We start from the raw sequence: 288,358 nt of genomic DNA on the forward strand, positions 1-288,358 counted from the left end.
GAGTGAAACTATCAGCAACGATATATTCCTGCTTGTCACAAGTATTTGACCTTTTTTCCATGTATGTCACTATTACTGAGAGTGTGGTTAGGCAGAAATCTGAGAGTACAGTTTAAATTGTTGTGAGTAGAATGAGCAGCAATGATACACACATCCTTGTCTGTCACAAATATTCGGCTGTTTAATTTCGAATATATCTCGATTTCCGATTATGTGGTTAGACTGACACCTAAGAGTACAGATTAAAAAATTACTGTGAGTAAAACGAGGAGCAGTAGTATTTTACAGTCTCGTTTGTCGACTAGTACTTCACTGTGTATTCAGAACGTGTTACGATTTTTGGGGGTGTAACCTAAGAGCACAAATTAAAACAGCTGCAAATAAAACGAGCGCCAATCACATTTATATTCTTGTTTGTCTCCAGAAAGAAATTTTTCACTCTGCAGCAGAGTGCGCACTGTTATGAAACTTCCCAGCAGATTAAAAATGTGTGGCGGACCGAGACTCGAATTCAGGACCTTTGCCTTTCCCAGGCAAGTGCTCTGCCAACTGAGCTACCCAAACCCCACTCACGACCAAAGCTCACAGCTTTACTTCCGCCAATACCTCCTCTCCTACCTTACAAACTCCACAGGAACTCTCGTGCTCAGCCAGGAAGTTTCATGTCACCGCACACTCTGCTGCAGAGTGAAAATTTCATTTGGAAACGCCACACAGGTCGTGGCAAAGCCACGTCTCCGCAACATCCCTTCTTCCAGGAGTGCTAGTTCTGCAAGTTTCGCAGGAGAGCTTCTGTGAAGTTTGGAAAGTACGAGACGAGGCACTGGCGGAAGTAAAGCTGTGGGGAAGTGTCTTGAGCCGTGTTTGGGTAGTTCGTTGGTAGAGCACTTGCCTGCGAAAGGCAAAGATACCAAGTTCGAGTCTCAGTCCACCACACAGTTTTAATCAGCGAGGAAGTTTCAGTCTTGCTTGTCACAGACGTTTAGCTTCGACGAGTGCTTAACGCCACATTCGTAAATTTTGGAATTTTGGAATTTCAGCCGAGTGCCAGGCATACTTCCAATTTTTCTTCGGAAGCACAGAGTAGAAATCTCTCTGGAATGAGCATTCAAGTGTGCAGAACAGATTTTGGGTTGTCAAGATACACAGCCTGCCTGGTCATGTGATGGTACAGATTTGTCCGTAACATGTCCTGTAAATTCTGAATGTCATTTACGTTGTTATAGTTGGAGTCATGAATGATGGCGGTCGAGTTTAGACTTATTCCGTGCATCTCCGTGACGCGTTCTCCGACAGCCAATGAGCGTTCAATAGTGTTTCCAGCGCTCTGCTGTAAATGACGTAACCAATGCTAGCATAAAACGCGACCGTAGCGAACTATTTATGGAATTTTTATTCCATTTGTTGTGACTTGTTAACTGTTAATGGTGGTGGTAAGCGACAATTTCTGCACAAGCAAGTCAGGAGACATAATATGTGGTATAAATGCTTTCATCAAGCGCAGAGCAGGTGTATACGCTTACTGCAACCATTGCTTGGAACTGGCAACATTGCAATCCCTATCCATATCTCGTGAATGGACGTATCTAGGACTTTATCAAAGGAGGTGTCTGATTTGTTACAGAGGATCTTAAAAGGCTCATATTTTTCATATGTTATTCATTTATTTTAAAACCCATTCATTTATTTTTAAATCTATGTGCATAATCTGTTTCTGGGCACCCATGATACAAATAGCATTGTTTTAGAACATTAAGCAAGAAAAGCTTGTCGAAAAAAGAACTACATGTTTCTCAATTCTCTTTCTGTCTGTCTGTCTGTCTGTCTGTCTCTCTCTCTCTCTCTCTCTCTCTCTCTCTCTCACACACATACACACACACACACACTATTATTCCAAGAAAGTTTTGCCTTCTACTTAACCCTACCATATTTTCTCTGTGAAAATACCGGGACCCTGAAAAGCTGTGATAAACTAATCAGCAGTTTTTTACATACTGTAACATGTATGGGCCTCAGTATTAAAAACCGACTCTGTTTACATTTCTTGTAGAAATTACGGGAGAGTATCAAGTCAACCTGCTATTACTGTAACTAACATGAAAGCTCTGTGGTCTTCAATATCTGAACTTTGATTTAATAACACCCGTTTAACAAAACATGTTGACACAGGAATGTTTCACATTTTTAAACACTAGTTTACATGAAAAGAACATATCGTAAGCAGAATGTCTAATAATGTGTGAAATGCACTTCACAACAGTTTAAAAATTTTATTTATTTATTTACTTAGTTACTTTTTTGGCGAAAAAAGAAGAAGAAACCAACTTTCGTTTGTCTCATTTACAGTGCTGCAGCCTGCACAATATCGAAGTTCCCACTCTGCGCAATCAAATAGTGCATAGCATTGCAAATTTTTTATTAAACTTCTTAACTAAGCTTTTTTTCTTCGAGGAAAGGTTATTTTTATTTTATGTTGGAAAAAAAGGTGCATTTGAGTGTAGACGTAACAGCAGTGTTCACACAAATGACAACACACCACATAACTGCCAATAAGACTACTTAAACTTTGTAGTCTGTGTTCTGTGTCCACAGAAACTGCTAAAGTGTTATAATAATAAGTGGGATAAGAGTCGATCCCACACACCTCACTGCAAGAAACTGCAAAAATTATTTGCTTTTTAAATTACAAATACAGTGTCAACAATATTCAGAAGATATTTGTGTCCCAGTCCAAATTCCAGCGACATGGGAAACAGAAGCCAAAAAAGGGACTGTCTCACTTTCTTTACAAGACGAATTCTAGCCAGAAGGTGTGCTTTAATTGTTCACCGACAACAGGAAAAGAGGCGACACTGAAATTAAATTATTCTGCATTGTCGTTCTTTCATAGCACAGTTACGTTGAGTAATCTGATTTGGTCAGTTCATTGCTCCATGTTTAAAGGAGAAATCTATATGCTCATGCGCCGTGTTTAAAGTACGAAGCTTTGTGCTCTTGTACAGTGTAGTACAATTGGAATTGGATACTGTCTTTCTTTCTTTCCTTTTACAATTTTTTCCTTTGTGTTTTGACTGTTGGTTGACAATTTTGTAAGTGCCTTAACGTGAATAACAGTGGAAAAAGCAAATGTGCAAAAATAAGTTGGGCGGTAATTTGAAAATTATCTAAGGAAAGGCGAGAACGGAAAGCCAATGTTCTAAAAACGCTTGGCAGACTAGATCAATTTTTCGCAAAAAATGTTGCTGGTTGAACTTTGGGTTCAAGTAGTATGGATGATATTTCTGGCACTGAAACTGTTGTAAAAAAAAGTAAATACAGATGAAACAAGAGTTAAAAATGAAGAAAAGCAAATTTTTCCTGATTTCGAGTTCCTCGAACAACTGTCAAGTCAGACATTACAAAAAGAAATAACCTCGTTCGTGATGATCCTGCAGAATGGCGTGTCAATGAATCAACAATCGACATTCTCTTACAATGCAGCATTAATCAAAATCTTTAACAGTGACTCTTCTAATTCAAGAAGATCAATAGGGGATAAAACCAGATATTTGAACAAAAATTTATTTTACCGTAAACCTTTAAATGGTGAATCAACTTTGCGTGAATTTCTAGTATACTCCTGTAGCACCCATGCTTTTTTTTGTAACATGTAAATTGTTTGGAGATAAGGCCACTATTGCTTCCAATGGTATTGCAGATTGGAAAAATATTTCTAATATTTTATCTCATAAAGAGAATTCACTTGAGCACAAAAAATGCTGAGTTTTCACTCATAACGAGAAAAAAGTCGCTTGGAACAGCAGATAACCATTTCAAGCCATATGATGAGACAGAAAAAATGTACTGGCGCAATTTGTTGAAAAGGGTGTTTGCAGTAGTGAAGAAGCTAACAAGTCATGGACTTCCCCTTCATGGACACGTTGAAAGATCCCATTCATTACAGAATGGTCAATTTATGATGTCTCTTGAACTTATAGCCGAGTCTGATCCTTTTCTCGCAGAGCACATTGAACGATATGGAAATCCAGTACAGGGACATACAAGTTACCTTTCTTCAACAATCTATGATGAAATAATAGGGCTCCTTTCTGAACGAATAAAAAGAATTATCACAAGTGAAATAAAACAGGCCAAATATTTCTCTATAAGAGTTGATTCTACTGCAGACATTTCACATATTAATCAATTACCTTTTATATTAAGATATGTGAACGAGAATAGTGAACCTGTTAAACGTTTCCTTCTGTTTTTACCAAACCTGGGACACAAGTCCGAAAACTTTTCTGAGTCCATACTAAAAGTCCTGTCTACAAATTCCACTTATATTACTGACTGTAGAGGCCAGTCATATGACAACATAAGCAATATGTCAGGAACCTACACTGGTTTGCAGGCATGCATCAAAGAACAAAATCCGAAGGCACATTATGTGCCTTGTGCAGCACATTCTTTGAATTTAGTTGGCACTAGTGCTGAAGCTGTTTTCAGGAAGCATGTTCATTTTTCAGTGTAGTGCAAAATCTTTATAATTTTTTCTGTGCTTCTACATAGTGCTGGGATAAACTTCTTTCTCTCATGAAACCAGGAAGCAAACTGGTAAAAAGTTCATGAAAAATATGGTGGTCAGCAAGAGAGGAAGCGTGTGTAAGTCTATGTGAAAACTGGAAGGGCATTATCAATGCCCTCACACATATTGCTAATAATGGGTTTCAAAAACCACTTGTGCGAAATGAGGCTTCAGCTTTATTGAATCAACTCAGCAGACTAGAAACAGTATTCATGATTACAGTCTGGAAGGGCATACCCCACAGATTTAATAGTGTAAATCTGAAATTGCAAAGTGTAAATATTGATACTAAAATAGTGAATGAATTATATGAAGCACTTGTAGGATTTATTGCAGCTATTCGTCGCATGTTCGACCATTACGAAACTAAATCCATGAAGGTTGTGACTGACTTAGACTGTGAATGCACCTACAAAAGATCACGAAAATTCTAACTTCATGATGACAAAGAAGCGGACTCTGAAGAAATTTTTCTGACTGGAAGGGAAAAATTTAGAGTCGAAACATATCTCCCAGCACTCGACAGCTTGTGCGCCAAATTAGTGAGGAGGAAGGAAAGCTATGGAACACTTCTGGATTCCTTCACAGTTTTCAGTAACCTTAAGAACACTTCACCTGACGATACTGCTGAATGTGCAGCAAAACTCAAATCATACTGATACTGTAGTAAATTGCAATTAATGTCTATTCTTGGCATCTGCAGAAATGTATAGTTATCGCTGAAATATACGTTATCGGAGAGTATGCGCAGATGAAAAAGTGTTAATAAATAATGTAGTTCAGCTCTGTTGATAAATGTGTAAAAGCTTTGCTAATGCCCTTAGAAATAGCTATGTGGAGAGCAGTAGCTGCCGTGCAAAACTTTTCAGCCCTTACATGGATTAAAGGTATTGTGTGCAATTTTTATGCAGCATCTAACTACACAGACCACAATGCTTTACATGTTCACTATTAGATTATAAAACAAATTTGATTTTTCCACACTAGTCTGTAAAATTATGTAATAGCAAATCCAGTTCTGTGTTTGTTCGTCTGTATTTAGTTATTAGTTCATACAACAAAATCTCTATTTCATTTTTATTTCTTACACTGTCCTATAAACTCACGTATTAATACTGAATGTGTTTTTTAATCTACTGCACATTGACGTTATTATATCGTAAAACGACAGTTTAATTTTAATTTTGAACGCATCTCTGGAAAAGTATGTATTAAATTCTAATGTATGATACGTTCGCTCCAAGTTTTAGATCGAAGACAACTTTTTATTTTAATTTTCAACGGTTGTGTGTAAAAGAACATATTAAAAGTGAATGTACAACAAAAATCCGTTGTCTTCTACATGCTCTGCTGAATTTTTAGGCCATAAAAGAAAAGTTATTTTCCTTCTGTTCGTTTCTGTTGTCTTTCGACAGAAGATTGTGTTAATACAACACAGTTTTAAGTTGGTTTTATCCGCTGCCATACACCAAGTACAGTTCAGGAACCATATTAGATTTTAATTGAGCGTGACTGGACTGAAAAGAAATTCAAAAAAGCATAATTAAATATTTCTTTATTTGGCAGTATGATAACTTCACTTTACTGTCAAACGAATCAAAATGCTAATATAATGTATTGCCTCTTTGCTAACAAATCACAGCTGAGTCTTCTAATGAGAGGTTCACTATCGCAAAACAGAAGAATCTTAATGTTGGGTCGAGTAACTTATAACATTAAATGGGCTTAAACCTCTTTCGACAACAGCTGTCTTTCTCCTATTACTGATCTGAAACCAAGTCAGAATTCCCTCAGCACATCAAAACATCCCAAGTTCCTTGGATCAGTCTCAAATTTTACTAAAGTTTTAGATGTTTCATTAAAATTCGTCAGTTTCCTTGGGTGATCAAGAACTTCTTTTTAAGCGATTATTTTAACAATCAGCTTGAAACTATGGCAACCAAATTTATTTACAAAAGAAAAGGAATCCCACCAACAGGCCCTAAAAACCTTGTGATAGTTGACTGACTGTCTGGTCATCCTCAGTCATACATCAATGTGTGTCGTATAGAAGGAACATGGGGTCAGCATCCCTACTCCCTACTGTAGTCGGTATTCCGACCTTGGAGGCGCTATGCCTCACTCAGATAGCTCCTCAATTGGAGGCTGAGTGCACTGCAGTCCAATCCTCCCACCAAGGAAAAATCCCAGGCAGTACTGGGAATTGTACTTGGATCCTCCTCATGAGGATCTGTCACATTGACCAGTCAGCTAAGATTCAGTCTGTTTGTACGCAAAACAAAGCAGAATATACAAATACTGCAAGTTACAATTTTGAAATCTTGATACTGACTCACAGCACTGATTACAACTACATTTCTAATCTACGCGACCTCATAAATGAGTTAGTAGTTATCTGTGATAACATGGTTGTACAGTCTTCGATGCTAATAAACTACTCTACAATGTGTCACATATGTATGACGTTTATTTGCAAATACCTTAGAGTTGTGATGGTTGGGCTCACAGTTCCAAGAATATTGTGAATAAGACTTTTCAGAGTAGAGCATCATTCTTGTAGTAAAACTTGAAGACATGATATGTCACTGTTCCACAACACAAAGTAGAAATTTCTCTGGAATGAGCATTCGGATGCACAGAACAGATTTTGTGTTGTCAACAGACATTGCCAGCCTGGTCAGGTGATTTCAGAACACTGTAGAGTTCCCTGTTTAACGCCATTTATATTTAGAATCTTATTACATCACTAGTACAGATAGAATCTCTCTATAGATGCTGTGGGATTGGCATAGATTTTTCGTAAATGTCTTAACAATTTGTATTTGGTACCTGGAATAAACCAGTTTGAAGGGAAATAAAGAAAACCAAGAAGCTGAAACTATTATGAGCTTCTTTGTGGCAAGTGTCGCAGATCAGATTCAGTCATTTTCTAGTATCTGGGTCAGCCACAGCAATTTTTTGGTACTATATGTCATTTGATCATATTACCACAACTGACGTAATAAATTTTTGCTGTGATAGTACTGCAAAATTACATGATGGAAAGCCAGTGCCTTTGAAAGTGTCCAAAAGCCACCGAATTTGTCTCTTATTACGGATTGTACCGCCTACTAAAATCGATTTTTCCCGGTTTCCATGATTTCTCTTTCTTGCATGCTGGCGCACGCTTACTAGTACACTTTCATGTATATATTTAGTTCATCTGCTTCCCACTACATTACAGACTCATTAAGAAGTGAATAAAAATTCCGATCCCTGGTTTAAGACACTACAAGCCATGTGCATCCCATACATTACAAATACACATGACAACATCACACTCTTCTCTCACTGCCAGCCCCCACCCCCCAATCCCACCTTTCACACACAGTATATTGCATGGACTTATGATACTGTTGGTCATGTAACATTTACTTTAGCTCTTCAGTGATGGACCATTTAACAGCATCAAGAGAAATGGGAGATACACGTGAATGGCATCTTATGTAACAATTTTTATGTTGTTCATCAAATGCTAAAGATAATAAATTGAAAGTAAAATTCAACAAAGAAGCCGCTTTTGTAATTTGGTTACACTGTGTGTGGTGTGTGTGTGTGTGTGTGTGTGTGTGTGTGTGTGTGTGTGTGTGTGTGTGTGTGTGTATGTATGTATCTGATTTTTCTTCCCTTATTTTGATTTGCACTAAGTCTTATTTCTTATTGTCTTCCTTCCAAGGCAGAATGTACAATCTATGTTTGGGGATGCCTGTGTTGTTACAAAAATAAACAAAGGAATAGTTATGTAACATACTCCTGCACAAAATGTGTTTATGATGAAAGCTGAAATTTCACTCACTGCGCTGAAATTTCACTCACTGCAACATATCATAATTTCCAACTTTTGTGTACATCACATATCATCATTTCACAGTCCTATTAACATATAGTTAACTTCTTGTTTCAACTTTCCATATCCTAAAAAGTTGTCTCTCTCTCTCTCTCTTGCACACAAACACACGCACACACACACACACACACAGACACACACACACACACACACATACATTACGTTTTTCTTTTCTATTTTGCAAAATATCCTATTCGACCAAGAGTGGAATATTTCACTTAAATTTTGCTTCTGAATAAGATGCTAAACTGTTTCTTCATGTTAGTAGCACCAAATGGAAAATATATTTCAGTTTAAAACATATAAACTGGCCACAAACACACTGGTGTGATCTAGCAGAAATGTATAATGGGGATAGAACCCTAACTTCTGCATCTTTTCTGGGGTTCACCACTGTCAAATGAAAAGGCTATTTTTCGAGCTGCATATATAAATAGCCTTTTCATGTGTGTCAGTAACAATAAATGACACACACCTTACACATAATGACAGATTTAAAACATTATAAAAAATGTAAGAAGAACAGCACTGTGTGTCGAAGTATTCGTAACACAAACTTTTTTCTTTCCATACATTTCTCATTGTGTCTATAGCAACAATACTAATTCATATTGCTAATATGAATAAACAAATAGTGAAAACGTAACAAATATGTGTAATATCATAAGTTTCGAACTATGCAGAAAGAATAAACAAACGGCAGTATCCTGAAATAACGTGACAATTCCAGATTACTGTCGAGAACATGTGCAGTTTTTTCTGTTCTATGTTTCACAAGCCTGCCAATGTAAATTTCCCTGAACGCCACATACTGTCGAAATCCTACACAGACCAACATTAGAATTAAGTACTGTCTGTCCTAGAAATAAATAACTATTCCCCAAATCAAAATAAATACAGTGCTGTTACAAAAGTTTCTAGAACTTAAAAACATTACAGTTTGAATATAATCACAGAACACTTTAAAAAGTTTCAGTAATTTTATTATACATAGCGCAGTGGGCTCAGAGAAGTTCAAATAACTCCCTGAAAAATCTTTTACAAACGAATCAAATATACCCTTCTGCTCTGCACAAACTGCTCCCCATTGTTCCCTTTGGGAACCAGTTTCCGTAACTGAGTACCGCCCAGGTGACCAAACTGGGAAATATTTTGGCATTTGGACTACTAATGAGAGAATTTTGAACAAATCGTTTAAAGAAATCCAACCATAGCCATCTGGGTAATATTTTTGTTGATCAACGCGGTTTTTGGGTGACACAGGCAAATCCAAGTGTGTTGCAGTGTCAATACAACTGTCAGGTAACATCCTTCTGAAATAAAGTTTCATAACTGTAAAACATAAGAAATAACTGCTCCAGCTACAGTTTAGCAAATATAGCTCCACCAACATCAAAGGAGCAAACTTATACAATAGTGATAGCAACTAAGGCAACGATATCATATGGACATCAAGACCACCTGACTATGGCAATCATGCCGAAATAAGCCTATTGTAAAAAAAAATACAACCGAATACAGCAGCATATTGGTCTCATAGCATAACAAATAATGTCCTTAAATCGAAGTGTATTTTTATGTATTGATTTTACTTTTATGCTATTTTTAATAATGTTCACATCTCCACTGTGTATGAAATACTGAAATATTGCAACCCCAAAGTTCTACCACCCTTGAAATCACGACTCCAGTGCTGTCATTAAACCGCTATAGATAGGTGTTTAGGTTATTTAGTAGTGCATACATAGTTTTAACTTACCATTACGAAAAACGGTTGTCCTCTTCTTTCTTGTTACAAACTTATCCATCACAACAGCAAACAGACAAAAGTAATAAATGGAATATCTTACATTAAATTCTACTGCAAGTAAAAACGGAACTGATCAGTAAAACAACAACTGAACGCAACTAGGGTCAACAATGTACAGTAGTTGGTCTTCACTTAAGTTGACCTTGTTGACTTGGTAGTGTTTTCTCGTCGTATGATTTAAAATCGAAATATCTTTCCGTTTCATTATATGGCAACCACGTCATATGTAATTTCATTTAGGTAGTAGGCTGGATCCCCCCCCCCCGCCCCCCCCCCCCACTCACCCTCCCACCCCCTTGGCTATGTCCTTGTTTTGAGCTGCACAAAATGCCATTGTTTGTGGATTGTGGACCGAATTGCGGACATATGCCCTTCAAAGGTGCTGCAGATTTGGTATAGACGTTTTGTAGATACCATAAAAATTTTCATTTTATATCTGAAATAAGCTAGGCCCTTAGCTTTGAACAGCAGAGTGAATGGCCATTTCCGTTTTTTGCGACATGCATCACAGTTAAGATGTCCATTATATTTGATTTCTGGGTGAGCCACAGTAATTTCCGAGTTTTATACACCAGCTTACCATGTCACCTAGTCTGTTCAAATATATTTTTCTGTGATGTCATTGCAAAACGAATTCATAGTAAGCCGATGCCTTTGAAAGAATCTCGAAAAACATCGAAATTGCCACACATGGAGAGTGATACATGCTGCATCTTCTTTACTTTCCTCAATTTTGATGTGTATTTTTATCTTTTTTTCAGGCTAGCACATAGTTTCGCCAACTGTTAGCACTCTGATGTATAAGTTTAGCCCATTCTATGTATAGTATATGCTGGACAATTATAGAGCCTACTATGCGTATTACAAATATATATATGATATATTTCATTCTCCAGGAGCAGAACACACACACACACACACAAAGCGCGAGAGAAAGAGGGGGGGGGGAGGGGGAGCGAAAATAGTTGAATTTGTTATACAGCTGTCTGTTACATTGATTTAATTCAGCTCTTCAGTATCAGCTTTTAGATGTGTGAAGACCAACATGAAATTGGTTATCAGAAATTATTGCAGCAGATGGCCAAAGACTTTGTTTAACATTCCTGCACATTTTGCACACATAATAAGAGATTTAAAACTTTTACTCAAAATGCAACCAAATAACACAATACGTGAAAGTACTCGTGCAGCACACAGTTTTTTCCTTTCATGTATTTCTCTTTGTACCTGTAGGAACAACAATGATTCACAATTGTTATTATGGAGAAACAAACCGTAAAAACGTAACAAATATGTGTGTGGATTTCCGTGCTAAACTCAGTGATGGTAGATGCAAAACTCAACTAGTCTATGTAACACAGTTATTTTTCTCACAAAAGCGCTACAACGAGCATGAGCGTAGCAACACAATGAAGCTACAAACCAGAATAAAGCCGAATATCTTCGATTCTGTAGTCGAAGCTGTTCAGTTCACTGTCGATGGTCGCCCCCAAGAACCACCACTTCTCATTCCCCTCTCCACCCAGTACAGCAGTGCAAAGCACAGAGCACTAGAGCTGTGGATAGCCTTTAGATTAACGAGGCTATTGTGAAGCAGCATAGAGTAATGTGGTGTTCGGTTGGTGTTGGCAGGCAAGTTTGCGTGAGCAGCCGTGTCGTGGCTGGTCCCGAACGAATGAACAGAGCCAAACAGGTTGCAGTGGGCGAGAGTCCCACTGGGTAAAACCGTTGTCACAGTGAGCTATGTTGTTTGTTGTTATGCGTAGACACCCGCGGCTTAGTGTGTGGCCGTGGTGCTGGGGTGCTTAAGTTCGATATAGAGCAGGGAGCTCATCCTGTGGGGGGGGGGGGGGGGAGGGAGGGGGGAAGCTCGGAGTTTTCTATGAACTCGATGGGTAACACTAGACGCACACAATGCCCGCACGAGAGATTTTTCTACTCATTCGCTAAGGTTACATGGTTTACATATCTTCCGGAAGGTGAAACCGAATTTCGGAAACCGTTTCTCGCTGTCGCGTTTACATGTTAGGTTGGAAGCGGATTAGCTAGCCCAGTTAAATATGGCGCCTGGAAAACAGCTGTTACAGTTTGTGATTTAGTCAGCACAATCGCTATTTCTCTTCTATTAGACGAGATGTAAATAGCTTCAGTTTAATATCTATACTTCATTGTGCAATAGCCACTCCATCCATATTAACCGAAAATTTGTAGAAATAAGACGAAACCTGAAAGCCCAAGCATGCCTCAAAACCGGTTGCCTTTACATGGTAGTGAAAATTAATTGCGGAATTGGAAAATCAGCAACCAGGAGCGAATTTCCAGAATCGATTTTGAAGTGTTTACATGAATACGGGAAATCGGTTTACGAAATCTGGTTTTGGGGGCACCACGTGAATGGTGAGGAGCCTATAATCAAAAAAAGGTGTACGGGTGAGCAATAAATCGCGTATGTTATAAATCAGTGACTCTACAGAATCTAGCTGCTACTTCAGTCACAACTAGGTGTCGCAGGTGGTCTTCAACGTTTAACGCCATGTGACATCTGTTCGCCGAATTTCGTACTTCTTCCTGTGAACCTGTTGTGTTGCTGCGATTTTCGTGGCAAGTAGCAACTAAAGAGCACAGTTAACATTCAATGCCATGTGCCGTCTGACGACCTAAGCTCGTATTACTGTTATGCTTTGTGAAACGCTATCGAGTTTAACTGCGATTTCTGTGACAAGTCGCGGCTAGGATTCGCAAGTAGCAACAAAAAAGCGCAGATAACGTTACGTACGGTATGCCATTTGTTGTCCTACGTCCGTACTACGTTCTAAGAACCTTGTGTCTCACGATATGGATGTATTATATGCTTGTGGTCGAAAAAATGAACCAAGAAGCTAATTTGCTCTGAGAAAAATTTTATACTCAGTTGAGGATTGGTGCAGCCAAGGAATGTGAAGGCAGAATAAAAGTTGTGCTAAGAGCCATAAAAGATGAAACTGCAGGGTAATTTCAAAAACAGGTAATGGATAAGACTCCGATGAATATTTTGATACTTATTACACGCATGTATTGTTCATAAACTACTAAAATAGCAATCCTGGTGTCTACTATGTAACTTTTACCAAATTTTTAACTGTATTCACAATACTAAAATTATATGCAAGTGCAGGCTTTCTCGGCGAATTTCATATACGAAGTCTTCACGGGTTGTCAGTCGAGTAGCATCGTCGTCTCGTAGCAACGTTTCGATGGAGTACCAATACTCATTTTGCACACTTATGGTATCAATGATAGCTCTTTTACACTTCGAATTCTTCAAGGATCGTTTTGAATCTTCACGATTATCTCTTCTACATCAGAATGGGTACATAGAGCAGTCAGTGATCGAAGTGGGAACTGTGTCTGGAAAATCACCAGAGTTATTAAACATTTATACTGCTACTAACTGCTAGCAATATAATTCACGTTATACAACTACTAATACTTCTGGTGATGATAACACTGGAGTGATGGGAGGTTTCACACTTTAGATAAACGATGGCCCTGTCTTCATTCACAAACTTAGAAACTAACATTACTTCTGACAAAGACGGTGCTAAGACGCTGTGGCAATTTTTCCAGCTCTGCTGTCACTCATATTTTGAATTATTGCTATATCGAGTGACTGACAGTGTGGTTCAGATACTCGTGAACGTAATACCGCGGTTAGAATCCGTGTTATAAACATGAACTCCTATGGTAGTGTGTGGTATTTGTGTTACGATTTTCAATATCATACTATCAATATTTTCACACTTGTTCCATTAGTATGAAATTAAAGCCAAAGGAAGAACATAAGAAAAACATACTTAGTACTGACTGTTTTGTTGAGACGAGATTTTGTCTGTGGGCAAGCGAATCTTTCGTATATCATATAACAACTGAGGAAGAATCGTTGGAAATATTAATAATATCATTTGAGGTAGTTTTTTGTTAAGTTGGGTTACTGAATTGATACATTAGGCGCTCACCTACACAAGACCATATTTCTCGGTTGCATTGACACAGTTCATTTCTTACTTGCGCCTAATGACAGTGTACCATCTAGGGTGTTAAATCTCGTAAAGCGAATAAATAGCACAAGTCACAGAAATCGCGTAAGTCGCAAAAATCGCAGAAGTAGCAAAATCACAAGTCGCACGAATAGTGGAGGGATATTCCTGACTGCGACATATCGCAGTTAAGAATCGCAATTACCGAAAAATAGCATTCACAGAAAATCGCAGTTTAGCCCATCCCTAATTAGACGGCCGGTCTATTGTTTTATCGGTAGCAATACCAGCATACCAGTAAACTGTACCGTCGAAGTGTTATAATGTCGTATAGTACGTTTTTGGGCATTTTTACAGTCTAGTGAACCACGAAAATAATCATCAAAATGCTTCAGTGGGTGTAGCTGTATTGTTATGCCACTTAACCTGCATTATCCAGTTGCTTGCTATTTTTTGAATTGTCTCAGAAGTTGTAGCACTTGCGGAGCGCGTACCAAAGACAGGCGTCTAAAGCTAGCGAAATGAGGGATGCTCAACTACTGGACTTACCGATAGATGGCTCTACCAGCTGATTACTGTCGTCTGTATTGACCGCCATATTCGAATTTGGCAAGAAGTTTCTCTCGGTCTGTACGGTGTATAAGGAATTAAGTATTATCGAAATGGTGATTTCTTGTTCCGCTTTCAATTGTACGAAGCGATGGAGTAAGGAAAGTGACTTACCATTTCACAGGTAATAGGACTACCGATACAATACGATAAAAATACAGACTTAGTGCGTTTGCTAATGCGATGTTTTTGAACAGGTTTCTCCTAAAGCACCCAGAGCTGCTAAAGAAGTGTATTACTTCCGTGAAGCGGAAAGGTTTTAATCCTACGTCTTGCAGTTCTCTTTGCGGAAACCATTTGCGACAAGATGATTACGTAGTGAGCCCTAGAACGTGGAAGAAACGTCTCAAACCCGAAGCAGTGCCATCAGTTTTTGACTTTCCGGCTCATTTGATACCACCAAATAAACAGCGACGATGACATGTTGTTAGGATTTTGAGTGACAACGAATGCTTCTCCATTTGAGGTAGCTAATTAATTTCCTTGCTATGTGTGTGCTTTTTACTTTTGTGAATTTATTTCGTACGAACACAAATGAGCTACATAGGTCTAAGCAATGTTGTAATACAGGTCCATATTTTTGTTTTTAGCGTTCTGTCATAGAATCTGTGCTCGATTTGCCAGCTGCAGAACCTACTGATTGCGTGGAGAATGTTGTCAATGAGAATTCTTCCGTGGAAAGCATGTCCCAATTATCCAATGCAGAAGCTGCGAATTGTGTCAAAAACGTTAGTATAAGGATGTTTTCACACGCCCAAAGTTTTCTTATGATATTTTTTCATCAAGCCTTGAGATATTTCAATCATATATAACGAAATTATTTCTTTGTTTCAGAGTGCAGTTGGTTCTTCAGTAATTGATTGTGGTATACAGTCGAAAGTAGAAATGGAAGACAAGGCGACCGAAACTTGCAATTTTTTCTCAGACATTGTGCACGAATTAAAACGTAAACTGAAGTGCGTCTGTGAAAAACTTCGAAGAAGAGAGAAGAAAGTATCTTCCATGGATGACATCATAAGTTCATTGAAGGAGAATGGGCATCTTCCTAAGAAGTTACATAATTTCCTCAATCATCAGAAAGGAACACAAGTGGAATTAGTGTGCAATTTAGTGAACAACTCTCTCTCGTCAAAGGGTAATAGATACACAACAAATGTGAAAATGTTTGTGATGACTGTGTACTTTTATTCACCAGCAGCATGTGATTACCTGCAAAAATTAATGCCTCTGCCCCATAAATCATCGATTTCCAAATGGATGGCAAGTGTAGACTGTGAACCTGGCTTCTTAAAAGATTTTTTTAAGTACATTGATTTGAACCCAATTGTAAGGGACCAGTTCAGCGATTCATGTCTAATTGTAGACAGTATGGCAATTAGGAAGCAAGTAGTTTGGAACCGAGGAACTAAGCAATACACAGTTTTTTTTTAGACTCTGGTGGGGAAGTTTCTCAGTCAAAAGAAGTAATAGAGGCATCTAAGGCTCTGACTTTCATGCTTGGCTCTATTAAAGGCAAATTTAAATGCCCGATTGCATATTTCTTTATCAACGGTGTACAGGCAAATAATCAGGCCACACTGATAAAATCTGCTTTGAGAGGCTGCATAGTTCTGGCATTAGGGTTTGGTGTGTTACATGTGATGGCTGCAAGGTAAATATAAGCACTTGGCTGAACTTTAAATTTTTCCAAGGGTGATTTTAAAAGCCACTTTCCTCATCCTGTGGAAAAATACAATGTTTATTGTATCTTTGAGATGTGTCATATGATTAAGTTAGCCATAAATGCTGTAGCAGAAGTATCTATCGAGTCTCCAACTGGCATTATTAGATGGCATTTCATTGAGCAATTGAAGAAGGTACAACAAGAAGAAGGTATGACATTTGCCAACAAACTATCAGAGCAACATATAAGTTATGTAAATAGAAAAATGAATGTTTCATTAGCTACACAGACTTTGAATTCTAGTGTGGCAGATAGTATAGAGTTTTTGAGGAGGATTGGTGAACCAAATTTTAAAGGAAGTGAAGCAACAGTAGAATTTTTGTATTATATTGATAGGATTTTTGATATTCTGAACTCCAGAAATCCATTAGGTAAAGGGTATAAGAGCCCCCTGAGACTTGACAACAAATCTTATTGGCTTGGTATTTTCAGACACTAAAAATTATATCAAAAGCTTAAAAATTATTGGTGTTCCGTTGCTGCTCCATGCAAGAAGTACTTTTGCTTTTGGGATAATTTTCGATATGCAATCAGTCGGGCACATAGCTCTGTCAAGTATGCTTCGTGTCGAATCTCCTCTGAAGTATTTGCTGACATATAAACTGTCACAAAATCACATAGGGCTTTTTTTTCCTGCTTTCGGCCCAGAGGTGGTTGGAACAACAATCCAAATGCATACCAGTTCAAATGTGCCATGAGAAAGTTTCTCTTGGGTAACAGTGTCACTGTAATGAATGAGAATTGATCAAATTTTAATGTGTGTTGTGTGCCACCTGTTTATGATTTTCATGCAAGAAAGCATGTAGTAGAAAGTGATGAAAGTGTTGCAGAAAATGAAATAGAGAAGTGGTGTGCACTTCTTGATGATAAGATTAAGTTCTCATTTTACAAGCAAAACATAGTCTATTATATTGCAGGATATGTGTCATTGCGCTTGTCAAGGCAGATCACATGCAAAGACTGTCTTCACATACTGAAGCCACCAGTAGTTAAATCTGCATTAGAATGTGATGCTCTCTATGCTTTTCCCAATATGGCCAGTAAAAATGCATTTGTAAATTTTGTTAACCGGGGAGAACTGGTTAAAACAAATGGCTGTGTATACTCTGTTGTAGAATACTCAGATAAACTGTTTCAGATGTTTGTGATTGCTGGCGATATGCAACGGAAATATATACAGGCCAAGATTTTGCATTCTGTTAAAAATAATTTTGTAGATTACCCATTTCCTGCTCTTGGTCATGATTACCATTATGAAATTGGGATTGAGGACTTATATCAGACTCAACTTGTTTGTAAGATTGCATCCCTGTACTCCTGCATACGCTTAAAAACATATGGGAAAAAATGTCTGCTGAGAAAATTTTAAACAACAAATCAAGTATAAGGCAGAAGTTAAATAAACTCATATTGTTTAATCATGTATAGTGCGCAAATTGGAAAAGATTATGTAATGGAACATTCCATGCAGACGGGTGTGACATTTTGACAGGTTTTTAAAAATTTGTCCATAGATTTGTTGTTGTGTAATGATGAACTTCAAAGGACGAATCACATTGAAGTAAAATTAACTCTTTACGTCCTGTGTAGATATTGTAACAAAATTGTAATTGTTTATTATATAAGCTTATTTTAAGATGTTTGGTGTTACAAAATATGCACTTGCATTAAAAACAGGTGATTTGTGTGAAATTAATGGAAAAAAAAGTTCTGAGACTTATTTGACAGATGGCTTTCAGTGTGAGAAAATATTTCCCTCAATAACCATGTTAACTTGAATTTGATCTAATGGAGTATGCAGTGGCCCTATGTTTCAAACAGTAATGTTTGTGGATACTCCGCAACATAAGAGCAATAAAATTGTTACTCTGTCAATTCTTGTTTTAATACTTCCTAGAATGAACACAATGTTCCAATTGATCATAAGCATTCTTTTTACTTTAGAACCATTCTAGAATAAGGGAGCCTGAGTCAGGTGAAACCTAATTCTCTGAATTTTGTCTTTATTTTGCTAGGAGGTCTTTCTATTATATTTTCCTGTGTTGGGGGGGGGGGGGAGATAATGCAAATAGAATTATCTTTCTAGCACTACAAAGTACAGAATACAGTGATTGCAGTTGCACTTGGCAATCTAGGAAATTTCAGTACTTGTTACATGCCTAATTTTCATCATTTACCTTAATTATATGGTTGCACTTTTTGCTGATTTGAACTGTGTACTAAATGTTAAAAATATTTTGTTTGGTCATAGTAATAAAAGCATTTCATTTTGTTAGTTCATATGTCCCACATGGAACTGAAGTTATGACGACAAAGGAAGGAATTAACATTAAGGAATCTTACTTCACAGAAATTACGTAACAATGGTTACACTTTTTGCTAGTTAACGTTAACATAAACCATTTAGTTTTCCATTAAGAGTGAAAGCAGTTGCACGAGTCACGTGTAGAACAAAGTTACCCATAGGGAACTAAAGTATTTTACGTTTGAGTTGTTGCAGGCCCAAAGTATTGTGCTCTTCATATTTCTATTTAAAAAAGTTTGTAACTCAAATTACCAGACAATTTGGAATCTGTACATACATGTGTGTAGCAAAGTACTTTTCATGTGCCATGTGGAATCTTTAATTTTCTGGTTTAAATATAATTTATTTCATGAATACCTTTAATACCAACAATGTCTGAATGCATTATTTACCATTTAGAAGAAGCAATATTAGTGTACAGGATAACAAACCTCATGAAAAATGGGAGAGATTGTTCTGTAGAGAACTTGGAATGGCTCTCTATCAATAGCAGGTAAAAAGAAGGCTTCTATTAAATGTTCAAAGAAACCAGTCAACACCTCTTAATTATACAGTAATAAAACAATTTACTTTTTTCAGAATTTCTGGTAAGTATTAAAAGTGTGAAGATCTATTCAATTAGTATTTGCTTTACCAATAACCTGTAGTAAAAGCACACATAGAAGCATGTAATTATGGGAGTAAAGAGTTATGTTAAAATTAAAGATACTGACTGGTATTACTTGCTCACAGAACATTGTAGTTGCTGTACAGTTAATGCTGTAAGTGGTGTACCCAATGTGATTCCTGGAGGATATAATATTCTGTTATCCTATGGGAGTGCACTGGTACCACACCTATTGAAAATAAGTTTTGCTGTGGAATAGTTGTATCAGACGTCTGTACCAGAAAACAAATCTCCACTGTGACACCCTTATGTTCTTGGTATGCTATTAGCTATTTATTACAGGAATACTCTAAACATGGAGGAGGGAGGGGGGGGGGAGAGAGAGAGAGAGAGAGAGAGAGAGAGAGAGAGAGAGAGAGAGAGAGAGAGAGAGAGAATGTTACTCTCTTTCCAGATACTGTTCTATTTCTTCAAACCAATAATGAATTTCTCAGGTTATTACATATTATTTACTGTACATTGTCCAGCAATACTTCTGTTGTTACCGGATAGTTTGTAATTTGGCACTACCTTTGTGCCACTGGTATTGGCTAGTGTACTTTTGCAGATAAGAAACTCGGCTGGACTAGAATGTCCTGTCAGTATAGAACAAATTCAGACAATATGGAACTTTTTACACTAAATTTGCAATATAATGACACCCTTGTCTCACACAGATTGTAGCAGCCATTGGGGTGCCTGTCTGGCCAGCTTCTGCAGCTTTCGCTTTCAGGTTTGGTGTTTGCTTGGGCCCTATACTGACAACCAGTCATTCCAGTGACAGACACCATGTCAAAGACTGGAACCAAGATTCACAGAAATAAAATTCCATGGTTATAATTCATAGAGTAATTAATTTTGCTCACTCACATGTTTTGAATTCCATTTTAAAATAAAACCATGGTACCAGTCATTGTTTGGGTGTCAGACTGGAAAATTGGTTTTAAGACACCCCAACCATAAAATTAACAGCTGTGATCGATGTGATTTTCAGCAAGTTCCTTCACTTCCTACATCATCATGGATCAGTCCAATATAATATTAGTACTAGACTTAACTTCCAAATGATACAATTCATGCATTTAAGTGACGCCTTAACGTTGGCCTTTGTGTTTGTCTCATTTAAATGTATTTCTTGTCTCGTATCAAAGACTGAAGCACTGTCAAAAACTGGTGCTTCTACTTTATCACGTAGTTAAAATACACCAATCACGTACAGCAGTTAATAAAATCATGGCATTTAAATTTCTGATCAAAGAGAGAGCCAAATTCGTAAGTGCATGTTGCAATTACAGTGTCAGCATATATGTAGATCGGTAATGCATCACTTCAGATAAAGAAAATAATAAATTTTTACGTTTATACGTAAGTAATACTTTGACAGTTCAGTTGTAATTTCTGTTGTCAGTAAAGATACCCCTAAGCAAACGCAAACGATGTCAACTTTTTATTTGAAGAGACGTCTTCACTGTTTTGCACACTAGATTTTTCGAATTATACCTGTAGTTAATAGCTTTGGCAAGTAAGGTAATTTGTTGACCTCCATTGAATCTTAAATAGTGTTTTAAAACGGGCAAATAAGTAAAGCACTCATAAAATTAATAGTAAATGATTTATAGGGCAGCTTGTCAAACTTCCAAAACACACTCGAATTTAGGAATTTCATAGCAGAACTGTCACTGTTTTTTCTCGCTAGATTAGAGACACTTCATTATGTTGATGTGTAGATATCTAGAACATCCAATATAAAAGACTTATGAGGCTCAGAACGAAAAACATTTTCATCCGTGTTTTCACACTTCGTTTCTTGCCAAATTCAGATATGGCGGACACCAGTGATCTCTGGCGGACACTCAACGATATGAACTTTGGCCGGCACGCGCTAGAGCCATCTATCGGTAGTTGCGGTAGTTGAGCATCCCTCATTTCGCTAGCTTTAGACGCCTGTGTACCAAAGTCTCCAGACATTTCAGACGCGACTGACAACAGAAGAGAGTGCTTTGTAATGAATCATTACAAATGATGTTGTTTTGAGTTACGAGTATATAGTGTTATTAGAAGTTGAATGTTGAAAGAAAGTATCTAAACCTGATACTCGGAACATCAAGCATTGGAAGTGGTTAGTTGTGCAGTAATGACAGCTAACTATGCGTGTCTTGTATATAGTTTAGTTGTTAAACGTAAAACTACAATAGTAAGAAGTACAGTGCGAAATAATAAACTACTAGTATTATGGCACATTCATAATACTGTGCCTACAAATATATTCGTCAAATTATTACACTCGCCTAAAGAGCGACTGTTAGGCTAGACCTAGTTTACACATAGTTTGCTATGTTTGAGCTTGTGGAATCTTAGTAAGGCATGTAGTATTGTTTGCATAGAAGTTTATTCTGTGGTCGTCGTCGTCCTTTTTTTTCCAACACTGTGCAATCATTTGCTGTCAGTCGATTGCCTTGCTGCAGGAACAGTAAATGGAAGTTAATGAAAAATTACGTCTTTCACGGTAATGTTTATTTGCACATCGCAGTGTGATCAATTACGCAGATGTTATAAGTTTACTGCGATGTTGATAACCTCACCGTTGAGCGCAGTTTTTGTATCTCTGCTTATCAGTGTCTTCGCTGTGGGATATTATCAAAGTGTCTCGCAGCCGTGGGTCTTTTAAATTGGCGAAATGAAAAATGATTGTGATTTTGCATGGTATAGGCTACTAGTTGTTTCATGCTGCATCATTGTTGGCTTTGCTTACTTATGACCAAATTGCCATCTTTCAATGTAACAAACACTATGTGCTATGCAACTGATCAGTTTCTCGCTACAAATTTCATACCACAAAATAGTAAAAAATGGGTCGACCGAAGCGTCCGATCCCACCCGAATCATCTCATTTTTTGGATCTAAAGAACGAAAACTGAATCTAATCTAATCTCTAATCATACAGATAGTATTGATGGTTTATTAGAGAATAATTATTACACTCAGCATGACAAATTAGTACTGAATTGCTCAGTACTGGTTGTCAGCTTTGCCATTCACCACAATCAAATTAGCAGATATAATCAACTCACATAAATTAGAAGTGGCAAACATAAGATATTTACAAGTATGGTACCACAGATTTCTATACATGGAAATACTTGAAATAGCCAAAAAACTATCTTGACTATCCATCATAGTGGATACATATATGAACAGCAATTATAAACAAAACAGCCTCCTACTGTGATATGGTTTCATAACTGTTATTATGTGAGCAACTTTGAGGATTCCATTCCCATCTCCAGATGCACTTGTGCATGTAACAAAAGTTACATGAATGCACACACAAGTTAACAACATTTTTCATAAAGTATATGTTACAAGATGTCAGTCATAACATACATAGGATCAGATAGTAAGCTCTTATAGCCTACTCAGAATAGGCTATATGCAGGATCACAATTACTCATAGCCCACACCAGTTATTAACACAGTGATATTTTCTGTCTCTGGAAAGTTAGTACTGTTACATATTATTGATAACCACTGTACATTTGAATTAAAACCTGTCATAGTGGAAGTTTGTAACAACTCTCGACAAACAATGAACATTAGTTGATGGTGTTGACAACACACTTCTATACTGAACCTAAATGAATTTTGTCATAAGACACTCTTAGGCATAAATGTTAACCTGAATTCGTGCTTTGACTGTGTAGACTGTGAGGCATAAAATAGTCTTTCGTTACATCTCTGGGTCCAGTCACACTTGTTCATTCGCTCATGACCATAAATGTTTATTGATTGTGTAGTGTGGTTACACACTCCCACCATAACTGATTTTAATTCAGTTATAAAGTGGCTATGAAAAATATGTAATGGTATTAACATTCCAGATACAGAAAATGTCATTGGCTTAGTATTTGACGTGGGCTATGAGTAACAATAATTCTGTGTATATTCTGACCTAAGTATAAGAACCTTAACTTGATCTTATGTATGGTAGGCTCCATATCGTGTAATTTAAGCTTTACAAGAAATGCTGTTTTATTGTATATGCATTAATGTAATTTTTGGAAAATTTTTGTTGTGTGCAGGGTGTATCTGAAGATAATTCCAGAAATCAATCATGAAAAAAAAAAGTCATAAAATGATCCCATATCTGGAAGATATTTTATTTATAGTAGATTATCAAAAAAATATAATGCAGCTAATGGAGCCCTACAGAAATTAGAGATGTTGGGTATGAACGAGCCACTGAAATTCACTGATCATTATGGAAAACTGATAAACTTAAATAAACTGGACCTCTTAAAAAATGCCGAAATACAGAAATAATTGGTGTTTATCATGACCGTACCATACGATGTCCACAAACCTTCAAATTATGATGTTAGCAATGAACGCAGTGTATACATGTTTCAAAATAACACTGGTATTGATACTTACACTTGACCTGTGTAGCTAAACTGAACTTCAAAGACCCACAGAACATTTAATTATACATTAATAAATCACATTCAGAAACAATAAAAACCCTAGAATAAACATCATTACCAAAATAGGTCAAGACTTCTGGAAACAAAACAAAATGTAAACATCTTTCAGTAGCTAATAACACAAAAAATAAATATCAAATAAAATACCTACTCCACCCCCTTTCCCAACAAACCTCCCTTAATTGCCGTGTTCCCTTCCTCCCACACACTAAAAACCAATTTCATCTTTCCTCCCTCAATCCAGTAGCTATATTTTTTAAAAAAGTATAAAATAAATCAGTAGAAACATACAGAAACCCTCATTTTGAAATAATTCGCAGGCCTAACCATCAGAAAATACTGAAATAAAAATTTTTCTGCTGTTTCCCTGCCATCCTTAACAAACACTGCTGCCCCCAACCACTACAAAAAGAAAGTATACCACCACTCCAAATGCCCAAATTCCTAATGAAAAATGAAACAGTGTTCCAAATAAAAATTCACAGATGCGCGCGCCCACACACACACACACACACACACACACACACACACACAAAATTGACATACTTCGACCTATAGGTCTTTACCCCAAGCTTTATAAAATACTGGGAAAACTAAAAGTCTCAGGCAAATGCTTCCACTAACAGTACTCACCTCCCATCTAAACGATAGTGTAAGGAGAAGCTTGTCTCCGTCCTTCCCTAAAACAGATTTAACACCCTGCTATATTGTCAATGTAAGCCCCTGTCCCATTATTTTTAAACTGTACTTTGTGATTAACTACTAAACCTCTTTTCCCCATATTCCTGGTTGTTGGAATGAATCAGAAACTGTGATAGAAACCCCCCCCCCCCCCCCCCCCCGTCAAAATATTCTGTTAACTCGTCAAGTACCTACTTAGTTCTAATAATGAAGTAGAACCCTTTCATGAAACCACGACTCCAGACAACCAAGTAGACTTCTCTTCTGATCCCATACTTCACCTTCCCAAATGCAGATTCCTGTATTTAAAGCGTATGTTACTAAGAAAATAAACATGTCATACTTTTAGGAATACATATTGATGCCGAACTCAGTTGGGAAGAACATATCAGTCGAGTTTGTGGAAAGATGAGCGTTCTAGTTCATATGGAAACTGAGAGGCATGGTCAGTAATAATTATCTCCGCATGGCGTATTTTTGGCTCTTTCAGTCACACACCTCATATGGCCTTCTCATATGGGGACATTCGCCTTGTGTCAACAACATTTTAAAAGTCCAAAAAAAAAGTTGTCTGCATATTATGCAAGGCTGGTCATTAAGAGCACTGTCTTCCTCTTTTTACCAGGCTTAAGCTACTAACAGTGGTGAACCTGTACATCTGTGAGCTTGCATTATTTGTCAAGAACAGCATTAAGAAATGTGTTTTAAGGGAAACAATACACAAACATGATATCAGAAATAAGGCAAACATTGACATTCTAAGGCACAGGCTAGCTCTAACAGGAAACTCCCATGAGGCAAATGTCCTCAAAATTTTTAGCAAGCTGCCTCTCACTGTTCAATGCCTGCCATTCAAAAAATTCCATACAAAATTGTATGACTGGCTGACAAAAAACTGTTTCACAGTATGAAAGAGCTCTATGATATGCACAATATTGACATAATAGCTTTATATAAGATACTTAATTTGTACATAAATTCTAAAGGTTAATGGTAATAATTTAAGTGCAACTGTAACTTGATAATATTAAGGTATTACCTGATATTATTAAGAAAACTTTTTCTACTGTATGTGGTCAATGGCAGTGAAAGATTCTGATTTACAGTGGATTGTAACACAAATGGTATGTTCTTGGCAGCTCCTGTTTATTTTTGTGAGAGGGACTGAAACTTAAATTTTAATCCAGCGTGACTTCCTTTTAACTGTACGGTATATGTTACATTGCATTTAGGAACTTTCAGGTAATTGAACATGTATCAATAATTACAGATTTCTGTAGTTGTATATATACATTTGGATGTAACTGTATTGCGTTGATGTACTGGTGGATATTGTGTGGTATGGCTCCTGTAGTTGATAGTATAATTGGTATAAGTCAACTTTATCCTGATGCCACATGTCCTTGACTTCCTCAGTTTTTTCTCCGTTTTCTTCTGTATATTTGTTGTATTGGGTATGGATATTTCGATTAGTTGTGTTAATTTCTTCTTTTTATTGGTGAGTATGATGTCAGGTTTGTTATGTGGTGGTGTTTTATCTGTTATAATGGTTCTGTTCCAGTATAATTTGTATTCATCATTCTCCAGTACATTTTGTGGTGCATACTTGTACTGGGAACATGTTGTTTTATTAGTTTATGTTGTATGGCAAGTTGTTGTTGTATTATTTTTGCTACATTGTCATGTCTTCTGGTGTATTCTGTATTTGCTAGTATTGTACATCCGCTTGTGATGTGATCTACTGTTTCTATTTGTTGTTTGCAAAGTCTGCATTTATCTGTTGTGGTATTGGGATCTTTAATAATATACTTGCTGTAATATCTGGTATTTATTGTTTGATCCTGTATTGCAATCATGAATCCTTCCATCTCACTGTATATGTTGCTTTTTCTTAGCCATGTGTTGGATGCGTCTTGATCAATGTGTGGCTGTGTTAGATGATACGGGTGCTTGCCATGAAGTGTTTTCTTTTTCCAATTTACTCTCTTCGTGTCTGTTGATGGTATGTGATCTAAAGGGTTGTAGAAGTGGTTATAAAATTGCAATGGTGTAGCCGACGTATTTATATGAGTGATTGCTTTGTGTATATTGCTAGTTTCTGCTCGTTGTATAAAGAATTTTCTTAAATTGTCTACATGTCCATAATGTAGGTTTTTTATGTCAATAAATCCCCTTCCTCCTTCCTTTCTGCTTATTGTGAATCTTTCTGTTGCTGAATGTATGTGATGTATTCTATATTTGTGGTATTGTGATCGTGTAAGTGTATTGAGTGCTTCTAGGTCTGTGTTACTCCATTTCACTACTCCAAATGAGTAGGTCAATATTGGTATAGCATAAGTATTTATAGCTTTTGTCTTGTTTCTTGCTGTCAATTCTGTTTTCAATACTTTTGTTAGTCTTTGTCTATATTTTTCTTTTAGTTCTTCTTTAATATTTGTATTATCTATTCCTATTTTTTGTCTGTATCCTAGATATTTATAGGCATCTGTTTTTTCCATCGCTTCTATGCAGTCGCTGTGGTTATCCAATATGTAATCTTCTTGTTTAGTGTGTTTTCCCTTGACTATGCTATTTTTCTTACATTTGTCTGTTCCAAAAGCCATATTTACATCATTGCTTGAATACCTCTGTTATCTTTAGTAATTGGTTGAGTTGTTGATTGGTTGCTGCAAGTAGTTTTAGATCATCCATGTATAGCAAATGTGTGATTTTGTGTGGGTATGTTCCAGTAATATTATATACATAATTTGATATGAATATAGTAGAGGAAAACATTCCACGTGGGAAAAATATATCTAAAAACAAAGATGGTGTGACTTTGAATATGTCTGCTTGTGTCTGTATATGTGTGGATGGATATGTGTGTGTGTGCGAGTGTATACCCATCCCTTTTCCCCCCTAAGGTAAGTCTTTCCACTCCCGGGATTGGAATGACTCCTTACCCTCTCCCTTAAAACCCACATCCTTTCGTCTTTCCCTCTCCTTCCCTCTTTCCTGACGAAGCAACCGTTGGTTGCGAAAGCTAGAATTTTGTGTGTTTGTTTGTGTGTCTATCGACGTGCCAGCGCTTTCGTTTGGTAAGTCACATCATCTTTGTTTTTAGACATATACAGGGTGATTCAAAAAGAATACTACAACGTTAAAAATGTGTATTTAATGAAAGAAACATAATATAACCTTCTGTTATACATCATTACAAAGCGTATTTAAAAAGGTTTTTTTTCACTCAAAAGCAAGTTCAGAGATGTTCAATATGGCCCCCTCCAGACACTCGAGCAATATCAACCCGATACTCCAACTCGTTCCACACTCTCTGTAGCATATCAGGCATAACAGTTTGGATAGCTGCTGTTATTTCTCGTTTTAAATCATCAATGGTGGCTGGGAGAGGTGGCCGAAACACCATATCCTTAACATACCCCCATAAGAAAAAATCGCAGGGGGTAAGATCAGGGCTTCTTGGAGGCCAGTGATGAAGTGCTCTGTCACGGGCTGCCTGGCGGCCGACCCATCGCCTCGGGTAGTTGACGTTCAGGTAGTTACGGACAGATAAGTGCCAATGTGGTGGCGCACCATCCTGCTGAAATATGAATTGTTGTGCTTCTTGTTCGAGCTGAGGGAACAGCCAATTCTCTAACATCTCCAGATACTGTAGTTCAGTTACAGTAGCACCTTCGAAGAAAAAGGGACCAAAAACTTTATTGGCTGAAATGGCACAGAAAACGTTCACATTAGGCGAGTCACGTTCATACTGAATTGTTTCCCGCGGATTCTCAGTGCCCCATATACAGATATTGTGACGGTTGACTTTCCCGTTAGTGTGGAAAGTTGCTTCATCACTAAACACAATCTTTGAAACGAAAGATTCATCTGTTTCCATTTGAGCAAGGATAAAATCACAGAAATCGATTCTTTTAATCTTATCAGCTGCAGACAGTGCTTGAACCAATTTCAGACGATAAGGTTTCATAACGAACCTTTTTCGTAGGACTCTCCATACAGTTGATTGTGGAATTTGCAGCTCTCTGCTAGCTCTGCGAGTCGATTTTCCTGGGCTGCGAACAAATGCTTGCTGGATGCGTGCTACATTTTCATCACTCGTTCTCGGCCGTCCAGAACTTTTCCCTTTGCACAAACACCCATTCTCTGTAAACTGTTTATACCAACGTTTAATACACCACCTATCAGGAGGTTTAACACCATACTTCGTTCGAAATGCACGCTGAACAACTGTCGTCGATTCACTTCTGCCGTACTCAATAACACAAAAAGCTTTCTGTTGAGCGGTCGCCATCCTAGCATCAACTGATGCTGACGCCTGGTCAACAGCGCCTCAAGCGAACAAATATACAACTAAATGAAACTTTATAGCTCCCTTAATTCGCCGACAGATAGTGCTTAGCTCTGCCTTTTGTCGTTGCAGAGTTTTAAATTCCTAAAGTTGTGGTATTCTTTTTGAATCACCCTGTACATAATTTGTATTATTTAGCATGTTGGATAGTGGGTTCAAAGCAAGGCAGAACCAGAAAGGACTTAATGAGTCTCCTTGGTATATTCCATGCTTAATCTATATTGGCTGTGATGTGATATTATTTGAATTTGTTTGGATATTAAGTGTGGTTTTCCAATTTTTCATTACTATGTTTAGGAACTGTATCAATTTAGGATCTACTTTGTATATTTCCAATATTTGTAGTAACCATGAGTGGGGTACACTATCAAAAGCTTTTCGGTAATCAATGTACGCGTAGTGTAGCGACCTTTGTTTAGTTTTAGCTTGATGTGTCACCTCTGCATCTATTATCAGTTGCTCTTTACATCCTTGTGCTCTTTTGCAGCAGCCTTTTTGTTCGTCATTTATAATTTTGTTCTGTGTTGTATGTGTCATTAATTTCTGTGTAATGACTGAAGTTAATATTTTGTATATTGTTGGTAGGCATGTTATGGGGCGATATTTTGCTGGGTTTGCTATGTCTGCTTGATCTTTAGGTTTCAGATAAGTTATTCCTGAGTAAGTGCATCAGGGACTGTGTATGTGTAAGTGTATCAGGGAATATGTATGGGTCTGCAATGTAACTGTTAAATAATTTAGTTAGATGTGAATGTGTTGAGGTGAACTTCTTTAGCCAGAAATTTGCTATTTTATCTTTTCCAGGGGCTTTCCAATTGTGCATAGAATTAATTTCTCGGATGACTTCATGTTGCAAAATTATCACTTCAGGCATTTGTGGTATCATCTTGTATGTGTCTGTTTCTGCTTGTATCCACCGTGCATGTCTGTTATGTTGTACTGGGTTTGACCATATGTTGCTCCAGAAGTGTTCCATGTCTGTTATGCCTTGTGGATTGTCTATTTTAATGTGTGTGTTATCTATTGTCTGGTAAAATTTCTTTTGGTTTGTGTTGAATGTTTGGTTTTGTTTCCTTCTATTTTCACTTTTTCTGTATCTTCTAAGTCGTTTGGCCAATGTTTGTAATTTCTGCTTCTTTTCATCTAATTGCTGTGTCGCTTCTTGTTGTGAGATTTTACCTAACCTTTTACGTTTTTTGTCTGATATTTCATTTCTTATAAATTGTGTTAGCTGTCCGATATCTCTTCTCACTTTTTCTATTCTGATCTGTAGCCTGTGTTGCCATGCTAGTTTTGTTGGTTTCTTCTGTGTGTTGGTTGGTTCTGATCTCTGCCTAGTGTGTATATTTAGTGTAGTGAGTGCTCCTATATAAACCAGTAGTTGTAACTCTTCCATAGTTGTATTTTCATTTATTTTGTTGTGTATGATTGTGTTGATAGTTGTTATTGTTGTTTCGACTTGTGGGTAATTTAGTGGTCTATGCAAGAATGGCCTAATGTCTGTCTTTGTATTCTATATATGTCAGCTGAAATTTTTCTTCTATATCTAACATGTGTGTCACTTCTTGTTCTATTTGTGCTTGTTCTGGTGGCTGTTTTAAGATTTCGTTTTCCTCTGATTGTTTAATTGATGCGTGTTGTTCTTTGTATGTTTGCTCTGGGATGTTTGAGTCCATTACTGTATTTTCTTCTTCTTCTTCTTCTTCTTCTTCTGATTGCACATTATTTTGTTCCAGTATTTGTTGTACTTGTTGTTTGATGTTTTCTAATTCTGACTGGGGTATCCTGTTATTTTTGATTATTACACGGATCTGATCAGCTAGTCATTGTTCTGTTAAAAATTTTAATTCTGAGTATCTGATAATAAATGTTGTGTATACTTGTGATCCATATCCAGTTGTGTTGGTTCGTAAGTTTGTTGCTTGGTAATAACAGAACATGAGGTGTCGGTTAACTTCATCTGACCATCTCATCCTCTCTCTTTGTTTTCCTTCTAGAGTGGTTGCAGGAAGCATATCCTGCAAGACACCTCTATTTGGATTTAAATCATTTTCCGTGTGGGTCGCAGTGTCGTTACCATTATGGAAGGGCATAGGGTTCAAGTGTCGTCCCCGACCATTACAGCGCTTGTCCGAGGCTTCATTAGTTCTGTCCTGAACCAACTAATCACACTAAAAGGGGGGTTAGCCCCATTAGTGGTTTGTTCTTTTCGTCACCTTTTACGACTGGCAGAACATAGGTTCTAGGTTCCAAAACTAAAGCACTCGATATTTTGATTAGTTGTGAAGCCCATGGAATCTGACATGAGAGCTCTCTTTCTACATTTGTAATTTCTTCCACATCGAACTATCCATTCATGTATAGAACTGTTTTCATTGTATACTTTTTTTCTATTTTGTTACTGTATTTTTACAGCTGGCCTTTTGATGGAGAATGGTCTTCTCTTCTGTTCCATGAATAAGCCACAAATAGAATGATTATACACAATGTGTTTACATGTCCTGTTCCATGAATAGGCCACAAACGGAATGTGATACCCAATGTATTTACGCGCGCGCGTGTGTGTGTGTGTGTGTGTGTGTGTGTGCGCGCGCGCGCGCTCGCGCGCGCGCGCATGACTTTTTCACTATTTGCTTTTAAATATATTTTATTCTCCATCCAGGTAAGTTATGTCAGTTCTTATCCCTTACGTAAGAGGCATTCAAAAAGAAACAAGCCAGAAGCATAATTACAGAAACGAGTACCTGTATGTTAGATGTATTGACCTCGCTGTTGACACACTTGTCCCACTGTGACACAAGGCGGTGAATGGCTGTCTCATGAAATTCCTGGGGCTGTGATGTGAACCAGTTCCGCTCATACAGCTGGATGTCGTCATCCAAGGGGCATTGTTTGCCACTCAGAGCCTTTTTAACGGGACCAAAAACAGCGTAATCACAGGGAGAGAAGTCCGGACTATATGGAGGGTGGTCGAGAATGTCCCATTTGAATTTCTGCATGAGTCCTGCGACTGTGTTGGCCATTATGAGGCTTTGCATTGTCGTGGAGCAGAATGACTCCATGGGTGAGATTGCCTGGTTGTTTTGATTTGATCGCTTGGCGAAGAGTGATCAAGGTTTGCGAGTAATGCAGGGCATTCATTGTTGTCCCGTGCTGCAGAAAGTGAATCAGAAGGGGGCCATCTTGGTTAAAGAAGAACATCAGCATAACCTTTCCTGCACTCATGCGGTTGACGACGTCCGGCTGTACGTGCGCAATTGGTTCATATTGCAGCTCCGGGAATTTTATGAGACAGCCATTCACCGCCTTGTGTCACAGTGGGACAAGTGTCTCAACAGCCAAGGTCAATACTTCTAACATACAGGTACAGGTTTCTGTAATTATGTCTCTGGCTCATTTCTTTTTGAGTACCCCTTATAATTTGTGTATTCATAAATAACTGTTGGTTATTGATGCAGAACTAACTGTTTCTTCGTATAACTAGTTATCAACTATGTTTCTTGAAAAAGGGAGTACTATAACTCTGGATAAGTGTAATGTGCTGCGAATACATAGAAAGGTAGATCCCTTATCATTTAGCTACAAAATAGCAGGTCAGCAACTGGAAGCAGTTAATTCCATAAATTATCTGGGAGTATGCATTAGGAGTGATTTAAAATGGAATGATCATGTAAAGTTGATCGTCGGTAAAGCAGATGCCAGACTGAGATTCATTGGAAGAATCCTAAGGAAATGCAATCCGAAAACAAAGGAAGTAGGTTACAGTACGCTTGTTCGCTCACTGCTTGAATACTGCTCAGCAGTGTGGGATCCGTACCAGATAGGGTTGATAGAAGAGATAGAGAAGATCCAACGGAGAGCAGCGCGCTTCGTTACAGGATCATTTAGTAATCGCGAAAGCGTTACGGAGATGATAGATAAACTCCAGTGGAAGACTCTGCAGGAGAGACGCTCAGTAGCTCGGTACGGGCTTTTGTTAAAGTTTCGAGAACATGCCTTCACCGAAGAGTCAAGCAGTATATTGCTCCCTCCTACGTATATCTCGCGAAGAGACCATGAGGATAAAATCAGAGAGATTAGAGCCCACACAGAAGCATACCAACAATCCTTCTTTCCACGAACGATACGAGACTGGAATAGAAGGGAGAACCGATAGAGGTACTCAGGGTACCCTCCGCCACACACCGTCAGGTAGCTTGCGGAGTATGGATGTAGATGTAGATGTAGATAAGCTTACAGCTCAAGGAAGGTGAAAAATTTGTTTATTTATTTATTCTCAGTAGATAAATACAGGATTAATTTTGGATTGTGAACTTACTTTACACTTTCTGTCATAACTTCGTGAGAACAACTACAAACAGTAAACAAACGTCATATAACTTGGTTGTTGGTACTTACAGATACAGGAAACTCCAGGTTAGAATGTCAATTATATTAGGAAAAGTATAAATTGCTACTCATCATAAAGATATGTTGAGTTGCAGACAGACACAACGGCAAGACTGTTACAAGCCCACCTCATGCCCACATGATCGAAACCATCAGCTGCTCTGACCAATATCGGAACTGCTGGTGGTAGCGGTCATGTGTGCATGAGGTGTGCTTGCTAATATTGTTGATATTCTACACTTCTGAAAGGAATTCCATAATACTATGAAACATTTATTGTTAAAAAACTACTTCAAGGCCATTTCAAAGAAGCTTCCACTTGAGCTTTTTTCAACTCTTTACAATGCAGACCAACAGTGCATTAGCTGGAGGTAATGAAGGCCTTCAAAAAGAAAGCTTTGCAGACTAGAATGGAACTGGTATAACACCAGTAGAAAAGAAGGAAATCATCCACTCAAACACCAAGTTTCGAATATTCCATGATAGGAGAGTCAACAGAGATGTAAACAGATTAAAATTTGTGTGATGCTATCATGAACTGATTATGTTAATTTCATTAACAACAGTAATTAAATACAGGAAGCTTTTATTGCTTTTTTAAGGCAGTTGTACACTATTAATCTTCAATTCTGAATTATGGAAATATTGAAATATGCAGTATAACCAATCAGCTTTGACTATGTGTGCCATCCACCAGTATGGTGTTTGATGTAGTACCATCACAGGTATTATAACTATGAAACTATCAGGGCCCTGCAGGCTTGTAGGGATTGTGGCAGGGAATTTTCTTTTTATTAAAAGCTTGAAACTATCAGACAACAGCAGGGTAATAGATGTCTTCATTTTGATGTAAATAAAATTATAAACAATGGAAGGGGGCGGGACATTATCATGGCCCTTCATCACCTTTGCCAACTTGCAACTTAATGCAGACCTAGGGCTATGTTACAGAGCAGTCTCTCCACACTCTCAAAAAAATAAATAAAAATAAAAAAGTTGACGATTATGGCACTGGTCAAAGCAGAATTGCCATATCAGTGTCTTCAGTACACTTATTAAAGGTATCTAGGAATATTAGTAGAAATTCTGTACTTTCAAAGAAGCTGTGGCTTTTTTGAGTAGAGTAATAAATTGCTGTTGCACAGCTGCTAGATGCCTGGCATTTTATTGAGTTTACTCATTACTGCTGAAAAAATAAAATATTTAATGGATGCATCATGAAAAGTTATTTTCAGTTAAATCTGTTGCATTCCAAAAACAGTTTACAGATTCTTGCTCCAAATGTTCATAAAATTTGTAGGGTGGATGATTAATGACATAAGTGTTTAACATTGATTTTGTGTTGACCGTCCATCGTCACCACCATCACCTCCAATGTGAAGACTGGTTTGATGCAGCTATCCACACTAGCCTGCCCTGTGAGAGCGTTTTCAGTTCTGCATAACTACTGCAGCCTAAATCCATTTGAACACAAGGTTGGAGGCAGATACCTCTGGAAAACACTCCCCAGAGTTTAAATTTATAATCTGTGTTAATAAATTACTCTTTTCTTGTGTATTTTCTTTTCTGAAGAAGGCTTTAGCCAAAAGCCAAATGTGGAACAGTCTTTTTGTTGTGCCTATTTGCAACTCAATTTGCCATCTTTGTGGTGAGTAGCAATCCATCCTTTCCCTTATATTGTTGATATTTCAACCTGTAGTTTCCATTGTTTGTTTTCTTTTTCAGAAGTGCTTTTCTTGCCTTTAGCAGTCTGCCTTTTACATCTCCTCAACATTGCAAGGCCATAATGGCTAATGTTACAAGGTCTGATCGCTCAATCATCCAGCCCAATGCCCCTGCAAATAATGAAATGACTGCTGTCCCTCTTCAAGGGCTGCGTGTTTGTCTGGCCTTTCCTAAGATACCTCTCTGACATGATTGCACCTACAGTACGGCTGTCTATATCGTTGAGGCACAGAAGCCACCCCATGTCCGCAAGGTCCATGGTTTGTGGTAGCAAATTCTGGATAAATTGACAGCTTAAGATCTCCATATGCTGCACAATACAATACTTGTGTTAAGTGGAAAACCGTGGATTCATCAGCTGTGAGGAGAATGGCAGAAATTCTCAGAAATCCAATAGATATTTATAAAGTCTTTCTAGTATTCGATACAGACTAACTAAGAAAAGATTGTGTCAGTTGTTTCTCTAACTCTTTTAGTATTAGAAGTCAGTGGTCCTTCCAGAAGTACTTTTTAATAAGAATGTCATTGCAGCCGAATGCTTGGTGTTATTGCCTTTGGTGTAGAAGGGTCTGTGTTTGATTCCCAGTACGTCCTAAGACTTTTTTCTGAGGCAGGGACATCGGCAACTGACTCCACTCAGCCTTGTGAGGCCAGATGAGAAGCTGTGTGACTAAAGAAACAGTGGCATCACCAGGATTCTTCTACTGGCAATAATGGCTAGAGGGATTGCTGAATCACTGATCACATGTCCCACGATCATAAATCACTCCTCATATTGCCTTGTAGGCAGTAGTCATAACAGACCGAGGGCCTAATCTGTGAGTCGTGTTTACATTAATTTCTAACAACCATTGTTGTTTCCTGACACTTTAGTTAATTCCAAAGGACAGAGAATGTATGTGCACAATCATGCAGGAAACCTTACTTACCAGAGATGATGTACCAAGGTTCATGCAAACAGAGAGTAATGTGACTGAATTCAAGATTTCCCGCTGCTGACTAAATCTGGAACAACCAATGTTTCTAAGACAGGCTTAATTGTCAGCTTCACCATAACAGTCATGCATGATTTTATCGAAGCTTCAGTCAAATAAAATAAAAGCTCTATGAAATCCATACCCCAGTTGCCTATTCCACAAATATGACACATTCTCTTGCTCTATTTATGCCACACATTTTATTTCCAGTTTATTCTTTGTTGTATTTTTCTAGTGTGTGTTTCTAATTATGTTATTCTTACAGGAGACAACATCACAACTACAGAAAAGTTCCGTATGTGGTGTGACTACCATCAAGCAAGAGCCAGTAAGTAATATTCAATTGAATGTAGTATTGTGTTGATGCAAAACTCAGCTTGCCCTTTTCTCACATGAACTATAGCAAACTATGAATGAAGGGCTGTGGGCAGATTCCATATTTCTAGATTTATGGAAAACATTTTACACCCTCGCCCACAGAAAGGTGTTAGTGAAGGTATGAGCATATAAACCAGGTTCAGAGAGATGTGAGTAGCTTGAAGACTTTTTAAGTTATAGAACACAGTATGTTGCCCTCAATGGCAATTGTTTATCAGAGACAGGGTATAGTCTGGAGTGCCCCAGAAAGTGTGATAGGACTGCTATTATTTTCTATATACATAAATGAATGGGCGGACAGGGTGGGCAGCAGTCTGCAGTTGTTTGCTGATGATGGTGTGGTTTACAGTAAGATGTCGAAGTTGAGTGACTGTAGAAGAATACAAGATGACTTACACAAACTTTCTAGTTGGTGTGATGAATGGGAACTAGCTCTACATGTAGAAAAACTTTAACTTCACCTGGATGAGTAGGAAAAATAAACCGGCAATGTTCTGTCACAGCATTAGTAGTGCCCTGCTTGACACAATTACATTGTTTAAATATCTGGGCATAATACAATAAAGCAGTATGAAATGGAACATACATGTAAGGACTACGATAGCGAAGGCAAATAGTTGACTTTGGTTTGTTGGGAGAGTTTTAGGAAAGTGTGGTACATCTGTGAAGGAGACTGCAGAATGCATGTACGATGCTCATGCAACCTGTTCTTGAGTACTGCTTGAGTGTTTGGGATCAGATTAAAGGAAAACATCAAAGCAGTTCAGAGGTGGCCTACTAGATTTCTTACAGGTAGGTTCAAACAACATGAAAGTGTTATGGAGCTGCTTCAGGAACTCAGTGAGAATCCCTGAAGCAAGGGCATCATTCTGTTTGAGGAACACTATTGAGAAAATGTAGAGAACCGGCATTTGAAGCTGACTGCTGATTGATTCTACTGCCGCCAACTTACATTGCACATAAGGACCACCGAAATAAGATACAAGAAATTAGGGCGCATACGAAGATGTGTAGACAGTTATTTTTCTCTTGATCTGTTTGTGAGAGGAACGTGAAAGGAAATGACTAGTAGAGACACAGGGTATCCTCTACCATGCACCGTATGGTGACTTGTGGAGTATCTACAAGGTCTGTTCAGAAAATTCTGGAACATTCGTAATTTCGTGCCAATGGTGTGACTGAGCGAAATGCAGTTGGCATCTCAGCACTGGCCTGTGTGACACAATCAATACCTTCACTGCGTGGTAACAACGGTGAAGTCACTGATGACAGTGCCACTAAAGCAGAGTTATTAAACACGGTTTTCCGAAACTCCTTCACCAAAGTAGACGAAGTAAATATCCCTGAATTCCAATCAAGAACAACTGCCAAGATGAGAAACATAGAAGTAGATATCCTCGGTGTAACAAAGCAGCTTAAATCACTTAATAAAGGCAAGGCCTCCAGACCAGATTGTATACCAGTCAGGTCCCTCTCAGAGTATACTGATAAAATACCTCCATATTTAGCAATTATATACAACCACTCGCTCACAGAAACATCCGTACCTAAAGGCTGGAAAATTGCTCAAGTCACACCAATACCCAAAAAGGGAAGTAGGAGTAATCTGCTGAATTGCAGGCCTATATCACTAACGTTGATTTGCAGTAGGGTTTTAGAACATATACTGTATTCGAACATTATGAAGTACCTCAAAAAAAAACGATTTATTGACATATAGTCAGCACGGATTCAGTTGTGGGTGTTAGAGCTGTACCTTTTTTAGATTGAAGTCAGCTGATAGGTATTCCTGCTTAAGGGAAGTCTCTCTAACAAAGAAACCACTTTCGACAAAGCTTAGGTATCCGATAAATGAGGGAATTAGTATATTTCATCAAAATATACAAGGTATTAGAGATAAAGTTAGTGAACTGCTTATAGATGTTGACTCTGAAATTATTGGTATATCTGAACACTTCTTAAATAAGGAGATAATTCAGAGGCTTCCTTTACCAGGATACAGGTTGGCTGGCAGCTTTTCTAGGAGCTCTTTGCGGTGTGGGGGAGTAGCCATGTATGTGAAAAACGGTATCCCACTTGAGTCAATTGATGTTTCAAAGTAGTGCACTGAAAAGGTGTTTGAATGTTGTGCAGGTGTGGTTAAATTTAGTGGAGCTAAACTTCTTACTGTTGTTATTTATAGATCCCCAGACTCCGATTTCACAACATTTTTGCTAAAGCTAGAGGAGGTTCTTGGTTCACTTTATAGGAAATACAAAAAGTTCGTTATATGTGGTGACTTCAATATTAATTGTATAAGTGATTGTGCTAGGAAAAGGATGCTGGTAGACCTCCTTAATTCATATGATCTTATGCAAACCGTATTCTTTCCAATGAGAGTGCAAGGAAACAGTAGAACAACCATAGACAATATTTGTGTTCATTCCTCATTACTAGAAGGGCATTCTGTTAGCAAAAAGGTGAATGGCCTTCCAGATCATGATGCACAAATTTTAACTCTAAAAGATTTTTGTGCTGCAACACATGTTAAATATAGTTATCAACTTTTTAGGAAAGCTGATCCAGTTGCTGTAGAGACCTTTGTAAACCTTATCAAGGAACAAGAGTGGCAAGATGTTTACAGTGCTGATACATTAGACGATAAATATAATGCTTTCCTCAAAACTTTTCTCATGCTCTTTGAAAGTTGCTTTCCGTTAGAACGTTCAAAACAGGGTACTAGCACAAACAGGCAGCCTGGGTGGCTGACTAAAGGGATAAGAATATCTTGTAGAACAAAGTGGCAATTATATCAAAACGTTAGAAACAGTCACAATCTAAATGCAGCAGCCCACTACAAGCAGTATTGTAAGATGCTTAAAAAAGTTATTAGGAAGGCAAAAAGTATGTGGTATGCAGATAGAATAGCTAAGTCTCAGGATAAAATTAAAACCATATGGTCAGTCGTAAAGGAAGTGGCTGGTCTGCAGAGACAAGTCGAGGATATAGAATCAGTGCGTATTGGGAATGTCCGTGTTACTGATAAGTCGCATATATGTACAGTATTTAATAATCACTTTCTGAATATTGCAGGTGAACTAAATAGAAACCTAGTCCCAACAGGGAATCATATAGCGCTCTTAGAAAAAAGTGTCCCGAGACTGTTACCTGAAATGCTCCTCCATGATACTGACAAGAGGGAGATTGAGTTAATAATTAAATCACTAAAGACCAAGAACTCTCATGGATATGACGGGGTATCTAGCAGAATACTGAAGTATTGTTCTGTGTATGTTAGCCCAGCACTTAGCCACATCTGTAACTTTTCCTTTAGGAGTGGTCAGTTTCCTGACCGATTAAAGTACTCGGTAGTGAAGCCACTTTATAAAAAGGGAGACAGAGATAATGTTGACAATTATAGACCTATTTCTATGCCATCGGTGTTTGCTAAAGTTATCGAGAGGATTGTATATTCAAGGTTACTGGAGCATTTAAATTTACATAATTTGCTGTCAAATGTACAGTTTGGTTTTAGAAATGGCTTAACAACTGAAAATGCTGTATTCTCCTTTCTCTGTGAGGTTTTGGACTGATTAAATAAAAGGTTGCGAACGTTAGGTGTTTTCTTTGATTTAACGAAGGCTTTTGACTGTGTTGACCACAAAATATTACTGCAGAAGTTGGACCATTATGGAGTAAGGGGAGTAGCTTACAATTGGTTCGCCTCTTACTTTAAGAACAGAAAGCAGAAGGTAATTCTCCGCAATATTGAGAGTGGTAGTGATGTTCAGTCCCAATGGGGCACTCTTAAGTGGGACATTCCCCAAGGGTCAGTGCTTATTTATATAAATGATATGCCTTCTAGTATTACAGGTGATTCAAAAATATTTCTGTTTGCTGATGACACCAGCTTGGTAGTGAAGGATCTTTTGTGTAATATTGAAACATTATCAAATAATGTGGTTCATGGAATAAGTTCGTGGCTTGTGGAAAATAATTTGATGCTAAATCACAGTAAGACTCAGTTTTTACAGTTTCTAACTCACAATTCAACAAGAACTGATATTTTGATCAGACTGAATGGGCATATTATAAGCGAGACGGAACAGTTCAAGTTCCTAGGCGTTCGGATAGATAGTAAGCTGTTGTGGAAAGCCCATGTTCAGGATCTTGTTCAGAAACTAAATGCTGCTTTATTTACCATTAGAACAGTGGCTGAAATAAGTGACATTTCAACACGAAAAGTAGTCTACTTCGCATATTTTCATACACTTATGTCATATGGTATTATTTTTTGGGGTAATTCTTCTGATTCAAAAAGGGTATTTTTGGCTCAAAAACGGGCCGTTCGAGCTATGTGTGGTGTAAGTTCGAAAACCTCTTGTCGACACCTGTTCTATTGTCTGGGAATTTTGACATTGCCCTCACAGTATATATTTTCTTTAATGTCGTTTGTTGTTAGCAATATTAGCTTATTCCCAAGAGTTAGCAGCTTTCACTCAGTTCATACTATGCAGAAATCAAATCTGCATATGGAATGCACTTCCTTGATTCTTGTGCAGAAAGGAGTGCAGTATTCTGCTGCATCCATTTTCAATAAGCTACCACAAGAACTCAAAAATCTTAGCAGTAGCCCAAACACTTTTAAGTCTAAACTGAAGAGTTTCCTCATGGCTCACTCCTTCTATTCTGTCGAAGAGCTCCTGGAAGAGCTAAAAAATTAAGCAAATTTCAGTGTTACATTGTTGATTTTCTTTATTTAAACTTACGACTTGTCGCCCGAATATGTTTCTTATATTTCATTTTATCTGTTTCTACAATCGTGTTATAATTCCATGTATTGATTCATTCCATGACCATGGAGACTTCTCCTTAATGTGGTCCCACGGAACAATAAATGAATGAATAAATAAATAAATATCATTCTTGTGAAACCAACTAGCTCTTTATACTCATGAAGTAATAAGTGCTATCGAAAGGGGATGTCAAATTGCTTCCATATTTTTAGATTTTCAGAAGGCTTTTGACACCGTTCCTCACAAGCGTCTTCTAATCAAACTATGTGCCTACAGAGTATCGCCTCAGTTGTGCGACTGGATTTGTGATTTCTTGTCAGAAAGGTCACAGTTCGTAGTAATAGACGGAAAGTCATCGAGTAAAACAGAAGTAATATCCGGCGTTCCCCAAGGAAGTGTTACAGGCCCTCTATTGTTCCTGATCTATATTAATGACACAGGAGACAATCTGAGTAGCTGTCTTAGATTGTTTGCAGATGATGCTGTCATTTACCGTCTTGTAAAGTCATCAGATGATCAAAACGACTTGCAAAATGATTTAGATGAGATATCTGTATGGTGCAAAAAGTGACAATTGACCCTGAATAAAGAAAAGTGCGAAGTTATTCACATGAGTACTAAAAGAAATCAGCTAAATTTCGATTACTCGATAAGTCACACTAATCTGAGGGCTGTAAATTCAACTAAATACTTAGGGATTACAATTACAAATAACCTAAATTGGAACGATCACATAGATAATATTGTGGGTAGAGCAAACCAAAGACTGTGATTCATTGGCAGAACACTTAGGAGTACTGCTGTGCGGTGTGGAATCTGCATCAGGTGGGACTGACGGATGACATCAAAAAAGTACAAAGAAGGGCAGCTTGTTTCGTATTATCGCGAAATAGGGGAGATAGTGTCACAGACATGATACGTGAATTGGCGCGGCACAGAAATGATACGTGAATTGGAGTGGCAATCATTAAAACAAAGGCATTTTTCGTTGTGATGGGATCTTCTCATGAAATTTCAATCACCAGTTTTCTCCTCCGATTGCGAAAACATTCTGTTGGCACCCACCTACATAGGGAGAAATGATCATCACAATAAAATAAGAGAAATCAGGGCTCACATGGAAAAAATTAAGTGCTGGTTTTTCCCGTGTGCCGTTTGAGAGTGGAACGGTAGAGAGACAGCATGAAGGTGGTTCATTGAACCCTCTGCCAGGTACTTTATTGTGAATAGCAGAGTAATCACGCAGATGTAGAATATTGTGTTGCACAGTTTGTGAATTTTGAGATGGCAGAGTTAGACCAACAATGCGTCTGTATTAAATTTTCCATGAAACTCAAGAAAACCCGTACAGAGAACCAACAAATAATGCAGGAAGCCTACGGTGAGGAGTGCTTAAGCCATGCTTGTTATTATGGATGGTTCACATGGTTTAAAAATGGACAGATGGAAGTTAAAGGTAACCGTTGGATGCCCTTCAATGTCTACTGATGACGCTCATGTCAGGAATGTCAACAAAATTGTGCGTGCCATTTGAAGATTGATTGTTCAAGAAATTGCAGATGAATGTAACATTTCAGTTGGATCATGTCATGATCACACAAATGAGAACGAGATGTCCCTTAAGAGAATCATAACTGGTGATGAGACGTAGGTGTATGGTTCTGATATTGAGACCAAGGTTCAACCTTCACAATACCCAGGAAAGGTTCTCCAAGGAAAAAAAAGACTTGTCAGGTCAGGTCAAATGTCAAAGCCATGCTGATAGTTTTCTTTCACTTTGAAGGAGTAATTCATCATGACAAACTCAAGGAAAGGTACAAATACAAAACAGGCAGCCAACCAGCATTAACCAGCAGTGAGGAAAAAACTTGTTGAATGATTATTGTGTTCTGCGAAATGGGGGTTGCCTTTGAGAAATAATGATGTTAGGGACGGTGTACAGGCATATCTCAATTGAGCAGGGAGGACTGAAAAAAGATTTCATGGCAATCGACCTAGGCACAAGCGGGTAAAATCTTTTCTGAAAAGAGATAAAGAACTAACGGTTAGAGTAAGGGAAAATGTGAAGAGGGCAAAGGCAGCTGTTACCTGAGAAGCAGTGCTTGATTATTTTAAAAACCTTGAAGTGACCTTCAGTGGTGGCCTTCCCTCCAACATTATAAACTATGATGAGAGAAACTTTTTGTGACTATCCTGGACAAGTGAAAGTAATAGTGAAGCGAGGCACAAGACATCCTGAAAGGATAGTTCTAAGTCAACAGCTCAGTCCTCCCACCATACACAGTTTATAGGGCAAAACACATCTGTGATACTTGAACTGAAGGGGGCATAACTGGTGCAGGTTATAATAGGAATAAGAGTGGTTGGTTTGACCTAACAATGTTTGAAACATGGTTTGTTGAAGTTGTCTTGCCTTATGCCCAGCAATTAGAGGGATCTAAAGTGATAATAGGTGACAGTCTCTTGAGTCATCTGTCATATAATGTGATTAAACTGTGCCAGGAGCAGGACCTTAAATTTGTGCTTCTATCACCTAATTCTACTCATTTGTGTCAGCCACTTGATGTGACCTTTAAAACTTGCTTGGAGAAATGTGTTAGATGATTGGAAAAGGAAGACTAGAGGGAGGAGTGGTGCCAAAATCTGAATTTCCTAGGTCGTAAAAAAAAAAAAAAAAAAAAAAAAAAAAAAAAAAAAAAAAAAAAAAACTCCTCCATTGAAAATGTAGCTATCACGTCCAAATCAAATGTAATATCTGGGTTCATAAAAGCAGGAATTTTTGCTTTCTGTCCCGATAAAGTCATTTCACAAATTCCAGAAGGAACAGATAACAGTGCACATGGCACCAGTTCATCAGAAGTTTCTTGGGCAGCAGAATAATGCAGTTGAAATAGGTTTGCTCTAATGAAACAAAAGAAAAGCCATGCCATGTTTAGCATTAACTCCAGGAAAAGGAATTGTTATCAGCAACTTAAATGAAAATGTTAGTGACGGGGCTGAAAGCAGGGAGTCCCTATCTGGATCATCTAACGGTGATCTAAAACAGCACGAGTTAAATGAAAATGAAGAAATGGACAAGGAGAAGGATAAAGATAGGCATGAATTTAAAGAAAATGATTTCACCATAGTAAAATTTCCTACGGATAAAAGGTTCAGGTTTTTTTGTGGTAAAATTGAAAGCATCTCTAATGACACCTATGAAATGACATTTCTGGGAAAGAAAGTTCTTGATGCTACTGTTTGTCTTTCCAGAAATTGATGATGCAACTGAGGTAGGAAGAGCCCAAGTTATTAAAAATGTTGTTCTGAAACATAGAAAGCAAGGTAAATTTATTTTTGAAGGGATAGATGATTACGACAATGAGTAAATAGCTTCTGTATCGGGTTCTTCGGCTGACGTTCATCTAATGATTTTATAGACATTTGTCATCAAGTAGCCACAAAAGCCTTAACAATTTTGTAATGAGTAAATATTTTTCTGATTATGACATACAATAACTAAAAATTAATATTTCTTTGTCAAATTTTGTGAATGCAAGTGTTTTTACAGCAAAAATCTCAAGTTTAATGTGTTTGTAAAAATTTGTTTAGTCTAGAAAGTGTAAAATTTTGCTGCAGACTTAGCAGTACATTTTTTTAAAATCAAAATAATGATTTGATTCAATCCACTGGAAGTCTGATTTTGTCCCTACATACAAAATACAATGGTGATCGGATTCACCCCAACTGAGGAGGTGAAACCGATCAACAATTAACTTAAAATAATAACTGCAATTATAAGATAAAAATAGCCTAGTACATGAATATATCATTATCCAGGTTGTGAAATTAACATACAGAATTATTATTCCAATATCATAACAGTAAATGGCCAAAATTAAAAAAAAAATGCTGTTTTTGATTGGATTCACCTCATTTTGTGGTAATTTGTTGTAATTGGATGGGAGACGAACAGTTGAGCAGCTTACCTGTGTTAATGTTGCACTTTCTTTTTGTTGAGCCACATGCCATCTGTGAATCCCAACTTTCTCTGCAGAATTTGTTTGTCCTGCCTCCAGAAATTCAGCCTGCAGATGACATGCTGCTCTCCAAGATACAAAGTAAATCAGTTACTGAACATTTCTCGTATTGCAGAAATAATAAAGACTTTCTGTAAATTGGTTTCTTCTGGATTTCATATTGATTCTGTACCTATTCATTTTCTTTTATTCAGGTGGAAACTGATGCAGTCGACACTCCTGAATTTGAATTTGTATTCATTGAGGAAGAAATTCTGGTAAGTTCTAAATGTTATCTATCTTTACATCTATATGCAGTCTCTGTAAGCCACAGTACACAGCATGATGGAAGGCAGTTTATATGTCTAGTAACTACACTTCTCCCATTTCACTTATAAATAATGCACAAGAAAGTGATCGGTTCTGTATCAATCGTCATCTCTTGCCTCATTTGTAAGGTTCTTGTGTGCCATATACAATGGAACAACAAGAATTGTATTCCAGTGTGCCTTAATTACTAGTTTTCTGAATTGATGTTCTGGATAGAGTTGACGTCTCGTAGAATAAGATAGTGAAGTGGTTAAGGCACTGGACTATTATGTAGAAGGAGTGGGATTTAAATTTATAAGGCTGAATGCAGGATAGTTCCATTGAGGAGGACATGAATTACTTTCCCCATCCTTGTGCTGCGTGAGATTGTGCTAGATTTGAAATGAGCTTGTCGTCAGTGTGACATTAGACTCTAACCTTCAGTTCTTCCCTTGATCTCCTTTGTTAGATGTGATGAGATTCTGCACAGAACTTAAACTTTACGCTAACTTTGTACTGTGCATGGTGAAAGAACCTTTTACGGTGTTATGTATGAGCATTTCTTCCCACACCATTCACTGTTTGTTTATATGCCTCTTCATATGCTGCTACCAGTTTAATTTTATCCCAGGGGCTTCAGCAGAAACAAATGGAAGGCTGGACAGTATTTATACATTCCTTCACAATAACTCAATAGAGGACTTTCGTTAGCAGATTCCCTGAAATGTTTGATATCTTACCAGTTGATTACAGTCCCTCACAACACAGAGCAAATGTCTGTGCTCATTTGTGCTGTTTGGTGATCCTTGCTTGTTTACCCTGTTATGGGTCACACACAGTTAAACAGTATTATAATATATGCCAGCTAGCTGCAAATCTTTGCATGAGGTTTATTTTTCTAGTCACCCAGTTTGATGTTACTTCAGTTTTTAACTAACAACTTGTATGCATATTATGAAGAGGACCGACTGGTGCTCTCCATGTAGTGTACATGTTGAGTCACAGACAAGCACAACAGAAAGACTGTTTAACAAGAAAGTTTTCAGTCAAAAGGCTTTCTTCTGAAGTAGACAACACACACACACACACACACACACACACACACACACACACACACACACACATATTCATGTGAACACAACTCACACACACATGACCACTGTCTTCTGGCTGCCGATGCCAGGTGTCTACTTCAGAATAAGGCCTCTTGGCTGAAATCTTACTTGTTTAGCATTCTTTTTGCTGTGCCTGTCTACATCTCCACTATATGGTGAGTAGCAATCTATCCTTTTCATATTATTCTCATTATTGCATCCTGGATTTTCCATTATTTGAACATGTCCTCACAGATAGTCATGTCATTTGCAGCTAGTTAAAAACTGCACCTGTGACTATCAGACACAAAATAAATAAAATCATTTTTTAAACTTTTTTTGTTTTATTACGATATAACTCATACAATATTATGGAAAAATATGAAAAAAAAATTTGTGCAGTATTTCATTAGGTACAGGGTGGTTTCAAATAAAACCACTGCACACTAAACGCGGTGGCTTCAAATGAGACCACCACCATAAACTTCATGACTTTCCGTGATAGGGCACAAAACAGTTCCTTTCTGCTGATAAACACAAAGCAACTTGGCAAGAAGAACATGTCCATCTGCTTCTATGTGGATTACTTTTTGTGCTGCAGTGTACACGTCGCCTCGATGTGCCGTGTACTGGCAGATGTTTTGATACTGTTGTGTGTTTTCCCACTGGAACAATAGTTTACACTTTTTGGTACAAGGTTCAGATGATGCACTTGGACGACCAGGACTGTCTTTGAAAACACAGGATCCTACAAGGCCAGCTACAACACACCACCGAAATACCGGCATAACAATGCAAAGTGATGTAAAATGATACTAGCGTGTGTGGATTGTAGTAGAAAAGGTGACTGGTTGACTTGGGTTTACTGGGAGAATTCTAGGAAAGTGTGGTTCATCTGTAAAGGAGGCCGCATATAGGATGCTAGTGTGACCTATTCTTGAGTGCTGCTTGAGTGTTTGGGATCCTTACCAGGTCAGATTTAAGGAAGACATCAAAGCAGTTCAGAGGCAGGCTGCTAGATTTGTTACTGGTAGGTTCAAACAACACCCAAGAAGATGCTTCTGTAACTCAAGTGGGAGTCCTTGGAGGGGAGGCGACATTCTTTCTGAGGAACAGTATTGAAAAAATTTAGAGAGCCAGCATTTGAAGCTGGCTGCTGAAAATTCTCTTGCCTCCAATATACATTGTACACAATGACCACGAAGATAAGGTATGAGAAATTAAGGCTCATACGAAGGCATGGAGTTGGTCATTTTTTCTCCGTTCTATTTGTGAATGAAACAGACCAGGAAGTGAGTAGTAGTGGTATGGGGTACCCTCTGCTACGTGCCATAAGGTGCATTATGGAGTATTGATGTAGATGTAGACATAGATGTCATTTGGAGGTGCAATACTCTTGACAGCTGACATTTTTGGTTGTTCTTTATCCTTGTGAGTCTTATTCTCTGTTAGTTTTTCCAGTTCCTTTTAAACAGTCTGATGTAGAGAAATTTCTCTACACTGGGACAGGATGTGGGAAACCTCATTCGTGGAGTCTTAAGTCATCCTTTATAGACACATTCAAGCCTATAAGTTGTGAGTGAACTAAGCATTTGACAAATACACTGAAGAGCCAAAAACCTGGTACACCTGCCTAATATCATGTAGAGCCCCCACGAGCATGCGGAAGTGCCACAACATGACATGCCATGGACTTAACTAACCTCTGAAGTAGTGCTGGAGTTAATTGACACCATGAATCCTGCAGGGCTGCCCATAAATCCGTAAGAGTATGAGGGGGGCAGAGATCTCTTCTGAACAGCACGTTGAAAGGCATCCGAGATATGCTTAATAATGTTCATGTCTGGGGAGTTTGGTAGCCAGTGGAAGTGTTTAAACTCAGAAAAGTGTTCCTGGAGCCATTCTGTAGCAACTCCAGACGTGTGAGGTGTCGCATTGTCCTGCTGGAATTGTCCAAGCCCGTCAGAATGCACAAATGGAAATGAATGAATGCAGGTGATCAGACAGAACGCTTACATACATGTCACTTGTCAGAGTCGTGTCTAGACGTATCAGGGGTCACATATCACTCCTACTGCATGCACCCCACACCATTACAGAGCCTCCATCAGCGTGGGCAGTCCCCTGCTGACATGCAGGGTCCATAAATTCATGAGGTTGTCTCCATACCCGCACACTTCCATCAGCTCGATACAATTTGAAACGAGACTCTTCCGACCAGGCAACATGTTTCCAGTCATCATTAGTCCAATGTCGTAGTTGATGGGCCCAGGTGAGGTGTAAAGCTTTGTGTCATGTTGTCATCCAGGGTACACAAGTAGGCCTTCAGCTCCGAAAGCCCATATAGATGACATTTCGTTGAATTGTTTGCATGCTGACACTTCTTGATGGCCCAGCACTGAAATCTGCAGCAATTTGCAGAAGGGTTGCACTTCTGTCATGTTGAATGATTCTCTTCAGTCATCAGTCCCATTCTTCCTGGATCTGTTTCTGGGCCCAGTGATGTCAGAGATTTGATGTTGTACTGGATTCCTGATATTCATGGAACATTTGTGAAATGATCATACGAGAAAATCCCCACTTCATTGCTACTCCAGAGATGCCGTGTCCCATTGCTCATGCACTGTCTGTAACACCACATTCAGACTCAATTAAATCTTGATAACCTGCGATAGTAGCAGCAGTAACCGATCTAACAACTGCACCAGACACTTGTTGTTTTATGTGGGTGTTGCCAACCGCAGTGGTGTATTCTGCCTGTTTACATATCTCCGTATTTGAGTACGCATACCTATACCAGTTTCTTTGGCCCTTCAGTGTATTTGTGAAATATACTTTTGATTTTTGTGATATCATCCCTATGTAAATGATAAATTCTGTCACAACAGGTTTCTCTTTTTCCTCTACAGGCTGTCACCTGGGCTCCTTTGGCTTTAGGGTACACTATATCTGGCAGTTGTTATAACCAAACTGTTTGTCGGTGATGAAACTCCACTTCTAAACCGTCTTGTTCAGACATTCCGGAAGCCCTGTGCACTAATGAGCTTAGGACATCCTCTTGTTAAAAGGGGACGTGACAGCTGGAGACATGCAAGTATAAGTCTGTATGTGTTAGTTTCCAGTGAATACTGGGTCTTGGTGTTCCATTCTATCTTCTCTTGATGAGAATTTCCAGAAATGAAATTTGGTTTTCTTTCTTATACCTCTTTTGTAACTCTCATGTTTTGATGTAACAATTTCAGATGTAGGAATGTCATAGACTGTGTAGTCCATTTGGCTAAATTATTAATGTATCATCTGTATATTAGAAGAAACATGAGTTATTGTGGACTTAAGACTCCGTTGCTGCACCCATAAACATGTTGTTAGTGACAGTGGGCATTACACAAGCTCTAGTAGTTGATTTTAATACGTTTCAGCTGCATTGCTATCTGCTGGACTGACTGCCATATCCTAGAGTACAGTATATCTTTGAAATATGAACATACTGTACCACATTCATAGAAATGACTTCTTCTCCAAAGGCGTTTGTTAGATACATGTAAATCAAAGGAAATGGGATGATTACTTTTGCATGATTTTGCCTGACAGCTGTATCACTGTCACTCACTTTGATATTTTTTCTTTTAACTGTTTTAGGAATGTTCACCTTCAGAAGATCTTTAGGGAACTAATACATTGGATGTTGAGGGAAAGAAGGATGAAGAAGATGAGGAGGCAGCAGTGAGCAAATATGACGCAATGGTGAGTTGTGCTCTAAGTAGGTTGTGTACCACTGGCCGATTGACAAGAGCTGTGCATAATGAAGTGAAGTAAATATTTTTACGATTTTTTTTTTTTTTCGTGTTTGATATGGTTGTGAAGTCTCAGCAAAGAGTAGTTTAGAAGCAAGTGACTGTCACTAATGAAAAGATGGACTGCTCATTGCTGTTTGCTACCTCAGTAGACATATACAAAAGGCACTGCTGGCCATAAAATTGCAGCACCGGAAAGAATTACAAATCGCAAAAGCTTACTTATTGTGTGTGTAAAGGTACAGTGGGAGGAATACATGGTTTGTAGATGATTGGGGTGTACTGGGTACATAATTTAGCACACAGAGCTGCCACATGTGGCAGCAAGAATCACTCTAAATTGGCTGGTGATCAAGTCAAACTGAGCTTGATGACAGATATGGATTTGTCATTCATTGCTGCTTCATCTCTGTGCCAGAGTTTATCAGTTGTAGTGGGTGGTGATTGGTGGTGTCCCAGCCTTTCAGTAACGTGTGAACTGATGTTTTCAATGAATAAGAGATTAGAAGGATGTGCTGGCCAGGGCAGCAGTTGAACACTCTCCATATTGAGGTAGATCAGGACAGCACAGGCAATAAGCAATCCTGTGTTACCATGTTTTGAGTGTGTCACGTAGACCTCGAAGATAGGGCATGGCCACCACCTTAAATGTCAGAAATTTAATAGCTACTGTTCAGAAGACCAGCTACACAAGCCAGAGGTAATTACGTTGTGTAGCCAGTGGCACACCATACCATAACACCAGATGCTGAGCATGTACAAGGCTGATGAATAGGATTTGGCAGTGTTAGTTCTCCTCGGAGCCTCAGTATACTGATACATTCACTATGAAGCCATAAGCAGAACCAGATGGAAATGAAAAATCAATATGATGTTAATCGTGTGCACATAGTTGTCAGTGGGCACACCACTGTCATCAGTGCCTCGCTCCCTCCACTCTCTCTCTCTCTCTCTCTCTCTCTCTCTCTCTCTCTCTCCGCCCCCTCCCCCTCTCCCTCTCCCCTCTCCCCACGTCCCTCCCGCCCCACTGCTGTGTCAAGGGATGGCATAAAAATGGTCACCACGCAGAAGTACTTGGTGCACCAGACATCATCATATTATTTGTGTGGATGCCTTTCTCACTGCAAAAATGCCCATTTCCTGACTTAAGATATGTGACATGGCTGTATGAACCTGCATGAATGAGCAAACAATATATCTGTCACTCTCAGACACTAGTTGCATTGGGCCACTGAGATCCAGCATAGTATTTATTACCATCTTTCCAAACCCATCAGTTCCATGTTTTGCTTGACAGTCATGGGATCCTGACCAACACAAGCAACAATATTGTGGAATGTTAAACTGTAGTCTCTGTATGCCTCATTCATGTTTGTGTCTAATGCTGACACATGCTGATGCACACTCTCCTCTTTATATGAGGCATGACACACAACTTACCAGAAACAAATAAAGGTGAATTCTGTATGGAAACTAGCTGCATAACCGTTCCATGTGTACAGACTGAACGTACATTATATTTCTTCTACGTAATTTGTGAGGTTTTGCTGAAGTGCTAATCCAACCATGTAGTAAATTTCTTACCAATATGACATTTTTAATACCACTGTAATAGTGTTGCAATTCTAATGGCGAGCACTGTGTGTAATCGGACATTGATAAAAAATGCTTTAAATGAAAAAAGAATACAAGCAGTAGAGGTAGGATGACTCATCATCACAGCTGGGCAAAGCACCCCCCCCCTCCCCTCTCCCTGCCACCAGATACTGGAAAAGGGCTGTGGCATCCACAATAGCTAAGAGGATGACCCCACATATGCGACCAGGGATAATGTTTTTCAAGCCTTATTGTGTTTCTCTCTCAGGTGCTACACAACCTGGTGCCTCAATTCAGGGAAGCAGCCCTGCTTTCATCCCATGACACAACAAATGAATATTTTCCTCGTGCTACACCAAATTTTCGTCCTGCTGCACAGCCCACACAGAAGCATACCGACAATCCTTCTTTCCACGAACAATACAAGACTGGAATAGAAGGGAGAACCGATAGAGGTACTCAGGGTACCCTCCGCCACACACCGTCAGGTGGCTTGCGGAGTATGGATGTAGATGTAGATGTAGAGGTGTTTATGATCTTTGCTTCATTGAAAATTTTAAGCATTGTATTGCAACTTGTTGAGTCTGAATCTCTTTAAAGGAACATTTGTGAATAGCATCCATTATTGACCTCTGTAAAGTGCCAACCTTATGTTTTTGACAATGAAAGCAAGCTGGGAGCAGAAAGAGTCATGTAGGAACAGTGTGCGATTTGTGCTTTTACCAGTGCGGGGGATGTCTTAGGGGTTAGTATAATTATATATTGGACCTTGGCGTTACCCATGGTTATTTATAAATAGATGTTAATGCCGAAACTCACTATTCATGCGTATGCACTATCAGAAAAGCCATCCCTTGTTATATCTTTAAAAGTACATTATAGGTAATGCTTATTTACAAAATCATCTACATACAGGTATAAGAGGGCAATTCAAAAAGTAAAGGCACATTTGTGAAAATCTGTACTTATTCTGATGATAGAAAACTGAAACATGCGTTATTTTTCTACGTAACCTCCCTGGACTCCAATGCAGTTTTCCCGACGTTTTATGAGTGTCTTTTCTTTATTTCATCAGAAAATACGTTTTTCGGTTGCATCTGTAACCAATTTTGCACCGCAGCAATGACGTCTTCATCACTTTCAAATCTTCTTCCCTATAGTGCTTCCGTTAAGGGTCCAAACATGTGAAAAGTGCTTGGAGCCAGGTCTGGGCTGTATGGTGCATGTTCCAGCACCTCGAATCTCAACTCCTTTATTGCGACCGGCTGTCCATTTGGCAGAATGTGGGCGAGCGTTATCTTGCTGCACGATGACACCTATTCACAGTTTTCCACGACGTTTGGATCTGATTGCAGGTTTTAGTTTCGTACGCAATACATCACATCCACCATACAATACAGACCTGGCTCTAAAGCCTCATTTACGCTGGGGCGACGTCTTGCAACATTGTGGCATGCTACGGAAATGTGGCGTGCGTCGTCTTGTAGCATGCTACAACAGGCAACATCTTATGGCGTATGTTGCATGCAGCAGGTTAATTTATACCAAAGCAACAGAATTTGTGCCACATGTGTGTCGGTCTTGCAGTATAATGGATGATAAAGTGATAGCAGCAGCGGCCTACTTGGTACTTGCACATGCAGCTAACAATGGAAATGAAAACCAAAGGAAAAGAAAAGGCTGGTGGAAGAGAAGAGTATTACTTTATTACTGTATTACTATATCTTCGTCGTTTACCAGCCATGGCTGGACAGACTGCGTCACAAATACAATGTTTATCAACTAACATTTATACAACACCATAACTAAATTTATATTACAAATAAAAGAAAATATTTATTCAGTGCACAAAACCACATAGAACATAGAGAAAATGAAATATAACTAAACAGGAAAGTAAAACTTCATAGCAGTAAATGAAAATACCATAAAGCAAAATGTTTACAAAACCATGTAGATCACACACATAAAGTTAAAGTTTCATTTTGGCAAAACATGTACTTTAAGTAAAACACAAAATTAAATGCGCAGTCAACTGAGAACATAAAAAGAAGATTAGATTTAGGCAAAATTATATATAAAACACAACAATATTTATTATTTTGTCGATTCACTAGAACCACTGTTGAAAAACTCCTCCAAGGAATATAGTGGATGTTGTTTCAAGTCCTGAGCAATTTTTTTCCGAAATAATTCAGGTGGCAGGGATTTCACTTCTGGAGGCAGTTGATTGTACATTTTTAGGGCGACTGTTGGAAAGCTGTCTTGTGTACTTGATAGGCGACACCTTGGCACTTCAATGTTCCTCTTACAGCGAGTGTCATGATTATGTATTTCTTGTCTTATGCTAAAATTCCTTTGATTTTCTTTTATATAAATGAGGCAGAAAAACACATACTGGCTGAAAATAGTCATTATGCCTAGCCTGGTGAAAATAGGCTTACAGTGGTCCACTCTTTTGCTAGAGGATATGATCCCGATGACTTTTTTTTTGTAATAGCAACACATCTTTGCAGCCTGCAGAGTGTCCCCACAACAACAGTCCATAGCTAATGTGGCTGTGGAAGAGTGCATGGTAGACTATTGTGAGAAACTGGTCAGTTATAACCCTCTTCAGCTTCAGCTTCCTCAGGAGGTATATCAGACGAGAAAGTTTGGTGCATTTAAAGAAGGTGCACGAAATAGTATCCTAGGAACTAGAAGCAGGCGATGGCGTGTTATTTAGTAATTTTACGAGATTGTCGATTGAAGACTTTAATTACTTACTGCAGTTAACTACACTTCTTACTGTAAAGAAAGATAACAACTGCCAAGACAGTATTTCACTAAGAATTCGATGGGCCATCACATTACGATTTTTAGCCACTGGCGATTCATACAAGTCACTAATGTACTTCTTTAAAGTATCATATTCTGCTATTTCCCTCATAGTGCCACAAGTATATGAAGGTTTTTCATTGGTGTTGAAGAATTACATAAAGGTAAGCATGCAACATTCAATACTGATTTCATTTAAGCAATGTTTTATTGGCATTTTTAAGCAAATTAAAATGGATATTAAGGAACTGTTAAAAATACTTATTTCTAAAATTGAATTAATTCGAGCTCTTCTGTTTCTGTTTGAACAAATTCGTCGAATTATTATTGTCCACATATACAATTTCACAGCTAGGTTTTGCAACCAACGTTTCGATGCTTGGAGTTTGCTGTTCATATTCCCCCAAGGCCACTTTAAAAAGAACATTTGAAAATATGTGCTTGACGTATGTGGGAAGTACATGTTCAAGAGCTACAGCGCCGTCATCTTTTGATCCTGTGTTCTCTGTGTCATCAGTCTGAAAAAATAGGGAAAGTAATGAGTATGTTTTACCTTTCAGATTCCAAAGGATACTGAAGAATGGCAGAAGGTAGCAAGAAATTTCGAAGTGAAGTGGAATTTCCCTCACTGCATAGTAGCCATATATGGCAAACATGTGCAAATTATGTGTCCTCCGAATTATGGAAGTGAATACATCAACTACAAAAAAACATTCAGCATTGTCCTTATGGCAATTGTAGACGCAAATTACTGCTTTCAATATGTAAATGTTGGATGTCACAGGGACAGAAAGAGAGGGGAGGAGGAGATTGACTTAGAGGGGGAGAGAAATTTACCTTTGCGAAGGGGAGAGTGACGGAGGGGGTAGGAGGTGATAGAGAAGATAAGCAGATGGACAGACAGAAGGGCAGGAGAAGATGGGGAGTGGGAAAAGAAGGAGATGGACATAAGGGGAGGGTAGAGACATCCGAGCAATGCCGAGTTTATTTACCTCATTTACAAAATTAATAAATTCATATGTTGTTAATTAACAACTTTGTAAATGATTCATGTAATATATGATACTCAAACTATACTAAAATATGAGATGAATAACATGTAAAATTCAAATTTTTGTGTTGTTTTGTGCTTAATTTTAACACTCTGAAATTATAAGTGAATGTTAATTTGTTAAATCATCGTATTATGACAAAGCCACAGCAAAGTGTGGCCGGTTCAGCTAGTACTACGGTATATAATTGTCATTTGAACTTACAGAGTTTAGTTGAAGAGACGAGATGAATGAGACTGCTCCTGAAGATTCGAGGGTTTGCCTGTTGGTGTGTCAAGGGCGCTATAGTGCTGAGACTTGATCCACCTTGCTGCAATTTTTTCTGCATCGAAGCAATGCAGTGGAGGTCCATTTATTGGAATGAAAAGTAGATTTGAAAGTGTCGGAATTTGTAAGTGATTTCTCTGATCAGTCAGTGTTAAATTCGTGGCACTAAATCCGCGTTCACATTCAGCCGTAGATATAGGTATAACTTCAACTGCTTTCACATGTTCCTTCACAGAATTGGGAATGTGTTGAGGATTTTCTTTATAGATTCGAAAATCTTTAACTAGTGATGCACACGTGCTTTCACGTAATTTAAAATCCAACCTATTACACAAGCGAGAAATTGACATGTCTCCATAAAACATCTGAGGGCCATGTATCTGAATTTAATACGGCTACACCCGAAAATAAATCCAGGTCCTCAAAGCGTTTTTTTATATTATCTACCAAAGACTGAAAAAATTTCTTCCAAAATGTCTGAAATCTGTTATATTCATCACAAGATGGTTGTTTAATTAATACCGCTTTGAATGCGCGCTTTTCCTCCAACTCTTGTACTATCATCCTAATTCGTGGGGAGTCATTTGTTTTCAGTGTTTAAAGAGTTCTTATAGCCACATCAGTTTCCAGATTGCTTTAAGGACTGAAGAATTTCTGTTCTGCATAAAGAATGATAATACTTGCAGAACTTCTGGGGCCTCATAAAGCATAACTAATTCCATTACAAGCAACCACTTTGTGAGATGTTTATGAAACCTTCAAATTTAGATCTCTCCTGAGTTGATCGGGAACCGTCATGTCTCAGTTTTTCAAAAAGATGGACAAGAGAACTGTGACTTTCAAGAAGAGCTCGAACAGCATTAAATGAGGAAGCAACCCAATGTACGCGAAAAATACGGCCTAGTTTTAATAGCTGCGAGAATAATTCTTGTGAAACACTTTGTAGTAGTCTCTGATTTTTAGAAAACACAGAATATAAGGAATCTAAAAAAACCTGTATATGGTATACATCTGCTACATCATTCATAACATCGTGGACAGCTAATTCCATTTTGTGGTTCATACATTGAACGACAGTTTTAAATGACTACGCAGTAGAGCGGCTACGCCCTTTTTAAGGTGCAAGTATTGTTGAGGCACCATCTGTTGCGATACCTACAAGGTGGTTTTTTAGTACATCATTTGTAATGTCATACTTTTCAAGAGCTGCTAACAATGTGCTGAAAATGCATTCTCCTGTCCCACTTTCTAATTTAACAATGTCAAAAAAATAATTGCAAGCAACTCACTCAAAGGACAAACGTAAATATATTATTAAACAAGTTTTATTGGAAACCGTTGTACTTTCGTCCATCATGATACTGAAGTTTGTACCCTATTCTACAAGGAAGTGAGCAAGATTCTTTTTCATTTTTTCTCCTACAAACATAATGATATTTCGGCATGCATGGTCAGAATGAAGCATATTACCGACTGATAAACCATTCAGCTTTTGTAGTTCGTTTACTGCAGGATACGATTTGAATGGTAATTTCTGTTTAGCTATTACATATGCAGACCTGAACAACGAAGCAGTTGCGATTACTTTTTCTTGATGCTGCTTTCCCCACAACTTTTCACTTTCACTCACGCATTTTTTTAAAGTTTTCTTTTCTTTTATACTCATGATTTCTACGCACTTAATTTGTGATTTGAATTTTTATGATCCCTGATTTTATCATTTAGTTTTTTGGCATTATTAGCAGAAACAACAGCTACAAACGCGTTATCGATACGCACACGTTCACTGCTTTCCAACTTAAGTTCACAAACTGGTGAACACACTGTGCATATTACTAAGTTTTTGTCATTTACGAACAGCCATGGCTTAGCCTTTTGCCAGTTTTGGAAACGTGATAAGGCAACACAATTTGCTACTATAATCTCAAGGGTACTGTTACTCCCATTCCTACCTTGAGACGTGTCACAGTTGTCAGTCACCGGAGATTCAGTCTCTTCTCCTGTATTAGCACCATCATTACCATTTTCTTTTTTTCATTCACTGTCTATTTTAACTCTTTTAGTATACTAACTGTCAGAGTTTGTACATGTATCAGGCTCTTAAGGAAATCAGAAATTTTGATTTGTTTGAATGACATCCTGAAATTCCGTAGTTCTTACAGGCCCGGACACATTCAACTTCCTAATGAAGCTATTGGAGTGGGAACATCTGAAGTTCGCCGTGTGTTTGGCAGACGCGAGGCAACGAATGAACGGCACCAATTAATGAGGAGTACGTGATGCTGGGGAGCCTGTGTCAAGCTCCACCCACGTGGTTCGCGGCTAGCGAAGTCATACTGTCTGATCCCGTCTGGTAGGTACCGTTGCTCACTTCGCACTACTTTGTGCTTTCGTCCCAGGCGCGTTAGTCCGCGTCATACCATTGCCAAAAGGTGGCCTAACGGTAAATGTTCACACAGGTACCGGGCCGGTCACCACCCTGCGTCAGGGCTCGGGGTGGGAATTTCAGCCCCCAGCTCGCCCATCTCTGTGGTATTACTGTTGCGGTGTGACTGCCACACTACTTCCCTCGCAAGTAAACGGATGACGCACCTTAGACGAAAGCAACAATGACAGCATAAGAATGATGATTTAGTTCTAAATGTTTTGAAATGCTTAACTACTACATAACACTTTTTCAAAATTAATAAGCAAACATATTAATAGTAAGACTGTATTAAAAACTCTAAGTGTTCGGCTCCACAAATTTAAATTATATGTAAAGTTCTACACCAGTGCATGGGAAATAAACATCCCAGGTTGGGATGCATAAACTAAAACCAGAGGAGGGGATGGTCTGCTGCAGAGGGGGGGAAATCCCCCCATCCCCTCCTGCAAATCACACACTGTGTAGGAATTAATAAGCAATCAGTCACATGACAGATTGCAGACACTATGATAATGAACAACCCATTGGTGCATACATTATTTCCCTATTGGTTCTATTTTGAGTTACTTGAAAGTATGATCACAATTTAAAATGTTAACAAAATTTCTGAGAGAAAATAAACTTCCTGCTAGTGTTGCCTAACATACTGAGAAACCAAAATCTGGAAACATTTTTTGGCTGCCTCCATTATGAGAGGGGTTACTAATTTATTCAAAATGGTGGCAACCATTAAAGACTACTCAAGTTTTGTCACTTTCCTTCCTCGTGGAGCTGTAGGGATATGGTGTGAATCATGTCACTCGTGTCACTGACCATTGAAACTGAGCCATGACAGGAGGCATCTGTTAGAAAAAAAAAAGTGGTGGTTCGTATGTCTCAGCAAGCAGGCTTTGGACCTTGCTCTTCTACATACAAGGTGCCACCCCTCCTTCCACAATGATCTCCACCTGTTCAGATTCTGCCAATCCTTAACCCTCATCAACATAGTCCTACAAAACCATTTCAACCAAGCCCAATCCTCCTTGCAGTACCTTCTCTCCATCCACAAAATTTTCCTGCAATGTAATCCCAAATTCCTGGTACCCATAACACACATTGAAACTCTTGCCCTGCAGTAACTTGAGCTACATGCACAATGCCACCTCGAAAAGCTCTCCATCCTGCTCACTCCCACCTCGGAGTACCACTGTCCACCACTTCCACAACAATCTCCAAACTTCCCTCACACCCCCTCATAGCTGACAAACCCTGTCTCACAGACCTACTACAATTACCCCACCCTCCAAAGCTCCCTGCCACCACCACACAGAACCCAGAACGTAAACATACCTGCAACACAGTTATGAACCTTTCCTCCAGAAGCCTTAGTCCCACAGAAATATCAGCCCTTTCCAAAGGCATCACCTTTTGCTCCACTCCCAAATTCAACCATGCAGGACTAGTTAAAGACCTTCTCTCCTTCTCCCGGTCCCTACAGTGGAAACACTTTTTCGCCACCAACCCGACCAATCAGACTCAACCAAAGACCAATATTGAACCTTGCCTAACTCAGTTCACTCCTCCATCCAACTGTGATCCACCCCCACTGCCTCAAAACCACCCCCTGTTAACTTTCCAGAATTTCTTAACCTCGAACCTTGCCTCACCATCATTCCCCAAATCCCTCAACATGCAAACTAACCTTACAACATGCAAACTAACCTTACATCTGCAGAAAGAACTGCAGTCCACCATCTAAAAACTGATCCCGACCTTATAATCCTACCTGCAGACAAAGGCTCCACAACCGTTGCTTTGAACCGCAAGGATTACGTGGTAGAAGGACTCCGTCAGCTGTCAGATACTTCCACCTACAACACATGCCCCAGTGATCCCTTTCCAGTAATCCACCAGGATCTATAGTCACTACTCAAATCCTTAGGTCCATCCCTGAATGCCTCCCCAGAGTCCATCTCTCTACTTAACCCTACCACTCCCCGCACTCCCACCTTCTACATGCTTCCTAAAGTCCATAAACCCAACCAGCCAGGACACCTCATTGTGGCCGGTTACTGTGCCCCCACTGAGGGAATCTCAGCTCTCGTAGACCAACACCTTCAACCTATTACCTGGAACCTATTCTCCTATACAAAAGATACCAACCATTTCCTTGACCGGCTCTCCACAGTTCATGTCCCTTTACCACACGGTGCCCTGCTCATCACTATTGTTGCCACCTCCCTGTACACTAACATTCGTAATGCTCATGGCCTTACTGCTATCGAACACTACCTTTCCAGATGCCCTATGGATTCTAAACCAACAACCTCCTTCCAAGTCTCCATGACCAACTATATCCTCACCCCCAATTACTTCTCCTTTGAAGGCCTTACCTATAAACAAATCCATGGTACGGCTATGGGGACCCGCATGGCACCATCCTGTGCTAACCTATTCATGAGCCATGTAGAGGAATCCTTCCTAAAAACCCAGAATCCTAAACCCATCACCTGGTTCAGATTCATTGATGACATCTTTGCTATGTGGATTTAAAGTTAGGACACCTTATTCACATTCCTCAAGAACCTCAACAACTTCTCCCCCATTTGCTTCACCTGGTCCTACTCAACCCAACAAGCCACCCTCCTAGATGTTGACCTCCACCTCAGAGATGGCTACATCAGTACCTCTGTCCGTATCAAACCTACTAACCACCAGCAATAGCTCCACTTCAACAGCTGCCACCCATTCCATGCCAAGAAGTCCCTTCCGTACAGCGTGGCCACTGGTGCCCCCTCTAAATATACTGAGGGTCTCACTGAAGCCTTCACTGTAATTATCCTCACATCCTTGTACAAAAACAAATCTCTCATGCCTTACCTTTCCAGTCTCTCACCACCTCCAAAAGTCCCACAGTCCGGCCACAGAGGAGCATTCCCCTTGTAACTCAGTACCATTCGGGACTGGAGCAACTGAATTACATTCTATGCCAGGGTTTTGATTACCTCTCGTCGTGCCCTGAAATGAGAAATGTCCTACCCGCTATCCTTCCCACCCTTCCTACCATGGTATTCTGCCGTCCACCGAACCTACACAGTATACTCATCCATCCTTACACAACCCTGCTTCCAATCCCTTACCTCATGGCTCATACCCCTGTAATAGACCTAGATGCAAGACCTGTCCCATACATCCTCCTACCACCACCTACTCCAGTCCGGTCACTAACTTCACCTATCTCGTCAAAGGCAGGTCTACCTGTCAAAACCAGTCATGTCATTTACAAGCTAAGCTGCAACCACTGTGCTGCATTCTATGTAGGCATGACAACCAACAAGCTGTCTCTCCGCATGAACAGCCACCAACAAACTGTGGTCAAAAAACAAGTGGACCACCCTGTTGCTGAACACACTGCCGAACATGATATCCCTCATTTCAATGACTGCTTCACAGCCTGTGCTATATGGATCCTTCCCACCAACACTAGCTTTTCTGAACTGCACAGGTTGGAACTTTTCCTGCAATACATCCTATGTTCCTGTAACCCTCCTGGCCTCAACCTTCATTAGTCACAGTCCTCACCCACCCAGCCCCCTCCCTGTTCCCATTCCAGCACTACACAGCCATCATTTCACCCCCACACCCAGTCTTTTAATTTCTTCTTTTTATTCCTCTCCTTTCTGCTACTTACCCCCTCTGTACCTTCTCTCCTGCCCTCCGTCCAAACTGCAACACTTCACTGACCGCCACTCCCACCAAACTATCCCTCCCCCTCCCCGTCCCGGCCTCCTCCTTACCCCCACTCAGTCGCCACACCCTATCATGCACTGGTGGTGCTGTTTGCAGTGTGGTTTCAGCTCTCTGAGACTGCAGACTTTGACTTTCAAAGGCACTCCTGTTGTTCCACAGCCCCTTATTTATCTGACCTGTGTCCTTGTGAATTCTTTCTTTTCCTGAAATTGAAAAATGTCTGAAAAAATGCCATTTTGGGACCTGGGAGAGCATTCAAAAGAATGTGACTGCAATGTTAAAAGCCCTACCATTTCGGGCCTTTAGCACTGCCACCAAGACTAGGAATGATGACTCTATCACTGTGTAGCTGCCATAGGGAACTGCTTTGTAGGGGACAGTACTGTTGGTGGAAAAAAATAAAAACTTTGTTTTATAAAATACCAATCTCATTACTTTACTCACAAACCTCATAGTTCGCAACACCTCTATTTGAGTCTAAAGCTTACAGGAATGTGGTGCCAGTGTAGCCATAAAAGACCTAGCCATAGGCACATCCTGTCCACTTAGTTTCATGTTTGAGATGGAACAGCAGCTTCAGCACTGCTGCAGATTTGGTGCTGTTGCGGACATGTCTTTTTGCACGTTTACTGTCTTATAGTTACTAGCAGTGTAGCTGTTCATCACCTTTAGCAGAACACAGCAATGTTGCTCACTTACACACATTTTCAATTAGCTCAGTGAGCACAAGTATCTCGTGCAACAACCACAAACCAACAACACCTGCCATGAGGGAAGATTTACCAGAATCTCCTCCTTTATCACCTTGTTCTGCTTTCTTGGTTCATTACACTCTTTCCAGCTTGATCGAAGTCATGTGTACCTAGTATGTTTCAGTACATGTGCTGTGTGTCATTTATCATTGCACAAGTCACTAAGGGTGCCGTAATCCAAATATTGTATTTTGCTTCCACACTTTGACCCGTAGAATTCCTGCCTTACTCTCTCTCTCTCTCTCTCTCTCTTTTTCACCGTTTCGTTATTCTTCCAGAACTGATTTGAAGTTTACTTTCTTACTGATTACCTCACATACTCTAGTTGTAGAATTACTGTGATGATATCGGATGGTGGTGGTTATTATTATTGTTGTTGTTGTGGTCTACAGTCCTGAGACTGGTTTGATGCAGCTCTCCATGCTACTCTATCCTGTGCAAGCTTCTTCATCTCCCAGTACCTACTGCAACCTACATCCTTCTGAATCTGCTTAGTGTATTGATCTCTTGGTCTCCCTCTACGATTTTTACCCTCCACACTGCCCTCCAATGCTAAATTTGTGATCCCTTGATGCCTCAAAACATGTCCTACCAACCGATCCCTTCTTCTAGTCAAGTTGTGCCACAAACTTCTCTTCTCCCCAATCCTATTCAATACCTCCTCATTAGTTACGTGATCTACCCACCTTATCTTCAGCATTCTTCTGTAGCACCACATTTCGAAAGCTTCTATTCTCTTCTTGTCCAAACTGGTTATCGTCCATGTTTCACTTCCATAAATGGCTACACTCCATACAAATACTTTCAGAAACGACTTCCTGACACTTAAATCTATACTCGATGTTAACAAATTTCTCTTCTTCAGAAACGATTTCCTTGCCATTGCCAGTCTACATTTTATATCCTCTCTACTTCGACCATCATCAGTTATTTTCTCCCTAAATAGCAAAACTCCTTTACTACTTAAGTGTCTCATTTCCTAATCTAATCCCCTCAGCATCACCCGATTTAGTTTGACTACATTCCATTATCCTCGTTTTGCTTTTGTTGATGTTCATCTTATATCCTCCTTTCAAGACACGGTCCATTCCGTTCAACTGCTCTTCCAAGTCCTTTGCTGTCTCTGACAGAATTACAATGTCATCAGCGAACCTCAAATTTTTATTTCTTCTCCATGGATTTTAATACCTACTCCAAATTTTTCTTTTGTTTCCTTTACTGCTTGCTCAATATACAGATTGAATAACATCGGGGAGAGGCTACAACCCTGTCTCACTCCTTTCCCAACCACTGCTTCCCTTTCATGCCCCTCGACTCTTATAACTGCCATCTGGTTTCTGTACAAATTGTAAATAGCCTTTCGCTCCCTGTATTTTACCCCTGCCACCTTCAGAATTTGAAAGAGAGTATTCCAGTTAACGTTGTCAAAAGCTTTCTCTAAGTCTACAAGTGCTAGAAACGTAGGTTTGCCTTTTCTTAATCTTTCTTCTAAGATAAGTCGTAAGGTTAGTATTGCCTCGCGTGTTCCAACATTTCTACGGAATCCAAACTGATCTTCCCCGAGGTCCGCTTCTACCAATTCTTCCATTCGTCTGTAAAGAATTGGCGTTAGTATTTTGCAGCTGTGACTTATTAAACTGATAGTTCGGTAATTTTCACATCTGTCAACACCTGCTTTCTTTGGGATTGGAATTATTATATTCTTCTTGAAGTCTGTGGGTATTTCGCCTGTCTCATACATCTTGCTCACCAGATGGTAGAGTTTTGTCATGACTGGCTCTCCCAAGGCCATCAGTAGTTCTAATGGAATGTTGTCTACTCCTGGAGCCTTGTTTCGACTCAGGTCTTTCAGTGCTCTGTCAAACTCTTCACGCAGTATCTTATCTCCCATTTCATCTTCATCTACATCCTCTTCCATTTCCATAATATTGTCCTCAAGTACATCGCCCTTGTATAAACCCTCTATATACTCCTTCCACCTTTCTGCCTTCCCTTCTTTGCTTAGAACTGGGTTGCCATATGAGCTCTTGATATTCATACAAGTGGTTCTCTTCTCTCCAAAGGTCTCTTTAATTTTCCTGTAGGCAGTATCTATCTTACCCCTAGTGAGACAAGCCTCTACATCCTTACATTTGTCCTCTAGCCATCCCTGCTTAGCCATTTTGCACTTCCTGTCGATCTCATTTTTGAGACGTTGTATTCCTTTTTGCCTGCTTCATTTACTGCATTTTTATATTTTCTCCTTTCATCAATTAAATTCAATATTTCTTCTGTTACCCAAGGATTTCTATTAGCCCTCGTCTTTTTACCTACTTGATCGTCTGCTGCCTTCACTACTTCATCCCTCAGAGCTACCCATTCTTCTTCTACTGTATTTCTTTCCCCCATTCCTGTCAATTGTTCCCTTATGCTCTCCCTGAAACTCTGTACAACCTCTGGTTCTTTCAGTTTATCCAGGTCCCATCTCCTTAAATTCCCGCCTTTTTGCAGTTTCTTCAGTTTCAATCTGCAGTTCATAACCAATAGATTGTGGTCAGAATCCACATCTGCCCCTGGAAATGTCTTACAATTTAAAACCTGGTTCCTAAATCTCTGTCTTACCATTATGTAATCTATCTGATACCTTTTAGTATCTCCAGGATTCTTCCAGGTATACAACCTTCTTTCATGATTCTTGAACCAAGTGTTAGCTATGATTAAGTTATGCTCTGTGCAAAATTCTACAAGGCGGCTTCCTCTTTCATTTCTTCCCCCCAATCCATATTCACCTACTATGTTTCCTTCTCTCCCTTTTCCTACTGACGAATTCCAGTCACCCATGACTATTAAATTTTCGTCTCCCTTCACTACCTGAATAATTTCTTTTATCTCGTCATACATTTCATCAATTTCTTCATCATCTGCAGAGCTAGTTGGCATATAAACTTGTACTATTGTAGTAGGCATGGGCTTTGTGTCTATCTTGGCCACAATAATGTGTTCACTATGCTGTTTGTAGTAGCTAACCCGCACTCCTATTTTTTTATTCATTATTAAACCTACTCCTGCATTATTATTATTATTCTTTACTTTCTCAGACGTTAAGTCTGGTTAAAAATGAAAAGTGACGCGGACCTTGATCAGGCGTCACTTCCTTTTAACTGTATGGTATGTGTTATATTGCATTTAGGAACTTTCGGGTAATTGAACATGTATCAATAATTACTGATTTCTGTAGTTGTATATATACGTTTGGATGTAGCTCTATTGCATTGATGTACTGGTGGATATTGTGTGGTATGACTCCTGTAGTTGATAGTATAATTGGTATGATGTCAACTTTATCCTGATGCCACATGTCTTTGACTTCCTCAGCCAGTTGGATGTATTTTTCAATTTTTTCTCCTGTTTTCTTTTGTATATTTGTTGTATTGGGTATGGATATTTCGATTAGTTGTGTTAATTTCTTCTTTTTATTGGTGAGTATGATGTCAGGTTTGTTATGTGGCGTTGTTTTATCTGTTATAATGGTTCTGTTCCAGTATAATTTGTATTCATCATTCTCCAGTACATTTTGTGGTGCATACTTGTATGTAGGAACTTGTTGTTTTAAAAGTTTATGTTGTAAGGCAAGCTGTTGATGTATTATTTTTGCGACATTGTCATGTCTTCTGGGGTATTCTGTATTTGCTAGTATTGTACATCCGCTTGTGATGTGATCTACTGTTTCTATTTGTTGTTTACAAAGTCTGCATTTATCTGTTGTAGTATTGGGATCTTTAATAATATGCTTGCTGTAATACCTGGTGTTTATTGTTTGATCCTGTATTGCAATCATGAATCCTTCCGTCTCACTGTATATATTGCCTTTTCTTAGCCATGTGTTGGATGCGTCTTGATCGATGTGTGGCTGTGTTAGATGATACGGGTGCTTGCCATGAAGTGTTTTCTTTTTCCAATTTACTTTCTTCGTATCTGTTGATGTTATGTGGTCTAACGGGTTGTAGAGGTGGTTATGAAATTGTAGTGGTGTAGCCGATGTATTTATATGAGTGATTGCTTTGTGTATTTTGCTAGTTTCTGCTCGTTCTATAAAGAATTTTCTTAAATTGTCTACCTGTCCATAATGTAGGTTTTTTATATCGATAAATCCCCTTCCTCCTTCCTTTCTGCTTAATGTGAATCTTTCTGTTGCTGAATGTATGTGATGTATTCTATATTTATGGCATTGTGATCGTGTAAGTGTATTGAGTGCTTCTAGGTCTGTGTTACTCCATTTCACTACTCCAAATGAGTAGGTCAATATTGGTATGGCATAAGTATTTATAGCTTTGGTCTTGTTTCTTGCTGTCAATTCTGTTTTCAGTATTTTTGTTAGTCTTTGTCTATATTTTTCTTTTAGTTCTTCTTTAATATTTGTATTATCTATTCCTATTTTTTGTCTGTATCCTAGATATTTATAGGCATCCGTTTTTTCCATCGCTTCTATGCAGTCGCTGTGGTTATCCAATATGTAATCTTCTTGTTTAGTGTGTTTTCCCTTGACTATGCTATTTTTCTAACATTTGTCTGTTCCAAACGCCATACTTATATCATTGCTGAATACTTCTGTTATCTTTAGTAATTGGTTGAGTTGTTGATTTGTTGCTGCCAGTAGTTTTAGATCATCCATGTATAGCAAATGTGTGATTTTGTGTGGGTATGTTCCAGTAATATTGTATCCATAATTTGTATTATTTAGCATGTTGGATAGTGGGTTCAGAGCAAGGCAGAACCAGAAAGGACTTAATGAGTCTCCTTGGTATATTCCACGCTTAATCTGTATTGGCTGTGATGTGATATTATCTGAATTTGTTTGGATATTAAGTGTGGTTTTCCAGTTTTTCATTACTATGTTTAGGAACTGTATCAATTTAGGATCTACTTTGTATATTTCCAATATTTGTAGTAACCATGAGTGGGGTACACTATCAAAAGCTTTTTGGTAATCAATGTATGCGTAGTGTAGAGACCTTTGTTTAGTTTTAGCTTGATATGTCACCTCTGCATCTATTATCAGTTGCTCTTTACATCCTCGCGCTCCTTTGCAGCAGCCTTTTTGTTCTTCATTTATAATTTTGTTCTGTGTTGTATGTGTCATTAATTTCTGTGTAATGACTGAAGTTAATATTTTGTATATTGTTGGTAGGCATGTTATGGGGCGATATTTTGCTGGGTTTGCTGTGTCTGCTTGATCTTTAGGTTTCAGATAAGTTATTCCATGTGTAAGTGTATCAGGGAATATGTATGGGTCTGCAATGTAACTGTTAAATAATTTAGTTAGATGTGAATGTGTTGAGGTGAACTTCTTTAGCCAGAAATTTGCTATTTTATCATTTCCAGGGGCTTTCCAATTGTGCGTAGAATTAATTGCTCGGGTGACTTCATGTTGCAAAATTATCACTTCAGGCATTTGTGGTATCATCTTGTATGTATCTGTTTCTGCTTGTATCCACCGTGCATGCCTGTTATGTTGTACCGGGTTTGACCATATGCTGCTCCAGAAGTGTTCCATGTCTCTTATGTTTGGTGGATTGTCTATTTTTATGTGTGTGTTATCTATTGTTTGGTAAAATTTCTTTTGGTTTGTGTTGAATGTTTGGTTTTGTTTCCTTCTATTTTCACTTTTTTTGTATCTTCTAAGTCGTTTCGCCAAAGCTTGTAATTTTTGCTTCTTTTCATCTAATTGCTCTATTGCTTCTTGTTGTGAGATTTTACCTAACCTTTTTCGTTTTTTGTCTGATATTTCATTTCTTATAAATTGTGTTAACTGTCCGATGTCTTTTCTCAGTTTTTCTATTCTGATCTGTAGCCTGTGTTGCCATGCTGGTTTTGTGGGTTTCTTCTGTGTGTTGGTTGGTTCTGATCTCTGCCTAGTGTGTATATTTAGTGTAGTGAGTGCTCCTACATAAACCAGTAGTTGTAACTCTTCCATAGTTGTGTATTCATTTATTTTGTTGTGTATGATTGTGTTGATAGTTTTTATTGTTGTTTCGACTTGTGGGCTATTTGGTGGTCTATGCAAGAATGGTCTAATGTCTGTATTTGTGTCTTTGTATTCTATATATGTCAACTGAAATTTTTCTTCTATATCTAACATGTGTGTCACTTCGTGTTCTATTTGTGCTTGTGCTGGTGGCTGTCTTAAAATTTCATTTTCCTCTGATTGTTTAATTGATGCGTGTTGTTCTTTGTTTGTTTGCTCTGGGATGTTTGAGTCCATTACTGTATTTTCTTCTTCTTCTAATTGCACATTATTTTGTTCCAGTATTTGTTGTACTTGTTGTTTGATGTTTTCTAATTCTGACTGGGGTATCCTGTTATTTTTTATTATTACACGAATCTGATCAGCTAGACGTTGTTCTGTTAAAAATTTTAATTCTGGGTATCTGGTAATAAATGTTGTGTATACTTGTGATCTGTATCCAGTTGTGTTGGTTCCTAGGTTTGTTGCTTGGTAATAACAGAACATGAGGTGTCGATTAACTTCATCTGACCATCTCATCCTCTGTCTTTGTTTTCCTTCTAGGGTGGTTGCAGGAAGCATATCCTGCAAAACACCTCTATTTGGGTTTAAATCATTTTCCAGTTGGCTAGCAGTGTCATTACCATTGTGGGCGGGCATAGGGTTCAAGCGCCGTCCCCGACCATGACGGCGCTTGTCCGAGGCTTCTTTAGTTCTGTCCTGAACCAAGTAATCACACTAAAAGGGGGGTTAGCCCTATTAGTGGTTTGTTCTTTTCGTCGCCTTTTACGACTGGCAGAACATACCGGAGGCCTATTCTTTTCCCGGGCCTCCACGGGGTTTATTATTATTATTATTATTATTATTATTATTATTATTATTATTTTTATTATGTTTCAGGTCCTCAAATTTGAAATGGAGTCAGTAAGTTGTGGCAGTGAATCTGAAAGGTATTGTTCAGCTTCCTTCAGTTCTTCTTTTTAATTATTCTGATATGTAGTTCTTTGTTCAAGTATTTGTTTAGACTTAGTGTACAGAGAACTCCTTTTTTTAATAATAGGGTTGTCCAGAAAGTAAATTCTGACCGGTCGTGAAATGGAAACCACTGAGAAAATCCAGTAAAGCTTTGCACAGATGTGCTGGGTGGTGTCTCTAGTATGCCTGTTGATAGTGTCGTGTCGCTCTTGTCAGTTTTGAGTGAACAGTGAGCATCTCATCTCTGCTCACAAGAACTGCTGACTATGGAGACAACATTTTTCCACAGACAATGAGCTGCAGATAACTGGCGAAAAGCACAGGCAGCTGCTTTCTATGATTAGGATATTGGAAAGTTGATACAACACTGTGACAGAATTCGAAGTTGGAGTGGCGACTATGTAGAGAAGTGGGTGGAAGGTGTACCTAACTGTTTAAAATAAAATGTTTCTGGTTTTCACTGTGGTTTCCGTTTCGCTACTGATCGGAACTTTCTGGACAACCCTCATAGATATCCTTGTACTTAGATAAGGAAATCCTACAGAAATGACATCTGTTTACTGTGACTGACATAAAAGCAGCTTTTGCTAAATTAGCAGTTTTCCTGTTAATTAGGATTCTCTTCTGGATAAGCAGAAAGAATTTAAAGCAGTTTAACAATAGTTAACTGGTAATATAGTTTTTGACAGCTGCTTCCTGTATAAAGAAATGTATGTTGACTCATTCACTGTTATTGAAGATTCTCATTCACAGTACAGTCCACAGAACATGATGAGTGAGTGAGTGCAAATTTTGTACGAGTTATTAAACTTGTTGTACCTATAATTGTACGCATATGATCCACAATTGGAGAAGAAAGTAAATCTGCAATGTCAAAGTATTCTGTTGCTCATTTATAGCCTTGTTTAGTCTTTGATACATGTAGTTTCTTGTTGAGAATTATGTGAGACAGTTTATTATTATTTTTCATTTAGAATATTTTACCATTTAACAAAACTTACTGACATTTTTTTCCCTCTGCAATTTTGCAGTTTTCACCCTGATGACATGGAGGATGGCAGCAGTATTAATATCAGTGGCAGTTTAATTGCCAGAGTTGGACTAACTGCAGGAACAGACCACAACGTACCATGCACCTCCAACCGGGAAGCCTCCTGTGGTAATAAAGGAGATGACATGCTGCATTCTTGCAGTGTGTGCCACAAAATATTCTCAAGGAGTGACAGCTTGAAGAGGCATTCCCGTCTGCATGAGCACCCATACAGCTGTGACATTTGCAGAAAAACATTCAAGAATAGAAACAACTTGAAGATCCATTCCTGTCTACACAGTGCAGAACTCCCTTACAGTTGTTATGTTTGCAACATGACATTTCACAACAGCAGCAACCTGAGAAGGCAAGTGTTGCTGCATACAGGTGAATGTCCACATCGTTGTAGTGTGTGTCATACGGGCTTCACAAACAGTAGTGACCTGAAGAATCATTCACATCTGCACACGGGTGTGCGTCCATATAGTTGTTGTGTGTGTCAGAAGGGATTCATGAACAGCAGCGACCTGGAGAATCATTCTCGTCTCCACGCAGATGAACATCCATACAGCTGTGACTTTTGCAGCAGGACTTTCATATATGCTAACACGCTAAGGCATTTGCTGAAGCACGTTGATGAACGCCCGTATAGTTGTGATATTTGCAACAAGACATTTACAGAAAGTGGCACCCTGAAGAGGCATGTGCTGCTGCATACAGGTGAACGTGCACATAGTTGTAGTGTGTGTCATAAAGGCTTAACGAACAGTAGTGACCTGAAGAATCATTCACATCTGCACATGGGTGAACGTCCATATAGTTGTGATGTGTGTCAGAAGAGATTTAAGACCAGCAGCAACCTGAGGGTTCATTCATATATGCACGCAAATGAACGTCCGTACATCTGTGATGAGTGTGGCAAGTCATTTAGGAGTCAGATCCACTTGAAGAATCACTCACAAGTGCACATTGGTGAACGTCCATACATCTGTTGTGTCTGTCACAAGACATTTACACGGAGTACCAGCCTCAAGCTCCACTCACGGAGGCACACAGGTGACAGCCCATTCAGCTGCAGCGTCTGCCATTAGAAATTTACACGGAATTCTACCCTGGTGCGGCACATTTGTGTCCACACTGGAGAATGCCCATTTGGCTGTGATGTGTGTCAGAAGAGGTTTAAGAGCAAACATAGCCTTAATAACCACATGGAATCCCATGTATAGTACACATTTTATTACTGTCTACATTGTACAAGGTAATCTGTGCAAGAGCGCGGACAAAAAGTGTCCATAGATGCTACATGTAAGGGTAGTCAAATGAAAACGACACAAACTACAGGAAACTCGGTCGGGAAATATAGGAACAAATATGCAAGACTTCAGTAACTACAATCCTTGAAGCTCATCTGAGCAAAACTGAGAAAGTGACCCGAATGAAAGTACACTATTCCTGATTGTGCAAAATCCCCTAGAAGGAGATACGTGGCTAACAAGGGGACCATCAGAAATTTAAGTAACGGTTTTCGATGGGTGTTGGATATGTTGTAGTAGAGGGATATGCCCTGAGTATGAGGCTATCCGCTTTTTTAGTGACGAGCCTTGGTTTTCAAGAAAATTGATTCTGAAGTTCACTGCGCACTGTAATGCACGTAACGTTAGACATGTTCCAGCCAAGTGAGCATGGCGCAGCAGTTAAGGTCTACAGCTACCACGCTGGATATACCGTGTTCAGGTCCTTTCCGTATTTTTGCTTTTTTTTAAATCAGAATAGTCCAACATTTTTCAATTTCATTTTACAGAATATAAAAAACAGTGTAAATTGTCTGAAATGCTCTCTCTCTAGCCAGAAGTGTTGTATGCTTATTAGTTATAATTCCAGTCTTTATTGAGGACTCCTTTGTTAGAAGTACACATGGCCCTCTTTGTGTGTTTATGGCTTACGGCTTTTGACTTGTTATGCATAGCTGCCTATCAGCCAGGCTTCGGCCAGCCTGCTTCCAGGTCTGTGGCTCCTCTTGCCATGCCTCAAGACCTTACCATTGTCTCTTTTGTTATTACAGTTGCCCTTTTTGTCATTGACAATGTATTTCATACTTGGCTTTTCTCATAGATCTAACATAGTACTACAAGTCCAGGCTGGGATGTGAGCTGCACAGATGTCCCACCTGGGCGGCTGTCTGAACTGAAATGTCTTCTGGATGATGACGCTTCCACCTTTATATTGTGCAGTAGGCCACATTGCCCCTTCCACATTACTGCTTTCAGCCACTATCCTGCGGAGTCTCTTGTGTGACCATATACAGTCACTGCCAATGCACTGCTGCACCCTGTGCCCTCTCCATGTGAAGTCACGTGATACCTCATGAGTAGAGGCACCTGTTTGTGGCGAAAATTTTTGCCCGATTTCGTCATTTTTAAAAAGTTATGTCAGTATTTTTTTGCTAGTTTTTTTTTCCATTTCATCAATAATTTCGCTAAATTTTATTTCCACTTTTCAGCAGTAAAAGGTAAAGGAAATACATTTATGGGACATTTGCAGTGAAAAATCTTTTATTTTACATAAATTGAAAAAGCATAAAAATTATAAATCTTATTAAAACACAAATACCAAACCATGAAAGTTTGGAAAACATTTATCTTGTCCTAGTCTATGTACACAACACACAAGTCAATCTGAGAAAGACAAGGATACCACTACTTCCATATTACTGGGAGTCAGAGCTGTTCACCTGTCAGGCATTATATTGCAATATCTAGAAAATAATCTCTCACTGTCAACATTACTGACTGGGATCCACAAAGCCTTCACTGCAGCTTCCACAAAAAGTCCATACTCTGCTTTCAGGGATAGAAGAATACCAATCACATCAACATCTTTACCTTCTCTACAAGAACTAGCTACTAAATCCCTAAACAATGTGTATGGTACAAGAAATTCTGACGTTGGAAGTTCTTACAGAATGGGAATTTTCTTTATCAGCTGAGAGATTTCAGCACTGTCTAAATTGCCTTTTATTATGTTTCTCGTATCAAACAATTTACCTATAGAAGAAATGACAATTTTTCCTGAATCACACTCCAGCAAGTGGTTCAGTTTTGTAAGACTTGCTCTACCTACTGACTGGAAGAGTGATGTTAACTGTACTTGAATATGCTCTGGCAGTTTAAGAAGTTTTCTTGAGGTTGTCTCAGGTTGGGGGGGGGGGGGGGATGCATCATGTAGTAAATTAAAGCTCTGAGCAAGGGCACCAAGCTTAGACTGCAGAAGATGAATTAACGGTATCTTGGAGCCCTCTAATGTCAGCAGCAAATTGCAACATTTTGAGCAGTGCTCAACAAGAAAAATAGCTAGCCATTGAATTTTTTTTTTTTTTTTTGCTTCAGCAGAAGTCAAAACTTTAAAATAATTGACAGCTACACTCTCATCTTCAACAGTTTCAACAAATTCTACTATATCACAGAGATATTCTCCAAGTTACTCGACACTTTCAAACCACGAGTTCCACCTGGTGATGACAGTGAAACACTCCCGATTAAATTCTTTACTGGGTTTTATGTATAATTTACCAAAGCCGCCAAACAGTTAATTATTATGATTATATGACCGTGTGCTTAATGGATGAAAGGCTATCGGTTTTTCTGCTGTGGTTTCTGGGGTATTTCAACCGAGTGCAGCTGTTTTGCAACTGAATAGTGGAATGATGGAAAGTTTGTCTATTATTAAGGACCACAAATGTGATTCTTGAGTTTCTCCCGGCGTATTTGATAATCAAAATATCCACGGGTGTACTGCCGGTCTACAGTGTCCAACGGGCACAATATTTCGGCGATCATACATGTCGCCATCATCAGGTGAACTGACGGACTGAGCTCCTGTGAACGTGCCGGCACAGAGATCCGTACACTATGGCTGCTCAGGGGGAACTGGGTTCGGTCGCGGCGGCGGCCGATTTAAATACCCTCCGCCCGCGGCGCGCTCACTCCGCCGTCCGCGCCCCGCGCCACAGTCGCGCGGTGGAACAGATTGTGACGGCGTCTGAGATGACATCGGTGTGATGGCTCTGTCCGCCGTGGTCGTCACAATTATACATTTGCTCAATTTACTCTTGATTAACCCAAGCCTTGCTAAGATTATAGCCACAGTCACGGTTTATGAGGTCGTTATTGGTGCGAATTTCGATGGCCTCTCTAACAACACTGTCCCAGTATCTCGACGTCTGTACCAGAATCCTCGTGCATTCATACTCCATAGCGTGATTTTCTGACAAACAATGTTCAGCGACCGCCGACTTGCTCGGATACATCAGTCGAGTGTGCCTCTGGTGTTCACGGCATCGATCCTCGATGGTACGCATCGTCTGACCAATATACGACTTGCCACATTGACACGGAATCTGGTACACGCTGGCCTTCCTCAAACCGAGGTCATCTTTGGCACTCCCCACCAGTGCATGAGTTTTATTCGGAGGACAAATCACAGTTCCGACCCGGTGTTTCTTCAAAATGCGGGAGGTTTTCCCCGAGAGTGCGCCTGTATATGGGATAAATGCAGTACCTACCTCCTCCCTCGTGATTTCATCCATCTCCACAGGTTGTGCTGTAGTGGGTGGGCGGAGAGCACGTTGAATCTGCCACTCTGAGTACCCATTTTTTCGAAATACAGTTCTCAGATGTTCCAATTTCTGGGGTAGACTCTCTGCGTCAGAGATAGTGCGCGCCCTATGTACTAGAGTTTTAAGCATCCCATTCCTCTGTGAAGGGTGGTGGCAGCTGTCTGCGTGCAAATACAGATCAGTGTGCGTTGTCTTCCGAGGTGACACACGAGGATTCTGGTCCAGATGTCGAGATACTGGGACAGCGTTGTTAGAGAGGCCATCGAAATTCACACCAATGACGACCTCATAAACCGTGACTGTGGCTATAATCTTTGCAAGGCTTGGGAACCAGCAATTGGGTTAATCAAGAGTAAATCGAGCAAACGTATAGTTGTGACAATCAAGGCGGACAGTGCCATCACACCGACGTCATCTCAGACGCCGTCGCAATCTGTTCCACCACGTAACCGTGGCGCGGGGCGCGGACGGCGGAGCGAGCGCTCCGCGGGCGCGGAGGGTATTTAAATCGGCCGCCGCCGCGACCGAACCCAGTTCCCCCTGAGCAGCCATAGTGTACGGATCTCCGTGCCGGCACGTTCACAGGAGCTCAGTCCGTCAGTTCACCTGATGATGGCAACATGTATGATCGCCGAAATATTGTGCCCGTTGGACACTGTAGACCGGCAGTACACCCGTGGATATTTTGAAGGACCACAAAGGTTGCGATGTACAAACTGATATATATTTTCCAGTAACACACAAATTCTGATGCAGTTGCTACCTTCACCTTACACGTCTAATTACAGTTATATCTTTTTATTGGTTGCTGATTTTCAGTACTTCGTCACACGCAATGCTGTTGGTTAACATTCACAACAATCCTCACTGCAATCCATGGTTGTTGCTGGCCGACGCGGTTGACGCGAAACACATTAATTCGGCACTTGTCACGTTCTGTTTCATATCAATCGCGAATCGGTATTAGTGAGGGTCAGCCTCACGACGATCAGGGGGACGTACTCACTCGTCATACTCTGGTGAATTTTACTGTTTACAACTCACTTGACCACCATTCTTGACTGTCTCTCCAGCACCACTTCTCACTCGACACTCCTCTCACTGCCTCCTCACTCGACACTCGTCTCGCTGCCTCCTGCAGCACTTGACAATCGACTCCTGTCTACTATCGACCTGGGTGTCTGATACTAGCATCTATGTTCATGGGATCACGGATCCCTTACATCCCCGCCTTAAAAACCTTCTTTGTAGCCACAGGTGAAAAAGAGTAATAGGAAAAAATTATCACATAGTATATAAATGAAAATAAGGAACATAAGTTCTGGTTCAAATACTGAAAATTACATCGTATCACAAATAATACCATATTGACTCCGGTAGCAAACTGCCCCTACAGAAACATTATACAACATCACTCTATCTTAACCCTTAAATGCATGATTTTTTATTTCAAGCTGTAAAAATTGCCATGTTTAGTTTATAGTGCCTACATTTCGAAAAAAATATTGAAAAATTTTTTAAATTAAATTAACAAAGCACTATTGTTGAAAATCGCTTTGTAGCTGATCAGCTACATTTTGAGTTAACACCTTACGAGCCACAATAAATGTGCTTATTTTGCTCCCTCAATTTTGACCAAATCTCTCGTAATTTAATTGTTGATTATGATTAAATACTTTGTATAGGAAGGGAAAAATCCTAAAATAATAAATAGGACATTAATGTTGTAAATATTGAGCATTTATTGTATATTTTATACACTTTTATATATGAACAATAAGGTATCTAGTTCCAACAGGTTTGTACCCAAGCATGTGATAATCACTTAACATGAAAAGTTTGAAAACAGTTCTTTTGTTTGTGCAAACACAATGCAACTGCACATTTATTACACTGAAACCAGGAAAATCCCTTGCATCCTGGCATTTTGCACCTCTGTCTCACTTGCAAGTACGAAGGCAGGTGACCTACTTGATCCAGCCTTACATCTTGTGGAGGTACATGTGCTGTGGGCCCCTTTGTCTTCTTAGCTTGTATTTGGTTTTCGAGTTCATTACTTGGCCTTCCACGTTTTGCTGAAGTTTGACCTGAGCGACACAAACAGTGAGCAATTTCCATTCGAAATTCGGAGAGTTTCATAGTTCTCCTAATCCCTTTGGTTTCTGCTACTCTCCTATACAACAGCCAGGAATTGACGACTCCCATGTCCAGGAGATGGTAAAACAATCTTATATACCATTTTCGACTTTTCACAAGAATTTTATGTCGACCCATTATGCTGTCAAGAAGGTCAACACCTCCCATATGTTTATTGTAGAGCTTAATTATTTGTGGACAAGGTATTGTTATTCTTGACTTTGTTTTTTTGTCATACCTCCCTGCTTCATGAATTGGCTGCTGTCCAGCAAGTGTAGAAAGCAACATCACACTCTTGTTATCTTTCCACACTACATTTGATATGTCGATACCATCCACTGTTGCGACGCGCTCTACTGATGCACCTCGTGCCATTTTCTTCAGCTCAGCTTCTGAAGGGAGCTTGCAGTCTGGCACTCTGTTTCTTCTGACTGTCCCAAGTGAGTAAATTCCTTGTTTATGTAACCATACAAGCAGTGGCAGACTTGTGTAATAATTGTCACAGTACAGTTTGTGGTTCATATTTCTTGGTAGTATCCTACTGAGTCAAACTACAACATTTGCACTTGCTCCCAAGTCTTCCTCCCCAGTCACTCTTTTTTCTGGTTCATTTTCATCTCCAGTGAAAATCTCAAAATCGTAGGCATAACCAGATATGCCACTAATACCAAAAAATTTGTATCCATATTTATGAGGCTTGTTTGGCATGTATTGTTTCAAATAACTTCTAGCCTTTGTTGAACATATCTGTTCATCAACAGAAACACACTCCTCAACAGGTATTGTTTGAAACCAAGATCTCATCAATTCTATTATGGGTCTTATCTTGAAGAGTCTATCATGACCCTTTTCACCCCTGGGTATCATTGCACTGTTGTCATTGAAGTGAAGAAACTTACGTATTTGCTCATACTGATTCACTGTCATTGTTGTCTTGATCAGATGAGTACCAGTAACTTCTCCCCAGTAATCCCTCGTATTAGGTACATGAACTATTGACATTACGAGACAGATGCCTATAAATTTTTTATGTCATCACAGGATAAATCTATTGGTCTATCAGGATTACACTGCACACTGTATCTATGAGACTCTTCGACAATTAGATCAAACAATTTAGATGGAAATATATGTTTGAAGAATTGGTATGGAGTATTTAAGTTTATTACTTCTTCTGGTAACGAAGTATTGCCATGAAATTTTGACTGCAGTTCGGGAATAATCAACTGTTTATCTTTCCAAACCAAACTCCTGCTGTTTTTGGTAACATCGAGAAAACCGTGCGGACGGCATGGAACTTTCCAGAGCGTTGCCTGCTAAGCAACGCCTGGGGTGGCGTTACCTCGTAAGCACATGAGAGAGGCGAGTGGCCAAGGTGCCCTTTCTGGGTGCTTACTTCCTGTTAGTAGACAGTGAGACGAAAGAATTTACAGGCAGCTAACACTGCCGGCCGTGGCTTAGCCACAATTGAAAAATGAAATTACCATTTGAAAGCTCATATAATAAAGTAAAATCTCCTACTGTATGGCTCATCCTTTACACTCCTCTCCCTTCCGTGGGAGCGGAGAACATATGTGAATTCGCTCAATGTAATCATTATTTAAATGTAAACAATTTTAGTTTGCAAAACAAATTAAACATCACTTGATTAAGAATGGCCCTCACAGAAGACAGCAAGGGTCTTAACCTATGGGAGGGTGTAGATACTCTGAAGACCTCCTAAGGGTCGCAAAGGGATTTACCATGTCAACAATATTTGTGTATACAAGAATCATCATAAAACATCAAAACATCATAAAATATCAAAACAAAACATAGCAGTGTGTTAGGTAAACATGCCAAGTGTTCTTGTTGCTAAGATGAAGTATAAATGTCTTTTTTATTGCTTTTGTTTAAATAAATTGAAAATGTAAACATATCACCACTGATGAGTCACTGCGGGGGCGAGTGGCGCAGGGCGGCGTGCTGTGTTGTCCTCAGCGGGCAGCACGCAGGCTGCCAGCGGGAAAGGGGCGAGGCCGTGGCCAGGTCCGTGCACTGGGACTCAGCACAGGGAGGGTATGAGGGGAGATTCACACGCTCCAAACACATTTAGAAAGGGAGTTAACACTAAGGGAACACTTCACTACACTACACTAGTTTCTCCACATTAGTTGATACCACCATTGCACTCTTAAAACTAAGGGAGGGCACATGCCTGATTTTTTTTAAAGGTCCTTATTAGTACAATAATAATAAGAATAATAGTGACCAGTGGCACTGGGTATGATGGTTGTATGGCATTCAGTGGTGGCTTGCCATTCATTTAGGTGTGCTAACAGGTGAACATAAGAAATTTGTCCTTTTTCATGTTTTAAAAAGTCATCAATTGACGAAGGAGGTGATCATTTGATTTATTAGATAAAGCAGGGAATCACGAATAAACGTTATGTTAGGTCCATGTATAAAAAGCATAATTAAAGGGGCGCGAATACTGAGTAAGCTGTAGTGGCATGAAAGGTTATAAGTGGTGTTCCAACAGGAACCGTTTGCTAAAGACCTGCACGGAGGCTACGTCGGAATGGCAGCTGGCTGCAAGGCCGAATCTCGCACTATGTCAGAAAGGCGTGCGGCAGATAACTTCCGAGGGCAGCGCGTCGTGAGAGCTGCACGCGGGAGCTGAGGAGCGAAGCCAAAGCGTTTGCAATTGTCAAATCCCGCAGCAGCTTGCAGTGCAAACGTGCGCTGCGCAGGAAGCAAGCATCAGGTTTAAGAGCAAGAGAGAGATGAAGCTTACCGACGCTGTTTGCTGCGCTGTCTGTACTTTACACTCTCTCAACATGTTCTTTGTCTCCTGCGCCCGATAAGCGTATTTATGTGCTTTAAAGTGAGAAGTGATGAATATTAATGTCACAAGAAGGGGTATAGCATTACTGAATAAAGGGGAATAGATGTGCTTAACTGATTTTTTTTTTCCAATGCTGACCAACAAAACTGAAGTGGGATTACACGTGACATCATGCTAGATGCGTTGTTACAGCGGGTTCTGTTTAAAACTACATTACATACATAAATATAGAAATGAGCCACACAAATATCATATTAAATTGTTGTATATACCGTATCAATAATTAAAGTTAAATGCTTCTTTGGGCTAACCATCCAAGTGTAATAATGTTCACATTGTGAGAGGAAGTTTCTCATGCATCATTATATCCGCTAAACACTATAAAGTGAGAATGACAAAGAAAAGTGACACCAGTTTGGTGCAGGTGGGGTGGGGTGTAGATTGTGTCATTGGATGTCAACGCTGTTGTTAATGAGAGGAGAGAAACAAAACTCGATGAGATGCTAGAGATTTCCACAGTGGAGACAGAAAGTGTAAGGATTTGAATTAGAAAAGAATAAGTTGAGCGTAATTTCTGAAAGACTTTTCCTTTATGAAGGTATAGTGCACAGCGCATCGTTGACGCGACGTTATCACCTACTTAACTGGGTATACGACAATTCTGCGATTCCAAGATAGCTGCTACCTACTTCTTCTTCAAACTCTACTTCTTTTACATAAAAAAAAAAAAAAACTTTGTTGTGCGACCAAATTTGCCGTCTTTATCCTCTCAACATCTTGCGACTAAACTCGCCGTCTCTATGACTCCATGGTGTTGGCCTCATTGGGCCCAGCTGGTTACTTAAAACTCCGTCTATCGTTGGTTGTATCACAGTGTCCTGGCACATGTCATACAGTTAAATGCTACTACTTCAATAGTCAGCATTCCTTCGGAAAATACGATGGAAAAACAGTGTCAAAGAAGGCTCAAGGTTTTGAACAGAGATTTCCGCTTACTGGCGGTTTAGCTGCGGGCTAGACGCGGTTCGCGTCTGATGGTGCCTGATCAGCTGTCGTCAGAGAGCACGGAACACTGTTCTTCTTCGACATGAAAGATTAAAGTCTAACTGCATTGTACACATGGGCTGAATAGTTTTGTGTTAGGATACACCCGGATAACAAACTCCAAAAGACACTGTTCTGTTGAAAGTTGACAGATGAAAGTAGTTAGGATGGACTATGTCACGAAACAGAAAAGTGAAGAAACGACACAGATGGCTAAGGTACCACGCGATTGCCATTCGCGTCACGTAAGGTACGTGCCCTGCGGGTGTGGTTCTCTTGTTCATCCAACAGACTAGGTATATGGCCAAAGCTTGCTCTCTGTTTTTATGTTACCTAACACTGGGGTAGGCTTGTGGTATGTCCCTCCAGATAAACATTCAAATACAAATGAAAATAAAACATGGTTACATCCTAAATTACCCTCCCAAAAGAATTCCTTACCTAAGACATCATTATTACTAAACACTTAAATAATTGGCAATATTCGGGGACTTATCCTAGCATACTTGAAAACCCACAAAAATAATTATCCTCATCAATCTAGTAACACAGTGACATATGGAAACACTAGGTTGATACAAATACTAAATTACTAGTGCTGGCAGATTCTAGCTAAAACTCTCTAAACATTTGATAATAGCATAAATGATTCATGGACAAAATGAACAATAGTAAAAATAATACATCAACATAAGTAATCAGTTGGACATAAGTAATTGGACAACAGTAATTATACATAAGTAATTGGCAACTCGTCATAGTGATATGAGCATTGGCAAAACTGCAACAAAAGCAAAAGTTCAAAATATTATTGCCTTTATACAAAATTCCCTTACTCTCCAGTTACGTTTCATAGCAAAATGAATGCAAGCATCCCCTGGTATTTCTTTATGCTCTCGTTTATGTTTTCATACCAACTGATAGTCTTTGATACTTCTACCTATAAGAAAACTGTCGTTAAGTCATGGCAATGTTATGTGTAGTGCTGTGGCGTAGTGTAATGTCATGTTAATACTTCCTTTAAGAAGATTCTGATGAAAAATGGTTTTATGTCTCCTTCAATGAACAGACCAATAATTATTAAATATGTGATATGTTGTTTCCCGTATTGATTTGTATTTGCAAATATTGGTGATTATCAGTCACCCAGTCAATCGTTCCGGTGTGTATTTGTTGTTCCTTTTGTTCATTCTCTCACCTACCTCCTTCCATGTAATCATTATTGGCAGCTCGACGAAGCTAGTTGCATCTCGAAGACGTTGGTATGACTTACTTGTCGGTGATTTTGTTTTTAATAAAATTAGAGTTCATTTGCCATATATAAAGTGTGTAGGGTATTGAAAATGTGCATAAAGTTATTCAAAGGGTGCATTATATAATGGTTAAGAATTTCTGTGTTGAGATTCAGTGCAGCTTGAGGTGCTAAGGTGCGACACGTGCCGTGCTCATGAGATTGTAAGTTGCTGAGAGCACAGCTGACAGTACTACTGCATCTGGTTTCACTGGCTCAGCTGCAGAAACGGCGTTCACGCTGGGTCCGTCCTCTTGCTACGCGTGGAGTTTAGTCTCTTGGTACTGTCACAAAAATTCCTTCCAGAGTTATCTTATGTTTTTCACGACAGTCATGCATGGGGGGGGGGGGGGGGCTGTTCTTTTCTAAGAGACTCTAATAACTTCAAACGCTAGAGGTCACAGAACTATCAGGTTCCAATTATTTTACTTAACACTCTGTTCTTATAAAATTTTGGTAACTGGCAGGTGTTAGGCTTCTAAATAAACTGTATTTTGTGATGGCATTCCAAACCCAACTCCTTGGTTAATGCGTTTCCAACACAGCAGTCGTTTACAGGACAGATATAGCGGCAAGTGCCGGCTTCCTTGATGCCATATAGATCCGTTTATTAACCGTGGTGGTGATACAACATGGCCGGAGATCGATCTGAAATTCCAACGTTTACTAATCCTGATGGGTTAGAAAAGGCGTACCAGGAAAAAGTTCTCCCTCACAATTTTGTTCCTTACTGAAAATTCAAATAGACAACGCAAATAGATCCCCATCTTTAGATCAGACTAGTAAAATCTGTAGGGCAATATTAAGCTGGTGAATTTATTTCTATAACTATCCCTTTAGGATTGCTGTTTAAACTGCAACATAGGAATGTACGAAGAAGTAGCGAGGAGCCGAGGCACATGGCCTGCAGGGCAAAGGGAGGGCGGTGAGGAGGGGCGAGGGGAAAGGTGCAGATGCTGCACGCGCCAAAGACAGTGGCAGCGAGCTGGGGAGGGGGAACTGTAATGGCCGCTCACTCAGTGGGCATGCGGGAGGGAAGGGAAGGGAAGGGGGCTGCGTTGCCAGCTGACCGGGAGGGGCAGGACTCGCCGCATGTGAACAGCTGTAGACAACAGCAGCGGTATTTACGTGACTCCTTCCGTGGCATTTAATATACAGAAATACGTGGTACCAAAAAGAACTTACCTTGTGGTCTGTTCAACATCGCATCATGAAAGCAATAAAATAGCACTTAAGGATGACTCCCTTTTACTTTAGAGTAACAAATTTGTTGTTTAACTTGGACGTACCTATTCTTGTTATTTTCGTTGTGTGATCATTTAGCAAAACATACATGTAATAGGGCATATTTCAAATGACAGGTAGATGGCAGCATTTAGTCACTGATCTACTGGTAGTTATGAAGGCGTGTTACTATTATGTTTTTATGGTAGAGCTTGGACAGCTGTGTTTGTGCACTATTCCTGAAGCAACAGGTGAAGTGTGAATCCATTTAACACATACAAGAGTAACTGATTCATAATCCAGCATTGGCAAGGACAACTTTCCCCTTAATTCCATGATTAAAGAATATTTGTGTTTCTACTTCTCGACTGCTACGATAACATTATTGGAGACGTTAAATGACACAAGACAAAATGATTACAAAACTTCAATCACTTACATCAACATGTGCCATCATAAATTCTATTACCAATTACTAATGGTTGCTAATTCTTATGTCTACTTATAACTAACATGCACAACTTAATGAAATGTGTAGTAACGGTGGTGTTTTCCGTCAGTTAATTCTCTTGCTGTATGCAGGACTTTTCCAACTGTTTACGTACCATCTCAGATCTACTTTCTGGAACTTAAATCATAGGGGTTTGACCTTAGAGCATTAATTCTCTTGCTGTATGCAGGACTTTTCCAACTGTTTACGTACCATCTCAGATCTACTTTCTGGAACGTAAATCATAGGGGTTTCACCTTAGAGCATATCTACGTTGCTGTCTAGGCGGTTGTATTACCTTCTTTCTTGCTTTTTTGGGTGGAACTACTGGTGTAATAGGTCCGGTTTCACTGTTAGGTGGGGGTGGCTTGGATCCTTTATACAATTTCAATCTGTCAAAATGAACGATCACTGTGCGTTCTGCTGACTGACTCCTTAACGTCGACGTGACATAGTGCACTTCTCTAACTGAATATTTCTTTCTTCTCCTTCCTTTCTCACCTTTATTTCGCTGCTTCTCAACTCCTCTTATTTACTCAAAAATTTCCTGTCCACTGGCAGCAATAGTACCCTTCGGTATCACAACATCTTTTACACCAAAATTATCTACTGACTGGTATCGCAAAACCCTTCTGTCTCCTTTCCGGTCGGCAGATACTTCTCTTTATATGTGCTGACTGACGATCTAAAACATCATTCTGGGTGAACGGGTCAACCAGAATGTCTGTCTTAGGCTGCTCTTGATTTTTGACATCTATCCAGGGTATCCTTCCACTTCCGCCTTTTATCCTCACAGGGTCGGTGGCTTTCATCACCCACATTTGCGGTTTTATGGGAGACTATGAACGGCGCCTTTCACAGCTCCCTCGCGTCTGACGGGGGTACGCACTGCCAAATCAGTGAATTGCTTCGCCGAACTGCATAGTTCGCGTTCGATAATCCACTATCCCCTGATAACGGTGCAGGAAGTCATTCCCTAGTATGATATCAAATTCACCCTTCTTTGGCCTTACTACTTCCATCCTCTGACTGTATTTACCCTCGTCTATTTGCAGATTCACTACACACGAACCTGCAGGGACAATTTCTTCCTCTCTAAGTCCACTGATATGGAATTTGGGTGACTGTAACACCCTTCGATCATTTTTCTCCACAAACAATACACTAACTTGAGCACCAGTATCAACTAAAATTCTAACTATTTTGTTCCCGAGTTCGCCAACTAGACTAACGTGTTCCACCTCTTCACATTTTCCGGTCCTCACCAGGTGTATTATTTTTGTCAGGGGTGTGGGTGGGTAGCGGAACCTGCCCCCCACCCGTTTCCCTGATTCGACCCCACGTTGCGGCGGTGACCGCGCATCTGATTAGATAATGGTGACTTTGTGGGGCAAACATTATTAGCATGATCTGCTGTCTGGCAAATGGTGCAATACGGCGCGCGACAGCGCATTGCCATATGGTTGGGCCTCACACAACGCTGACAAAATACTTCTTTTGGTGGGACTGGTATTGGGTCCGGCGGGCGCGGTGTGACAGCGCAAAAATGCAATACCTCTTCGTGTACCATTGCCAAATGAACAACAGCTTCAAAAAGAGAAGTGTGGGAGGCTGCTTTGACTTCTCCTCTGGTGCGGGGGTCAATACCGTGAACAAATGCATCAATTGCACGGGCTTCTTCTTCTGAGTGCAAAATTCTGTTTTCACTGGCATTTTCACCTAGCTTATAGGTACGACAAGATACTGCTCGTATGCGATCTGCAAAGGCATCAAAATCCTCATTGGTCTTTTGTCTAAGGGTTGATAATTTATCTCTGTAATATCCGTTACCTCTGGTATCAGAATAACGCATAGTCAATCCGCGGGCCAATACTTCAAATTCATGTGTATCACGCAATTCGTCCACCGTTTCTATAAACATTCGGGCTTCCCCTGTCAACTTCAGTCTGGCTACATTGACCAATAGATCATCTGGCCAGGCACACGTGCGACCCACATAACGAATATTTTGTAGAAACATAGCCACATTTTCATGGGACTTCCCAGAAAACGTGGGAATGAAATCAGCTGCAGGAAAATTGCTTACAGTCGCCATGTTAACAGAAATTGTGGCGTTTGTATTAGAGACAGAATTAGTGTTAGTTGCCTCCGTTTGAGCATTTGTTAGAGGGGCGGAGCTAGCCACAGGTATGGAAGTTCACGCACTAGCTTCCAGCGTCTGTTTCGAGACGCGGTTTTGTTGAAGTAGCTCCTGATTTTGTGCAATTGTGCATTTATGGCCTCAAGTGGGTTTTGCGAGGCAGGTGCCTCTGCAGGAGTATCCCGTTCCGTCGCTCGTGTTCCCATCAGCATGTTTACAAATTTATGGGATGATAGTGACCAAAAAAAAGTAATAATTGTTGCAAAAAAAGAACGGCCACAAAGATTCCTAATCCAGCGGCGGAAGATTGATGAAGCTAATATTTAAAGCATTGAAGTGACTTACATGGCGGTGGAGGTGGTGCGACGCATTGGTAATGGCGATGGCGTGGTGCAGTGGCTGCGGCGGGCGGCGGCGGCGGTGACATCCGGACCCTCGGGCGGCGGCAAATGTGTTGGCTGCATACGGCGTTGGCTCGGCCGGTTCGCAATGGTGGCAGGCCCCTGGCGCGTCGGAGACAGTGGCAGGCAATGCTGGGCGGTGCGGGCAGTGACTGGCGCAGTGACGGATGACGGCGGCCCGGCTGGTCGCGCAGCGCAGGCCTCTCGAACTCAGCCAACGGGCAGCACGGCTGTTGCCGGCTCACGTGGCTGACTAGCGTGACCTGCCTCGCTGCAGTGCGTGCCCTGTGCGTGTTTAGTGGAGCAGCCACGGCCCACGTGGAGCAAACGTGGCGGCCGGTTGGCGCATTCCATGCGCGAAGTGCATGGCGTCTTGCCGGAAAGAATATGGTGTAACGACAAAGTCGCTACGGGAATGGATCCGCACCTGTGACACCAATTGTACAGGATGGGCGTATGGGCAGGTGGTGGGCATTATGGAATGATTAGGATTATTTTTAGAGAAAGGCCATTTCGTGGCGAAAGCATGTTGAAAGGGGCTACATAGGCCTAAGGAGGTGAGGGTGAGCCAGAGCTTAGAGTTCGGCGAAACATTGTTTGCGAAGCTTCCGAAAGTTGTTGTCTGCCAAAACTAAGCCCACAGTGCCGCAGCACCGAGAGAAGCGGGAGATGTTCAATGCTACAGGGCGCGCATCCGACTCGTGGGTGAGCAAGAATACAAGAGAGCGGGCCCGGCGACAGGCGGCTGGGTATATTCGCCGCACCACGCGGCTTCGTCCGCACTGATTGCTCAGGATTGAGAAAACCGTGCGGGCGGCATGGAACTTTCCAGAGCGTTGCCTGCTAAGCGACGCCTGGGGCGGCGTTACCTCGTCAGCACATGAGAGAGGCGAGTGGCCAAGGTGCCCTCCTTCGGTGCTGACTTCCTGTTACTAGACCATGGGACAAAAGAATTTACAGGCAGCTAACACTGCCGGCCATGGCTTGGCCGCAATTGAAAAATGAAGTTACCGTTTGAAAGCTCATATAATAAAGTAAAATCTCCTACTGTCTGGCTCATCCTTTACAGGACCATAAAGGTCTAATGCCTTATCCGGAATAATGTTCTGCATTTCTCCCTGACATGTTCTGTTACTCACTTTAAATCTTTTACATTTGTCGCATGTTGATACTTCATTCTTCACCTTCTTTACCACGTTATAAAAGTAGATGTTTTGTTGTAACTTTTGTACGGATTTCTGTATACCACAGTGACCATAACTTTCATGGGTGTACTGTATTAACTTGTCTGCCTCCCACTCTGGCCAAAATAGCTTCCAATTGTCAGAGTCCATATCTGTTCTTCTAAAGAGTGTTCCCTTAAAGACCTTATAGTATTTGTCAAGTTTATCATACCCTCTTTTGCCTAAACAGTCCTTAAACAATTTCCAATTAGGATCGTTATTTTGTCCCCTCCTGATGTTATTACAAAGTGTCCTTATGAGCTTTTCATCTTGCAATCCCTTCATGTATCTTATTTTAAATTCTTTTTCTTCCTCTTGATCAAAGATTTACTCATCTCCTCCTACTGTTAACCTGAATAAAGCATCAGCTACTACATTTTCTGACCCCATAATATACTCAGTTTCATAGTCAAAATGTTGCATGAACATCACCCACCTGGATAATCTATTATGATATAGTCTACGCTCCTGTAAATAACTTAAAGCTTTGTGGTCTGAACACACTTTTATCTTGTGTCCTAACAGGTATGTTTTAAATTTTGTATACGCCCAGTGTACCGCGAGTAATTCTTTTTCTGTGACTGTGTAAGTTCTCTCATGTTTAAGTAACATTCTAGTGGCAAATGTAATAGTACAATGAAGATTTTTTTCCATTCACAGCTTTTTCCTGAAATAGTTCTGCTCGTAGTCCATAATCACTACTGTCAGTGTGAAGACAAAATGGCAAACTAAAATCTGGCCTGTGTAAAAGATTGTTCTTACAGAGTTCATTCTTAATTTTCTCGAATGCTTTCTGACTCTCTTCGGACCAATTCCATGTAGCATTTTTTCTAAGTAAGTTGGTTAAACAAGTTACATTAAGGCATTGTCCATTTATATATTTTCGTTCGAATCCATAGATTCTGTAGAAAGATTTCAATTGTTTTCGGTTTGTAGGAGATGGAAAGTTTACGATAGATTTTATTTTCTCAGGGTCTGCACTTATCCCTTCCTTAGTAAAGACATGACCTAAAAATTTAAGTTCTGACACACTAAATTTACATTTTTCTATTTTTAATGTCACTCCCCCTCTTCTGAGTTTCTCACACACCTTTTTCAATAATGTCAAATGATCCTCCCAGTTTTGATTTGACACTAATATACCATCTACATAAATGGTTAATTCTGACACAACTTCTTGGCCAAGTACATAGTCTAGTGCTCTTATAAATTTTGTGACTGATGAGTTTAATCCGAAAGGCACTACACAATCTCCTACTGTCTGGCTCATCCTTTACAGGACCATAAAGGTCTAATGCCTTATCCGGAATAATGTTCTGCATTTCTCCCTGACATGTTCTGTTACTCACTTTAAATCTTTTACATTTGTCGCATGTTGATACTTCATTCTTCACCTTCTTTACCACGTTATAAAAGTAGATGTTTTGTTGTAACTTTTGTACGGATTTCTGTATACCACAGTGACCATAACTTTCATGGGTGTACTGTATTAACTTGTCTGCCTCCCACTCTGGCCAAAATAGCTTCCAATTGTCAGAGTCCATATCTGTTCTTCTAAAGAGTGTTCCCTTAAAGACCTTATAGTATTTGTCAAGTTTATCATACCCTCTTTTGCCTAAACAGTCCTTAAACAATTTCCAATTAGGATCGTTATTTTGTCCCCTCCTGATGTTATTACAAAGTGTCCTTATGAGCTTTTCATCTTGGAATCCCTTCATGTATCTTATTTTAAATTCTTTTTCTTCCTCTTGATCAAAGATTTACTCATCTCCTCCTACTGTTAACCTGAATAAAGCATCAGCTACTACATTTTCTGACCCCATAATATACTCAGTTTCATAGTCAAAATGTTGCATGAACATCACCCACCTGGATAATCTATTATGATATAGTCTACGCTCCTGTAAATAACTTAAAGCTTTGTGGTCTGAACACACTTTTATCTTGTGTCCTAACAGGTATGTTTTAAATTTTGTATACGCCCAGTGTACCGCGAGTAATTCTTTTTCTGTGACTGTGTAAGTTCTCTCATGTTTAAGTAACATTCTAGTGGCAAATGTAATAGTACAATGAAGATTTTTTTCCATTCACAGCTTTTTCCTGAAATAGTTCTGCTCGTAGTCCATAATCACTACTGTCAGTGTGAAGACAAAATGGCAAACTAAAATCTGGCCTGTGTAAAAGATTGTTCTTACAGAGTTCATTCTTAATTTTCTCGAATGCTTTCTGACTCTCTTCGGACCAATTCCATGTAGCATTTTTTCTAAGTAAGTTGGTTAAACAAGTTACATTAAGGCATTGTCCATTTATATATTTTCGTTCGAATCCATAGATTCTGTAGAAAGATTTCAATTGTTTTCGGTTTGTAGGAGATGGAAAGTTTACGATAGATTTTATTTTCTCAGGGTCTGCACTTATCCCTTCCTTAGTAAAGACATGACCTAAAAATTTAAGTTCTGACACACTAAATTTACATTTTTCTATTTTTAATGTCACTCCCCCTCTTCTGAGTTTCTCACACACCTTTTTCAATAATGTCAAATGATCCTCCCAGTTTTGATTTGACACTAATATACCATCTACATAAATGGTTAATTCTGACACAACTTCTTGGCCAAGTACATAGTCTAGTGCTCTTATAAATTTTGTGACTGATGAGTTTAATCCGAAAGGCACTACACAATATTGGTAACATCTCCCATTGTATAAGAAAGCAGACTTTCTAGAACTAATTGCAAGAGGTACTTGATGAAACCCTGAAGTTAGGTCAAGGCTTGACATAACTAGGATATTTTTAAATTTATATAACAACTCATCAGTGTTCTGTGGGTGGTCAGTTTCTCTATATAAACATTTGTTTAACTGTCTGGAATCTAGTAATAATCTGACTTGTCCATTAGTATTATTTACAGTGACCAAGGGATTATTGTAAGGGCTTATACTCCTCTCAATGATCTCACACACTTCCATCTTTTGTAATTCTTTCTCCACTGCTACCTGTTTTGAGATTGGAATACTGTACGGTTTTGTAAAGAAAGGTTCATGTGGCTTCAACTGCAAAGTACATTGGTATCCAATTACTTCACCTGGTATGTTGCTAAATACATCACTATATTCCCATGAAAATAATTTCGAATCTTGTTTTTGGTTCCCAGTTAGTTCTCTAGCTTCAGCTACTTTTTCATTTACCAAGTTTTCAAACTCTATCTCATCTGTATCAAAATCTGTGACATGGCTTTCAATGTACTTACCTTCTTTTGTAAATTCAATACTGTTCACAGTCTTATTCATACACGACACATTTGATGTACGAAGTTTCCTAGAAATGACTTCACTACTTGGTAGAGTCATCATTAATTTATGTGCTACGCAATCAAATGCTGCACTTACTTCTGTTATCCAAGACATGCCTAGGATAAAATCCTCTGTGAGATCAGGTATAACGAGACACCCATGTGACCACGATACTCCTTCAATTTCAAAAGTAATAAAAGCCTTACTGGTTTATTGTGCCTCCCAGTAGCACCTCTTATTTTAATTCCTACTACAGGTAACTCAACATAATCCTTATTAGTTTTTAGTTTTTTACTTAATGAGTCTGATATCCCAGATACTTGACTTTCTTTGTCCACTAAACACTTTCCTTTCCATGATCCTATCTCTACATCAATAAGCAGGCTGGTTACATCAAAGTCAAATTTGTTATTAATATTCTCATGTAATAAGTCATTTTCAATTTCACTAAATCCATTTCCCTTTCTAGTGTCCTTACCTGTATCATTTCTACCAGAGTTATATGCTGTAATTACCCTAATTGCATTTTTTTGGCCTGATTACTATTCCTAAGTATTTCATTAATCCAAATACATTCATTTGTGCTATTGTGTGTCTCTCCTTTATATTCATCTTTCAATATTTGTGCAATGTGGTACTTAGTTGTATGCCACCATTCTGGATACAAAGTTTACCTTTCTGAAATTTTCATCATTCTTAATGGCACTACTGTTAATCCATAAGTTAAACAAAAATTGCTCACTATCTGACATTTCATCATCTACTCCACTAATGCTGTTAAGATTACTTGCTGTCAACTCCCTCTCATTGTTTTTCTTACATGTATTGAAGTAAGGTCAAATAGCTCATTGACTAAAATTCTGGCATCCTTATCATTCAACTTGTCCATTTTGTTCATGTGTACCTCACTAACTGCATTACTATCCTATTTTATATTGGTAACCCCTAAAGCTTCCAACTCCTCACTTACACCAATAAAACATCTTTCTTCACTACTATCCTCAATCTCCTATTCTTCCCAATCAACATCACAAAAGTTATCCTCTTGATCCTCTGCACTCTTACCTTCAGTATGCAGATACACATTTAAATCATCTTTACTAGGTGCAATTTTCATTACTAGCCTACCAGACCCTTCCATAAGTTCTCTAATTCGTACCACACTTTGATCATTTGAACAACTATTTTCCAGGAAGGTGTCCCTCTCAGCCCACTCATAGAATAAATCTAAGTTTAATTCTTCTTCACAGTTCTCCAGGCAGTTAGTGTCTTTAAATAACTTACCTTTTCTTTCTGGTTTATTTGTATGACACATGTTATTTGTAACAGATACCAAATTAATGGGATAACACTTCTCTTTAAAATAATTACTCATTATGTCACTGGTATTTTTCTGTTTAGTTTGACAGTTTGGGTTGGCCCTTTCCATTTGTGTATAAGTAGCTCCTACCTTACGGACTGCCAATGGAGCCCTATTCAGTTTTGTAACTCCTATATAGTTGCTTGTTCAGTTCTCCCCATACCATTATGACTATGCCACTCCTTTGGTTTATTTCCAAAGTGTCTGTTACCAAATTGATTATGATTATTTCCATATTGACCCTTGTAATGGAAATTGTTTCCTTTGTAATATTCTTCCTTTTGACTTGTGTGTGTTATTTACTATCCTGATATGTAAAACCAGATGTAATACTTGCGTGTATTTTGTATTCTCTGAATTGGTTTACAAAACATACTGTCATGCAAAGCCAACTGTAATATTCTTATACTATACTGTTAATAATAAGCAATGTAACAAACAGAAATACAGTTGGCGAAGAGTTGTCGGGCTTCCAGCTGGGTGGCGGTGTCTTCAAACTGCGATGTTTCGACGAGTGACATACTCGTCATCTTCTGGCGAAGTGCCGAGACTTTGCGGATGCCGGTCCCTTTATACTTGCAGCGTGCCCCCCACCACCTGGCTGAGGGAGGCTGGATCCAGAGGAGCCGGTGGGCAGGGTGGAGGGGGAAGCGTGTGCGCCGTTCATGTCTCCATCAGAGCATTCCGGTCGCGTCTCGTGAGCTGGACGGTTCTTGGTACGTTCCTGGCGTATTGCAGCTAATGCTGGATTCCAGGCCGCGCTCAGTTAATAACCTTCGTCCCTGTTCACAAGATTCTCGTGGACCCGTATTTCTATTGATTCTTTAATGACGCTGTCCCAATAGCTCCCCTGCTCGGCACAGCACCCTGGTGTTCTCGAAATCAAAAGTGTGGTTTTCTTTGATGCTATGTTCAGCTATAGCAGATTTCTCTATCTGTCCAAGTCGGACATGTCTGATGTGTTCCTCGCACCTTTTCGAGATGCATTGCTGCGTTTGTCCAATGTACTATACACCACATTCGCAGGAAATGCTGTATATACCAGGTGTGTTGAGTTTGAGTGGGTCTTTAGCTGAGCTCAGCAGCTCTTTCGTCTCCGGCGGTGGTCGGAAGATGGTATTTATATTTGATTTTCTCAGTAGCCTCCCGATTTTGGCTGATATGGGCCCCAAATATCAAAGAAAGGCGAGTCTCGTGTTAACTTCCTCCTCCTCTTCTTCCTCTTCCTGAAATTTGTGAGCCTGTCTCTTCTTGAAGGCCCTACCAATCTGTGTTTCACTGTACCCGTTTTTCCGAAATACCTCTCTTAGGTGGTGTAATTCGTCTGAGAGGCTTTCTTTGTCACAAATGATGTGCGCCCTATGTACCAAGGTGGTCAGTACTGACTGGCGTTGTGCGGGATGGTGGCAGCTGGTTGCATGGAGGTACAGGTCTGTGTGCGTCTTCTTTCTATATGCTGAATGGCCCAGCGTGCCATCCGCTTCCTTCCTGATCAGTATGTCCAGGAATGGAATACATCCATTCTCTTCTACTTCCATCGTGAAGGTGATATTCTCATGTATGCCGTTTAGATGGTCCATAAACTCCTCCAGTGCCTGCCTTCCATGCTGCCAAATCATGAAAGTGTTCATCAAAATATCCACGGGTGTACTGCCGGTCTACAGTGTCCAACGGGCACAATATTTCGGCGATCATACATGTCGCCATCATCAGGTGAACTGACGGACTGAGCTCCTGTGAACGTGCCGGCACGGAGATCCGTACACTATGGCTGCTCAGGTGGAACTGGGTTTGGTCACGGCGGCGGTGGATTTAAATACCCTCCGCCCGCGGCGCGCTCACTCCGCCGTCCGCGCCCCGCGCCACGGTCGCGCGGTGGAACAGATTGCGACGGCGTCTGAGATGACGTCGGTGTGATGGCTCCGTCCGCCGTGGTCGTCACAACTATACATTTGCTCGATTTACTCTTGACTAACCCAATCGCTGGTTCCCAAGCCTTGCTAAGATTATAGCCACAGTCACGATTTATGAGGTCGTCATTGGTGCGAATTTCGATGGCCTCTCTAACAACGCTGTCCCAGTATCTCGACGTCTGTACCAGAATCCTCGTGCGTTCATACTCCATAGCGTGATTTTCCGACAAACAATGTTCAGCGACCGCCGACTTGCTCGGATACATCAGTCGAGTGTGCCTCTGGTGTTCACGGCATCGATCCTCGATGGTACGCATCGTCTGACCAATATACGACTTGCCACATTGACACGGAATCTGGTACACGCCGGCCTTCCTCAAACCGAGGTCATCTTTGGCGCTCCCCACCAGTGCACGAGTTTTATTCGGAGGACAAAACACCGTTCCGACCCGGTGTTTCTTCAAAATGCGGGCGATCTTTCCCGAGAGTTCGTATTTATGCCTAACGGTATAAGGTGTGCGCACCGTTATTTTGATTTTAGGCAACGTAGATACAGGCCTCTATGGTACACATTTTAGAGCCTCAGTAGTACACCACACAGTCCTTCTCAGACACACAGCCGTAGGCCATCCTAGAAAATGGCCTCACGGGTAGTGAGGTCTCCTTGCCAGGGTAAAGACAAATATAGGCTTGTACACAAGTTGTCTGTGGAAAAGAAGAAGTGGCAGTGCAAATGTAGTTATCATCTGTGTGAACATTATCTTGCAGATTGGATAAGTAGGTTATTTTATCTTTTGGATATTGCAGGATGGCGTACCACCTGCGTCCCGCTGTGGGATACCGTCGAACAATGTATGAAGATGCTTCCAGTGGTGTACAACAAACCCAAACCCAAGAACATTACACAAATACTGATGCAGAGGGAACTGGGAATGAAGAAGACACTACACAACACGGATCTGACGACGGATGGGATTTGCCGATGTCGCGCTTGCCAGCATACCTATTCGGAGATGGAGAGGCACCCGCGCCGTTGTCCCCAGTGGGGGCCCCTTTAGAAAGCGACTCCGGGCCACCTAGTATTACCAGTGGCCCGAGTACGCGTTTTCGCGATTGCGCAACGTTTTCAAGGCCGCGCGCAGGTTCCGACGTGCCGGACAGGCTTGGACAAGTTCCAGACGCTTGCAACACTGGCACTAGGGGCAGGTATAAAAGACGTGGCGAAGTCTTTCTAGTTACAGTTGACTCTGATTCCGTTGGTGGAAAGCAACACTGTCTTGTGTATTTGGAATATTTTGGAGTATTGTGTGGCAGAGGAACTCTTTGCGAAAGGTAATAAAACACATATACATGCATACCTAAAGCTAGCGGAAGCGAAGTTGTTGTCCGAAGTACGGTCTGGTATAGAGTTTATGTTTGGATCGGTAAATGGAGTATTTGACGTGCAAAAGTGTAAGAGTAGGAAGAATGCATTGGTTTATATTACTAAGAACGATGCTGTTCCCATAACAAATTGTAATGAATCCTCGTTTTCATTTAATGTTCGATTACGTCGTTGGGCAGAACGAACAAATGACATTGATTATACTGATCCGTTTCTTGTTAATAACTGGTCCCGTATAAGGTTTATTGAGAAGTACTTTGAATCTTTTCAGGCGAAGAAGTGTGTTGCGCGTTGCCTAACCGAGTGTCACCTTACGTACAATGGCTGGGCGGGCCGCGTGGTCCGCTGGTATAATGAGGCCTTTCGGTCCCAAATGGTACGTAAGAAGCAGTTGTACCTTTATGGAGATACTAATATTGGCAAGTCCACTCTGATTGAGAAAGTTCTGTCACGTAAGCAACATATTTTTATGCCCTTTTGTTCCGAATTCGGATTTGGCGGGTATAATGCTCGTATACATCATGTTATATTGTTCGAGGAATTTGATTGGTTGAGATGGCGGCCTTATGCTTCTATATTGAAGCGAATTGTGGAAGGGCGTCCGGTTACAGTTAATGTTAAAAATAAACCTGGCATGACTATAAAGCATAGGGGACTTGTCATATTTGTTTCAAACGAGTTTAATGTAGGTGATGAGGCTTTGATATCTAGACTTCATGTTGTACATGCCGATTGTCATATTGTTCATTGTCGTAATGTTAAGGACGAGATGGCGTCGGACGTTGAGGCCGAGGAAGAGGTGGTATTCTTATCGTCGGATGAGGATGAGGACCAGAGTTCGCCGTGCGCGTCCGAGGCGATGGATATGCCGACGGAACACTCTGACTAGACCATATTTTGGCCGTATGTGCAAGTGGCGAACAGAGTTTACACAAGCAGATGGAGTTCGGTTCGAATACGGCAAGATGGGTGCAACCGAAAAATACGATGAGAATGCACAGAACTTTACAACACTAAGACACTATGACATAACAGACGAATTTAAGTTTTTTTCTAATAAATATGATGCTGTAATTATTAACAAGATTGTTACATATGTATATAGAATTAATGTAAGGGTTGAGCGACTAACACTAGATGATAGAGCAAATAAAAAAATCTTTGAAGACCAAGGGGTACTCGAGAAGATACGTATAGCTTGTACTAATAAGTTGGGACCATTTAGTCTTAAGCCGGAACGTTCGTCTGGTGTTCCATGGAGAAAATATACCAAACGTAATCGATTTAAATTTGTTACATATTGCAAACCAGAAACAAGTGCAGACATAAATAAGGTAAAGGGATGGCCAGACTTAGAAAATATGTGTAAGTGTAAAAATAAACTATTTCAGGGATCTAGCACTAACATTCTATGGGAACAAAATTAATTATTCTGCTGCTGTGATTGTGCTTGAAGAATTTTGGTTTTACAAACCTAACCTGCAACAATTACTTAATCAATTTAGAGAAGCGTATAGGGAGTTCGTATTTATGCCTAACGGTATAAGGTGTGCGCACCGTTATTTTGATTTTAGGCAACGTAGATACAGGCCTCTATGGTACACATTTTAGAGCCTCAGTATTACACCACACAGCCCTTCTCAGACACACAGCCGTAGGCCATCCTAGAAAATGGCCTCACGGGTAGTGAGGTCTCCTTGCCAGGGTAAAGACAAATATAGGCTTGTACACAAGTTGTTTGTGGAAAAGAAGAAGTGGCAGTGCAAATGTAGTTATCATCTGTGTGATGTGCCTACCTCCTCCCTTGTGATTTCATCCATATCCACAGGTTGTGCTGTAGTGGTTGGGCGGAGAGCACGTTGAATCTGCCACTCTGAGTACCCATTTTTTCGAAATACAGTTCTCAGATGTTCCAATTCCTGGGGTAGACACTCTGCGTCAGAGATAGTGCGCGTCCTATGTACTAGAGTTTTAAGTACCCCACTCCTCTGTGAAGGGTGGTGGCAGCTGTCTGCGTGCAAATACAGATCAGTGTGCGATCTGATCTGTATTTGCACACAGACAGCTGCCACCACCCTTCACAGAGGAGTGGGGTACTTAAAACTCTAGTACATAGGACGCGCACTATCTCTGACGCAGAGAGTCTACCCCAGGAATTGGAACATCTGAGAACTGTATTTCGAAAAAATGGGCACTCAGAGTGGCAGATTCAACGTGCTCTCCGCCCAACCACTACAGCACAACCTGTGGATATGGATGAAATCACGAGGGACGAGGTAGGCACTGCGTTTATCCCATATACAGGCGCACTCTCGGGAAAGATCGCCCGCATTTTGAAGAAACACCGGGTCGGAACGGTGTATTGTCCTCCGAATAAAACTCGTGCACTGGTGGGGAGCGCCAAAGATGACCTCGGTTTGAGGAAGGCCGGCGTGTACCAGATTCCGTGTCAATGTGGCAAGTGGTATATTGGTCAGACGATGCGTACCATCGAGGATCGATGCCGTGAACACCAGAGGCACACTCGACTGATGTATCCGAGCAAGTCGGCGGTCGCTGAACATTGTTTGTCGGAAAATCACGCTATGGAGTATGAACGCACGAGGATTCTGGTACAGACGTCGAGATACTGGGACAGCGTTGTTAGAGAGGCCATCGAAATTCGCACCAATGACGACCTCATAAATCGTGACTGTGGCTATAATCTTAGCAAGGCTTGGGAACCAGCGATTGGGTTAATCAAGAGTAAATCGAGCAAATGTATAGTTGTGACGACCACGGCGGACGGAGCCATCACACCGACGTCATCTCAGACGCCGTCGCAATCTGTTCCACCGCGCGACCGTGGCGTGGGGCGCGGATGGCGGAGTGAGCGCGCCGCGGGCGGAGGGTATTTAAATCCGCCGCCGCCGCGACCGAACCCAGTTCCACCTGAGCAGCCATAGTGTACGGATCTCCGTGCCGGCACGTTCACAGGAGCTCAGTCCGTCAGTTCACCTGATGATGGCGACATGTATGATCGCCGAAATATTGTGCCCGTTGGACACTGTAGACCGGCAGTACACCCGTGGATATTTTGATTATCAAATACGCCGGGAGAAACTCAAGAATCACATCATGAAAGTGTTGTCCACATAGTGGAAGAAGTGCTTGGGTTTACGGTGAGCAGTTTGTAGTGCCATCTCCTCAAAGTGTTCCATATAAAGATTCGCGATCCCTGGAGCAAGGGGAGATCCCATAGCCACTCCATCCACTTGCTCATAATGCTCTCCATTGCACTTGAAGTAGGTGGTCGTAATGCATATTCAAAGAGCTTCAATGTTTCAGGCTCGAAGTGCTGATTAAGGAGTGCCAAGGCGTCTTGTAAAGGTACTTTTGTGAACAAGGAGGTGACGTCGAAGCTCACGAGTAGGTCATCTCTCTGTATTCGGATGTCCTTCAGTATTCAGTACTCTGCGAGTTTTTCACGTGATGACTGCAGTGTCCCACCAGTGGTTTTAATAGTGTCGCCAGGTATTTGGCCAGTCCATAACTGTGCGAGTTGATAGTGTCCAGAATCGGCCGTTGAGGCACCCCATCTTAGTGAAATACAGTAAAATACAGTTACATATCCGGACAACAAAACCACAAAAACAAGTGTAATAACCATGTGTGTTAACCTAAGGAATAAGCATCAGACTTTAACTCGTTTCTCCAAATAAGTCACTAGTTCAGAGGTATGGCAAATAACAGTAGTTAGACTACTAATCTGCATCGATAACAATATATTTGGTTGGTGGTACACTATTATTCGCCAGTCTAATTAGGCACACGTAATGAAGCTGAGTAGGACAGCAGAAAAGATTGTAACTCCCTACTTAACTAACAGACTTCACTTTAGATTTAGATAAAAAGATGGTTCAGCAATATAAGAAAAGTTTAACCGCTCGAAACAAAACTACAGCACCCAATTGCTTAATCAAACAGACTGATTTCATGAAAACAAAAGTAAATTTGGACAGGGGGGGGGGGGGGGGGCTTCTACATCAACATATTTGGTACTCAGCATTTCATTGATTCACTATAAACTGTTTAACGTTACTATTTATCACCATTAATCATCAACTTAGTATTTCCTTTCATTAATATGTAATGTGAAAGCAGCTAACAATATATCTAATGTTGTCTCTGAATCTGGCATAACCTTACATAATCATTTTAACACAGAAAAAATAGTAATGTTAATTATGAAATTCTCAGTTATTCTTTCCATCATTTATTTCACTGATTAATCACTGATTTGCCAACAATATATTCAAGATTTTACAGTCTTGGCTGAATACAGGTCACTCGGAATTTTCATTTACCAGGTTAGGATCCTGCTTGGTTTATGAGCAAGATAAATTACCAGGTGGACACAATTGTTAATTTGGATGATGGTTATTATTCTTAAAGCACATTTCAACTTCCTGGCACACACTATAATATATAGCTAAAATGTCGTACCCTGTAAGCTGTGATCAGTGACGGTGGTGTTGGTGGCAACAATTGCATTAATATCAGAACGACCAAGAGCAATTATCCATGTCGGACTTATTTCCTCTTCATAGCGATGATCCATCTTATAATCAATAGCCTGTTTTTCTCCCCATACCAGGCCGTGGTAAACTGCAGTTTCCAGCCGAGGCAAGATGCAACAATATGGCACTCTCCACACTATGCTGGTGCTGTACGTGCTGCCTCTAAGATCACTGGCTACCGACTGACTTTGTTCGTTCCCACCAAAGCACGCCAAACGTTTCGCCTCCCACCTTTTCCTACGCTTACACAGCTTTCCATTCCTGACGGAACTACTCCATCTTTTATACTACACATATCTCATACAGCCCTAAGTGAGTGCCAGTAACTATTACATACGTAATTACATTATAGCACCTTTTTACATTTAATAATTATAACAAATAGATATCCTTACAATATTTAAAAGTAAATATTACACCCTATTTCTTAAAATGTTTAAAATGTACATTCATTTTAATCTTATCAAAGAGTTTCAGTATTGATTTCGCTTCAAACAAGATGTCTCTACTTCTGCTTTAACAGTTTCAATAAAATATTTACAAAATTTTTTTAAAAAATATGAACAATAATGTCACACCTTGTGATCCTTTGAAGTTGTACTGGTGATTTCTCTTATGAGAATCATTACTTTCAAAATTGTGTGGTTCCTTTTTATTGTGTTGTGTGTTTCCCCAATTTGTATGTCCTGTCTTTTGAAAATAGTTTTGACGATGGTGTGGTGGTTTACACATTTTCTCAATAATTGTGTCTAGTTTGTCTACATACTTCAAAAACTGATCTATTGTGTCATCAGGTCCATAAGCTAACTCCCACTGTAATTCATATGGTAGCCTTCTTTTTAGTGCATCGATTTGAGTGAGTTCATCAAAAGGTTTGCTTAGGTGAGTGAGTTTCCTTAACTGATATTTGCAAAATTGCTTCATGCTACCAAACTCATGTTTATAAACAGGTACGTTCAAGAATTCGCTTTTTATCCTAGCTCGTTCTGTCCCTGACCAGAATTTACTTAAGATCCTTTCCTCAAACTCTGCAAAAGCCATACCCTCAATACAATAATGATTAGCCCAAGACAGTGCTTTACCTTCTTGAAATCTTTTCACAAATTTAATTTTTAAATTATCATTCATATTTGGAAAAAAGATATCTTTGCAATGTTGCAGGAAATCTACTGGATGCATACTGCTCTCATCTGAAATGTTTTTTACTGGAATGTTGCACCACATAGTGCCAATATTGTTCACCAAACTATTGGTGACCATATTGCTACTAACACTTTCAAGTTTCTTAGTGATGTCACTAATAATATTTTCTAAATTCTTGACCTCATCCTTGCTTATTTGCATGTATTTTTTTAGGTAATGATTCCTATCTTTTGTTCAAATTTGCCTTCTGCTTGAACACTTTTATCATCTACAATGGAAATACGATCGTATACTGTATCTTTTACATGTTTGATATCTGCATGCACAACTTAAAATGCATTACGGATTTTCTCTCTACCTGTGCTAATTTCAGTTTTCAGATTTTTTACTTTTGAATATACATTTTTAACCTTTCTCCTGACATAATTGACGTTACCCGTGATCTTAACCATATTACTACTCAAACTGGAAATTTTTGCTTGTACTTTTTGAAAGTGATCCTCATTTTTCTTTTCATATTCTTTGAACTGTTTTTCAAATCTATCACTGATGTCCTTAAGGATCTGGTCTAACTGAGCAGCTCTATTGCTCTATTTGATTAAAATGAATCTCATAATTTTTCTCCATTTGTTCTAAACGAATCTCATGACCACCGAGTCTGTCTTTAAAATTTCCTAACCACTCCCTGTTTTGTCTGTTGGTGTCATCAATTGCCTTAAAATTTTCCCTCCATATAATTCATTATTGTTGATAACATGTCTTCAACTTCATCCTGTTTTTCCATACAAGTTTCAACTTTCTCTACAGGATCCAGACTATTCCTGTTGCATTCACTTTCGAATGATAAATTTACATCGGTACTACCGCTGGCGATACTGTCGTCAATACTTTCCTCTTTTACAATCGTCATCTTTTTATACAGGAATAAACAACAACAATAAATTTATCTTTCCTAAAGGATACTAAATTATCTTACTCACAGTTTACTGATTTTCTTATCTTATAACATCTTCTTTGTTGACTGGTGCATGATGGAATTCACAACCCTGAAACACTACACTTATATGAGTATTGCTTTTTTGTTGCACAACACTTTACACTTTTTTCTTCTTTCTTGACTTATTGCGCCATAATTCTTGCTCCAGTAGCTGCATTCCGTTGTCTTGAAGGTATCAGCATCAGCATACGACTTTCTTGAACATTTTCATCCCAGATGTATGAATTCTGCCATTGTTTTTGCAGTCTCGGAGGTAATTTATTTCGATAACTTTCTCAATAATCTCGGACGATGCCACCATATTCTACTGGTTGTTACCTTACTCGTTTCTTAGATAACCGAAAAATTGTTTGTGGAATCCTACGTGGTGTGTCGTGGTAGGACAACACTCTCACCACGTGTTTTTGAATGAGAATAATATGACCAATTCCAGCAGAATTTCAGTAAGAATTATTTTTTTTAGTAACCGCTGAAAGTTTACACATTGCAGATCTCGTTTGTCTAGGGTTTTTTTGTAGTTTTGTCTGCAAAATAATCAGCCCAATAAGCATGGCCTGGGTTTTCTTCTGTTTAAAATAAACTCCACCGGATTTGAAATACTTTCAGCTGAAAATTATATTTATTCATACTTTTTGTTAGGAAGTACACCATTTTCACTATCAACATTGATAATCTAAATCTATTATACTACACTTGTCACAAAAACACGTCTGTAACTGGGTTCTAAAACATAAGCGTTGATATTAGAACTTTTAAATAATTTTCATTATCTCTGGAACTATACTAAATAAAAATCTGAAATTTTGAAAGCATCATTCTATTAATAAGAAAAGGCTGTGTACCATATTTGAACAAAATCGAATAATAACTAATATGAATTATTTAGATTTGTAGAGGGTATGAATTTTCATACCGACTGAATGTTCTTTGCAATTCTCACAGCAGGCAGCGTCAGCTGCACTGTGAGCAAAGCGAAAAAAAACGTAGCCATCCTGAACCCACCATACCAAATGGCTGCGTGCCTTACTGCAACGAATGTCATCTCGTAATAACTTGCTACATTACACACTTACCTAGAAATTATAACTTCCCTGTGCTTCAGAGCACAATATGTGTGTGTCTTCCTTCATGACAGATGATGGTAATGCCTTCATCGACCAGGACAACAAACAGCCATTCATTATTACTTAACAGTGTCCACAGACTTTTCGTTCAACACTATTGGCTTCTGCACATGGCCCTTCAGAACTCCATCCACTGGTTGCACATCTTCACATCTCTCATGGTCGTACATGAACAAGAGTATAAATACCTCATTGCTGATTCTGAGGCTCTGGTGTACTGATTTAAACTGTAATTGCTCATTACCTAATTTCACAGACTGACATTTTGCATGATCAGTAATCAGTATCTCTTTCTCAGGGGCAATAAAATAAATAAATACCTCACTCCATCCATTTGTAATAGTGATATTCTGTAGAGACTGTACACATTGTCTTCTACTAGCAGGATATGTAACACTAGAATGACTGGGGATTTCAATCTACCTAGAAGGACAACCCGTCAGTTTGACGGGTACAGTTTCATTTGCTGTTTTTAAAAAAGTAAACACATTTTAACATACATCAATTCATTTCAGACAAGTTACACAGTTTGCCATCTTATAATTTTACTTTTTTCTGTAGAATTACATGATACAATGAACATTTTACACCTAAAAATTAATCAAAACCTTGTGTGACAAAATGTGGAATGGATAACTTTCCAAATAATTCTAGAGAAAACATTTATAACCCTGCTTTGACTCATTGAAAACCACCTGCTGCATCGTGACACCTCACACAGGTGTTTTCAGTATTGCCTAAACATGGTCCGCAGAGCATTTATGTATAAAGTTTGCCACACTTTGTACTTAAATGCATGCTTCTATTCTTGCCTCTACACCCTCCAATTTGACAAATCTTCCGAATGATGCAATGTTCTGATACTGTATTAGGAAGAGTGTTTTGTACCCTTGAGGCCTTATATGCTGAACCCAACTCTTCTGCCAATTTGTATATAAACTGACCTTTCCCTAATTTTTCTCCTGTTACTATCTTATAGAGTACCCAAGCATTTACAGCTGCTAAGTCCACGACATCGAAAAAAACGTGCATGGGCTGTCAGCAGCATCCGTACTTCACAGTGTAAAGCCGAGCCATTTGATCGATTACATCATCACTATACTTGGTGTTATTATAGTAGGCCACTGACTGTTAGCTTTTTCGAATGTCATTCATCGATAGTTACTGTGTCATGCATTGAACATAAAATAAGCACATTTTTGTTCTTTTTCCCCTGATAGCATGTTGAGAGTCATGCCACGTGACTTACAAAGAATAGCTGTGTGCAAAAATGCTACAGCAGATTTTGCTGTTTCCCTTCTAGATTTCTTCACTGTACCTGCAATGCTTGCACCCTTACATTTAGTTGTGAAAAAATTGTCGCAGATTATGTTTCTTCCTGCAGAAACAAAGGGCTGCGTAAGACACGTTACAGCATGCTTTGCAAGGGGAACACCTGTGGGACGCTGCTCATCTTTGCCTAGGTAAGGAAACCCATTCACCAGACACTTAGAAATCGTATCAACTGCAAGCCAAAACTTTATTCCAAATTTGTCTGGTTTATTGCTCATGTATTGAATGAAAGAGCATCTAGCCTTGCATGGAAACAGTTGCTCATCCACAGTGATATTTTCACCTGGAATATAACACAGCTAGGAATTGGCATTGAAAGGATTCCACATGGGGTAGCAGGTGCAAAACGATCTGTCTAGTATATGTGAATGTGTGCGCTTTTTGTCAAATTGCTTAAACAGCAAATTTTGGTGAACTTATTTCAGCTCATTGTGTTCTGAAAAAATGCTGGTCCTAATGTATTTGACCATAACAGCTTCAAAGGAAAGGTTTTTTGCTCCATATACGCCCTGTACACACGTAAGTGATATTGTGGGTTCTATTGCTTTCATTTATTTATTTATTTATTGGTCCATTTGATTCTGGAAGTTATAATGCCTTCCGTTACCCAACATTTATTTTTTACTATCTTAATAAATGTTTGGTAACGAAAGGCATTACAACTTCCAGTATAAAGAAAAAAAATTCTTCACTGTCTTATTAAGCACAGAAATACTACTCCAGAATTCAGAAATTATGTGAAAAAATACAACCAAATATTCAGAAAGGTAATAAAAGAAGCCAAAAAACGAAAAAATGATGAGTACATCTCAAATGCAAACAATAAAATTGCATCGATGCTAATGGTCCAGTTGTCATCATGTAGCTCTTGGAATGCTCAATTTTCTGTACACTTCTTTATAATGTGAAGCATGTTGTCATCAATTAGCAATCTCCATGCACTACAATATGTACCTTTCCTGACAAACTTCTTTGTGTAGCCTGTAGGTCCGGGTGCTACCTTCAAGATGTTCTGCTGTGAACATTTTCCAGGAACAGCTTTTGGAGGTGTAAAAGTCCATGTTGTTCCATCATTAGCTGTCTCACTGCTCCAAATGGAAGGATTTCCTTCCATCTGAAATTTTCTTTTCACTCTGCCACTAATGCCTCTAGAGCTGTTAGCTGGAGGTAAGCACACACTGTTGTTTGATGTACCTGAAAATACAGTACAGTACAGAACAATTCAGTTACAACAAAAACAATGAATTTCAAATTATAATACAGCAAAATGGAAAACACTTATAATTCTAGCTGAAATACCAGTTTCAATAAAATATAAAATAATAATACAACGGCTGTACATGTACCTGCTATAGGTAAAGCAATTGGTTTGCAACTTCTCAGCTTGCTCTTGTCCGGTAGTTGCAACATCACTATCTGGAGAGTCACTGATTTCATTGATGGAAGGGACATATTCCTCATCATCAATAGTGCATGCAGTGTCATCTTCTCGTTATTCAACAGCTTCACAAACATCACAAGTATCTTCCCCTTTGGATTCACCACCTGACATTGACATCAAATATTTTCGAATTTCTTCATCTGGCAAACTGCGTCTTTGAACCACCATTACAATTGGTCTGCAGAAGACAATAATCAAATTAGGGTGGTAAACAGCAATAGCTTTGGACATGTCCAAAAACTATTGTTCACATTTCGGTACCCGTCAAAATGACGTATTTTGGTCCTTGTATTAGAAGCTGTTTGGGACACTTTTCAGAACGGTCCTACTTGGTAAATTCTTTGCAGATGTCTACTTAACAAATATTTATGGAAATTCATAAAAAATGGGACTAGTAGAAAAATCCATTTAGGAGAAATAAGTCTATAGAAGTAGAATACCCGTCAAAATGATGGGTGCAGTCCTTCTGGTGTCCACAAGTAACTTATGATGTTTCCAGCAATGAAAACATCCAGACCAATAATTCTGATCAATTGGTAACTGCTATTGGTGACAGGGAATCACCGCTTATCCTTAGTTATAGCTACTCTTATGATCTAAACTTGATTTATCAGACGCAGCTCCAGAATGCCTTTCTGAGTGTTAACAATCCCTGATATTAACATATCATATTCTACATCTACATCTGCATCGTACCCCGCAAGACACCTAATGGTGTGTGGCGGAGGGTACTTTTGGTACCACTATGTGATCCCTCCAACCCTGTTTCACACGCTAATAGTGCATGGGAAGAATGATTGTCGGTAAGCCTCTGTTTTGGCTCAGATTTCTCGAATTTTCTCCTCTTGGTCAATAAGCGAGATGTATGTGGCGGGAGGTAATATGTTGTTTGGCTCCTCCTGAAAAGTACTCTCCTGATATTTCAATAGTAAATCTCTCCATGATGCAAAACATCTCTCTTCTAACGTCTGCCATTGGAGTTTGCTTGGCATCTCTGTAACACTCTCTCGCCAGCTAAACGATCTCATGATGAAATGCGCCGCTCTTTGTTGGATCTTCTCTATCTCCTCTATCAGTGTACCAGATAGATGAACAATGCTCAAGAATTGACCGAACAAGCACCTTATAAGCCACTTACTTCGTGAAAGAGTTACATTTCCTTAAGATTCTTCCGATGAATCTGAGTTCTGAGTCTGCTTTTCCCACTATCTGTTTTATATGGTTATTCCACTTAAGATCACTCTGGGTAGTTACACCTAGATATTTTATGTCAGACGCTGTCTCCAGCAGTTTTTCATCAATAGTGTAGCTGTACAGTAGTTGATTTCTTTTGCTATGTATGCACAATGTGTTACATTTGTTTACATTCAGGGTCAACTGCCAGAGTCTGCACCATTGATCAATTCTCTGCAGGTCGTTCTGCAAATTATTACCACCTTCTGGCATTGCTACTTTGGTATCATCTGTGAATAGTCTTCAAGAGCATCCAACTCTTTCTACTAGATCATTTATATATATTGTGAACAGCAATGGTTCTATCACACTTCCGTGTGGTACTCTGGATTTTACCTTTACATCTGTTGATTTAGTTCCGTTAAGAGCGACGTGTTGAGTTCTATCTGCAAGAAAGTCTAGAATCCAATCACAGGTCTTCTTGATATTCCATAAGCTCACATTTTTTTTCATTAAACGGCAATACGGGATGGTGTCAAATGCCTTACTGAATTCCAGAAACACGGCGTTAGCCTGAGCGCCATTGTCCACTGCGCTGTGGATCTCTTGGAGGAACAGAGTGTGCTGAGTTTTGCAGAAACACTGTTTGCAGGATCCATGTTGATTTTTTTAGAGGAGCTGTTCGTTTTCCAAGAACGTCATAATTATTGAGCATAAAACATGTTCCATAATTCTACAACAGATTGACATCAATGATATAGGTCTGTAATTGTGTGGATCCGTCTTGTGGCATTTCTTAAAAATGGGAATGACCTGTGCTTTTTTCCAGTCGTTAGATACCTTTCGTTGCTCAAGCAATCCACAATATATCACTGCTAGAAGGGGAGCAAGTTCTTTCACATAATCTTTATAGAATCTTATAGGTACCTAATCTGGTCCTGAAGCCTTTCCACGACTAGGCTATTGTAGCTGCTCTTTAGTTCCGTGATTGGTTATCTCAATATCTGCCGTTTTGACGTTTGCACGACGATTGAAAGGAGGGACAGTGTTATGATCTTCCACGGTGAAACAACTACAGAAGACCGAATTCAGTACTTCGCCCTTCTTTGTTATCTTCCGTTCTGTGCCTGTGTGGTCACTGAGAGAATGAACAGATAATTTTGACCCACTTACTGATTTTACATACGACCAAAATCTCTTAGGGTTTTTACTCAGGTCAGTTGACAATGTCTTACTTTCGAAATCATTGAACGCTTCTCTCATTGCTTTCCTTATGCTCATTTTTGCTTGGTTCAGCTTTTGTTTGTCAGCTAGGTTTTTTCTTCTCTCGAATCTGAGGTGAATTGCTCTTTGTTTTCGTAGCACTTTCTAACACTGCTATTAAACCATGGTGGATCTTTCCCATCCCTTAGAACCTTACTCAGAACATACTTGTCTAGGGCATATTAAATGATGCGGTTGAAGTTTTTCCATTTGTTCTCCATATTTTCGTCCTCATCACAGAATATGTGATGCTGACTGCTGAGATATTCTGAAATTTGTATCCTGTCACCCTTGCTGAGCAAATATATCTTCCTACCTTTCTTAAAATTCCTTGTAGAACCCGTTGTCATAGATGCTGTAACAGCCTTATGATCACTGATACCTTCCTCTATGTTAACTGATTCGATAAGTTCAGGTCTGTTACCAGGAGGTCTAAGACGTTACCTTCACGAGTTGGTTCTGTAACTATCTGCTCAAGGTAATTTTCAGACAAAACATGTAGAACAATGCCACCCAATTCCTTGTCTCTGGCACCAGTTTTGATGGCGTAACATACTCAGTCTATACCTGGCAAGTTGAAGTCACCCCCTATTACATCAGCATGACCAGGAAAATTACTAACGATATTCTGCAAGCTCTGTCTGAAGTGCTCTACAACTACAGATCCTGACCCAGGTGGACTATAAAAGCATCCAATCACCATTTTTGACTGTTCTTTGATACTCAATTTCACCCAGATTAATTCACATTTGGAATCCATGGTAACCTCACTAGATTTTATCGAATTTTTTACTGAAATAAACATGCCACCACCATTGGCAACTAATCGATCCTTATGGTAAATATTCTAGTATGAACTTTGGATTTCGTTGTCGTTGACATCTGGCTTCCACCAGCTTTCTGTTCCCAATACTGTCTGTGCGTTACAACCTTCAACAAGTGATACTAATTCTGGGACCTTTCCTTTGATGCTTCTGCAGTTTACTAAAATCATATTAATCTTTTCTATTTCTGATCTATGAGGACCTAGATTCTCTGAGGTTGCTGTGGCTGATTTAACAGGCAAATCGTATTTGCTCCCAAGGGAGGGGTCCTCTAATCTAAAAAAGCCCCATGTACAAGCCACACGTACTCCACTACCTTAGTAACCGCTTCCTGTGTGTAGTGCATGGCTGCTCAAGCTCGTTGAAAATGCCTGAGAGTTGTATCAAATGTTCGTTAACAGTGATTAAGATGACTACTCTCTACAACCATGTCAGTACTGTTCTCAAATTCTACTGTGTCAGTGTAATTGGTCATTCCATGCATGATAAACTCTTCATTTTTTTGTTATGGAGCATGCCGTTTGATTAACACTAGTCAAGGTTACTTTAACTGTGGTCACTTTCTCCTTCAAAAGTCTGAGCAACTGTTCCTGTTCTGCTTCTGTGACATCTGTCTTTATCTTGAAGTATGAGGCGTCATCTTCATCTAGTGTTCTGAACAAAATCTTACTAACTTCGTTCACAGAGTTCAAGATCCCTTGCTTCTTTATGTGAGGTTCATGCCACGCTAATTGTCCAGTTAGACCATGGGCCTTTCCAGTTTTTCCTGTGAGCCATTTTAACACAAATTCCACACTTTTACACCCTGCTGCAATCATATTCAGTAACTCCAATCTATCTTTACAGTATCTGGTTTCCTGCCCTGTGAGAACCTTCAGAGTGAACAGATTTATCTATCAGTGTCATCAGATTGAAATAACACACAGTTGCCCAGGCTATGCTGTAAATTTTCACGTGCCCATATTCTTTTAATACGGTGAGGGTGACGTCTGGAACTTCGTTAATTGTCTTGTGTACTCAATCCCAATGAGCTGTAGAGTTGGGGGACTGATGACCTTTGCTGTTTAGTCCCCCTTAAACATCCCAACAACCACCACCACCAGCTGTAGAGTACAGATCTCACCGTTGTATTGTAAACTGGCACAGGACTCTGTAAGCGAATGGGGGAGGGTGGGATTATTGTTTTGTCTGTATTTGGTATTCCTACCCACTCACCTCGTAAATCCAATCATCATTCACTTCTTCGCTTGCAGCTATTGGCAGCATCATGTGTGACATCCGTTGCTGTAGGAATTATCTGCTAACCTCATCTTGTACATCATCATTAAGCTCCCTCAGGCAAAGTTAAAGTGTAAAAAAGGGAGATAACTGTGGCCACCCGTACATGAATGTGACATACAAACTTTTGACATAATTTTATGAGACCCAATCAGCAAAAATTTATCCTTAAATCAACATGGTGTGTCAATATGTGGTAAATAATGAGTAGGAGAACAAATGGAATATTAAACGATATCACACTACAACCTAAGGTAATTCATTAGCGCACATGTAACTCTAACAGCTTATACTACATTTTCTGATTCCATCACAGTCTTTAGTTACTGCAGTGACATGAAATTCTGTTTACATTAGTCACTCCTATAGTAGGGCTTGATATTTTCCACATTATGTTTTCCTTCATAGTTGCCAGAACTTAATACTTCCAGTTTCACTGTATTTGGTCCTTCAATGCCAATTATTTTATGTGGTCCCTTATATTCTAAGTTGAATTTTTTTATTTCATCTGTTATCTTATTGGATTTTGTGTGTGTCTTAATCAACACCAAATCACCCACTTTGTATGAGATTGGATGAACAATTCTATCATGACACTGTTTTCTGTGATTTGCCTTAGCTTCTAGAGTCTACATTGCTAATTGTATTTTATCATTTAGGGTGACAGTGGTCTTGGTGACATCCTTAATGAGTTCAGTAATTACCAACTCTGGTTCCTGGTTTAACAACAGCTCACAAGGTGCAAAACCTGTGGACATATGTGGCATGCTGTTAAGTCTTTCAAATAGTTCCTCCAGTGGCTATGTTTGTGATGACAGTAGGTTCTGCACATATGATTAATCTCCTTCATGACCCTTTCTGCTGGATTCAAGGGTGGTCTATATTTTGCAATTAAGACTTGTTCAGTGCTATTTTGACAGAGCAGCTCCTTCCACTCTTTGGATATAAATTGTTGACCATTGTCCGTAAGTATCCTCTTTGGTTTACAAACATTTATATAATAGTCATCAACCAACTTCTTCATCATCATCTTGCTAACAGCTCTTTTCAGTGGGTAAAATTTTACATATTTTGATCCTACATCCAATACCGCCATAATCTGAGTAAACTTTCCTTGTGAATTTGACAAAGGGCTGAGGAGATCAATTACAACTACATCCCCAATTCCATTTGGAATGATTGGATGCATAGGGCCTTGATGTCTAATTGTTGTTGTCTTTGCCCTTTGGAAGGCATCACAAGTTCATAATAATCTCCGTACATTTTTGCTCATGCCAAAGAATAGGCACTCTCTTCTTAATTTCTTGATGCATTTGTCGGCACCTAAATGTGCATTGCTGTAGAGGATGTACCAACTTAACTGCTCTACAGTGTGCTCTGGAATACAGACTCTCCATTCTTATTTTGTTTCATCAGTACATCTATATAAGACATTATTATGTATCGGGTAGTATTTCCAAAGTTTCTCTTGACCCGCACAACCTTACCTAGTCTTAACTAGCTTCAGCGATGGCTCCGTGTTCTGCTCACACCATATATTATTAATAAAATCCTTCACATAAGTCTCATGTGGAACACCTTTCATAAGATTAACATGCAATATATTTTCTTGTGGTCCATTTACATTAATGTCTTCCATACCAGGTGGCATTCTGGACAAGGCATCTGGTACAATGTTTTGGTCCCCTGCTCTGTAGATAATATCAAATTGATACTCCTGAAGTGCAGTAGCCCATCTAGTTAATCTCCTATGACACAATTTACTTTCAGTCAGGAAGGAAAGTGGCTTATGGTCCGTTACCACCTTTGTCACTCTACCTGCCAGGTAATACCGAAATATACTGAATCCCTAAAGAATTACTAATGCTTTACATTCCGTAATTGTATACTAGCACTCCCACTTTTTTAGTGCACGACTCTTGAAAGCTATTTCCTTAGTCCTCCTTCAATCTTGTCATCAATTTGATACAGATGCACCCGAAGTCCATAGTCTGATGCATCACAAGCCATGTAAAAGTCCTTTTCTAAGTCTGTGTGTGACAAAATTTGTGTATTACACAGATGCCTCTTGATATCATCAAAATCTCTTTGACAGTCTTCTGTCCATTGCCATAGTGTTTTAGCTTTCAGAAGATTCAGCAAGTGAGGACTATTTAATGACTGATCATTCACAAATTTTCTATGGAATCCAGCTAATCCAAGGAATCTCCTTAATTGTTTCTTGCAGAGAGGCACAGAAAAATCCTTTATAGCCTGCAATTTTGCCTCATCCGGTTCAATTGTGTGTCCCAAGAAATGAATCATGTATTTTCCAAATTCTGATTTATCTATGTTCACAGTTACATCAGCACTTTCAAATGCAGTCAAGACACCATCCAAAGTCTGCACATGTTCTTCCCATTTCATCGTAGCGATGAGAATGTCATCTACATAACACATAACTTTCTTCAGAAGCTGCTCTCCTAACACCCTGTCTAATGATCAAATGAAAGCTGATGTAGAAATGTTGAGCCCAAAAGATAGAACACAGTAGTGGTAGCTTTTTTCTTCATATAGGAATGCTGTATACTGTCTTGAGTCCTTACGCAGTGGAATCTGCCCATATACAGATTTCAGATCGATGGTGCTGAATAATTTTGCCCCACGGAACTTTTGAAACAACTCCTCGAGACTCTGAGGCCTTCTCTCTGTGGCAGCATGATTTTATTCACTGGTCTAGCATCTAGCACAATTCTGACATTCCCATTTTTCTTCTCCACAGCAAGTGAGGGATTATTATACTGGCTTGATGAATGTTCAATAATTCCCATTTTCAACATCTTGCTAATGTCCTCATTGACAGCTTCATGGTTGGCTTATAAAATAGCATATGGCCTTGCAAAGAAAGGTTCATGCTCCTTCGCCTCTAGCTTGCATTCTGCTGTCTTTATTACTCCAGGTTCATCTGCAAAAACCTGACTGTGCCTTCTCAAAACATCTGCAAGAGTTTTGATTTCATTATGCCCACCCTATTGTAGCAAGGCTAACTTCTTCTTAAGCGCTCTCTCATAGTCATCCATTCTAATTTGATGTTCCCATCTCCACTGCCTTTTATTCAAGCCTGCTTGTCACCTTTGTATACATGTTGTACAGCTTCTGACGCCATGCCAATTTGAATCTTAGCCAATCCTATTTCTTCATGGCACTCTTGAATGCAGTAACCTCCTCTCCTCCTTTATTAACTATCCTCACATTCTCATTTCTAAAATCTAAGTACGCTTACTGGTTTTCTAACCACACAACACCAAATATCAAAGACAATGCCAGTCCAGGCACAACCAGTGCTAAAACATTGTAAGTCTTCCCATTAAACTTTACTGTAATCAGGATTTGCTCCTTTACATTTTTACCTTATGTACCAACAGCACCCACAAGGGACACACCGTTTACAGGAAAATTTGGTATTTCTCTACCTTTTCCCAACCATGCTGTATACAACCTTTGTGACACTACATTAACTGGACTTCCTGAATCTAGAAGAATGTCATATTTTACATTGAAAATTTCTCCCTCTACAATTGGCTGCACAGCTGCCTCCAGAACTTCAGCACCTTCCTTTAGCAAGTCATTTAAGACTTCATCCCTTTGTTCCAATTTTCGTATGGTCAGCACTCTCGACTCTACTTCTATCAGCCACGAAATCCTCTTCAAGCTTTACTGCACATTGCTTGTTCAAAGCTCCATCAGGTGACTTCCCTTCCCTTGTACTCCTAACACTCCTTACATGCTTATCCCAAAGCTGCCCATTTGCACACCTTTCTGTAAATCTCTTTTTCACTCTGATAGTTCTCATCATTTTCTTGGCTTAACGGCAACATTGTCATTGGAGATCCTGTATCAGAATGCATTTTCACACCGTCACCCCTATTAGTATAGTCAGTGTGCTCAACATCACCTGTGACCTCATACACATTATAATCCTTATGCTCTTCTAAGAAATGTACACAGTCACCATCTTCACACCAACCATACCTCCCTTCCTCTGACACACATCTGTTAATGTGACTGGGTTGACAGTCTTTTGTGATACCAGAACAATTTTCATTGGCAGCACACAACCCTTTTGTAGTACTATCTTCCTCATCACTAAAAATTTCATCAAAATACTCATGCCTACTCTCTTGTGCACATATTCATCTATCTCTTCCCGTCTTTCTAGTGTCATACTCTTGCTCCCTACATACCTGACCATCATACATTTTAACAAACTCCGCCATCCGTGATTCTCTACCAGTTAACCCATCACTACTTAGAACATCATCTCCCTTTAACTGTCACAGACCTTTTCCTTGACATTTGGTCTCCTCTGCTTCTCCATTTTGAATATTAGTGACCTGGGCATAATTTACGCGAGCCACCCTGCTTATTCCTTCACTACCTGTAGCATTATCTGCCGTTCTTCATTGATTTTTAACTATCTGCTCCATACATCCTCTTCACATTTAACTCCAGCTCTCCTTACTCTATCACTCTCCAGTTTATTGTTCTGAACTGTTTTCCGAGGCTGTGGTCCTGTTTCTAGTATTCCTAACCGGACCTCATCAGGAATCACACCTAGTTTTCCTCTCCTTGTGGTTCATGATTTTGTTCAAGCTCAGTCTGTTCACTAAACCATGTTCTCTGATACCCATCATTGTAGAATGCAACACCACCACCTCTACCTCTGTGGTCACTATGTCTTCCTCTGAATCTGTGTATAACACTATCGTCAGCTACTGCTATACCATAACCTTAAAGTTGGAGGCAGGTCGTGAAATAAAAACTATCTTGATAAAGTAATTTTGGTATAAAGCAACAGAGCAGTGTTACCCTCTGAGAGGAATTTTGTTATGTTGACCATGTTGTACCTAATGGAGGTGGTTTATCGGAAGTGAAAGTCAGAATTATGTAAATATTTAAACAGTAACAAACCATATTTTACCTATCTACACTTTTCAAAGAATAAAGAAAACTGTCGCCAGCCTAATTAGGCAAGAGAATGATTGACATTTTTGTTGAAGAAAATAGGTATGAGTAACTTTAATGGGCAAACACAACCTATACTTTGCCACACACGAGTGCAGTGAACTCTGGCACCTGAATACAGTATGTTCATGCTAAGGTTGGAGCTACCAGATCAGAACAAACTATTTGCATAAATATAACAGATAACAAAACACACTATTACCTTGAGGACTTAGTCAAACTGAATGGTCTCAATAACATTACTATTTATATTCACTGTGGAATCATAAATTGGACATAGGTTCAGTGTTACTTTTCAAACATTTTCCTAGCTGACAAAAAATTGTAAATGTAGTTACTGCAAAATTATGAACTGGTCACAGGTTAAGTCTCTCTCAGCTAAATACTTTTCTATTTAGAATGAAAGTTAAATGGAATTCACTAACAGGTTACTTCTTACTGTCTTTTGAATACGGAAATTATTGTTTTCATAAATAGTGGTCTTTCTATTAATCGTTATCTAGCATGAGCACAATAGACAAACTGTTGGCCCTGTTACGCCATTAATATGCACTTTTAATACACAAGAGGAGTCCAATATTGTACAGAATTGGACTTGAATAGCAAGAGTAATTGAAACTTTCTATAATTAAGTAACTTTGTGCATTTGAACTACTTTCAATCGAGGGGGGCCCCTTAATCTTGACCACTGTAGCAGAGCAAACTAAACACACTTTCAATACACTAGAGAAACAAGTACTTAGCAAGCATGAACACATAACTCTCAACAGTTGCAGTTCAGAACTTTTGCTGCAGTGAAACACAAATTTGAGATATTTGTAAGATCCTTTCAACAAACAATATTAATTTTAGCACACTCTAATGCCATATTTATTTTAATATGCCTTCAATAAAGGACACTCGGTAAATACTTTAGCCTGGGAGGGACCCTAAGTGGATATGTGACTGAGGATAAATCACGGTAGGTACAAGAGTTCTGTCAAATTTTACCTTATATTTGGGTTCACTATAACATCCTATGAGCTGATCCTTCACTGTACATTACTATAGTGTTCCATTACAGTGACTGCACAATGTGGTGGCGATTGCATGTTGGTAGGTGGATTTGCAGGTACAATTGCTGGATTCTGTCATTTCTTGGTGGCAATGATAGATACCAATTCCAGAATAGTTCCAGCTCTTTATCCATCCATCTCAGGCATTGGAAACCATCAGGAAAAGCCTCTCTCGGAACCAGCACAATACACAACTTTTACATGAGCAGTTGATAGTTTGGTAGCTCGTCCTCGACTGACTCTCAGTTCCACCTTTTCTACCTAGGCCAACCACAATTTGTGTGTGCTGCATGCTTCCGTTCCTGAGGGGAACTACAACACCTTTTACATATAAAATAACTAAGAACTCTAAGTGAGGATCAGCAATTACATAACAACAGCCATTCATATTAATTAAAACAGAGCATTTGCATTTTTCTACAAAAAATTATTTAAACAAAATTATTCAATCTCAAAGATAACCAAAGACATTAAGTGAGAAAGACAAACATATCATTTGCTCATATCATACATACAGGGTGAGGCAGTGAAACGGCACGATTTTGTAAAACCACCAAAGATTTATTTACAAGTAAAATCATAATAGTTGAACATGGATCTCAAGTACAAGAGTGGAAATTAAAGATTTAACTTAAAAACAATCATTTTTTAAATATGGTGTCAGTGAAGTGTCGTCCTTGGTTTTGCACACATTGTCTAAGCCTGAGATGAAATTGTCCCATGACGTTTCGTAGCATCTGTACTGGAATGTTGTTAATTTCCTGTCGAATTCGCTCCTTCAGGTCTTCTTTTGTTCTTGGTGGATTTTCCTGGAAGACTTTGCACTTGAGGTAGCCCCAAAGAAAAAAGTCTGGTGCCGTCAGATCTGGTGAACGGGCAGGCCAGGGGAAATCGCCATTCCTGCTGATTAGACGTCCTGGAAATGCAAGTCTGAGCAATTCCATTGAGACATTAGCAGTATGGCTTGTTGCACCATCTTGCTGGAAGAGTGTTTCAGCATCTGGATCATGTCGATCAATTCCAGGCAGACCAAAAATGGTCAACATGTCAGCATAACGTCCAGAGTTTACCGTCACTGTGTTGCCATCTTCATCTTCAAAAAAATAGGGCCCCACGATTCCACGAGATGACATTGCCCACCAGACTGTTACTTTTTCAGAATGGAGAGGGTTTTCATGAAGTTCGTGCAGGTTATCTGAGGACCAATATCTGAAGTTTTGCTTATTTACGTACCCACTAAGATGAAAGTGGGCTTCATCACTTATCCATAAGTTATGCACTCTTTCTTCATTTCGTTCAATAACGTTAAGCATTGACTGGCAAAAGCGTATACGGTTATTGTAGTCATTAGGTTTAAGGGCTTGCACTACCTGAATTTTGTATGGATGATAGTGAAGGTCACTCTTCAAAATCCGTCTTACTGATCGATTGCTGAGACCAAGTACCAAGTTCTGCGCTGTGCCGTCTCGCGGATTTTCGCGGACTTCGGCCCAACGCTTCGCGCACACGATTAATGTTCTCGGGTGTCCGGATTGTTTTTGTGCTGCCGCCTCCTTTCTTTGTTGTGCTAGCAGTAGCTTCAAAGGTTTTAACCCAAAGGAGAATGGCTTTCCTTGATGGCACGGGAGCCCGTGGCGGCAGGTTGAATTCACGACGAAAGGCGCGTTGAGCACCAACCACACTATCCGCGTTTTTGTAATATGCCTTTACGGCATATGCACGTTGCGCACTCGACCAACGCTCCATGGCTACTGAAACTTCCACCACTCTAGACGCCCAAGGTCACTTACCCCACTCTCGCAACCCCCCTCCGCGCCCGACAACCACTATCGAAATCGTGCCGTTTCACTGCCTCACCCTGTATTACATACGTCACACTTCCCACATTCTAAAAGACATCAAAGTTTTTAACAGAGAAAAGAATAACCACTCTCATGGTATGGATTCAGTCCAACAACATTTACAGAACCTCAATGATATAACATGAAATAAAACAAAAGGCAAAATAAATCAGTAGAGCTATGGTGTTACATGTGCCCATGTGATAATTATTGTACAATCGTTGATCATCATGTCTTCTGTCATTTATTGGTCTGTCCCTGTTGGCTCCATCAAGAATTCTTGGCTGTCTTCATTCAGACTCCACTTCATGATTTCTTTCTTTCTTTAAGTAAAAGATCATTTAAGTATATTTAACGTAGCATTCGTGAGGTCAAACCATGTCAGCACCATACTGTATGGGCACTTCAATATAAGCCATTTTTTAACTCATTTTTAAAAATTCTACCAGAAAGCTGTTTCAGGTTGTTTGGCAGAGAATTATAAAATATTGCTCCCTTAATGAATGGGGTATTTGTTGTTAGATTCAATCTTCTGCTCACCATATGAAAGTCTGATTTGTGTCTTGTATCGTAACGATGGATTTCCATATTCCTGTTTGTCACTTTTTTGTCTTTTTTCAGTAATGATATTGATTGAAACATATATACTGCATAGATAGTCATAATATTAAAATTAATAAACAGGTTTTTGCATGAAGTTCTGAGTCTTACTTTCGCTGTAATTCTTATTACTCTTTTCCGCAATACAAATACCCTTCTTATATTGTATTGGCTACACCCACCCCACAATACAATTCCATAAGATAGATGGGGATACACCAACCCAAAATTAAGTTTTGTGATGTGTCTGGACTCTGGCCTAAACTTTTAGGCTGGAGGTTTTAGTGTATTGCAGAGTGGCTGACTCCTCCCATTTTTTCCTTGTGGTCAGCCAGCCACTTCCATCTGCTACATTGTTTTAGCTCCCTCTATCATTTTCTTCCTGCGTTGTCCATGTTTTACTGCTGACACCCTGCTTCATCCCACGCTTCGGTGTGGGTGAGCACATATTTTTCAACGATTGTTACCCGTGTTTTATGTTCCATTTTATATTCCTGTTCTGGGATTTTTCTTGACACCCGTCTCCTTATGTTACTGAAAAGGCGCTGAAGACCTTGCTGTCGTGCGCCAAAAAAACCCCTCTACTACTACTACTACTACTACTACCAACCCAAAAACACTATTTTTATTGCTTCAATATCTATATATTGAACTAATCTCCTTAGTAAATACAGACTAGATGTTATTTTACCACAGACATGATCTGTTTGCTGATTCCACGAAAGTCTGTCATCTATATACAGGGTGGTGCAGGGAAACTGGAAATTTCGAAATAACGTCATTTCCATGAATAAATTCATAAAACTAGTAATTTATTAACGAAAGTGAATGTATTCAGTATGCCATTATTCAGTATGTCTTTACAATCAAAATGTCCAAAAGTGTCTCTTTACTTTTTAAAAATGACACCGGAAAGATGTACTTCCATTCGGCATTCACACTCTAACAGCCTGTTATGAAAACTCTGGAATGTGCGGTGTAGCAAATCTTGGGGAATGGCAGTGATTTCGTTTTCAATGTTCTCCTTCAGTTCATGGATTGTTGCAGGACGTGTACGGTACACCTTTCCTTTAAGATATCCCCACAGGAAGAAGTCACACACACTAAGATCAGGGGATCTCGCAGGCCATGCAATGTCACCGTTACGTGAAATAATGCGTCTTCCAAACAATTGGCGAACTGCTGCCATCGATTGTCGAGCAGTGTGTGACGTGGCTCCGTCCTGCTGAAACCACATGTTTTCGACGTTAAGATTAAGCTCGTACAGTCTTGGTGTAAAGAATGTTTGAAGCATTTCAACATATTACTGAACTATCAGTTTAATAAGTCACAGCTGCAAAATACTAACGCAGATTCTTTACAGACGAATGGGAAAACTGGTAGAAGCCAGCCTCGGGGAAGATCAGTTTGGATTCCATAGAAATGTTGGAACACGTGAGGCAGTACTGACCTTACGACTTATCTTAGAAGAAAGATTAAGGAAAGGCAAACCTACGTTTCTAGCATTTGTAGACTGAGAGAAAGCTTTTGACAATGTTGGCTAAAATATTCTCTTTCAAATCCTAAAGGTGGCAGGGGTAAAATACAGGGAGCGAAAGGCTATTTACAATTTGTACAGAAACCAGTTGGCAGTTACAAGAGTCGAGGGGCACGAAAGGAAAGCAGTGGTTGGGAAGGGAGTGAGACAGGGTTGTAGCGTCTCCCCGATGTTATTCAATCTGTATATTGAGCAAGTAGTAAAGGAAACAAAACCGAGCGAGGTGGCGCAGTGGTTAGACACTGGACTCGCATTCGGGAGGACGACAGTTCAATCCCGCGTCCGGCCATCCCGATTTAGGTTTTCCGTGATTTCCCTAAATTGCTCCAGGCAAATGCCGGGATGGTTCCTTTCAAAGGGCATGGCCGACTTCCTTCCCCGTCCTTCCCTCATCCGATGAGACCGATGACCTCGCTGTCTGGTCTCCTTCCCCGAAACAACCAACCAACCAACCAAAGGAAACAAAAAAGTTCGGAGTAGGCATTAAAATCCATGGAGAAGAAATAAAAACTTTGAGGTTCGCCGATGACATTGTAATTCTGTCAGAGACAGCAAAAGATTTGGAAGAGCAGTTGAATGATTTGGACAATGTCTTGAAAGGAGAATATAAGGTGAACATCAACAAAAGCAAAACGAAGATAATGGAATGTAGTAGAATTAAGTCTGGTGATACTGAGGGAATTAGATTAGGAAATGAGACACTTAAAGTAGTAAATGAGTTTTGCTGTTTGGGGAGTAAAATAACTGATGATGGTCGAAGTAGAGAGGATATAAACTGTAGACTGGCAATGGCAAGGAAATCGTTTCTGAAGAAGAGAAATTTGTTAACATCGAGTATAGATTTAAGAGTCAGGAAGCCGTTTCTGGAAGTATTTGTATGGAGTGTAGCCATGTATGGAAGTGAAACATGGATGATAAATACTTTGGACAAGAAGAGAATAGAAGCTTTCGAAATGTGGTGTTACAGAAGAATGCTGAAGATTAGATTGGTAGATCACATAACTAATGAGGAGGTATTGAATAGAATTGGAGAGAAGAGGAGCTTGTGGCACAACTTGACTAGAAGAAGGGATCGGTTGGTAGGACATGTTCTGAGGCATCAGGGGATCACAAATTCAGCATTGGAGGGCAGTGTGGAGGGTAAAAAACGTAGAGGGAGACCAAGAGATGAATACACTAAGCAGATTCAGAAGAATCTGGCAAATTATGAGAGAGTGCATTGAAAGACCAGATATGTTGTAGTGTGTGAAAAAAATATGGTGAATAGTCATGAAATTTAATTATGTGAATTAAGAATGTATTGAGGTTTAGAGCATTATGGAGACAGTTGTTATGTTACATTTGAAACTCTTGTGATGGATTGAAGGTTATGTGGTACTAATATTTTGGTTTATAATCTGAGAGAATATTTTGTTAATAGTTTAGAAAATTTGATGTTCTAGTGAATGAAGAGATGTTAGGAATTTATCCCATGCTTTGTTACACAATTGGAAATAATTTCTATATCTCCAGAATGAGATTTTCACTCTGCAGTGGAGTGTGCGCTGATACGAAACTTCCTGGCAGATTAAAACTGTGTGCCCGACCGAGACTCGAACTCGGGACCTTTCCTCGCAGGAGAGCTTCTGTAAAGTTTGGAAGGTAGGAGATGAGGTACTGGCAGAAGTAAAGCTGTGAGTACCGGGTGTGAGTCGTGCTTCGGTAGCTCAGTTGGTAGAGCACTTGCCCGCGAAAGGCAAAGGACCCGAGTTCGAGTCTCAGTCGGGCACACAGTTTTAATCTGTCAGGAAGTTTTCTATATCTCCAGTTTGCTTTATCCATTAAATAATGTTACATCTGACATAGCTTACAAATGACAAGGTTTTGTTTTCTTACACATAATCACTATTCATGTCTTATTACTTTAAAAGTATGCACATCATTACATTTGGCTGCTGTTAAGAAACATTACTATGAAACTGTAGAATGGTTCGTAGTCCAAATAACGTCTTGGATTTTGGGTAGATTAGCCTCTAGGCATTAGGGTGTGGGTTTTCCTTGATTTCAAAGGGGCCTATACAGCTGTCCAAAAATTTCTTTATTTCTGAAGTCTTCAATTTAGATTTTTCTACGATTTTAGTAAAACCAGATCTCCTGTCCTGAACTGTACTCCTTTACTTCTTGCACCATGTCTCCATTTTCTTACCTCTCCTTCCTTTTTCATAGTGTTCCTATTAGATATTGACTCTAATTAGTCCTATGTGAGATTATAAAGTTGATCTTTTAATCAAATACACAATACTGCCAGGAACACACATTTTTAGAGACTATTTATTGAGCGATGTTACATAACGTAGATCAAAGAGAAAACGTAAACTACCATATAACGCATCAAAGAGTAAAATATGATTGTTCCCAACACCCCCACAAGTTCTTGAGATGTCAATTCGTGAACTCTGAAAGTCCCATAGCTTGACAGCACCACTGATGTATACCTTTAGGCAGTGCCTTTGTCAAAAAATCAGCTTGCTGCTTAACGGTACTTACAGGTTTCACACTGAATTTTCCTGTTTTAATTAAATCACGAATATAGTGGTGCCTCACGTCAATGTGTTTTGTTCGAGTGTGATGCACACCATTGTGACTCAGTGCAATGGCACCTTTATTATCACAGCATACACTTACTTGTTTTTCACTATGCGTAACACACAATTTACTAAGCAATCCTTGAAGGTATACCGCTTCTTGCGCTGCTGCTGATAGAGCCATATACTCAGCTTCTGTAGTTGATAGAGCGACGGTTTGTTGTCTTTTTGAAGTCCAGGAAACTGCTGCCCCAGCTAACTTGAAGATATAGCCGGTTGTTGATAGCCGCTGATGGAGGTCTGATGCATAACACTGGTCAACACTCATTTTCTTGCCAAGGATATTTGAGTGGCTTTAGGATGGGTTAGTGGTGCTGAGGACGAATATAGCAACCATTTATGCAGTTTGGCTCTAGTTTTTGAGATAATGCATGATTTATTCAAAAAATTAGAAAAAATTGCTAATACTAAACTCGAGCGCTACAAACTACAATGAAAAAAGAAAATAATCTTTATAAATAGCTTCTATGAAAACCTGATAGGCATTTGTCCACGTATAAAACAATTGAAAAGTTTCTCTATAAGTATATCATTTTCCGTCCGTGACGAACCGCTTCCTGCACGCTTTCCTTTTATAGGTCTCTTCAGAACAGTCACGTTGCAGATTCCAGCAATAATCTGCCATCATATGCCTGTCCCATCTTCCTTTATATCTTTCCTCTATTCCTTTCATATCTTGATGGAACCGCTCTCCTTGTTCCTCACTGAAATCACCTAGATTACGAGGAAATCGATCCAAGTGGCTGTGAAGGAAGTGCAATTTTATGCTCATGTTAGCTCCTAAGTTTTGAAAGTTAGTGAGCATGTTTTTGACCAGTTCCTCGTAATTGGGAGCTTTATGATTGCCCAAAAAACATTTTACAACAGCGACAAAACTGTTCCAGGCCGATGCTTCAGTGACAGTCATGACACTTGTAAAATTGGTATCGTTGATGAGCCTGCAACTTTGAGGACCATCAAATATTCCTGCCTTAAGTTTTTCACTACTGAGTCCAGGGAATGTATTGCAGATGTATGTGAAGCAATTACTATTTCTGTCTAAAGCTTTGGTGAATTGCTTCATTAGTCCTAACTTAATATGTAATGGTGGAAGAACAATCTTGTTCCTACTAACCAGAGGTTCATTAATGATGTTTGCTTCACCAACAGCCATATGTTCCCTTGGAGGCCATGTTTTCTGCTTCCAATGTTCGTGCTTTGCCCTACTATCCCACATGCAGATAAAACATGGGTGCTTTGTGTATCCACTTTGTTGTCCAAGCAAGTTGTTCATCATTTTCAAATCAACATAAATCAACCACTGGTGCTGCATATACTGAATTTTCTGCAGAACCATCTTGATGTTAGCATATGCTTCACAAAGTTTTGTTGAGTGGGCAATTGGAATAGATGCGTAACGATTGCCATTGTGTAGGAGAACACATTTTAAACTTCTAGTGGAACTGTCTATGAAGAGACGCCAGTCCTCTGGTCTATATTCCGGCAGCCCCAATTCAAGTAAAAGTCCAGGTATATTGCTGCAATACACTATAACCTCTTCTTGGTTGAAGTATGGAAGAAGGTTTTCTTCTCTCGTCCGGTAAGCTGTTATTTTAACACTTGAATGAAGACAGTTCTTTTCCTTAAGCCTGGATGCTAAGAGTTCTGATGCTTGCTTTGAAAGATTGAGTTCTTGTATCAAGTCACTGAGCTCCTTCTGGTCGAACTGCTGGGGTTGTGTCTCACGTCCTTCGTATTCCGAACCACTACTTGTACATTCCTCGCCATGCACATCGTCATCTGATGATGTTAGCGTGGATAATGTTGTGAAGGTTGGTACAGGAACATTGTTGCTGTGCACCACCGGTCTTCTTGCTGACTCCAAATCGGGATATTCCCACTTTCGTTTTTTGAACCTATTAAAACCTTTCACATTAACAATGCAAAAATAGCAATTATCTGTATGGTTCTTCTGCTCTCGCCATACCATAGGCACTCCGAAGTTTAAGCTTTTCCTTTTTCATTTTGTCCACTGCCGTAAGCACTCCACACAGCATTTACAAACTTTATGGGGTGCCCACGCCTTGTCTTGATCTCCAAGTTTAATTCCGAAATATGCCAGATACGCTTCCTTCACAAAAGGAGTGATATTCTTCCTGTTCTTTTGAAGAACGTATTCACCACAAATGTAGCAGAACTCATCTGGATGGTTCACGCAAAGATGGCGTGAAGACCTCATGTTTTCCTAAAACAAAATTGCACAAATACTACATATTATGCAGAACTTTCTTGTATTTGCATGTCAATCACATCCAACAAACATCATTAATTGTTTTGTGTGAAATGAATACTCACCTCTTATTTGCTACGTCACGATGAAAAGGTTCTATCTCCTTGAAGCTGCACTGCACATGTGTGTGACTTTCGACCATCGCCATTTTTCTTGTTTACACTGAACGCTACCTATCGGCTGTTGCGGGGATTACCTCGGCCAACAAATGAATGTCGAGTACCGCCGAATTCAAATCTGCACAACCCTCAATATCTTCAACACACGCACCGCACAACAGGACTGAACACATGCTGACAGTGTGATGTTTGCATGATGTAATCCTCAACCACACAGATGCACTCCCTGAGCACAATTGTTTAATAAAGATAGTACAATATCACTAATTAAAAAACAGGTAGCAAATACATTACACCATATATGGACCCTGCAGTCGATATTATCCACATGAAACTCTCATTTCCACAAATAACCTATATCTCAAAAACCAGAGCCAATTTGGAAAAAGTACAAATATACTCGGAATGAGTATCATAACAATATCCCATTTTCGTTCAAACTTCCCTGGCAACGAAAAAAAAAATTATTTTGTAGAGCTGTGTAATCAGTGTCACAAAAACCTTCAATTTCAGTTGTTCCACTTTTTTGGTAAATTAGTCCTACATTGACTGTGCCTTTAATGTATCACATAATTCGTTTCACCGCGTCCCAGTGGATTTTCCGATAATTAGAATTGAATCTGCTTAGAACCCCCATAGCACATGGAATGTCTGGTCTTGTACTTTGAGCTAAATACAATAGTGATCCTACGGCTTGCTGATAAGGAATGCGATGTAACAGAAGGTTTTCCTCATCTGTCAACTTATTTTCCCATTTTTGCAGCTTTGAACCAGGTTCAAATGGATATGCAACCGGATTACAATGTTCCATACCAAATTTCTTGAGTATGCAAGCTGAAGAAGGCAATTTATGGTCTAAAACAGGCGTCACGCATTTGGAATATGAAATTAGATGTGACATTACATAAAATGGACCTCAAGAAGTCAGAATATGATTCTTGCATTTACTTCAGAATTGAGAAACAAAATGTACCCATTATAGCTGTTTATGTAGACGACTTGATCATTTTCTCTAATAGAAATAATAAGTGGAAGAAAGGATTAATGAATCAGTTTAAGATGAGAGATCTTGGTGAACTTAGTTGGTGTCTTGGCATGAGAATAAAATGAAACAGGTAACAAGGGACGATTAGTATTGATCAAAGCAAATATGCAGCAAACATACTCAAGAAATTTGGTATGGAAAGTTCACTAATCTCTCCTGGGCCCATAACCTATTAGATATTGACTCTAATTAGTCCTCTGTGAGATTATAAAGTTGACCTTTTAATCAAATACACAATACACTATATTGCCAGGAACACACATTTTTAGAGACTATTTATTCAGTGATGTTACATAACAAAGATCAAAGAGAAAACATAAACTACCATACATATAACACATCATAGTAAAATATGATTGTTCCCAACAGTTCGTAACAGCTGTCTCCCTTTCCTGTGGTGTCATAGTTTGACAAGGTGGGAAATCAACATTCTCAGAAATCAAGTTTGCAGGTTGTCTATTAAACATTACCTCATAAGGTGAAAAACCGGTGGATGAATGCTGTAGGCTGTTCATTAGCTCCTCAGTCAGTGACATTTTCAATCCAATTAACATGATTTTTACTACAATATGTTCTTCAAAGCCTTCCAATTTCCCTCATGTACCTTTCCGCTGGGTTGCTTGACGGGTGACAGACCAAAATCAAAATATGCTTCTATTCTATTCTTCTGTATCTTCTGTATATTGTATCTTCAATAAAAATTTTCCGTAATCTAGATGTAAACTGTGACCCATTATCAGACATGATGGCCTGGGATATACCAACATTTGTGAAATAATGTTTCTTCAGCTTGGTGATAATTTGTTTACTAGTTGCTTTCTTTAATGGGTACAATTTTATAAATTTAGAGAAATCATCAACTGTAATGAAGATGTAACAGCTGTCAATTCAAGGTATTTATTTGGTAAAATATTTTGCATCAACCCTTTAGATGTTTGGTTACTCACTTTTACTCTCTGACAACGATCACAGGTTGCAAGTTTCTTCTTCACCCTCCTACTGATGTTATAGAAGTATACATTTTCCTGTATCTTCTGTATATGTTTTGTTGTTCCACAGTGTCCAAAGCTTTCATGTATGTAACTGAATAACGTGTCAATACATTGCTCAGGCCAGCATAGTTTCCAATTGTCTAAGTCAGATCTAGGTCTTCTAAACAAAATCCCTTTTTGTACTTTATAATACTGATCTACCTTTTCTCGTCCCATTTTCCCTACGTAACTTTTAACCAATTTCCAATTTTCATCATGATTTTGGTTTCTACAAATATCATTACAGATTTTTAGTATTTCAGCTTCATCTTTTACACTCTTTAAGTATTACATGAAACAACAAGTTCACTGTTACCAGTCACCGTCACGGTGACTGGTAACAGTGAACTTGTTGTTTCATGTAATGTCAGTAACAGTCACGGTAAAGCCTAACCTAAAAATGTTCGCATTTAAAGTTAACTCTTTAAGTACATAAGTTTGAACTCTTTCTTCTCTTTCCCATATGCGTTTTCAAAATCTGCACCTACTGATAGTCTGGAAAGGGCATCTGCAATGACATTATGTTTACCCTGAATAAATCTGATCTCATAGTTAAACTGTTGAAGAAATAAAACCTACCTTGTTATACGGCCATGATAGAGTCTGCACTCCTGAATGTAAGACAGTGCTTTATGGTCAGAGAAGACAGTTGCTTTGTGTCCTAGCAGATAATTTTTAAACTTATTGAATGCCCAGTGGATAGAAAGTAGTTCCTTCTCTGTGACTCTATATGATTTTCCATACTTTTGTAAAACACAGCTAGCAAAAGCAATAGAATGGTGTTCCAATTTTCCTTCTACAGGGTTATTACAAATGATTGAAGCGATTTCACAGCTCTACAATAACTTTATTATTTGAGATATTTTCACAATGTTTTGCACACACATACAAAAACTGAAAAAGTTTTTTTAGGCATGCACAAATGTTCGATATGTGTCCCTTTAGTGATTCGGCAGACATCAAGCCGATCATCAAGTTCCTCCCACACTCGGCGCAGCATGTCCCCATCAATGAGTTCGAAAGCATCGTTGATGCGAGCTCGCAGTTCTGGCACATTTCTTGGTAGAGGAGGTTTAAACACTGAATCTTTCACATAACCCCACAGAAAGAAATCGCATGGGGTTAAGTCGGGAGAGCATGGAGGCCATGGCAGGAATTGCTGATCGTGATCTCCACCACGACCGATCCATCGGTTTTCCAGTCTCCTGTTTAAGAAATGCCGAACATCACGATGGAAGTGCGGTGGAGCACCATCCTGTTGAAAGATGAAGTCGGCGCTGTCGGTCTCCAGTTGTGGCATGAGCCAATTTTCCAGCATGTCCAGATACACGTGTCCTGTAACGTTTTTTTCGCAGAAGGAAAAGGGGCCGTAAACTTTAAACCGTGAGATTGCACAAAACACGTTAACTTTTGGTGGATTGCGAATTTGCTGCACGAATGCGTGAGGATTCTCTACCACCCAGATTCGCACATTGTGTCCGTTCACTTCACCATTAAGAAAAAATGTTGCTTCATCATTGCAAACAAGTTTCGCACTGAACGCATCCTCTTCCATGAGCTGTTGCACCCGTGCCGAAAATTCAAAGCGTTTGACTTTGTCATCGGGTGTCAGGGCTTGTAGGAATTGTAAACGTTAAGGCTTCTGCTTTAGCCTTTTCCAAACCGTCGGCTGTGGTACGTTTAGCTCCCTGCTTGCTTTATTCGTCGACTTCCGCGGGCTACGCGTGAAACTTGCCCGCACACGTTCGACCGTTTCTTCACTCACTGCAGACCGACCCGTTGATTTCCCCTTACAGAGGCATCCAGAAGCCTTAAACTGCGCATACCATCGCCGAATGGAGTTAGCAGTTGGTGGATCTTTGTTGAACTTCGTCCTGAAGTGTCGTTGCACTGTTATGACCGACTGATGTGAGTGCATTTCGAGCACGACATACGCTTTCTCGGCTCCTGTCACCATTTTGTCTCACTGCGCTCTCGAGCGCTCTGGCAGCAGAAACCTGAAGTGTGGCTTCAGCCGAACAAAACTTTATGAGTGTTTCTACATATCTGTAGTGTGTCGTGACCATATGTCAATGAATGGGTCTACAGTGAACTTATGAAATCGCTTCAATCATTTGTAATAGCCCTGTACTTATATGTTTTGAAACAAGTGTGCCCCGAAACCTGTCTCACTACTATCTGTCATTATACAGAATGGTAACAACATAACAGGTCTATACAACATCTGACGTTGGAACAGTTGTTGCTTTATTTCCATGAATGCATCCTGACATTCTTGTGTCCAATCCCAAACAGTATTCTTTTTTAGTAAATTACATTTAAACAATTTGCATTTAAAGCCTGGGTACTAAGAAATTTTCTATAGAACCCAGTAAGACCAAAAAAGGACTTGAGTTGTTTTTTGTTCTTGGTAGTAGGAAAGTTTACAATGGCCTCAAGTTTATCCTTTATCCTCTATAATCCCCCAAGTTTCCATTTTTTGGCTTTCTCTTTCTCCATTTTTTTTTCCTGGAGAATGGAATGCGATAAGGTTTTAGGAAGAAAGGATGATGATCACTGAGTTGAAGTCTGCACTGATAGTCTTTTAGCTTCCCTGGCCTCTCACTAAATGCATCCTGAAATTCCCACTTCTCTTAACCGATATTTCTGACTTCACTTCGATTTGCAGCTTCCTTCAATTTGACTTTGATTAATTCTTCGAAATTTTGCTTATTTATATGATCAAAGGCTGTGTTACTGTTACAGTGAAACACTGAAATCTGGAGAATGTTGACTTTCACCGGTGAATGTCAACATTCACATAGTCGCTTAGTGTATGTCAGAAATATTTGCTAAATACCCTTATTTATGACTTACACTGGTAAATGTTGACATTCACCATGCACTAATGGTGAATGTTGAACATGTTGGAGATTTATATTTTCTTCTCTGTAATACAGTCGCTATAAAACGTCACAACGGTGACTTAACTTTTTCGCCTCTCTTTCTGAAAAGAATGACCAAGAATTTAAAATACACAGTACATTCTACATGAGAAAAGAAAATAAAAGTTATAAAAAATTACTTACTTACGTGATTCAAATCTTATTTATTGCAACAACTTAAACTATTATGACACTTTGAATTGCACAAGAGTCCCTTGCTTTTGCAACTGCATTTATTTGTGGAACACTTCCTTTTACAATGACAGTGTGTATAGCCTTGTCCCCCGCTTCTCAGATTAGCTGCAGCTGCTTCTCTCAGCGACATTTCTTGAAAAGAAACCTCATCTATGGAAACTAACTTTTCTTTACAAATTACGAACTGATTACGTGTGTAAAGCTGCTTGAGGGCACCATTTTTATTTGTCAGTTTTTAGAAGTCAGAGTCTTCTATTCCAACAACAACCGCTAACACATTTCGGCTATCTGTACGACCATGGTCGACATCAGGGACTTGTATTTGTACATTATCACCAATTTGAGCAGGAGGAAATTGTTTTTGTAAGATTCATAACATGTTTGTTGATAGAAGAGATAGAGAAGATCCAACGGAGAGCAGCGCACTTCGTTACAGGATCATTTACTAATCGTGAAAGCATTACGGAGATGATAGATAAACTACAGTGGAAGACTCTGCAGGAGAGACGCTCAGTAGCTCGGTACGGGCTTTTCTTAAAGTTTCAAGAACATACCTTCACCGAAGAGTCAAACAGTATATTGCTCCCTCCTACGTATATCTCGCGAAGAGACCGTGAGGATAAAATCAGAGAGATTAGAGCCCACACAGAGGCATACCGGCAATCTTTCTTTCCACGAACAATACGAGACTGGAATAGAAGGGAGAACCGATAGAGGTACTCAGGATACCCTCCACCACACACCGTCGGGTGGCTTGCGGAGTATGGATGTAGATGTAAATACATTCGAACATACTACTTTATTCATTTGACAAGTAAGAGAAGCTCTGAAACGATAATATGCTGCAAAGGTAGAGGTGGCTTCCAAACATTCCTCATTAGAGGGCTCATCAGCCCATTCTGCAATAGTTTCTACTGAGTGTGCTGGTGGCTCATCATCTCTATGCAACTTCTCACTAGAGGGCTCATCAGGCCATTGTGCAATAGTTTCTACTGAGTCTGCTGATGGCTCATCATCTCTATCCAACTTCTCAATAGAGGGCTCATCAGGCCATTCTGTTTTCTACTGAGTCTTGTCGCGTCCCAAGCGTGGGTATTGCGAGGGATTGAGCGACACGGTTCGTGGATGGGATTTCAGCCGGTTGACCGTAATGAGAGGGAGACTTTTGATCTGGCTAAGATGGAGAAATCCCTGGTTGTCACAAGGCTAGGCAGGTGATAGAAATTAAAGTCGTGATAACTTTAACACATTGAAGTTTATTCCAAGAGAATACAACTCGCCCTATCTGACGGTGGTTGCACTCCCAGGAAGGCCAAGTCTAATACAGAGACGGTGACTGACTCCACCATTCCGACTGCCTACTAGAAGGTCTGCAATGTTTCCTAACACCCTATGTTAGAGTCCCGCGGCTACGCCTTAACGCTCTCCAGCGAATATCTCCGGCTGACTGCCTACAGCCCGTTCCCCAGCCCAAGTCGGCTGCTGCTATCACACTCTAACTCTTCGCCCTCACCGGACAAGACCCGATACGACAAGACCCGCCACAACAAGACCTCAGAGCGGCGTGCTCTCGGGTTTTGTTAGCGTTTCCCCTTCGACCCCGCCAGCGCTTAGCATGACGTAGCGTCGAAGGCAACGTGTCCTTATTTGGTATCGTTAAAGCATTGTTGTTGCTATTGTTCTTCAGAGGCTGAGTGGAGGGGCAGAGACGCCTCTCCCTATATGGTCACACACTGCGTCCTGAGCCCTTCATTGGCTCCTCATGACGTAGTGCTGTCCCCACCAAGGGCCCTCTTTCTTTCTCTCTCCACTCCCAGACCTCTCTCTCTAGCCAGGAATGCTTTCGGTTGATACTCTTAATTGAATGCTTATCATGAGTCCCTGCACAGACCTTCGTTTGTATCTGCTGGCTGTTTACTTTCTTATCAAAGCACCCAGCTGCCCAACAGTTTGAGTGCCGCCTCGGCTGACCCTTCGGCCACGCCTGGCGTCCAGCGCTACAGTTTTAACTTCTTCCTACGTACTATTCTTAAGTTACTGCAATTAGACTTGGCTTGTTCCTGCGGTTACAACACCTCCCCCGCCGGGGAAATTGGCGTTACTCCTCAGAGTAGCGTCAATTGAGATTCTCTCATTTTATTTGTTTACATTTTTCTTTTGTTACATCAACACTTCATATTTTTCTTTTTCTTTCATATACACTTAATTCCATTAAGTTCTTTGTGAGACACAATCATTTTATACATACATTTATCAAGATACACTTTTCTTCTCTTTTTTTTTTTCAAATCATTGCTACAACAATTATTTATCAAACATACATTTATCAAGGTACACTTTCTTCCAAGTCATTGTTACAATTACAGTCAAGGTACATTTTTAAAGCATTGATACAAAATATCATTTTCATTCCACATTGGTAATTACAAATACGTACAGTTTCAAAAATGGACAAAACACTAAAATTGATTACACCTTTTCATAAGACACTTTTAATATATTTTATCTTTTGATTTGACTTAACGCCTGTTTCTGAACAGAACTGAGTCCTCTTGGTTTTTCCCACATCTTTCGTATATTACTACCTCTTCAGTGTCATTATTAGCTTGTCTTCTACTTAAGCTAGTCTCTGGATATTGATTTACTATAGTGTTTCTTATACATACTTTTCCACAACAGTTACTATCGTCAAAGTACTTCCATAAACTCTTGAAACATTCTTTACAGCATTTACAATTTTTACAAGAACATGTTATCACAATAACAATGACTATTGCTATAGCTATGTATGTGGTTACTGAGTAATGGGTAAAGTATCTGGAGTATTTTAGTTCTTCCTCCTGCCTTTCTGCCATCCTCTGGACATCGTCCAACCTTTTCCCAGCGACTTTCAAGTCGTCTAATTGTGTTACTACCTGCTCCAATGGTAAATCTAAAGTTAACATTGAGACATTCTTCTTTTCTTCGTTTACTACACAACAGTCAAATTCTAAATTGATTTGAGGTATTATATCCTTCTTTGTTACGTTACTATGAATTACTCTATATGTTTGTATGAACACTCTCGTTCCATACCCTTTACATTTACTATAAAAACTTATCTTTCCTACCCCTTTCATTAATAAATCCTTCGGGGGTTCCTTTCCACATAATACTGTCAGTCCTTCTTCCTTAGGAGCTACATATAGCCATTCGTTACTGTTTAGATGGGTCCAAAGGCTCTGATTCAGTGCGACTATTTTTCGCACACAATCTTCCGGAATTTCTCTTACCGGTTGCAATAATTTGGCTTCGCATTCCTCATGGTCGAATGTCGATAGCAATGCGAATGACTGTCTGCACAGTTTTCTGTTCTTACTCAATTCTTTACATTTTAAATCATCCGCAGAAAGTTTCGCGTACTGCCTTTTGGATTCATCTATCAGTAGAAATTCTTTCTCTGGCTGTATGTATATGTACCTTCCTTTCATATTTGGGATCTCCTTTGGTAATGGGAGAACTCTGTACAAATTGAAATTATTATTATCTATTAAAGGGATATTAATTACGCACCCTAGTATGCTACCGGAAATGAAAATATCTAGATCGATTATTCTTAACAAAAGGTAGCCTGATGACTCCGCGAGAAGAACAGGAAACTTCACGTCCTTTAATTCGTCTCGGATTAAACTTAGATACTTCACAATTTGCACTGGATTAATGATGTGAGGCTGAAGTATTCCCTTTTGAGCATTTACAATGGTATTTATCATTTGCTCCTACTCTTCTTCGATTTGGCCAAACACTGCCGCTAATTGCAATACCTGTTCCGTTACAGTGGCAAAAGTTGTTACCCGTTTGAAACCCATATCTGTTTCCTTCACGTATTCCTTCATGAACCTTTCTAGTCTCTGCATGCCTGTTCTTAGAATGTGTTCGTTTGATTCTAGTGTATATACTGTTCTGTTTACTCCTGCTAATGTGGCCCTTACCACTGCCACCTGTTCCTTGGTTAACCTCAACAACCCTTCAGAGTTCTTTTCCATAGCATCTATTCTTTCCTTATAGTACGCAGCGTCTGCTTCGTCCAATGTTCCGAACAGTATCTTACTTACCTGTCCGACGAAGTTGAATACTCCTCTCTTCCTTCTGGTTTCGTGTTTTGTGAGTTGTTGTACGAGTTGCTGTAGCCCTGTAATCTTTTCCACGTGATGTGTAACTTGTTGATCTAATACCGTCACTTGGGGTGATTTGGAACTACTGGGGTGAAATGGAACACGGCATCCATTACAACAAATCATCTTTGCTGTGGAGTGATACTTTGGTGTAACTAATGGAAACCACCCTCTAGAGTTACCACAGATACTAGTTGTTCCAGTGATATAAAAATTGTATGTGTCAAAGAGGTGTGTGATTTTTAAAAATATAATGTATTTAAGTGTAAACTTTACCTTTTTTCTAAAACTCTGTAAACAAACTGTGGCACAGCTACTCTGGTAATAATAATACAGTTCTCTGAGATTGGAATGTGGAGGACAACTATCAGTGATGATGTTTGAAAAGTTAGGTTAGGTTTGGTTATGTTATTCATTAGCTGCAGGCATAAATGTAGAAAATCATAGTTTTTCAGGGTGAATTGGAACATGCCACGGGTATACAAAAAGAAGACTGGGCCAGCTGGCTATCAAAAATACAGCGAGACAAACATGCAGCAAGCTGTCAGTGATGTCAAGGCATGTAAATTATCACTCAGGAATGCATCCAAGAAATATGGTATACCACCTAGTACACTTTCAAGGAAATTAAATAACAAAAATCCTTTGAAAATAGGTGGACAAACTGTTTTTGAGCTTAGAAGAAGAGAAGACATTAGTCAGTGGATTATTTAAATGTGCAGAATGGGATCAGCCATTAACAGCAAGTGAGATAAGGGATATTGTAAAGAGCTACTTGGACCAAAGGGGAAGAGTGGAAAAGAGGTTTGAAGACAACAGGCCTGGATATGAGTGGGTGAAAAATCTGCTTTCACGTCACCACAATCTTACTGTCCGTTTGAGTGAAAATGTAAAGAGAGCTAAAGCTCAAGTGGACAGAGAAGCTATTCCGAAAATTTGGAGGAGACTGTGAGAGGTGTTCCACCTAGCCACATAGTCAACTACGATGAGACTAACTTCTCCGATGATCCTGGTGCTACCAGAGTGTTGGTCAAGAGGGGATGTAAACATCCTCATAGAATCATAGACTCATCCAAAACAAGCACATCTGTAATGATAGCTGCTGCAGGAGATGGGCACCTTTTGCCACCTTATGTAGTTTACAAAGCCACTCATCTGTATCCAACCTGGACAGAAGGTGGAGTGAATGGTACAGCCTACAACAGAAACCAAAGTGGATGGTTTGACCTCAGTATATTTGAAGATTGGTTTCAGACAATAGCTTTGCCGTATCTTAGAAGACTTGAGGGGGTCAGAGTTCTGATAGGAGACAATCTCTCAAGCCACAATTCCTTGTTTGTAGTCTCCCAATGTGAGAAGGAGAATATTAAGTTTGTGTTGCTCCCGCCAAATGCAACACACATGTGCCAGCCTCTAGACGTGGCATTCTTTCACCCAATGAAAATAGCTTGGTGAAAAGCTTTGACTGATATGAAGAAAGGCAATAGGGGTGTGCTTCCAAAAAGCGACTTCCCTAAGACATTGAAGGCGACATTTTACTACATGGGTGAGAAAATTCGAGACAATGTTATTGCAGGATTTCGTGCCTCTGGTATCATACCTTTCAATCCAGGAAAAGTTCTCTCTCTCTTACCTGTTAGTAGTTTGGAAAATGAAACAGGTGACCCAATGCAGGTATGGTCTGAAGCCTTTGTGGGACACTTGAAAGATGTTCGTTATGGATCTGTTAATTCCCAACCCAAAAAAGCTCGTGGTAGAAAACTGGAAGTTCTCCCTGGGAAAAGTGTCATGTCACAGACAGAAATTTCAGACAATATTGGAGAGGACAGCAAGGAGAAGGAAGCTGCTGATCCCAAAGTTTTGGAGTAGGAAACTATAATATCTGAGGCAACGACTGAAGAGGAATACGGACCTGGACCTTCTGAGGCACCTCCAATGACTCTGGCCAAAAACGATTTTGTCTTGGTTAAGTTTCCTGTTACAGAGACTAACCATTGAAAATTATATGTAGGAAGGATTGAGGCTATGGAGCTGCATGACGACATTCAAGTTAATTTCATGAGGAAAAAAATTAGTGAGAAGCAAGAATACTTTTTTTTCCCTGATGTTGTAGACATGTGTGTGGTGTCAAAAGCACAAGTTGTGAGGAAGGTGCGAGGAACTGATTTTTGACAAGGTAGAATGATATTTAAAACTCTTGAAGGCCTTGACATCATGTAATGTAAAGTGTTGTATTAAGTAATGAATGATAGGTAGTCCACTACTATTCTCCATTTCTGCTTGCCGCTGGCATCTAACTTCTTTGGAACTAACAGTAACGGTGCGTTCCATGCGCTCTTGCTCTCGACAATTATGTCATCCTTGAGCATTTGTTCTATTTGCTCCTTTAGCACTTCCTTTTGCGCTTCAGGGATCCTGTACGGTCTAGCGTTCACTACCTTCCCCGCGTGTTCCGGTGCAATCGGTATTCTATGTTTCACTGCAGAAGTATAGGACAGTTTGTCCCCCGGTAGATGAAATACATCTCCGTACTCCGTGCAGACCTCTGCTAGAGCGCTCTTTTCTTCGACGTTCAAATGATCCATTCTGAGTTGCCTTCGCAACACACTAGCACCGTCTTACCTACTGCATCAGTGCTACATTTTACTTCGCGTACTTTCGCTATTCTTTCTACTTCTTCCGTTATTAATCTGACACTTCCTAGTCGAACTCTGTCCTCTGACACGTTCAATGCACTTACTATGCATTTCCCATTTCGCACTTTTACTAAGGACTCAGGTACATGCACCCCTCGTGCAATCTCCTGCCTCGGTATGACCATTTCTCTTTCGATTCCCCGTGGTACCTTTCTGTCCACTTTCAACAACATTATTCTTTCTTCCCGGGGCCCTATCTCCCCGCCTATTTCTGCATCTGCTTCTATCTCTTGTCCCTTTGGTTCTTCCTCTACTACTAAGGGTATATCTCGCCCTTTTAGTCTTATTATTTTACCTGCACAGTCCAGTTTAGCTCTATGCTGTGTTAAGAAATTTCTTCCTATCAATCCGTCGTACGGAATGTCTAGACCTCTACCGTACACGTGAAATTTCTGTTTCACCTTTTCAGATCCGTCTATACTTAAGTTTATTTGTACCGTGCCTATTGTGCTAACGGCTTCACTCGTTACACCTTTTAACCGAAGCTTTTCTGTTTCATTGATTCCCAGCATACTCTTTACCGGAATACTCGTCCTCTTTAGCAAACACAATTGTGCTCCTGTGTCTATTAGTAACTTTAAATACTTTGTTTAATGTTGCTATACTAATAGATAGGTTTGTCCAATTTAGGACGGCTTTCAGTCACATTTTGCTTATATGTATAGTTGCTCTAAGTAATTTTGAGACAGTTGTCTCTCGCCCCTGCGCTTGCGCATGCGCTTGGCCGCGGCCAGCCTCGCCGCGTAACGGCTCACAACGCCTAGTTTTCGAGCCGCTTACGTGTGGTCCTTATTTCTGGCCGGCGTAGCGTCCACGTTCGCCTCAATGGTGTTAATTTTGACTGACATAATCTTATGATTATGCGTCGTTAATGTTAATTTTTAATCTGTGACATGGCCAGAGTTTGGCTCACAAAATAATTTAATTTTTGTAAGTATCCCAATTTCTTTAATATTCAACATTAGACTGATAATGCATTGTAGTAGTAACATATGTCTGTATGTGGTTTAATTTATAGGTTCTGAAGAAGATTCCATTACTGGAATCGAAACCTAGGTAAACGAATAAAATTACCTTGCAACTGAAGGCTGAAAAAATTGTTTAATTGTTGTACATTTCACAGTTGCTGACACGCTGCAATATGTTAAAGATCTTTAAATACTTCTTTAGTTCTACGCAGTACAACACTACCACGTCGTTTTCTGTTGCACAGTCGATTACCCTCACTGTGGGTTTACCTACCGCAACAAGGCCCGACTGCGCGGCCTTGCCGCCTCTTTGTTTCCCTGTACCACCTTGCCTGTTTTGCTCGATACTGGCACCCTGCCTTTTCTCCAGGTGTGCCATGGCCCTTCGTGGCAATCTTTCGCGTAGTGGCCCTGCCGCTTACACTTAAAACACGCAACATCTTTTACTCTTGTGCACGGAACTCCGCAGTTCCCTGGTAAATTACACTGTGGACATCTCCACTCTCGTAACCCTCCATCGGTTTCTCTGTGATTTCCTCTGAATTCCCTTACATCTATCGGGTGAACTTTCCTTAACCGCACCCTGCATTCCATGTCTGTGTGTCCCGGCTTGTCACACCCATAGCAAAAGTTTGTAAATTCTCTACCCGTCATGGCTCGTACTCTATGCTCTGGCCTGCTTTTCCTACACTTGCTCGCTATGTGACCTCTCAGCCCACAATTGAAACATTTCAACTCTTTACTTTCTCTCACGATTTTTACAGCTTCTTTATTTCGAGTGTACGTTACCCTCGGGGCTAGTCCCCGCTCTTTCATGGACAATATCGCACTCTCCTCCTGCAGTGCCAACTCCACTGCTGCTGCCAACGTAATTTCATCGCCTCTGCTTCTCACTATTGTTTGTATTCTGTCATTACTTAAACCCTGTATAAAGCACGCTCTTCCTAAGGAATCAACTAGTTCTATTGCACCTTTCAAGTTTTCTCTGGCCGTAACTCTATTTACTGCTTCTCGAAAGTCTCTCTGCATTTCATCAATTCTGCTTGCCCACATTGCTATTGGTTCCCCTTGTCCCTGTCTTGCCTGGAAAATTTTACATGCGTAGTAGTCTATAGTACGCTTACTGGCATAGTTTTCCTCTAACACGCGTTTCACCTCTTACCACGTACCTGTGCGTTCACGCACCTGCAATCTCGACCTGGCCTCACCGGTTATCTTTGCTTTAACGAACTTCAATAATGTTTCGTGTTCCTCTGGCTTTACTAATTCAAAAGCTGCATCTACGTTTTCGATAAATTCCCTTAAATCTTTCTTGTTCCCTTCAAACACTTTCGACACAATACATAGGGCCTCTTTCACTGACATCTTACCACTAGTGGAGGATGACGCAACTTCATTAGTTAGGGGCATCTTAATTAAGTTAACACTTTACACAACAAAATACAATATTCTTAATACAGTTTTACAAGTGCCGCTTCTCTTGTGGTGCGCCGTCTGCTCTGTTGATCCGCGTCGTCCCGCGCTGCTCCGCGCTCTCTTTGTGCCCGCGTCGTCCCGCGCTGCTCCGCGCTGTCTCTGCGCCCGCGCTGTCCCGCGCTGCTGCGATGCGCCGGCCACCGCTCTGCTGGGCTGTGCCGACCCCGTCGCTCTCCTCGGCTGCCGCTGCTACAGCTGCTGCCGCTTCTGCTGCTGCTCGGCCCGGACCCCCGGACTCGAACGCTGGCTGCCCAGGCACCTCTGTGCCTCGTCGCTCCGCGTCGCGCTGCCGCTGTCCTGCGTTGCCCTGCACCCGCGAGGACTACCTTTCTGGACTCTGACGTACTGGTGCTACTAATGCTGAAAGTTGCGAGTCGCCACAACTTCCTGCCAATTGCCACAGTCGCTGTAGCAAAATCTAATGGCTTCTGGAGGTAGGAGCCTATGCGCCTTTGTGATAACCCCACACCTGGCACCAAAAGTTTTATTTATGTCGCGTCCCAAGCGTGGGTATTGCGAGGGATTGAGCGACACGGTTCGTGGATGGGATTTTAGCCGTTTGACCATAATGAGAGGGAGACTTTCGATCTGGCTAAGATGGAGAAATCCCTGGTTGTCACAAGGCTAGGCAGGTGATAGAAATTAAAGTCGTGATAACTTTAACACATTGAAGTTTATTCCAAGAGATTACAACTCCAATCTGACGGTGGTTGCACTCCCAGGAAGGCCAAGTCTAATACAGAGACGGTGACTGACTCCACCGTTCCGACTGCCTACTAGAAGGTCTGCAATGTTTCCTAACACCCTATGTTAGAGTCCCGCGGCTACGCCTTAACGCTCTCCAGCGAATATCTCCGGCTGACTGCCTCCAGCCCGTTCCCCAGCCCAAGTCGGCTGCTGCTATCACTCTCTAACTCTTCGCCCTCACCGGACAAGACCCGACACGACAAGACCCGCCACGACAAGACCTCAGAGCGGCGTGCTCTCGGGTTTTGTTAGCGTTTCCCCTTCGACCCCGCCAGCGCTTAGCATGACGTAGCGTCGAAGGCAACGTGTCCTTATTTGGTATCGTTAAAGCATTGTTGTTGCTATTGTTCTTCAGAGGCTGAGTGGAGGGGCAGAGACGCCTCTCCCTATATGGTCACACACTGCGTCCTGAGCCCTTCATTGGCTCCTCATGACGTAGTGCTGTCCCCACCAAGGGCCCTCTTTCTTTCTCTCTCCACTCCCAGACCTCTCTCTCTAGCCAGGAACGCTTTCGGTTGATACTCTTAATTGAATGCTTATCATGAGTCCCTGCACAGACCTTCGTTTGTATCTGCTGGCTGTTTACTTTCATATCAAAGCACCCAGCTGCCCAGCAGTTTGAGTGCCGCCTCGGCTGACCCTTCGGCCACGCCTGGCGTCCAGCGCTACAGTTTTAACTTCTTCCTACGTACTATTCTTAAGGTACTGCAATTAGACTTGGCTTGTTCCTGCGGTTACAACAGTCTGCTGATGGCTCATCATCTCTATCCAACTTCTCAATAGAGGGCTCATCAGGCCATTCTGCAATAGTTTCTACTGAGTGTGCTGGTGGCTCATCATCTCTATCCAACTTCTCATTAGAGGACTCATCAGGCCATTGTGCAATAGTTTCTACTGAGTGTGCTGGTGGCTCATCATCTCTATCCAACTTCTCATTAGAGGGCTCATCAGGCCATTGTGCGATAGTTTCTACTGAGTCTGCTGGTGGCTCATCATCTCTATCCAACTTCTCAATAGAGGGCTCATCAGGCCATTGTGCAATAGTTTCTAGTGAGTCTGCTGATGGCTCATCATCTCTATCCAACTTCCCAATAGAGGGCTCATCAGGCCATTCTGAAATAGTTTCTACTGAGTGTGCTGGTGGCTCATCATCTCTATCCAACTTCTCAATAGAGGGCTCATCAGGCCATTGTGCAATAGTTTCTACTGAGTGTGCTGGTGGCTCATCATCTCTATCCAACTTCTCCTTAGAGGGCTCATCAGGCCATTGTGCAATAGTTTCTACTGAGTGTGCTGGTGGCTCATCATCTCTATCCAACTTCTCATTAGAGGGCTCATCAGGCCATTGTGCAATAGTTTCTACTGAGTCTGCTGATGGCTCATCATCTCTATCCAACTTCTCATTAGAGGGCTCATCAGACCATTCTGCAATAGTTTCTACTGAATGTGCTGGTGGCTCATCATCTCTATCCAACTTCTCATTAGAGGGCTCATGAGGCCATTGTGCAATAGTTTCTACTGAGTGTGCTGGTGGCACATCATCTCTATCCAACTTCTCATTAGAAGGCTCATCAGGCCATTGTGCAATAGTTTCTACTGAGTGTGCTGGTCGCTCATCATCTCTATCCAACTTCTCATTAGAGGGCTCATCAGGTCTATTGTGCTATAGTTTGTACTGAGTGTGCTGGTGGCTCATCATCTCTATCCAACTTCTCATTAGAGGGCTCATCAGGCCATTGTGCAATAGTTTCTACTGAGTGTGCTGGTGGCTCATCATCTCTATCCAACTTCTCAATAGAGGGCTCATCAGGCCATTGTGCAATAGTTTCTACTGAGTGTGCTGATGGCTCATCATCTCTATCCAACTTCTCATTAGAGGGCTCATCAGGCCATTGTGCAATAGTTTCTACTGAGTGTGCTGGTGGCTCATCATCTCTATCCAACTTCTCAATAGAGGGCTCATCAGGCCATTGTGCAATAGTTTCTACTGAGTGTGCTGATGGCTCATCATCTCTATCCAACTTCTCAATAGAGGGCTCATCAGGCCATTGTGCAATAGTTTCTACTGAGTGTGCTGGTGGGTCATCATCTCTATCCAACTTCTCATTAGAGGGCTCATCAGGCCATTGTGCAATAGTTTCTACTGAGTCTGCTGATGGCTCATCATCTCTATCCAACTTCTCATTTGAGGGCTCATCAGGCCATTGTGCAATAGTTTCTACTGAGTGTGCTGATGGCTCATCATCTCTATCCAACTTCTCATTAGAGGGCTCATCAGGCCATTGTGCAATAGTTTCTACTGAGTCTGCTGATGGCTCATCATCTCTATCCAACTTCTCGTTAGAGGGCTCATCAGGCCATTCTGAAATAGTTTCTACTGAGTGTGCTGGTGGCTCATCATCTCTATCCAACTTCCCGTTAGAGGGCTCATCAGGCCATTCTGAAATAGTTTCTACTGAGTGTGCTGGTGGCTCATCATCTCAATCCAACTTCTCATTAGAAGGCTCATCAGGCCATTCTGAAATAGTTTCTACTGAGTGTGCTGGTGGCTCATCATCTCTATCCAACTTCTCATTAGAGGGCTCATCAGGCCATTGTGCAATAGTTTCTACTGAGTGTGCTGGTGGCTCATCATCTCTATCCAACTTCTCATTAGAGGGCTCATCAGGCCATTGTGCAGTAGTTTCTACTGAGTGTGCTGGTGGCTCATCATCTCTATCCAACTTCTCATTAGAGGGCTCATCAGGCCATTGTGCAATAGTTTCTACTGAGTGTGCTGGTGGCTCATCATCTCTATCCAACTTCTCATTAGAGGGCTCATCAGGCCATTGTGCAATAGTTTCTACTGAGTGTGCTGGTGGCTCATCATCTCTATCCAACTTCTCATTAGAGGGCTCATCAGGCCATTGTGCAATAGTTTCTACTGAGTGTGCTGGTGGCTCATCATCTCTATCCAACTTCTCATTAGAGGGCTCATCAGGCCATTGTGCAATAGTTTCTACTGAGTGTGCTGGTGGCTCATCATCTCTATCCAACTTCTCATTAGAGGGCTCATCAGGCCATTGTGCAATAGTTTCTACTGAGTGTGCTGGTGGCTCATCATCTCTATCCAACTTCTCATTAGAGGGCTCATCAGGCCATTGTGAGGCTGCTGGTGGTCTAGCATGTATCTCTAACCGCATATCGGAGGGCTGAGATAGGGATTCTGAAGTAGTCACGGCTTCTGATGCTGGAGGCACGGCAATTGTCTCGAGTTGATTTGTTTTCTCATCTAGTCTTCTTCTGTCAGCGGGATGGTGTTGGCGAGTCCACTCCTGTAGGCAGAATTCAGAAAGCTCGGTAAGAGACATGGAACACAAAATCATATATGTGTATTCAATGTATATCACGAGAATAATTCTGTAACTATCACTTTGTTGCCTTTAACTGTAAGGTAGAAGTAGAACAATTTAAAAAATAGTGATGTCTGATTATTAATGTTCGTTTGGTGCAGTCGTAATATGTGGGACCTTTATGTGTGTACGTATTTGAGTTTAATGTTTCAGTACAAATTTTTCAATTGCGTGTGTGTTCAGGTAAGAATGGAGATGATGGCAAAAGCGATGCAAAATATAATTCCGAATTACGTGTATATTCACAATACCGTTTATCCCAGCAGTTAAAGATGTGTCCACTTTTTATGTAATGGTCATGTATACGTACAAGTTACAGTTATGTAGGCAGGTTCAGTATATTAAATCTATTGTCCCTCACAGCTCGCACTTGTTATGGGGCGATACCTGCTTGAATGGAAGTCGAGATGAAAGACGTAGGGATCCAGTAATGGCACTTATCAGAGTTTCGACGCACTTACGATCAAATAAATCTACAGACATCGACAGCATATCTACATTTCTAAAATCATGAGTGAAAGTGAAAACCAAACAACTTTTCAAGTTCGATTGAAGGATTTTTTAGTCTACAAACTACACAAAATTCCAAGGGCTTATAAGAGCGAGAACTACCGAAAAATCGACTGACAAGTATAACACACCGAAGAATGGAAAAGAAAGCTTTGATTGAGGAAAGGTGCTGCGAATACATAGAAAGAAAGATCCCATATCATTTAGCTACAATATAACAGGTCAGCAACTGGAAGCAGATAATTCCATAAATTATCTGGGAGTACGCATTAGGAGTGATTTAAAATGGAATGATCGTATAAAGTTGATCGTCGGTAAAGCAGATGCTAGACTGAGATTCATTGGAAGAATCCTAAGGAAATGCCACCCGAAAACAAAGGAAGTAGGTTACAGTACACTTGTTCGCCCACTGCTTGAATACTGCTCAGCAGTGTGGGATCCGTACCAGATAGGGTTGATAGAAGAGAGAGAGAAGATCCAATGGAGAGCAGCGCGTTTCGTTACAGGATCATTTAGTAATCGCAAAAGCGTTACGGAGATGATAGATAAACTTCAGTGGAAGACTCTGCAGGAGATACGCTCAGTAGCTCGGTACAGGCTTTTGTTGAAGTTTCGAGAACATACCTTCACCGAGGAGTCAAGCAGTATATTGCTCCCTCCTATATGTCTCGCGAAGAGACCATGAGGATAAAATCAGAGAGATTAGAGCCCACACAGAGGCATACCGACAATCCTTCTTTCCACGAACAATACGAGACTGGAATAGAAGGGAGAACCGATAGAGGTACTCATGGTACCCTCCGCCACATACCATTAGGTGGCTTGCGGAGTATGGATGTAGATGTAGTTTGTTGCTTGTGAAATGTTCCCACTACCTTAGGAAGCATTCCAATTACTATCGATGTTAAAGATTGCATCGAATAGGAATATCGGCACTACATAATTAAGCACATGGTTCCTTGTTGCTGGTTAAGGGATACTTAACTTAAATTGCTTTGGATGTCGGTTTCTCCACCAGGAAAGAGAATCCTTGGTCTTCCTGCAGCTGGTCTTCCTATATGTGTATGTTGCAAGCATAAACTGCAGAATTATTGAGTCATCAACATTTATTCACAAAACATTTTCACTGTCCAGCCATTCCATCCACACCTGCCACGTGCATTCAACTGCAGTTAGAACTTCCCTCCAAAACCCATCTCCTCCAAAGAACAAACAATTGCCAAAAACATTAACATCTTTAGAAATTGAAGATTAATGATTTAGCCACTAAAATTAATATCGATAATTCTGTCACACTAGAAAATGCGTAATGAGATTTGTTTAACAATTGGCATAAAACAAAGTAGACACTATGATCTGCACATAGTGAAATGCGTAATTAAGATCTGCACATAATTTGCATAAAAACAAAAGTAGACACTAAGATCTGCACATAGTAATGGGAAGGATAGAAATGGGAAGGTGGTTCCATTTCAGTTGCAGTAGAAGATTTTCTCCAGGTTGCCCTCCATGGGGTGGGTGCACGCAACGACTGTGGCTATATTGGGTTAGATAAACCAGCAATCAGTCGTAGAATTAAGTTGCTTTAATATGACATTTATAGTCACAACGCAGATCAGATTTCGACCTGTGTCAGGTCATTATCAATGCTAAAACAAATGCAAGAGTATATATTACAATGTGATGTACAAAAGTTATAAGTCCATCAAATTGTTGTCTTTTAACGTTAACATTACATACCAGTGCACAATTGTAGCAGTTGTTCGTGCTCAACTGAATGCTTACACAGTTCAGCCATTACTGTCGTAAAATTATATGTTGGTTTCACAGTACACATTGGTTTTTCATATGGCGCCCTCTATGAGCTGCACCTGAAATTTACAGTTTTGACGACATTTTTTGTAATATTTATGTTGTATAGTAACTAAGTAGTAACATGAAATTATTATGAATAAAACTATGTAAAATTACAATTCTTACTTTTTCTCATGTCTGTAATGTGCTAAAGGTTTAAAATTACTATAGCACGTAACAGTGGCAGTTTACGCCTCATGGGCTAAAATTAATTATAAAACTGATATGGCTTCGTGAAGTACGTTATAGGAAGTATTGCATATTTTGTTGTGTTGGGACCTGTCTTAACTTAATTAGTTGTTACTTGACAAAAGATATAACGTAAACTTTATTTACAAAATGCACTTTGTTAGCGCTTGTAAGCATCATTTCAATATGTCGCACTTAGTGGCTGAGAAATAAGAACAATATGATAAAGCATGATCTTTTGAACACTTATTTTGAAAAATGACAGTTTTACATATTAATTGTTGCTAATAGTTACCCTCATGAGTTTGTGTGTTATTCTAATGCAATAAGTTATGTAAATATAGTGTTATGAAAGTGGTACTCGTTTAGACCTTATGCAAGTGGCTGCTACATAATGGCGTCAGGTAGCGACTGTTCTTTGAGACCCCCTGGGTTGAATTTTTCACTGCTTTCAAGTAGGCAGTTTTCAAACAATTCCCAGAAATGGGCGTTTTTCATTATGACCTGATCATTGATCAGGTTACACTTAGCATTTCTTTGGTGGCAAAAGATCTCCATCTCCTCAAGAAGATCGAGGAGTCCACCCTTCTCGCCTCTATGTAGCAACCTTACATTTGACGTTAACATTGGCAATCTGTGTTTAGTTGACAATAAATGTGCACCCAGACTTGATTTCTCTGCTGCATCTTTTCTTTCTAGAGCAACATGTTCCTTAAACCTAGTTTCCAGTCTCCTCCCTGTCTGACCTACATAACATGCTCCACAATCAGGACATTCAATTTTATAAACCCCAGATGAATCAATTACATTTTTTACATCTACAGTATGTTGTAAGATACATACTAAATTATTTGTTGTTCCAAAGCCTACTTTCACTTTGTATTTTCTGAAAATTGATGCAATTCTCATGCTCATTTTCCCATAATAAGACAAGGTGGTTTTTGTTGTGGTCTTCAGTCCTGAGACTGGTTTGATGCAGCTCTCCATGCTACTCTATCCTGTGCAAGCTTCTTCATCTCCCAGTACCTACTGCAACCTACATCCTTCTGAATCTGCTTAGTGTATTCATCTCTTGGTCTCCCCCTACGATTTTTACCCTCCACACTGCCCTCCAATACTAAATTGGTGATCCCTTGATGCCTCAGAACATGTCCTACCAACCGATCCCTTCTTCTGGTCAAGTTGTGCCACAAACTCCTCTTCTCCCCAATCCTATTCAGTACCTCCTCATTAGTTATGTGATCTACCCATCTAATCTTCAGCATTCTTCTGTAGCACCACATTTCGAAAGCTTCTATTCTCTTCTTGTCCAAACTATTTACCGTCCATGTTTCACTTCCATACATGGCTACACTCCATACAAATACTTTCAGAAATGACTTCCTGACACTTAAATCTGTATTCGATGTTAACAAATTTCTCTTCTTCAGAAACGCTTTCCTTGCCATTGCCAGTCTACATTTTATATCCTCTCTACTTCTACCATCATCAGTTATTTTGCTCCCCAAATAGCAAAACTCCTTTACTACTTTAAGTGTCTCATTTCCTAATCTAATACCCTCAACATCACCCGACTTAATTCGACTACATTCCATTATCCTCGTTTTGCTTTTGTTGATGTTCATCTTATATCCTCCCTTCAAGACACCATCCATTCCGTTCAACTGCTCTTCCAAGTCCTTTGCTGTCTCTGACAGAATTACAATGTCATCGGCGAACCTCAAGGTTTTTATTTCTTCTCCCTGGATTTTAATACCTATTCCGAATTTTTCTTTTGTTTCCTTTACTGCTTTTTCAATATACAGATTGAATAACATCGGGGAGAGGCTACAACCCTGTCTCACTCCCTTCCCAACCGCTGCTTCCCTTTCATGTCCCTCGACTCTTATAACTGCCATCTGGTTTCTGTACAAATTGTAAATAGCCTTTCGCTCCCTGTATTTTACCCCTGCCACCTTTAGAATTTGAAAGAGAGTATTCCAGTCAACATTGTCAAAAGCTTTCTCTAAATCTACAAATGCTAGAAACGTAGGTTTGCCTTTCCTTAATCTTTCTTCTAAGATAAGTCGTAAGGTCAGTATTGCCTCACGTGTTCCAATATTTCTACGGAATCCAAACTGATCTTCCCCGAGGTCGGCTTCTACTAGTTTTTCCATTCGTCTGTAAAGAATTCGTGTTAGTATTTTGCAGCTGTGGCTTATTAAACTGATTGTTCGGTAATTCTCACATCTGTCAACACCTGCTTTCTTTGGGATTGGAATTATTATATTCTTTTTGAAGTCTGAGGGTGTTTCGCCTGTTTCATACATCTTGCTCACCAGATGGTAGAGTTTTGTCAGGACTGGCTCTCCCAAGGCCATCAGTAGTTCCAATGGAATGTTGTCTACTCCGGGGGCCTTGTTTCGACTCAGGTCTTTCAGTGCTCTGTCAAACTCTTCACGCAGTATCGTATCTCCCATTTCATCTTCATCTACATCCTCTTCCATTTCCATAATATTGTCCTCAAGTGCATCGCCCTTGTATAGACCCTCTATATACTCCTTCCACCTTTCTGCTTTCCCTTCTTTGCTTAGAACTGGGTTTCCATCTGAGCTCTTGATGTTCCTACAAGTGGTTCTCTTTTCTCCAAAGGTCTCTTTAATTTTCCTGTAGGCAGTATCTATCTTACCCCTCGTGAGATAAGCCTCTACATCCTTACATTTGTCCTCTAGCCATCCCTGCTTAGCCATTTTGCACTTCCTGTCGATCTCATTTTTGAGACGTTTGTATTCGTTTTTGCCTGCTTCATTTACTGCATTTTTATATTTTCTCCTTTCATCAATTAAATTCAATATTTCTTCTGTTACCCAAGGATTTCTACTAGCCCTCGTCTTTTTACCTACTTGATCCTCTGCTGCCTTCACTACTTCATCCCTCAAAGCTACCCATTCTTCTTCTACTGTATTTCTTTCCCCCATTCCTGTCAATTGTTCCCTTATGCTCTCCCTGAAAATCTGTACAACCTCTGGTTCTTTCAGTTTATCCAGGTCCCATCTCCTTAAATTCCCACCTTTTTGCAGTTTCTTCAGTTTTAATCTACAGGTCATAACCAATAGATTGTGGTCAGAGTCCACATCTGCCCCTGGAAATGTCTTACAATTTAAAACCTGGTTCCTAAATCTCTGTCTTACCATTATATAATCTATCTGATACCTTTTAGTATCTCCAGGGTTCTTCCATGTATACAACCTTCTATCATGATTCTTAAACCAAGTGTTAGCTATGATTAAGTTGTGCTCTGTGCAAAATTCTACCAGGCGGCTTCCTCTTTCATTTCTTAGCCCCAATCCATATTCACCTACTACGTTTCCTTCTCTCCCTTTTCCTACACTCGAATTCCAGTCACCCATGACTATTAAATTTTCGTCTCCCTTCACTATCTGAATAATTTCTTTTATTTCATCATACATTTCTTCAATTTCTTCGTCATCTGCAGAGCTAGTTGGCATATAAACTTGTACTACTGTAGTAGGTGTGGGCTTCGTATCTATCTTGGCCACAATAATGCGTTCACTAAGCTGTTTGTAGTAGCTTACCCGCGTTCCTATTTTCCTATTCATTATTAAACCTACTCCTGCATTACCCCTATTTGACTTTGTGTTGATAACCCTGTAGTCACCTGACCAGAAGTCTTGTTCCTCCTGCCACCGAACTTCACTAATTCCCACTATATCTAACTTTAACCTATCCATTTCCCTTTTCAAATTTTCTAACCTACCTGCCCGATTAAGGGACCTGACATTCCACGCTCCGATCCGTAGAATGCCAGTTTTCTTTCTCCTGATAACGACGTCCTCTTGAGTAGTCCCCGCCCGGAGATCCGAATGGGGGACTATTTTACCTCCGGAATATTTTACCCAAGAGGACGCCATCATCATTAACCATACAGTAAAGCTGCATGCCCTCGGGAAAAATTACGGCCGTAGTTTCCCCTTGCTTTCAGCCGTTCGCAGTACCAGCACAGCAAGGCCGTTTTGGTTATTGTTACAAGGCCAGATCAGTCAATAATCCAGACTGTTGCCCTTGCAACTACTGAAAAGGCTGCTGCCCCTCTTCAGGAACCACACGTTTGTCTGGCCTCTCAACAGATACCCCTCCGTTGTGGTTGTACCTACGGTATGGCTATCTGTATCGCTGAGGCACGCAAGCCTCCCCACCAACGGCAAGGTCCATGGTTCATGGGAGGAAGACAAGGTGACAAATTTAAAAGACAACGATGGGATGGACTTATAACTTTTGTAAATCAAATTGTAATATATACTCTTGTATTTGTTTTAGCATTGATAATGACCTGACAAAGGTCGAAATGTGATCTGGGGTGTGACTATAAATGTCATATTGAAGCAACTTAATTCTATGACTAATTGCTGCTCTATCTAACCCAAGAAGATTTTCTTTCGTGGTCGCTCTTTTTGTAGAAATCAACTCGTGTTTTTCAGACAGAATTTGATGTGAAGACATTGTAGGTACTATTCAATATTTTTCTTTGGAATATGGTTTTCGGTATGATCACCGCTCAAATTTTTTTTATCAGTTTCTTCAAGCTGTTCTTCGGTTTCAGAAGTATTGGCAATTTCTTCGAGTTGTTCTTGTTTCAATATTTGCAATTTGTTCGCCAGGCAAGAAAGACGATGCTATGCCTCTTTTGGCTTTAACACCAAACATGGCTTCATAAGGACTTTGGCGTATTCCTTCGTGGTATGTAGTGTTCTTGGCAAATTGAACAAAGGATAAACCACCTGACCATTTATTTGTATGTTCCATCATCTTTCGGGTGTGCACTCGGGACAGCTACAATTCTTCTTGCGATATTTCGGCTAGAAACCTCCCAGCCATCTTCAAGGCGAGTCAGAGACTGAGTTCATAGCGTTTGCGCGTGCCTATTTATACGGAGAGTCACGTGATACCAAAGCTGCTGAGGATTGAAAGCGCATGCGTCAAAGATATCAAAGTCGCCACTGCTGCGCTAGTCATAGATAAGATGTATATAGCAAAGATAAACATATAAGCGCAGAGTGCAAACAAAATAGTGCTGCTGCGAATCCACCGTGCTTGTAAATAAATAATTAATCTTTAAAAGTGGTAACATCTGTCAGAAGTGAAGATGCAGAAATTCTTTCCGAACAAAGGTGTGAAATAAGCGGTTTCCAAGCATTCTCAAGATGAAATCCTTCGTCACGGTTTAGCAGGTTGTTGGCTAGTTGTATTTCTACAGCTTCCTTAACAGCTGAGTCCCAGAAAGATGAAGCAGTAGTTAAAATCTTAACATCATTATAATCCATGGCATGGCCAGTAGAAATGCAATGTTCGGCAACTGCTGATTTGCTGGACTGAAGAAGACGTGTGTACCGCTGGGCGTTCAACGCATCGTTCCTGTACAGTGCGCGTGGTTTGCCCTATGTAACGTTTGCCACACTCATAAGGGATTTCATAAACTCCCGCCTTTCGCAAGAGCAGATCATCCTTAACGGATCCCAACAAGGGGCTGCAGTCTTAGCTGGTGGGCGAAATATCACATCCACTTTATGTTTCTTCAAGATTCTAGCGATTTTAGAAGAAACATTACCCATCCTTTTCCTGTGATTTTTCTGCAGCTTTTATTTGCAGGGCTTTCTTAATCTGCTGTTGCGAATAGCCGTTTCTCCTAAAAACTGCCTCCAGGTGTACAAGCTCATCCTGCAGGCTGTCAACATCAGACACTACATAAGCCCTATGGACCAAAGTTTTCAGAACACTCATAATTTGCGACGGATGGTGGCAGCTAGACGCCTGCAAATACAGGTCTGTGTGTGTGGGCTTACAGTATACGCAATGACCTAGGGATCCATCTTCTTTCCGGCGAACCAGCACATCCAGAAACGGTAAACAGCCATTGTTCTCTCACTCCATAGTGAACTTGATGTTTCCGTGAATGGAATTGAGATGTTCCAAAAACTCTATCAGTTTATCCTCTCTGTGGGGCCACACTATGAAAGTGTCATCCACGTATCTCCAGAAGACCGTCGGTTTTAATACTGATGAGTTGAGGCCTTTCTCTTCAAAATCCTCCATAAACAAATTAGCCACCAGGGGAGAGAGAGGGCTCCCCATAGAGACACCGTCAATTTGTTCATAATATTGCTCATCAAATAAAAAATAAGTGGAGGTTAATGCATGCTTAAACAAAGCTGTTTATTTGTATCTTTATTGTTCATCCATGCAGTTAGCATATTCTGTATATCCTGATTGGTCCTTTCAACTGAGCCTTGTGTTTGACTGTGACGAGGCTTTCCATGAACTATTTTAACATCTTTCCACATAGCACATATTTCGAATATGACTTGATTACTAAATTCTCTGCCATTATCTGATTGCAATATTGCTGGTGCACCAAATGTTAAAAATATTGAAAGAACTTGATGCGCTACTTCTTCAGCTCTTTTAGTTTTCAAAGGTCGTAGCTGGACAAACTTAGTTAAATGATCTTGATACACCATTATGAACTTTTATTCGCCATCTCTGTTTGACTGCAGATCTATCAGATCAACGTGACATCTTGAGTTTAATTCAGAACTAACCATTGACTTCTCAACAATACCTTTCTTAGGTGCACTGTGTTTCATTTGACACTGCATAAATTTAAATACAACATTACAACTTCATATGTAATATTTTTGTATTTAACTTACAACTCTTTAAGCAAATGTGTTCTTCCTCCGTGGCCTATTCTGATGTGAATTTCATACATTATACTGTACAATTCTTCATTGGTAACATAATACTCTATGTTCATTTTCCCTGTTTTTAATGGTACAATTAACTTCTCTTCATCATTAATGTTTAAAACATCAAAACGTTTTAATCATCTGTAATCCAAAGGTGTGTTACATTTAATTTTAGCAGAAACCACTTCAGAAAGTATTTTAGAATACTTACCTTGAGAAAAATAAAAACAAATGTCTTCTCGTTTACCCGCAATTAATGCATTTAACTTTTCATGAAAAAGATCACGATTTACTGCAGTATCCATTTAGTATAAATTAGGGTATCAGAAAAAAATTTAAGCAAACGTTGCTCGCATTATCAAAGCTTGCATAAGACTGACAAAGCTGATTGACTCCGAGCAGAACAAAGGATTTTGCGGGAGAGCGCCAGCCACTTGTTTTTCGACCCTTCTGTTTTCGACCTCCACCAGAGCATATCTGTGATTGTCGACACACACTGGAGAGGATCCGAATGTACAACAATGTAATGAAATATTCGATCTTTCACCGACATATTTGTATCTTTTGACATTCACCAGTGAAAGTCGACATTCTCCAATTTCCGTTATTCACAGTAACATTCCCACGTATGACTTGGTTATCTACCTTACTTACGACAGTTTTGATATGGTGATAAGAATTACCACAGCTAAGGATGAACGTGTCTGTTTTCAGAATACTATTTTTCTCAGGTTCAATAATTATAACACTCTTTTCTTCCCAAGAGAAGCTTACGCCAACTTTTAAGACCCAATCCATGCATAAAATGATATTTTCTTCCAACCTTGGGACCACAAGGCAACCTTACTCAAATTCCATATTTTCAATTTCAAATGTTAACAATACTTTACTCTTAACTACCTTACTTTGCTTACCAGTGGCTCCTCTGATTTTTACCCCTACAACCGGCATTTCTACAAAATTCTTACCATCCCTAATTTTTCTGACATTGCACATATGGGGCTTCTTGTATCAGTAAGACTATTTCCTTCCCACTGATTTACTCTTATTTTAATGTATGACCAGCCTAATTCCTTTTCCTCTGCCTTCCCTCGTAAACTTCATATAATAAATCGTTTTCAATTTATTTATAATTTCCATCTACTTTCTCCCTTTCAGTCTTCATTAAGTTTACCTGAGTGTTAGATTCTAAGTTACTAGTATCATGTTTACACTTTGGCTGCACACAAAATAATTCACTACTGTTTATGTACCTTTCACTAAGACATTTTCTCTTACTCTCTCACCAGCTTGGGCATACAGTTTTACTAATTATACCTAGATGATACCAAAACACTTTGCTAGTAAAACTCTCATTATACTGGTTCCACAGAATTTCTAAAAATTGGTTTCATTTACTTTCAATAATCTCGTGCAAATCTAATTCTTTCACAATATTTTCACTTTTGTTATCACCGCTTTGATTAACCATGAACTGATCAGGACAGACATGTAACAATTGATTTTCAGCTGTCACTTCACTGTTCTTATCATATTCCTTTGCTTCATCACCACAGCTATCATCAGGTTTCAACACTTCATTATTTATTTCACTAAAAACATTGTACTCACCTTCTGGTTTACTTATCATACTTTTCACATCAGTAATATTAACCACATCACTACTATGGTATACTTTACTACCGATTTCATCTATTTCTGTCACTTTCTGTGGTTGATTCCTTTTCCTATCACTTAGGTTTATCATCAGCTGACTCATTATTACCTTCTTGTGTGAACAACACCCCCCCCCCCCAATTCTGAACTAAAAAACTAAAACATTTATCATTTATTACTGTCTTCATGATTAGCTTGCTCTTCCCTTTTTTCCCCAGCTGTAAAAATCATTTAACATCCCCTCATCCAGAATTGAATCAGAACTTTGATCTCTCCTATGTTTATTTTTCAGTGGTCTACTGTGCCACATAGCACCCCAAATTTTTTTATCAAAAGTTATATAATTCACTTGATATTCCTTATGTTTAATCTGTTTGTTAATGGTACAGTTATTTACACTATTTGGTTTTGTGTGAAAGTTAGTGGTCCTATTATGCTTAAATCTATTCTCCCCAAAGCTAAGGACCCTCGTTGAGGTGGTCCGGAGTTTTCCGGATGGCTACCTCTATTATCACTCCTCCAATTTGTATTCATTCTTTTGTTACCTTCCCATCTGTTGTTCCTATTTACAACATTGTTTTCCCAGTTTCTCCCTCTCTCATTACCATTGTACTCTCTTGTTCTATCATATTGGTGTTCATTCTGAAAATCTCTGTTGTCCGTTCTAGATTTCTCCCCATGGTAATCAGAATTCCACCTCCCACTGTAAGGGTTTCCATTACTAAACTTTTGCACATTTCTCTCCATTGCCCTGTCTAATTTGTCTATATAGTTTAAAAACTGGTCTAAGTACTCGTCAGGTCCACGTACTAATTCCCACTGTATTCTTTCAGTTAAAGTCCTTTTAAAGAGCATCAATTTGTGTTATTTCATGAAAGGGTTTATCTAGATGCACCAATTTCCTAAGCTGATCCCTGCAAAAGTCTTTCATCGAGTGGCTTCTGCCCCTGAAACTAGGCCTGTTTAAAAATTCACTTTTTATCCTACCCTGTTCAGTCTCAGACCAAAACTTATTTAAGAAACTCTTCTTAAAATCATCAAACATTTTCCATTCATCAAAATGTTGGTTTACCCGAGACAAAGCTTCCCCCTCAAGAAATTTTTTGACAAATTTAATCATTAGATTATCAGACATACCAGGAATAAGATTGTCAGAGCAGTGTTGTAAGAAGTCTACAGGGTGCAAATTATCGCAAGGAAAACTTTTTACAGGTAAATTGTTCCACACACTTCCACCATTCACACACAAATTTTTAGACACAAAATTATCTTGCATTTCAGTAAATCTCTTGTCTATGACACTTAAGTTACATGTTATAGACTCTTGTATTTTATTTAATTCAGCATCTAAGGAATTAATTTTTGAGTCTGTATCTAGACTTAATTTGTCTACCCTCTCTTCCACACTTCTTTGAGCTGAGGTTAACCTTTCAATCTCTTTCCCTTGACTTGAGCTAACTGTGGCCAGTTTACTTTCTAAGATTACAAACTTATTTTCTACAGCCTCAATTTTGGAGTTCACACCCTTCAGACTTTCTCCTAATTGAATTTTCAAATTTGAGATCTTTCCTTTCAATAAATCAGCGTTGCTCTTCATTTTTGCTTCCAGCGATTCACTAGTTAAGTTTAATTTTGATTCTAGGAATTCGCTATTTGAATCCTTGCCATTGTTAATTCGGACTGCATTTGTCCCATTCTGGCCAACAGTAACCTTACCTAGTCCTATTGATCCAGTTTTCTTTCGGTTTGTGAGTCATCTGGATCATCACTTACACCACACACGTTCGAAGCTAACATTTCTTTCACTTCCTTTTTAATTTCTTCTGATAGCGTCATTATGGCACCACGTTTTTAGACACAGTCTTGATGAAAAGTTTAAAACAAAGAAGAATTGTACTTATCTTTTCACGCCGTGACGTCGATCACAGGTCCACCTTTCTGAAAAGTCAGTACTTTGTTTGGCTCTCACACTACTTTCCCTTGTTCAATTTTCATTTGCTGGTCCAGGAAACGTGTACAGTGTTATTCATGTTTTACGAATTATAAAGTTTATACTGTCCTGCAAACAGCACAATTAGTCTCGTCGCATTTAACTGTAATATCCCGGATGAGCCCCCAAGTTTAACAGACCTCTACCTTCCTAAATTTCCACAGTCTATAAGTTGTCCTATTCCTTTGTCCACATGGTTACTTTAGGATCTACAGGAGGTTCAAATTTTTAGTTAGAGGTTGTTAACAAGTACAAACTTAGCTCTTACGATGATGGCTGCATTATAGTCTTCATAGTCTATCTTGGCCTCGTTAAGTCTAGGAGTGATTCCACTGAGAGGTTCACGCGGTTTCCTTTATGTTAGGGTGAGACTATCTGGTTTGTAAGGTAATGTGGTATTTTGTTTTTTAGAGAAAAAGAGTTATTTTAGTTTATGCACATCACATATTTAATAAATTTTCTCACATTTAACACTTCTACACCAATACAAAATGAAACAATGTCTTCCACCACATCTGTGTCACAACCTCACCCAACCGACACTAGAGATAAAAGCCCCCGAACCTCGTGTTCCAAAGATCCACTTCCTCCCTTTGAGTTGTTAAACTCGAAGTGAAAGACAGTATTTACATAAAATATTACATGTAAATAAATTACAGAAATAAATGATTTTACGTTCTGTTAAAGTATCCTCCTCTGCTTGGCTCAGTAGGCTGCTTTCAACCACTCAGCATCCTCATAAACTGATTCTGTGCACGCTTAGGCGCTCAAATATCTTCCATATCATTTTTCCTCCATTTTCTTTGTCGGAACGTCCTTTTCCGTTGCGGAACAAACTTTTACGTAAGATGCCCTGTTACAAATTTATCGTTGAACAATCTGCTGATCTCTTGTATCGAAGACAAGACACAAAAATAAGGCTCCACAAAAAACATGATATACCTGATTCCTAGTCATTTCAGAACTTATTACTAATGCAACACAAGAAACACAAAGACAAACGCCGGCCGCGGTGGTCTCGCGGTTCTAGGCGCGCAGTCCGGAACCGTGCGACTGCTACGGTCGCAGGTTCGAATCCTGCCTCGGGCATGGATGTGTGTGATGTCCTTAGGTTAGTTAGGTTTAAGTAGTTCTAAGTTCTAGGGGACTAATGACCACAGCAGTTGAGTCCCATAGTACTCAGAGCCATTTGAACCATTTGAACAAAGACAAACAAATTACCATATCTAACCAGTAAAATGTTTCATTTGCATTTTATGACGTAACCCTAATGATCGTTTACTCTTAATGTACTCCAACTCTTGTGAGTTGGAGTGGGCCACCCTTCCTACTCTGAATGGTCCACCATAAACAGAAAAAAAATTCTGGCAGAGCCCCTTTTGCTTGCATGACAGTTGGTGTGATTTCAGTTGGACTTTCTGTCCGACCTCAAAGTGCCTGACCTTCGCCCCTCTGCCTGCGAACCTTTTGCGTTTATCTGCTGCCGTCTTTATATTTTCCAATGCCATGCTTACTACAGCTCTGTGCTGCATCTGCTCTCAAGGAGGTAAATCAACTAGTTCCGTGATTCGGTCTGTCAGGTGTCTGTTTCTTAATACCGTAATCTGTGGAAACTTCGTTGTCTCGTGAGGCAGCTCATTCATAACCTGTTGAAAATCAGATAAGAAAACCTCCCAGTTGGCATGCTGCTTAGCGCAGTACACTCGGCAAATGTTTCCTAAATCCTTAATCACGCACTCGGACAGAGTCGAAGATGGGTGGAAGGCTGAAATGAAAATTGGCTTTATACCATGTTGTTCCAATGTTTTAACCCATATCTTCACCCTGAATTGCAGCCCATTGTCGGTAATTATGTTCTCAACTTTACCTACTTGCGACAAGAAGTCCCTGCAGATTGCCTTTGATACCGTCGCTGCTGTTGCCTTTTACGTAACAGGGTGCACGTTACATATTTTGACGTAAGCTCGAGCACAACGAGCACATAGCAATAACCATGGACTGAGAAGATCCGCAGCTCCTAACTGTTTCAATCTTTGTGGGATTATTGGATACAAAGGAGCTTGGAAATTCTGGTTGTTGTGCTTGGCCTTTTGACACAACTTGCAGAGAGAGACCACCTTCCTGATGCGCCTCTCCATATTCCTAAAATGGCACAGCATGTTTAGTTTTAGATAGCACTTCCTGGGGCCGAAATGTGCATAGCTCAGGTGTATGTACCATATTATTTTATTGATCGTCTCTTCGGGGATGCACAAAACCCAAGGTGCATCCTCGATTTCCCTACAGTAGAAAAGGATGTTTTTTCTTACGATGTAAAATTGCCGAATTCTGATCTGTTCTTTATCTCTCCATTGTTCCTTAATCTTTCGCAATACTGGGTCCTTATCCTGTTCTCTTGCAATATCTTGCATTGAGACCATTACGAAATTCTCGAACGCAACCTTTCTCATGTAGAAGATGCTAAAATTACTTTCCTCGAGATCGTCCTGTGCAGCGGTGGTTAATCCAATAGGGGATCTGGACAGTGCATCAGCGATAATATTAGTCGAGCCTGAGATGTGTATGATCAAGAATTTATATTGTTGCAGATAAAGTACCCATCTTCCTAATCTCCTGTGGTTTAATTTGGCTGTTAGCAGGAATTGTAGCGCTTTATGGTCAGCGAGTTTTTCTCCCTAACAGGAAATACCTGAACTTCTCAAACGCCCACACAACTTCCAATGCCTCTAGTTCTGTTACCGAGTAGTTCCTTTCACATTTTGACGGGGTTCTGCTGCCGAAACCGAATGCCTGTCTTTCAATGCCCCTCTCAGACTCGAACTCCTGGAACACTACTACACCCAATCATGTTTTCGCTGAGTCTGTGGCTATACAGAAATCTCTGCTGAGGTCCGGATGCGATAGTATGGGAGCTTCTACTACCGCAGCCTTTAGCTTTTGGAACTCAGTCTCAGCTGTCTCTTCCCACACCCAAGGTGTTTTCTTTCCCGTAAGAGCACAGAGACGAGGGGTAGCCAGACAGTCTAGGTTTATGAATTTTTTGTAGAAATTGCATAAACCTAGAAAGCCCCTTAATTGCTGTCCGGTGGTGGGGGGTGGCAAACTGTTCAATTGCCTCTAATTTCTCCGGCTCAGGATAGATCCCTTTGTCCGAGATTATGTGGCCTAAAAACTTTTCCTGTGACCTTCCAAAGCATGATTTTCCTAAATTTACCGTGACACCATATGCTTTGAAAGTGCTCAACAGGTTCTCCAGTACTTCATTATGTTTCTCCCACGAGGCTTCGGCGATAATGATGTCATCCACATAAGTTATGATCCAATCCTTTAGGGTGTCATTCAGGATCGTATCTAGGCTTCTGATGAATGCAGCTGAGGATACATTCAACCCGAACGGCAGTCTTTTGTATTGGTAGGATGTCTGAAGGCCAGGAACATATTGTATTGCCGACAGGAAGGTTTTAGTTCGAGCTGCCAAAAACTACTACGCAGTTTGATCGAAGAGAATATGATGACGCCATAAAATTTCTGTAATAATTCTTCTAATTTTTCTGGCTTATCGGTTTTGGATTCTATGATCATATTGATCTGGCATGAATCCAGAACCAACCGAATCGAACCATCCCTTTTTGTCACTATAAGTATGGGGCTCGAGTATGACGATGTAGCGTGCTCGATTACATCGTTGTCTAACATAGTTTGCAGGTCACGAGTGACCTTTTGTTTCATCACCAATGGAATGGGGTATGGAGTAACTCTAAACTTTTGATGTTCCTTCACTTGTAACTCGTACTGGAGGTTTCGTATAGCCCCTGGTTTCGGCCAAAAAACTTTCAAGTTGTCCTTTAGAATGTTCCCCAGATCTTCTCGTTCCTTTATCGCTATGCTCCCGCATGCCTTGACCTTGCCGTCTATCACCTGTGCTAGTTCTTCCTTTACATGAACTGCCTCTTCTTGCCACCTTAGAATGCGTCGTTCGTGTTCTTCTCCCACACCATGTCCGCCTCCTTGCTCTACAATATGTAGTTGCAAACAGTTAGTAGGGAGTTGCGCCGGAATAGCCCGCTCTTCAAATCTAACCTGCCTTATCTTGCCCTTCTGGAAGGTGACTGTGCCACTACATATATCAATTACGGCCTGGTTCTCGTACAAAAAGTCCATGCCTATTATAATTTTCGATCGCTAACTTTGGGACCACAATGAAGTTGCCTTCGAACTGGTGGCCCTGACAGCTAAATTTCAGTTGTATCTGTTGCGATACTTCCATGCATTTTCCCACGATTGTCCCTGATATTTTAATCTTTTTGATTTTAAAGGTAGGCCATGTTTGATCATCCTTGCACCCTTTGAAGGCTGCCTCTGAAATAGCCGAAAGCTGGCTTCCACCATCTATGATTCCTTGCAAGGCTACTTTTCTAATCGCTACTCGATTTAGATCATTCGTGTTATTTTGTTCGTTTTCTTTAAGCAAATCTTGAATCACATCCCCATAGTCCAGCATGTGTATGCACTTTGTGCCGAGTTTCTGCGTGTTTGTTTTAGAATTCTGTTCCACGCGAGTCACCCGTCATTGTCGGGATGACTCCGGTTCTCTGTCCTGTGGTCTCGGATTCGCCAGTCGTACCTCGACAATTTCGATTTCCTGTTGTCTCTGGTTATTGTTTCCCCCTTGATGACAGCCGTTATTTCGACCATTATTACGCTCGTCGTCGCCGCCTTGCGACTGATGCCATTGCCTCCATTGCTGTTGTAATTGCTATTATGCCTGTACGGCTGTTGGCACAGAAAATTTTTTCTTACTGACGACCCCCATAAAATGATGAAACGAAAAATGTTATTTCTCTCTGCATGTTCGCTGTTCATGCAGTCAGACTTACTTTAGCATCAGGCATGATGTTTTAACTAATTACTTGTTTGCTGTCTACTCTATGCAATTCCAATAGCAAGCAAAAAATCCCCATGAATGACATGACAATGTTCCTTTATCCAGTTACTGAATCAGAGGTACTAAATGCTATAAATAAGTTAAAAAATAAAATGTCATGTGGGTGTGATGGGATTCCTGACAAAGTCATTAAGCAAAGTGCAAGAACCATAGTCTCACATCTCACTGAAATTATAAATGAATCTTTTAAGACAGGGGTGTTTCCATCAAAACTTAAAATGTCAACTATAAAGCCACTTTACAAGAACGGTGATAAATATGATGTTAGTAACTTTAGGCCTTTATCAATGTTATCAGGTTTCTCAAAAATAATAGAAAGGATAATGTATCATAGACTATACAAATTTCTTGTTAAGAATAGAATATTGGTTAATGCGCAAAATGGTTTCCGTAAAAATAAATCAACTGAAACAGCTATCTTCAATTTTTTGCAACTTGTTCTAAATTCCATAAATAGAAAGGAATTAAATTTTGGATTGTTTATAGACTTATCGAAGGCCTTTGATGTCATTGACCGTAAGTTACTGCTTAGGAAGTTATATGCCTATGGGATACGTGGAGTTGCCCACAAATGATTTGAATCATATCTGTCGGACAGGTATCAGAAAGTGGAGATAAGCCATGCAGATAGGACATATTCATCAAGATTCGAGAGAGTTTTGTACGGAGTACCCCAGGGATCTGTATTAGGGCCATTACTGTTTTTAATATTTATCAATGACGTACCAAGTCAACTATCTGAAGCAGAGGCAGTACTGTTTGCTGACGATACAAGTTTGTTTGTTAAAGCAAATAGTGAAGCTGACTTATAGGAAAAAGTCACATTAGCAACAGATGAAGCAGACAGATGGTTTAATGAAAACAGACTCATTGTGAATGCCAAAAAAACAATGTGGATCAACTTCAGACATATTACAAATAAAATAAAAACTAACCTTACAGTAGAACTGGGTAAGTGTAAGATTGAACAAGCATCATACACAAAATTCTTGGGAGTGTGGTTTGATGAACACTTAAGATGGGAAAAGCATGTAATATCATTTAACAAAAAATTAAGTCAAACATTTTATATACTTAGAATGCTTAAAAGCTCATGTAATATTAAAACAGTGTTATGTGTTTATTTGTCATTCATGCACAGTTTATTAAGATACGGTGTACAGTTTTGGGGGAACAACAGTCTAACAAAACATTCATTTAGACTACAAAAGAAGGCAGTCAGAATAATAAAAGGTATAGGATATAGAGACTCTTGTAGGCATGCTTTCAAAGAATTAAAAATAACGACAGTACCACCCCATACATATACGAAAGCATATGTTTCTTAAAAGAACACGAGGAATTTTCTGCATTAAACAGAGAATTTCACAACTATGAAACAAGGAATAGGAATGATTTCCACAGAGAAATTCATAAAACAGATATGTATCACAAAAGTGTACTATACCAACCCAAAATCCTCTACAGCGCTCTTCCCAAAGAACTAAAAATAATACCAAAACTGCACATATTTAAAAGAGAATTAAAAAAGATGTTATTGAGCAATAGTTTTTACAGTATTGAAGAGTTTATGAATCATTGACAATAAAAGCGCAGTTAATATTTCCCTGACATAATAAATATGTGTAATTGCTCACATTTAAATACTTGCTGTTTCTATGAAAGTGTGAAACAGTGTTAATGTACGTTGTTAACCTACTTGTATATTTTTTATGTTAATGTTCTTATAGTTCTATTAAAATTGTAATGTCTAAGTGACAAGTAAATTCAATTATAAATTTTCATGTACATGTATTTTAAATTGTAATGTTTATTGACAAGTCCTATGTCATTTTGATGATGTACTACAAGGACGCTAATAAATTGAATTGAAGTGAATTGAGCTCAGATGCAGATGCCATCCACCTATGCCAGTGAATTTATATGATAAATTATATCGCTTTAGGACACACAATGCAGGAGATATGTCATATGTATTTAGATGCGTGAAAAACTGCTAAAAATGGCACATACTAAAACTTCAAATCATGCATGATTTTTTAATTTAATACTTCTTTACTACCAACTCTGTTTGTCTCTCACTTTGCAGACAGCATCCATATACACCACTGAATATGTCCACAAGACAATATCATTGTAAGACACACAATTCAGGAGAAATGACATCATAAACATTAAGATGTGTAATAAATGCCTTTTGCTTCCAATGAAGTGCAAATTACTGAGAATGTATTTATCCAGTAGTTCATTATGACAGCACTTACCAACTTCCAACAAACCTGAAACATAATCTGACCTTTTCTAAACTTATTCTCACTTATGTGATTAATGTCAATTATTTAACACATTAACTGAGACATTTGTAGTTGTTACATACGTGGACATTCAGTTCTCCAAAGAATTCGAGGTTTGCCGGTACTTATACAAAAGTTAATTGTGGTATTCTGAGTTATGATGAGTTCCATTTTACACTCTGCAAGCCAACATAAATTAGGCTTGTAGTATTGGACGCCAGTTCAAGACATGCACTATTGGCAGCTGCTCTCTCTGCCTCTTATTCATAAACTTTTCCACTCATTATGCTAGAGGCACTCATAGTAAAAAATGCAGCATTCGCATGCTCTCTGTATATTGCCTCTTTTTGTGTGTGACATTCAGTCTTAAAGAAAATAATTGAAGAGATTGACAATATTCAAATTTGTTTACTGTATTGTTTGCAGCTCACAATAAAATAAGTTCTCCTTTTCATATTTTATTTGTAGTTGTGTTGGTTGTTTTATTTAGACAAGAAATGAAAAAGAAAACTGGAGCAAGGGAAAAAAGCTAAGAAATCTAGAATAACAACAAAGTCATGTTTAGTAAAAAAATAAAAATAAAGCAGCCAAAGGATAAACAAATAAAATCAGAATCAGGTTCAGGTTGTACTCCAACTACTGCTAAATTTTTATGCGATAACAAATAACAACAAATACAATACATTAAAGATGATGAATATGGGGCCCAAGTACATCAGAAGTTCCAAATTCATTTCTTAGCTAATAAAAAGTACAGGAAATGCAACAAAAACACTCACTGTAATTCCACATTTTCTGGATATTCCACATATTCTGGAGTTCAAAGATGTTGCTTATATAGAATTCAGTAATAATCTCCCAATAATATTGAACCTACTTCACACAGAAATGATTATTCATTGATCTTGCATATTTCACAACGAATGTAGTCCAAATGTGGTAGCAACATTTTCTCGACAGGTTGGTAATGAAGAAGGAATTGAAATTAACTGATCTTGGTTATTATATTCACCAATAATAATGCAGCATAATGCTTTTGTTGCTTATTGTGTATTGCTCAAGTTCTGCTCCATAATCATCTTTTGTAACTACATCTGGCTTTAATAAATGGAGCAAAAAATAAAAATTTATTAGCCTTGAAAGATGTCCAAATCATCAAAAACATTTTACGACTTGGAAAGTAACAGATAGAAGATTAATTAATAAAGCAGGAATCATTGTATCATTAGAAACAAATATACAATCTGAAAAATAAGGTGGTAAAATATACTGCAATTAATATTAGCATGTATGAAGTATCTGAGTGTACAAGATCTTCCTCTACGTGGTCATGTTGAAGATGTAACTCTTTAAAATGGTACATATGTTATAAACTTATTGTTCTTACTTGAACTTGTATCTCAGTTTTATCTATTACTAGAAAAACATCTTAAAAAAGCCATTGAAACTCCAGTAACAATCTCATACCTGTCACCACAAATTCAAAATAAATTTGTTCATCTTTTGAAATCCACTGTTCAAAATCAACCAATAAGTGACATCAAAAGAAATAAATATTATGAAATTTTCTTTGATTCAGCTCCTGATATCACTTGTCAAGAACAAATGTTGCAAGTCTTTACCTTATGTAGGTATTGATTTTACCAACAGAAATGTTTCTATCAAAGATTCTTTTCTGGAGATTCATTGAAATACTTGCTAAAGATGCATCTTTGGTTGAAAATACGGTTTTAGAAAGTTTTAATTTCAATCAGATTTCATTAAGAAATGTAGATCATGATAATGTTGCTGTAACATCATGTCACATATCTTTCATTCAGCAAAGAATTACAGAAAAAATAATCAAGCATTATTTGTAAATTGTGATAACCACTCATTACATTTAGTACCTACTGCAGCTAAGCAAAATTCAATTATTGTAACATGTTTTGGAATATTTAAAAATATACATTTTTTTCTGGCATTCAACAGTATGCTGGGAATTATTAAAGATGCTTTAAAGAAAACTGAAACATGATGATTATTTATGAATAATAGCCAGAGGCACTGCAGGCCCCAAAGAACAAAAGCTGAAACATGATGGAGCGCCAGTGCACAAACAGTTTGCTTTATTATTGATGGGAGTTAGTAGAGCTATTTGAAAAAATAGTGAGGACACATCTACCACAAGTGAGACCAGAAGTGAATCCACAATTTTATTGCAAGATATACTGAATTTTAATTTCATAATTGTAGTCCATTTCTGGCTGAAATCTTGAGGAGAACTGATCATGTGCAGCTCAAATTACAAGATTCTAAAATGAATTAGAGAAGCGTTCCATGGTCTTGAATCATTAGCGACTGAACTTGCAGAAATTCGAGATGAGATCTGTGACGAGGCAATAGAAAAGGCTAAATATCTCTTTGAAAAGTGGGATATTGGTATAACAATCCATACTAGCAGATGAAGAAAAATTCTCAGAGAGTTGGCTGGTAATGTTGGCCTTTCTATAGAAAGTGAAATTTCTCACACTGTGAAAAGCTTTCTTTATGGTCTGCAGCAAGATATAAAGACACAGTTTACATGACTAAATGAGCTTAATTCCAAATTTGGATTTTTACTGGATGTTGAAAATTTATTAAACAAGGTTAACGATGACAACACTCTAGAAAAGAGTTGTAAAAATTTAGGTAAATTTGTGAGACACAAGGAGGTTTTTTTTTTTAATTGTGTGCATGTATGTCAAATACCACACCTTATAGTAAATGCCTGACAAAATTTCACGATGAATATTGGATATCGCAAGAAACAATTTAGCCCTATGACATTTAACCCAAGGTTGGGAATCTTGACGTGTGAGTAACCTCTCTCTACCAGCTTACTGAAAAATTATGCATCTGACCAAAATAAATGCTTGAAATTAAATCATCAGCTCTCTTAGCCTTAAGATTTGTATAGAGATGTAAATGCTGACTGGTAATGGCTACTTGAAGAAAAGGTATGTCTTCAACAAATTTCATTCATTTTCAACAGAAAAAACAGGGGGTGGGCACTTGGACATGTTTCAGCAACACTGCTGATTGGATGATGAACATAAGCCAGAATTATTAAAAAATGAACTTAATTGACTGTCGAATGCTTATAAAATGAGGGAGAAGGACTGGAGTGAGCTAACAATTTCCTAACTGCTCATTCATGAAAGAATGTGCTCATCCTCATCAACAATGAATGTGCATTATAAAATTAAAATTGACATCCAAGTCTAAAGATTAGCTGAATCATGACCAGACCTGAACAGGAAGTTGACACTGAGTTTCCCTAAACTGCCGGAGCTGAGCTTAACATGTGTGCTATATCTTTGTGACCATTTCTGCTGGTGTGATGGCACTGCTCGTGTGCTGCATACGGGTCTGCTTGTACACACACATCTGGTGGTTGGTGGTGAAAATGCAATGAATCCTGTCCTATGCTGAAATAAGTGCCAAAAATCATGTTCAAATTTACGATGGTGTATGTCCATACCAATGCAGAAACTGTCTTTAAACATTCAAACAACCAAACCAAAATGTCAATAAATATTCTATCAGTATGAATAAAGTCAAAAGGACTAAATTCACTGAAATAAGTGATCCTGAGTGATGCTTGTATGGAACCCACACTTAGAGTAAAGCTCTCGTACTAGGATTGAAAAATGCTAGGTCCTCTATACCTTCAAGATCTGAACCAGAACTCCATCAAATCCTACAGTTAATGACAGATTTTAATCTGACAAAGCAGGAGGTTAAATAGAGATTTGTCTGTTCAGCTGAATACTAGGGCAGAAGGTCACCGTGCAACTGCACTGTACCAAGCGGAAGTTATTCATGACTGCACGCCAAGGCAGAAGTTTTCCTGCAGTTGCATAGGGTCAATTACTAGATGACAGTTTGATCTGATGAGTTTGGCAACAGAATGTTCCAACCTGTCTTGTGTCAGAGTATAGATCGAAACGTATGTCTCCTGGAGGAAATTACAAGACCTCATATCCTCACTGTATTTTGATCTTTTCACTTGTCTTACCCAGTCACAGGTTTGAGAACTAAGGGAGGCTCCTTCCAACAAAAAGAAAGAGTGTCTTTATTTATTTATTTATTTATTCATCTGTGGAACAATAAATATTGTATGGATGTCGTCAGTTTACAACACATGAGCACACATTTACATTTACAATGAAACATGTTTCTCATATTTTGTGTAGTTTTTATAACTAGTCATACACACATTTATAATTACATAATGTTTTGGTGATAATGTCATATGTTGCTAATAATCTACATCTATGTTAAATATTCTTTTGCCGTATCACAACTTTTACTTACTAAGAAGGTTTTAAGGTTTTGTCTGAAAGTGAGGGGCTCATTTATTTCTTTAATTTCCTGTGGTAATTTGTTATACAGTTTTATCCCATTATAAAATATACTTTTTTGCATCTTTGCCTTGTTCTTTCTATCTAGATGGAGGTGGTGACAAGCTCTTGTTTCATGGTCATGTATTAGGCTGTTTGTGTTGTACATTATGAGATTTTTCTTAATGAACATTATGTTCTGAAAGATATACTCACAAGAAACAGTTAGAACGCCTAGCTTTCTAAATAATTCTAGACAGTGGGCCCTGTTGCTGTTTGTTATTATCCTTATGGCTCTTTTTTGTACTTTGAACACAGTTTGTATGTTACTGGCACTTGTTCCCCAAAACATGATCCCATAGCTGAGGACTGAGTGTAGATATCCGTAATATGTTATTTTAAGACAGGTACTATTGCATACCGGTGCAAGGATTCTAAGAGCATAGCATGCTGTGGATAATTTCTTTGCCAAAATGTTGACATGGTTTGTCCATTTCAATTGGCTGTCTACATTCATCCCTAAGAATTTGGTACTTGTTACACATTCTAATTCATTATTATTAACTTTTATTCTAGTGGCAATGTGTTTTTTGTTCAATTGGAAGGTAATATAGTTAGTTTTCTTTTCATTTAGGGTTACTTTATTTTTTAATGACCAGTTGTGGACATCATTGAGAGCCTCGTTTGCTCTTTCTGACAGTTGTGTTGGATTTTCACCTGTTATTACTATGTTGCTGTCATCAGCAAAAAGTATTTTTTCTCCATGTCTGATACTTTGTAGTAAGTCGTTAACGTATATAAGAAACAATATTGGGCCTAATACACTTCCCTGTGGGACACCTATATTCACATTTTCTGGGTCAGACAGGTGTTTTATAGGGGAATTGTTTGAAACTTGTGATATCTCAACTCGTTGAACTCTGTTTTCCAAATATGATTTGAACCACTTCTTTGTCACACCTCTTATTCCTATTTGCCCCAATTTATGAAGTAAGATTTTGTGGTCAACTGTATCAAAGGCCTTGGACAAGTCTAAAAAGATACCACTTACATTTTCACCTTTGTCCAGTGCTTCTAAAATTACTTTAGTGAACTGTGCTATAGCAGATTGTGTGCCTTTTCTGGGCCTAAAACCAAATTGGTCATTGAAAAGAAGGTTATATTTATTCAGGTAATTTAGCAGTCTCTTTTTGACTAGTATTTCTATTATTTTAGAAATGATAGACAGTATAGAAATCGGCCTGCAGTTCTCTACATTTTCCACATCTCCGTTTTTAAGGATAGGTATAACTTTTGCTTGTTTTAGGTACTCTGGAAAGTATCCAGATTCGAAAGATTAATTAATTATTTCTGTTAATGGGCCCTTTATGGAGTCTATACATTCTTTAACTACGCAGACTGGGATTTCATCAAGTCCTGCTGAAGTTTTATTTTTTAGTTGGTGTACTACTAGTGCCACTTCCCTTTCTGTAGTTGGCAAGAGCACCATTGAGTTTGTTGGCTGGTTCTGAGTAGGTAAATCATACGTATCTGGAAATTTCTGCTGTAATTTTTTTGCAATACTACCGAAATATGAGTTTAAAAAAATCAGCTAATTTTTTAGGGTTACCTACTGGTACATCTTTGTTTTTAATATGTGAATTGAGGTCCTTTTTAGCAGAGTTAAATGTTTCCTGTTTGACAATGTTACAGGCTGCTTTGCTCTTGTTTTCAGCTTCAAGTCATATTTTGTTGTTTGTAAGTTTTTTTTGCAGCTAGCAACACCTTTCTGTATATTTTCGTGTACTTTTTGTAGAATTGCAGAACTTCTGGGTTAGATTGATTATTTTTTATGGAGTTGAGATATCTAAGAGTTTCTGAGGATTTTTTGATACCTGTAGTCACCCACTGATTTCTCTTTGTAGTTTTAATTTGATAAAGAGTTTTGGGAAACATCTCTTCAAATCTGAGTTTAAAAATTGACATGAACTTGATAAATTTCTGATTTGCATTGGTTTCTGCATAGACTTCCCTCCAATCTTCATATTATAGCTGGGATTTAAACTCATACAGGGCTGATTTGGAAAACATTCTTTTGTATGTACACAGTTTAGGAGGAGTTTCTACATGAATGTTAGTGTTTAAAATCTGGCAGAGGTGGTCTGATAGGCCCAGGTTTTGGACAACAATATGACATTTTTTACTATCAATATCTGTAGCTACATGATCTATAGATGAGGAAGATTCTTTCGTTATTCTAGTTGGACAATTAACAATGGAGGATATTCCATAACAGCTTAGAATATTCACATATATGTTGCTAGCCTTATCAGGCTTCATCATATTAATGTTTAAGTCACCACAGATAATTTCATTTGCTTTTGGTCCAGAAACCTTGTCTAAGCTTTGATTCAGTTTTGAGAAGAATATATCAATGTCTCCACTGGGAGAGCAGTACACACAAAATATGACTAATTTTTTTGCTATGCCAGGTCCTATTATTTCAACAGCGGAAAGTTCAAAATGTTTGTCCTCACCTAGATCTAAAAGATCATATCTAACTTTAAATGACATACCTTTTTTTACATAGATGCATGAACCTCCACCATTCATTGAAATTCTGCTATAGTAACATGCAAGGTCATATGAGGCTAATGCAATGTGTTAAATTTCCTTCCCTTTGCACCAATGTTCAGTGGTACACAAAATTTGGCTATCAAAATTTTCCAATTCTACTGCTAGCTGTTGTGCTTTGTTCTTTATGGCTTGAATGTTTTGGTGAAACACTGTTAGGCATTTGTTTTCACTTATCTTGGTGGCGCCCTTCCCTTTAGACCTGATGCTAAAAAATTCTTTAGATGAGCTGGTGGCATGGTTATTCTTCTGTTGATGACAGTGGAGGTGAGTCTGTTGCCAGTTAGACTTGGAAGTTGGTGTATCTGAAGGTATCTGCCTGATGTTAGTCTTGTAACTGAGGCCGGGTACCAAAAATCCTGCATAGTTGTAAGTTTCCTGGTTCTTGTGCTTCTTCTGTTTGCTTCTGTTACTGATGATAATGGTGAAGCTGGTGAAAAGTCTTTCACTGTTGAAAACTGAGGAGGGGCCAATACTGATGAAAGGTCGTTGGCTGCTGGCACATCAGGCGTTTTTTTCCTTGTTAATGATGCAGTTGCGTAGTATGTAGCTGCTTCTGCTGAAGCTTCTTTGGAAACTCCTGTCCTAGTTGAATCATTTATCTCAGCTGTTTTTGAGGAAAGTGGAGATTCTAGTGCTAGACCTGTTGTCAGTGATTCAGTTTAATTTTCTCGTTGGAAATTTTCAGTTGCTGTGTTTGGTGGTGGAAGTGGTATGGTTGTGCTATTCTTGTCCTTAACTGCCTTCACTGCATTAAGGATTTCTCGACTAATGAATGATTTTCCAAGTTTATTTCTGTGAAGCCCATGCCTTGTAAAATGACTTCTCTCTGTAGATGGTACGTCCACATATGTGGCATTTGGGAGGCTTCGGCAGATTTTCTCAAATTTCCTATTAGTAACTGTGATTTCTTTGTTGACACAGGATTGTTCTATTTGTGGGATACTGGCAATGAAGAAGTTAACATCTGTAATTTTCTGTAATGTACTTCTTAGAGCTCTTGTGGCGAGTTTGCCCTCGTTCCTATAAACATCATTAGCACCTCCTATTATTAACAGTTGCTTCCCGGCTTCAAAGAATATTCACAGTTTTTTAAAACTTCGCGCAAAGGGGCACCCAGTTTTGTTATTCCACTAACCTTGAATATAGTTTGCATGTTACACAAAATGTCGGCTAAGCCCTTTCCATGACTGTCTGAAAGTATGAAAATATCTTCTTTTTTCTTCTTACTTGTATTGGTAGATATCTTGTTTGCACGATAAGTATGTTCCATGTATTTTCTGGTATTTCCTTTCTTGTTATTACAGGACTTCGTAGGCCTACTGAAATGATTTCTGGTCTTATGCAATCGAAGTTTAGTTTTAGTCTTATTAACACTAGTGGGGGATTGATGTCAAGTCATCTTCACCAATAGGAATTGTGCTCTCTGAATCCTACAGTATTTCTATACAAAGGCTTGGAGCTAAGAACAGAAAAACAATTCAGCAATGGGTGGTGGGTGGTATTTTTGCGTCCTGTGTCTGTATTTTGAAGATTCTAATCTGCGACCCAGTTGCCTACCCTGCGCACAGAGATCAGAGCCCTTCTCTAACACAGAGGAGGCTGTAAAACGAAACATAATAGCACATTTTCTGTTTTGCAAGCTCTAAAGCCAATTGTTAGTTACGGAGCAAAATTACTTGAAAGGTATTTCAAAAAATATTGTATTAAAATCTTCTAAAACATTGTGAGTTCTCTTGTAGCTGCTAATCCTCATTTATCATCAGATCAAGGTACAAACGGTTTTGCAGTAATGAATTGGGTCTTCATGTTAATTTGGCTGGATTACATTAAGATAATAAACAAAACAAACTTGTTGTTGTTGTTGTGGTCTTCAGTCCTGAGACTGGTTTGATGCAGCTCTCCATGCTACTCTATCCTGTGCAAGCTTCTTCATCTCCCAGTACCTACTGCAACCTACATCCTTCTGAATCTGCTTAGTGTATTCATCTCTTGGTCTCCCCCTACGATATTTACCCTCCACGATGCCCTCCAATACTAAATTGGTGATCCCTTGATGCCTCAGAACATGTCCTACCAACCGATCCCTTCTTCTGGTCAAGTTGTGCCACAAACTTCTCTTCTCCCCAATCCTATTCAATACTTCCTCATTAGTTATGTGATCTACCCATCTAATCTTCAGCATTCTTCTGTAGCACCACATTTTGAAAGCTTCTATTCTCTTCTTGTCCAAACTATTTACCGTCCATGTTTCACTTCCATACATGGCTACACTCCATACAAATACTTTCAGAAATGACTTCCTGACACTTAAATCTATACTCGATGTTAACAAATTTCTCTTCTTCAGAAACGCTTCCTTTGCCATTGCCAGTCTACATTTTATATCCTCTCTACTTCGACCATCATCAGTTATTTTGCTCCCAAAATAGCAAAACTCCTTTACTACTTTAAGTGTCTCATTTCCTAATCTAATTCCCTCAATATCACCCGACTTAATTTGACTACATTCCATTATCCTAGTTTTGCTTTTGTTGATGTTCATCTTATATCCTCCCTTCAAGACACCATCCATTCCGTTCAACTGCTCTTCCAAGTCCTTTGCTGTCTCTGACAGAATTACAATGTCATCGGCGAACCTCAAAGTTTTTATTTCTTCTCCATGGATTTTAATACCTACTCCGAATTATTCTTTTGTTTCCTTTACTGCTTGCTCAATATACAGATTGAATAACATTGGGGAGAGGCTACAACCCTGTCTTACTCCCTTCCCAACCGCTGCTTCCCTTTCATGTCCCTCGACTCTTATAACTGCCATCTGGTTTCTGTACAAATTGTAAATAGCCTTTCGCTCCCTTTATTTTACCCCTGCCACCTTTAGAATTTGGAAGAGAGTATTCCAGTCAACATTGTCAAAAGCTTTCTCTAAGTCTACAAATGCTAGAAACGTAGGTTTGCCTTTCCTTAATCTAGCTTCTAAGATAAGTCGTAAGGTCAGTATTGCCTCACGCGTTCCAGTATTTGTACGGAATCCAAACTGATCTTCCCCGAGGCCGGCTTCTACTAGTTTTTCCATTCGTCTGTAAAGAATTCGTGTTAGTATTTTGCAGCTGTGGCTTATTAAACTGATTGTCCGGTAATTTTCACATCTGTCAACACCTGCTTTCTTTGGGATTGGAATTATTATATTCTTCTTGAAGTCTGAGGGTATTTCACCTGTTGCATACATCTTGCTCACCAGATGGTAGAGTTTTGTCAGGATTGGCTCTCCCAAGGCCGTCAGTAGTTCCAATGGAATGTTGTCTACTCCGGGGGCCTTGTTTCGACTCAGGTCTTTCAGTGCTCTGTCAAACTCTTCACGCAGTATCGTATCTCCCATTTCATCTTCATCTACATCCTCTTCCATTTCCATAATATTGTCCTCAAGTACATCGCCCTTGTATAGACCCACTATATACTCCTTCCACCTTTCTGCTTTCCTTTCTTTGCTTAGAACTGGGTTTCCATCTGAGCTCTTGATGTTCATACAAGTGGTTCTCTTATCTCCAAACGTCTCTTTAATTTTCCTGTAGGCAGTATCTATCTTACCCCTAGTGAGATAAGCGTCTACATCCTTACATTTGTCCTCTAGCCATCCCTGCTTAGCCATTTTACACTTCCTGTCGATCTCATTTTTGAGACGTTTGTATTCCTTTTTGCGTGCTTCATTTACTGCATTTTTATATTTTCTCCTTTCATCAAATAAATTCAATATTTCTTCTGTTACCCAAGGATTTCTACTATCCCTCGTCTTTTTACCTATTTGATCCTCTGCTGCCTTCACTACTTCATCCCTCAAAGCTACCAATTCCTCTTCTACTGTATTTCTTTCCCCCATTCCTGTCAATTGTTCCCTTATGCTCTCCCTGAAACTCCGTACAACCTCTGGTTCTTTTAGTTTATCCAGGTCCCATCTCCTTAAATTCCCACCTTTTTGCAGTTTCTTCAGTTTTAATCTACAGGTCATAACCAATAGATTGTGGTCAGAGTCCACATCTGCCCCTGGAAATGTCTTACAATTTAAAACCTGGTTCCTAAATCTCTGTCTTACCATTTTATAATCTGTCTGATACCTTTTAGTATCTCCAGGGTTCTTCCATGTATACAACCTTCTATCATGATTCTTAAACCAAGTGTTAGCTATGATTAGGTTGTGCTCTATGCAAAATTCTACCAGGCGGCTTCCTCTTTCATTTCTTAGCCCCAATCCATATTCACCTACTACGTTTCCTTCTCTCCCTTTTCCTACACTCGAATTCCAGTCACCCATGACTATTAAATTTTCGTCTCCCTTCACTATCTGAATAATTTCTTTTATTTCCTCATACATTTCTTCGTCATCTGCAGAGCTAGTTGGCATATAAACTTGTACTACTGTAGTAGGTGCGGGCTTTGTGTCTATCTTGGCCACAATAATGCGTTCACTATGCTGTTTGTAGTAGCTTACCCGCACTCCTATTTTCCTATTCATTATTAAACCTACTCCTGCATTACCCCTATTTGACTTTGTGTTGATAACCCTGTAGTCACCTGACCAGAAGTCTTGTTCCTCCTGCCACTGAACTTCACTAATTCCCACTATATCTAACTTTAACCTATTTCCCTTTTTAAATTTTCTAACCTACCTGCCCGATTAAGGGATCTGACATTCCACGCTCCGATCTGTAGAATGCCAGTTTTCTTTCTCCTGATAACGACGTCCTCTTGAGTAGTCCCCGCCCGGAGATCCGAATGGGGGACTATTTTGCCTCCGGAATATTTTACCCAAGAGGACGCCATCATCATTAACCATACAGTAAAGCTGCATGCCCTCGGGAAAAATTACGGCCGTAGTTTCCCCTTGCTTTCAGCCGTTCGCAGTACCAGCACAGCAAGGCCATTTTGGTTATTGTTACAAGGCCAGATCAGTCAATCATCCAGACTGTTGCCCTTGCAACTACTGAAAAGGCTGCTGCCCCTCTTCAGGAACCACACGTTTGTCTGGCCTCTCAACAGATACCCCTCCATTGTGGTTGTACCTACGGTACGGCTATCTGTATCGCTGAGGCACGCAAGCCTCCCCACCAACGGCAAGGTCCGTGGTTCATGGGGGGGGGGGGGAAACTTATGAGGACTGAAATGTTCTCCTGACCGTTCTCTGTGCTATGGGGAGATGGCTAGGTGCTTCCCGGCATCTGTGTAGGCAGGAGGTGGCACCAGCCCAGCACTGCCAAAACAGGACCTTAGCTGTTGAGAAAGCTGTGTCTAAACTCATTATCTGCAGCTGTCAGACCAGTGTCCCAGGCTGCATGCCTTTTTCCTTTACTGCTCAGCTCTTACAGGAACTCTTGATACTTATAAGCTAACTCCAGTTACACCATAATGCCAAGCTACAAATGTAATAAGAATTAAAAAGATGTTACTGATGTAAAAGAAAGGAAATATATGCACACTCATTGTTTAGATATTACTGAGTCACTGAAAATCTGCATGTCACGTCATTTATATAATTAATAGCCTATAAAAAAGGTAATTAAAAACTAATTAAACATGAGAAATGTCAAACCTGTTTGTTTTCAAATTTCATAAAATATATTTTAACAGAACAGAACTCTATGTTAAAACATGTGACTGCAAGGTGTTACTCCACAGTCGAGAAGACATTGAACATAAAACTCCATTAGAACTTCTTAGCTTTATAATCTCATATAGAAATGATGATCCTCCAAACCAGTGTGTCATAATTCAAATACTCCTTACTGTTTCAGTGCCAATTGCTAACTGTGAATATTCAGTCAGCAAATTAAAATTACTTTTCTCTACCTACAATTAACGACAGGATCACCTCAGTGAAGCAGCATTTTTAAGTGCAAGAAGACAAAAATTTGAACCGATCAACTTAATTAATTGATAAATATGCATCATCAATGCCAAAAAATGTGTATGTAGTCCTTATTTGCATTACTGTATTATAATATTATGATGATCATTATTATTACTATTAATGAGTGTATCTAATTTGTATATGAAGTATATATATATTGGTTGTTCAAAAGCTGTATGTTTTTAAAACAATTATATAGATATGCAAAAAAATATTTTTAACTAATGCTAGATAATAGTCTGTTTGATTTTTTTCACTGATACAGGCACATTTCTGAATCCAGGCGTAGTCTTGATTTATTTAACTAGATATTTTTGTCTCAAATTTAAAACCAGACCTGGTCCTGTGTCCCTGTTTATCCTGGAAAACAGTATATTGTTTTAGAATTGTATTTAGGTAGTGACCATTGGTAATATATTATAGACATTTTAAGGTAGGTACTACATTATGTTATTATGGGTAATATATTCTTATTATGAGTAAATTCTATATATTGTATGAGGGTTACGCAGAAAGAAATGCACCGCATTTTGTTTCTTCAACAATTCTTTATTGAACATAATGAGAATTACACACATGAAAGAATGATGTTTTATCTACAGACCCTATTTTTTTCATGTAATCTCCATCCCATTCTATCGCCTTCCTCCAGTGTGACACAAGGGCAAGTATGCCCTGTCGGTACCAGTCCTTGTTCTGGTGGCAGAGCCAGTGCTTCACTGTGTGAATCACCTCCTCATCGTCCTCAAAATGTTTTGCATGAATGCGTCTGCCCTTGTGAGTGGCAACATCAGCTCGCTGCAACATGTCAGGTTTGACAGCAGTGGAAGGTCTCCCTGACTGCTGCAAATCATGGAGCTCTGCCAAACCATCTTCTGATGACCTCTCCCTCTGTGCCCAATGACTAACTGTACTTTTGTCAACAACAGATGCTCCACAGACTTTGCACAAGTGTTTGTGAATATTGCCCACAGTTTCTTTCTCTGCAGTGAGAAATTCAATGACAGCATGTTTCTTGTAACGTACATCACCTACGGACGCCAATTTGAAACTGTCATGCAGCTACGCTATCCGTCGGAAGTGACGGGAACTTGGTCTGCTCACTCAGGAGACTTCAAATAATGTTTCACATTCATAGCATTGTTTTTTGGCTGCAGAAAAGAAAATGTGGTGCATTTCTTTCTGGGCAACCCTCGTATTACTATGTGCATTTCTGGAGGAGGAGAAGAGGCAGTAAAGTGTTGTGCCACAGGTGCCAGTTATTCTACTATGATTGTGCATGCCAGTGTCCATGAAGTTTAAATTTGTAGTGTGCAATAGTGCGACATCACCTTATAGAGTCGTTGTTCATAGAGGGACACTGAATTCGTGTAAGCAGCTCAGCCTCCTGACAGATAATCTTCCACAAATGTTAGAAGACGGGCTCCTTCAGACTAGGAGGAACCTATGATATCTATGTCATGGCTGTCTGGCCGATAGTGCACAAATTATGACTGCATGTCTTCTGGGATTGTTTCCAAACCTATGGGTTGGATGAAGAGCACCTCTACTGTGACTGGCCCATCCACCAGAGCTGATGCCATTGAACTTTTATTTTTTATTTTTTTTATAATTTTTTTTACAGGAAGTTAAAAGACACTGCATACAAGGACATACAAACAGCACCAGATGATATAAAATGGCATGTTACTGCTGCCTGCACAGCAATTTCCGCTGAAATGTTAGAACATGTGGAGCAGTTGGTGCATGGCAGACTACAAGCTTGTCTTGATGCTGGTGGTGGTGAGTTTGAGCAGAGACTTTGAGGCTATATTGGTTCTTTACATTTCAAACCCCACAGAGGTACTGTATTGACCTTTGAGTGTCTTCCGTTCATCCTGAGCAATGTCCCATGTAACAACACGACACCTTAAGAAGCGTATTAACATTTGTGTCATTACCCATTTCTGCAGTGTATGCTGCCACCAGAACAGGTGGTGGAAGACATTTGTCTCATGTTGGGCATCAAGCCATGGTCCTGTTTATGCCATAATGACAGAGCATCTCATGTTCCTGAAAATCTGTGCACAGTGGGGTCCCCACAGATTGACAGGAGCAGAAGTTGGACAGAATGTTGACATTGCTGCAGCACCAGAAGTGGTATCACAATTAAGAGTAACATTTCCTATCCCATATTCTTGCACGAGATGAAACATGGTGTTGTCATTTTGAGCCAGAGAGCAAATTCAGAGCCAGCAATGGAAGTTTGTAAATTCAAGTCTAGCATTCCAGATCCAGGAAAGTCATGATGACCTCCTCCTTTGACTGCAAGGGCCCTCTGCTCATTGAAATTCTGGAACATGGCACCACAGTTAAGACGTAGTGGTATCTGGACAATTTTCAAAAACTGAACTTTTCAGAAGCTTCAGAAGCCCAGGGATGTTGACAGATTCTGTTGCAGGATAATGCCTGCCCATACGTTTCTGAGGTGTTTTCAATTGTGCTCCAGATATTCTACTGGAAAGCCCTTCTGCATCACCCATATGATCCCTATCCCTCCCCATGTGATCTCCATATTTTTGGTGCCCTGAAAAATAATAATTTGTGGCCTTTGAATAGTGTCATATAAGGGGGTGGGCATAAAATATTGGAACTGATTAATAATTGCTGCTTTAATAATTAAAAAAAAATTATTTGGAAAGAATAATTGAAATAAATTGGAAGGTATGTATAACCAGGGTTAACTTTAACTGGTATTAATATCATGAGGCCATCAATGTCAATACATTTAAGATTAATATTCATCATCTAAAAGTTACATACTTATTCACATTAGTTCCATTGTGCATAGCACTGCTTATTACAACATCAGTACAGGATCGCCCTCTGCTGCTCGTACATATTCCTTTTGTCTGCTTATAACCTCTTGACGCAGCATTCTTGGTGCAGGCAAAATGATGGACAGATGTGTGTTATTGAGGTAAATATATATATGAATTAACTTGCCTTTCTAAAAACTTTTATAACACTTTTTAATATATGGTTGGAATGCATATTTAAACAATACTGGCACGGTAGAACTAGTGAAACATCCGCCTGCTACCACATATAGGGGAAAGGGGGGGGGGGGGGTGAAGATGCAGAAATTAATAAATTGAAGATAGTATTTCTTCTTCCTTTTTTTTCATGCAGATATATCAAAACAATATCCTTGCCACAAAACAACTCGTTAATTTATCTTTGTCATGGTCTATAAGTCATTCAATTTACACACAGTTTACATGTATAAAAAGAAAAGAACGAAAAAAAAAGAAAAAAAAATGTTTCAACATGATTGCCCCCCACCGTGCACTGACGCCATATGCAGGTGCACAGTGTCAGAGATTGTTTTCCTTTTTGAGCGATGCTAATCCTGGTAGGTATGGGCATAGCATTTAGTTTCGACCATTGGAGTTATCCTGAATGGATACCAATTTATATGGGCATGTCAGCTTCTTTTAATACATACATATATAAGCTTTCTCTCTTAACAAAGAGCTTGCTATAACTGTATAGTTCCATTGTTGTCAGTCAGCATCTGCACAGTGTTTAGCTTGCAAAGCATGTGCATGCAGCTTAACATCCATTATCATCCCAGTTCTTGCTCACATCTTCAATACGAGGCCAGAGTGTTCAGCATGTACAGTAGCTTTCACTGCACAAATCCGTGAAGCTCATGTTCAGCAGTGTGATCCTTTGTGAAATATTCAATGTGGTGACACTGGTTTTGCATATCAGTGGCCTGAGGAATTTATTTCACCTCGTTGCTCTCACTTATTCAGTGGGGACACCAGCCATACATCCGACATCTGTCGACAAGGTAAGTTCCTTGCCACTTTTGCGACTTCGTCGAGCACAGAAAATTCATGTTACACAAAGTATTGCCATTTTTATTTTATCACATGCACACCCACATATATCTTATGCACACTGAACACTTTGCAGCCAGGTTTAGTGTGTTTTTGCGCTTTGTTTCCGAGTGTCTTTCATACCGTTGCATTACCTAAAGTTTCTGTATTGTCCTTTCCAGCTGCTATACACATAACATAAAAAATACAAATACAATTAGAAAATACACTTATCCTATTCATTTACTGACATGCCATTATTGTCACTTACATACATTATAGCCTGTAACATATTCTCTCCCCTTTTATATATATTTTCATTGCTTGTCGTTTTGTTTTAGTACATTTCGTTAAATTACAATTTCGTTACATTATTAGATTCTAATTATATGAGTACACATTTTACTCTGCATTATATTACCGTAACACTCTTATGAAATGGTAAAAATATGGTAAATATCGAGTATCATCATGTCTATGGTAGCCATTCTTACACACAAATTGAAGTGGTAGCTTATTAGGTCTTCAATTGGTACATTCATTGCAATATTGGAAGCTATCTGCCTTTTATTTCTTTGAATGTGAGAACATGTCAACTTCATACCCATTATTTAAATAGGCTATGTATTTTATCAGTAAGCTTCCCCAATGGTAAAAGTATACTAGCTGTTTCCAGTATATTCTAATTATTGCAAAAAATTACAGTTCACTACGAGAAAAATAACTTCTTCCTTTGCACTTCAAAGTAGCTGTAACAAAGAGAAAGTTCTAGGAGTGGGCACATTTCTCTGCCAGTACTAGAATACGGTTCATCTACATGTGTACTTTTATTAAAAATGTTTTTGCTTGGAAAAGAAGTCTCCTAAAATAATTAGCTTATAATTTCTGTTTTATGCTTTACAGGCTGCTGAGACTAAGCAACCTTTTAATTCTTTTTCAAATGTATAAGCCTTTTCTATGCTTTCTATTCTTAGTGATACTTGATTTTTTGTACAAGATGATCAAATCGTTTTGAATTTTACTAGCAGTTGCGTGTGTCATGCTTAATTTGTAAATCGTTGACTATGGCAACTCCCTTCTGTTCTTTTGTCGAGGGGCACGAAAGGGAAGCAGTGGTTGGGAAGGGAGTGAGACAGGGTTGTAGCCTCTCCCCGATGCTATTCAATCTGTATATTGAGCAAGCAGTAAAGGAAACAAAAGAAAAGTTTGGAGTAGGCATTAAAATCCATGGAGAAGAAATAAAAACTTTGAGGTTCGCCGATGACATTGTAATTCTGTGAGACACAGCAAAGGACTTGGAAGAGCAGTTGAACGGAATGGGCAGTGTCTTGAAAGGAGGATATAAGATGAACATCAACATAAGCAAAACGAAGATAATGGAATGTAGTCGAATTAAGTCGGGTGATGCTGAGGGAATTAGATTAGGAAATGAGACGCTTAAAGTAGTAAAGGAGTTTTGCTATTTGGGGAGTAAAATAACTGATGATGGTCGAAGTAGAGAGGATATAAAATGTAGACTGGTAATGCCAAGGAAAGCGTTTCTGAAGAAGAGATATTTGTTAACATCGAGTATAGATTTAAGTGTCAGGAAGTCGTTTCTGAAAGTATTTGTATGGAGTGTAGCCATGTATGGAAGTGAAACATGGACGATAAATAGTTAGGATAATAAGAGAATAGGAGCTTTCGAAATGTGGTGCTACAGAAGAATGCTGAAGATTAGATGGGTAGATCACATAACTAATGAGGAGGTATTGAATAGAATTGGGGAGAAGAGGAGTTTGTGGCACAACTTAACAAGAAGAAGGGACCAGTTGGTAGGACATGTTCTGAGGCATCAAGGGATCACAAATTTAGCATTGGAGGGCAGCGTGGAGGGTAAAAATCGTAGAGGGAGACCAAGAGATGAATATACTAAGCAGATTCAGAAGGATGTAGGTTGCAGTAGGTACTGGGAGATGATGAAGCTTGCACAGGGTAGAGTAGCATGGAGAGCTGCATCAAACCAGTCTCAGGACTGAAGACCACAACAACAACAACAACGTTGAACAATACAGAACATCCTTGTATCAAATTAATAAGTTGGTCCCAAATCTTTTAAAAAGCGAATGTAGCAGGATGTGAACCAGTATATCAGTTCTATCTAGTTACATATCTCGACATTTGTATCCAGTATGCTAACTGAACACACAGAAATTGTTCTTTAACTTACAGTTCCCGAAAACTCCACCCGCCATTCTGTCATTACCTAACATTTAATTACGCTAAATCATACCAACACTGATGCGATTTGAGAGGTCCTCAATATTTGTTGAACATACGTTATATTCATAGGACATAACTTACAGTTTGAAACCCATCAAATACTTCTCAGAACACGGTACGACAACGAAAGTTGATAGACACCCCAAACGGTCGAAACTGGGCATGTACACGACAAAGTAACTTCAAGGAGAGATATCACTGTGGTCAACCTAATGTCTTCCGCACGTTGTGCTTGTTTTGAACCCAAAGTTTAACTAGTGTACGATTTTTTTTCCCTAGTGGAACCTATTCAATTTGTTGTGGGTTCACAGTCTATCAGAATATTAAAAATGACTTCATATTCGCCAGACGTGCTATTTGTTACAATATCTGATATTGCAGGTTACACGTGCTGAAAACGCAACATTAGTCAACGTCATCCAAGATGGCCGCCGAGTAAGTGACGCCAGAAACCATTTCCAGAAAGTTAAGTGATTTAGACAGGAATATAATTTAGTTTAACGCCGACAACAAATTAAATACGTGCATTAGTGTATCGTTTAGTCTTGCCGTTAAAGGTTTGACTTTTCTTTGCGTATTTTTTCAGAAAACAGGAAAAGATCGTAACTTCGCGAAGTCGCGCTTAGGCTTAAATTTTGTAAACGTGTTTGTTTCTTGTTTCACGGTAATTTAACTAGTTTCTCGGTAACAAATGAGTAAACTACCGTAAATAGCGTATAACTTCATTGTTTTAATACAGATTTCAGAAAAACAGCGTAACTTTATATCAGAAACTTGGTTATATACATTTGTTTATAGGCCTAATTCGCGTAACGTTTTTGGAGAATCAAAGTTAAAGTATCTCGTTTAATTGTCCTTTTTTTCATTCCATCGAGTGAAATATATAATAAATAGCGTATACCTTCATTGTTTTAATACAGATCTCCGAAAAACAGCGGAAATTTAAATTAGAAACTTGCTTATATACATTTGTGAACAGGCTTGATTCTTGTAACGTCTTTTTTTGATTTTCGGTAATTTAATTGATTTATTCTAGCTAAAGTATTATTTTTGCCATGAGTGAGAAGTGCCTGACTTGCCGTAGAATTGTTAGTTCCGGGGTTTGGTGTGATGGATGCAGTAGTTTTTTTCATTGGGGGGACTGCAGTGGCGTGGGTGTTGAGAAAGTGGATCAGGCTCATCAGTGGTTATGTAGGATTTGCAGCAGAGATAGGAAGATAGTGGAACAGGAGGGGAAAATTGCTGCCCTTCAGGCTGAGATAGATCAGGCTAGGGAAGATCTGGACAGGTTAAGGAGGGAGAAGGGCAAAGAGAGGTGGGAAGTGGCAACAGGTAGCAGAAGGAACAGGCCTAGAACTAAGTCTGACAGTTTTGTGGTGAATGTCAAAAATATGTTTGACCTGTTGCTTCAGTTAGAAACTGATGAGCCTCAAGCAGAGGTAGGTGTAGACAGGACACAACAAACTTTCAATAGGAAATTGAAAAAGAATGTAGGAAAGTCATCGAAAAGGAAGAAAGTTTTGCTGTTAGGCAGTTCTCATGCCAGAGGTGTGGGCCAACTTCTGCAGGAGGAATTAGGACCAGAATACCAGGTCACAAATTTTTTCAAACCAAGTGCTAGTCTGGATCAGGTGACAGAGGATTTAGGTTCACTCTGTAAAGGATTTACCAGGGAAGACACCGTGGTTATTGTGGGAGGGCCAGGGAACAGCATCGACAGAGATCCTGGGTACAGTATAGAGTGTGACCTGGTAAAGATTGCGTCGGCATCGAGACACACCAATGTTGAATTTGTATCTGTCCTGAGACGCCATGACCGGCCTCATTTGAACTCTTCTGTTGGGTGAGTTAATTTGGAGTTGGAACGGCTGCTTGGGTCGGGTGCGGGGGCTCATATTGGTGTGGTTCCTGTTGATTCTCTCAGTAGGTGGGACTATACCAGGCACGGCCTACATCTCAACAGGAAAGGGAAGGGGAAACTGGCTGGGGTAATAGCAGGAAATTTAAGGGGGGGAGGCACTGCCATGAATGGTAAAATACCAGTGGTTACAGGTGTTGGAGCAGCACCTTTTTTAGGATAGGTAAGACAGAAAGATGTCAAGTTCTATGAGAGGTCAGGATTGAAACAAATCTTCAGTTTAGGAAAGAAATTAAACAGCACAATTCTAGCACATTGGATCACCAATCACAGCTGTCAATTATAAATTTTCACCAATCACCAGAAATTTTATCTCCACCAAGTTGTATCTCAGTCCTAGGTAATTGCATTGATGAATTAGAGTCACCCAACCCAGTTGACATAATCTGCCTCTCTGAACACCATGTGACCACTGGTATAGGAACTACGCCTAAGCACAATGAGAAACTCAGACAGGAGAGTACTGCAAATGTTAGAATAAGGAAAGGTTCTCATAAAAGTATAATTAAAAATAATGTAAGTATATTTCATCAAAATATTGGGAGTTTAAACAATAAAGTAGATGAGCTTCTGGTTTGTTTACAAGATTTAGAAGCTGAGAATGAAATAGATATACTATGCCTGTCTGAGCATCACATTGTTACTGATATGGATAAGGTAAATGTACGTGGATATAAGCTCTCTGCACATGTAATGAGAGAAAATATGGAGAAAGGAGGAGTTGCCATATATGTCAAAAGTTATCATTGTGCAAAAAGTATAGAAACAAAAAAGTTTTGTGTAGAGAAACATATAGAAGCATGTGCCTGTGAGCTTAAATTAAATAAAGGCACATTTATAATTGTAACTGTATATAGGTCCCCATCAGGAAATTTTCATCTGTTTCTGAAAAATTTGGACTCCTTGTTGTGCTATCTGTCAGACAGAGGGAAGCAAATTATTATTTGTGGGGACTTCAATGTAGATTCTCTGAATGAGGGTAATAGGAAAAATGACCTTGAAGTATTACTCGGTTCTTTCAATTTGACACCCGTTATTGATTTTCCTACTCGGGTGGTAAAGGATAGCAGCTCACTGATAGATAACTTCTTTATAGACCAAGATAAGTTTAACCAGATAAATGCTCAGCCTGTTGAGAATGGTCTTTCTGATCATGGTGCACAGCTAGTTACAATATATGACATAGCTCCGTTCAGCAATACTAAACAGTCCTCCAAAGTAGTACGTTCAGTCAACGATTTAACAATTGCAAATTTCAGGGAAAGCCTACAGCAGTTAGACTGGGATGAGGTGTACCGTGAACCTGATGCCAATTTAAAATATAATTTATTTCATGACATTTTTGTAAATGCATTTGAAAACTGCTTCCCCAAGAAAATAGTTAAATATACTCGTAAGAAACCTTGTAACAAACAATGGCTTACTAAGGGTATAAAAATATCTTGTAACCGGAAAAGGGAAATGTATCTGACAGCAAGAAAGAGTAGTGACCCAGAAACTATCAAACATTATAAAAACTACTGTATTATATTAAGAAAAGTTATTAAAAAAATCCAGGAGTATGTGTATCATGTCTGAAATCAGCAACTCTGATAATAAAATTAAAACAATTTGGAATATTATTAAAAGAGAAACAGGTCAACCAAGAGCAGAGGAAGACAGTATTACCATCAAATTGAATGAAAACTTTACAAACAAAAAGTCAGAAGTTGAAAATATTTTTAATAATCATTTTCTAAATGTTGTGGATATAGTAGGATCCAGGTGTTCATTAGAAGATGCTAGGCTGTTAATGGAAGAGGCCATACCTATGCAATTTGATACAATTGAAATCTCACCCACTTCTCCCTCTGAAATTAGGAAAATAATAAACTTGCTTAAAAGCAAAAACTCGCATGGAATTGATGGCATTTCCAGCAAAATACTAAAAACTTGTTCTCAACAGATAAGTAAGATTCTCAGCCACCTGTGTAATAGCTCTCTGGAACAGGGCATTTTCCCTGATAGACTGAAATATGCTATTGTTATACCTTTGCATAAAAAGGGGGATAGATCTGATGTCAACAATTACCATCCAATCTCCCTTCTAAAAGCTTTATCCAAAATTTTTGAGAAAGTAATGTATTCAAGAGTAGCTTCACATATCTGTAAAAATGAAGTACTAACAAAATGTCAGTTTGGTTTCCAGAAAGGTTTTTCAACAGAAAATGCCATATATGCTTTCACCAGTCAAATTTTGAATGATATGAATAACCGAACACCACCCATTGGGATTTTTTGTGATCTCTCAAAGGCTTTTGATTGTGTAAATCACGAAATTCTGCTAGACAAGCTCAAGTATTGTGGCATGAGTGGGACAGTGCACAAATGGTTTAATTTGTACCTAACTGGAAGAGTGCAGAAAGTTGAAATAAGTAGTTCTCATAACATGCAAAGATCAGCACATTCCTCAAACTGGGGAACTATCAAGAATGGGGTTCCACAAGGATCAGTCTTGGGTCCTTTGTTGTTCTTATTATACATTAATGACTTGCCATTCTATATTCATGAAGAGGCAAAGTTAGTTCTCTTTGCTGATGATACGAGTATAGTAATCACACCTGACAAACTAGAATTAACTGAAGAAATTGTCAATACTGTCTTTCAGAAAATTACTAAGTGGTTCCTTGTAAACGGACTCTCACTGAATTTTGATAAGACACAGTACATACAGTTCCGTACAGTGAATGGTATGACGCCATTAATAAATATAGACCTTAATCAGAAGCATATAGCTAAGGTAGAATATTCCAAATTTTTAGGTGTGTCCATTGATGAGAGATTAAATTGGAAGAAACACATTGATGATCTGCTGAAACGTTTGAGTTCAGCTACTTATGCAATAAGGGTCATTGCAAATTTTGGTGATAAACATATTAGTAAATTAGCTTACTACGCCTATTTTCACTCATTGCTTTCATATGGCATCATATTTTGGGGTAATTCATCACTGAGGAATATATTTATTGCACAAAAGCGTGTAATCAGAATAATAGCTGGAGTCCACCCAAGATCATCCTGCAGACATTTATTTAAGGATCTAGGGATATTCACAGTAGCTTCTCAGTATATATACTCTCTTATGAAATTTGTTATTAACAACCAAACCCAATTCAAAAGTAATAGCAGTGTGCATAACTACAATACTAGGAGAAAGGATGATCTTCACTATTCAAGATTAAATCTAACTTTGGCACAGAAAGGGGTGAATTATACAGGCACTAAAGTCTTTGGTCACTTACCAAATAGTATCAAAAGTCTGACAGATAACCAACAAGTATTTAAGAAGAAATTAAAAGAATTTCTGAATGACAACTCCTTCTACTCCATAGAGGAATTTTTAGATATAAATTAAGAAAAAAAAAGAAAAAAAAAACAAAACAAAAATATTAAAAAAATAAAAAAAATAAAAAAAATAAAGAAAAACAAAAAACACACAAAAAAATTAAGTTGTTATATTAACTTAGGTATGTTGTTAAATTAACCTAATTATGTCATGTATTGGAAAATTCGACTCGTTCCACATCATTACGAAATATCGTATTCATGATCCATGGAACTAGTATTAATCTAATCTAATCTAATCAAGAATAAAACTTATGTGAGCCGTATGATTGTTCCAGTCTTTGTCACATATGACATAGGTACGAGACGGAAGGGATAAAAACTCAAGTAAGTAGATTCATCGCTACTGCACATATCAGTGACGAGAAATGAGATTTGTCTCATCCGTCAAATGCACTCCATTTACATGGGGCTTGCAAAGCTGTATTTCGTTTACCGATTTCCCAATACCGCTTCTGGTTGTTCATGTAAACACTTCAAAATTTATTCTGGAAACCCGTTTCTGGTTGCCGATTTTCCAATTCCACAAATCGATTTTCGCTCCCATGTAAACGCAGCTGGTGTTGAACGTGCTTGGGCTCTCAGGTTTCGTCTTGTTTTCCACAAATTTTCGGCTAATATGGACGGAGCGGCTTTTTGTGCAGTGAAGGATAAGTATAAATATTAGACTGAAGCTATTTAGACCTCTAATTGAAGAGAAATAGCGATTGTGCTAACTAAATCATAAACTCTAACAGCTGTTTACTGGCCGCTATATTTAACTGGGCTAGCAGATCCGCTTCAGGCCTTAGCATGTAAACGGACAGTGAAGAATGCTTTCCGAAAGTCGGTTTTCGTCTTCCGGAAGATGTGTCACACGTAAAAGTAGTGACAGATTGTGTATGTGGCAAACGTTGACGTGAGCTTTGGCGGTTCATATAATTTGTAACACTTTCATTAATAACGACTGCTACTGTGTTTTCGGCACCTGTAACCACACAAAAAATTGGAGTAGTGGATATTCTAGTAAATAGTTCACAGTCGATAGTACACAGTCAGCAGCAAATATGAAGTCATAAAAAATGCCTCAATATTTGGTAGTGTGGTTAAGTGGCATAAGTGCTCCCTGTATGGTGAAACAACCCTAAACAGCGAATGAACAAATGCCCATCTCTTTCTCAGCGAAGAAGCAGGAAATGCTGTTCAAGTGGAACTCTGGTGCTTGGAGACTGTAGCGTTTAAATTAAGCCTGTAGCGGGGAAAGTAAATATTGCTATGGGCGAGTAACCTATAAGCCAAAGCTCTCTGCCCCGGCGAGTAATGCACTTTTGCGCATCTTAGAAATGGGGAACCAGAACGTTAAACCTTTTCCAGCCTCACCCTGATAAAACTTGCGAGAGCATTATTGGTCGCCATGGCTATTAAAACTAAGACGCAGAAATAATTTGAAAATTTAAAACTGATTATATTTCGGTAATATCACGGTGTGCTGTTGACACGTTAGGCCCGTAATAAGTAGAAAATCATTGGAAAATATTACTTGGGATTCCCGACAAAGCTTTGGGGGCCTTTGGTGGAAAACATCTGTGAAAACTAGTGAGGGAGTTACTTTCTTTCATGACAAAATATCTGCGGACACAAGGCATTACCATTATGGAGTACATTTAGATACAGTACAATTAAGTGTAAGATATGTGTAGTAGTTAAAATTTGGGGCGAAAACTTAATGTTTAAAGATAATAATAGAAAGAAGCTTTCAAGTTGTTCAGACATTCTTTGACGTTGTATGCTAACTTCTGCAAGTCGATCATATCACACTTAAAAATTCAATATCAGCAAAATATACAACAAATTTCGTAATTAAGTAAACCACCACTCCTTGTATTACCCTGTGTTACGGAGCACGTTAATAAATAATAATAATAATATATAATAAGTGACTTGTTATTTACGTGCATGAAGAGCCTAGAGCGTGACAGATATTTCCAGGATGATAGTGAGGTAACAGGAGAGGCAAAACAGTTCTTCCGTACCCAGGATGATATTTCTTCAGTCAGGTCATTCGCCAGACCATCCATCTGTAGGTGGAATGTGTGACTTCTCTTAATAAATGTGTGGTGAAGTGATAGCAAAGACTCTGAGATTATTGTCGATTTCATGGTAATGAGACGTTCACTATGGTCAAATAGGGAAATAACAACGAGTGTATGGTGGCTGTGAATAAATAAAAGAAATAATTTACATAATGAATTTTCCACTCTACAGTGGAGTATGCGTTGATCTGCAACTTCTTGGCCGATTAAAAGCACTGAAGCAGGACTCGAACCTAGACCCTTTGCCTTTTGCTGCTAACTATTCAACCGACTGAGCTATCCAAGCAAAGCTCACGGCCCACCCTTACATCTGTATCTTCTCCAGTACCTCTCTACCACCCTTCAAACTGCACAGAAGTTCTGCTGCATACCTCTCAGAAGTATTACTAATGGAAAATGGATATTTCGGAGAAATGTCAGCCACAGCTTGGGGTATTGTTTGCAGAATGAATTAACTCTCTGCAGTGGAATGTGCACTGATCTGAATCTTCCTGACAAGACATGCAGGAGAACTGCTATGACGTTAGAAAGGTAGAAGAGAGCTACTAGCGGAAGTACAGCTGTGAGGGAGGATCGTGAGTCGTGCCTGGAGAGCTCAATTGGTGGAGAATTTGTCCGCGAAAGGCAAAGGTTTCAGTTTAGTGTCTCGGTTCAGTATACAGTTTTAATCTGCTAGAAAATATGATATTTTGTAAATAATAACACTGATATAACTAATTAACTTATACTTTAATAATATTTGGTTAACATTTTTGATTATTTATTAATCAAAATTGTTCAAAGTTTTTTTTTTTAATTTATGGCTATGTGCTTTAATGATTGCTTGTATACATGTATACATTTTTATAAACCAATGCAGTCAGCTACAGAGATACTTGTTGTGTATATACACAGACATAGTATTTATTTGCACTAAAACTAGTAACGAAGAAGAAACCTGTATACCATGTTTTCCAGTTCATCGTTATTTTCTGGTTGGTATTTTATGCAATTCATTTTTTCAATATTTTTTTGTGTATATTGTTTTCATTCTTTTAAGAATATACACACAATGCATAGGAAATGGGACTAACAGCAGCAGGTGAAGAGAATCACACACACACACGTGTGTACACAGTACTCCTTATATATACAAGGGGCGTTCGAAAAGACCGTGCAAAGTCCGAGAGATGGCACCACCAGTGCGTATCGAGATCATGTTGAGTTAGTAGCAGCTTTGAAAAGAACGCACACCAAGTTTCAGCAGCAGCAGCAGCTATATTCATCCGGAGATCTCTTTTTACAAGGATATAGGACATGTCAAAGTATTTAAAAATTTAGATCAATTTAAAATAAGCTAATTCGTATACACATATATTTACAGACTTCAATTATAGACAATAATTAGGTTTACACCTGGTATAAAGTACGTTTTTTACAAATACCTTATTAGATAATGTAATGCCACACTGTTCACTCATACCTCACTATCAATCACTGCACACACTATACACACATTGTTTCCCAACACTTCAGCAGCCCATTGTGTCTGCGTGATCCTAGGTGCTTCAGTCTGGAACCGCTCGACTGCTACTGTCACAGGTTCGAATCCTGCCTGGGGCATGGATGTGTGTGATGTCCTTAGTTAGGTTTAAGACGTTCTAAGTTCTAGGGGACTGATGATCTCAGATGTTAAGTCCCATAGTGCTCAGAGCCATTTGAACAACACTTCACTCACTACACACACACACACACACACACACACACACACACACACACACACACACACACACACAAGCTCGTGATCTCTGGGCCATTTTCTGTATCACAACTTCCCATTTGCTATACTGAAAAACTGAGCCAGCATCCCCCCATAATGAGTTAGATGTTGAGCTCAGAAAGAGGAAGAGGTATTCACATGGAGCAGTTAAAATCCACAGTGTTTTGAACAGATCTTTACAATGAGCTCGACTAGTAGTTTGGGTTATTATTCTTATGGCTCTTTTCTGGAATTTGAAAATTGTGTTCATATTTTGTGCATTTGTTCCCCAAAATAGAATGCCATAGCTAAGAATTGAGAGTACATATGAATAATATGTAACTAAAAGACACTGTGTGTTACACACTGATGGTAGGATTCTAAGGGCATAACACGCTGAAGACATTCTGTTTGCAAGTAACTTTGTGGGTGTCACACCACTTCAACTGAGAATCAATATTCATTTCTAGGAATTTTACATTTGTTACACAGTCGATACAGGGTGGTCCATTGACAGTGACTGGGCCAAATATCTCACGAAATAAGCTTCAAACGGAAAAACTAAATAGAACAGAACTCGTCTAGTTTGAAGGGGAAACCAGATGGCGCTATGGTTGGCCCGCTAGATGGCGCTGCCATAGGGAAACGGATATCAACTGCGTTTTTTAAAATAGGAACGCCCATTTTTTATTACATATTCGGGTAGTATGTAAAGAAATATGAAAGTTTTAGTTGGACCACTTTTTTCGCTTTTTGATAGTTGGTGCTGTAATAGTCACAAACATATAAGTACGTGGTATCACGTAACATTTACCAATTGCAGAAAAGGTCGATATTGTGTTGATGTATGACTATTGTGATCATAATACCCAACGGGTGTGTGCTATGTATGCTGCTCGGTATCCTGGACGACATCATCCAAGTGTCTGGACCGTTCGCCGGATAGTTTCGTTATTTAAGGAAACAGGAAGTGTTCAGCCACGTGTGAAACGACAACCACGACCTGCAACAAATGATGATGCCCAAGTAGGTGTTGTACCTGCTGTTGTGGCTAATCCGCACATCAGTAGCAGACAAATTGCGTGAGAATCGGCAATCTTAAAAACGTCGGTGTTGAGAATGCTGCATCAACATCAATTGCACCAGTACTATATTTCTATGCACCAGGAATTGCATGGCGACGACTTTGAACGTCGTGTACAGTTCTGCCACTGGGCACAAGAGAAATTACGGGACAGTGACAGATTTTTTGCACGCGTTCTATTTAGTGACAAAGCGTCATTCACCAACAGCGGTAACTTAAACCGGCATCATATGCACTACTGGGCAACGGAAAATCCACGATGGCTGCGACAAGTGGAACATCAGCGACCTTGGCGGGTTAACGTATGGTGCGGCATTATGGGAGGAAGGATAATTGGCCCCGATTTTATCGATGACAATCTAAATGGTGCAATGTATGCTGATGCCCTACGTAATGTTGTTACTACTAGATGTTTCACTGCATGACAGAATGGCGATGTACTTCCCGCATGATGGATGTCCCGCACATTGCTCGCATGTGGTTGAAGCGGTATTGAATAGCGTATTTCATGACAGGTGGATTGGTCGTCGAAGCACCATACCCTGGCCCGCACGTTCACCGGATCTGACGTCCCCGAATTTCTTTCTGTGGGGAAAGTTGAAGGATATTTGCTATCGTGATCCACCAGAGAATGCCTGACAACATGCGTCAGCGCATTGTCAATGCATGTGCGAACATTGCGGAAGGTGAACTACTCGCTGTTGAGAGGAATGTCGTTACACGTATTGCCAAATGCATTAAGGTTGACGGACATCATTTTGAGCATTTATTGCATTAATGTGGTATTTACAGGTAATCACGCTGTAACAGCATGCGTTCTCAGAAATGGTAAGTTCACAAAGGTACATGTATCACATTGGAACAACTGAAATAAAATGTTCAAACATACCTACGTTCTGTATTTTAATTTAAAAAACGTACCTGTAACCAGGTGTTCATCTAAAATTGTGAGCCATATGTTTGTGACTATTACAGCGCCATTTATCACAAAGTGAAAAAAGTGGTCCAACTAAAACATTCATATTTCTTTACGTACTACACCAATATGTAATAAAAAATGGGGATTCCTATTTAATAAAACGCAGTTGATATCCGTTTGACCTATGGCAGTGCCATCTAGTGGACCAACCACAGCGTCATCTGGTTTCCCCATTCAGGCTAGACAAGTCTCGTTCTTTGTAGTTTTTTCATTTGACGCTTATTTCGTGAGATATTTGGCCCGTTCACGATCAATGGACCATCCTGAAGAGGTGCCATCTACATTTCCTTTAATTGTAGTTTTTCCTCCCCAAACTGAAATTCGTGGCATTAGTTTTCTTTATGTTCAATGTCACTTTTTTGATTATTGACCAATCATAAACTTCCTTGAGAGCTTCATTTGCTTTCTCGTCAAGGAGTTCTCTTGTTTTCTCAGTGACTATAATATTGCGGTCATCAGCGAAGAGATTTTTTCGCTATGAGTAACACTACTGGGAAAGTTATTGATGTATATCAGGAACAGTACCTTGCAGAACCCCTATATTAATGTATTTTGGTTCTGATAAGTTTTTTACTAAATGTTTGGATCTATTTGAAGTGTATGTTACATCTACTCTTTGTATCCTATCTGTTAGGTATGATTGAAACCAGTCATTAGCTACCCCTCTTATTCCTAATGCTGCTAATTTATTGTGGTGTGCATATTGTAAGACCTTCAGTACACACACCATCAGATTATTTGACTTGTTGCTCTAACGAAGTAGGTGAGTGTCAGCAATATGCCTCGTGGTCTTAACGTGGCGTGTTTATCTTCTACCGTTAGGTCAGACGATAGAAATGCCACTTGCACGCTTAGAGTAGCAGATTGACGGTGACCAACTTTAAACAGAACTTGATCAATTTTCACACACATTTATTAAAATAAAAACAAGCATAAAAATTACTTAACTTGGTTCTGGATGCTACACTCCTGGAAATGGAAAAAAGAACACATTGACACCGGTGTGTCAGACCCACCATACTTGCTCCGGACACTGCGAGAGGGCTGTACAAGCAATGATCACACGCACGGCACAGCGGACACACCAGGAACCGCGGTGTTGGCCGTCGAATGGCGCTAGCTGCGCAGCATTTGTGCACCGCCGCCGTCAGTGTCAGCCAGTTTGCCGTGGCATACGGAGCTCCATCGCAGTCTTTTAACACTGGTAGCATGCCGCGACAGCGTGGACGTGAACCGTATGTGCAGTTGACGGACTTTGAGCGAGGGCGTATAGTGGGCATGCGGGAGGCCGGGTGGACGTACCGCCGAATTGCTCAACACGTGGGGCGTGAGGTCTCCACAGTACATCGATGTTGTCGCCAGTGGTCGGCGGAAGGTGCACGTGCCCGTCGACCTGGGACCGGACCGCAGCGACGCACGGATGCACGCCAAGACCGTAGGATCCTACGCAGTGCCGTAGGGGACCGCACCGCCACTTCCCAGCAAATTAGGGACACTGTTGCTCCTGGGGTATCGGCGAGGACCATTCGCAACCGTCTCCATGAAGCTGGGCTACGGTCCCGCACACCGTTAGGCCGTCTTCCGCTCACGCCCCAACATCGTGCAGCCCGCCTCCAGTGGTGTCGCGACAGGCGTGAATGGAGGGACGAATGGAGACGTGTCGTCTTCAGCGATGAGAGTCGCTTCTGCCTTGGTGCCAATGATGGTCGTATGCGTGTTTGGCGCCGTGCAGGTGAGCGCCACAATCAGGACTGCATACGACCGAGGCACACAGGGCCAACACCCGGCATCATGGTGTGGGGAGCGATCTCCTACACTGGCCGTACACCACTGGTGATCGTCGAGGGGACACTGAATAGTGCACGGTACATCCAAACCGTCATCGAACCCATCGTTCTACCATTCCTAGACCGGCAAGGGAACTTGCTGTTCCAACAGGACAATGCACGTCCGCATGTATCCCGTGCCACCCAATGTGCTCTAGAAGGTGTAAGTCAACTACCCTGGACAGCAAGATCTCCGGATCTGTCCCCCATTGAGCATGTTTGGGACTGGATGAAGCGTCGTCTCACGCGGTCTGCACGTCCAGCACGAACGCTGGTCCAACTGAGGCGCCAGGTGGAAATGGCATGGCAAGCCGTTCCACAGGACTACATCCAGCATCTCTACGATCGTCTCCATGGGAGAATAGCAGCCTGCATTGCTGCGAAAGGTGGATATACACTGTACTAGTGCCGACATTGTGCATGCTCTGTTGCCTGTGTCTATGTGCGTGTGGTTCTGTCAGTGTGATCATGTGATGTATCTGACCCCAGGAATGTGTCAATAAAGTTTCCCCTTCCTGGGACAATGAATTCACGGTGTTCTTATTTCAATTTCCAGGAGTGTATTTACAATTGACAATCTGAAGTTCCTTTTGTATTGGTACGTTAATCTTATTCTCACACATATCTCTGATACTTGACGAAAGTGTCTATACATTGATCTTCATGGCTATGTACAGGAATATGGTAATCTTATCAGGTGCAGACTGAATCTTGACTATAGACTGGTACAGACAAATGTAGAGCTCGTACAGACTGGTGCAGACAAATGCAGACTGCCTAATCGGAGGTCTGTACACTCGTTATAATACCTCGCACGTTCATGTATCACTGCACGAGTGTGATCCACGAGGAGAAAAGGTTCTACATTAGCAGCAATCTCATTGGCTGCGTTACATATTAATACGCGGATCGGCGGAAGCAGAATTTGGTCCGTCTCTATGGCAGCGCCATCTCGTAGTGCGGAGACGGACGAGTGCTGCACCTGCGCTGTTGTGCTTAGCGGGGCGCGCTCTAGTGGGAAAGTTGTGTACACGCTGACTACATGGAACTATGTACACAACATTTATTTAATAGAATCTTGTGGTCGACCCTATCGAACGCCTTAAAAATATCCAAAAATATGCCGGTGACACACTCATCTTTATCAAGAGCATCAAGTACAACTTTTGTGAATTTTCCTATAGCTGAAACCGTTTTTTTTGTTTTTTTTTTTTGCCATTTCAGAAAGCAAATTGTGATTCGCTTAAAAGGTTGTATTTATTCAGGTAATTCATTAATCTGTCTTTCATAATTGCTTCTGTTATTTCTGAGAATGCTGACGGCAAGGAAATGGGCCGGTATTTTTCTGTCTTCTGCATTATCTTTCTTAAGTAACGGTACAACTCTTGCCTGTTTTAACTGCTCTGGAAATGTCCCTGATGTGAAGGATTCATTTATTATATTTGTTAAGGGGCCTTCTATTCTATAATCCCTATGAATTGTATCAGTACACACATTGGTACTTCATCTAAGCCTACTGACTTTTAATTTTTTAGTTTTTGAACAATTTTATTGACTTTATTCTCTGTGGTTGGAAGTAACATCATTGTATTTAGTGCAACAGTATTTAAAGGTATTATGTTTGTTGGGTGAATTTTTGCTGTAACGTCTCTGCAATACTTGAAAAATGCTGGTTTACATAGTTTGCTGATTGCTGTGGATCATTTATTACCTTATCCCCGTCCCTTAGCAGTATGTTATTCTTTGTTTGTTTGCCTCTCCCCGTTTCCTTTTTTTATAACATCCCAGACTGCTTTGCCTTTATTCTCTGCATCATATATTATTTTGTCATTAAATGATTTTTTTCAGCAGTCAACACCTTCCTATAGACCTTTTTGTATCTATGATAGAAATTTAAGAATTCTGGATCATTGCGAATCTTTTTCATGGAACTGAGGTGTTTAAGTGCTTGGGAGGACTTCTTAATACCTGCTGTTAACCATCTGTTTTTGTGAGATGTTGATACACACATGCATACTTTTGGAAATGCCTTTTCAAAGTTCAGTTTAAACAATGTGGAGAATTTAGATAATTTCATATTCTCATTGGTTTTCTTATACACTTGATACCAGCTTTTTTTTCTAGTTCTTTTGAAAAATCTTTTATTTTGATTTCTGATAGTTGTCGTTTGTAGGCTTTTAGTTTAAGGAATGATTTGATGCCTGATTTTACTGTTGTTACTTGACAGAGATGGTCTGATGGTCCAAGATCTTTTACAGCTACATCAAATTTTTCCCTGTCCATATTTGTGGCCACTTAGTCAATTGCTTACGAAGTCATTGTAGTAACCCTTGTTGCACTATTGACCAATAGGGACATGCCAAAACTTTGAAGGATGTTTATGATGGTGCTGCTGGATTCATTTATGATACTAGTGTTGATGTTAATGTCCCCACACAGAATTATGTTGACCTTGGTACTTGAGACTTTATCTAGAACTTCTGTTAACTTATTGGAAAAAGTGTCCACACTACCACTGGGAGATCTATATACACACAAAATGATTAATTCCTTGGTGATATCAAGCCCTGTTAATTCAATAGCTGATATTTCAAAGTGTTTGTCTTTACTTACTGTACTGAGGTCATGTCTTGATTTGAACTGTGTTCCTTTCCTGATTTGAAGGCATGATCCTTAATCCCTTGAAATAGTTCTGCAGTAAGAGTTTGCCTTTTCATACAATGTTCATACTACATGCTGGATTTCTGTGTCTCTACATCAGTGCTCAGTAATACAAACTGCGGTGCAGTTCAAAGATTAGAGCTCAACTTCTAATAGTTGTATTTCAGTTTTTATTGATTGCATGTTTTGATGGAGGATTGTTAAGTCTGTGAAATGCCCCATGTTACTCTTTCCAATGGTTTGTTTTTCTTTGTGACATCTGCTATATGTGATATTTGAGGTGTTAAAATCTGTCTTGTGAGTGATTGTTTCAGTATTTTTTTAAAGTGCTGGAGATACACTTTAGGCAGGGGAACCTGTTGTCTGGATTTATCCTAAAAAAGACTTACTTTTCCTACCTATGACAACAGGTACTTGACCATGTGTGGCCCAAGATCCACCCCCTATACTTTCATGCATCAGCTGTACCAATCTTCCCTTGCCAGTCCTGTTTAGGTGTAGGCCAAGCCTAGTGAAACCCCATCTGTTGATAGTCCCAGCATGCACCAAAGAAACATGAGCAATGTTAGCTGTCCTCAGGGGCATCCCTAGCCTCACATTGATTTACCTCACAGCTGACTCAAGGTGTGGTCGATTATGACGCCGGAACAGCTCAACAAAGTGTATATTGGTGCCAAGAGTCAGGGAAGCTATCTTGTCCAGGTCACCACCTATGTCATATGCCCCAACCCTGTCCAAACTGTTACCCACACCACCCACTATTACTACATGGTCCTCTTTTGTAAAGTCCTTACATAAAGACTCTAGGTTCTCTATCACATTACTTAGCTCTGCATTTGGCTTGAAGATACTGGTGGCCTGGTACGCTGCCCCTAAACTTTCCTGTAACTGAGGGCCTACTCCTCGCCCAAGGCTACTACCTAGCAGCAGCACTTTCTTCTTCCTAAGACATTCTTAGGATTCTTGGCCTCGGTTGAAGTGTGCTGCACATTTCCTGCACCTTGTTCTACCTGAGGGCTCTTCTCCACTTAACTCTGGTAGTGGTAGATACCTGTTTTTGGTGTCGATGATAAAACTGTCAGATCGCGTTCTCTTTCTTCCTATCCTCCTACCAGCTTCCAGTTCCCAACCACCCTCCTCCCCGCTATATCCCTTGATCCTTATGAGTACCTTCCTTGCTTCCTCCAACTGTGCCTGAAGGGCACAGATTTTCCTTTCCTGTTCCCCAATAAAAATGTTCCAGGGGAGAGCCTCTTCTGTTCTCCCAACATACTCCCCACTGCATCCCCCCCCCCCCCCCTCCGCAGTGAGACAATATTTCCTACAGGATTGGCAACAAATCCCTCTCCTCACTGCCCTATAACAGCTCCCACATTTCTCACTCGTGGTCAGTTCTTAAAGAATAATTAAGTTTAAAGAATGTTTTAAATTTGTCAAGGACGCGAGATTGGCTGTGTGCAAACAAAAGCGACACAAAGGTCTTATATGCGGTGCTTTTTGTTTTTGTACTGATTTAGAGATACAATGACAGAAGAATGAATTTGTAATTAATTTGTTTTTAGAGAATTTACTTTATCAGGCGTGTTTGGTCGCGTTTTTAAACGTTTATAACTCGGAAAATTTCGGCCTAGATCGCGTCTATCTAACTAGTAAACAATACGAAATGTGTAAGTTTAATACGATTTAGAAACGTTAAATTACACTTTTATTGCGACAATAGACACTGATGAAACTAGTAGCTGTCTTTTTTAAACGAATTTTGCACTATCAAGAAAACTTGAATAGAATTTTTTGTGTTTATGTCACTTCAGCTAATGAACAAGTTTTTTCAAGAACAAGCGCTGCTGGAACGCTAATATCAGTTGTGTGACAAGAACGGACACTACAGCAAGTATAGAAAACAAAGAAAATTTAAATTTGACACTATTTCCTCTTCAATAAGTTCTTTTAGCGGACGAAGAAGATACCTGTGATCTTACTCGGCGGTCATCTTGGACAGAAGTCGAGTGATTGTAAAAAAATGGACGAAAAAGAATTTCATGTGCTGACTAAACATTACTTTATGAAAGGCAAAACGCCTCAGGAAACTAAAGAGAAGCTTGACTCTGCACCTTCGATTAGAACAGTTTATAAGTGGTTTCAAAATTTTCGAATGGCCATTTGGGCACAAGTGATGCTGAACGTTCTGGACGCCCTGTGGAAGTTACGACCGCAGAAATCATTGATAAAATCCATTGTATGGTGATGGATAACACAAGAGTTAAGGTGTGAGATTGCTACTGCTGTGGGCATCTTGAGTGAACGGGTACTTAATATTTTGCATAAACATTTGGACATGAGAAAGCTATACGCAAGATGGGTTCCGCGATTGCTCACGCTTGACCAAAAACGGAATCGTGTGAAGTGTTGCAAGGATTGTTTGCAGCCGTTTAGGAAGAATCTGGAGGACTTTAGGCGTCGTTTCGTCACTGTGGATGAAACATGGATACATTACTATACTTCTGGGACCAAACAACAGTCTAAACAGTGGGTCACCAAGGGAGAAGCTGCACCAAAAAAGGCGAAGACCATTCCCTCAGCTGTAAAGATTATGGCGACTGTATTTTGGGATTCGCAAGGGATAATCCTCATAGACTATCTGGAAAAGAGTAAAACTATTACAGGTGCATATTATTCATCGTTAATGGGACGTTTGAAAACCGAGCTGCAAGCAAAAGGCCCGCGATTGCACTTCAAAAAAGTCCTTTTCCATCAAGTCAATGCACCAGCACACACCTCAGTAGTTGTGGTCGCAAAATTAATGGAAATAGGATTCCAACTCGTCTCACATTCCCCCTATTCTCCAGACGTGGCCCCCTTGGACTACTATTTGTTCCCCAATTTGAAGAAATGGCTAGCAGGACAAAGATTTTATTGATTTTATTCAAACGAGGAGGTGATTGCAGCAACTCAATCTCAATGGTTCAAATGGCTCTGAGCACTATGGGACTTAGATTCTGAGGTCATCAGTCCCCTAGAACTTAGAACTACTTAAACCTAACTAACCTAAGGACATCACACACATCCATGCTCGAGGCAGGATTCGAACCTGCAACCGTAGCGGTCGCGCGGTTCCAGACTGTAGCACCTAGAACCGCTTGGCCACTCCTGCCGGCTTGTGGAGTTTCGAGAGGGCTTTGTGACTGCACTGAAACCTTAGCCATCTCCACAGCGACTAGTTCTTGATTGAAGATTGCATCTGGCTTAAAAATTTGCCTGGCTGTATAACCTCTTGTGTCATAACGCCCCCGAAACGGCAAATTAAATTAATTTCGTGGTCATTTCTTACAGTATCATCTACTAAGTGAAAGACTACGAGCCATGTGAAGTAATGAGGCATCATCCTAACGCATTCAACACACCTGGATATGCGACCGATAATCCTTATGGCTGTATAACCTCTTGCGTCATAACGCCCCCGAAACGGCAAATTAAATTAATTTCGTGGTCATTTCTTACAGTTTCCATGTTTTTTTCCGAAAACTAAATTAATCATTAATTAAAAAACCCTTTACAAAATCACACATCATGAGAGCCCTCTTTTTGATAGTTACAACTATATCTTTCAACGAGTATGACGGTTTTAACGAAATGCTGCAGGTGACTCTAATAAGTTTCATCTCCCACCTGAAACATTTTTAGTGGTTTCTGTAGTGCAGAATGCATGTATATTTATTCCCCAGCATCGTCATCAACTTTGGAATCGAAGCATTGTGCAGAACTAGGCGCTCTGGACATAGCAGCTAAGTCACTGTGCACGTCATGCAAGTAGGTAGGACATGTAAGCGCAGCCTCCACGACATATCCTTCGCCAGAATCCGCAGCCACATCTGAGAACTTATCCAATTTGGTGATTTCCTCACTGGACGGACATTAAAACCTACCTGTCGGGAGAGATTGTTGCATGGTGTGCCTGTGTTACTTCTTTGCATCCAATTAAAGGATTGTGTCCTCGGAGACTTTCGCGATGGCATGTCTGAACAAAATATTCTGTTTTCAAACTGCGTCAATTCGAATAAAATTCTCGATTTCCGGTGGCCATTTCCGACACCATCGCCAAGAGTAAAACCACTAACTGCCGGGGCTAGCATGGTTTCCCCCTTGTACAGCCACGACTGCGGCCTCTGGCACCAATCAGAGAGGGCCGATACGATGCTTGTGCAGAAGCTTATTGGGCAGCTTACAGCAGCTCTGGCCCGCCGAGTGACGTCAGGTGGCGGGAGGGACCGGCGCCACGTTTGGAACTGCCACCCCTACCTCCCTACAAGCGTGAAGCATCCGTCGTTGCTTCATTGGGACATCCAAAGTCCGCCCCACGCGCTTCTAAGTGTGTACCCCTGGCCTCTCTTAAAACTGTTGCTATTCATTCCACAAGGATAAATTAATTATTATCCGCAAAGTAATTATAAAATTTTATTGTAATCAAATAGGAAACTGACAAGAACATAATTTTTCGACATAGTCTCCTTGCGTTTCAACGCACTTGGTCCATCGTTGTACAAGCTTCCTGATGCACTCATAAATTAAAGTTCTCGGTTGAGCTGCGAGCCAGGAATGCACCGCTTCTTTCACTGCTTCGTCCGAGGCAAATCGACGGCCCCTTAATGCCTGTTTGACTGGACCAAACAAGTGATAGAAGTGGTAAGATCGGGGCTATGTGGAGGATGATCCAGTACTTCAAATTTGAGTTTCTGAAGCGTTTCAGCAGTGTGGGCAGCACTATGCGGACGGGCATTGTCGTTTAACAACGTACACTGTTTATTGTTGTGCCCCTTTCCCCAAAATGTGCCAGTGCTGGACCTTGTGCGTCCCAAAAAACCGTAAGCATCAGTTTTCCTGCGGACGTTTGGGTCTTGAACTTTTTATTGCACGGTGAATTTGGATGTTTCTATTCCGTACTCTGCCGTTTACTCTTCGGCTCGTAATGATGGATCCATTTTTTGTCACCAGTAATGATCCTGTCTAGGAAGTTGTCCTCTTTGTTGCCATAGCGATCCAAATGTTTTTTGCAGATGTCCAAGCTCGATTGTTTATGCACCTGCGTGAGTTTTTTGGACCCATCTTGCACAAACTTCATGAAACCCAAGTCTGTTGTGGATAATTTCGAAGGCAGAACCGTGACTCATTTGCAGACGATGTGCCACTTCGTCAACAGTTAATCGTCTGTCTAAGAGAATCATTTTACGTGAACGCTCAATGGTTTCTTCATTTGTGGCGGTAAAAGGTCGTCCGGCTCTTTCATCGTGCGTAACACTTGTGCGACCATTTCGGAATTTTTCCATCCATTCTTAGACACCACGTTGTAGCAAAACACTGTTCCTGTACTGTACCGAAAGTCTTCTATGAATTTCGGCTCCTGATACGCCTTCCGACCACAAAAAACGGATCACTAAACGTTGCTCTTCTTTGGGGCAAATAGCGAAGCAGCCATGATTGACAGCACGGCAGTGATAACGAAACTAACCTAGCAGCTTGAAAATTGCAAAGATATAACAACAAATAAACAAAGCATGCGTCATCAACGTAAAACGACAGTACTACAAAAAAAAAACTAAATTGCGAATAATAATTGACTTACCTTCGTAATATCCTCCACCTCTTTCACCTCTTTTACAACGGAATTCCAGTATGTTGATGCATAAGGCAAGACGATCGTATTTACAAACTGTGTTTAGTTTCTCTTTTCCAAGCAATGTAAAGCTATGGCCGACACGTCGAGCTCCCTTTGCTTAATATGTCAACTGTGCGAATTTTCTAACCTATGTAGATGCTGCCGCATTCGCAAGCAACACTACTGCTTACAGATAATAAACTCGATAACTATGACAAAACAGGTAAGTATCGTAATCTACATAAAACTTCGAGGAGTGAGAACCTAAACAAATGGCTGTAATACAGGATCAGTACTCAATAAATGTTCAGTGCGAACTCTTAACAACTGAATGAGTTCTGAAGGTAGACCGTCTGCGATGTTTTTCTTAACGTCTCTTCAAAGACTGTCGAAAGAACGTTCCTAAAAAGTGTTAAAAATCTTAGCTATTACATATTTAATAATATCACAAAAGACAGAAATGGTAGTTAATACACCGAACGTTAAGAAAAGTTTTCCACATTTTGAGAGATGATATGGAACAAGACAAGAAAGAAGTGTTCAGCTAATACGGGCTTTAAAATGCATGCCCTAAGAGCTGTGAACACTTGCTCATCTTCGCTACTGTCAACAAATCTCTTCTACGGCAAGCTCTTTGCTTTTACGAACCACCTGCAAAATGCAGTAAGCAAATGAGGACATATTCCTCTGTCATTGTCCCTGGATACAGCATGTAGTAAATATCTGTTAGTATTGTTACTCTAAACCGTATTCATAGCTCTAGTTAGCAGCGCACACATTAGTTCTAATTGAACCCGGATGGGTTAAGGTAAATTTGTAAAATGCTTTCATATTGTAGTTTTATCTTTGCACTCAGCTGCGTAATGGAAGCCTATTATTTCACTCGGGAAGTGGCAGACGTGAACTTCTCTTATATGCTAGAAAAGTTGAGCTATTCCATCTTACTGCGTTTCTTTTCGTCTTTGTAGAAATGTGATTTTGTGAAATATTTTAATTCCACGTAAATAACTCCCTCCACTAAGGTGACATATAAATGACAAAATGCTAAAAGTGCTTTGCTAGTTAACTATGTTTCACGGTTCTCGTGGCATTTTTTTAGTGATCCTTGTAACGTTGTTTGCCGTGGGGTTGCTGCTCCAATTTAAACAAGGCAGAACCTCTGGAATAACACGTCAGACTTCAGGAACGCCATCCTTGCTGGCAAACAAAAGGTGAATGAAGTCAATACGAGCGTAGTGGCGGCTGTCTGAGAGGCGTTCTCTGACCTGGAAAGTAATATCTTCCCTAATCACGCTGAAAAACAAAACAAAACAGTGTACGATGCTTTGGTCCCAAGGAAAATCAGCTAATGAAACAAGTCATCTTCCTGAATGTTAGGCGACGAGGGAAGAAATGATAAAATGGAGATTTTTGCTTTAAATCCTGTCCTCTCACATTGCTTCACACAAGTAGATCAGAATGAAATTTCTACTTTCGATCGTCGCTGGAATGTGGAAAATGATAATTTTTTTTTTAACAGCAGAAATGAAAGGCAGTTGTAATGGGTCATGAGATGTAAGAAGGGGCGGGTGGTGTCCGTTAGATTCTGTACAGACTACGCTGAATAACGGACAGGACGGAATGCCGGTCCCAGGGCTCGATGCACCACCTCACTGCCACCAACTCTGCCACTACCATTTGACTGTCACTTCCAAACGCTCGCTATTCACCGTGCCGGTGTGATTCTGGGGGACGAAAGATGCAGCTCGAAACCGATAAAGAGTACCGACAAGATTCAGGCGCTTTGCTAGAAGATGACAACTAGGAAAGCTGTCGAAAAATCGATCCCGAAATGAAGATGATAGTGGTCTGATTTCCCGAGTAGATGTCATCAGTCAATTCGCCGAGAAAGCCTGAATTCGCATATCGGGACTGATATGTTTTTAGGAAGAAATCTTCCCAGAAAATAAAACTAAATGCGTCGTCGTTAATGGGGAAGACTTGTCAGAAGCGAAGATAGTGCTCGGTGTACCTCAATATTGAAACGATCGCTACTTTTCACGTTATACTGTACATTCCATTCGAGTACTAAAGAGAGTACATATGCCCATGTGCACGCTCTAACCTCTATAATCTTTTTTTCCCTTGATTCGTACGCAAGCTATGCACAGTGTTTCCTACCTTCTTATCCGATTTCCTAAGTTTATATATTCTCAACGAATGAAGATAGAGAACTTGCTGTGAATTTTAATCTATGCTTAGGGCTACAAGGGGAAACGAGGGGAAAAGTTGTTTCCAAAAATCTCGAAAAGCAATTTGACCAATTTACTTCAAATGTTTTCATCCTACTCTAGCAAAAATTCGAACGAGCATAAGATAACATATTTTAATCTCTCTCTCTAGAACAGCGTAGCGTTCCAAAAGATAGGAAAAGGGTACAGGTCATCCCCGTTTTCAAGAAGGGACGTCGAACAGATGTGCAGAACTGTAGACCTATGTCTCTAACGTCGATCAGTTGTAGAATTTTGTAACATGTATTATGTTCGTGTATAATGACTTTTCTGGAGACTAGAAATCTACTCTGTAGGAATCAGCATGGGTTTCGAAAAAGATGATCGTGTGAAACCCAGCTCGCGCTATTCGTCCATCCCAGGTGGATGTCGTGTTTCTTAATTTCCGCAAGGCGTTTTATACAGTTTCCCACAGTCGTTTAATGAACAAAGTAAGAGCATATGGACTGTCAGACCAATTGTGTGATTGGATTGAAGAGTTCCTAGATAATAGAAAGCAGCATGTCATTCTCAATGGAAATAAGTCTTCCGAAGTAAGAGTGATTTCAGGTGTGCCACAGGAGAGTGTCGTAGGACTGTTGTTATTCATAATATATATAAATAACCTTGTGGTAACATCGGAAGTTCACTGAGGGTTTTTGCGGATGATGCTCTAGTATATCGAGAGGTTGTAACAATGGAAAACTGTACTGAAATGCAGGAGGATCTGCAACGAATTGACGCATGGTGCAGGGAATGGCAATTGAATCTCAATGTAGACAAGTGTAATGTGCTGCGAATGCATAGGAAGAAAGATCCTTTATCATTTAGCTACATTATAGCAGGTCAGCAACTGGAAGCAGTTAATTCCATAAATTATCTGGGAGTAGGCATTAGGAGTGATCTAAAATGGAATGGACATGTAAAATTAATCGTCGGTAAAGCAGATGCCAGGCTGAGATTCATTGGAAGAATCCTAGTGAAATGCAGTCCGAGAACAAAGGAAGTAAGTTACAGTACACTTGTTCGCCCACTGCTTGAATACTGCTCACCGGTGTGGGATCCGTACCAGATAGGGTTGATAGAACAGATAGAGAAATCCAACGGAGAGCAACGCGCTTCGTTACAGGATCATTTAGTAATCGCGAAAGCGTTACGGAGATGATAGAGAAACTGAGAGCAACGCGCTTCGTTACAGGATCATTTAGTAATCGCGAAAGCGTTACGGAGATGATAGAGAAACTCCAGTGGTAGACTGCAAGAGGGACGCTCAGTAGCTCGGTAGGGGCTTCTGTTGAAGTTTCGAGAACATACCTTCACGGAGGAGTCAAGCAGTATATTGCTCCCTCCTACGTGTATATCGTGAAGAGACCATGAGGATAAAATCAGACAGATTAGAGCCCACACAGAGGCATACCGACAATCTCTCTTTCCACGAACAATACGAGACTGGAATAGAAGGGAGAACCGATAGAGGTACTCAAGGTACCCTCCGCCAACACCGTCATGTGGCTTGCGGAGTATGGATGTAGATGTAGATGTAATAGCGATATGTATAAATATATACCGTAATGTAAGATGTAAATGGTAAAAATTATTAGCAAAAAATCTTACCTCAGATTTTTTCAAGAAACTCTAGTAAACAGTCGGCCGGACACGGTGTGCAGTGCGAAAGCATCGACTGCACACCGACCCTCACAGCGCAGCGAAACGGTCTCAAGAAGGCGCTGACCCGAGCGCCAATGGAAAGAGCGGGTATCGTCACACCTCTAGCAAGACGAAGCTCAGCGTCCCCTGTCAACGCTGACTGAACCAGCCGGTCAACGCTGGTCGGCCCCAGTTCGGCCGAAGACCTCGAGAGCATTGGCACTGAGAAGGGGAGGCCAGGACGTTGAAGTCACGGATCAACTTCAACTTTTTACACCTTTAGTAGGCCATCAAAGCAACATACTTTGCAAGTAGTAACGTGCACTACGCCCACCCGGTCTAATGGCAACGGGAAGGCGCACCGGTCCCCGGCACGAATCCGCCCGGCGGATTAGTGTCGAGGTCTGGTGTGCCGGACAGCCTATGGATGGTTTTTAAGGCGGTTTTTCATCTGCCTCGGCGAATACGGGCTGGTTCCCCTTATTCCGCCGCAGTTACACTATGTCGGCGGTTGCTGCACAGACACTTCCTCCACGTACGCGTGCACCATAATTACTCAACCACGCAAACATTGGGGTTAGACTCGTCTGGTGTCAGACGTTCCCTGGGGGGTCCACTGGGGGACGAACCACACGATAACCTTGGGTTCGGTATGGGGCGGCGGTGGGATGAGTGGACTGCTGTAGCCTGTTGTGGGGTTGTGTACCACTGCGGGCTATGGCAGGGACGAACCCTCTCCGTCGTTTCTAGGTCCCCAGTTCCATGCAATACAGTACAATACAGGGTGCACTATTCTGTCAATTCCAAGAAAATCACAAGAGGAGTTTTACGCCTCTATTACGTAACTGATTTGTCTGTGCATAGGGGCCGGACGTTAAGAGTTAATGGTGGTCAAGTGGTTAACGTTCGAGCTACGTCAGACGAACGTTTATGAGGCCATGGTTAGACTCCTTCTCGAACCTTTTTTTGTAGCACAAGTATAAATTCTGTGATATTAAAAAAATTACACCTACACTATTTGTTCTTGCAACATCTCACCGCTACTCAGGACATCTGTCAAAAGGGGCATGCCTCTGTGTCTGCAGTTCGAAGCGTCTTGGTGCAAAGGTGTTGCGGGTACCTTACCAGATCGGATGTATAAGGGGATTTGTAACTCACGACAGGTATATATTTTCAGGGAAACTCTATCCGTTTATGTCATTTACTTGTCGATAGTTATAAATATGCTTTTTTCTAATAATTAAATTTAATTAAAAATGGTAAGTAGTCGAATAACATTTTTTAATTATATTGCCTCTCAAAAAAATGGTTCAAATGGCTCTGAGCACTATGGGACTTAACATCTTAGGTCATCAGTCCCCTAGAACTTAGAACTACGTAAACCTAACTAACCTAAGGACATCACACACATCCATGCCCGAGGCAGGATTCGAACCTGCGACCGTAGCAGCCCCGCGGTTCCGGACTGCAGCGCTAGAACCGCACGGCCACCGCGGCCGGCTATTGCCTCTCACATCTCATATAAATTAAAATGACCATTGATAAAAAATATAGATTAAAAATTAAGTATTAGCGGGAGTTGAACCGTCGCTACATACACGTTCTGCTTATAACACTCGAACGCTGCTAACAATTTGATCGCCATTAGCTCTATCGTCTGGTGACAACGCACAGCTACGTCAGTTACGTAATAGACCAACACCACCTAGACTACCGGCCTGCGCGCACACTTGTGACGTCACATACTGATGGCCGGGTCTGTATCGGAACACTGCTGTCAAGCACTCTGTAGCTATACGAGCTTCACGAGTTTTAGAGCTGAGACCGCATAGGGATTCACGTACTTTCCTGTTCTACATGTCCTTGTAATGAAAGTATGAAAATTTATATGATTGCGTAAAGTAACTGGAGAAAACTGCCCTATGTTATTTCAAGATGCAAAATTAGTTTGACGATTTGCCTTAAATACGCGTTTCTCGTCTTGAATACAAACTGTAATTTTAAATTCTGTATTTTACCTCAGGAGCTACGCTTTCTTGCAGTAAAAAATCGGCAATATGCAACAACAAGTAGACGTTTCCGGTTTTAAATGAAGCAGCTGGAGCTCGTACAGAATTTAAGAATTTGTTTCTCTGGTTATTTTCGTAGATTTTCCTCTCCACTTCAGAATTTTGCTGACCTCACACGAAACTCAGATCATTCGACGAAATGTTTAATAAATCAAAAAACCCGAAAAAATATTTTATTTCCCTGTTTCTCCAGAACTTTAGAACCTTAAACATGAAAAGATTTTTTCTCCTATATCCTTGATTGAAATTCGTGTCACAGAGTGCTGTTAATTTAATCATAATGCACTTACCTTGACATTCTGCTTTCTATACTGCTTAATCTGTCGAACACAGAATTCATTAAAGCAATTTTCTAAGGTAGTTTACTCAAATTGAAATTATTTCCGAATAGCTTTATATGTAAAACTGAACAAAATCATTCTGTAGCTCTTCCAAATGAAAGTAATGGAAACTCAATAATCTGGTGGGAATGATAAGGAATACTAAACATTTTCGAATCACGCTAACTAATATAAGTAGGACCTATTCTGTGTGACAATAGTTGCAAATATGAGAGACATTTCACAGCCAGCTTTGTATTAACCTCGCAGCAATGGTCCAGAATTAAGAAACAAATGATACTGGTACATGATACATAACTGCTTTTAAAAACAATTGGCAAATGTGGTGCAATGGAAATAAATAACACGCTACAAATTTTTTGTCATTTTCTTACCCTTGAATGATGTGTAGACACAAATTCCTGTCTGGGAATAGCTGCAATTCAGTGATTTCTCAACTTCACATATTTGGGAAATCGAAACATGTGCACTTTAATGCCTTTTTGGGATTTATAATCTCCCTGGCAAAAGGAAATGCAGCACTTGTATACCATACTTCGAAGAACTGTAGGCGAATACTGTGTGAAATATATATCACTTTTACGTGTCACACACTTTCAACACAACATACACGCCAACAGGACTGCCGAGTGAAGGTAAGATGGCCAACAGTTTGTGATGTAACGTGCCAATATGGCCGCTGTGCGCAGGCCTTGTATCTAGAAGGCTTTGAATAGACGCGTAAAACTTGTCTTGCGATTTTCTCGGAATTGCCAGAGTAGTGCAACTAACTGCTTGCACATTATTTTGTTTGAAGGGCCCAATAAAGGTGTACAAAGTTTGAAGTAAGTCTTTGATCCCAACTTCGTGGCCTCCCCTTGTGAGTTATGGGAAGACGATATTTGGCATGCGTTCTGGGAGTAGTAATAGCGCGCAGAGTATTTGCATGTAGGAGGCACATCAAGCCACATCATAACTAGAAGTTATGTTTCTTTTTTTTTTTAGAAATAAAGTGTTCTACTAATCTGAAAGTGCCAAGTAAAGATCATTTTGGATTCCTACTACTGGTCATCGCAACTTCTTTCCTCCCTTGTTTGTGTCAGTGCTGACTACCACTGTAGCCAACGCAATATGTGGATACGACGATTCCAGAACCAACGCTACGTTCGCCCTTTGTCGCTCCATCACAGCGCGTCATTAATATTTCTCTTTTCTTTCAGAGGAACATTGCTACTAATTGTGTTCTTTCTTTGCAGACTAGCCACAACGCTTCCCCTATTTGTGTATTTTCCTTTCTTCTAATTATTTTGTTGCGTCGCTCAGCTCATTAAAATGGCCTCTAAACCCGCCGCCTCCACCTGCGCCTGTGCCTCCGGTTGCCGCTGACTTTGATGTAGTGCAGTTTATTCGGTTTAAGAACCACCAAATGTTGCAGCTGATGACGGCGGTCCACCAGCTCATTAACGCACGAGTGGCTGTTGCCTCAGCTCCGCCACAACAGCCAGCCACATACATTGCTCCGTCTACATGAAGTCCACCGTTCCGACTTTACAATGAACAACAAGAGGAATGGAGCATGAGGTACGCTCAGTTCAAAGGTCATTGTTCTACGTATCAAGTGTAAGGGCCGCGCGGGGTAGCCCCGCGGTCTAAGGCGTCTTGTCACGGTGCGCGCGACCCCGTCCGTGTCCTCCCTCAGGCATGGGTGTGTGTGTTGTCCTTACGTAACCTCCCCCTCACTTATCGACCTTAATGACTGTGGAAAATTAAACTGCGTGTACCTAATGGAAATTTGGGAAAAGCAATCGTCACCTAAGTTAATCTGTCGGTAAAGAGAGAGGGAGGGTTACATCTAAATGAAAGGAAAAACGCAAATGAAACTGGTGGAAATTAATTTTGAAAAAGTGTAAAGTTAATAAAGAAAGTAGATGTGCGGTCGTTACGTTAACAATTAACTGGCGTTAATTAGATATTTGAGATTTGGGGAAAATTACGGTCGCCAGTCCTATGGACAACTACTATAATAACTGAAAAAGAAAGGTTAATGCACACATAATTAGCACTAAAAGCTTGGCAACTGAAGGTTGACACGTGTTGTGTGAAAACTGAATGTTTGTCAGAAGTAATAAATTTCGCTACACTCCAACCTAATTTAGCACAAGAATTAATAAAACCGGAAAATTGAAGGTTAATTTAGTGACTGAAATTAATAGTGAACTTTGCTTCTGAATCACTACGAAATTAAATAAAATAACGTTAGTCTTGGGCTACCTCAACAATCATCTCAAAAGCTACATGAATCTACGCAATTTAGAAATAAAAGATTTAACTTTGAACTTGAATTAAATGATTTTGAACAATTAACAATAATAAAATTTAGTACGTACCAAGCTGAGCTGCAGTCACAGGTAAGCTAAAACATGGTAACAAAACTCGCATTCTTAATTTGTGCTTGTGTAATCTAAATATTGTAGCCAGCTATGAATACTTTAACTGAACTTTGAAATTAAAGCGCCGGCCGAAGTGGCCGTGCGGTTAAAGGCGCTGCAGTCTGGAACCGCAAGACCGCTACGGTCGCAGGTTCGAATCCTGCCTAGGGCATGGATGTTTGTGATGTCCTTAGGTTAGTTAGGTTTAACTAGTTCTAAGTTCTAGGGGACTAATGACCTCAGCAGTTGAGTCCCATAGTGCTCAGAGCCATTTTTTGAAATTAAAGCAGTGAAATGGAATGATATTACTTTAATGCTGGCGTTTGAATATCAATGACACACGGGTTCATTTCGGAAAAGGAAGGGACCCTGCTTGGTAATGCAATTGGAACAATGAGCAACGAAGGTTCATGCTAAGTTGCTGTACTTTAGAGATCCAAATGGCACAGTTTGAAAAGCTGAGGTCTGCCATACAGTTCTAAAACTTTACGTGCTTTCAGTCTTCCTTCTTGGTCGACTGAAGGTTTGAAGTCGTCGATCGAGGAGTTGGCGACAATCACTCATTGTTGGTCGTAGCTGTTCCAGAAGCTGGATGTTGGCGCGCCTTCTTCTCGACACGGTCACCAGGCGAAACAGACTTTTGATGTGTGCCTGCTAATGTTTCCCGTCCGCGACACCGTGCCAGAAACTATCATAGCAAGTCGAGCGCAATTACATGCTGCCAAACCTCAGAAGCGCGGCAACTCGCGGGAGCGTCACACAACACACCTGCTCCACCGCCCTACTCCAGCCAGACTCCGCTCTGCCCGCGCTCCACGCGGCAGAGTTAACACTACCAAAGATCCTACACACTTTGGTTCTCCACACGATCTATCGATGTAATCGTTCGATATCATAGTTTTCCTTAGCCCAAACCCAGCGTAAAAATACAAGTAATATTTACAAAACAAACCAATTATACATCGACATAAATGCATAAATATATATATACAAATAGTAAAACAATTACAGCATATAAAGACACAGAAATGTCGTACCGTCAGGTAACAAAATACGGAAAAACTTTATAGTACAATAGATGGAAATAGGAGGATATGCATTTCCGGAGTTACACTTAGCGTAAGTTAGTTTAAATTAGATTAAGTAGTGCGTAACCTTAGGAATCGATGACCTCAACAGTTTGGTCCCATAAAACCTTACCACAAATTCCCAAATTTTTTCCAAGTGTAAGTTGCTGCGAAACTTTATTATTTCTTGACAACGGCCGGCACAGGAATTTATCGTCTCGCTCAGAAGTTATTTTCGACTAGCAGGCGTGAGTAGGTAGTTTTTAAAGATTGTATCCGCCCGCACTAACAAGGGGACGCCACGACGTTTGGAACGCGGATTTACTTCGAACTTCGTACACTCGTAGTACTCCATTAGGACAACAAAATGTGTAAACAGTAGCGCGTACTTCTCAAGCATTATTGAGAAAATCGCAAGATAATTTCGGTTGTCAAATATATATACACTACTGGCCCTTAAAATTGCTACACCACGAATGTGGCGTGCTACCGACGCAAAATTTAACCAACAGGAAGAAGATGCTGTGATATGCAAATGATTAGCTTTTCAGAGCATTCACACAAGGTTGGCGCCGGTGGCGACACCTATAACGTGCTGACATGAGGAAAGTTTCCAACCAATTTCTCATACACAAACAGCATTTGACCGGCGTTGCCTGGTGAAATGTTGTTGTGTTGCCTCGGCCGGCCGCGGTGGTCTCGCGGTTCTAGGCGCGCAGTCCGGAACCGTGCGACTGCTACGGTCGCAGGTTCGAATCCTGCCTCGGGCATGGATGTGTGTGATGTCCTTAGGTTAGTTAGGTTTAAGTAGTTCTAAGTTCTAGGGGACTGATAACCACAGCAGTTGAGTCCCATAGTGCTCAGAGCCATTTGAACCATTTTTTTTGTGTTGCCTCGTGTATGGAGGAGAAATGCGTACCATCACGTTTCCGACTTTGATAAAGGTCGGATTGAAGCCTATCGCGATTGCGGTTTATCGTATCGCGACATTGCTGCTCGCGTTGGTCGAGATCAAATGACTGTTAGCAGGATATGGAATCGGTGGGTTCAGGAGGGTAATACGGAACGCCGTGCTGGATACCAACGGCCTCGTATCACTAGCAGTCGAGATGACAGGCGTCTTATCCGCATGGCTGTAACGGATCGTGCAGCCACGTCTCGATCCCTGAATCAACAGATAGGGACGTTTGCAAGACAACAACCATCTGTACGAACAGTTCGACGACGTTTGCAGCAGCATGGACTATCAGCTCGGAGACCATGGCTGCGGTTACCCTTGACGCTGCATCACAGACAGGAGCACCTGCGATGGTGTACTCAACGACGAACCTGGGTGCACGAATGGCAAAACGTCATTATTTCCGATGAATCCAGGTTCTGTTTACAGCATCATGATGGGCGCATCCGTGTTTGGAGACATCGCGGTGAACGCACATTGGAGGCGTGTATTCGTCATCTCCATACTGGCGTATCACCCGGCGTGATGGTATGGGGTGCCATTGGCTACACGTCTCGGTCACCGCTTGTTCGCATTGACGGCACTTTGAACAGTGGACGTTACATTGCAGATGTGTTACGATTCGTGGCTCTACCCTTCATTCGATCCCTGCGAAACCCTACATTTCAGCAGGAATGCAGGACCGCATGTTGCATGTCCTGTATGGGCCTTTGTGGATACAGAAAATGTTCGACTGCTGCCCTGGCCAGCTCATTCTCCAGATCTCTCACCAATTGAAAACGTCTGGTCAATGGTGGCCGAGAAACTGCGTCACAATATGCCAGTCAGTACTCTTGATGAACTGTGGTATCGTGTTGAAGCTGAATGGGCAGCTCTACCTGTACACGCCATCCAAGTTCTGTCTGACTCAATGCCTAGGAGTATCAATGCCGTTATTACGGCCAGAGGTGGTTGTTCTAGGTACTGATTTCTAAGGATCTATTGCGTGAAAATGTAAACACATGTCAGTTCTAGTATAATATATTTGTCCTATGAATACCCGTTTATCATCTGCATTTCTTCTTGGTGTAGCAATTTTAATGGCAAGTAGTGTATTTATATTACAATTGATATAATGGGTAAAATACGTGTAATCGGATGAACTTTTATTAAATTTACAATGTCATTTGGCAGTCTACAAATTTTTACTATCACAAATAATATAATATTCATAATTATCGACTAGTAAACGACGAAACGCATGAAGTGATACTGAAAATGTATGCTTGTCCGTGTCTTCAAAATTGTTCGTATTTAATCGAAAAAGAACAAGAAAATGCTTCTCGTGAAGACGCTATTAAAATACACTCCATACTGCATGACCAAATATCAGCGCCGGTATTTAAGGAAATGCTGCGTTATGCATGGTTTGCTTCCAAATTATCACCTGAAAGAGAGGTTTTTGAAAATGTTAACGAGGTTTGTTTTTTTATGAGAAACCTCAAAAGACCTTGAGCGTGAGGAAACAGCATTTATTCAATGCAGCTGGTGCCGTTTAATTTTATGTTTTCCATGTTTGTACGAAAAATACCATCGTGCAACTTGCACTCGTAATGTCGAAAGCGAAGATTAATTGTACATCTTTCGAAAGCCGTCTGAGTTGGTCAAAACTTGGGGGTACCAAGTCGTTTCAGGCACCTTCCAGATATAAGGGATTTCTCAAATCACGGACAAGAATATATTTTCAGTATCACTTTATGCGTTTGGTCGTTTACTAGTCGATAGTTATGAATATTATATTATTTGTGATAGTAAAAATTTGTAGACTGCCAAATAACATTGTAAATTTGATAAAAGTTCTTCCGATTACACGTATTTTTCCCATTATATCAATTGTAATATAAACAATAAAGAAAATGACTGTGTTAGAAATAAAAAAAAGTGACGAACGGGATTCGATCCAGCGATCCAGCGATTACGGTGTAACCTCCCTGCAAAATTTTAAAAGTCAATAATAATGAAATTGTAACCTCCCAGCAAGAATATGAAAGTCAATGTTAAGTGAAATGTTGTCTTCCCACAAAACTGCATAATAAAAATGTGCCAAGCGTAACCTGCTTGCAAAATTAAGAATAATAATGGCCCAAATGTAAACTCCCCACAAAATTACGGGATGATGATCGATCATAAAACCCACAATAATATTAATTAAATAATGAACCATGAACTGCATGTAACATCTCAACACAAATAATTAAACCTGACAAATTTTATAAGGGCAGCGGCGCTGACCTTCGGCCCTGTGCAATAATTAAACCCGAACACAAAAACCAAAATTCTTACCTCAGTAAACTGCATCTATATCTGCTCTTATTTTATGGCACAGCTCCGTGCAATGCTGGCCCATATTTAGTTTTGATACTTGGAGGGCATGCATAGGAAGTATTATTTAACTTGAAATGAATCTTTTTCTTTAAAAAGGTTACTTTGTAGAAAAATTATTATTTGGGCAATTCTTGAACAAATTAATTACAATTAACATATGTTATTAGCTGAGCGCAATGCTGCTTCATTACCTTCTATAACAATATACCTCGTCCTGAATCGTGACCAGAGATGCAAGGAGAGCACGCCGCCGACGCATGCTGACGGCGGCTCAGTACAACCGTCCTCACTCGCCACAACTACTGCCGACAGAGTGCAACTCGCAAAAGAACCACTCTCTCTGCCCACTCGTCTCACACTACTGAACTCTCGCGCGGTCAAGCGCAGACTAGCAACGATCTCTGGTCAGAGATTCTGTCATGCCTCGCCATCGCTGGTAATGAATACATACGTGTTTCAACGGGGCTTGAACGCTAACCACTTTTTTTTTTTTTTTTTCGTTGTTGATCGTTCGGTTTGGTCGTTGCGGGCGTCACATGACATCCGTTAAAGTTCGTTTGTTGATCCTTCCGCTCAGTTTTTTATTACAAATACCAACCGGCTCTCTGACCGAACACGCTGAGCTACCGTGCCGGCAAAAATGTACGTTTCTGGGTTCCAAATGTCGTGGCCTCCTCTTGTAAGTATTACGAGGAACAAGTACAGGTTGCTGCAGCTCGTTGCGGAAAAAAGCACAACAGACATACCGTGAGTGGGTCACTGAACTTCAGGGTTTGACACAGCAGTGTCGTTTCCACTGTAGCTGCGGGCAATACTACAGGGTGTTACAAAAAGGTACGGCCAAACCTTCAGGAAACATTCCTCACACACAAATAAAGAAAAGACGTTATGTGGACATGTGTCCGGAAACGCTTAATTTCCATGTTAGAGCTCATTTTAGTTTCTTCCACCTACGCTCAATGGAGCACGTTATCATGATTTCATACGGGATACTCTACCTGTGCTGCTAGAACATGTGCCTTTACAAGTACGACACAACATGTGGTTCATGCACGATAGAGCTCCTGCACATTTCAGTCGAAGTGTTCGTACGCTTCTCAACAACAGATTCGGTGACCGATGGATTGGTAGAGGCGGACCAATTCCATGGCCTCCACGCTCTCCTGACCGCAACCCTCTTGACTTTCATTGTCTACGCAACCCCAGTACCAAATGTAGAGACTCTTCGAGCTCGTACTGTGGACGGCTGTGATACAATACGCCATTCTCCAGGGCTGCATCAGCGCATCAGGGATTCCATGCGACGGAGGGTGGATGCATGTATCCTCGCTAACGGAGGACATTTTGAACATTTCCTGTAACAAAGTGTTTGAAGTCACGCTCGTACGTTCTGTTGCTGTGTGTTTCCATTCCGTGATTAATGTGATTTGAAGAGACGTAATAAAATGAGCTCTAACATGGAAAGTAAGCATTTCCGGACACATGTCCACATAACATATTTTCTTTCTTTGTGTGTGAGGAATGTTTCCTGAAAGTTTGGCCGTACCTTTTAGTAACACCCTGTATAGTGACGCAATGATTCATGATGCAAGTATGTACAATGTGCCAGACAGCAGGATTCGTGAACAAATTTTCAAACATTCTGATCCTACTTTGAAACAATTGTTACAAATTGTTGAACATCAGAACTCGTGTGATATTGCCGTGGAAAACTTTGAGGTATCTCCTGTCTGCAGTGTAAAAAAGCGGTACGGTCTTGCGACCAACCACCACACGCAAACAGGCCACTGCGCCGTGGACAAAGTAAACAAGTTTCGACACGTGTGTCTGCTGTGAAATCACGTCCCCGCTGCTTTTCCATGCATAAATGACGACATAGCTCTAAGCGGTGCGCGACATGCTTTACTTGTGGAAAGCCAGGTTACGTACAGACCGTGTGCTTGCAACAGAAATAGAACTCTAACCCTACCCCCGTTGGAGGTTCGAGTCCTCCCTCGGGCATAGGTGTGTGTGTGTGCGTGCGTGCGTGCGTGTGTGTGTGTGTGTGTGTGTGTGTGTGTGTGTGTATGTATGTGTTTGTGTGTGTTGTCATTAGCCTAAGATGGTTTAAGTTACATTAAGAAGTGTGTAAGCCTAGGGACCGAAGACCTTAGCAGTTTGGTCCTATAGGAAAATTTCCAATTTTTCCAACTATCGACGTTCGCTCTCGTAAGCGCGGAGCACCTTCTCATCCAGTGAACGTAGTTTTTTCTAAGCCGGCTACTGGTACTAGCAATTACCAAATTCAGAATGTACCTTCACCCCACCCAAGTGCTGTGCAATGACAGTCAAACACTGTTTGTGAAGTTAGTCACTGTCGGACGCTGTGTGCGACTTCGGTAAGACACTGGCACTCCCGTTACATTGCTTAACGTTGCCACTTTCGAACAATTTGGCTCGCCACAGTTGACAGTATCTTGCACGCAACTTACAGCGTATAACGGTCAGGACTTCTTGTGTTTGGTACGTGTAGTGTGTCTGACTCATTCCGGTCTCACACCAGAACAGTGACAATTGCAATTTCGCGTTCGCGATATTGTGAGAATGTTTTTGGGTTGGATTCTTTTGGTTTGTTTGTCTTCATATTTGGGACAATGTAGTCTCTGTTTCTACTCTTAATAGTTTTTAGGATGTGTCCCGCCCCTCGTGTACAAAGTTGCAAGTGAAAGAATGGCAAGACAGTGGCATTATTGCCCATATCCAGCCTAGTCAATGAGCTTCTCCCTTAGTAACCTTACCAAAGTAATCTTACCAAGTCTTCTGAAGACTTCGTCTTGGCGATGACTTTAAATTCACAAACAAAAATTGATACTTATCCGTCGCCTCGCCCTGAAGAATTAATGAACAGGCTTGGTGCAGGCCGCTATTGTTCAAAAATTGACTAACACGACGTGTATTTGCAAATTCCGCTAGAGTGTTTGTGGTCAGTACAGATTTAGGATTGTGAAAATTTTTAGGCTTACCCTTTGGCACCGCTTCCGCGCCTGCCGTATCACAACACTACTTAGAACAGCTTATTGCAAAAGTTCCATTCTGTTCAAATTACACTCCTGGAAATTGAAATAAGAACACCGTGAATTCATTGTCCCAGGAAGGGGAAACTTTACTGACACATTCCTGGGGTCAGATACAGCACATGATCACACTGACAGAACCACAGGCACATAGACACAGGCAACAGAGCATGCACAATGTCGGCACTAGTACAGTGTATATCCACCTTTCGCAGCAATGCAGGCTGCTATTCTCCCATGCAGACGATCGTAGAGATGCTGGATGTAGTCCTGTGGAACGGCTTGCCATGCCATTTCCACCTGGCGCCTCAGTTGGACCAGCGTTCGTGCTGGACGCGCAGACCGCGTGAGACGACGCTTCATCCAGTCCCAAACATGCTCAATGGGGGACAGATCCGGAGATCTTGCTGGCCAGGGTAGTTGACTTACACCTTCTAGAGCACGTTGGGTGGCACGGGATACATGCGGACGTGCATTGTCCTGTTGGAACAGCAAGTTCCCTTGCCGGTCTAGGAATGGTAGAACGATGGGTTCGATGACGGTTTGGATGTACCGTGCACTATTCAGTGCCCCCTCGACGATCACCAGTGGTGTACGGCCAGTGTAGGAGATCGCTCCCCACACCATGATGCCGGGTGTTGGCCCTGTGTGCCTCGGTCGTATGCAGTCCTGATTGTGGCGCTCACCTGCACGGCGCCAAACACGCATACGACCATCATTGGCACCAAGGCAGAAGCGACTCTCATCGCTGAAGACGACACGTCTCCATTCGTCCCTCCATTCACGCCTGTCGCGACACCACTGGAGGCGGGCTGCACGATGTTGGGGCGTGAGCGGAAGACGGCCTAACGGTGTGCGGGACCGTAGCCCAGCTTCATGGAGACGGTTGCGAATGGTCCTCGCCGATACCCCAGGAGCAACAGTGTCCCTAATTTGCTGGGAAGTGGCGGTGCGGTCCCCTACGGCACTGCGTAGGATCCTACAGTCTTGGCGTGCATCCGTGCGTCGCTGCGGTCCGGTCCCAGGTCGACGGGCTCGTGCACCTTCCGCCGACCACTGGCGACAACATCGATGTACTGTGGAGACCTCACGCCCCACGTGTTGAGCAATTCGGCGGTACGTCCACCCGGCCTCCCGCATGCCCACTATACGCCCTCGCTCAAAGTCCGTCAACTGCACATACGGTTCACGTCCAGGCTGTCGCGGCATGCTACCAGTGTTAAAGACTGCAATGGAGCTCCGTATGCCACGGCAAACTGGCTGACACTGACGGCGGCGGTGCACAAATGCTGCGCAGCTAGCGCCATTCGACGGCCAACACCGCGGTTCCTGGTGTGTCCGCTGTGCCGTGCGTGTGATCATTGCTTGTACAGCCCTCTCGCAGTGTCCGGAGCAAGTATGGTGGATCTGACACACCGGTGTCAATGTGTTCTTTTTTCCATTTCCAGGAGTGTATTTGGACGATATTGTAGCGTCAGGACGTACACCGGAGGAAACATATCAGTAACCTTCGTACTCGATTTCAAGTATTTTCAGCTGCAGGTTTGAAGTATCCCCTGGGCAAACGGGCCTTGTTTTCAGACTAAAATTCAGTACTTAGGCCATATTCCAAATAGCCAGGTGTCCATTCCCTTCAGTTACATTTCCTGGACATCCGGGGCCTCCCTGCCCCGTAGAACGTGACGGAATTGCAACCAGTTCTTGGGAAGATGGCATATTATATCCTATTTTCACCCGATGTAGCCCAGATCGCGGCTTCGTCTCACCGTTTGTGCCGGAAGAATGTGCCTTTTGTTTGGACCAATGAGTGTCAGGTTGCATTCCAGAAGCTTAAAAATGCCTTGTTGCGTGGCAGTTGCCTTCTTCATTTCGATTCTGCTAAGCCTGTGGTTTTGGCAGTGGACCCTTCTACATACGGAATCGGAGGGTAGGTCGATTGCTTTCGCTTCCAAGTGACTGACCAAGACTCAGTGTAACTACTCCCAAATCGAGAAGGAAGCGTTCGCTATTATCTATGACGTGACAAAGTTACTTTTCTTTTTTTTTTTGATTTATTGTGATTTCATGCCTCAGCTGAGGTGGGCCGGCAGAGCCAACATACGCCACTGTTCGGCCAAAAGAAACAACATAAGTACATGGAAGGCATAGAAAACATAAAAAAACATGGTAAACACAAGATGAACACTGCACAAGAAATCAGAAGTCGTTTGACGGAAGACACTGTAATGAAGCGTGGCACCAGTTGAAAACAGATGAAGACGTCCAGGTGGAGATACGAACGTAGCAGAAAACACTGACGAAGACACTGTACACAAACGGAGATACACCGATGCACGGAAAAAATGGCGACAATCATCGGGAAGCACTCACACTGACGAGGGGGGGGGGGACTGCGTACAGGTCAAAGGGAGAGGTAGGTGGGCGGGAAGGGGGGGTGGAGCCAGTGGGACAAAGAAGGGAGAGTAGGGGGAGGAGAGGGGGGTTGGAAGCCTGGGGAGAGGGGTGGAAGCGGGAGACGTGGGAGAGAGAAGGGGGGCGGAAGGAAGATTAGGAGGGAGACAGGGAGTCCTGGGGGAAAAAAGGGAGAGAACAGGAGGGGAGAGTCAGAGCTGGTAGGTGGGGTAGATGGACGGGACAAGGACATCATCAGGGAGGGGGAGTTGGCGGACGCCACCTTGGAATAGGGTATGGAGGGTGGGAAGATGGAGAGCAAGAATACAAGTGCAGCAGTGGGTGGGGATGGGTGAGGATGGGAAAGACAAGTGGGTGTGGGGGATCGAGTCACCATTACCTGTTGGTCGGAAGTTGTACATCGTGACGGACCACAAGCCACTTCAGTATTTGTTTCATCCATCCAAACCTGCTCTGCTACGCACGGCTCAGAAGCTGCAATGTTGGGCTTTGTTATTGTCACAGCATATGAACTTATAAGTATGTGGTCAGATGAGTATCGGGTAATATCAACAGCAGCAGAAAATGGTATAACAGGTGTAGGATTCGTTATGAATAGGAAGGTAGGGCAGAGGGTGTGTTACTGTGAACAGTTCAGTGACCGGGTTGTTCTAATCAGAATCGACTGCAGACCAACACCGACAACGATAGTTCAGGTATACATGCCGACGTCGCAAGCTGAAGATGAACAGATAGAGAAAGTGTATGAGGATATTGAAAGGGTAATGCAGTATGTAAAGGGGGACGAAAATCTAATAGTCATGGGCGACTGGAATGCAGTTGTAGGGGAAGGAGTAGAAGAAAAGGTTACAGGAGAATATGGGCTTGGGACAAGGAATGAAAGAGGAGAAAGACTAATTGAGTTCTGTAACAAGTTTCAGCTAGTGATAGCGAATACCCTGTTCAAGAATCACAAGAGGAGGAGGTATACTTGGAAAAGGCCGGGAGATACGAGAAGATTTCAATTAGATTACATCATGGTCAGACAGAGATTCCGAAATCAGATACCGGATTGTAAGGCGTACCCAGGAGCAGATATAGACTCAGACCACAATATAGTAGTGATGAAGAGTAGGCTAAAGTTCAAGACATTAGTCAGGAAGAATCAATACGCAAAGAAGTGGGATACGGAAGTACTAAGGAATGACGAGATACGTTTGAAGTTCTCTAACGCTATAGATACAGCAATAAGGAATAGAGCAGTAGGCAGTACAGTTGAAGAGGAATGGACATCTCTAAAAAGGGCCATCACAGAAGTTGGGAAGGAAAACATAGGTACAAAGAAGGTAGCTGCGAAGAAACCATGGGTAACAGAAGAAATACTTCAGTTGATTGATGAAAGGAGGAAGTACAAACATGTTCCGGGAAAATCGGGAATACAGAAATACAAGTCGCTGAGGAATGAAATAAATAGGAAGTGCAGGGAAGCTAAGACGAATTGGCTACAGGAAAAATGTGAAGACATCGAAAAAGATATGATCGTCGGAAGGACAGACTCAGCATACAGGAAAGTCAAAACAACCTTTGGTGACATTAAAAGCAACGGTGGTAACATTAAGAGTGCAACGGGAATTCTACTGTTAAATGCAGAGGAGAGAGCAGATAGGTGGAAAGAATACATTGAAAGCCTCTATGAGGGTGAAGATTTGTCTGATGTGATAGAAGAAGAAACAGGAGTCGATTTAGAAGAGATAGGGGATCCCGTATTAGAATCGGAATTTAAAAGAGCTTTGGAGGACTTACGGTCAAATAAGGCAGAAGGGATAGATAACATTCCACCAGAATTTCTAAAATCATTGGGGGAAGTGGCAACAAAACGACCATTCACGTTGGTGTGTAGAATATATGAGTCTGGCGACATACCATCTGACTTTCGGAAAAGTATCATCCACACAATTCCAAAGACAGCAAGAGCTGACAAGTGCGAGAATTATCGCACAGTCAGCTTAACAGCTCATGCATCGAAGCTGCTTACAAGAATAATATACAGAAGAATGGAAAAGAAAATTGAAATGCGCTAGGTGACGATCAGTTTGGCTTTAGGAAAAGTAAAGAGACGAGAGAGGCAATTCTGACGTTACGGCTAATGATGGAAGCAAGGCTAAAGAAAAATCAAAACACTTTCATAGGATTTGTCGACCTGGAAAAAGCGTTCGACAATATAAAATGGTGCAAGCTGTTCGAGATTCTGAAAAAAGTAGGGGTAAGCTATAGGGAGAGACGGGTCATATACAATATGTACAACAACCAAGAGTGAATAATAAGAGTGGACGATCAAGAAGGAAGTGCTCGTATTAAGAAGGGTGTAAGACAAGGCTGTAGCCTTTCGCCCCTACTCTTCAATCTGAACATCGAGGAAGCAATGATGGAAATAAAAGAAAGGTTCAGGAGTGGAATTAAAATACAAGGTGAAAGGATATCAATGATACGATTCGCTGATGACATTGCTATCCTGAGTTAAAGTGAAGAAGAATTAAATGATCTGCTGAACGGAATGAACAGTCTAATGAGTACACAGTATGGTTTGAGAGTAAATCGGAGAAAGACGAAGGTAATGAGAAGTAGTAGAAATGAGAACAGCGAGAAACTTAACATCAGGATTGATGGTCACGAAGTCAATGAAGTTAAGGAATTCTGCTACCTAGGCAGTAAAATAACCAATGACGGACGGAGCAAGGAGGACATCAAAAGCAGACTCGCTATGGCAAAAAAGGCATTTCTGGCCAAGAGAAGTCTACTAATATCAAATACCGGCCTTAATTTGAGGAAATTTCTGAGGATGTGCGTCTGGAGTACAGCATTGTATGGTAGTGAAACATGGACTGTGGGAAAACCGGAACGGAAGAGAATCAAAGCATTTGAGATGTGGTGCTATAGACGAATGTTGAAAATTAGGTGGACTGATAAGGTAAGGAATGAGGAGGTTCTACGCAGAATCGGAGAGGAAAGGGATATGTGGAAAACACTGATAAGGAGAAGGGACAGGATGATAGGACATCTGCTAAGACATGAGGGAATGACTTCCATGGTACTAGAGGGAGCTGTAGAGGGCAAAAACTGTAGAGGAAGACAGAGACTGGAATACGTCAAGCAAATAATTGAGGACGTAGGTTGCAAGTGCTACTCTGAGATGAAGAGGTTAACACAGGAAAGGAATTCGTGGCGGGCCGCATCAAACCAGTCAGTAGACTGATGACAAAAAAAAAAAGGGTATGTGGTGTCTATTTTTCCGGATATATCCGAAAGAACAGACAGTGTGCATTCATTTAATTTGATGGTCTAGCTGGGCAATGGTTCCACCATCTTCAGTGTGGATGCACAAATACGTCCGACCTCCTGTGAGAATCACAGAGAGCGAACTTGGGGGAATTGGACAGGAGCTGCGGATATATGGCGCTCGGTGGAAGTATAGATCGACTGCGAGGCGTGCCGAGATAGTCCATGCAGTTGCAATAACACTGTGCCCCGGATGGTGCAGTGGTTAACACACCTGCCTAGAAAGCAGGAGATACCGGGTTCGAAACCCGGGTCCGGTACACATTTTCACCCATCACCGCTGATTCCGCGTAATGTCCCAATGCAGCTGACGGCAGTGATCCCCTCCGTTTCCTTTCTTTCCCTCTCCACCTTCAATTTACATATTTTGTCACAGTGTCAGTATGACATATCGTACCGGCCCACGTCGAAGCATGCAAATGCTTTCTTGCATTGCTTTTGTTACTGATTCTGAATTCGACGCTACTGCCGCATCTTGTCAGATCGATGAGCAGGACAATGCACTTTTACGTCCTTTCCCACTGCACTACAGGAGAAGTGCACAGACCACAGAAGCAGATCCTGGCTTGAACCTTCGTTGGACTACATCCGTACTGCTTGGTCTCGTTCAGTGAAAAACATTCCGAATTCCTTTGTGCGCAGATGTTTTGCTCACTGGCATTGCCTCTCCGACCAGCACACTGTGGTTTTATTGCAAATTGGGTCTTGACAGTCGCATGTGCTTATTCCCGAAGTATTGCAAAAAGATGTGTTTCGATTGCTCCACCAAGTGTATTGGAGGACTGCCGCACGAAACAGTGTGTCGGCCCTGTACGTGGCCGGGCGTGGACGCTCACATTGAACAGATGACGCCACGGAGTCGTGCTTGTGCTGAAAATCTTCTATCGGCCCCGTCGCAAAGTTTTTATCTTGGCCAAAGTCTCAAACGCCGTCGCAACGCTGGCTTGTTCTCGTGGCAGCAGACATCCATTTGCAGTGCACCTAACTCGACTACATCGCGTAATACCCTTCAGGCTTTGCCATCTGCTTTTTTTTTTTTTTTTTTTTTTTTTTGCGATGGTTTGACTGAAGTGTTGGTTACAGACAACGGACCACAGTTTATGGTTCAGAACAGCCAATGGTATCTCTCATCTTACAAGTGCTCCACTTCATCCTCAGTCGAACGGGGTTTCTTCTGAACGGAGTTACTTCTGAAAGAATCAAATTTGTCAGCAACAAATCATATCGTAGAATACGTGCACAGGGACGGCAGTGTTAGAATTCCAAGACACCTGAACAAGAATCTGCATGACGTTCACCGACTGACACCACAGACCGGTCCGATCGACCTTTTCTGAACTAAGTATATTCTCTGGGAGAGCATAAGAATTGCCCCAAAATATAATACTTTACGGAAGAAAAGAGAGAAAGTAAGCAAAGTAAAGAAGTCTTCATGTTTCACAGTCAGAGACAGTGAAGAAAGTCCTTATAATGAAGATAGGAGTATTCAGTTAAGGCCAATGGCCTTGCCGTATTGGTAACACCGGTTCCCGTCAAATCACCGAAGTTAAGCGCTTTCGGGCTGGGCTAGCACTTAAAAGGGTGACCATCCGGTGTGTCCAGCGCTGTTGGTAAGCGGGGTGCACTCAGCCCTTGTGAGGCAAACTCAGGAGCTACTTGATTGAGAAGTAGCGGATCCGGTCACGAAACTTACAACGACCGGGAGAGCGGTGTGCTGACTACATGCCCCTCCATATCCGCATCCAGTGACGCATGGGGGCTGAGGATGACACGGCGGCCGGTCGGTACCGTTGTGCCTTCATGGCCTGTTCGGACGGAGTTAGTTTTAGTATTCAGTTTCTGCACAAGATCTCGAACATCATAGTTCCAAGAAAGCCTTCCACCTGTCCTCTGTCCTAAGAATTTAAAATGGTCGACTTCACTGACTGTCTGATCAGATAGCAAGAGTAAAATTTATCTGTAGTGTCGGGTGCTGAGCTGAGATACTTAGACTGCATGATGGCGAAGTGTGGAGCACAGTGGTGAAAGCCAGCTGGCTCCTTATGAGCTAACGAAATAGCGTTTATTCGATTTAAGTGTTAGAATTGAATCATCCTCTCCACAACCGTGACGCGAGTACTCGATACGGCTCACAGCCTTGGAATGCGCTGACTTTCCCACCTCAGCAGGCGCTTGAGGTCATTGTCTCTGTCGGGGCTGCTCACGTAACGCCAAGATGCCATGCAGGTTACACAGTGGCAGATGTAACTCGTACAGTGGCTTCGACGTCCATATCATCAACAGTTTTTTTTTTACTAGGGCACTCTCGCGGGCATTAAAGGAGTGTGCCCGACTAAACTCCAGCAGCTCGTCATGGGGTATACGGGGCGGTCAGACTCTTCCTGACTACCGTGCGGACCATAGTGCAGTGTTACGGCATGCCGGTGCGTGCTCACAGATGCAGAGCCGCAGCCCTTAGCATGCCTCCTGGATACAGTGACAGGTTTACAGCGTGCCAGACATCATCAGTTATGGTCTCAGCAAAGCAGAGATAGAAGAAGAAATGTTGGCGGCTCACAGCGATCAGGTTTGACAGTCCAGCTGGGCAGCCGTCTCGAAGGTAGAAGTCATCTGATGCATAGTAGGCAGAGCATCACAAGGGCTGCGTCATAGCTGGCTCACTGTAACTGATTCACATAAAGGCTTGGACGCCTGGGTATTTACCGCTGTCTGTCTTGGCATTGACGCTAAAACTTGCCTGGGATGACCATATGTGTCCTCGTTTTCTGGACTCATCAGCATTCTTCCAAATGGTTCAGATGGCTCCAAGCACTATGGGACTTAACATCTGAGGTCATCAGTCCCCTAGACTTAGAACTACTTAAACCTAACTAACCTAAGGACAACACACACATCCATGCCCGAGGCAGGACTCGACCCTGCGACCGTGGCAGCAGCTCGGTTCCGGACTGAAGCGCCTAGAACCGCTCAGCCACAGCGGCCGGCCAGCATTCTTTACCACACCTCGGTGTCACATCAGTGGCTTTCAGTACTTCGGGTTGGTGCTTTTCTGCCATTTCAGTGGACTGACAGGTGCATCTGTGGAACATTTACTCGTTCTTTCAGCAATCTACAGCTGATGGTAGTTATTATTCGCAATTGCGAATTCATTTGATGTGTTTCGTAACGGCTGTGGTCGCCACAGTGCCTGTTCCAAAGGAAATTTGCATCATAATCAGAATAATGCTGACACTGCAGTATCGTATTTATCTGCCGAAACCGGACAAGCGAGTTTCAAGCATAACGTCTGGCATGTACGGCGCTATACGTAATGGATGTATGAGTCCAGGTCGTAGGCGCATGCTTGACGACCTATAGAAGTTTGGGTGTGGCCGTGAGTTGTGCATGGATAGCCAAATGGTAAGGCTACCGCTCGCGATAATTGGGAAATGCGGGTTCGAGGCTCGGTCCGGCACAAATTCTCATTGTCCTCATTCCATTCTACAGCTGATGATCATCATTATTCGCAATTGCGAAATCATTTTACTGTGTTCTGCTGTCAGAATGACATTGTGATCCCTCCTGTGAGGTCATGTTGCCAAGTTAACGATTCAGACTTCTTGCTCGAGGGAGTTGAAGCAATAACTTCGAAGTTGTCCATATTATTTGCAATATCGACACTGTTTGTCATTTTGATTGCTACAAGGCGTTCTGGCATGGTTTGGCTTGGCTTAGCGTTTGCTGAGAAAACTTTAAGAAAATTTTGTATTTGTCCGTGGTATCTATCTGCATCGCAACAGTACTTCTCGCTCAAGCGAGGTGAGGTAATAGCTTCGAGGATGTCCATATTATTTGCAACATCAACTCTCTGTCTGTTCGTCGTCATTCTGATTGCTACATGGCGCGCTGGCTTAGCTTGAGTTGGCTTCGTATTTGCTGGAGAAAATTTTAAGAAAATTTTATATTTGTCAATGATATATTTCTGCAGGGGACAGTACTTTATAAGCTACATACATGTTGCCGACTATCCTGTTATCTTCATAAGTTATTTTCTGTTCCACATATCTCACAATAACATCTATTGTCATCTGCAAAGAGAAAAATTATCTGCAAAGAGAAAAATGAGTTATGTCATGGTTAGTGGACAACATCGAAAGTTCACTGAGGCTTTTTGCGGATGATGCTGTAGTATATCGAGAGGTTGTAACAATGGAAAATTGTACTGAAATGCAGGGGAAAGATCCCTTATCATTTAGCTACAATATAGCAGGTCAGCAACCGGAAACAGTTAACTCCATAAATCATCTGGGAGTAGGCATTAGGAGTGATTTAAAATGGAATGACTATATAAAATTAATCGTCGGTAAGGTGGATGCCAGACTGAGATTCATTGGAAGAATCCTAAGGAAATGCAATCCGAAAACAAAGGAAGCAGGTTACAGTACGCTTGTTCGTCCACTGCTTGAATACTGCTCAGCAGTGTGGGATCCGTACCAGATAGCGTTGATAGAAGAGAGAGAGAGAAGATCCAACGGAGAGCAGCGCGCTTCGTTACAGGATCATTTAGTAATCGCGAAAGCGTTACGGAGGTGATAGATAAACTCCAGTGAAAGACTCTGCAGGAGAGACGCCCAGTACCTCGGTACCGGCTTTTGTTGAAGTTTGGAGAACATACCTTCACCGAGGAGTCAAATGGTTCAAATGGCTCTGAGCACTATGGGACTCAACTGCTGAGGTCATTAGTCCCCTAGAACTTAGAACTAGTTAAACCTAACTAACCTAAGGACATCACAAACATCCATGCCCGAGGCAGGATTCGAACCTGCGACCGTAGCGGCCTTGCGGTTCCAGACTGCAGCGCCTTTAACCGCACGGCCACTTCGGCCGTCCACCGAGGAGTCAAGCAGTATATTGCTCCCTCCTACGTATATCTCGCGGAGAGACCATGAGGATAAAATCAGAGAGATTAGAGCCCACACAGAGGCATCCCGACAATCTTTCTTTCCACGAACAATACGAGACTGGAATAGAAGGGAGAACCGATAGAGGTGCACAAGGTACCCTCCGCCACACACCGTCAGTTGGCTTGCGGAGTATGAATGTAGATGTAGATGTAGATAATTGATACACATGGTGTCAGGGGTATAAGTACAGAAATTCTGATCATTGATACCTTAATACGTACGCAATTCAGTATGTTAGTTGTTGTTTTCTCTGTATATGACAGTTTTCCCTTAAACACCTAACATTACATATTACGTGATCTTTCCTGTATGACCTTAACTCCACTCGGTAACTCCACCAAGAATTACGCCTGTCAGTACAGACAATTCGTTTCGTGTTCACGTGTTAATAGTTCAATGTCTGATCTGTTGCCAATGGGAAAGTAAACATTAATGGCTTTCTTGTGCCAAGGAAACTTGGAGGTACTAACTAACCTAAAAACATACTACTCGTAATAGCTATAATCATTACTCTGCAGATGAAGCAAATACTGATATAATGTTATTCAGTACACTGTTCTCCGTCATCAATAAAAAAATATCTGCACTCTTTCCCCTAACACCATGTATATCAAGAGAAACGACGGACCCAGGACAGAACCTTGAGGCAACCTGCATCTTGCATGACACCAATCGAGTCCAAACAAACATTTACACCGTTTTCTGATAAAAGAGGATAAGTGAACCATTGCTGTGCCATTTCATAATCCCAAAATGCGACTTTTTGCAACCAGAAAATATGAATCAAAAGATGTTCCTCCTTCTCATATTAACTGTCGACAGTCGGGTTGTTCCACAATGTTTAAAAGCTGGTGATCCGACATGCGGTTTCCGCGCACAGCGATGATTCAGTCCGACCAGGAGCGATTTGCCTGCCGATCACGTACCAATCGATCGCCGACCACTTTATACGCTGGCGCTGAATGCGTTTTAAGCGATTCGATGGGCGGACAGAGTTCAGAAAAAGCCTTTCGGCCGCTGATGGCATAATTACTTACGGGAAGTACATGCACTAATGGGGCCCGACGCACATGGGCCATTAGGAGGACGTCCAATTAGCGGAGGGGCTGGTCTTCCACTCGGCCGGCGGTGCCACCCCCACCCACCTCCGCCCGTCCTGTGGGCAGGCCGCTCCGTGCACGGGATACAAACTGGCAGCGCTGTGGACAGAGGCCTACGAGGATATGAGCAGTGCCATACGCACGACATCCACAAATGCGTCATCCGCGTCCGTAGCTCTTTATAGAACTAAAATTCTGTAAATCGCTTCCCCCCATTCGCTGAGTCAGAGCTCTGACGGTAGGATTATCCCTGGCTTAAAGTTTCTTTTGCTGAAGTCGGATGTCGTAATTTACATTCCACTGACTGAGCACTGTGTCCAAATTTTAATATAAAATAGCTGAAAATATTCTTTATACCATGCGTGAGTTACAACTTTCTGTGGTTAATTGAAGAAATAGATTTCGTGAAATTTTGCAAGATAACGGTAATGAAGTAGGAGATCCTGGCAGGGAACGCAAATTGCAAGATAGCGGAAACTACAGGGTGGCGCACGAAATGTGTTTTGAATATAAACTTTATTGTCAATACAATCTGAGAGGAACATATACTACAATGAAGAACCGTCCATGGAGATTTGTTCTAACTCAGCACATGCTTAGTATGTCCACCATTTCGTTTCCTAACTTCCTTCAAACGAACACTGAACTTAGTGATTACCCGTAATTTCACTGCAAGATTTAAGAATAAGTCTTCTGAGCTCCATTAAATCACGTGGACGTTTCGGGAAAAGTTTTTCCTTTAGGTACCCCCATAGAAAAAAGTCACATGGATTGAGGTCTGGACTATTGGCGGGCCCATTTTGGCCGTCATTGAAGCGACCTGAAAACCAGAGTGAAATGATCCGCATGTCGAAATGCTCGTGTAAAACCTTTAACACAGTGTTTGCAGTATGTGGCCTTGCTACATCTTGCATGAACCACTGCGTGTTGAAGGGCAAGGCAGTAGCAAGAAGCTGTGGAATGAAGCTATTGCGAAGCATTCTGAAATAACGCTCGCTGTTCACAGTTTCTTCAAAGAAAAAGGGTCCAATAAGTCCATGACTGGAAATTGCTGCCCACGCTGTAATCCTCGGAGCATAATGTTGTCGTTCATGAAGCTCTTGTGGGTTTTCAGTGGCCCAAAAGCGTACATTTTGTTTGCTAAGCACACCGTCGAAATGAAAATCCGCCTCGTTTGAAAACCAAACGTTGTTGAGAGTTTCTTCCCTATCCTCGGCCCCCTGAGCAAACAGTAGTCTCTGCTGCTCGTGTTCTTCAGTGAGCTTCTGTGCACAGGTCACCTTGTATGGGTACATATGGAGGTCACTTTTAAGAATGCGTTGAACAGAGCGTTTGGATATTCCCAGTTGCACTGCTGCCTTTCTACACGATTTCCAGGGACTTCTCTGTACAGCAACTCGTACCGCTTCAATATTCTCCGGCGAACAAACAGGCTTAGGCCGAGGTCGCTTCGCTTCCAATACTGTTCCTTCCTATACAAATTTATCGTACAACCTGTGGATGGCCTTCTTGCAAGGGACCTATCATGTGTTAAACTGTTGTCGAAAACGCCTCTGAGTCACAACAAGGCTTTTCGTTTCATGACAAAGTAACACAATTGCCGATCGTTGCTGTGTCGTCACTCTTCCATTGTCAGCCATTACTGCTTACTAGTCTCCTAGCGGCAGTATCGTGAATTACACGTAATTTCGTAACTCATTTGTTTTTCCAAGCTCTGCTGGTACTGCTGTAGAGATCCCAGCGGGATATCTAATGTGCGTCGTAAATTGTGAAAGAACCAATTGGTAACACATTTAGTGCGCCACCCTGAATATATATATGAAAAAGTGATCCTGGTAGGGTACGCTAAATTACAAGATAACATTTGACAGGGAACGCTAAAATTAAAGTTATCCTGGCAGGGTACGCTAAATGGAATGGTTACGAAAATTTATCCTTCTGACAGGGCACGCTAAATAGAATAGGTACGAAAATTTTTCTGACAGGGTCCGCTAAATGGAATGTTTACTCTTGGCAGCTGACGCCAAAATGCACGACATCCTAGCAGAGTCATACACAATGAAATTTAACACTTGGGGTGACTGTATTAAAGTGATGATTTGATTGAGAAGGCAGGAAAAATTTAATTTACTGTCAACATTTATTTTTTCAAACACACGAAAAACCAAAGAAACAAAGACAGGCCTAATTATACATGAACAGATTATTTTAAAATATCGTAAACAACAAACAGGTGGTTTAAGATGACAATGGACAAGGATCCTGGGTGCCAAAGGTGAGTTAAATACACTGACCCTAAAAAAAATGTGAATAACGCAATCTTTAATTGTTCTGACGCTGAGCAGACTTTGACTGTTCAATCTACATTAGGCTATGAGGGTGCAGCTGAGCCGGCCGAAGTGGCCGAGCGGTTCTAGGCGCTACAGTCTGGAACCGCGCGACCACTACGGTCGCAGGTTCGAATCCTGCCTCGGGCATGGATGTGTGTGATGTCCTTAGGTTAGTTAGGTTTAAGTAGTTCTAAGTTCTAGGGGACTGATGACCTGAGAAGTTAAGTCCCATAGTGCTCCGAGCCATTTGAACCATTTTTTTTTTTTTTGGTGCAGCTGAGAGCAAGTAGTGATTGGGGTTTGTACGCCTAGACAAGGCCGGAGCAGCAGTACTTCACCCTGTTTGCTTCGTGCAGCGATGTAACTTACGTCTGGCGAGTCGTGTGCGGCAGTGGCGAGTCGTAAGGCGGTACCTGTGAGTCGATCGCGCCACGAAAGAAATGAAAAATCCCACGATCTAGCGATCAGGGAGACGGATCGCAATTTACTCCCTACTAGAGCCCTGAAATCACGGGAAAAAAATGGTTCAAATGGCTCTGAGCACTATGGGACTTAACTTCTCAGGTCATCAGTCCCCTAGAACTTAGAACTACTTAAACCTAAGTAACCTAAGGCCATCACGCACATCCATGCGAGAGGCAGGACTCGAACCTGCGACCGTAGCGGTCGCGCGGTTACAGACTGTAGCGCCTAGAACCGCTCGGCCATTTCGGCCGGCGAAATCACGGAAAATTTCAGTGAGTGACACACCCGTTCGCTGGTCGTACCAAGGACCAATTCGGCTCACTTATACGGCAGAGCGCCCAAGGATGCCGAACGTCGAGACTGGTAAACCAAATCGAATAGGTGTGCCCTCGGCAAACGAATAGTCCGAGACGATTGAAGTCACATTGTCGGTACAGTGAATACTTCACCACAGGCTCTCCAGTCTAACTTCTCGCAAGTTGAGTCAGTCTTAAGACAGGTTCCAAGTACCAACCGCACCTGCCAGAGCTTCGACCAGAAGTTGGTTCCAGACCAAAGTCCAGAACCAGAGTGCCTCGCAGACGGAAGTCCCGAGTCAGCGTCTCCATCTCTCCAGATAGACAAAAATTCCTGTTTTTCCGCACACTACACGAACGACAACGTCTTCCATTCCGTCTTGAGCCAACCACAGAGCTTTAGACGCGCTAAATTTCCCATCCTACACAACACCATCAACTCACGACCAACAAGCGCAAGAGTTAAGAACCCAGTACGTTGTCCTCGATGATGAGTGTTCATCGGAGGTGAGGGTATCATCTGGAGTGCCCCAGGGAAGTGTGGTAGGTCCGCTGTTGTTTTCTATCCACATAAATGATCTTTTGGATAGGGTGGATAGCAATGTGCGGCTGTTTGCTGATGATGCTGTGGCGTACGGGAAGGTGTCGTCGTTGAGTGACTGTAGGAGGATACAAGATGACTTGGACAGGATTTGTGATTGGTGTAAAGAATGGCAGCCAACTCTAAATATAGATAAATGTAAATTAATGCAGATGAATAGAAAAAAGAATCCCATAATGTTTGGATACTCCATTAGTAGTGTAGCGTTTGACACAGTCACATCGATTAAATATTTGGGCGTAACACTGCAGAGCGATATGAAGTGGGACAAGCATGTAATGGCAGTTGTGGGGAAGGCGGATAGTCGTCTTCGGTTCATTGGTATAATTTTGGGAAGATGTGGTTCATCTGTAAAGGAGACCGCTTATAAAGCACTATACGACCTATTCTTTAGAACTGCTCGAGCGTTTGGGATCGCTATCAGGTCGGATTGAGGGAGGACATAGAAGAATTTCAGAGGCGGGCTGCTATGTTTGTTACTGGTAGGTTTGATCATCACGCGAGTGTTACGGAAATGCTTCAGGAACTCGGGTGGGAGTCTCTAGAGGAAAGGAGGCGTTCTTTTCGTGAATCGCTACTGAGGAAATTTAGAGAATCAGCATTTGAGGCCGACTGCAGTACAATTTTACGGCCTGCAACTTACATTTCGCTGAAAGACCACAAAGATAAGGTAAGAGAGATTAGGGCTCGTACAGAGGCATATAGGCAGTCATTTTTCCCTCGTTCTGTTTGGGAGTGGAGTAGGGAGTGAAGATGCTAGTTGTGGTACGAGGTACCCTCCGCCACGCACCGTATGGTGGATTGCGGAGTATGTATGTAGATGTAGATGTAGATGTAGACCTGCGTCTCTGAAGAAAAAAGAAACCACCAATTACTGACTTTTTTAAGTTTCTACGGTGGGAGAAGAGGTTTTTCTCTGAAGTCGCGTCGCTTCCCACAGTAACAATCAAACAGATACAATCTTACAGATCTTTATCTTAATTGATTGTGCCTTCGAGCAAGTTAGTCCTAGCTATGTGGTGTAATAAAGATTCTATCTCTAAACGTTTCCTAGAGGCCAGCATTTTCTTTACGACCAAGGCAGCTAACGCGAAAACTTTTAAATTTATATTAGGCGTGGCGCAGTCCACAATGCCCTGTTTACAACCCCAGCGTGTAGACGCGTCCTTTCAGTCCGTCGCCCCCAGCCCAGCTTTCGGCTGGCGCCGATGCAAGTGAAGCGGACATTGTCCTGTTGGAAACCCATCTCGACTAGGGGGTCCTCTGTCGGCCCCTACGCGGCCGTGGGCCTGTCCGGCAAGATTTACTGAGGAATGGCTCCCCACCACTTGCTTTCAACTTCAAACATGTCGTTTCTAATAACCAATAACCATAAACATTCCTCATGCTTCTACCTCCATCAACATCCGCTCAGGCTTTTAACTTCTGGGGGCTCGCGCCGGTTGCGAAACGTTGGAACAAAAATATTCATTTCATGCAAAATATTTACGAAAAATAGGTGGGAGAGTAACTTGTCCTCTCTGAATTTTATCTGTAATACTTCCGCAACGGTGAAAAGTCAGATGAAGTCTTAGTATAAGTTGTCATCACACACTTAATACTGCGCTGGTGTGAAAACTTAAGGACGAAAGCAACTTTCACTTGATGTGTCACTGTCAAGTGACGTATCTCGCTGAAGCTCGGACCATAGCCCCACATAGAAAGAACTTCTACAGCATTGTACAAAAAGTAACTGGAGAAATGCACAACGAGATCAACAGGAATGAGACTTTTTCAAAGACAATAATTACCTTGAAGTCACCGCGATTTATGATGCTCTGCTGGACATTATAAAAGGTGGAACATGATTCTTAATAGGGCGTGTGATCACCACAGACGGCAGTGCATAGTCTGCAACGTTCTTCCATACTGGCCACAAGATTTCTAAGCAGTTCTTGTGGTAGGGCGTTTCACTCCTGCTTTGTGGTCGCTGGTACATGTGGACACGCTGTAATACGAGTATGTCTCCCGAACGTACCCCACACATGCTCGATGGGATTTAAGTGGGGGGGGGGGGGGGAGGGGACGGCCAGGCCAGACCGTACGCCAAATACCCTCTCGTTCAGTGAGCCTCTCCACCCTCTCAGTTCAATGCGGTCGCGCATTGTCATCGATAAAAATGAAGTCACTACCAAATGAAACGCTGAAAAGATGCACGTGGTGTAGGAGGATAGTGTCACAATAACGTTGACCAGAGGGTGTACCTGGTCATGGTCTAGCTATGGTTCCTTCGTGCTTCCAGTTCGCAGTAACATCACCAACATTCATACTGCGTTCAACCGCTCTTTAGAAAGTGGTTGTACAGAAACAAGTATTAGATTAAATCTTGTAATACGAAATGACCTAAGAGCCAAAAAACGGTAGTAGTATTTCGAGGTAATAGTTAGTTAAAATTTTACACAGAGTTGATATTCAAAATAGAGTAATGCAAAGTAGTGCAAAGGGAATCCAAGGAAGACATAACAGAGCTGCGTTTTGTTTCGAATGTAACATATAAACCAATGCGCAGCATTGTTAGGTCTCTTGAGTTTTTGTTTTCAGCGGCGGCGAGTGTGTTAGCCGTTCTTCCGTGGTAGTCGGGAATTCTGGGATTAGAAGCCTAATTAAATTGAATTCTTAGAACTGGATTAGACATTGGAGTGGTGGAGAATAGATTATTTTGGAATAAATTCAGAAACGGAGTCAATTAGAGGTGATTGGGTGTACGAACATTGATATTCAAGTGAATGGTGATTGTAGATGTTACACGAAACGCTACGATCGTGTACTTACGATTGTGAAGAGATTTATTGACAATACGGAAACTTCTATGTTGAATTAGGACTTCATTCACTGTATGTGAATTATTAAATAGTATTGGGACCTAAAATTGTTTAGATCTTATCAAACTAGTATATTTGCCGCTCGTTGTCAAGGTGATTCCTCTACTAAACGAGAAGTGAAAAATAGTACCCGTTAAAAGAGCAAACTTGTGCTGAACAGACATTGAAAGGATTCGAACCCATAATTAATATCGTGTCGTGAGAATTGAGAAGCTTAGATATTGTAAGGCCCAGAGACATATTTATAATTTATCGGACATTAATGGCAAAGGGCAGTTTCATGGGAAAGCACATCTTTGGTGATAGGTACACGAAGGAAGGTAGTACTGACTGACTGTTATCATACCGGAACAATACACACTAGGATCAACTCTCCTTTCATTGATCCCCAGTGCCATCTCTTATTAATTTAAGAACTTAATTGTGTCAATAAATCAGAAATATACGAGACATTCCCAGTATTTACTAAATTCCATAATTAGCTAGTGCGTAGACAATAATATCTGTGAACATTCAAGGGGTATTGAAGGAAGCTGATAAACCTTTTTACAAACAGATTTAATAGGATTCAACGAATGCATACAGACTGCTAAAGTAACTAAATCAAATTACTCAAGGAAACAAATTAGTAAAAATAGACTGGAACTCAATTGAAATCTTACTCCAGGGTAGTAAAAAAAAAAAAAATGCAGCTATTGAAATTTTTGTTTGGTTGATTGCTGAAACTGGGAAGAGGGCAAAGGACCAGGTTCCCCAACATTATACCTTGAACGGAGAAAAACAAGAAGAGACTGTTAAGGAAAAACTGATGACACAAATTCAGTAGGACAGTGAAGCAGTGAGGATGATGTTAGTGAATTGCCCAGAACATTCTTCAAAACAACCGCCAACAGTTGTGGCCCAGTGACTATTTATCCATAAAAATTCCAGCGTTGTTTGGGAACATGAAGTCCATGAATGGCTATAAATCGTCTCCACGCTGCCGAGAATAACCAGTCAACGATCGTTTCATTTGGACCAGAGGACCCAATCAATTCCATATAAATAAAGCCCACACCATTATGGAGTCACTACCAGCTCGCACAGTGCCTTGTCGACAACCTGGTTGCATGGCTTCGTGAGGTACGTCACATTCGAAACCTACCATCAGCTCTTACTATATGAAATCGGTTCTCACCCGACCAGACTATGGCTTTCCAGTCGTCGAGGGTCGAACTGGTATGGTCACGAGCCTGGGAGACGCGCTGGAGGCGAGATGTGCTGTTAGCGAAGGCACCCCATTCGGTCATCTACTGCCACAGCCCCTTAACGCCATATTTAGCCACACTGCCCTACGTTCGTCACACCTCCCACGTTGAATTCTTCGGTTATTTTACAGTGTTGCTTGTGTGTTAGCACTGATAACTCTACGCAAATGGCGCTGCTTTCCGTAGATAAGGGGACTGAACTGTGGTTCAGGTCGAAAAAATCGATTTTTGGTTTTCACCATATTTCGATAGACTAAGGTTTTATTTAAGCACTCTGAAAAGGATTTTGCTGAAAAAAATTTTTTTGAACATTTAAAGAGCATTTTCCTACCATGTGTGTTTATGTGCCACGCCCACTTTTCTATCGCCCACTGTCAACCAACCCACTGTCAATCCACCCACTGTTAACCCACCCACTGTCAACCCACCCACTGTCAACCCAAAGCCATATGGAGATGCCATTATTAGCAAAATATAAAGGTGTAGGCCATGTTCAAGAACATTTGGGAACAAGGCTGAGAAAACTAACTGTTGATATGAGAGGAAAAAAAATTAGAAGATGGAAAACTGTTGACTGGACAGGGTCAGTTAACAACATGTGAAATAGAAAACTTGCAGGAATACTATAGGCAGACAATTAGAAGAAATAAAGAAAATCTGGAGGCAACGATGAGAGATGTTTGGGCCATATTCTTTCATAAGTCCTCTACTGATGATAAGCCATGTCATGGATTGTGTCCATCAGGAGAAAATTCGTGGTACAAAGACAATAGGGCTCAGGCAACTGGAGACTCTTATTCTCACCAGCAGTCTCTTCCTGCTGCTGTTATTACACCAATTAAACCTATTTTGAGAGACTTGGTTCATCCTGACCTTCTAAGGAAATGTCTGCATTGGCAGAGACAAAACCCAAATGAATGTTTCAACAGCATAATTTGGAACTGCCTTTCTAAAACTGTATTTGTAGGCATGCATACAATGAAACTAGGAGTTCGTGATGCAGTTATTACATTCAGTTGTGGTAATACTGGAAAGTGTTGGGTACTGAAAAAGCTCGAAATTAATCCTGGTGAAAATATGATCACTGGGCTGCAACATTGCGATAAAATGAAGATAGCCGATGGAGACAGGTCCGCATCTAATACGGCCAAGAAAGCAAGGCAAACATGCAGGAAGGTGACAAAGAAGCTGGAAGACCCGCTAGAGGCCAAAGAAGGGCCATAACATGCTGCGGGACAGTTTTAATTAACTGCAAGTAACAAATTTCAAAAGTTTTTTCTTTAAAGTCAGTTTCCCACAAACTAAAATTTTCAGTACATATGCCCCATTATATCAGAAACTATCATAGATAAATGAATGAAATTTTCTGAGACTCTGCATGACATAAAAAGCCACGTCTGGTACTACATTCATTAATATTCCCCCATTAGGAAGTTCACAAAAATATTTTCTGCAGAAAATTTAATATTTTTTGTTAATAAATTTAAAGAAAGTATTTCTTAGAAACTATAAAATGGATAAAGTAGATTTTAGTACAGTTGATTCTACTAGTATCATGTAACATACAGTAAAAATATTAAGGTTTTGCATCAAATAGTTTTTTTCAGAAATGGGTCAAATACTTGCCTAAATTAACATGGGTTAGATGGGCAGGGTGTGGTCCCCTTAAGTGAAGGATGTCAGGCACTGCGTCGTCCGAGGTGAGAGGTAATATCTGGAATGTGTGATTCTCGGCGCACTCTTGACGCAGACAGTTCCCGACGTGCGGCTATAATCACGTCGGAAACCCTCTCACATGTATCACCTGAGGACAAATGACAGCTCCAACAATACACTAGCCTTTTATACCTTTTGAACGCGATATTATCGCCATCTGTATATGTGCATATCACTAAGCCACGACTTTTGTCACCTCGTTGTATAGATAATTGCGTCACCTGAAAAAGTTTGAGGTTGCTATTAAAACTTTCTGTCAGGTCATGAATACTAGACATAACTACAAGGTTTCCAACACACTTCCGTCTGAGACGCACCTGAATTTACCTCTACATGTGTAGATGACTTTCCAGAATAACATGCTCTGTCCTTCTTACCACAAAATCCTCAGTCCAGTTATAACACTAATGTCCGCTACTGCTATACCATAACCTCAAAGCTGGAGGCAGTTCGTATAATGAAATTATTTTTATTCAAGTAATTATAGTATGAAGAAGCAGAGCAGTGTTACCCTCTGAAAGGATTCTAGTTGTGTTGACCGTGATATACCTAACGGAGGTGGTATATCGGAAGTGAAAGTCAGAAGTACGTAAATATTTAAACAGTAATAAAAATATTTAACCTATCTAAACAGTTAAATGGATAAAGAAAACGGTCGCCAGCCTAATTAGGCATAAGAATGAGTAACATTCTTATTCAAGAACTGAAAATAAGTAACTTCAAGGGTCAAAAACAACCTATACTTTGCCTCACGAGAGTGCAATGATCTCTGGCACCTGCATATGTTCACGTTAAAGAAAGTGCTAACAGTTGTAAGAGAACATGGCTAATTGCATAATAGTAACTAAAAATGTCATATACTTTTGCCTTCAAGGCTTGGTCAGATGAATAGTCTCAATAATATTATTACCAATATTCACTGTAGAATCATAAAATAGGCATAGGTTCAATATTACTTTTCAAACATTTTCCTATCTGACAAAAGATTGTAAGTGTAGTTCACTGCAAAATTATAAACTGGTCATAGGCTAAGTCTCTCTCAGTTAAATACCTTTTTTTATTTAGGATGAAAATTAAATGGAGTTCACTAACAAATTACTTCTCACTGTCTTTTGAATAAAGAAATTGCTGTTTTCATAGATAGTGGTCTTTCTATTAATCGTTATCTAGCATGAGCACAATAGACAAACTGGGGATCCTGTTACACCATTAATATGCACTTTTAATACACAAGAGGAGCCCAATATTGTACAGAATTCGACTTGAATAGCAAGAGTAATTAAAACTTCCTATAATTAAGTAACTTTGTGCATTTGAACTACTTTCAATGGAGGGGGTCCTTAATCTTGACCACTGTAGCAGAGCAAACTAAACACACTTTCAATACGCTAGAGAAACAAGTACTTAGCAAGCATGAACATATAACTTTCAACAGTTGCAGTTCTGAACTTTTACTGCAGTGAAACACAAAATTCAAATATTTGTTAAATCCTTTCAACAAACATTATTAATCTTAGCACACTGTATTGCCATATTAATTTTATTAATTCAATAAAGGACGCTCGGTAAACACTTTAGCGATGGAGGTACCCTAAGTGGATATGTGACTGAGGATAAATCACGGTAGGTACAAGAGTTCAGCCAAATTTTACCTTATATTTGGGTTCACTATAACATCCTATGAGCTGATCCTTCACTGTACATTAATATAGTGTTCCATTACAGTGATTGCGCAATGTGGTGGCGATTGCATGTTGGTAGGTGGATTTGCAGGTAGAATTGCTGGACTGTGTCATTTCTTGGTGGCGATAGTAGATACCAATTCCAGAATAGTTCCAGCTCTTTATCCATCCATCCGAGGCATTGGAAAGCGTCAGGAAAAGCCTCTCTCGGAACCAGCAAAATACACAACTTTTACATGAGCAGTTCATAGTTTGGTAGCTCGTCCCCGGCTGACTCTTGGTTCCACCTTTTCTACCTAGGCCAACCACAATTTGCGCGCGCTACACAGTTCTGTTCCCGAGGGGAACCACAACTCCTTTTACATACAAAATAACTAAGAACCCTAGGTGAAGGTCAGCAGTTTACATTACAGCAAACAAACATTTTAAATAAAACAGAACATTTGCATATATTGGTAGTTCTACACAAAATTATTTAAATAAAATTATTTGATTTTAAAGATAACCAAAGAGATTATATGAGGGAGACAATCGATCATTTGCTCATGTTGTGCATATTACAGAGATTACACTTCACTATAGTATCGAATTAATCGTACACTAATCACAGAAGGTCAACGATGGGATGTTGAACAAAACAGAAAGCTAAATCAATCGACAAAGAGTATTTAGTGTGTAAGCTATGGTCTTACAGTCACACATTTTGACGGGCTCTTTCACTTGTGGATCATAGTTGTTATTATTGTTACATCGGTTTTCGAATATCTTCCGACTTTGATTTCCACTTTCCGTGTTTCACTATTGTCTCACTGAGTTTCTCTTAAATCTCTCGATATAATTGCTTTTACAATTGCCTCTTTCCAAACCGTTTTCTGTGACTCGGTATCCACAGCGTAGTACTTTTTAAGTAACCTGGATTCATCCATCCATTGGACACGACCATACGACATTAACTTTTTACTTTCGAAGACGTTTGTTACTGACCCATCTACACTCATTCGTAATCGAACATCTTAGCTACGTATTGCCTTTCTTCTGGATATTCCCAATTATCTTCTGAACACATTCATTTAGATGGCTACAGCTTTCTCTTGTTATTCTCTGTCTCCATGTCTCTGCCATATACACGAAGGAACTTTTAATTAGAGTTTCATACACACTCTATTTCTGTTTCTTTCTAATTTCGCTACTCCAGAGGATAAAATAAGGTCAGTCTTGTAACATATGTTACCCGTTTTGTTATTTCTTAATCATCTATGCCTGCAGTATCAAACCCTACTCATAGGTATGTGTAACTACTGCAAGCTGCAATTTCCTTTGTATCAAATTGTGCGCTTTATAGTTCTGCTGCAATTGGAAGATATTTTGTTTTCTGGACGTTAAGTTCTAAGCCCCATCTTCCATACTTTTCCTGTAGCTTTCATGTGATACACTCCAGATAATAGTAACCATTGGCAATCACGAGTTGAGCGTCCGCAAACTGCAGTTTATACAAGCACATTTCAACCAAATCTACATATATCCAGTCCTTTGCATTTCCTTTTTCATTGATTTAGAGATTTTGTTACATAAGTTTAAATAGGTTAGGTGACAATTATTGTTACTCAAATGTGTTTTATAAGCAAGAGGCTTCTCACCTGATACATTCAAGGAACGACGGCAGAAATCGTTATCATGGTCTGTCGAGTCCTTTTTCTTTGTAAACTGGAAGAAGAAAGTTTTTCTTTTGTAACAGTTTAGCGCCTTGTGGACAGCGAGATAATTATAGGTTGCCAATAGTTATCTAAAACTAGGAGGCTTTAGATGTTTAATTTTTGATCAAAGAAGCTTATAATATCTGCTGCAAAACGCTGGCACAAAGTAGGAGTACCCTCTTTGTCTTGCTGAATAATATCTTAACTTGGCTTCGTTATATTCATGAAAGCTGATTTGACAACACCGACTGATAATAGGATTTTGCTTCTTGAGCTGAAAGCGCTCCCTCAGATTATATTCCAGTGGGTATTACTTCTTAAATCTTGCCTTTCATCTCATAACAAATACTTATACAGGAGGAATTAACGGACGCCACACGAAAGCACCAAAAATATTATTAAAACCAACTGTCATAATGATTTTGTCGAGTCCCATTGTAAATAATTGTTCTTTATTATTATCAAGAAAGTGGACTAGAATGAGTAAATAAATAAACAAATGTCCACGTGGATATTTGTTTTACTGCAAACAATCCTATTTCCTGCCAAAAAGCACGTGATGTGACTGCAAGACTGGGTGAACAATTTGTATGACCATTCGCCGCCAGTGGCTACAGGTCGATGAAATCTGGCTTGATACTTAATATAGCTCTCCCGAATCCAGTGAATCCATACCCGCAATACAATATCGAACAACTGAAGCACCTTCTTCTTCTTCTTCCGTGTCCGGATGCACCAATTATATCTTCCCTTCCCAGTAATTAGCAACGTAGACTGCTTTGTCATTGACTTTCAAAATATCATCTTTAGTGCATGTTATAGACATATCTGGGCAGATCAGTAGGTGGTCCAAGTCCTGTATTGCTCCGCATTCACACCTATCGCCATCACTGTAACCCCATTTAAATAGGTTTGACTTGCACCCAGTTACTCCAGTGCGCAGCCGGTTTAATGACCTCCAAGTTGTAAAAGGTAGTTGAAATCCTGCAGATCCCTCCTCAAGTAGTTCCATTGTGGAGTGTGGCACCGTTTCTTCCCAAAGAGATAGCCGCCTTGCGACGGGCTTGGTGGCGATCTCTTCAGTAGTTTCAATGAAACTCCTGCGGGATTTCAGCCGGACACGTTGTTTTCGGTGCATATGCATCGGGTGTCGAGGATCATTCTTTTGTTTTGATCTTTCGATCTCGGCGGCTACTTGTCTGCGGATAGTGGGTGGTGCTATGCCTATGATGGGTAAATGATGTCTGTGGGAGTTGGTTTGAGGCCTCCTGTGGCAATACGTACAGTTTAGTTTACGGCGACGTCAACTTGCTTAGTGTGGGCAGAGTTCCTCCAAACTGGCGCCGCATATACCGCTGCTGAGATACTCAGCACCAGACCCGTGGTGCGCAAAACATGTGGTTGAGCTCCCAACGATGAACCTGTTAGCTTCCGCAATATGTTGTTCCTGGCACAGACCTCTTTTTTTAGTGTTGTGACAGTGCTGCTTAAAAGTAAGTGCTCTGTCCAATGTTACTCCCAGGTATTTTGTGCTGTTTGTATGTTTCAGCTCTTCCCCTTGCCACATGACTCGGAGTTACCGTTTGGCTTGTTTCTTCCTAAGATGGAAGGCGGATACTTGAGATTTACTAGGGTTTGGTTTGAGATTATTGCCGTCGTAATAGGTAGGAAGTTCTGTTAAGGCTCCTGTGAGATTCTCCTCCACTTGTTCAAAGGTTTTATCCTGTGTGGCCACTGCTGCATCATCAGCATATATGAACATTCGTGTCTGGTGGCTGGTGGGAAGATCGTTGGTATAGATGTTAAATAATATTGGAGCCAAGACACTGCCCTGTGCAAGTCCATTTTTCTGTGTCCTTCATCGGCTGTTTTTAGATTGTAAGGTTACATAGTAGCGTCTGTTCTGTAGCATGCATTGCACGAACATAGAAAGGGTGTAGTCGTTAGTGACATTATACACTTTCTGGGTAAGCAACTTATGGTTAACTGTGTCATATGCAGCACTGAGATCCAGGAATGCGACCCCAGTTACTTCTCCTCTCTGATAGCCGTCTTCGATGTACTGTGTGAGATTAAGGATTTGGCCACAGCATGATTTTCCTGGTCGGAATCCAGCTTGTTCGTTAATGAGGGCTTTGTCCACATAATCAGCTATGCGTTTGAGGATCATTCGCTCCAGCACTTTAAATAAATGACAAAGCAGTGAGACAGGACGGAAATTTTTAGTTTCAGCTGGGTCTTTCCCTGGTTTTAGTAACGCAATAACCCGAGCTTTCCTCCACAGTTTAGGAATTTGTATTGTTGTAATACAGTTATTCGTTAGCTCTAGGATCCATAATTGTACTCCCGGTCCAAAATGTTTAATTTGCTCATATCTCAGATCGTCGAGGCCAGCGGCCTTATTGTTTTTCAAATCTTTGATGGCATTTTGTAGCTCCTGAATGAAGAACGGGTGAGCTAGGAAGCTAATCTCCTCGTTCAATTTTCTTTTAATTTTGGCATTCCTGGCTAGGAAGCTAATCTCCTCGTTCAATTTTCTTTTAATTTTGCCATTCCTGATCTTCCTTTTAGTTTTTCCGTTCATGAGTAGTTGGTGAGCTATCTGATCAGGTGTAACTTCACTGTAATTTGGTTGTGGTTCTGTTGGGTCGGTGTTGAGACTTTTGACCAGTTTCCATGCCTTCCTACTACTGTGCTGTCTCTTGTAGGAGGTTGCACCACTTTTCCTTTCTCGCTTCGGAGATACCAGACACCAGTACCTCACCTGCCTGGATCGTTTCCTCTGAGAAGGGGTCCTTTTTGTACAGTTCTTCATACTTTTTCAGAGCTTCCTTGCTGCTACCATTGCGTCCAGCGATATACTGGGTGCGGCACCCTCTAGGTATGCGCCGACGAGAGATTTTCTTGACAAGGTCTATAAAAGTTTCATATGATTGTATCTCTGGTTTAGTTTCCAGGATCTCCTTATCAAGGTCCTCCGTGGAAAGTTCCCAATGAGCTTTTTTGAAATTGAAGCGTCTCTTGAAGGGCATTACATCTGATTTGATTACTGCAGTAATGCAGCAAGTTATTGCTCTGTGTTGCGATCTTGGAATTGGGTCCTCGATTTGCTTTACAGTTTGCAGGGATACCTTTTCAGAGACAAAGATGTTATCTGGATTATATCCTCGTTTCCATCTTCCGCTGTTAAATGATGCAGGCAACTTTGGGTCGTGTATCAATTTCAGTTTAGTCTGGTCTGCCCAGGTCTCCAGCATTTCGCCATCGTCATTTGTCTCTTTATAACCCCATGCGAGACCGTGACAGTTAAAATCTCCTAGTACAACTTTCATGTTTTTTGAATGGAAATTTCCAGGCTCCGTAAATTTGAACCTCGCACTGGGTGGTTTGTACACGGAAAGATAAACCGAAATTTTTATAGTGTACGACCTTTCCGCTGTCGACTCCGACATGTGCTGGTAAAGATTTCTGCTTCTTACACGAATCGTAAGACAATCGTCGTACAAAAAAACAACGTTCAAATGTGATTTCTGAATTATAAACCTACTGCATAATCTTTCCTTAAGCTATTGCACGCGGACTATGATTCTGAACGTCTACGTTGAGCGTGCCGAATTTCTGCCGTCATGGAGTGGAAAAAGCGCGTCGCGGAGCCTTTCGGAACGTACAGAGCAATATCTAGCATGTCAGATATTCTGAACGCGCATTTGAACGTAGACAAGTGAGGTGGAAGAACTCCACCTACGTCACGTGCAAACAATATCTGTCTCTTTCTTTTCAGTAGAGAGTTGAGAGACGCCATATTGGTTTACAGTTGAAACCCACATCTGGTGGGTTTTATACTATAACTCGTGTCCTGTTAATATATACTGTTTTAAAGCACCGGAAGTGAGGATCTCTCGGGAGTGTGTCGTTATTGGTACAATTTATTGTAATAAAGTGAGGGGAACGTCGTATTAGTGGCTAGAAAATATTTGTATTTAGATTTTTTTCGCATTATAATTTGCGTGTTATGCAAGTACACTTTATCAAGACATCTGCATACTTAGTATCCATCAGAAACAGGTTGTTCTTCTTACAGTTTATTGTAAGTAAATGTCAGTTAATAATGTATAAGCGATGAAAATCTCGAAGAGATAGTAGGATGCAAGACATTGTTCTGTATTACACAACTGTAGTGAAGTGTGATGAATAAAGATGTGGAGCTTCGAGGCAGGGGTGTGGCGTGTAGCTGGTTTGCGTCTTGATAAACCCAAAAACTTTTTATTCGCCTTCGTGTTTTCTAGAAGATTCTGGGACTTTTCTTACTAACTTACGTGACAAATATGGTCTGTAATATTCGATGTTGTGTAAATATTAATGCCAAGACAGCTTGCACAACTTGCAGTAAGATATTTTGCACTTTAATGTCTGAAGTCTTGTATTTCACGTGCTCCATGGATTCTGTTACTTAACGGAAATAGTAATCAAGTAAGAATAACCTTAGGGTTTTAGCTAAAAGTGTGAATGATGCAATAATTTTTATCCTATGTCATAGATTATTGTAAATTTGTATCACATTATTGTAATGGAACGCCTTTAAGCTGATGCCCTCGCTGACTGGACTTGTATGCTATATACGCTTTCACTGACCAAATATTAAATGCTCTGAATTACCAGACATCACCCATTGGTATTTTTTGTGATCTCTCAAAGGCCTTTGATTGTGTAAATCATGGAATTCTTTTAGATAAGCTAAATCATTATGGTTTGAGTGGGGCAGTGCACAAATGGTTTAATTCATACTTAACTGGAAGAATGCAGAAAGCTGAAATAAGTGGTTCATGTCATGTTAAAACAACAGCTGATTCCTGAAACTGGGGGGGGGGGGGGGGCTATCAAGTATGGGGTCCCACAGGGTTCGGTATGAGGTCGTTTAGTGTTATTGATATACATTAATGACTTACCATTCCACATTGATGAAGATGCAAAGTTAGTTCTTTTTGCTGATGATACAAGTATGGTAATAACATCCAAAAACCAAGAACTAAGTGATGCAATTCTGAATGATGTTTTTCACAAAATTATTAAGTGGTTCTCAGCAAACGGACTCTCTTTAAATTTTGATTAAACACAGTATAATCGGTTCCGTACAGTAAATGGCACAACTCCAGTAATAAATATAGACTTTGAACAGAAGTCTGTAGCTAAGGTAGAATTTTCAAAATTTTTTAGGTGTGTCCATTGATGAGAGGTTAAACTGGAAGCAACACATTGATGGTCTGCTGAAACGTCTGAGTTCAGCTACGTATGCTATTAGGGTTATCGCAAATTTTGGTGATAAAAACCTCAGTAAATTAGCTTACTATGCCTACTTTCATTCACTGCTTTCGTATGGCATCATATTCTGGGGTAATTCATCGTTGAGTAGAAAAGTATTCATTGCTCAAAAACGTGTAATCAGAATAATTGCTGTAGCCCACCCACGGTCATCCTGCAAACATCTATTTAAGGATCTAGGGATCCTCACAGTAATCTCACAGTATATATATACGCTTATGAAATTTGTTGTTAATAATCTAACCCAGTTCAAAAGTAATAGCAGTGTGCATAGCTATAACACCAGGAGAAAGGATGATCTTCACTATGCAGGGTTAAATCTGACTTTGGCACAGAAAAGGGTAAATTATGCTGCCACAAAAGTCTTTGGTCACCTAGCAAACAGCATCAAAAGCCTGACAGATAGCCAACTAACATTTAAAAATAAATTAAAAGAATTTCTAGAAGACAACTCCTTCTACTCATTGGCTGAATTTTTAGATATAAATTAAGGAAAAAAAAAACAACAACAACAACTTAAACATTAGTGTCACGCAATATTTTGTGTAATGTAATATCTTGTACCGACATCTTTTATTAACCTGACACGTTCCACATCATTATAAAGTGTCGTATTCATGATCTATGGAACAAGTATTAATCTAATCTAATCTAATCTAATCTGTAACATCATTTTTTGCCTTCTAAGATGTTAATGGGTATTGAAGCTTTTACGTGTACCCACACATGGGACAATATGACTGACATATGGACAAAGGAGGAACAGTGCGTTTAACAGAGCTGTCGCAGAAATTTTTACGCCTGTCCATTTTGTAAACAAAGTGTGTGTTCTATGAGCCAGGCAACGCGGCTGCGGTGGGGGCTGTAGTCGCAACAGTCTGAAAAGTTTGTAAGGATGTTGCAGGGTAGGTTGTGCAGAGTAATAATTGTTAATGAAAAATTCGATATAATGCACCGCTTCCGAATTAATTAGCATTGAAATTAGCTAATCAGGCCTGTGCGCGCCCAAAATCAAGCAGCTCATCAGATACAATTAGTGTCAGTTCTTCTCGTAGTGTAGAAGATAGCGCACGAGACAGTCCAGCTTTTGGCTTGGGTTCGAACCTTACTACAGACCTGTGTCCAAGTTTTGTACAACTCTCTTTGTAGGATCTTACTGGTTAGATTAGATTAGATTAGATTTACTTTCATTCCAATTGATCCATAGTGAAGAGGTCATCCAGCATGTAGAACATGTTAGAAAAACAACAATACATGAAAAATATTTACAACTAAAACAAATAAGCTAATGTACCATTCCACAGGTCCCAAGTGGAATGATCGTCATTTTTTAATGAACACTATATGAAAGAGTCATTTTACAAATACTAATGCACTGAATTTAAAATAAAAAAGTTTATTTATTTATTTATATGGTAGTAAATATGTAATACAACTACTATAATACTTATTTACAATGATCACATTACTGCACTGAAATGGTGCAGAAGTTAGATTGTACTTACACACACACACACACACACACACACACACACACATACACACACACACAAACATACACACACACACACACAAACATACACACACACACACACATATTTACAATGAGCACATTACTGCACTGAAATTGTGCAGAATATATCAGCTGGTTTTACTGAGAAATTCATCAATGGAATAGAAGGAGTTGGCCACCAATAAATCCTTTAGGCTTCTCCTAAACTGAACTTCATTGGTCATTAAGCATTTTATGGCTGCTGGCAAGTTATTGAAAATGTGTGTTCCTGAATAATGCACACCTTTTTGTACAAGACTAAGTGACTTTAAATACTTGTGAAAATTATTCTTATTTCTAGTATTGATTCCATGAACTGAGCTGTTGGTTTGAAAAAGTGATATATTTTTAATGAAAAATTTCATTAAGGAATAAATATATTGGGAAGCAGTGGTTAGTATCCCTAGTTCCCTAAATAGGCTTCTGCAGCACGTTCTTGAGTTCTCAACACATATAACTCTTACTGCACGTTTTTGTGCCTGGAAAACTTTAGCTTGGTTTGATGAATTACCCCAAAAAAGAATCCCATATGACACTATGGAATGACAGTAAGCATAGTATGACAGATTTTTCATTTTTGTATCCCCTATGTCTGACACAATTTGCATTGCAAATAGAGATTCGTTAAGACGCTTCAGACGTTCTGTGGTGTGCTCCTCCCAGTTGAATTTATTATCAAGCTGTAATCCCAACAATTTAACACTGTCCACTTCTTCTATCTTCTTGTCATCATATGTTAGACATCTAGGCCGGCCGAAGTGGCCGTGCGGTTAAAGGCGCTGCAGTTGGGAACCGCAAGACCGCTACGGTCGCAGGTTCGAATCCTGCCTCGGGCATGGATGTTTGTGATGTCCTTAGGTTAGTTAGGTTTAACTAGTTCTAAGTTCTAGGGGACTAATGACCTCAGCAGTTGAGTCCCATAGTGCTCAGAGCCATTTTTTTTTTGTTAGACATCTACCTCGTGGAACACCCCTTACAAGTTCTGAACTGCACATAGTGTGTTTTTTCAAAGTTTAGTGACAAAGAATCTTTCTAAGACTACACTTGATTTGCTATTTATTGCAATGTTTGTATCATCGGCAAACAAAAAGAACTTGGAATCTGGTAATGTTACTGATGAAAGGTCATTGATATACACAAGAAAAAGTAAGGGCCCCAAAATGGAACCTTGTGGGACCCCACATGTAATTAGTTCTCAGTTGAATGATGCCTGATAGCTTGATACATGTCTCTTTCCTAATAACACCCTTTGTTTCCTGCCAGAGATATAAGATATGAACCATTTTGCAGTATTTCCTGTTACACTATAAAATTCTAATTTATTTTAAAGGATATTGTGATTTACACAGTCAAATGCCTTTGACAGAACACAAAATATGCCAGTTGCCTGCAATTTTTGGTCTAATGAATTAAGCACATTTTCACTGTAAGTGTAGATAGCCTTCTCAATATCAGAACCCTTTAGAAACCCGACTTTGGCAGTATTTTATTTGAGTTAAGATGGCTAGAAAGCCGATTGTACGTTACCTTTTCTAAAATTTTTGAGAATGCTGGCAACAGTGAAATTAACACGGAAAGAGCGCAGAGTTCGGTATTTTGTTCTTAAGGATTATTTCCCAGTACAACCCACCCTGCTACACTATTACAAGTTTCTCAGATTGTTTCTGACCACCCTGTACAGGCAAATCCCGTTAACCAGCACACCCAATGTGACATGGGCGCTACGGTCCGTGTGGCTGCTTTTAGCGTCTGCGTCCATGTCGCTTCGTCCCGTGTGAGGTCGGTCTAAAGCTATTGCAGCTGGTTTACGCTTGTCCATTTCGAGAACTTGCGAGTACTGCGCAGTAAGCGCGCGTCACCTGGAGCCACGAACTATCGCTGGATCGTGCTGCGGTCGCGCGTATCACATTGAGGAACACGTACGGTATGTACAAGCCGGATCGTTTCTGAGTATTCAACAGCACCAGTGGCGGTTAAGTCAGCACGTTGCACGTTGGATGGCATTGCCCATGTGACGACGGATTTACAAGCAGGATGGGGATGGCGTCTCTCTTACTTAATTCGTGCAGTTGCGCTGAAATTGCAAATCTGCATATCGAAACATGTAGTACACTATGGTAATATGATGTTCATCGTATGCTATCTTCGTGGTGATACAATTTTAATGGGCAACTGCTTAGAAGTGGATTGCACCTAGTTTTTAACTGTCAAGCTTACTAATTATTTTATGTTGCATTTTTGTCATTTTATATACATGTATTATATCTGTGTTATGTAATTATGACTCGTTCCACATCCTTGTGATATATCACAATATGGATTAATGGAATATGGAATAAATAAATAAATAAATAAATAACTCCATTAATTGCTGGCAAATCATGCAAGACTTAAAAGTTGCAAAAGCTACAACTAAAGTACTGATATTATTTGGAAACGTCCCACTGCAATGAAATATCGTTGGTGTTTCCTCAATTCAAGAGTAACTGTCACACTCCTGTTACATCTACATCTACATTTATACTCCGCAAGCCACCCAACGGTGTATGGCGGAGGGCACTTAACGTGCCTCTGTCATTTCCTCCCTTTCCTGTTCCAGTCGCGTATGGTTAGATGGAAGAACGACTGCCGGAAAGCCTCCTTGCGCACTCGAATCTCTCTGATTTTACGTTCGTGATCTCCTCGGGAGGTATAAGTAGGGGGAAGCAATATATTCGATACCTCATCCAGAAACGCACCCTCTCGAAACCTGGCGAGCAAGCTACACCGCGATGCAGAGCGCCTCTCTTGCAGAGTCTGCCACTTGAGTTTGTTAAACATCTCCGTAACGCTATCACGGTTACCAAATAACCCTGTGACGAAACGCGCCGCTCTTCTTTGGATCTTCTCTATCTCCTCCGTCAACCCGATCTGGTATGGATCCCAAACTGATGAGCAATACTCAAGTATAGGTCGAAAGAGTGTTTTATAAGCCACCTCCTTTGTTGATGGACTACATTTTCTAAGGACTCTCCCAATGAATCTCAACCTGGTACCCGCCTTACCAACAATTAATTTTATATGATCATTCCACTTCAAATCGTTCCGCACGCATACTCCCAGATATTTTACAGAAGTAACTGCTACCAGTGTTTGTTCCGCTATCATATAATCATACAATAAAGGATCCTTCTTTCTATGTATTCGCAATGCATAACATTTGTCTATGTTAAGGGTCAGTTGCCACTCCCTGCACCAAGTGCCTATCCGCTGCAGATCTTCCTGCATTTCGCTACAATTTTCTAATGCTCTAACTTCTCTGTATACTACAGTATCATCCGCGAAAAGCCGCATGGAACTTCCGACACTATCAACTAGGTCATTTATATATATTTTGAAAAGCAATGGTCCCATAACACTCGCCGGTGGCACGCCAGAGGTTACTTTATCGTCTGTAGACGTCTCTCCATTGAGAACAACATGCTGTGTTCTGTTTGCTGAAAACTCTTCAATCCAGCCCCACAACTGGTCTGATATTCCGTAGGCTCTTACTTTGTTTATCAGGCGACAGTGCGGAACTGTATCGAACGCCTTCCGGAAGCCAAGGAAAATGGCATCTACCTGGGAGCCTGTATCTAATATTTTCTGGGTCTCATGAACAAATAAAGCGAGTTGGGTCTCACACGATAGCTGTTTCCGGAATCCTTGTTGGTTCCTACAGAGTAGATTCCGGGTTTCCAGAAATGACATGATACGTGAACAAAAAACATGTTCTAAAATTCTACAACAGATCGATGTCAGAGATATAGGCCCTTCTTGAAAACTGGAACTACCTGTGCTCTTTTCCAATCATTTGGAACCTTCCGTTCCTCTAGAGACTTGCAGTACACGGCTGTCAGAAGGGGGGCAAGTTCTTTCGCGTACTCTGTGTAGAATCGAATTGGTATCCCGTCAGGTCTAGTGGACTTTCCTCTGTTGAGTAATTTCAGTTGCTTTTCTATTCCTTGGACACTTATTTCGATGTCAGCCATTTTTTAGTTCGTGCGAGGATTTAGAGAAGGAACTGCGGTGCGGTCTTCCTCTGGAAAAAGTTGTTTAGTATTTCAGCTTTACGCTTGTCATCTTCTGTTTCAATGCCATAGGTTTAGGTGTCATAACGTATGAATGGAAGGAAAAAACGAGGGGACTTAATTTTTTAAGTTACACATGGATCACAGTTTGGAAGTGAAATGACACTGGAAATGAACTCTAAAGCTGAAGTACGCGGGACAGTTCGACTCTTGTGGACAAAATATCTAAACTGCACTCACATTCACTGTGAAATTCTAGAGGGATTTGGCCCAAATACAACGTCGTGTCCAGCGGTAGTGCGGTGGTGCCAACCGATTTGACCAAGCCTGACCAGGCGTGGGTGGTGATGATCGGGAATGAAGACCATTGACATCAACCACAGTATCCAGGCACACGAGGAATTGATTGGCAGCAATCGCAAATTTTCCGACACGAGGACATTCATGCAGCGGTTCTCGAAAGCCTCTGTGACCAAGGAGCAGGTTCCTGTCGTCGAGGACTTGCACTGTGGTAGAACGTTCCAACTGTTGTTACAGAGACTTGATGACTATATTGAAAAAGCTTGGGTGATCGTAAGCGCATGTAATTCCTGGATAACGATGTTCGAGAAACACAAAAAGACTGCAACATTCGCGCCCAGAATTTATGAGCGAATTATGAGGGGGCGTTCAATAAGTAAAGCAACACACTTTTTTCTCGGCTAATTTCCCTTGAAAAAAAGTTTGGAGTTTTTTTGGGACATGGTGGAATATTTCCGCTTCAATCCCCATGGTTTAGTGAAATTCCGATAGATGGCAGCACTATAAGTATCCTTCAAAATGGCGTCTGTAACGGAGGTGCCTTCCAAGCAGAGTATCGCATATATTCAAAGGCGCCTGCAGAGTGTCACTGAGACCTGGCAGTGAACAAAAGCACAGTGAGCCGTTGCGCGAGGCGTCTGTCATCATCGAAACAAGGTCGTGCAAAACCGGTCCAATCTCCCACGTGCGCCGGCCGGTGTGACCGAGCAGTTCTAGGCGCTTCAGTCTGGAACCGCGCGACCGCTACGGTCGCAGGTTCGAATCCTGTCTCGGGCATGGAGGTGTGTGATGTCCTTAGATTAGTTAGGTTTAAGTAGTTTTAGTTCTAGGGGACTGATGACCTCCGATGTCAAGTCCCATAGTGCTCAGAACCATTTTTACCTTCCACGTGCAGGTCAGCTGCAATATTGAAACGTGTGGCCACTCTCATTCGAGGTGATAGACGGATCACAGTCGAACACGGGCTGCTTAACTGGACGTTTCTGTTGGTAGTGCTGCCACGTTTATCCACCAGGTAGGCTTCTGAAAGATGTGTGCCTCACCGCCGAATAGAAGACAATTAAGATCAACGATCTGTGGAATTTCGTGCGCATTACGAGGATGATCGTGAGAATTTGTTTATCTAACATCGTTACAGATGACGAAACATTGATCCATCATTTTGAACCGGAAGCAAAACCGCAATCCATGGATTGGCGTCACACCACCTCTCCTCCCATAAAAAAGTTAAATGGCTCGTTGTCAGACGGTAACAATACATTACATTTATCGTTTTCCTTGGATCCTTCCGAGAGAGGTCTCTGGGATGTGGAAAGAGTCACAGTTTTTTTTAAAATTGTAGGTACTTTTTCCCAGATGCATGGATATTGTACCATTCTAGTGCAGACAGAGTTATGAGCTATAATCCTTGTGCCTTGTGAAGATATTCATCGATGGAGTAGAAGGAGTTGGCCAATAGGAAGTTCTTTACTTCACTCTGAAACCGATCTTTATAACTTACAGGACCTTTGATATGCTCTGGTAAGTTATTGAATATATGAGTACCCATGCATTTGACTCCTTTTTGTACTAATGGTAAGCTTTTATAGTCCTTATACAAAATTTTTTTCGTTGTGCTATTATAATCGTGCTTTGCACTATTTTGTGTTAAAAGAGACATGTTGGAAATGACAAAGGACATCAGTGAGTATAGGTACTGAGTAGTAGTAGTTAGAATATCTCCATGATGATCTACGACTGACACCAGGTATAATTCTAATGACTCGTTTCTGAATTCTGAAAATGATCTCTTTGTGAGAAGAGTTTCCCCAAAAGATGATTCGATAACTCATTAGTGAATGGAAATAGATCGAATAAACTAACTTCATTTTTAAATCACCTATTTCTGCTATCATGCATACTGCAAATGTAGTTAAACAAAGGCATTTCATTAAGTCTTTAGTATGAGTTTTCCAATTTAGGTCATGGTCTATTTGAAGCCCTAAAAATTTGACACTGCCTACAGCGTTAATTTCATTGTTTGAATACATTATACTTATAGGGTCAGGTATTTTTTGTGAGGTACTAAACTGTATGTACTGGGTCTTTTCAAAATTCAGTGACAATCCATTTGCTGTGAACCACCCATTGATACTTAAGAATATTTCATTAGCTGCTTGCTCAGTAAGATCACAGGTACTGTTTTTTTATACCAATACTTGTATCATCTGAAAATAAGACAAAATTTGCATTTTGTGACACTATATATGGAATGTCATTAATATATAATACAAACAACAAGGGGCCTAAAATAGAGCCCTGGAGCACCTCTTGTCTGATGGTGTCATATTTTGAATGACTATTGTTATATGGTAAGCCTGATACAGACACACACTGTTTTCTATTAAAAAGATAGGATGAGAACTATGAACCTGCTACTCCTGTTATCCCATAAAATTTTAACTTTTGTGTAAGGATATCATGCCTAACACAGTCAAAAGTTTTAGCCAGATCACAGAATATTCAAAGTGGTAATAACTTTTGATTTATTGATTCTAATATATCATCTGTATAAGTAAATGCAGCTCGATCAGTTGACAATTCTTTTCGAAATCCAAGCTGATTGTGAATAAGGATATTTTTCTATACTACGTGTTCATAAAGTCTGTTATGCATAACCCTTTCAAACACTTTTGAAAATATTGCCAACAATGAAATGGGACAGAAATTTCCCACTGATGATTTGTCTCCTTTTTTGTGTAGTGGTTTGACAGTAGCATATTTAAGCCATCTGGAGAAGTACCACTGTGGAGGGATTCATTACATAAGTAACTCAGAGTGTCACAAAGTTCAACAACATTTAATTATGGTAGTGCTGATTTCATCATAACCAGCGGAACATTTGTTTTTAAGAGAGCTAATAATATTAAAAATCTCTTTTGATGAGATAGGATATATGGTTCAAATGACTCTGAGCACTATGGGACTTAACTTCTAAGGTCATCAGTCCCCTAGAACTTGAAACTACTTAAACCTAACTAACCTAAGGACACCACACACATCGATGCCTGAGGCAGGATTCGAACCTGCGACCGTAGTGGTCGCGCGGTTCCAGGCTGTAGCGCCTAGAACCGCTCGGCCACGCTGACTGGCAGATAGGATATAGTTGAATTGTGTCAAATTTCTGCGGAAATGCATTTTTAAAATATTTTAAGCTGTCTTCCGAGGAACTATGCAAACCTAAGTTGTCTGCTACTGAAAGGAAAAAGTTGTTGAAAGTGTCTGCAATTTTAGAATTATCTCTGATCAACTCATTATTTACATTTAATATAATTTTTCATTTGCTGATTAGCTGTTTCACTTTTTACTGTGTTCCATATAGTTTTTATCTTGTTATTAGAGGCATCTATTTCTTCTTGAAAATATACATTTTGAGGTTCTGATTACTTTGTTTAGAGTTTTCTAGTATAATCTGTACAGTAATTTAGCTCTGTAGTGATCGTTTTCCCTTGACATGAAGTACAATCTTCTTTTTGTTTTGCAAGACACTTTTATTTCATTTGTAATCCAAGGTTTTGAAACATTTAACCTATTTGCTTTGATTACTTTGAGGGCAGCAGTTTCCAATGTGATCTACGACCATATTAGAGAAACAGTTATATTTTTCATTTATCCCAGGTGAATTGTATACATCTTTCCAGTCTGAATTCCTGAAACAGTTTTTATACCTTCAATTCCTGTTTCATTTATTATTGGTATAGTTTCCCACTTCCTGTTATTAGCTGAATCAGACCCCACTATATTAAATGTAAGCAACTGAGGATCATGATTTGAAAGGCCCTTAAATATTGGATTTATACTATGATTTGCTACTGTGGCGGTATCTATGAAAATGTTATCAATAGCAGTGCTGCTGGTACCCATAACCCTGGTTGAAAACTATGCTAAGGGAATGAGATTATAACAAGTGCTAAGAGACTCTAGTATGGATCTTGAGTGACTATCCTCCAGAAAATTTAAATTAAAATCTCCACTTAGTATGAGTTCATTATTTTTAGAACAAATTTAATACTGCATCAAGCTGTTTAGTGCATAGCTAGAAATTACCAGCTGGAGCCCTGTATATTGTGACTATAATTATTTTTCTTTTGTTTGTTTCTACTTGTGTGGCACATGTTTCAAAATGCTGATCACTACAGTATTTAAGAATGTCAATGTTTATATAACAGTGACCCTTTCTAATTGAAGTGGCAACTCCTCCTTTCTCCATCTCTTTTCTACAGTACTTTGAAGCTAATATATACCCTTCCATATTAAGCATTTCAGTTTCATTACCTAAATGATGTTCAGAAATACAAATAATATCAACAGGATTTGTAGACTGTAGCTCATCTAAACAGATCTGAAATTCATTAATTTTGTTTTTTAAACCTCTGATATAGTCATGGAGACAGTCTTCTGGGGCTCTGAAGAGGTTATTTTACTTGATGTCGTCAGTCATGATGCCACGATCAACTCTGAATTGTATTGTGCTGCCCTCAGGAAACTGAAGGAAAGACTTCAGCGCGTCCGTAGCCATATAAATGCAAACGAACGTCTCCTTCTCCACGATAACGCAAGGTCCCACACAAGTCTGCACACACGAGAGGACGTCACAGAACTTCATTGCACTGTTCTCCCTCGTCTACCCTACGGCCCCCGATCTCGCACCTTCCGACTTCCATCTGTTTGGCCCTGTGAAGGATGCACTCCGCTGGAAAGGGTATGTGTACGATGGAGAAGTTATTGATGCAGCAGACGTTGGCTCCAACGTTGACCAATAGAATTGTACCATGCTAGCATACATTCCCTGCCAGTAAGGTGACGTAAGTCCGTCGCACTAAACGGAGATTATGTTGAAAGATAGGATTTTGTAGGCAAAAGAGTGAGGAAATGTTGAAAAATGGGGTTTTGTAGTGAAAAGAGTGGGGAAATATAGAAAAACAAGATTTTGTAGCCGAAGAAGTGGGGAACAATACGATGTATTCGAATCCTGAATAAAACCAACCTGCTTTCAGAATAAAAATGTGTTGCATTACTTATTGAATGCCCCTCGTAATGCACACTGTAAGCGACAAATACTGGACGCCATCCAGATAGGGCGTCATTTGCAGCAACAATTTTTCAGAAGATGGCTACATACCCTACCACGTCCGGTTGCTGATTTGAGCTCAAAGATGGCTCTGCACCGACTTTATTAAGTACTTCGGAAAATAAACAGAGGCATTGTTTTGGAGCAAAAAAGACACCTTCGTCAGCTTCCCACGTCGGCTTACCGTGGCAGTCTCCATAACCTCTCCAGGGAGGGCCGCATTTATTCTTCAAAAAAGGTCTCTGGGCTGCAATTATTTTCTACGCAGATTTTTTTTTTTTAAGTCGGCAGTTGAGACAAATTACGTCATCTTTCGTTTCTCAAACCCTGTGCTCCCGCGCATCAAATTTCCAGTAGTGTCCGTTCATTCGCTTGACACTTCCGTTTGTAAGACTGCAAAGACTTTTCAAATAATCGCTAACGGAATTTTGGCAGTTTGAGGAGATCGATTTTGTGGAATCTCGATTTATCCATGGTTTGTTTCATGCAAGCCGGAACCCAAAAAACATCAAAGACTGTATTTCTAATATCGATATTGCTAAAAGACAATGCCTGATCAGTCATTCCAGCCGGAGTGGCCAAGCGGTTCTAGGCCCTTCAGTCTGGAACCACGCGACCGCTACGGTCGCAGGTTCGATACCTGCCTCGGGCATGGATGTGTGTTATGTCCTTAGGTTAGTTAGGTTTAAGTAGTTCTAAGTTCTAGGGGACTGATGACCTCAGATGTTAAGTCTCATAGTGCCCAGAGCCATTTGAACAAACAGTCTTGGAAAAAGGTAATTTTCATATTTGAAGTTGATGAACACAGGCCTCGAACCTCATGTTAGGAGACTGTCAGTGTTTTGGTTTCACTGAGTAGGAGAACGCAGAAAGTGCCATAACCCTGTTTCCCACAAACATCGGTCAGTGGAAGAGGAGTCAAAATAAGCGAACGCGTGCCTCGGTCTCCTGTAGATACTCGAAAACCCTAGTCAGAGTTCTCGAGGTACTTTATGTGCCTTTTAGCGCGCGATAATTTCAGCCGATTTGACGGCACAGTGGCTGGCGCCGGGGCGTCTCAGTTTTTCGCCCTGTGTTCGAAACCCGATTATTGTTTTTATTTATTTGGTCATTTTCTTACCCGTATCCATAGGAGGTTGCTACTAAAATGTTTCTTATCAAGTTAGCAGATAAGAACGTTATATTAACTGAAAAAATACAACTGCGTTTCACGATAAGTGTCACACCACTATCACGTAATAAATGTATGTTTCTTGTTTCAGGGATCACAACCTTTTTAAATTCTCATATTCCTATACCTCATGCTTATACCAATTCTTATATTAATTTTTATGTTTTCTACTTATGTTTACTCTTCAGTAAGGTTTCTTGCATTCCCTTGGATGACACTGACATTAGAAAGATTAGAACTTAGAAATTCCGAATACCACGAGCGTAACGCGAAAGTAGATTTTCCATAGTGACATTTCTTCGTATGATAGCTCACTCGGGGAACAAACGTCGTTAACACTGCTAATGATTTCACGCGTTGACAATAATTTAGCGGCAAACCACGTTTAGAGTATTACAAATCACTTTACCGACAACTGGCGCTTGCCATTGATTTTGAATCAAGATACACTATAGGAAATTCACCGAAAACAATTTCCTATAATTTTCTCATTTATTTATTTATTTATTTTTAAATTCATTCACTAGATACACACTTTATGGAAGAATAAGCACAATGTTATTTCAATGTACATTGGAAACATTCGTGCAGTAACTTCAACAAACAGGACAGGTAAACAATAAAAATAATAATCGGGTTTCGGACATGGCGCGCAAAACTGTGAAGCCGCGACGTTAGAAAATGTTGACCTATTTTCTCGTTAAAAGGCACATAAAGCGCTTAGAAACTTTGACCGTCGTCTCCTCAGAAACGATGGAGTATCTACAGATAAGCCGAGACACGCGTTCGTTTAATCTGACTCCTCTTCTACTGAGCGACGTTTCTGGGAGATCGGATCACAGGACTTGGCATATTCTCCTCGTGAGTATTTAAAGTAATATTTTAAGCCAGTTGTGTTTACGAAATGTAGGTGCAAACCAACTAGCCAGTGAGTGAAACTTTCAATTTGAGCTTTGTTATTTGAGAACATTTGTATTTGAAATATAGATGGATAAAACTTGCTTGGTTGATAGATTCCTCTTGTCACCTTACATTTGCTGAACAAACAAGTTTGCTTGTCATTATATACAATCCCTGTCAATCTGCCCTCACCCTAGGCTTGACCTCTTAATGACGTGAAGATATGCCAGGAACGACAAGTGGTTTGGTTTCCACCTTAAACCACGCGTCGTCTTTCTCCAGTAGGATTTCGGGGGTAGGTCAGCGTCACGCATTGTCCTGCTGGAACTGTTTGTTGTAATGCATAATGGGGATGAGTGGATGAATGTGTTCAGAAAGGGTGCCTACGTACGTGTCGCCTTTCAGAGTCGTCTCTAGATGTATCAGCACACGACCCACACCATTACAGATCCTTCACCAGCTTGAACAGGCTCCCCTACTGACATGCAGGGTCCATGGCTTCATGGGGTTGTCTCCGTAGTTGTACACGTCCATCCGCTCGACACAATTTGAAACGAGACTCATCCAACGACGCAACATCTTTCCAGTCATGAACAGGCCAATGTCGGTGTTGACGGGCCCAGGCGAGGCGTAAAGCTTTGTGTCTTGCAGTCATCAAGGGTACACGAGTGAGCTTTCGGCTCCGAAAGCCCATAACGATGATGTTTCGTTGAATGGCTCTCACGATAACACTTGTATATGGCCCGGCATTGAGATCTGCAGCAACTTGCCCAAGGGTTGCACCTCTGTCACGCTGAACGATTCTCTTCTGTTGTCGTTGGTCCCATTGTTGTAGGATCTTTTTCCGGCAGCAGCGATGTTGGAGATTTGGTGTTTTACCGGATTCCTGATGTTCACAGTACACCCGTGAATTCTACATACGACTTGTCTTATACAGGCGTTGCCGACTGCATCGCCGCATTCTGCCTGTTTACGTATCTCTGTATTTGAATACGCATGCCTATACCGTTTTCTTTGGCGTTTCAGTGTATAAAAGGCGGATAACCTACAGAACATTTTTGTTCTACATAAACATCTACACCGATACTACGAATATCACACTTAAGGGCGTGGAAGAGAGTTCAATGAATCACCTTCACTGTAATTCTCTATTATTCCAGTGTCGAGCAGCGCGCGGAAGAAACGAACACCTATATCTTTCCGTGCGAACTCTGATTTACCTTATTTTATTATGATGATCGTTTCTCCCTATGTAGTTCGGCGTGAACAAAATATTTTCGCATTCGGAGGAGAAAGTTTTTAATCGATATTTCGTGAGAAATTTCCGCCGCAATGAGAAAGGCCTTTGTTTTAATGATGTCCAGCCCAAATCCTGTGTCATCTCTCCACTGTTTCTCGGTAATACAAAACGTGCTGCTCTTTTTAAAATTTCTCGGTGTATTCCGTTAATGCTGTCAGGTAAGGATCCCAGACTGCGCAGCGGTAGGCCCTACTCCAAAAGAGGACGGACAAGCGTAGTGTAGGCAGTCTCCTTAGTAGATCTGTTACATTTTCCAAGTGTCCTGCTAATAAAACAGTCTTTGGTTTGCCTTCCCCACAACATTTTCTATGTGTTCTTTCCAATTTAAGTTGTTCGTAATTGTATTGCCTAGGTATGTAGTTGATTTTACGGCCTTAAGATTTGAGATTTGTCTAATTTATCGTGTAAACGACGTTTGACGGATTCCTTCTAGCACTCAAGTGGATGACCTGACAGTTTTCATTATGTAGCGTCAATTGGCAATTCTTGCACCATACAGATATGTTTTCTATATCATTTTGCAATTTATTTTGATCCTCTGATAACTTTGTTTGCAGCATCAGCTACAAACAATGTGCGCCGGATGCTCAGATTGTCTCCTAAATCTTTTATATAGATAAGGAATAGCAGGGGGCCTATAACACTACCTTGTGGAACGCTAGAAATCACTTCTTTTTTACCCGACGACTTTCCGTCAGTTACTACGAACTGTCATTTCTCTGACAGGAAAGCACGAATCCAGTTACATAACTGAGACGATATTCCAAAAGCACGCAGTTTCACTGCATAGTTATCCAGTATACATAGGAAAATTGAAATCATCGGTTTAATTCATGTTTTATTGAAAAATTACTGATTTGTTACTTGAAACAGAGGGATGTTGTTGTTAAAATAAAGAAAAACAATACAGATATATAATATAGCACTAGAAAACGCTAATTTGCTCAACAAAAAGGTAACATAAAAAACACCGAAAACAGAAGTACATCAGATATTGCTTCAATATTTCGTCGAACTTATATAAAACATGCTTTTATTATTCGTAAACAACTTTTCCATTTATCAATAACAATAAAGGAAACTCTTGCCTTCTATTGAGCACGAAATAACAATACATATTTTTATGTTTGTGTATGTACACTATACTTGTAACAAAAGTAATTGCTTTGCTTACTTAAAAATGCAGAAGTTACGCGATCGAATAATCTTTATTACTTACGAAATGAAATTTACATTCTGTAAGGATATAAAATACGCAATAAAGTAACACTTTGCAATTTGCGGTTCTAATTAAGTGCAAAACAAACAACCAAGAAACATTCATTTATGTTTTTCTTATTACCAATGACACCAATACTACCGGTAGTGTAATCCTGCCATTTACTACGTCAATTAAGAGTATGTAGTGTACCAAAACTACCAAACCATAGTTTTGGTAGAACGAAACTCTAGACTTGAGGGACTCTTAGTCAATCATACAATGCGACTGTTATTTTAAAACTGAATAATAATTTTCGAATAAACATGACTCTAAACTTTTAGTTCTTATTTTGAGAAATGTAGTTGTTCGTAGCGGTGTTGATAAATCGTGTTTGATATCATAACAATTTCAGTCCTTTTCGTTCATCTCATGATTTATTAAGCAAATAATTCATTAATTAAATAATATGTACAGGGTTGTAAGTCATAGGATGGTCTGAGGTTGGTACAGTGTACAGTTTATCGGTAGCCAGTAGGAACAATAAAAAAGAATGCAACTACAGATTATAACAAAAACTCTCCTCTGATTGTGCTGGTCGCTGTTTCAACCGGCAGTATGTCGGGAATATGCAAATAGTAAATTGTGTAGTAATATATTCCAGAATTAAGTAATAGACCTTCGATGTTGCGTTGTAAAGTTTAATCCGAAAATTGTTCTAAAATGTTAATTTTGATTGATACTCTCCACAGAATTTCCCTTGGTGCTCTCCGAACTACGCGTTCACTCTAGGGATACATCGACCCTAAATACGTCCGTGCCATCAGGACATTTCGCTTGTATGTTCCAGTGGTTGTTTGCCCCTTACGAGCGTAATGTGCTAGCACTATTCCACGGAAGTCGCAGAAAGTCAATTTCACCTTGCCCAGTGATGGCCGGGTCTCCGCAATATTCTTGAACAGCAAAAACGATAACTTCTACATCTACATGGATACTCTGCAAATCATATTTAAATGCCTGGCACAGGGTTAATCGAACCACCTTCACAATTCTCTATTTTTCCAATCTCGTATAGCACGCGGAAAGAATGAACACCTATATCTTTCCGTACGAACTCGGATTTCCCTTATTTTATCGTGTTGATCATTCCTCCCTATGTAGGTCGGTGTCAAAAAAAATATTTTCGCATTCGGAGGAGAAAGTTGGTGATTGGAATTTCGTGAGAAGATTCCGTCGCAACGAAAAACGCATTTCTTTTAATGATTTCCAGCCCAAATCCTGTATTATTTCTGTGACACTCTCTCCCATATTTCGCGATAATACAAAACGTGCTGCCTTTCTTTGAACCTTTCGATGTACTCCGTCAGTCCTATCTGGTAAGGATCCCACACCGCACAGCAGTATTCTAAAAGAGGACGGACAAGCGTCTCCTTAGTAGGTCTGTTACCTTTTGTAAGTGTCCTGCCAATAAAGCGCAGTCTTTGGTTAGCCTTCCGCACAACATTTTCTATGTGCTCCTTCCAGTTTAAGTTGTTCGTAATTGTAATACCTAGGTATTTAGCTGAATTTACGGCTTTTAGATTAGACTGATTTGTCGTGTAACCGAAGTTTGAGTACCTTTTAGCACTCATGTGGATGACCTCACACTTTTCGTTATTTAGGCTCAACTGCCACTTTTCGCACCATTCCGATATTTCTTCTAAATGGTTTTGCATTTTGTTTTGATCTTCTGATGACTTTATTAGTCGATAAACGACAGCGTCATCCGCAAACAACCGAAGACGGCTGCTCAGATTGTCTCTCAAATCATTTATATAGACAAGGAACAGCAAAGGGCCCATAACACTACCTTGGGGAACACCAGAAATCACTTCTGTTTTACTCGATGACCTTCCGTAAATTACTGCGAACTGTGACGTCTCTGACAGGAAATCACAAATCCAGTCACATAACTGGGACGATATTCTATAAGCACGCAATTTCACTACGAGCCGCTTGTGTGGTAGTGTTAAAAGCCTTCCGGAAATCCAGAAATACGGAATCGATCTGCAATCCCTTGTCTATAGCACTCAACACTTCACGTGAATAAAGAGCTAGTTGTGTTTCACAAGAACGATGTTTTCTAAACCCATGTTGACTGTGTGTCAGTAGACCGTTTTCTTCGAGGTAATTCATAATGTTCGAAGACAATATATGTTCTAAAATCCTGCTGCATATCGACGTTAACTATGTGGGCCTGTAATTTAGTGGGTTACTCTACTACCTTTCTTGAATATTGGTGTGACCTGTGCAACTTTCCAGTCTTTGGGTACGGATCTTTCGTCGAACGAACGGTTGTATACGATTGTTAAGTATGGAGAAAATGCATCAGCATACTTCGAAAGGAACCTAATTGGTATACAGTCTGGACCAGAAGACTTGCTTTTATTAAGTGATTTAAGTTGCTTCATTACTCCAAGGATATCTATTTCTACGTTACTCATGTTGGCAGCTGTTCTCGTTTCGAATTCTTGAATACTTACTTTGTCTTTTGTGAAGGCATTTCGGAAGGCTGTGTTTAGTAACTCTGCTTTGGCAGCACTGTCTTCGATAGTATCTCCATTGCTATCGCGCAGAGAAGGCATTGATTGTATCTTGCCGCTAACATACTTCACATTCGACGAGAATCTCTTTGGATTTTCTGCATGGTTTCGAGACAAAGTTTCGTTGTGGAAACTGTTATAGGCATCTCGCATTGAAGTCCGCGCTAAATATGGAACTTCTGTGAAAGATCTCCAATCTTGGGGATTTTTCGTCTGTTTAAATTTGACATGTTTGTTTTGTTGTTTCTGCAATAGTGTTCTAACCCGTTTTGTGTACCAAGGAGGATCAGCTCCGTAGTTTGTTAATTTATTTGGTATAAATCTCTCAATTTTTGCCGATACTATTTCTTTGAATTTAAGCCACCTCTGGTCTATACTTATATTATTAATTTGGAATGACTGGAGGTTGTCTCTCAGGAAGGTGTCAAGCGAATTTTTATCTGCTTTTTTATACACGAGTAAGTATGGTTCCCGTCAATTTGTCCATTGTTGGGAAAAACATGTGACACTTAAGGATGAATATCTGGAGAAGGACTAGCGCCTAGACTTTTTGAAGTGGTAATAAAACTTTATGAATACGGCACGAAGTAATTGCATTTCTCCTGTCAAGCAGGAGAATGAAAGTTTTTTCTGGTAGCTGTGACGTAATAGGTGATCACATGGCTTCGTAGAGTAATGTTTCTGAAATTTAATACTGACAAAGGGACCGTACAAACTTCCCCTCGCCGATGTGATTCATATTGACACAGGCTGTAAGTCTCGACTAGGACTTCAACATATGTAAACAGGGAGGCGCAATTCTCAACCGTATCGACAAAATCGAGTTTGAAAGTTTTAGGCACTTTTATATACTTTGTAGGGCCGCTAACATTGAAGATGCTCACAACTGAGCGAGTAAGCCCTTAATTTCATAAGCAGGAGCTCTCGAGATCGAATCTTGCTGCCCGTACTACATTTTTAGAAGCTGTCTGCACCAATATTCGGTGATGTACTTAGATACGCGTGGTACGCCGCTAAGTTATCACGACCATGAATCGTTTATGAATGAAAACTAAGTTTAATTCACAAGACACACCCTGAAAAAAAATGCACATGCAAAACTTCGGCGTCGTTACATGTGCTGTATGTCACAGTATTTATAGTTTCCCATGATTCGAAGACCAGTGCCATCCTGATTCGTGCACTACTCCGTAAGTTACACATTGTACTTGTCACAAACGTAGATACAATAATATAAGTAAAATTAATAGACTGATTTGATTGAAAATGGTCATATATTCTTTTTTATCTGCAATCTCCTTAAGAAGGAAAAAAGCTTGTTCTCGTTTCTTCATGGTAAAGACTAGGAATATAGTAAATGAATGCTTAAGTATTGATGTTTGCACGGTCGTAACAAATCTGTTGTTAGAATTATGTGGGAATGAAAAAAAAACTATCGCTAGGCGAGATTCGATCCAATGACCTCGCGTTAGGAAACCAACCACTTACGCACTTTTTTTGAACAAACTAACAGTACATGTATATTACACAATACAACAGTCCCTCAAGGTACCATTTAAACATATACAAATGATTGTTAGGTAAACAAAAATATTAGAATAACATTAAATACAGCAAAATATAATATATTCTGTCTTCTTCTGTTTTTTAATTTTTTTGTGCAATAATCTGTATTGAACAAACTAACAGTAAATATATATACACACAATGCAAGAGCTCTTCAAGGTACCATTTAAACATATACAAATGATTGTTAGCTAAACAAAAATATTAGCATAACATTAAATACAACAAAATATAACATATTCTGTCTTCTTCCTTTTTTTTGTCGATGCATAAGAACGTAGATAAGGGTGTTGCATCAAGTGACAGGTAGGCATGGCACACCCCAACTTTGAGGGGGGTCAAGGAAGACGCTGCGGAGAAAACCGGCAAAAGTTTGTCGGTAAGATGTTTTTCGGGTGAGGGTGCTATGGGCGGTCACAACTTTGTACCAGAAGTCAAGGACTGTATACGGGACCACTCCAAAAGAGGTATTCTAAAGCTGTCCTCGAAACCAGATGAGTGTATGGTGTTCAGCAAGAGGGTAGTGAAATGTCTGGGACAACAATAAATCTGGGGTTACCGTTGTTGGCGGGGCACGGAGGTAAAAGCCCACGATTCGTTGGATGAGGAGCCATACGTTACGTTTGAGGGGGCACGTAAGACGGTGCTCGTCGGTGTCTTCGAGCTGACAGTCAGGGCAGAGTGGGGAGGTGGCCTGTCCTATGCGCTAAAGTCGACTGTTAGTCGGGAATTTGCCATAGACTAAAACATACCAAAGTGCAGACACAGACGACGGTAGAAAGGGTGCATGCACACACCCCCAAACCGTTCGCCAGTTAATGTCAGGGTGCTGTAGCACCATGGGGTCGCAAGGGTTGGATAGCATAAACAAACGATAATAATCATCTGTTAAGGGAGACTGGAAGATCGGCCCAAACGTAGCTGAGTTCTATGAAACAATTGGCGACGTGGTACAATAATGGAGAAATAGGTGCCACATTGACCAGTGGATCGAGAGAAGGTGGTCGGAGGATGTCAAAGAGACTGCGTGTTAAGGACGGGACCAGCCCCCGCCAGTGCCGCAACATAATATGGACAGAGTGCAGAAGATCGTGCCCGCACGATTTGACTGCGGACTACTTGAATTGCACCACCCGTACAATTTATATAAGCATGTCAAAAATTTTCAAACTCGATTTCCTCGAACACGGTTGAGAGTTGCGTCATCTGTTTACATATGTCGGAGTCCTAGTCGTGCCCTGTACACCTGTCAATATGAATCATATCGGTGGGTGCAAGTTCGTACGGTCCATTTGTGAGCTCTCTGGATCTGATGGAGGAGACTGTCACAGTGCCGCACACTAGTGTCAGAGCGCAGCACAGGTGGGCACGGTACGTGCGGTCGCCGCGAGAGGCAGGGCAGCAGTCAAAGTTGAGGCGTCGCGTGGCACCGGGGGAGTGGAAGCTCTCTGCGAGTATTGGGTGAGCAACTTTGGCGGCGCCATAACGCGATCCGTATCGCACGGAGGCGAAGTGGGGCTCATCCACGGCTAATAACGTTAGCAGGGGCTGGCCCGCTAATGAAGCCCTTGTCGCGCTGAAGGGACTAGCCGGGAGAATTAGCCTCTCCGGCGGCCTGTAGCAAGAAGCTCCGCCACTTGTTGCCACTCCGGCCGTGGGGCGGCTCGGCGCCAGTGAGCACACAGGAAAGACTCAGCCTCTCTACCAGCATCCCACCAGTTGAACAGGCTGGCTTTAGACCTAAAAGGAGCTGCAGTGACCGGATACTAGCAGTAACCACACATATCGAAAGATGCTTTGAAGAATAGAAAACATCCACAGCTGCATTTATTCATCTATCGTCTGCATATGCCACAGTATGGAGACAAGGAAATTCCTACGCATCATACCTTGTAAAAAACTGGCCACACTACTCAACAACATGCTGCAAACAGACACTTCGAAGTACACCTTAGTCGCAAGAAAAGCCGCAAGTACCAGCTCAACGACGGCCTTCCCCAGGGATCAGTTATTTCGCCTCTGCTCTTCAATATGTACATGTTTGACCTACCAAACAACCACTCTAAAAAATTCATGTACGCCGACGACACATGTTTAATTAGCCAATCTGTTGACTTCGAGACATCAGAAATTACTCTTGAAAACGAGCTGAAAAAAGATGGACGTATATTTCCAAGTATGACGACTTAAACCCAGCGCCATGAAGACAGAGACAGCCTGCTTTCACCTAAACAACAAGCAGGCACACTATGCACCAAGAATCGCTTTCTGAAACCAAATGTTGAGATACAGCCCTCAACTAAAATGCCTAGAGGTAACGATTGGCCATACTCTCACCTTCAGAGCCCACATGGAGAAGACGGCCTGCAAAATAAAAACTAGGTATAACATAATCCAGAAATTGACAGCAAATGGCTGGGGAACAAATGTGATAACCCTCTGGACATCGGCCCTTGTTCTTGTCTATTCAAAAGCAAAATACTGCAGCTCTACGTGGTTAAATAGCACCCGTACAAGACCAGTAGATATTACACTCAATAATACCATGAGGCTGATATCGGGGACCATCAAATCACCACCAACCCAGTGGCTGCTTGTTCTGCGTAACATCCATCCTCCACACTTACAAAGACAACTAGCATGCCCATCAAGACCTCATTTTCCAATCTTGACTAAGGTCTCGTAAACCATGATGGAAGGTGGGAGAGGGTTTAGTAAGAGACAGTTTTAACATTGAGGATGTTTGGCGCCGAGAATGGTCTTCCTCAAACCCAGACTCAATCTAATCGAAGGTCTGAGCCAAGGTCCTGCCAGATTCGAGCTACAGAGGAGATCCTGGACATAACCGGTTCCGAACAGGGTATGGAAATTGTCACTACTGGAGGCATAAATGGGGCGTGGTTGGTAGACCTGACTGTGACTGTGAACACAATAAATAGACATTACAGCACATCGCCACTGAATGCCCTCTAAGGAAAGTGGTACGTAAGATTAAATTTTCTCAGAGAAATTTATCAGTGACTTTAAATAAAAGTATTTACTATATACGATGGTAGTATCTTTCCGAAAGAACAGTTACCGTTGATGACCATGCAGCTTTTCTAGAACTGAAATGAAAACTAAATGGACACCCTATCTGCAAACAGGCGTTGATATACTTCATTCTGGACATGTTGAAAATGTGTGCCCCGACCGGGACTCGAACCCGGGATCTCTTGCTTACATGGCAGACGCTCTATCCATCGTCCTTTTTTTCTTTTTTTTTTTTTTAAATCTCATTTTGTTTGCTTTTGTTCGTTGCATCTGCTCGGGGCGGACGTCGTAAGACATCCGTTTAAGTTCGTTGTTGATCGATTAACTCAGTTTCTTTTATTAATGAGGGCAGCTAACCCTCCGACCGAACACGCTGAGCTACCGTGCCGGCAGATAGTGCGCCTGCAAGAACTTATCCCTTGCACGCTCCCCGTGAGACCCACATTCCCAACATGTCCACAGCACTACATTCGTAGTGCGCCTACTAGATGTTTCCCCATCATACTCATTACTCGTGGCAGTTAATCTACCAAATCCCGTACGAGTTCGGGCATAGCGTGTGCGTTCGCACAAGAATGTCAAGGGCTGGGAAGCCATATTTTAACTACAATCCTGGAAATGGAAAAAAGAACACATTGACACCGGTGTGTCAGACCCACCATACTTGCTCCGGACACTGCGAGAGGGCTGTACAAGCAATGATCACACGCACGGCACAGCGGACACACCAGGAACCGCGGTGTTGGCCGTCGAATGGCGCTAGCTGCGCAGCATTTGTGCACCGCCGCCGTCAGTGTCAGCCAGTTTGCCGTGGTATACGGAGCTCCATCGCAGTCTTTAACACTGGTAGCATGCCGCGACAGCGTGGACGTGAACCGTATGTGCAGCTGACGGACTTTGAGCGAGGGCGTATAGTGGGCATGCGGGAGGCCGGGTGGACGTACCGCCGAGTTGCTCAACACGTGGGGCGTGAGGTCTCCACAGTACATCGATGTTGTCGCCAGTGGTCGGCGGAAGGTGCACGTGCCCGTCGACCTGGGACCGGACCGCAGCGACGCACGGATGCACGCCAAGACCGTAGGATCCTACGCAGTGCCGTAGGGGACCGCACCGCCACTTCCCAGCAAATTAGGGACACTGTTGCTCCTGGGGTATCGGCGAGGACCATTCGCAACCGTCTCCATGAAGCTGGGCTACGGTCCCGCACACCGTTAGGCCGTCTTCCGCTCACGCCCCAACATCGTGCAGCCCGCCTCCAGTGGTGTCGCGACAGGCGTGAATGGAGGGACGAATGGAGACGTGTCGTCTTCAGCGATGAGAGTCGCTTCTGCCTTGGTGCCAATGATGGTCGTATGCGTGTTTGGCGCCGTGCAGGCGAGCGCCACAATCAGGACTGCATACGACCGAGGCACACAGGGCCGACACCCGGCATCTCCTACACTGGCCGTACACCACTGGTGATCGTCGAGGGGACACTGAATAGTGCACGGTACATCCAAACCGTCATCGAACCCATCGCTCTACCATTCCTAGACCGGCAAGGGAACTTGCTGTTCCAACAGGACAATGCACGTCCGCATGTATCCCGTGCCACCCAACGTGCTCTAGAAGGTGTAAGTCAACTACCCTGGCCAGCAAGATCTCCGGATCTGTCCCCCATTGAGCATGTTTGGGACTGGATGAAGCGTCGCCTCACGCGGTCTGCACGTCCGGCACGAACGCTGGTCCAGCTGAGGCGCCAGGTGGAAATGGCATGGCAAGCCGTTCCACAGGACTACATCCAGCATCTCTACGATCGTCTCCATGGGAGAATAGCAGCCTGCATTGCTGCGAAAAGTGGATATACACTGTACTAGTGCCGACATTGTGCATGCTCTGTTGCCTGTGTCTATGTGCCTGTGGTTCTGTCAGTGTGATCATGTGATGTATCTGACCCCAGGAATGTGTCAATAAAGTTTCCCCTTCCTGGGACAATGAATTCACGGTGTTCTTATTTCAATTTCCAGGAGTGTATATATGACGGTAGTATCTGTTTCCGAAAGAAGTTACCGTTGTTGACCATGCAGCTTTGCTAGAAATGAAATGATAATTAAATGGTCACCCTAGCTGCAAACAGGCGTTGATATACTTCATTGGGGACATGTTGAAAATGTGTGCCGCGACTGGGACTCGAAACTTTGGTCTCCTGTTTACATGGCAAACGCTCTATCCATCTGAGCAACCGAGGGCACAGAGGATAGTGCGCCTGCAGGGACTTATCCCTTGCACACTTCCCGTGGGACCCACATTCCCATCATGTCCACACCACTACATTCGTAGTGCGCCTACTAGATGTTTGCCAAAGAAAGTATTTACGACACCAGTGTTGTTATGGGAAGAGGTTGTGGTGTGATATATTAATTATTTGGTGCATACATTTTAACGTCAGTTAATGCATTAGTGAAACAGCATTTGAATATTTATTTGCAGTAATAAGGTATGACCAAATAATTCATTACAATCGGGCTCAGCAGCACATAAATAAGAATTATCGGAGATTGTTTAATTCTTTCAAACAATACTGTTATTGAAACTTCCTGGCAGATTAAAACTGTGTGCCGGACCGAGACTCTAACTCGGGACCTTTGCCTTTCGCGGGCAAGTGCTCTACCGACTTTTTTTTCTTTTTTTATTTTTTTACTGGGGGCCTCCCTTCTCTCCACACAGCCCATCCAATCGCTCGCCTTTTTTTGCCTTCTTCGGCTAGCTTCTACGCTATAAATTTATTATTATTGTGGTGTCACCGCCGGACACCACACTTGCTAGGTGGTAGCCTTTAAATCGGCCGCGGTCCGTTAGTATACGTCGGACCCGCGTGTCGCCACTATCAGTGATTGCAGACCGAGCGCCGCCACACGGCAGGTCTAGAGAGACTTCCTAGCACTCGCCCCAGTTGTACAGCCGACTTTGCTAGCGATGGTTCACTGACAAAATACGCTCTCATTTGCCGAGACGATAGTTAGCATAGCCTTCAGCTACGTCATTTGCTACGACCTAGCAAGGCGCCATTATCAGTTGTTATTGATATTGTAAATAATGTACAGACAAGAGCTACGTTCAACATCAATGGATTAAAGTTAAGTATTCCACCAGCTACATCCTTTTTTTCTAGTCTAACTTCCTTGTCCTGTTCCAGACCTCACGCCAGCCTGCGTGAGCTTAAACGCGTGCCTTTCGGCTTCCTCTATTCATACGGGTTCGCCCTCTTGCCAATTCACAACAATTATTATTATTAGTATTTTTTCTGCAGTCTGTAAAAGTTATAACATAAAGTAAACGAAACAAAACTGAGGAGTGGCTTCGACCCATTACTGCCATCTCCGTGAAGGAATCCTCTGTATGTGCCGTCTCCATCGGCACTGTGTTGGTTCGTGATTTTTCTCGAATTACCTTTGGCAACTGAACGTTCGTGTCCCCCGTACATCGGAAACTATAAAGGTCGGCTTCTCGTGTTGCAATGTTTTCACTCCGTTGTATGTTCGTCCTGTTTAATCTTTTGGTCTCTTCTCTTGACTTTCCTTTGTTGTCTTCTCTTATCTTTACACTCTCCAAGTCCGTGGGGGATCCATGATCGCTTTTATGAGAAAATTTGCGTATTTCTGTTTATAATGTGGATGTTTGTGAAGTCCATCGTGCTGTGTTTGCAAACATGTCGAAAAGTCGCCCGACTGAGCTACCCAAGCACAACTCACGCCCCGTCCTCACAGCTTTACTTCTGCCAGTACCTCGTCTCCGACCTTCCAAACTTAACAGAATCTCTCCTGCGAACCTTGCAGAACTAGCACTCCTGAAAGAAAGGATATTGCGGAGACATGGCTTAGTCACAGCCTGGGGGACGTTTCCAGAATGAGATTTTCACTCTGCAGCGGAGTGTGCGCTGCTATGAAACTTCCTGGCAGATTAAAACTGTGTGCCGGACCGAGACTCGAACTCGGGACCTTAGCCTTTCGCGGGCAAGTGCTCTACCATGTCTCCGCAATTTCCTTCCTTTCAGGAGTGCTAGTTCTGCAAGGTTCGCAGGAGAGCTTCTGATAAGTTTGGAAGGTAGGAGACGAGATACTGGCAGGAGTAAAGCTGTGAGGTCGGGGCGTGAGTCGTGCTTGGGTAGCTCAGTTGGTAGAGCACCTGCCCGCGAAAGGCAGAGGCCCCGAGTTCGAGTCTCGGTCCGGCACACAGTTTTAATCTGCCAGGAAGTTTCATATCAGCGCACACTCCGCTGCAGAGTGAAAATCTCATTCTGAACACTGTTATTTTTGCTGCTACATTTTCACACGTTTTACAATACACGTACACACCACCACAACAACTTTAAACAGAACAAAACCGATTACAACTCGTGGCAGGCCAGTGCATTTCGGAATGTTATTGTCCACAAACCATTGCTCCACAGATGCCACTTTTGACAGGTGCATTGTCACGCCGATACGAACAAACATAATCTGCTAACAGTTCCTCTATTCTGCGCAGTACTCAATGTTGTAAAATATTTCATATCGTTTTGCATTCAGTGTTTTCTGAAGCGCAATAAAGGGGACATACCCTAACCACGAAAAACACCCTCATACTGTAACTCCAGCTAATCCGTACTTGACTGTTGACATTACCCCGTGATATCAGGTAGCGTTCTGGAGGTATTCACCAAGCCTAAATGCTTCCATCGAATTGACGGAGGGTATAGCGTGAGTCATCACGCCAAATCACACGTTTCCAGTCTTCCAAAGTCCAATGGCGTCGCGCTTTGTGCCACCTCAAGCATCGCTTAGCATTGTACTTAATTCTTCTTAGCTCGCTAGACCGATAGACTACTGGCAGCAGTATGGAACTTACGAGTGACTCTTTCTGCTGATTTCGTGCTGTTTTTTTTTTCCAACCACTCTCCACCTTGCTCGAGTGTCGCTGTCTGTCAGTACATGAAGTCTGCTTCGTCTTTGTTTATCCCTGACTGTTCCTTCCTGTTTCGAAGAGTAACTTTAAAATAGCTGAAATATCCCTAATGGTGGTATCCAATGACTACTCCACAAGACACCGAGCTCTCCTAACGGACTCGCTCTACTCTTATTGCTTCGCTACTGGCAACCTCATACCCTGCGCGTCCTTCTATGCTGGCATGTCAGTCTCTCTGTACACCTAATGGTCAATTCCGCATTGCATGTGGGTAGCAAGATACGTTTCATCAGACACTGTATAATTTATGGTTCGGACACAACCTAATATATGATATTGTATTTTATTTTTATTTGTAATCCGATTTTTCACATGTTTCTTTCTTTACCAGCGTTTTCTTTATTCATTGTTATCATTGAGTAAAGCTAAAAGAAACATCAAAATTTGTAAACGTACTGCTACTGTGATGTTACGGAATATGTGGTTGTACGACCTTTTTTAAACTGGGGTACATTTCATGTAAACTGATAGCCTGATTAAATGTTAAAAACGTCGAGTAAAAAAATTTTGCCTTCTGATTCATTCAGTTTTTGTAAAAAAAAGGAAGGGTGAAGAGGCTCAGATGAGTTTTTCTAGAAATAATTCTACGTGAAGACAACATAGATGGGAGATTTAAACGTATCAGAAGTGTAAAGAACACTTAATACAGGATGAAATCTTGGGTTTGAAAATATGGTAGCTGTTGTTGGTGGTGGTATTACACGACGTCCCATAAAGCGAAAATTTTACGGTTGACATACGAAGTAGAATGAAAAGCTTAATAATATTTCTACAAGAATCGGAAAACATGCGAAAAATGAAACTGTCAAGCATATGCGATTGTTGTTGTTGTGGTCTTCAGTCCTGAGACTGGTTTGATGCAGCTCTCCATGCTACTCTATCCTGTGTAAGCTTCTTCATCTCCCAGTTCCTACTGCAACCTACATCCTTTTGAATCTGCTTAGTGTATTCATCTCTTGGTATCCCTCTACGATTTTTACCCTCCACACTGTCCTCCAATACTGAAGTGGTGATCCCTTGATGCCTCAGAATATGGCCTACCAACCGATCCCTTCTTCTAGTCAAGTTGTACCACAAACTCCTCTTCTCCCCAATTCTATTCAATACCTCCTCATTAGTTATGTGATCTACCAATCTAATCTTCAGCATTCTTCTGTAGCACCACATTTCGAAAGCTTCTATTCTCTTCTTGTCAAAACTATTTATCGTCAACGTTTCACTTCCATAGCATGGCTACACTCCATACAAATACTTTCAGAAAGGACTTCCTGACACTTAAATCTATACTCGATGTTAACAAAGTTCTCTTCAGAAACGCTTTCCTTACCATTGCCAGTCTACATTTTATATCCTCTCTACTGCCGGCCGGAGTGGCCTTGCGCTTCTAGGCGCTACAGTCTGGAACCGCGTGATCGCTACGGTCGCAGGTTCGAATCCTGCATCGGGCATGGATGTGTGTGATGTCCTTAGGTTAGTTAGGTTTAAGTAGTTCTAAGTTCTAGGGGACTGATAACCACAGCAGTTAAGTCCCATAGTGCTCAGAGCAATTTTTTTTATCCTCTCTACTTCGACCATCATCAGTTATTTTGCTCCCCAAATAGCAAAACTCCTTTACTACTTTCTCATTTCCTAATCTAATTCCCTCAGCATCACCCTACTTAATTCGACTACATTCCATTATCCTCCTTTTCATCTTATATCCTCCTTTCAAGACACTGTCCATTCCATTGAACTACTCTTCCAGATCCTGTGCTGTCTCTGACAGAATTACAATCTCACCGGCGAAGCTCAAAGTCTTTATTTCTTCTCCTTGGATTTTAAATCCTACTCCGAATTTTTCTTTTGTTTCCTTTACTGGTTGCTCAATATACAGATTGAATAAAATCGGGGAGAGGCTACAACCATGTCTCACTCCCTTCCCATCCACTGTCTCCCTCTCAAGTCCCTCGACCCTTTATAACTGCCATCTGGTTTCTGTATATATTGTAAATAGCCTTTCGCTCCCCGTATTTTACCCCTGCCACCTTCGGAATTTGAAAGAGAGTAACATAGGTTTGCCTTTCCTTAATCTATTTTCTAAGATAAGTCGTAGGGTCAGTATTGCCTCACGTGTTCCAACATTTCTACGGAACCCAAACTGATATTCCCCGAGTCGGCTTCTACCAGTTTTTCCATTCATCTGTAAAGAATTCGCGTTAGTATTTTGCAGCCATGACTTGTTAAACTGATAGTTCGGTAATTTTCACATCTGTCAACATCTGCTTTCTTTGTGATTGGAATAATTATATTCTTCTTGAAGTCTGAGGGTATTTCGCCTGTCTCATAAATCTTGCTCACCAGATGGTAGAGTTTTGTCAGTGCTGGCTCTCCCAAGACTGTCAGTAGTTCTAATGGAATGTTGTCTACTTCCGGGGCCTTGTTTCGACTTAGGTCTTTCAGTGCTCTGTCAAACTCTTCACGCAGTATCATATCTCCCATTTTATCTTCATCTACATCCTCTTCCATTTCCATAACTTTGTCCGCAACTACATCGCCCTTGTATAGACCCTCTATACACTAATTCCACCTTTCTGCTTTCCATTCTTTGTTTAGAACTGGGTTTCCATCTGAGCTCTTGATATTCATGCAAGTGGTTCTCTCTTCTCAAAAAGTCTCTTTAATTCCTGTAGGCAGTATCTATCTTACCCTAGTTACATACGCCTCTACATCCTTACATTTGTCCTCTAGCCATCCCTGCTTAGCCATTTTGCACTTCCTGTCGATCTCATTTTTGAGACGTTTGTATTCCTTTTTGCCTGCTTCATTTACTGCATTTTTATATCTTATCCTTTCATCAATTAAATTAAATATTTCTTCTGTTACCCAAGGACTTCTAGTAGCCCTCGTCGTTTTACCTACTTCATCCTCTGCTGCCTTTACTACTTTATCCCTCAAAGCTACCCATTATTCTTCTACTGTATTTCTTTCCCCCATCCCTGTCAATTGTTCCCTTATGCTCTCCCTGAAACTCTGTACAACCTCTGGTTTAGTCAGTTTATCCAGGTCCCATCTCCTTAAATTCCCATCTTTTTGCAGTTTCTTCAGTTTTAATCTACAGTTCATAACCAATAGATTGTGGTCAGAGTCCACATCTGCCCCTGGAAATGTCTTACAATTTAAAACCTGTTTCTTAAATCTCTGTCTTGCCATTATATAATCCATGTGATACCTTTTAGTATCTCTAGGCTTCTTCCATGTATACAACCTTCTGTTATGATTCTTGAACCAAGTATTAGCTATGATTAAGTTATGCTCTGTGCAAAATTCTACAAGGCGGCTTCCTCTTTCATTTCTTCCCCCCAATCCATATTCACCTATGTTTCCTTCTCTCCCTTTTCCTACTGACGAATTCCAGTCACCCATGACTATTAAATTTTCGTCTCCCTTCACTACCTGAATAATTTCTTTTATCTCGTCATACATTTCATCAATTTCTTCATCATCTGCAGAGCTAGTTGGGATATAAACTTGTACTACTGTAGTAGGTATGGGCTTTGTGTCTATCTTGGCCACAATAATGCGTTCACTATGCTGTTTGTAGTAGCTTACCTGCACTCCTATTTTTTCCATCATTATTAAACCTACTCCTGTGTTACCCCTATTTGATTTTGTATTTATAACCCTGTATTCACCTGACCAAAAGTCTTGTTCCTTCTGCCACCGAACTTCACTAATTCCCACGATATTTAACTTTAACCTATCCATTTCCCTTTTTAAATTTTCTAACCTACTTGCCCGTTTAAGGGATCTTACATTCCACGCTCCGATCCGTAGAACACCAGTTTTCTTTCTCCTGATAACGACGTCCTCTTGAGTAGTCCCCGCCCGGAGATCCGAATGGGGGACTATTTTACCTCCGGAATATTTTACCCAAGAGGACGCCATCATCATTTAACAATGCGTTCGGGAAAAATTACGGCTGTAGTTTCCCCTTGATTTCAGCCGTTCGCAGTACCAGCACAGCAAGGCCGTTTTGGTTAATGTTGCAAGGCCAGGTCAGTCAATCATCCAGACTGTTGCCCCTGCAACTACTGAAACGGCTGTTGCCCCTATTCAGGAACCACACGTTTGTCTGGCCTCTCAACAGATGCCCCTCCGTAGTGGTGGTACCTACGGTATGGCTATCTGTATCGCTGAGGCACGCAAGCCTCCCCAACAACGGCAATGTCAATCATTCATGCGATTACAGTTTCATAAGAATGTAGTACTATCAACAGTATTATGTGAATCTTGAGTGAGAAACAAGAATAAGGAAACGTCTAAGGGGCGATCGAAAAGTTTACGTCTTAGGGCGATGGTGCAAGGAACTTGGGACGTAGCGCGACTCCTATGCGGGTATACACAGAATGGATTTGTAGTATTGTTAGCCAATAAACAGATTGTAATAATACTTAGGAAGTATATTTTTTGTACAAACATACACTTTTTTCGAATGAAACGCCAGCCGTTGTGGCCGAGTTGTTCTAGGCGCTTCAGTCCGGAACCACGCTGCTGCTATGGTCGCAGGTTCGAATCCTCCTCGGACATGGATGTGTGTGATGTACTTAGGTTACTTAGGTTTAAGTAGTTCTAAGCCTGGGGGACTGATGTTAAATCCCATAGTGCTTAGAGCCATTTGAACCATTTTTGTGGTGGTCCGTTGTCTCGTTACCTGTCAGAATCCACGTAATTAGTGTATGCATTTGTGTTATTCTGTAATGTGTGCTACCACGGATTTTATACAAGGGTCAGTGTGGGAACTTTTTAAATTACGATATCTTGTAAACGACTCGCACTTGAATCGTGCGACGAACACCACTGACATTCTAATTTACCCTACGTTTAGGATATTAATGCCAGTAGGCATTGTTTCATTGAAAAAGTGTATGTTTGCATAGCAAATATACTTTCTAAGTATTGTCACAATCTGTTTATTGGCTAATAATATGAGTCCTTCACTACTACATAAGTAGCACTTTCCATTTCCTCAATATTTGTGGTGAAGTTTTGGGTAATGGAATATGGAAATGAGTGTTTGGCGTCATTGGCCGGAAGGCCCCTTATGGGGCAGGTCCCGTGGCCTTGGTGCAGGTCTTATTACATTCGACGCCACATTGGACGACCTGCTCGCCGGATGGGGATGAAATGATGATAAAGACAACACAGCACCCAGTCACTGAGCGGAGAAAATCCGCGACTTAACCAGGAATCGAACCCGTAGGACGACAATCCGTTACGCTGACCACTCAGCTATCGGGGTGGATTAAGTTTTCGGTAATATACCCCGTATAACCACAGACGTGTAGGTAAGGGATTAGTTTGGCGTTGATGTCTTTCCAATGTGCATGCAGTCAAGAAGGAAACATGAACTATGGGGGTGTTGTTTCCAAATGAACCCAAACAGAGCCAATGTGCTATTAGTTTTTCTTGGTTGCTGATGGACAAACACTTGTAGACAGCCAACAGAAAATGAAGAATGTATGTGGGGTAGTATATCTGTTGTATGCCACCGTTGTGGAATGGTGCGCCAAGATTCATGCTGGCCGTGATTCGACGCAGGACCTCCATCAATCTGGGAGACAAGACTTATCTGTGGCACCAACTCAACTGGGAGACACTCGAGCACCCACCCAGTAGTCCTGATTTTTCACCACGTGGTTACCACGCCTTTGGTCCCATAAAAAAGGCCTTGAAACGTCGGCGATTGCTGTCGGACGATGTTGTGCAGCAGGCAGTTACGAACTTCTTCACGTAGCAGGACACAGTGTTTTATCAAATGAGTATCTACATCTACATCTACATCCATAATCCGCAAGCCACCTGACGGCGTGTGGCGGAGGGTACCTTGAGTACCTCTATCGGTTCTCTCTTCTGCTCCAGTCTCGTATTGTCCGTGGAAAGAAAGATTGTCGGTATGCTTCTGTGTGGACTCTAATCTCTCTGATTTTATCCTCATGGTCTCTTCGCGAGATATACGTAGGAGGGAGCAATATACTGCTTGTCTCCTCGGTGAAGGTATGTTCTCGAAACTTCAACAAAAGCCCGTACCGAGCTACTGAGCGTCTCTCCTGCAGAGTCTTCCACTGGAGTTTACCTATCATCTCCGTAACGCTTTCGTGATTGCTAAATGATCCTGTAACGAAGCGCACAGCTCTCCGTTGGATCTTCTCTATCTCTTCTATCAACCCTATCTGGTACCGATCCCACACCGGTGAGCAGTGTCCAAGCAGAAGGTGAACAAGCGTACTGTAACCCACTTCCTTTGTTTCCGGACTGCATTTCTTTAGGATTCTTCCAATGAATCTGTCTGGCATCTGCTTTACCGACGTTTAATTTTATATGGTCATTCCATTTAAAATCACTGCTAATGCCTACTCCCAGATAATTTATTGAATTAACTGCTTCCAGTTGCTGACCTGCTATATTGTAGCTAAATGATAAAGGATCTTTCTTTCTATGTATTCACAGCACATTACACTTGTCTACATTGAGATTCAATTGCCATTCCCTGCAGCAGGCTTCAATTCGCTGCAGAACCTCCTGCATTTCGATACAATTTTCCATTGTTACAACCTCTCGATATACTACAGCATTATCCGCAAAAAGTCTCAGTGAACTTCCGATGTTATCCACAAGGTCATTTATATATATTGTGAATAGCAACGGTCCTACGACACTCTCCTGTGGCACACCTGAAATCACTCTTACTTCGGAAGACTTCAATCCAATCACACGATTGGTCTGATAATCCATATGCTCTTACTTTGTTCATTAAACGACTGTGGGGAACTGTATCAAACGCCTTGCGGAAGTCAAGAAACACAGCATCTACCTGGGAACCCCTCTCTCTGGCCCTCTGAGTCTCGTGGACGAATAGCGCGAGCTGGGTTTCACACGACTGTCTTTTTCGAAACCCATGCTGATTTCTACAGAGTAAATTTCTAGTCCAGAAAGGTCATTATACTCGAACATAATACGTGTTCCAAAATTCTTCAATCTGTTGCGTTGTTGGGATGACTCAATGCTCATGGCGATTTTGCTTGTTTGACATACTGATTCTGGAGTATTCAGCGTGCGAATGGACACTTTTTGATCGCCTCTTATATTTTCAGAGCACAGAGGTGAGATTTCCAATATGTGTTAACGTTTGTAAAATAATAGAGAGAATCAGAAATAGCGGATGTATAAGGATAGAGAGAATTAGAAATAACGGATGTAAAAGAATAGACAGAATCAGAGAAGTTGAATTTAAAAATGTACTTACCATCTTCAAGGCAGAAGGAAAGGTAAAAGAAACCGAGAGAAGGTGAAATGAACATCTAAAATGAATGAACATTGAAAGAAACCGAAAAATTAAAGAAATATAAACCAAAAGAGAACTGACACCTTAGAAAAGTAAATAAATGGTTTGACCCATAACAAGCAGTAAATAATCTAAGGAAGAAAAGAGTAGGCAGTTGGTAGGTATTAAACTGAACAGTTTGTGGAAAGGAACTTAAGCTCAGATGCGAGTATTCAGCTTTTGACAGTGCTAGCATTTAAAATTGAAATATCGGGAAGGGTAGCAAAATACGAAATTTACTTACTGTGAGAACCTGTTTAGTAGGAAGAAGAAATTATTAAATTTGTGGGTGTTTTGTTTTGCGGAGTGCGAAATGTCGTACAAAGTGCTATCATCTCTCGTAGCAACAGCAGTTTAACCCAGACGGCCATCGGTTTGAACTGTGTTCAGATTGTAGATAAGCGTATTTCATTCCATGTTACTTTCTTTCTATGCCAGAGTTTATCAGTCGTATTGGCTAGATAGTAGTGGCGTCTCAATCTCTCAGCCATCTGTTTCCAGATGTTTTCAGTGCGTGATCGATCTGGAGAACATACTGGCCAGGGCAGGAGTCGAATTTACTCTGTATGGAGTTAGTGTAGGACTGCACGGTCAACATTCGGTTTTGCGTTATCTTGTTGAAAGATAACATCACAGAACTCCCAAATGTAGGGAACGCCAGAACTGTAATGGCTGCTGTCCAAATTACAGGCTATGTGACAACGAGGTGATTGTGTCGTGTACCCAGTGGCAACCCCTAACATTACGCCAGGTACTTAGCTTGTATGAAGACGATGAATTTAATCTGGCAACATTCGTTCTTCTCTGAACTGCACAAAAGGATCCTTTCATTGTGATGCTGTACGCAGAATTGGGAATCACATGAAAAGTTGACATGGTGGCACTCTTGTGTCCAGTGCTGTCGTTGTGTGGTATGGCGCACCTGAACCGGCTGACTCCATATTCACCAACTTCGATTCCATAAGGAACCGTTCTGTACAGCGACCGTAGATTAATTTAAGGAAGAAAAGAAACACAGCAGTCTGTACCAGTTCCATTGTTTTTTTATTATTATTCTTGCATATACAGATTTCAGCTGCACACAGCCATCGTCAGTGCATTTGAATGAGCTTGTTGGTTGGTAACACTGAAGATGGCTATTTTTTGCTGAAATCTGGATATGCAAGAATGATAAAACACCAATAGGACTGCGAATGTTTGCTGTGTTCCTATCCTTCCTTAGATTCCATATTCGCATCATAGCCACGGAATCTTGATCAATGCCAGGAGCAATATCGCTGGACGATAACCTGCTGTCTCGATAGGCATCGATCCTGCCACT

The 288,358-nt window shown here is 40.5% G+C and overlaps 1 protein-coding gene and 1 long non-coding RNA gene across 2 annotated transcripts; both read left to right on the plus strand.

Moving 5' to 3' along the window:
• The first annotated feature begins 14,834 nt into the window (after window positions 1-14,834).
• On the plus strand, window positions 14,835-15,872 carry LOC126234488 (uncharacterized). The gene is made up of 3 exons (XR_007544736.1): window positions 14,835-15,354; window positions 15,479-15,616; window positions 15,723-15,872. It is a non-coding gene; the product is annotated as an uncharacterized LOC126234488 (long non-coding RNA).
• Window positions 15,873-21,535: 5,663 nt separating this feature from the next.
• LOC126240717 (zinc finger protein 239-like) lies at window positions 21,536-178,367 on the plus strand. Its single transcript, XM_049947946.1, has 7 exons — window positions 21,536-21,681; window positions 36,432-36,494; window positions 45,533-45,595; window positions 50,360-50,464; window positions 70,039-70,088; window positions 71,145-72,199; window positions 178,241-178,367. The coding sequence occupies exons 4-7, from the start codon at window positions 50,462-50,464 to the stop codon at window positions 178,303-178,305; spliced, it is 1,173 nt and encodes a 390-aa protein (XP_049803903.1). The 5' UTR covers window positions 21,536-21,681; window positions 36,432-36,494; window positions 45,533-45,595; window positions 50,360-50,461; the 3' UTR covers window positions 178,306-178,367.
• The last annotated feature ends 109,991 nt before the right edge of the window (window positions 178,368-288,358 follow it).

Source organism: Schistocerca nitens, chromosome 1 (assembly GCF_023898315.1).
Source record: "Schistocerca nitens isolate TAMUIC-IGC-003100 chromosome 1, iqSchNite1.1, whole genome shotgun sequence".
Lineage (NCBI taxonomy): Eukaryota > Metazoa > Arthropoda > Insecta > Orthoptera > Acrididae > Schistocerca > Schistocerca nitens.

Coding starts and splice junctions, on each gene's coding strand:
- LOC126240717 (XM_049947946.1), top strand. Junction 70,089..71,144: donor TGTGGCAGTGAATCTGAAAG/GTATTGTTCAGC, acceptor GCAATTTTGCAG/TTTTCACCCTGATGACATGG. Junction 72,200..178,240: donor CCACTCACGGAGGCACACAG/GTGACAGCCCAT, acceptor TTACTGTTTCAG/TGCCAATTGCTAACTGTGAA.